General features: G+C 40.4%; 5 protein-coding genes across 5 annotated transcripts in view; 1 reads left to right on the plus strand and 4 right to left on the minus strand.

The window, feature by feature from the left end:
- Window positions 1-3,377: 3,377 nt before the first annotated feature.
- Window positions 3,378-31,248, minus strand: mrtfba (myocardin related transcription factor Ba). Its single transcript, XM_053341278.1, has 17 exons — window positions 31,126-31,248; window positions 22,697-22,784; window positions 19,091-19,338; window positions 13,406-13,471; window positions 13,188-13,243; window positions 12,954-13,029; window positions 12,547-12,708; window positions 12,250-12,440; window positions 12,000-12,143; window positions 11,630-11,877; window positions 10,799-10,970; window positions 8,905-9,936; window positions 8,194-8,316; window positions 6,824-6,973; window positions 6,574-6,711; window positions 6,349-6,409; window positions 3,378-6,242 (listed from the first exon to the last, which is right to left on the minus strand). The coding sequence occupies exons 3-17, from the start codon at window positions 19,251-19,253 to the stop codon at window positions 5,728-5,730; spliced, it is 3,297 nt and encodes a 1,098-aa protein (XP_053197253.1). The 5' UTR covers window positions 19,254-19,338; window positions 22,697-22,784; window positions 31,126-31,248; the 3' UTR covers window positions 3,378-5,727.
- A 1,815-nt stretch (window positions 31,249-33,063) lies between these two features.
- On the minus strand, window positions 33,064-40,147 carry ercc4 (excision repair cross-complementation group 4). The gene is made up of 11 exons (XM_053341316.1): window positions 39,854-40,147; window positions 38,352-38,532; window positions 37,909-38,104; window positions 37,585-37,792; window positions 37,220-37,400; window positions 36,828-36,959; window positions 36,555-36,659; window positions 34,427-35,000; window positions 34,251-34,343; window positions 34,022-34,134; window positions 33,064-33,924 (listed from the first exon to the last, which is right to left on the minus strand). The coding sequence occupies exons 1-11, from the start codon at window positions 40,028-40,030 to the stop codon at window positions 33,167-33,169; spliced, it is 2,718 nt and encodes a 905-aa protein (XP_053197291.1). The 5' UTR covers window positions 40,031-40,147; the 3' UTR covers window positions 33,064-33,166.
- A 21,780-nt stretch (window positions 40,148-61,927) lies between these two features.
- cpped1 (calcineurin-like phosphoesterase domain containing 1) lies at window positions 61,928-96,782 on the minus strand. Its single transcript, XM_053341417.1, has 6 exons — window positions 96,597-96,782; window positions 92,786-93,004; window positions 81,571-81,743; window positions 80,576-80,707; window positions 80,259-80,391; window positions 61,928-62,977 (listed from the first exon to the last, which is right to left on the minus strand). The coding sequence occupies exons 1-6, from the start codon at window positions 96,658-96,660 to the stop codon at window positions 62,751-62,753; spliced, it is 948 nt and encodes a 315-aa protein (XP_053197392.1). The 5' UTR covers window positions 96,661-96,782; the 3' UTR covers window positions 61,928-62,750.
- Window positions 96,783-99,073: 2,291 nt separating this feature from the next.
- Window positions 99,074-147,216, plus strand: shisa9a (shisa family member 9a). The gene is made up of 4 exons (XM_053341711.1): window positions 99,074-99,588; window positions 100,379-100,485; window positions 137,813-138,004; window positions 146,297-147,216. Exons 1-4 carry the CDS (start codon window positions 99,074-99,076, stop codon window positions 147,214-147,216), a joined length of 1,734 nt encoding a protein of 577 aa, XP_053197686.1.
- Window positions 147,217-239,933: 92,717 nt separating this feature from the next.
- The window catches only part of snx29 (sorting nexin 29), a 141,358-nt gene continuing 94,125 nt past the window's right edge, over window positions 239,934-287,166 (minus strand). Inside the window, exons 18-21 of the mRNA XM_053340905.1 lie at window positions 285,884-285,965; window positions 264,136-264,276; window positions 249,213-249,352; window positions 239,934-241,948 (exon numbers count right to left, since the gene is read on the minus strand). Coding sequence (XP_053196880.1) covers window positions 241,822-241,948; window positions 249,213-249,352; window positions 264,136-264,276; window positions 285,884-285,965 — 490 coding nt within the window. The 3' untranslated portion in view covers window positions 239,934-241,821. The remainder of the gene's footprint in view (window positions 241,949-249,212; window positions 249,353-264,135; window positions 264,277-285,883; window positions 285,966-287,166) is intronic.

Genomic DNA, 287,166 nt, shown 5'->3' on the forward strand with positions numbered 1-287,166 from the left:
AAGGAGCTACTGGAGAAAAAGGAGATGCTGGAGAAACAGGGAAACACCACCAGCACGGAAGGAGATGAAGGCATGTTTTAATGACAGATTATTGACTGACCAGCGTACTGTAGAAGTGTCAAATAATGCTTGTTAGTTATAGTATCTTTAATATTTGGGCTTTTTAAGACAATGTTTGAGTACTGATAACATATCCTTTAATGCACCACAGCTCAGCAGGAGACTCTCTCCCTGTATAAAACTGAGAAGCCATGTGGGGGCATCTACATGCTGCCACCTCCAAAACTATCACAGCAGTGGAGGGAAAAAGAAGAACCTTCTCAAGCAAACACACCAACAACAGGCCTGACTGTACCAGGTGGGTTACACACACAGTACACACATATAACATGGTCAGCCATCAATTCAAATACATCTGAGTGTCTATTAAGTCAGTAACAGTGTCCTCTGTCTTGACAAGTGGATAGTCTCGGTCAGATGTCAGCCATCACGACGTGTCCATCCTGTAACGAGGTCGTGTCCACGGAAACCACCAGCAGTACGAGCGAGGCGATGTGGATAATGTGTTGGGTATGCTCCATGTTTGGGTAAGTCTTTTTGTTTCTTTGTATATTTACCTGGCCAGACTTAAAATCAAACTCTTAAATTTGAGTCTTAAATGATGGTGTTAAACCTTCAGCTGTAAATGTTTATAGTGTCTTACATGAGTTGTAAATAAATGAGCTTTTCACATTTTGTCAACCCTTATCGATTTCATGTTTAAGCTAGCCACTATGATTCAGTGATATACAGTCAGTAAGTAAGGAGAAACCAGTTCTTTTACAGAGCTAGATGATGGTTTTATTGTTATGGAGATTGACCTTTCCCCTTCAAATCACCCATCACATCTCTGCTTCTTCTTCTTCTTCCCAACAGGTGTATCGCAGGCTGCTGTTTAATCCCTTTCTTTGTCAGCCGTCTGAAGGCCATCAAACACCACTGTCCCCGGTGCCGAGCACTCATACACGCCTACCAGCCATTCTGATGTGGATGTTACTTGTGCCATTTGGACACTGTGATCCACGGTCTATGTACTTGAGTGATGAGTCTCGAGTACTAAAGTCTTGGCACTGTTTGGGTCTTGGCCTCAGTTGTTATTTTCCCCCCAACAGTATGAAGAGTCAGTGATGTGACGTAACTAACTGGCATCTAGCGAACAGACTTGGCAGAAATGTAATGTAATATTCATATTCATGTTTTAATTTTTGTATAATCCCTTGATAATAAGAATCATTGTTTTTGTTACATTATAATGAGCCCATGTGTTTCTACAGTAGCCCAGAATGGACAAACAAAAAACTGGCTCTGAAGTGCCTTTCTCAATTTGTATAAGTTTTATGGCCACTGAAACACAAAAGGGAGGAGTGAAAGCGATGGGTTATGATATGCGAGGTCACTGCTAGATGCCACTAAATCCTCCACACTACTCCTTTAACAAAGAACTCCTGCAGATGTCCTTTGTGATCATTTCTCTTGCTATTACTGTAGGAAAATATATCCACTATCCAAGTTAAATGGAAATGCATTGCTGAACATATGCAAACACAGGTATATAACCCAGCAAGCCTAACAAAGAACTGTTTCATACAGCACCAACCGCAACACTATTCAAATGTAGCGGCTCATTTAATTGCTGTTTATATACTCATACTTATATACTTATTTGAATGATGAATCAACACCTCCAGAGCATTCACAGTACACCTAATTTTATTGACACATAAAGGCATACAGTACTTATATACATCTTTTTGAGTATTTACAAAATAGAGAGCCCATGGATGTTGAACATGTATAAAAATATGCATTACATCTATATAAATATGTACACAATGTGCAAAACATATGGCATACAAAGGACGAGAGGCATGGCGCGGGTGGTGGAGACAGAGAAGAGGCTCGGCTACAATGAAGAATGTGTATCAACGGATGGAGGTGGAGAAGCTTGGTGCTTCACCTGTGCTTACACTAATGTCCTCTGTTTTGAAAATCAGCTTCTCCACTGAAAAATGTACAATGTTCACATGAGCATAAGCAGGAGCGGGAGGACTGAAGTCAATGAAAGCCAACATCTGTCAGCTGGCAAGAACATTAAATGGAACCGTTAAAAGGTTCTTCAGATTGACGGTGCTTCCTCAAACCTCTAACACATGAGGGTTAGTTAAAGAAAACTCCTCAGATATGAAGTGCTTTTGAACTTGTATTACTCTGCAGTAAAGGCTCTTAATAAAAATCAAGGCAGGATATGACATACAGTACAGTATATCAAGGGATAGCAGCCATTATTGCTATAAGCTGTCCCTGTCTGACCAATGGTAAGTGGTGTCAGGTGAGAGTAAACCACATACATGCGTAGATTTACTGCAACTAAGAGATTTGTGTACATCTGATATGAAAAATAAAGTGAAAAACAAACTAATTGCAAACCAAAGATATACACATGAAACCTTCTTTTACACATTTTTACATAAGCATGACAACATGATTAAATGTTTTTATCTTCACTTTTCAACCTCAAAACAAGTGATAAATACAAAAAATTTAAGAAAAATGACAAAAAAAAAAAAAAAAGTGATAATATGTTCCACTGCCTTTTTTGGCAACAAAATATCAAATTTGACAGCTTTAAAGCTGACAGACTGAGAACAATCAAACAACAAAAAACACTATTAACTCATCAAATCTTCAAAATGATACACATACAACTAGTGACTGTTCATTCTACACAGGATTTAACACTTGCAATGTGAAAAAAAAGAAAAAAGGAATAGAAATAGACCTGCATGCAGGCATGTCCGGGTCCAAGCACCCTGATGAATATAAGAACCAAAAGGTGCACCAATGAGAGAACATCTTAAACATGTGGTTTAAAATGAATTAGTTTGTTCTCCTTGATGCAGTAATGTGGAAAATAAATGTCTGTGCAGTAATCAGCGCAACACTTTCAGGTGGTCAAATGTATTTTATGTTTTGGGCAAATACATCCAATGATCAATGTGGAACTGCAGCAGTAAGAGCATCACACTACTTTGACAGACAGCACTGACATAAAGGGCTCTCACTTGTTTTGCTCAGCTCACCACATTATTGCTGATGTAAACAGCAAATCAGCATTTATACAAGCAGAAAATACATTTCTTGAAAATGCAAAATAACAGCCTCATTTAACTCGTTTGTTTTTTCAAAGTTTGCTAAAAATGACCCTGAAGTACCAACAGTTGCCGTTAACAATGTGCCACAACAGAAGAGAGGCAACGCCCTCTAGTGCCCATCGACGTCCTAACAGAACAAGTGGTTAATAGGTTTCACTAAACATGACTCAATTTTTTTTTTAAAAGAAGAGAGAATTAAAGAAGCTATTCTGGTCAAAGTGCCATACAGTAAAACTGTATCAGTCCTATAAAGGATCTTAACAGAATATTTCTACTGAGGAAAAACTCAGTAACTTCATATTTAGGCTTAAGGAGAAACAGCAAGTGGAAGATGTTGCAGAGTAGTAAAAAAAAAACCAAACATCCACAAATTGATGACAGCTTTAAAAAAAGGAGCTGAGCCCTCTTCACTGTGAACCACACCTCAAAAAGTGTGCATGTGCGTTTTTTGTTGTTTTTTTGACTGTAGGACACCAACTGAACAACACGGATAAAAACAGTCATCAGAAGCCTTTTTGAAGAGCAACGTTTGGAATAGCAAATGATTTCTTTTCGTTAGATATTAGCTAATTTCTTCAGACATCTTGAGATTGACAGATGAGAGAAAGACCTCAAAAAACAGCTTGAGATTTAACGCGGGGTACGATCATGCACACGGAGACGCACACGTACATGCAAAAGACAGGAAGACACACACAGTCGCACACAGAGAGAAAAACAGACATGCTTGCTTGCTCTCGTTCACTCTCTCACACACACATATACACACACACACAGTCAGGGGACTAACTCTGATACAGTTAGACTACTTCACCTGCCAGGTATTACTTTAGAATATTCTGATTCCTCATTTGATATAATGGCTAGATGAGTAGACTTCATTTCTCAGCTAATATAACTATAGTGTTCATTCATTAGTTAGGGCTGCAGTCGTTTCCCACCCTGACACACACACACACACACACAAAGTGCAGGGATACTGTCGGACAGTTAGATATAAAGCTCACCTTCTCCACAGACATCTTTATTCCTCTATATAACTTGCAGCACACACACACACAGTCTGGATGTGTGTGTGCATGTCTCATAAACTGCTATTTGTTCCCTTTCCACTGTTGTACGTCAGTTTACGATCAGAAGAGAGGAAAAAAAAAAAAAAGCTGCCAACATTTGTAAGTAAAGTCCTATTTTCTATTTTTTGATCTTTGCAAAATACATTCAGAATAAAAAGAGACTTGGACAACAACTGCAGTATTTCTGGAGCAATTGGCCACAATCGCATTGATCGATTCCTCGGATATGCAGAGTTCACATTTCCTTGTTTTTTGAGGTGAATGTGGCGCATTTGTCAGATCTCTCCACCTCTCTAGTGCATAGCTCTGTCTCTCTCTCTCGTGAGCGGTCGGACGAGCTTCCTCTCAGCTCGTCGCCCGACTCGAGTCCAGTCTTTGTTCTTTTAGAGTCATTGGTTCGTCAGCTAAGACCGCGTGGGGGTCGTGATAGATCAGAATTAAAAACAGTCGCACCTGATAGAGCGCATCAGATTAAGTCAGCGAACATGCCGTCTACAGTTTGTGGTAGGCTTGGACCAGTGTGAACAGAAGCTTGACTTCCTCTCAGAAAGAAAATCCCTTTAAAACTCAGCAAGTGGCTGAGCGTGTTTGGCTTCGGCTGGTTAAGGGAACTGATGGATTTGGAGTGTCCGTCGCCTCAGACAGACAGCCTGAAGCGCCTGAACTCAAAGCGCTTTAAGCTTCTCCGTGTTAAGTGGTCAACAGCTGAGGCTGCACAGATATGTCCCAGGAATATTTTAAAGCTCATCTGAAGCCTCAAATGACACTAATCTCCTTTTTAAATTGTTTTTTTTTTTTTAAATCAGACGTTAGATGTAGGTTTAATCTGTGGTCTGAACTTTACATTTACAGTTATTGTTTTGTGATGATCAGCTTTCAGTGTGCCTCAATAGAACCTGAAGTAATCAGGAACCTTTTACATATGTAGTTACTGTGCTTACACAGTATTCACTGACGGCCACACAGTCAAACTTCTGATAGAAATAATGAGGCGATGTCAGCCGTCAATACTATTCAGTCTCTCAGAGAAAGATGAGTTGTATATTAGTGGGGTTTAAACAGTATGTACAAACAGTCTGTGATTTGGCTCTGTCTCCTCGTCTCAAAATCTTTAAAAATCATGACATCAGACACTCAAATTGTCTAATCTGTTTAAAATCCCTTTGTCACAAATACTACAGGTGATATTGGTCACCTTTGTCATGATGTTATTCTTTTAAAGCTGTGCAAACTCCTGCTTGTAGTTCACCTTGTATCAGTGCACTGTCTGTACAGTGTCTCTTACTGTGGTATAGTGGGAATATTACAGATGGTATGGATGTGTGGTGAGTTATATGGCACAGAAATGCCTTTTTCTCCCCCTTTTTTCTTCTTCCCTTCATCCATCCATCTTTCACTTCTAGCTCAGCAGCTCTTTCAACTCTCCTCCATCTTTTTTTCCTTTTTTCTCCTCTTTCTATCCGTCAGTCCCAGTGCAGCTGAAGGTCGTGTGTATCCAGGAAGTCCGTTGGGATCCCGAGCGGTGTGAGAGCTCCGCCAGAACCCGGGGGCATGGTGAGGTCCAGCCACTCCATGTTGTCCAGACCCGGGTCGGACAGGCCCATGTTGAGCGAGGAGGGGGGAGAGGAGGAGTCGCAGAAGGACAGGTCTGATGTGTCCATGGGGGAGTAGGGCTGCTGGTCCATCAGCTGAGCCTGCAGCTCCTCCATCAGGCCCTGGGTGCGCGGGTCTGATGCTGATGGTGTGTTGGCCAGTGTCCCCTCCAGAAAGGCCTCCAGCTGGTTGTCTGTGGCCAGGGAGGAGAGACTGGGCAGGGTGGGGTCTACAACGGGGCTCAGTATAGGCGGAGGGGCTATTTGGATCTGTGGAGGGTTTCTGGAGAGGGCAGTGCTGACCGGCAGGGTGGTGATATTAGCTGTGACTGGGAGGGCTTTAGTGAGAGACATTGGAGAGTCCTGCTGGATAAATGGAGTGATTTCTGGAGGGGGGGGGTAAAAGGGACAGGACATCATGATTACACAATGAAGAGTAGTACTGTTCATTTTGGCTCTAAAACTGTGTCTGCAATGTCATTGTGCTCTTACCTCCACTCTCTATGAGAATGTCAAACAAATCATCCATTTGCTGGCTGGTTGCCGTGGGAACCTGAAAAGACAGTCAATCAGGTTAAGAGACTTGAATAGCTGAAAGTATTCTCAAGGACGCAGTAGAAAACTGCAGAAAAAATATGTGTGTGTGTGTGTGTGTGTGTGTATGTGTGTGTGTGTGTGTGTGTGTGTGTGTGTGTGTGTGCGTCTTCTGGGTCTAACCTGTGAGATGTTGTTGATGTGCATGTTGCGGCTCTGTTTGATAGCCTCCTCATAGCGTGGAGGCTCTTTTGTCTTGTGAGGCTGAGTAATGAGGGGGGTCTGCTGGAGGATGAAGGTGGGCTGGGACGGAGAAGGAGACTGACAGATGGAGAAATACAGTTTTTACAATTTAACAACAAACTTTAATTCAGGAAAACAAAAACATCTCAAAAAGCATGGAATAAGAGGGATGACTGTTCAGCTTATTAACCTTATTGAGGGGTCCGTTGGAGATGTGGTGGTTGGGTGAGGCCCGGGGAGAGACCCTGTTCTCTGGGGAACCTTTCAGGAAACACTGGGGGTTCAACTCAGGTCTTGCCTGGTTTTCCAAACCAGTAGTTTTATTGCACATTTTCAATGTCTGTTAGGATGTGATTAGAGAGACATCATCAGATATGAGTCCATGTATCCTGGGCTTGATGTGATTACAGACACATTAAAAAACAAAGATTAAAAAAAGACATGTTTGACACACTGATGACAGGAGACATGACTAGGAATATTATATGCAACATGTTAACAGTCAGGATGCTGGTAGCAAACACGGCCTTGTTACATCACACTCTTATCAGAGAGGTGGTACGCTGATTTTAAAAATGGGACTTCTTCAAGACTTCTCCTGATCTTGCAAACGAGACACTGACAGAAGGTAAGCAAGGCTATCCGGTTTATTGAAGTCTGTTAATGGCCAGTCTGTTAGAGCCAGTCAGCCATTAAAGTGTTTTGTTAGGTCAGTTTAACCTGCAGGAGTATCTGAAGGCCACAGAGGTAATAAATTCATGATGAGTGAAAACGTCTCCTAACATCTTGAATGGAGAAACAGATCACACACTGAATCTTAAACTGCTGATTATTGCTGTGACAGATGATGAGGAGTACAGGTTTGTACATGGTTACTTTCTCACATGAAAAAATATTACAGTTAACTGACATATTAACAGTCCTAGAAGGAGATTTACACCAGTCATGATCTCCACTATGATGCCATCACTCTCTGATATTTTTGCTGGATGGTAACACATACTGGGTAATGTAGGCCCAAGGGCCCTCCTCACTATGCCAAAACAATGACAGCAAGTTGAAATTCAAAACCAGTGATTCTGTGAAAAAAAACAACTTTGCTGAAAAAAGACAGACATTAGGGGAAAAAAGTATCTGAAGACTGACAAAAACACATCATAATGCAACAAATATGAAAATAAAATAAGATAATAAGATTTTAAGATCTTTTTAATGCTTGTCTTTCATTTTTCACTGGAACATTTTTCAGTGCCAATTCAACTTTTTCCAGTTCTGATATTTAATGCCGATGTTTCCTTTTTCGGTTCAGGTTCTATTTTCAATGCCAAAATTTAACTCTTACTGTTCTGGTCTCACAGAACTGCTGGAGGAAATTATTTTGACTGATTTCAAGAGCCTGACAGTAGAGTATGTGACTATACTGTGATGTATCTTCAATGTATCAAAAGGTATTTTTGGTAAAGAGAGTCATCCAAATAAGGTTGCCTTATATTTGGGCTGATACAGTAATCTAAAGCAAAGAAAAGAAAGAAAAGCAAATGTTAATAAAGCATTACTGACCTGTAGCATTGGGTTGTGGTTGGTTATCGGCTGGCTGATTGTCGTCTCCATCTTAGTGCTCTGCAGCTGAGGAACAGAAGCCTGGACCAGGCCTGGATTTGAGACCGTGGCCTGGAGAACAGGCTGAAGGAAGAAGAAAAACAAAAGAAGCCTGAGTCCACAGACTTGACTATTTTTGTCATCTGTCTTGTCATTATCCCTTAGAGATCCATTTTTGTCTTTTTTAGGACAGGGAGAGATTGCATGTCAACAGTATATGCCACATAGAAGTCACATGTATCATCTGAAGCTGGAATAGTTTCAAATACATCATCTGAGGCTTATTTAGGCTTTAAGCTTGGGTCTTATTTTATAGAGTTAAACAAAACAATGATACTGCATGCAAAAGCACTTTGAAAATAGCCATGCTGGTTTTCCGTTGACCACAATTTAGCTTAACTGTGCAGTGTTATTTAGCCCCCTTCATGACAAGCTAGTATAAAATGGTTGGTACCAATGGATGCCTTTGTTCGTCTAGTTTCATATGATACCAGTATCTTCAGTATCTTAACTCTAAAACTGAGCCTTCTACAGCCCCTGAAAGACAGTAATGTTGGCCGAGATCTCAGATACCCCCGCAGGTCTTTGAGGATTAAACTAAGCTGAATTTGTTACCCTTAAGGGTAAACATACAACAGAGCAGTAACTCCTACATATCTGATGAAATCCTACCTGTAGGCTGACTGTGGTGCTTGGCAGCTGGATCGCAGTGGCGTTGTTGGGTAGTGAAACTGGGAGGAGGATCTGAGTTCCAGCCTGGCCAGTTGTGGTCAGTAGAGTCTGAGGTTGTCCTAGCACTTGGGACACTCCGCCATGATGGCTGATGAAGAACTGCTGCAGGCTGGGAGCGTTGGGTTGGGCCTGCGGCTGGAGTTTGGGACTTCTCTGGGACTGGGAGAGAAGCTGTGGGCTCTTAGCTAATTGTGGCCGAGCCTGGGGCTGGATCTGGGTGATGAGCTGGGTTTGGGTCTGGAGCTGGAGCGGCTTACCAGATGAAACGGTCACATCCTCTAACTTCACCACCGTTGGCAGGGGGGCTGTGAGAGCCTGAGAGCCCAGAAGAGAGTTTGGGATGGTAGGTGCAGTGGAGGAACAGTTTGACATGACTGTTCCCTCCATTTTTACTACGTTTGAGTTCAAGACTGTTGGGACTGGGTTCATGGCGGGTACAGACGTGAGTTTGGAGGTTACAGATGCAGAATCAGTGCCCTGGCCTCTCTTCTCCACCTGCAGCTGCATCTTCAGCTCCTCCACCAACTTCTGCTCCTGCTCGAGCTTCTTCATCAACTCCACTATCTGCCGCTCCTTCTCATGGAGCCTCCTGTCCTTTTCCGGTACTGGAAAAGACCCTGCTGAGCCAGAGCTCACCAGCTGTGGTTCAGATGGAGCTTCTGACATGCCCACATCCTGCTGGAGGGTGAAGGGATCAGTGGGAATGGGTGAGACCGGAGGGGTGGAGCTCACACTCTCTGGAGCCCTCTGGTGGGCTGGGAAGACTATGGTAGGGCCGGTAGTGGTGGTGATATCCATGGGGATGGAGGACAGGGTGGTGGTGGTGGTGGTGGTGCTGGCAGGTGGTGGAAAAGTGGTAGGAGCAGAGGTGCTGGGAGTGTCCTGGAAGGGCTTCAGTCTCTCTATCAGATCGGTCTTTGTTCCTGACACAGGGAGGCCACGCAGCTTTAGCTCCAGTTTTAGCTCAGCCACCTAGATCATAGATAGATCATAGAGTCAGAGTTTTAGGGTAGTGCTAGAGGAGGAATGCAGATCATTTCAGGTGCTAGTGTGACACTTCTCATAAAAAATATTCTACTGTTTTGGTTTTTTTTTGGATTGCTCAGCAAGCCTGTATAAATAAAATTCGAGCTTTTTAAAAATGTTTTCCTTTTTTTGATCCAATGAACTTCAACAAAAAGAGCTTTTAACTTCAGGTAACGATACACAAATACACCTAGGTTAGCAGCTCTGTACTGAGGCACAGCATTGCTTTGAGCAAAATATTCATCAGCTACTTTTTCAATCATTTTTTAAGCAAAAATGCTAAAAACGTGCTGTTTTCTGCTTTTCTGAAAACTGAGTATCTATGGGTTTTGACAGTTGGCCGGACAAAACAAGACAATGGAAGACATCACCTTTAACTGGGAAGTTTTAATAGTTTTTCCTGATAATTTTCTGACATTTTAAAGACTTCAATTACTGGACAAATGGAAATTTTGACCTGATGATGCTCAAGATGACAAGTCAGATGATCACCAAAGTTATTACAGTTCATCCTGAAGGGGCACATGGATGTTTGGACCAAGTTTCATGGCAATCCATACTATAGTTGTAAGCATATCAGTCTGGATCAAAGCAGTGGACTGCCATCCTATGACCTGCTAGCATGGCTAAAAATACAACAATAATACAAATGACTGCAGGTTATTGTAGCTGTATGAAATTATATATATGTCTGATGTCTTGATACAGTCTAGTTCTAACAGCTGACACCCACACTATCATTTTTATGGGCATGTTTTTGAACGGTCCCTTTAGCTTGTGTTTGCTGGTACAAATGGCTTCCAAATACCTTCATGTCCTCCAGGTTTGCAGGCAAAACTCCTGGCTTGCGGTTTGACAGGGAGTTGTTTGGCCGAGTTGGAGCCGAGGGCAGCGGGGGCGGTGGGGGGGCACTGGGCAAAGACACCATGATGGAGGTTGGCAGACTGCCGGCGCTGCTGCTCTGACCCTCTGCCACAGGTCTACAGAGAGAACACAGAATAAATGTTTTATTTAAAAGATCAGTGTTATCTCAGGAAACAGCATCATTTATAGTATGAAAAAGACACAGACAAAAGAGAGGAAGAGGAGGTGGAAAGATGATAATTGTAAAGATATTTGGAAAGTGAGCGAGGAAAGAAAGAGAGGAAAAGTGTTCCCAATATGAACAGACCATCCATCCTGTGCCCTGCGCCTCACTAACAAAGCCAGTCAACCAAACGACAGTACGCGAGCACAGTTCAAAGGGAGCTCGGCTGTGCAGCCGCTGAGAGGACATTTATGAAAACAGCAGCTGGTGAGACGACATCCTGTTAGTTATTAATATGATTACATGCTGTGTTGTTATTGGAAAGTCGCTAATGGTCCCTCTAAACAACAATATTTGGCTTGCTCTCAGGCATTTTCAGATAAGGAGTCATGGAGGCAAGCCAAGCTCGTTCACAGACGATACAGCGGTGGTAAAAAAGCCTGAAAACATAAATCCATAAAACTCTGTATGTTTTGTTTGGACACACCTTGTCAATCAAGTGAATGGTGAGGTGTGTCTAAACTTTTGACTTGTGTATGTAGAAATATAATTACATTTTTATGGAGGGTGGGGGTGATCATTGTTTGTGGTTGTAATGTTTTACAGACATACTTGAGTGGTGCTGGTAATATAGTCTGATAGTTGTAGTGCTGCTGCTGCTGGCTGAGGATCTGCAGCTGGAGGAACAGCTGCTGTTGCTGCAGTAGTCGGGCATAGGAGGAGTCCATGGGTGCTTCGCTGGCCTCTTGTTTCTGGTCTGGGGGAACGTACTGGTGGTACTTGAGCTTTTTCACTCTGGGTTTGGGCTCTTTGCCTTTCTTACTGCGACTCTTCTCAGAGGATGACTTCTGCTGGCTTTGCTGTTGTAGGAGGAAACGGAACATTATACTGTTACTATACTGTTTGTCCAATGGCGTTCAGATAGATAGAAAGAAGTGATATTATATTTAATGGTGAAGGGGGAAAAAAGTGTTGCCCTTACTTTCACCAGTGTTGGACCTGGTTTTGAGGGAGGAGCTGTAGTGACTGGCTGAGCGGGAGAGATGGCCGGACGGGTCACAGGGAACTCATTGGGAGAGATCAATTTGACAAAGTCTGTAGTGGCTTGTGTGGTAAGTGGGAAGGCCTGAGGAAGTATAACAAAAAAAAAAGACATTTATATTTACTGAAGTTCTTACAGAACATGTAGCTAGTAGTATACAAACATCTGGATTACTTGTCCTCTGTCTGACCTGCAGCATGGTGGTGGGTGGTAGTACTGGTGCTGGGGCTGGGGCTGGGGCTGGGGCTGGAGAGGGCGTCTCTGGTGCTTTGCTCTCCGCGGGAGAGGGGATAGAACACTGAGACTCCTGACTGGCTGGTTGCTCAGGTGAGAAAGCTTCATTGCTGTCCTCATCCAACACCTTGGGATAGGTTACTTGGCCTACATGTGGGAAAACATGTCATGACGAGCCCTGTATTTATCTCCTATAACTTGCAGTATGGTTGATTTAACAAAAAAACATCTCATCTCTGTTTGTGTCTCTCACCGATGATGGCCTCTTTAAGGGTTGAATCCACTGGCAGGATGTTCTTCTCCACCAGCTCCATGGGGCCGGGTCTCTGGGCGATCTTCTCATTCAGGTTGTCGGCAAGTCGGGCCCTCTTCAGTCTCATCTGTGTGGCCTGTAGTGAGGGTTCTGCTCCAGTTTCTGTGGGACGGGTATATACAGTAGATATATCAAGGCATATTCTAATGTCAGAATATAAACTCCTTTGTTTCACAGCTGTTTGGGCTATGGGCATGGTTTCATAAACAATGGTGTAATAAATGTTCTTGCTGGTGCCAATGAATGCTAAACAAATAAAAGAGTAAATTTTGCTTCAATAATTTTCCACGGGGAACACTAGATAACACAATAAGTGTGTATAGTGTTAACTGGAGGGTTAGCAGTACCTTGCAGGATGTGCATCCTGACCAGCTCTGCTCTCTCTGGACGACTGCGGATCTTGTGCTTTAGGAAATTCTCAGTCTTAAGAGAAAGATGGACAAAGATCAGTCAGTAATTCACTCCATTTCCCTGTTTCTTTTTTATTACTGATACAAGTGATGCTTAGAAAATAATAAGCAGCTCAACAGTCAAGGCATGCACCCCCCCCCCTGCTTCTCAAATCCAAACTGTCACCTTACCCTGGCTCTCTCCAAGCTGCGAATCTGCCCATGGAAAGCTGCCGGGCTCTTCAGAGCTGCAACAGATACACAGATCAGTATCATGAATGTGCAGATCTAAGCACAGACGCGGTCCAGTTAAATTATGAAACAAACATGTTTGTTATCTCAGTTGTCAGTTTACAGCAGGGTTCCACTTTTGTTATTATGTGCACAGCCCTGGTAGCACCGTTACTCACGAGGCATGATGCCCTGGTCCACCAGCTGCTCCCGGGTTCGCCTCTGCTGAAGCCTCAACTGCAGGACTAAAAAGAGAAGGGGGAAAAAAAACATCATCAAATTAAGCAGATATTTCAATTGCTATATTAGGCAGGCAAAATAGGAAACCAAGAAAAATAGAAGAAGAAACACAAAAGGGTAAGTAAGAGCACATAGATGAGGTAGTATAACAAAAATAAAAATAAAAATTCTCAACCCCCAACCCCCAACCCACATCCTGCTTTTTCATCATTAGGCTGACAATGAACAATAATGTCATTCTATAAGAGGACCGCTCTGACATGGGACACCTAGTGCTTCCTCTGCAGATGAACCATAACTTAACTGATATATTTTCTATCAGGCCTGCTTCTTTAACATGCACTCTACTGCTGCAAACCCACACAAAGCAATTTCACCTTCATTTATTCTGTCTTTCCTTAGTTAAAAGAAACTCCAAATAGTCTAAATGAGTTGATCGATCAGCGTAAAAAGAAACAGAGGAGTTCTCACCTGTTCTGAAGTGTTTGCAGCAGTCGAGTGTCTTTACTTCCATACAGGCCATTGTCTTAAACTCTTAGCCCTGAGAACAATCTGCATTACACCTGAGTGATTTATTAAGCTTCTCGTCATATCTCCTTGGCTCCAGTGCAACACGATTAACCAACTGATGGAAATCCACATTTGCTACAACATTATCCTCTACTTCTCTATCCCGCCCTGACTCTCTCTCTCTCTCTTTTTTTTTTTTTAAATTACAGGACCCTAACCTATCTCCTCCCCCCCTCTATTCCTACTTCCCTCTCACTCAGCCGGCTAGATATTTTTCTGGCTGTAGGCGATCCAAACACAGCCAGATGTAGAGGACTTGAAGACACCGCTTCCTTGTAACTACTGAGCAACAGTCAAACGTCTGAGTCAGCACCCAGGGAAACTGTTAAAACAAAAAAAGGACGACTGCAAGTACAAGCTTGTGGTGAGAGCCGGAGCATTTTTTAGGGCTTTAATGCGATTTTGTAAGCAGGGGGGAAGTATCACATTAAGTGGGAGGAGGCACTGATTTGCACAAATTAAACACTAGCCACGAGTAGAGTGCGGGCGCTTCTTCATTCGCTGGGAGAGATGAGTCAAAACTTGCAGTGAAATGCTCGCTTTCCTCCACAGGAAACAGCTGGACTCTATTTGGTGTCCTTTTTGTTGTCACTGGCATATTTAGGTGGTAAACATATAAACTGACTGCAGCCTCATTTCCCAGAGAAAACTGCCATATATTCAAATATCTGAATATCTGAATCTTTTGCATACTTTCCCTGGAGCCCTCATTCCAGATAGAGCTGTGGTGAAACATTTACAGAAACTCTGACTCTGGTTTCTACATGACATTCACACGGATACTATGTAGATAAGGAGGTTTGTGGAAAGAGGAGTTGGGGGGGCTATATGTCTGACTCAAATTACACTCACTAAATAGAAGAAAGGAATGCGGTGGCACGTGTTTGTTTAAGCTGATTCATATAGACTTCCAGTCAGCTGTATTGTCTTCCATTCCTCCGGGAAATGCTGCTTCAGCCTGACAAACACACGCTGACCTGTGACCTCAGCGGGTGGTGATGATAGGTACATATGACCAAGCTGTTCATGTAAACACTCAGCCGGTCAACGGAAGACACACAGACGCGAAGATAAAGATAACCGTGTCTGCATTTCACTCGCAGTCAATGAGGGATAGGAAGCTTTTTAATAGTAGCTTAATTAATGGATGTTAAACTAATTCAACAACTCGACCACAATGCCGCAAAAGGAAATTAGTGAAGCAATAAATGAGAGGTGTAACAGACAGCTGAAATTAGTGGTTTTCTTCATTAATGAATGAATCACTTGGTCCACCCAACAGTCCCTAACCCTAACCCTAACCCTAAGAGATTCAGTTCAATATAATTTAAGATGAGGGGAGGCACCAAATTCATGGCAAATTCTGGACATTTTTACTTAAAAAAGGGTCAATTATCACAATTATTGCAATATAAATAATCTAATAATCATTTCAGTTCTGATGCATTTTAGTCATATTTAAGTTATGAGTTAGAATAAAGAATACAAAACTGGCGCTACAGTCCTACGTATGTCCCACTGACTTCTCTCGCTTTAGGTTGAGAGGTCAGCCTATATTCGTGTGTGTGTGTATGTGTGTGTGTGTGTGTGTGTGTGTGTTAGGGCTGAACGATATATCGTTATCGTATCTATATCGAGATATGAACATTCAAGACATTAATAACGGAAAAGCAACGATATAAACAATATATTTCCGCCGCGCTCGCCCTGCTTGTACAGCTCGAGCAGTCTCCGTAAACATTACTTTTAAGATTGCCCTTGAACGCACCACTACGGCCAGCCAACCACAAAGCTTATTTCATGCTTGCTGTTGATCGACAGCTGAAGCCAACCAATGACAAACATAGGAGGGTTGGAGTGAGGGAGACGTAGACTGAGACGCACACAGCCACACACACAGGACATTCACAGCGGGGAAATCGAAACAGAAGAAAAGAGACATGAGTGCGGAAGGTAATGCGGCCGGTGGCAGTGCAAAATCTACTTTTGTGCCAAAACATAAATCATCCTCCATTATTTGGAGGTATTTTGGATTTAGAAAGGATGATGTTGACCAGAGCGAGGTGTTGTGCAAGTCGTGCTTGGCGAAAATTGCGACGAAGCAAGGGAACACAACCAACTTGATTATTATTTATTATTGAGTGACTTTATGTTAATGTTGATGACTGGCAGTGAGTTCTAATCAATAAAACTGCACTCCTTTGTTTTCTGATGTTTTTATTTTTCTGAAAAATGCTTGGTTTTCACCGAACCCGTAGTCATATCGTATCGTATCGATATCGAGATATCTGGCATGAATATCGAGATATGAAATTTTGTCCATATCGTTCAGCCCTAGTGTGTGTGTGTGTGTGTGTGTGTGTGTGTGTTTGTGTCATCCTGGATGAACGCTAACACGTTTCTGAGTCGCAGCAGAACTCCTGTTGCCCAAACATTAAAGTTCAAATAGGTTGTTAAACCTGGGTGGTGGAAACAGTGAGGGTGTGTGTGTGCGCCCACCCCTGACTTTGACCCGTTTCCTCATTGCCTGATTAAAGACTGAATTCCAAAAATTATTCATACAGTTACGACACCACAGAAAAAGCAGCTACTGTGCAAATATTTTAAAAAGAGGAGACCCAACAGTTCATTTATTGTCATAATCACTGTCTGACACAGTCATCTATAATAAGATTAGGGATTTTTCTTAAAGGGGCATTCCAGTGATTCTACACATGTTCAGTTCACTCATCACCTTGCTGATTTCAGTCTTTAAGCTAGATATTACTGCTCAGACTCTTAAGGCGCCAGAATGTTCTACCACAAGTGTTTGTCAAATAGCTTGGGAAACCCCCTCCCCCCCAACACCTCACAGAAGGAGTCAGTGGGGCCTATGTCCGACAATTACTGAAGCTTCCCAAAAGTTTTTTTTTTGTTACACAGCTATTTCTGTCACTTTTCATGTGTACCACCCACATTTGAACTATTATCTCATCTCATTCCTCTCTGGGTCTACTAGTGTCACTTTTAGCCTTACAAACTAGTTATTTTCTAGCATAACCCAACATTTATTCTGCGTCACAACAACTTCAGCCTCCGTGTCTTATTCTGCTGACAGAGCAGCCCTCTACACTCGTGTCCTGTGCGACTAAAAGTGACCACAGACACTCAGACCTGTCATGATGGTAGACAGATTAACACCTGCATGTTAAAATCAATATGAGAGGAGAGGGGTCTCTGTGGTTGGCAGAGTGCTGGAGATGGCTCACAGGGTGGAAAGTATGAGGTGTGTGTGTGTGTGTGTGTGTGTGTGTGTGTGTGTGTGTGTTTCTCACAGGAGGGGAAACGACAAAAGCCAAGATGATGAGTGGGTGCTACTACTGTTGACATTCCACAGAAATTTTCCACCGTCGAGAAGTTTTACTGCGCTCTCCTGCAGACCGCAGCACGACAGCACAAAATCCAACATTTATCCAAAACATGTTTAATCCAAGCTGGAACGGCTCCGGCCAAAACACCCTGCATTTGTTCACTGCATCTGACAAATCTGATTTCTTTTGGAGCGTGGCGATTAGCATCACAGTGACTGGACTGACTGACTGACTGACTAGCTGATCTCCCTTCAGCATCTAAGCCATGATTAGGAACTGGCAAAGGCAGCAGTGAATTTTGCCCCGCTCCCTTAGCCCTGCTAGCAGCGTACCCATCCATCACTGTTTGAGTTGAGGCCCATGTGGCTGCCAAAACAACATCAACATAGCGATGGTGATGAGAAGCTAAAGTGAAAGCTGGCTAGGATCACTGCTCTGTGCAGAGCATAGAGAGAAGATGATGCTGGTTTCAGGAGTTGAGGACTCCTGGCTCATTTTCAATTGATAAGTTGATTCTGGGAGTATGTGCCTGTGTGCACGAGAGAGTGTATTAATTAAGTTTGTGTCAGACTGCTATTGGCAGAGGCATTGATGGCAAAACTGGGCTGCGGTGTGAATTTACATATTTACAGTCCAGTTTTTATACGAACAAAATCAACAAGATATAATATGTTAAAGAATATGGTTTTTCTATATTTGTTTAAGTAATGTGTACGTCAAAATATAATATATATATATATATTCCTTTGTGCTGTAGACCTCCATTGTTGTCCAAACCTATAAAAATGTCAGTGAGCCAAACTTTGGAGTTCATTCACTCCAAAGGCAATAGCTATTGTAGTTTGTTTATAAAGGGATCCAAAGACTAGTACCAGCAATCACATTTTCACTCTCTGGAGAGTAGTTCCATGTAGGCAGTGGATAATGTGCAGGAACATAGCTCAGATTACTGAGCTTCATTAGCTTGTTGTTCTTATATCACTTGAGTTCATCACGAAACTCTTTGAGAAATTGACAACGTAGCACAAAGTCAAGGGATTGTGATATATTACATGATAATCCAGCAGATTATAGAGACCCAAACATCGTGGTAAAGAAACAACACTGAGTGCACGGAGTGGCCCATTGATGTATTTTAGGACAATAACGGAGGTCTGCAATGGTCAGCACTGCGGGACACAGTGTATCAGACTTTGGATACACACACATTACATGTAAGTAGAATTAGTTCATTGTTGGTTTGATTCTGCACATAAATAACAAAAATATAATAAAATCAGCACTCTTATCCTTCAGTAATTGAGCTAGCAAGCATAGCTTACTCTGAGTGAGAAAGAGAATAAGCATATGTGGCAAAAGGTTGAACTACTCCTTTAATATGCTTTAAATTTGAAACCCTGCTTTACTATTGATTTATCAAAAGTTCATTAATGTGCAATGAAAATAATTGATCATCACAGTCCCATTTTACCAAAGCAAGTACATTTGAAGTGATGCGTTGAACAGCACCTGTCTGACAAACGGCGGCCCTCCCTCCAAAAAAGGATTTTTCATTCTCTACGTGACTAAATATCTTCTTCCTCCCCAAAATGTTTTCCTGTTAAGTAACGAAAAGGTAGAAATTGAAATCTTTTGTTGGTCACTCTTCCAACACGGTGACCTCCTAGCATGTACTGACAGGCGTGTACAGCAGCACGTCCTTACCGTTTTTGCGTTCATTGAGTGGAGGTAGGTTCTGTGTGGGCTGCAGCGTCAGCTCCTCCATCTCATGGGTCACAGCCTCGCTCTGGGGACTGGGCACCAGCAGACTCGTCATCCCACAATCCCCCTCTGCTACTAGCAGCCCCTGGGAAGCCTGAGGCTCCATCCTGCCTCTGGAGAGGGTGGGGGATGGTCGGGGAGGGGGGTCCCAGGCAAGCAACAGGGTGGGTTAGGTTACGTCTCGCTGCTACCTGGAAAGAAAAAGGAAAAGAGAATGAGAGGTTGAACATGAGTTACACACTGACTTGCACATGAGGAATACATCACTCTGGGATATTTTGAGGACTCTCAAAAAAACAAAACAGCAGTAATTCAGAATAATAATCATCATGCTGCTGGTATGACTGCTTCACCCGACTGGCGAAATTGCTAAGGGTGGCATTTCATTTCAGCCATCTGGAAGAGCTCAATCTCAGCCCAAATTATTCATTAAATGAGTAGGGTTGGCTATTATACTGAATAATCACTTCAAACCACTGCTCATGAGAAACAACGCCAGTGTGTGCATGAATGTTCTCTCTGTTCAGATGGGCTTCATGATCTGGAATATGACGTCGCCGTGGCGGTTTCAAACGGAGGGAACGGAAACATTTCAGGGAGCAAAACAAACAATTTAGTATCCATGGCTTCCCAGCAGTCTTTTAACTGGCAGATGACAGACTATTCAGTTTGAGTGTGTATGCTATTTATCGCTCTCCAGGAGCACATCTATCCACGCTGGGACTGAAGCACTCTTCACTAACCATCCTGATGTGTTGTTTTTGGCTGAGAACTACTGTGCTCCTATGGCTGTCTTTATTTCCCCCTGTAGACTCTTTAAAGTGCCAAAGGCATTACATGACCCAGTAATGCCTCTGGCATCATGGGACATAAGTGGACTTAGCCACATTTGGTTAAAACACACGTGAATGTTGTTCCTTTTGGTTTCTGAACGCTGACGGTGAGTAATACATCCAAACACAACAAATCCTAACGCCTATACTCTTTTCTCTGTCTTTCTCCTTCTTTTCCTATTACTTCAAAAATAAACCATGTTCCATCTTTGCTTTCAAGCAAATACATCATTTCACAATTACAATCTGCTGTATGACATACATAAAGCTTATCTTTTCTGATTTTACAATTTTCAGACATTGGGTTAAATTGATTTTCACCCAGTTTTTAATCGTCCTGCCAAAAACTGTTTATAGTAGGCAGTGATAAAAAGTGAAATCAAAAGCAAAAACACGTTGTGGATTATCAGTTGATCTGATTTTCAGTTTGCTTGCGATTAATTCATTAAATCATTTTATTTTCATCAAATCAAAAAAAACTCTTTTCTTCTCAATAATGTTTTTCAAAGGTACTAATAATGAGTCCCTGCCATGGATGGATCTACATGTCACAAAGGAAAAGGCATAAAGCTGAGACATGACATTTCCATCCACATATTTTTCCATGATTACAGAAACAACAGGAAATGACGGTGATGTAAATGGGGAATTTTAGCTTTGCTGGACACCCTTCACTCAGATTCTTCATGCTGACCAGTTCTTTCTTCTGGTCAGTCAAACCTTAAATTGCAAGTGTTTCATTCGTTGAATAATTCATTCAAACTTAAAGAGAAATATAGAAGCTTAAGAAGCCTGCTAAAGATGAGTTATTATCTTAAAGCGGACAATGTCATGAATTTATCAAAAACTATCCAAGCATACTATTTTCATCTCTTAAATCATTTCATCTGTTTATTTATTCTTGTTTAGACGTATTAGTTATTATCAGTTATATCATCGCAGGCAATGCTGTTCATTTATTTTAAACTGCTTCATTTATTGTTTACATGTTTCTAATGTTTAAAGTGAGATTAAACAATAGGCTATTTAAAGAGAAATACATGTGTACTGACTGTCTCATTATTTACATAAATCCATATAGAAGCCTGATATTATATGCTGGCAGTTCAATAGACTGCAATTTAAATCTTGCATCATATGCAGCTGTCTTTTATTGATTTTTAAATGCTCAAAAATATGCTCCCATGACTCTGATGCATTTTACTATATTAATGTGGTCGAAATCACCACGGAAACTCGTGCCAATAGATTTTCTGATTGCCAGATAGTCTGTATGGAAAAAAAGATGAAATGAAAAGTTGAATCTTCGTGTTGGGACGGCCAAATCCGATTCGACTAACACAATTCTGAGTCGGGTACTTGTCCTCACCTTCATCTCTACTAGATTCAAATCTGTCCAGCAGTGCAAAGTTCCGCTACTCTTCAAAAAAAAAATCTTGGCTTCTGACCCATAGCCACTTTCTGGCCCCCTAATGATGATGAAGTGCAACTAAAACACAAAGTTAAAGAAGCAATCAAGGCCTTGATGTTTAATGGTTCCACGTCAATGGTTTTTCTGTGACAAGAGATATCCAGCAACAACATCTTTAGTGAAAAATGTGTAACTAAGTCGTGTAGATTGTAATCAAACAGCATATCATACACTATGCTGCTTTTTCTTTGAAATTTCTGATCCAGGTCAAAAGTGTATTGTAAGTTTTACTGTATTTCCCTTTATTGTAGTTCCTCCAGTAGAGATTTAGAGTCAGAAGTAGCCAGGAATGCACAAAAAACAACTTTCTGTTAAAGAATCTGTCAGATAAGCCAAAGCTGGGCATTGGACACTAGGGATGGGCATGATTAATCGATGATCCATAATTGATTGTTAAAAATGTTGTCGATCACATGAAATTTTTATTGATCAAATGCTGGTTTCAAATAGAAGTTGTGTTGCGTAGCGTGAGTCTTGAAGCAATGCAATGAATTTCACTATGTGGCAGAAATGAGACATCTTACCAACGGGGGGCGATATTTGACGAGAGAAAATGGCTCAGCTACCTACCAGCTGCCGTAGATATCAAACGTAAACATGAAGAGGTCAAGGCTAAGTTTGGCGTCGGACCTCTTCAAACTAAAAATAACGGAGTTCATTGTAAACCTGCACCTTGGCCAGGCTACCCAGGATAGCACCACAATGCCTCTGCATCCCGGCTACTTCGGTCCTGTCAGAGCGTTTCAGCTGCTCGACTGACTGGCTAACATGCTAACATGTTAATCAACAAGAATCAGTAGGCTTGAGTTACTTTACTTTGTTAATTGTGAAGTAACACTATCTCTGTCACTCACTCTCCCTCTTTCTCTCTCGGCTCGGCTGGGTGCATTTTGGAGTACTTTAACGTTATATTTTTGGCAAAAACTGTCAGTCCGGAGTAATATTCTGTTTTTTGATTAAGTTGTCATTAGATTTGATTGTTTTTTTTGGAAGTGTTTCTAAAAGAGGCTCAATTGTGTTTAAGAGTGCTCTGTTGATTGATATGAGAAGAGGTTTGGCTCGGAGCTTCGGGCTCAGCTGCTTTTACAAGCGTCCCGTATCATGGTATTTTTAAGATAAAGAAAATAATGATTAATCGATAATTGATCGTTAATTTCCCCGATGATCGATCAAGAAAATGTATTCAAATGCCCATCCCTATTGGACACCATTTATTTATCATTCAATTGATGACTTTGTGCATACCTTTAGCAGCAGACGACAGCAGGGGACGGAGGACAGAGACGTCAGGGCTAGATTCTGTCAACAGTCACATTAAGCCATGGAGTCAGACCTGGCAGGAGACAAGAGAGAAGAAGAGATGTCATAAATATCCAAAATGTAGCAATCATCTAAACTTAAACCAGGACTCCCGGTTTTTCTTTTTCTTCCCTTTTTGGTGGCATCTGGGACACTGGGCGCTCATTCCTGTGCCGTTACTGCTACTGCACATCTGTGTTGAGAACCGAACTGTCTTTTCCACTTGGATTTTATGTTTTGTTTTGGGGTTTTTTTCTGTCTAGCCCTGTTGGATATCACTGCTCCATTTACTCCAAAACAAACCACTTTTGTCAACAGAAGTTTAAAATACTTTTCTGGACATAAAAGCAAAAGATGCCCTACTATTTTACAAGCAAAACTTCAAAAAAACCCCACTAAGACAATGGCATTTTTATATGGCATTAGGGCTAAAACACACTGCCAAAGAATACATTTAAAAAGAAAAGACTGAAATGTAACGCTGGGGGGGGACAACTATCTCAAGTTAATGGCATATTTATTATGCTTTGAAAACCCATTCCAAAGTCCATTAAAAAAATAATCAAATAAAGCTAATTGAGGAATCAGACGCTGGTGTTACTTGAATAGGCGTGTTTGAAGATAAGTAGAGGATAAAACAGACGACGAGCACCACTTAAAGAAGCCTGAATTGAAACTAGCCGACACTCGAGGATGCGCCGAGGTCTGAAAATTGATGTTCACAGGTTGCTAGGAAAACCTGCGGCAGTCTCTATGACGATGGGAACGAGTCTTTCCGTGCAGAGACAATGGAAACTCTTGGTAGTGATTACCTAAAGAGCTGGAGCGTCACGCTGCAGTCTGAGGGAAGAGACTTTGACAATACGAATCGCACGCTCGTAAGCTTTCAGCAAATATGATTGGGTTAGGAGGTAGATAACTGGATTTGGGTTAGATTGATGTAGCACTGTATGGACACTCAGGGCAGGTAATTGTCTTGTACTACCTCACTGACATAGTGTTTGAGTGTAGTAAGATTCTCCAACAACAGCATCATATAGACCGTCAGTTTCTTTGCACATTTGAAGGTATAAATTATTTTCTGGAGCTGTTTCAGAACATTTTCAGCAGTAATACTGTTTTTTTCTTGAGTGCTTGAGTCCTTATAGGCTTGAAAATTAAAAAAAAAAAATCACATATTGAAATAAAAAAGCAAAAAATCTATACTGTTCTTCAAAAACCTACATGAGAACCTTCCCTGGCAAGATAAATGAAGCGAGGGCCGCATTCCAACAGACCTAGCTCCACATGCTGTGTATGTGTGTATATGTGTTTGGGGGCAACAAGGTTGGGCAAACACGTGAGCGAGAAAGAGAGAGAGTGAGAGAGAAAAGGGGGCAATGAATGAAAGAGAGAGAGGGAGGAAGGAACAAACAACTGTCACGGCCAACGGGGCGTTATGGGATAAACATCGGCGCAGCCCCAGCGGAATCAAAGAGCAGATCCAGATGGCAGGCGCTGCATGTTGCTCTGGACTGTTCTTTTAATGGCACGGGGGCAACAAGTACCATGTGTTTCATCAAAGGGGAACACACGACGCACAAGTAAACACACTGGCTGCGACAAAGGTGGGCTTAAAAGAAGGAAGAAGAAAAAAAAACCCACCAGTGACTGCTATGAATAGATCTGTGCGGTTCACTGATAGTCCCATGACCAGTCAGAGCAGTACTGTGTGTTTTTCTACCAACGGGGTGTGTTTGGTATTTTAAAACCTGACGCAGGTGATGCGTGAGGTCACCGCACGCTCCTGTCAATCATCAACGCTGTGCCGTGCAACCACAGAGGTATTAACAAATGAACCTTTCCCTTCACTGTCAGCACACGGTCTTTTATTCTTCGTCAGACATGTTGCCAAGCCGCTGTCAGCTCGTCTGCTCGACGTGTTATTAAGACAGATGAGTGATGTCATTTATCACCGTAGGGAAAATTTTAATAACACCATCAGGAATGAGGAGACCTTTTATTAGATTTAAGCGCAACATAAACATCATTGGTATGGAGTCTTGTGTTTTGTCAGTGTTTTTACAGCTAGAGACAGAGATGCAGGTTTAGAGCAGAAGACCCTGATTAGTTCAGCAGCCCACTTTCAACACCTATACCAGTCCTACAAAAGGCCTATATTTGTCAAATTGTTACTTTGGAAAGTTGGAAAAAATTCGGTGATGTGGACTAGCCATATCTGACCATTTGAATGGATCATTTACAACAAACGTCACATCTAGAGGAAAATTTAAGGGTCCATAACCTCTACGAGCCACCACCCAAACACCCAACAAACTAACTGATGATGCCATCCTCAAAATGCCACGCTTTCACTGGAGAGGCTAAAAATACATTGTGAGAGACTTGGAAGTACTTATGGGACAGTGCTATTGCCCAACAGACTTCACTTTGATGGTGTTTGGACTTCTCCACACTGGCAGAGCTCAGTCTGTGGCGTCCCACAACGTGTCTCAGACCAGGCCTGATCAACCAGGATGAATACTCTGGGAACAAAAAGTAGCTCCAAGTTTAATTATTTCTAATTGTTAGTAATGTCTATCTGCATTGCAGGGAGGTCAACCAGGTCATTATTTGAGTGACACTTCTGCAGTATGTATTAAGGTGTGTCAGGTCCCTCAGGCTGTTCTTCTTGTCTCACAGCCATAAAGGTAGAGGTAGTGCAGGCCTTTGCGATGTTGTACCTGGAATATCTTGCTGATCTGAAGGTTGATGGCACTAAATGAAAATGATGCAAGAGAATCACCAACTAGACACTCTATACATTATTACTAGTTTTACAGCAAATTAAAGCTAATAATAATAATAATGATGATGATAATAACGCACCCAGAACAATAACAAACAGAGAGAAGCTGCTGCTCTCTGGTCTCTGCATACTGACGAGAAGAGGTCGTGGGGTCAGCTGTACTACAACAGGCCCGGCTGTGATAAAGAAAGCACTCGCGCACATCCAGTCAACTGACAGGACGAGTTAACTGATAACTGCAGCCTCGGCCTGAGAGTTAATAATCCATGAAGAGTCGAGGTGGTCTGCTTTCTGTTAATGAATGTAAACACGACACTGATTAAAAATGTCGCTCCACTATGAATCACTGACAGAGTTTTGCTGACGCTGCGAGTTAAACGTCACTTCTAGAAACTAAATATCCTCTGTCTCACATGACTGAGTCTTAATAGAAAATAAACTGACTGAATCGAATCTCGCTAAATTAAAGCTGCTACTAACAGAGGAATGCTGAAAAAATAATATTAACATTATGCACTGCGAGTCAATGACCATTCATTTAATCTATTAAGCATGTACTGTGTTATAATACTATATGTCAAAATAAATCATTTTAAGAGTATTAACATTATTAAAATCACATTGCACTATAACTAATCCCTATTATAACCATGTTGAGAGATTCTGTGCAAATGTAGCATACACATACAAACCCACACATATGTGAGTACACAGCATGAGAACCGCTGTCTGCCAAACTACAGTTTGAGTCCGCTATTTTGGGGCCTTAAATAGATCAAGTCTTGTCCAACAAAAATGTCTGCTTTTATCCAGAGATAAGACAGAAGTGATGACATCACCGTGGCTTATTCACTAGAGCCTCAGTGCCGCGTTCGGTTCCCACAGACACACAAGTGCTGCTGCTGCTTCCTTCCTGGCTGCCTTTGTGAACCTTTCTAAAAAAGATCCTCTGGAAAAGGACTGGACAAACAAACAAAAAAACAAGGTGTTACTTTGACTGGATGCCATAACTCCTGAGAAAACAAAGCATATTTCAGCAGCTGAGTATAAAACAGCCTCAAACTAAAAAGGACACAAGTTAGCGAGAGCTGCCTGCAACGATGAGTTATGTGGGCTTGTTATGTAAAGTAGTTTCTGAGAAATGAACACAAATCAAATGAAGCACAAATAAACTGCCCAGATTGTGTGCAGCTTTTCAGTGGGTGGATAACCCTCCGATGTCAGTCAAGACACAAACACTCTGACATGAATCCACTGCTGTAACCAACGCTGAAAATATTGATGTTTTTTAAACATAAACTAAAAACCATCTGTTGAGTCTTATGTAGTGTTGTATAATTTTATGGGTTTATTATTTATATTTATCTTATTTACTATCATTGCATTTTATGTTGTCTTATTAACATTTTACTATTTCACTATGTTCAATTATTTGTAATATTTCATAATTGTATTATTATATTGTTATTTATATTGCTTCTATTACATTTTAGTATGTATCTTTTATCTTAACTACCCATCTTTTCTTGCTGTCTATTCAATTTACTGTTTTCCTGCTTTTTCATTATTTTGTTGTAATTTAGTCTTTCACAAACTAAACTATTAATACACTTACTGTGCATGTAGTCCTGTTTCATTTCCACTATGTTTAATTATTCTGAATCTTCAGCATGTGATGTTAAACGGAGGGAGTTTCACACTGAAAGATGTCCACACTAATGGTTAGTGTTAGTGGAATGGTTAGTAGTAGTTGTGTATGTGCTACATGTAGCACATACACAACTACCACTAAAACGTAGACTTTTGAAAGCCCCACTGAGCCTGTTTCAGATTGAAAACTCTGGATTTTGTTTTGTTGTTTTTTGTCAGGATGGGCGGAAACAGAGCCATGAAAACGATGACACATACACGCCCGGTTCTACCAAGGTACGAAAGCACACATTACACCCTCAGTTTAATATTTGAATAATAAATGCAAAGCGCAGAAGCACACAGACTATTTGGCGTCTCTATGCGTACCTACTATTTTTCATATGTGTGCAGTGTGCAAAGAGCAAAAGGTCTGAAGGTAAATCGACGGGTGTGGTGACAATTAAATAACCTCTCCGCCAGTTACATCAGCTCTGACTCAGCTGTGCCAATCCCAGTTAAACGTGATGTAATGACAGCTCTGCAAACAGAAAGCTTTTTTTTTTCCAGGAAACATCTGCGTGATTCATATGTAAGAACACATCAACACGAATCTGCACCCATGGACAGGTGTAGTCGTTCTACACCTGTCTAACATGAAACATGAAAAAACAAGATGATTTTGAGCAAACATTCATACATAGTTTCTTTTTATGTGATAAATTTGGTAGGTTTGGGCACCCTACATACACTGTACTTAGTAACTCCACTCTTGCATACATCACAGCTTACAAACCCTTTTTGTCACAGCTAAATGTTTTTAAATTCTTGTATTAGTGATTTTCTCTCATTCTTCTTTGCTAAAGGCTTTTAGTTCTGCAGTAATCTCCGGCCGTCCTGCATGCATAGCTTCTTTAAAATCTACCCACAGAGGTTCAGTCACATGTTAGGTGGGACTGTGATGGATAGCCTTCAGTTTACATCTCTTGACGTCGTCCATAGTGGATTTCAAGGTATGTTTCACATCATTATCCTGTTGTATAAAATCATCCTCTTTTCAGCTCCAGCTTTTCTAACTTACGCTATGATGAATTTGCTGGTATTTAGTGGAATTCTTTCTTCTGTCTCCACCTGTGCGATGCTTCTTGTCCCACTGGCTGCAACACAACACAATGATAGATCCATCCCCAACGCTTAACAGTTGGCAAGATGTTCTGTTCGTGAAATGCTTCTGCTTTTCTTCTCCAAAACATACCTGCCGATTGTGTCCAAAGAGCTTTATTTTGACTTCATCAGTCCACAGCGCTTGTTTCCAAAACATATCAGGCTTCTGTAGAAGTTCCATTACACACTTTTTATGATTGCGCAGGGAAGGTTTTCTTGTACCGATTCCTCCATGAAGGTCTTGTTTGTGCAAGCGTCGGTGCACAGTGGAACAGAGCATACTCCTGAGTCAGCTAAATGCTCCTGCAGGTTTTTTGCAGTCAAATGGGGGGTTTTGATTTGCTTTTCTGATCAGCATACGGGCAGTTTTCTCTGAGAGGTTTCTTTATCTTCCAGATCTCATCTTAACCTCCAGTTTCCCTAAACTGCCATCTCTTAATTACACACTCACTGTGGGAACTGAAAGCTGACAACCATCTTCTTATAGCATTCCCCTGCATTGTGGCCATCAATAACTTTCATTTTTATTAAACAATGATGCCTTGATTTTTGTTGAATTTATGTTGAGCCCAAACATTTGCATACAACTGTAATAATGTAATGCTGTTTATATGATTATATTGGACTCATGCTATTTCAGCATTAATTATAATATATCTGGTCACATAGTTTAGTAATTAATGTGACACAGCAACATTTGCATTTCGTGTCTCAAGGATAAAATATGAGATGCTACTTTGGTTCAAATGAATGTTGGAAAAGAGGCTATCCTGAGCTGCTAACCTGACGTCTCCTTCATGTAAAAAAGCAGAATATGGAGTCATAACCGACCAGTTTGATGTGTGTAGAGTTGTTTGTGTGTGTGTGTGGTTATGCTGTAGCAGCCTGGTGACATCAGGCGATTTAATGAAGGTAAACAGTGAATAACAGCACGGCGCTCTGGCACTGCACTTCTCGGAGGCTGCACATTTATCAAAATATCAGTCCTGCTGCCTTGTGATGCTGCAGGGATTCAATGAACTGAAGGACAGCAGATACTGGAAGAATCACAGACATTTATTAATAGATCAATGCAGACTGATTTACTGATTTTTCTGCCTTTTATTCCCACTACTCCATGGTGGGATCATTTCATCAATGGCTTACATCCGCTGCACTTGCCCAATGTACGGGAACAGGCATGTGAGTAAGGACGGAGATTCATTTTGAAACGAAAAGCTAAAAGCCCCGTATGGATTTGTTTTAAAATGCCATTGTTGTGAACAGAAAAATAGCCAAGGGTAAAGTGCAGATAAGGAAGTGTGAGAAGGTGTGTATCCCCCTTTTCCCAGCGGGTGTAAAATGTATCAAAGGCCTCTCAGCAGATGGACACAGAGGCAGAGACTGTGCAGGAAAGAAACATGATAAGTGACAAACAATGGGCTAGCTATTGAATTTGAATTGCTTCTAGGAGTGATGACATGTTTGCAGCTTTCATGACGGGTGATATATATATATATATATATATATATATATATATACATATACATACATACATACATACATACACACACACACACACATATCTGTGATTCCCTTTGTCTCACACATAGGTATGTTGACATTCAGTCCGCATGCATATGATGCTTTGAGCTAGCATGACATTACTGTAAGAGGTTTTGTGCCCTTCCTCTCTGTCAAATTGCCACAACAGCCTCTAAATCCATTTTTACTGTGGTCCCTCAGTCCCTTGTAACGCACTTTGAATGAGATTTCTGTGGAAGGTGCTACATAATTAAAGCTACAATGATTGATTCAAACATTTTAATATTAACCTATATATAGACAAAGCTCAAGTCATATTAACTGCAAACGCCCCTGCCTACATTGTGATATTGTGTTTCATTTCCATTTAATTCATCACAGGGAGCGACATGAAAAGCCTTGTCTGAACCGATCAAGAGCAGACAGTCTCTCCTGCAAACTAATACTGCACTGGAGGGGGGGGGGGGGGGGGGGGTTAAAATAAGCAAACCACAATAACAACCTTGAAGATAATTACTTTGCCATCCAGACATATGCACAGCGTTTAAGTTTAACCTAATAATTCACACTTTTTTTCGGTGACAGACTGTGACTGGATCAAACCGTAAATGAAACCAGCACACATCCTGTCTGACTATGACTCACACAGACCCCGACCTGTTTGGATTTGCTGCAGCACTGCCTCCCTTTCCTCGCTTCAATTGATCGGAGGGGCAATCAGACCACATCATCCGGTCTGTGTATGAGCTAGAGAGGAGGGGGGGTATGACACAGCGTGCCTGCTTGCTATTATCCTGGAGTGATAACTGGATTGCCAGCTCACAAACATATTGTAACGTTATGTCATGCTCCTGAATGAATGCCTAAATAAACACACAATACGCAAATACACAGTTCATACATTCAACAGCGCGAAGCATAGTTACCCAAGGAGATATTAGTGATATATTGGTGGTGGGAGTGGGTGGGTGTGGGAGAAGCTAACGCTGGCTAGACACTTTAAATCTGACAGGTGAGTGAGTTACAGACAGCGCCGACAGTAAAACACGGCGGCAATCGTTTCTACGGCTACACAAGATATCTTACGATTAAATACTTGTCTCCCGTGGTGTTGCGGTGTAGTCTTACCGAGTCTCGCCTGCTGTCTCTGCCTGCGCATCACGGGACGCTCCCCAACAAACAACAACCTCCTCACATTTTTCGCTAGTTAGCTCGGTTTAGCATACCATAAGCTAACATGCTAAAAACAACACAGGCTCTGCGGTCTTACCGAATAGTGAAAGCGGGAGACCCCCGAAGGTGTCCGGGCTGTGGTTCACAGTGAAACATCCATGAATGTCAGCGGAATAGTCTTCTCTGTTTGTTTTTTTTCGCACTGGCAACGAGATTGAAGTTTATTTCGCGGAGTAAAATGGCTGCGAGAGTGCAGAGTGACGTAATGACGCTGTCGGGCAGGAGGGGCGTGGAGGGGGAGGGAGGGTTAAGGGGGGCATGGGTCAACATTTAACATCCACCATGTACCTGAAAGCATGGTCTGCAACAGTTTATCACTTTTGTTAATTTTATTAAAATAACATTTTATTTATTTCCAATTGATTGAACCTTAATTACAATTCTCTAATCAAGCAGAAAAGTAGAAAAGCAAAAAAGTCTCAAACAATATAAAATGATTTGCTTTTATTGAATGTTAACATTCTTGCACAATACCTTCACACAATCCCACAATCCCAATTTTTTAAAAGCTTTTTTGGTCACAACTGAATTCTGTGTTACTTTGTGTCTTCTTTTTGCTCTTTAAACAAGTTTATATGTTACTATTGTTTGAGCTTGACTGCTATCAACCCTAACCCTACCATCACAGACAGTTAAAAATAATAAAGAGGTAGTAGAAGTTCTCAAGAAACCACTTGATATTCCAAAGGAATATTTTTTTGTTTTCACTAATAAAAAAATACATTCCAAAGAAGAAGAAGAAGAAGTTGATGTTTGTTGTCAGATGTGATCTGGCAGTGTTGCATAACAGTGAAACTGCTATGACATCCACACGGGAGAGTTGAACTATTCACTCTCATTAAGCAACTCATTATTATAAAATTAAATGATCATACAACTTGGTTTTGCTTGGCATTTTCTTCACTTTCTGTGAGAGCGCATCAGATGTATTCAGGTGATTCGCCAAAGTAGCAGGAAAAAAAGGAGAGCAGTGATATAACATAAAATGTAATAATGTAATTATATATCAACTCGTAATCTGCACACTGTTAGATAAATGTAGTACCACATTAAATGTTGAGGTCAGATTACTGCTATAACTATTACTAGTTTCTTGTCTGGTAAGACTTTACTTAAGAAGTTGTTAATGTACTTGTATAAGAATCTACAAAGATCATTGAGAGTCTTTGGTACTCCACCGACACAGTTCACTGGAAGTAATGTCTCATACTCAAGGAACGCATCACAACACAAAGCAGTGAAGTACTCCTCTTCAATTATTAAACACTACACAACACTACTTCCTTTTTCAAGTACTGTATGCACAATCATGAAGTACTGGTACTTGTTATGTATTTATGAGACTTAACTATACTGGATTAAAGGCATAAAATAACAAAATAATACTGAAATACTAAATTTTACTGAAATTAGCCACATTACCTAATTTGGTTTTGCATGCCTTTATACAGAAGTACATTTAACAGAAAATCCACCTACATGATAGACTATTATTATTCATTTGTGGTATTTGAGCAATTTCCTACCTCTAAATAACAGTAATTAGTCTAACTGTTACCACTTCCCTTACCCTTACAAATAGTTGATAGATTTTACAATAAATGATATGCTAATAATTAATGAAATTAGATTTTTCAGGCTGTATGTAACACATTAAGAATTACAAGAAATTGTGTTGTTCAAGGAAGTTTTATTTTGAGTTTAGCTGCATTACAAAATATCAAAGCACTTTATAAAAGTTTTTTTTTTGCAAAAAATATTTTTACATATATTTTTAAGTTATTTAATAAAAATTTTGTACACATTTGTGGAATAGTTTCACAAATTCTGTACAAAACATTTGAATTATTTGAGTTAATTCTGTACATTTTCACACATATTTCAATTCACAGACAAATGACTCCTAATGTACAAGCACAAGATGAGGATTCAATCTACATAGTTCTACACTAAAAAACACTACATAGTTCTACACTAAAAAACACCTGATGTTTGGCAAAAACATATTTCTACAGTTACAGCACCAGTCAAATGTTTGGACACACTCATTCAAGAGAACAGGAAGGTGGGTGTGGTACTCATTGTTTTACTCCCTGTGATGTCTGTTTGCTCTTTTGCACCGGAGCTTGAACATCTGCGACATTATGCAGGAACTCATAAAGCAACTTAGCATTGTTAGCATTCCCGAGTAGCTCTGCTAGCTTGTCCTGGCTGAATTTGACTAGATCTGCCAAGCTGTCAGCGTTTTTAATAAGAGCTCTATAGTTTTTTGTATTGACTCCGGGCATTTTCAACAGGAAGTCATACGGTCCAGGATTGTAGAGGTCTGCTGATTCAGCAACCATGTCTGACTCAGCTGTGACTGCCTGCGCCGACGCGGCATCTGGTTCGAAGCGACCTTTCTTCAGTTCCAGGAAGAGCTCGGCTGTGGCGTGTGGGGAGGGGCACCAGAGTATGCGGAGGCGTGGGAAATGCAGAGTGAGTAAGGTGAGTTTTGAAGAAATGTCATTAGATGATATTTCGTGACGGAAATCTGTCCGGGCTGTTAAGGAAAATGGTTTGGCGGGGTCAAACTCGATGAGCAGCACCGGCCTTTTGTAGTAGCGGGTCATGGAGAGGCACTGGTTGTAGAGGCGGCCGCTCTGCAGCGAGCCGATCAGATCGCTGACGCTCTTGCGCTCCACGCACGTTTCCGGGGTCAGGATGTAGTCGCCTACTTCTAAGGTGACGGGCTCGATGTCCAGCCCGCGGCGGTGGAGCAGGGAGGGCAGTTCGCTACGGAACTCGCGCATGTCCACAATGACTCGTGAGGGCTCTTTGGGCTGCTCCTGACCTCCTGATCATCAAATGAGAAACAGAAACAAAAACACAAATCAATACCTGTTCAAGAACACTTTGGAGACCGATTAAGGAAATGACTAAAGTCGACATGCCTGCTTTGCGGGTGTTGGTGGTGGCGTTGGCAGGCTCTAAATTTCTAGCGAGGTCCAGGTTGGTATCTTCTCGCCCCTCCCTCTCCTCTGGGATGACCATAGTGGCTTTTTCCCTGCAGATAAGCACAAGCACCAATGAGAAACTGACACAACCCCAAATCAACAGATACTCTTAAAATGATTAGAACAATCTTATTTAGCCTGTTGAGTTAAAAGTAACGGTTCGGACCTGATTAGGTGTTCAAAGGCTTTCTTCTCCTTAGACAGCGCTGTCAGGTACTTCTGTTCCTCTGTCGAGCCTCCGTAGATGAGGAAATATACCCTAAGAGGAAAAAGGAGATCATGAGTTGAGTTAATGGGTCGTGACTTTAGCACTAATGATCTGAAATGTTCCCCCTCACACACCTAAGTGGCTTTCCAGGCCGGGTAGCTTTGTAGATCTCCAGCTGGCGCACGAAACTGACCTCGGCGTCGTACAGCACCACAAAACTGGGGTCCACTTCATATAGCACCCGGGTCAAGCTGTGGGGGTCAGTGCAGCCCTTCAGTGGGTGAATGACAGTCAGCGGCTCCTTCAGGACGCCGTAGTAAGCGTCGGATGACAAATCAAGCTTCAGTTGTTCTTCCTCCCCTTCGTCTTCCTCCGTCAGCTCTTCCTCGTCTCCGCTGCTGCCCATCGCTGCTGCTGCTGACCCATTTGCCTCTTCATTCCCCATCATCTGGGTAAGGGTCAGAGACGGCCTGCTTTTACTTTTCGTGGGCTTCTTTTTCTGCGCGGGCTCCTTTCCCTTGGTTCCTTTTTTGGGCCAGCCTTTGCCCTTTTTTTGAGCGTCAAGGTCGAAGGCGGCTGCAGCGGCGGTGTCTCGTTTAGCGATGGTGCGGGCGTAAAGTCGGTTCAGCAACCATTCTGACCCGTGCCGGATGTATTGCTGCAGCTGGGCGCAGGTCCTGTCATCACTAGCACAGATCAGCACATGACCTGGGGGGGGGGGTATTGTTATGTAGTTACACACACACAAACACACAAGGGTGTACATCCTCTTGTTATAGTGAATCAACGTCATATAGAGTGAGTCAACATCATATAGGTGACACATCTCAACTGATATTTATGTTGGACATTGGGACTCATTAAACAGGTGTACATAGTGCTGAATAATTTTCCTATTTTGGACTAATACTACAATAGGAAAATTAAAATTGCAATTATCTTCTATTAAAAACTAAATGATTGTATTTGCAGTCTAGTATTAAATAAAATAGTTTTATGCATGCATCAAATGAACACATAAAATACTGCTGTTGCTTGTTATTAACTATTTTTCCCAGCCAGCCAACTTCTGACTAAATTTGACTAGTTTTCTATTTGGAAAAACTGACCAATTTAGCTCATATTTATTAGGATATTACATTAGTGGTAAACTCAACTCAGTGAACCTTTTAAATATGCGTTACACTTATTAGTAACAACAACTACATAACACTCAGTCATGTTAATAATGACAAACTAACTAGTAGGTCACATCATACAGTGTTGTAATATCTGACTGATGGTTCCACTGCTGACAGCTCTGCATTGTAGCTGCCTGAAGCCAACATTAGCTTCAAAGAAAGAACAGACTGCTCCACTGCCCAAATTACTGGAGGCCCTAATTTAAAGCTTTTAATGTGATTAGTTTGAAACAATGATATGACGTGCCTTAAAGACGCAGGCCACTCCATACTTTTTCAAACATTAAAAATTATACAGAGCGGTTTGTTTTCTTTGACAAAACCATCGCCTTGTGACAATGCAAACTCTGGCATGCAGAGAACATATTAATCATGGGCCGCCAGCTTAAATGTTCTTATGAAATTTAGGATTAAACTCGCAGCTCTTCCAATTTGAAAATTGCATCTTTTCAAATTATGATTTCGAAAGAAAAATGATTCATTGCTAAGCGTTCTCTCTGCATTTCATTAGGTTTTCCAGTAAAGCCTCAAATATATTCCCAGGAGAATGCGTGCACACACACACACATAGCTGCAGACACTGCAGACAGACACTAGTTCTGTTTATAGTACTTTCTGGGGTCCACACATTCGCAGTAGATCAGTATCTACTGATTGGAGAGTAGTGGGTGTCTGTGCAGTCACAACTAATTGGAGACACATGGATGCCTGCACACACCCTATGTGTACACACTCTGATGACAAAATGTATGTCACTAACAGACCCTCGCGTGCTTATAGACAGGGACGGCATAACATCAGATTAAGCTATGTCAGTGAGTCAGTATACATAGCACCAGAGCCTTACACTGCTGCATGTAAATGAAATACACACTTGTCTATACAGGAGGCATTTCTGTGCTGTGTAGTAGGCCTAACATTTTAATTACAGAAGATCAATGTGACTTCAATAGACAACATGAACACTTTTTTGGAATCTAAAAAGGTAGTTTATGTGAAATTCACACTGTATGTGAATATGTAGAATAGAGATGACATGCGCTGTTGACATGATGGGTCCTTATAACGCTTTAACACTAACCTGGTTCATGTTGAGAGCTCTTGTTCTCCCTCTCAATCTCCTGCAGTACCTCAGTCAGAGCCGCCCACTTGGGGCTCTTCTCCAGCACCAGCTCCCGCTTCACCTCTGAAACACACACACACACACACACACACACACACACACACACACACACACACACACACACACACACACACACACACACACACACTTTAGTAAATTCAGCAATAATAATCATACAAGCAGTAAAACATTGCTAACATCTTCTCTGATTAATGTTCACTGCCTAGGCACCTGAGGCAGAGGACGGCTTTGGTTTCTCCGCTTCTTCTCCCACTTTGAATTTCTTCTTCTTCTCAGCTATGCGGTACACTCTGCTCCTGGCGTTCACAAACATGGAGGTACTGGAGTCCAGGAACAGCCACCCTGGTGGTTACAGCCAAAGGCAAAAGAAAGTTTGAATGTGAGAACTATGTCATTTTTTACTCTAGAGCACAAAATGATGATGATGATAATATTATATTATATATATTATTATATATTACATAAAATGCAAATGACTGGGCTCATTGATGAAAAGCCTTAAATGCGACTGTGAATTGATGACAAGAGCCTTTAAATCATGCTGTCAAGAGTCATAGATTTTATATCACTTGTACATGAGCAGATAAATACTTTTAGTTCACCTGCATTGGAGCCAAAGCTCTTCTGGCTGGTGCGTAGCGACTCCAGCAGATTGAGGAAGGTGACGCAGTCATACTGGGTGAGGTAGAGCAGGAGAACCCTCAGCACCTTCATGTCCCGAACCAGCGCCTTCGTCTTTGCGCCCAGCTGGTGCCAAGAGGGGTCCAGGTAGTGATGGATGACCTGGATGGATGGAGACGAGGCAGAATGCAACTTTGTAGTAAACAGAATGTGTGACACAGGTAAGGAGGTAAACACCACAACTAAACAGCAGGAATGCAAAGCAGGTGCAATGAAAGATAACTCATAACCCCCTGATATTTCTGAAATCCCACATCCAGACACCTTTATCTCTACAGTGGCACACCTTTTCAAAGGCACTGCCCAGTGTGTTCTCCAGAGAGAGATCCTCAGCCTCCAGGCTAGGGTTGTAGCGTTTCAGCTCCTTCAGACAGGCGCTCATGATGTCCAGGATGGAGCTCTGGATGGCCCTCATAGCTGGCGTCAATGACACATGGAGCTCCACCACCTCCGGCTTATGTCTGTCAAGTGCTGTGTTCACAGATGCTTGGAACCTGTTGGATCAAGCACACAGAGCGTAAAGGCAGAGAGCGAAGAGACAAGCCAGAGACTCTCGTACCAGTCTGCTATGACTTGTCTAAATATCTCTTGTGAAGAACATCTATCGTACCTGGGCCAGAGGTAGAGCTTTTTGACAAATAGGTTCCTCATCACGCGCTCCACTTGACAGAAGCCCGAGGCAAAGGCCGTGGCCTTGTCAGTAAAGGCTTTGATGAAACCCGTCTTGTTCTTCTGTCGGAACAGACGAAGGATGAATGCTTCCTGACATGACTCAATTATTTTATGAGCGCGGTACACCAGGATGCCTGAAGGCAGGGGCAGCAAAGAAAGATGATATGAGCATGTTGTTCTAGGATTGTGCTCTTTGAATCTTTACTGAGTAACCAAGAAAATAGGAACAAGGCATAAGCACTGCCTCACTTTGAATATCCAGTTTTTGCAGAGACTAACAGATAGAAGATATAAGAGGCACATAAACAAATATTCCTCCCAAAATAAATGAGACTTATAATTTATCTATTGATAATCAAGATCACAACATCACAATCAGACCTGATATGAGATGAGCAGGGATGCGGTCTGTGAGGAAGTCGACCACCAGGATCCTGCTGGTGACAAACAGCACTCCTCCCTCGGTGTACACATTGTAGCGCTCAGTGCTCTGGATGTCGCTGGTCACAGTCCTGGGCAGGTGGGTCACACCCTCCACTCGCAACTGCTCTGTGAAATACTCCTAGGAGGAAGGAGCAAGGAAGTGAGCATTTTATGATCCTGCTGGAGTTAACTTTACACACTAGATGCAGCGAGAGGTAACTCCATAAAACTTTGATACCCAGAAGGAAGACTTTGTTATGTTGTCTTTGTCAGTGAAACATTTAAAGTCCCCTTCCACTCAAAAATATGTTTTGCTCACTGTTACTTCACTATTGCAACGATGATGTGCAGTGTGATGCAAGAGCAGATATTCACATTCAGCTACTGAAGTTTTTTTGTGTTTAACAGAAATCTGAGTGTAAGGTGTGTGACATCATAACTAGTTTGGAGCCAATCCTGGTCCAGTACACAACTTATATGTGTGTTATGTGAAATCTGATATCTCCAGTGGACATACACTTAGAATGGACTTCTTCAGTAACACAGGAGACGTCATGCAAACTTTTAAATTAAGTAGTATTTGCATACTCATAGATTCTGGATTTTTAGAGACTTCTACCATGTCTTAAAACAGGTCTGGAGGGGATCTTCAGCATGTTCAGCACATAGTAATCGTGTGGCAAATCATCTTCTTCAAAATTTGTGTATAGCAGCAACTTAACTAGGTAATTAATTATTATTATCTGACAATGGACTGATCCCACGGTATTGGCTGCTCCTTTTCTGAGGTGTCACAACAGTGCCGGGCAATTTCAAAGTGGATATGGAAAGATAAAGCAGAAACAAGTAGTAGTACTAATATCTATAAATACACAGACATATTTCATTTCAGAAGTTAAACTGCTGGACACAAGATGTTTTCTACTTCATTATAAAGTTCAATTCTCTGTGTTTGTGCACTGGCAGCTTCAAATTTCCACATCACCCTTGTGTAAATTGAATACTGGACCAGGATTGACTCTAATGTATCATGCTCGCCCCTAAGAATTGAATTTTCTGACTGACTGCAAAGAAACTTTCCACTGTCAGCAGATGAATATGAAAACAGCCTCTGGTGTCAAACGCTGCTGATACATCATTCTGAACAATGAAGCTCAAACATCACACTGTAGGAATAAGAAGGAAAAGAGTGGAGTGGAGGACTTTAAGATATGCTTCACTCTGTTATTTTCCTTTAATAACTTGGTGGTTATGCGTTATTTGTATACAGCCATGCTATTAGGTGTCTTTTAAACACAACCCACATCTCCAATCATCAGCTGTTCTTACATCTAGAGTCACATTTAATAGTCAAAACTACATATTTGTAACTTCTTGGCCCTTATCACCAGACAACGGACAACCTATGAAGCTTTCAAGCTAACACATGAAGCCAAAGTAGCATCTTTGTACGTTGTTACCTGTTCAGGTGTGGTTGTGTTGAGCAGAAGCACCAGGCTGTCCTGCTCCGAGTACACCCGCATGAACTGCAGCAGGATGCGGTCTATCCCCATCCCCTCCGCCGTCACCAGCAGCCCGTCACAGCCGAACAGACTGAGGAACATCTCGGTCTCAAACTCCAGCAGTGGCCCCGCCATGTTGGAGCCACCGCGACAGACCCCAGAGCAGCGAAGTCACCCACTTTTACTCAAAATGTTAGCTAAAAGCGACAGAAAGCATCGTATGGTCAGACACAGGTGCACTGCCCGCGTCTGTTGTTCAGTGTTTTGAAGCTGCACATCCGGTCACGTGACGGTAAAAAACAAATAATTTAACGTCGAAGACCGACAGCGCCCTCTATTGATGTGGATGATTGTAGCAAGTACAACATAATTATTCAACTTTTAAAAAGGCCAATGTGGTAAGTATGTGGTGGTTTATTCAGTACACACACACACACACACACACACACACACACACACACACACACACACACACACACACATGTTTGTATAGCGGTCTTCATGAGGACATTCATTCACATAATTCATTCTTGTTCTCACAATGATAGTCATACAAGTTCACACACACACACACACACACACACACACACACACAATCGCAGAGAGCAAGAGAGAGACCATCACACACACACAATCGCAGAGAGCAAGAGAGAGACCATCACACTATGGTCAATTTTGGCGACATTACAAAGACTTACATTCATCTTCTGGAGATGTATCCTAATGCTAACCCTAACCCTGACCATCCACACTAATTCCCTAACCTCGACCTTAGTCACCGACCTAAAACTCAGCTTTTTCAGCTTGTCTAATGGGGAATACAACTTTTTCTAATGGTTGGACACACTGTCCCAAATTAACTGGTCCTAAGTCTTAAATTTGATCCCCAAAAGTAGCCTATGACAGACCACACACACATACATATGCAATTCGGCATTCGTTTTTCTACATCTCTTGAAAAATATTTATTTTTTGCACTCATAAAAATATAATGGCAGTTTGGAAAGTCCTCTTCATTGAGTGTTGCTCGTGTATTTATAAGAAACAGTGACAGTTTACTGCTTAACAGTCTTAAATTCATGTTATCCCTTTTTGGCTGTCTCTCCAGTCTTTAATCTCTCAAACAAGTCATGAACGCAAACAGAGAACTATAAAGTCTTTGATGTTGGAATTTCCCACAAGCATTTGAATGCAACAATTATGATAGAAAACAATCCCTACTCCCCAATGCATTCCCACATAAAGATGATGAAATAATGATGTCATTCCAAGTTGATTTTCATAGCCTGCTGAAAAGAATTGTAACCACCTTGGAAATAGTCATAGATGATGGATAATTCAACTAAAACATGAAAAAACACATGAACCTAAATGGTCAGAGCTCTTTTTTTTTCAAGACAAGTGAAATAAATCACCTTGTAATACTGTTTTTAAATATCAGATTTAAAGTAATTAAAATCATATCTGGTTATCAACATGCTGGCATTTCGCTGCATCAATATAATGATATCAGCATCAGGCACTGAAAAGACTCACACCAGTCGTGCACTAATCCATTCTCTCAGCCAACTGTAGCAATAAGAAATACACTATCAAACAATGAAATTGGCCCAGAAATACATGGAGCACGCCAATAGCTGTTTTACTGACAGTATTAGTCTGTTTTCGGGTGGATTATTCCTGTAATGCACTGACAGGAACAGAACGGTAATATGCTTGCATAACAAAGCCTGCCAGCTGGGCTTTGTAAACTCTGTTGTGTCAGCCCTCATTTCTCTGCCGTAACAGAGGTGGCTGAGAGGACCAGAATAGGTCTGCACTCATGAATGACAGAAGAGGAGCAGGATGAAGCCGAGCCCACCGCCCTCATTCCACTACACACACACACACACACACACACACACACATGCAATGTTTTGGTATACAGGAGCATGGACATGACTCACCACTTGGAGACCACATGCTTGAGTTTAGCCACTTTGATGTTTACATCTGTCCACCGTGATGTGCTCACTCCATGTGGGGCCAGATTATATAAAACAACACATCGACCCCTGAGTGACTGATGAGATATCTGGAAAATACTTTGTTTCTTTTTTTCTTCTACAAGTTTTACCCTTGAAATGACACAGGAAACTCTATATCTGTGTGCAGTATATGCATGTGTGTGTGTGTGTGTGTGTGTGTGTGTGTGTGTGTTAGCGCACCACCGATTGAATCTGTCAGGAAAACTAATTTCTTTTAATATCCTGATTTTGAATAAATGAGGGGTGAAGGACTGTTACAGAAATTAAGTAAGTATAATATAGTATATTAATTAAACCTCATATTTCAGTGACTGCCCCATCACTGTTGACTTTTATTTCATTTACCCTGTCAACAAGTAAAAGAAGAGTAATATGGAAGGGTTTATACAGCACGATATACATGCCTATTTATCTACTTTTGGTCTGTGGCCGTTTTTCTTGGTTTGGACAGGATCCCTTGTTTCCAGAATTATGTTTCATTATGACATGGCACTGTGCACAAAGCCAGGTCCATGAAAAAATAGCTTGGTGCGGAAGAACTTGACTGACCTGCACAGAGCTCTGACATCAACATGTACATTTTTGTCCATTTTATGCGACTTTGTACATCTACTCTCCTACACTTTAAAGCAAAACACTCATTTCATTTTAATAATAGTTTTAGGCCTATACATTAAATCTATTTCTCAAAAAAATGAAAATATAATAATACAAACTTGTGAAGCATGAACTTAGGTTTTTCTTTCCCATTAATCTCTATCATTACTATGTGACCCTTTAGAAGAGTGAGACCCCCCCCCCCCCAGTTCAAAGCCATTAGACTAAACTACCTAACTGTAAAGTATTTAAAACTAGCTGCTAGGCAGGGTCTGTTTTCTGCATCACAAAGTACATTTAACTGATGATACTTCTGCACTTTTATTTAGAGATCCCTTCCAGGCATGTTTTAAGACATATAAAAAGTCTGCTTTGAATAATAATATGTGTCTAATATGATTATACATGAAAAAGTTGAGTTAATTAGTTGAGAATTCTAAAGATTACATTTTTCTCCTTCTCCTTCTCCCTCATTGAGAAAACCCCCCCAGAATCTGTTAATATATATTTCTCATTTCAAAAGTTGACTTCACTACTTCACTGTAAAGTTCATTCTCAGTATTTGTGCACTGGAGGCTTCAAGCTTCCACGTCAGACTTGTGTAAGTTGCTTATTCGACCAGGACTGCTGGCTCCACTTTAGATGTAGTGTCACAAATCATTCTTGTCTGTACACACATTGAACTTAGATTTAAGGTGAGCACAGAGAAACGTTCACCCTCCAGGAGATGAATGTGTCTCCTTGTGCCAAACTCTGCACATACATCATCCTGCACAAGTACTTATACATACAAAAGAGTTTTATCATCTTTTTTATTGGATGTTGATACACTATTACTTTAATAAATAAATCATATCCTATTTCCTTAAGCTTTTCATCTGTATTTTATTCTTACAGCAGATTCTGAGTACAACGCTGACTCAGGAGGTACAGTGGTAGAGCGAAAGAAAGTTAAAAGTGGGTGAGAGAGAGAGAGCTCTAACAGTCCAGCCAACATCAAAGGTGACCCTGGAGGTAGCAGGAGACACAACGTCATGACCATGCCACCTCGGCTGAACAGTGTAATGCTACCGGAAGGTTTTATAGGTACCTATAGGGAACAAACTGAGAAGTTGATAAAAGCAAAAAGTGGGGGTGGTGGGTGGGGGAGGGGGGACTCAGCTTGAGAAGGAGAGTGAGAGACTCTGCCTCAGTGTATGAAATATTTGGAAGAAGGCATTGCCTGTGAAAGTGACAGCAAAAGTGACTTGATTTTGGATTTCCAGTCAGTGTACAATCCAAAAAAATAATAAATAAATAAATAAATAATCTACATTTGGAGAGACAGTTTTTTTTGCCCGACAGCCATCTGGTTCAGACTTTATCCAGCTGATTTTGAAGGGGATTTGCAAGCTAAATAAAGAACAAAGGTTTTCTCACTGTGCAGACTCATTTAGATTCATTAAAAATTATTATCCTGGATTAGAGTGTAAATATATTTCATTTCTATGTCTAAGAAATGAAGCATAATATCAAGGCAGCTTTTAAGTGCTTCTGTGTCAAAATGAGCCAAATAAGAGCTTTTAATCACTTAAAACAGTGCAGTCTTATATCTGTGGTAACTTCAGTATGTCACAGCTAATGACATATTATACCAAGACAAATTTTGCCTTTTTTTCTCTCTCTTTTTTTTAAAAAAATAGACAAAAAGTACTCTGAGGATTAAAGTCATGCACTTTCATGATCAAGCCAACAGAGAGCAGTGGAGCGCTTCGTCTTGCACGCTTCTTTCTGACAGGAGTCTACCTCTGGGGTGATGTGTGTGTGTGTGTGTGTGTGTGTGTGTGAGAACATTCATGACCATCCACTCTCTTCTGGGAGACAATCAGCAGTTTAATGTTGGGATAAAAACATGAAGCAGGCAGTCGGGATGGAAGCGGTGACATGACACCATTAGGACTGACAAGCGAGAGGAAGGGAAGAAGAAGCTGTATAATTGAGTCTGCTATTATTACAGTTTTATGGCACATGAAATTGAATCAAATGATCCATAAATGTGCTTAGAGGGACCAGCATGTTTCGACGGATGGAGCGCCAGGTTGGTTGGCACATGTGAAGGATTGCAGCAAAACTGTTTATCCCCCCTTCTCTTTGCACTGAGTAGAAGTGTACATTTGGCAGCTGATGTGTATCCTGATATCGTGGATGGTGAGGCACCACTGTAAATGAGAGGAGAACAGCTTGAAATTGATGGCATGCTGGAGGATAAAATAAGATGAGATATTTAACACTGCCTAGCTGACTGCAGTGTAGAGAGGGGGAGAAAAAGAGAGAGAGAAGAGAAAACAGCTAAAGGCCCGTTACATCCCTCCAGCCCTCATTAGGAGAAGAGAGAAGCAGCAAGGTTTTGTTGTAAATGGAGGGCTAAGCCTGAGAGTCAACTAGGCTCTAAGGGCCAAACTCCAAGCCTCCAGAGGTTAACACACACACACACTCTCTTTGATGGGATAATATTAAATTTTTTGGAAATATGCTTCTTCCTTTTTCTTAACAAGTTAGACGAGAACATGAACACCACATTTATGTCTGAGAGTGGTGTCAATCTACTCATCTGACTCCAGAAGAAGAAAGCAAATAAGTGTATTACCCAAAATGTCAAACTACTGTATCTCTTTAAGGCTCAGTCTGATTCCAGAAACAAAGGACAGCCCTGCTACATATTAGCAGCTCATTAAAAATTAAAATTTCAGTCAGATTTTTTTCTCCCCTCATTTTTGTTAAGGTTGGTCATTTGGTTCTGTCACAAATGTGAAACTAATACTATTCCTTCACATCCCCAAATCGCATTTTCCAAATGATATCGAAGACTGTTGTAAAGGTGCCAACTCTTAGACTGCACCTCAGGTTGAGCCAACCCAAACTCAGGGTCAAATTCTGAAAAGTATGACTCACTGAAAGCCCTTTTAATGCTAAGAGCAGTCACGAATTTTGAGAACTGTGTGCGAGAGGAGCCTAGTTTCAGCGGAAATTAAAGTACTCCAATAGCACAGAAGATGGCTGCTGCAGGCACTACACGTATAGCATTTCAGGCAGTCGTGACCCCTGTTTCTGCGGCACCTTAGCAGAATGTGACTAAAAAATTACGGTGCTTGGAAATGGCAAAGTGGCGCTGCTGCATGTTCACAAATTGAGATGATTACAGAACACCCTCAGCGCACTGAAATATAGATGAGGGAGAGAGGAGTGTTTTGGCACTCAGAGATGGGTCAAGCAGCACCAGTCAAGCAGCCGCTGCAATGCTCAACTGTAATGACACGCACAGAAGTAATTTCTTTGTTTACATATTGGTGGGAGCTGATTACCAGCAGCAAAGAGACCTACGTCTTTCCAGGGCAGCAATTTGCATATATTATCACTGACAAAACAAGGGGATAAACATTATAGCACAGAGGAAGAAGAAGAAGAAGAAAAAAAACACTTCCTCATGGTCAAACACAGCATGCGATAGAAGCACAAGAAATGAGATGAAAAAATTCTATTGAAGCAAATGTATGGCTTTTATAAGAGCTGTGAACATGACTTGCTGCCTTTCACATCCACTTTAGCAAATTACTGTGACAGCGGATAGCAATGACAAGGAGGGGAATGTGGCATGTGTGGGGGAAAGATGAGGGGCAAGATGAGAAAAGGAAGAGCTGGTGATCCATGAGGGAGGGTGAGGGTGAGGAGAGGGGAGGGGGAAAAAAAACAATAACAGGAAGTGAAAGAGCGAGACCCAGATAGAATGATAAACACATTATTCCTGTCTGTAATGTTTGGCGAAGTAGCTCAATGGCTTGCTTTGTGAAATGAGCATATTAGATGAACAATTCAAGGCGACAGGCAGACTGGAGGTTTGTAGGATGGTGTCAGGAGGTGACGAAGAGACACTTGACAGGCCGGAGTGGATGTCAGCCATCCATTAGAGGGAACGGCTGCTCGGTGCTCGGTGGTGGTGCGTGACGATGGCAGAAACCAATGAGGTTTGTTTGGTGAGAGTATGAGATAAAGATGCAGAGCAGAGAAGGAGGATTGTGTGTTTTTGAGATTCAGAACCAGTCAGAGAAATACCCACACTGCAGAGGGACTCACATGCAGAGTTTTCAGGGGCCATTAGCATATCTTACTCAGTCCCTCTCATGAGCGATCATGGGAGAAATGCAACTGTTTTCATTGTGGGTTTTTCTTCCCCGGCACGGGCGGCAGCACCGAGGCTTTCTTTTTTCATGTAACAGACACACATTTCCTCTGTCTATAAACCAATAAAACCTAAATCCGCGCAGATCCGAGGGCCCTGTTATCAAGCGACAGACTTGAAATCCACAATGCTGCACTTCCTGGACCAGAGATAGAGAGGCGAGGAAGAACAAGAGAGAACTGAAGGAGAGAAGCAGAGATCAAGGCAGCTCAAAGGTCGATTTGATCTATACCAACAACGTCCTGAAGAGGAGATCCTCCAAACTCTGCGGTGGGGAGAAGGAAGTGAAGAGAGGAGGTGGAATGGTTGCTGTATTTAAAAAGTAATGCTATCACATAAACAGCATTCTGACATTGAGGAAACATTGCCTAGAAACAGGTACATTTCCACATTACTATACTCACATGACTATACTTACTATACATAGAAAAGGCAAGTATAGGCTGAAGGCTGAAATATGCCACTGCAATTATACATGCATAAATCTTTGCATAGGGGTTTGTGGGTAATCCATATCTCTAGATCAAACAGTTTCTGACAGCACCTGTCAAATACTTGTATCAATGACATTAAATAGATTCTCCAATAATGCTAACATGTGAAGACTGATGTCGGTTTCACATCTGTGGTCATTAATGAAATCATTTTAAGACATGATCAGAATAGCTTAAACACAGGATAAAGGTGCACTGCCACAAATTCTTCATACTTTGATCATCATAGTTAGGCTCCTCTTAGCATAGATAGACTATATACATTTACATATGCTAAAAAAAGGAGAAATGGTAAACAGGTGGAAGTGATTGCCTATGTGAAAAGAGTTGCTATACAGAGGATTATTTAACAGGCTGTGAGTTGCTGATAATGAATGATGATGCCAAGCAATATACACACGTGCAGAGAAGTGAGGCGCTAAAAAAAACGACATGAGTTCTGATGTTACTGATCTGACAGTAGTAATGTAAGTGGCCTAGATCTGACATGAAAAAAATCTGATTTACTTTGCTCAAATCACTTGGAGGAAAATAAATCAGATTTCAGCATGTAATGTGAACCACCGTTTTAAGACCATTATCATATGCTCCTGAGATATGCTGAACAATTTTCAATTTTAAATGTCTTAAATATTTTACTTCTATTTGTACACTCAAACATCCTTTAACTAGGGCGAGTCTACTTGAACTGTAGAAAGGCTTTAATAGATAGTACAATGAAGCCTCTACACAGGCATGGTACACCCACGCTGGTTTTTTCACTTTGTCTAATTAGACCTCTCCTCTGGTCTGTGTAGACACACAAGCTGTGTCTGAAATCACTCCCTCATTAACTTATTCACATCTTCATATAGACATTCTACTCTAAAATGAGCAGTAAACTGAGATTTTGGAGACTTGTCTTCATCAAATATGCATCATGATTCACAGTTGTAGTGTTGCACAACTGTATTCTTCATGTAACAGGCAGATTATTTGCAACAAGTAAATTTCAGGCTTGGTGGCAGTTACACCTGTGCTTTTCTTACTATGACATGTCAAAAGTATGGTTATTAGTGCATGATGTTTGGTGATATCATACAATTCCCAGAATAGTTAAACACAGGCTTAATAAGTCAGAATAACTAGATTGACCTTTGTAGGTCTACAGGGCCCAATTAATTAGTATTTATATATAAATCAATAGTGTGTTAACGTCCACAGCTGTCCCTTTAATGAACTTACTGTTACTTTAAACAACACTAACCTGCATGTAAAGCCCTGTAAGTTAGATGTGTCCATAATTGATGACAGAGCTTGACTAAGCTTGTGTGCTGAAAACGGCCTCCTATAATTTTTAGTTAGTGAGTGACATCAGGAACTATATGGACTGAAAACTTCTTTCATACTTAATTACATCTTTTATTCATGGCCACATCATCACCTTGGCAGTTCATCAGGTAATGTTTTATGCGATTATCAAGACTCAAGTTTAGTTCTTTGTTGTCAGTGTCCAAAAGGAGCTAAGAGACCAGATCATAGTTCACATAGAAAACATCAAAAGAAGCTTTGGCTCTTATTCTGACCCTTCTCAACTCAGAAGTATGAAAGAGAAGGGCAGTCGGAAGAGTGATGCAAGGGACTGATGTAGCCAGTGTATTTAGCAAGGGTAGGTGAAGGCTAGCACGTTGTGATTGACAGGGTCATTGGACAAGTATGAGCACCATGCACATTTCACACACATGTGGCGCTTTAAGAAATACACACTTCTTCTTCTAAAAGCCAGATAGCTGTCAAGCTTCTGATGCAGTAAGTCAAAGGCAAAGGGGGATTTCAAACATTAGCATTCCTCCATAATTCCTCCTAATCCAAACACTAACATAACAGTAGGAAGTTCAATCTAATTGAGAAGGGGATGAAAGCCAAGGATATCCTGTGTGGGAAAAGATATCTGGATTAATTAGTATTGTTGTGGTAGTGTATGTGTGCGTTTGGTCGTACAGCTATTTGTACGTGTGTGCCAGAACGTGTGTGTAACAGTGTATGTGCTTGGACGTGTGTTTATGTATTTGACAGAACGTGAGAGGGTAATTGTTACAGTATTATATCCTATATGTGGAGCCACAACCTCATCAGTGAATGTTCAGTGTCATAAGAAGCATGTTTGATTGGATTTTCTTGTTTTAATCACTCTGCCTCTATTTTTGTGGGCCCCGCTTAATTACGAGGACGGATTAAATTTGAATGTCAACATGTTAAAGGCATGCAATCACGGCCATAAACACACAGAGGGGAATCTGGAGGCATCATTTTAAATAAACCAACCGCATGTGAGTGTTTCTGTCTACTTATATCCTTGTGAGGACCTGGTGGAACACTTGTTCCAGGTGTTGACACGTGTATGAACTTGTGCTTTTGCTTTGTGTGGAAACTTTGTCGTAAAAGAAGAAGCATTTTTTTTACTGAGACAGAAATAAAAACACATACCACATATAGGGGGTAATGTATAGTTTGGTATTTCCAATTTAGGAAACTGATTAAGAAAACTGTTTCTCTTTGGAGTTTGAACATTTTTTAGGAGAACATACAAACACACACAAGGCTGTGACCCATTGGTGTATCTGAATCCTGCAACTGCCTACAAAAGAAATTTTACAGCATTGATTGTCTATTAAAACACTGAATGTATGTTGAGGCTTTCCCAAGTAAATTCTTGCATTTTGGAGAATAATTACTATCCTCTCTAGGAAATGTGGAAGTAGCACAATGATAGTCATATTTTTCAAAACCTTAACGATGAGCGCATGACCAAGCATTTTTATTATCCTAAACATGACAGAGAAGAACATAAAAATACCTGCAAATTGCTATCTTGTTCAAAGGTCTTCTTTAACTCATCACGGACCTGCCAATGTTTCAACTGCTAACAGCTTTCCTCAGGTAAAGATTACAATGTGAGCTTGCTTGTATAAATAGATGAGCTGTGATATGACATTATACGTCATTTGTGAATTCTTTTGTGCAGTTTGTCATACCCTAAAAAAGTATGGATGTGTATATGCTTTTCTGCTAATTGCCTTGAACTTGAGCAGACCATCAAAAAATGCTAATATGAGCTTTTGGAAGAAACTGACAAGCAACCTATTTTGTTGCTTAGATTTTGGGTTAGGTTAGGTTAGGTTAGGTTAGGTTAGGTTACTTTTATTGGTCTCCACCAGGGAGAAATTTGTCAGGGAAATAAGTTGCAGCACATAAATGACATACAATAAAAACAACATGCAATACAAACGTACAGGTAAAAAGACAGTGGTGGAACAAACACAGACTGACATTGGACGATCCTACGCATGTACCGCCATAGATATACATCCACATCCTCCCCCAACCGTCCATCAAAGCATTCACACATGCATTTGCATCACCTCACATCACCCTCACCACTTCACCATGGCAAACCTACCAAAAACATCCATTCCATCATCTTGCATGGTTGTGAAGTGGGCATTAAAGGTAATTTAAACTGAACCAGTAAGTATCTAACAATGAGCCACAGCATTATGAGTTAGTTAAGTTGGTTTATAAAACATAAAGCATGTTTTAAAGTTCTTTTGAATATGATGCACCTTGACTGATGGACTAACCCCAACCCTAATTTGGTTTATATAGAACTTGGATGAGAGAATGAATGAATGGTTCGAGTGCAACAATGCTGCCAACAACATGGATATCTACTGTACAACCAAAGGTAAGAATAAAATTAACAAGCTCTGCATTCTGTAACATAACATTTAGCTGTGAATGCATTTATGGGCCCATAAGGATGTCCTGTATGTTCCGGGTGACCTCCTAATGCTTCTCACATGTTCCCGTACAGTGATGTTCCATTCCATAGGAAGATGAGTGTGACTGACTGAGGAACATATACACAATCAGCCTGGAATTTTCTCTATGTCTTTTCCTCCTTCTCTGAGAAACCGAGGAATATTAATATTTAGAATGATTGTTGCCTCGCCTCGGAGGCGCTTTCAGAGATGTGCAGCACGTCAGCACCCGTCAATTTAGTGTGTTGTTAGCCTGCATCTTGGGTGCTAATGTTCCCCCACAGTTTATTGCTTGGCGAAATGGCTCCATTAGTGTCGAAACCCACAGTAATGGCATGCAGATGGGCCGTCATGCGCTAAGAGTTGTGGGAGGAAATGCTGACTGACAGGAAGGTAGTCAAAAAGTCTACCTGTTTATATACTATGATTGTTTTTTTGTGTACATATGAAGAAAATTGACCATATTTGCCAGCATCTGTGTGTGTCCGAGAGAGTGTTTCAAAGTTTGTCAGTGTGTTATAGTTGTGTGAGTGTGTTAATATATGTGTACATGTATGAGGGAGAGAATAGAAGTTTGTGTGTGTTTGTGTGTGTGCAGTCTTGTCCCCGGGGATGGCAGGCGGTTTAGAGACGTGTTTATTTCTATTCAGCTGTTACACTCTGTTGCTCCTTGGGGGTCTAAGAGAAGCGATGCAGCAGTGAGGGTGGGAGGGTTATTATGACAGTGGGAAACGGCCGCTATGCCACACTACAAATTGCTCTGTTGGCTAAAAGAAACTTAAAGTTGGTTAGCAGTGGCCCGCAGGAACTCTGAACTTTCAAACTCAGTATTATTCCAACTACCATGGTGTGTAATACATCCAGCCCCTCTGCAACAGCATGTTGATGAAAAAGAGACAGAAACAAGGCAATAACTTGTTTTTGGTTAATGATGCAACCCTTCCTCTGGGACTAAAGGACAAATATCATCATTGTTTAACATTTTGTAGCTTTATGTAAAGAAAACGACTTAATACACTGAAAAGAAAAAAAAATATTCCAATATGCAATACCAGTCAATATTTATTACCTGAGTGAAAAATCGGGTCCAAACTTATGAATGGTACTATATGTCCCATGATGTTGTTGTTGTTGTTTTGTTTTGTTTTTAGAAATGTTTTTATTTATTTATTTCATTGACACATCAAAATATGAAATAACTCCATAACTCCAAAAAAGTCCATCATGACTTGGTTCACCCACAAGTAAACAGAACATACTATGGGATTATACATTATAGATAATTGTTGGGTTGCAGCAGTAGTTAAACTGTTCCTCCAGGATTCATGTCAAGTGGAACAAAGATGAGGTATAATGGTATAATGTTTACCATGTTCACCCTACATCCTTAAATGTGCTAATTAGAACCAAAAACAAGTATAGTTGAGGCAAATGTGAATGTCATTAGTTTTGCAGGTATTTGGTCATAAAGTATTGGACAAATCAAAATTCGGACCTGATAATTGCATAGATGAAAAGTCAGAGGAACACCAAAATTATTCAAATTGACCATGATGGGGGCATGAACATCACATTTCACAACAATCGGTCCAATAGTTGCCGAAACATCTCACTAAAAAAGCTAATCTACTTCATGGATGTTGGAATATTTTCTATGGATAACTTTTACCATTGGGGCTAGAAGAAAATTCAGGGGGATCACAGTAGGACTCATCCTCTAGGCACCATGAATATCTGTGGAATTTCATGACAAACCAATGGTTGTTGAGACATTTCAGTCTGGAACAAAGTTGTGGATTGACCAGCAAACTGACAGTGCCATCTTTGCAGCTACGCCGCTAGCATAGTTAAAAATAGAATGCCATGTTATGAACTTTATGTATTCATTTAATTTTAAGTAAGCCATTAAAAAAGCCTTAAGAATGGTTAGCAAACATCTCACAAGTGAAAAAGGTTTTGAGCCAATAGGCAGTAGCTTGATTTGAACCATTTGATGATATAATCAGGGCCTAATGGAGAAACTATCATGCTAAAGCACATACGGTAGCGCCACAAGAAATAAATGAGCGAAAACTACTTTCTAAAAGTTCCTTTAGTTATGTTAATAAAATACTTTTATGTGTGAAAATGACATCTTTAACAGGCCTCCAATAGCTCTTCAGTAGGTGGTCTTCTTGGCAACTGAGCTAAGTTTAACTGTGGCGCCATGATCACAAGAATCACAGGAGAGCATGTCAAGTTTGTACATCAGATCATCACGCAAAACTGTTTATTACAACACAATATTCATTTTATAAAGCCAAAATATTTCTGGTTTATGATGTCCTCCACACTTTGATTTGTGGTGTTCAATACAAAAAGAAATAAGTATAGCTCTCATTATGCAGCAATTATAAATAACAATAATAAAAACATCCAGCAGTTTACACTAATGCAATGTAAAAACACCCTTCTTCTGGCGACTTCATCACTCATATTTTGCTAGTACATAGTGAAACATACACAAACACACACACACACTGCTTTGTAACTAGGTGGGCGCAGGTGCTCCTTGTTGTCCTGATGAACCACCCCTGTCTCTCTCCGCCTCTCAGCACTACATTCACATCCTGTGTGCTGGTAAATAACAGCACTCGCCCATTTTTAGGCAACAGGTGGCTAGTTGTTAGGGAGGTGGTGTTCTACGTCCAAATAAATTGTTGTAAAAATCTTCCATCTTCACTTTTGAGAGAGTGGGAGTCCAGTCGGTGGCGGTGTGAAGAACAGTATTGTGGGTAAATGTCACCGAGAGCCTTCTGTTCCATATCTGACTAAGTGAAAAAAAAATCCTAGCATATCCACCACTTTGTCTGTTCGAACAAAAGACAGAGAAAGCAAGATGATTGAAGACCAAGAGAGGGATGCAGCAGCAGTATATGACTGGAGAATGCCCATGTCCTTTTTAGTACTCATACATGTAACCACTGTGCAACTATTACAAACATTTTCTAAAGGTTTTTTGAATCATTATTATTATTATTTTGGGCTTTTTTGCCTTTATTCAGATAGTAACTGGTAGAGATGCAGACAGGAAACAGGGAGAGAGAGAGAGAGAGAGGGGGATGACCTGCAGCATAGGTCCCTGGCTGGATTCAAATCAGGGACGCTGGGATTACGTGGCATGCGCTTTAACCACTCGACCACCAGGGCTCTCCACAGTGTCTGTTTTGTGTGCGCTGGGGACTGACTGTTTCAGACAAGCAGTATGGCTCCCTTCCTGTTTTTGCGTTTATGCCATTAGCCTCACATACGTCACAGCTAAACTGCTCTTAGTATCCGAACCCTGTCAGATTGAAATGAAAGGATTGTGAAGATTGGCTGTATTTAGTGGAATAACAAGTAACACTTGGCCTCTTCCTAAATCTTTCTTACTTTTTAAGTCAGATTTGACAAACACTCTGAACTGCACAAACTTGTCATAAATTGCTCATTTTAACTCAATGCATGCCGTATGTACAGTGCATGAAGAGATACATATTTTTTTACATAAGTCTGCTGTTCTGCTTCATTTGTGGGCAACTTTCTCCCAAGAGAGAATTCAACACTGTGTAGCTTAAGTGCAGCAGAAATGTGTAGCAGAAAGAAGCTGTAAACACACAGTGAAGTATTATCTCCTTTGATATTTGTATTATGAACGTGTTAGCAGTTAGCAGTTGCACATTTACACATCTAAAAGACATAACACACCATTAGCATTCATTTGTGTTGCTGGCCACATGTTGAATGTACATCCAGTACTCACTGATTAAGCTCTATTTTGGTCTCAGCCAGTGTCTAGATGAAAATATCCGGCTACTAAGTAGCCAAATCTGTGACCTCAGCACTCACTATTTTTCTCCATGATTTATATCTAAATGATTTCCAGGTCATGTTATATCTTTACGTGTTAATCAGCATAAAATCAGCATAAAAATGCAACAAAATGTACCAGTGTCAGTAGCTGTATTATTCAGTGATGTGTCATCACAGAGCGGTACCATGACAGAAATAAAGAAGGAAAGGTTTGACATAATGTTAGATGGCAAAAAACATCTTGCTAAAGCAAAGCTGTCCATGACTTAGATGGGTGGTGGTTGAGGGGATGTGAAAGTCAGGGAAGAATGACACTTCCCATTACATGAAATGTTAGGTTGCAACAGAGAATGAGGACACTGTGAAAGCTAGAGAATTTTCTACTGAACTGTACAAGGTTATGACAAAAAACCCAACACAACCTAATTATTAAGTCAAACATGTAGCACATCACCCTGTTGGAGAGAGACAGAGGGCTATGACTTGTATGATGTATAAACCAACAATTAACTTCATTTTTGTGGGATCACAAATCAATTGTTCTCCTAAACGGAACTCAGATCCTCCCAGTTTAAAGGATGCTCTCTCCACTGCTTCAACTGTGTCATTTTAGTTAAAATCTCAAATTTTGTCTGGAATTCAAATGAGAAGCTTTTGGTTCAAGCAGGAATACAATTATCATTTTAATTTTCTCATCACACTTGGTCTCCACCTCCCAATTACTATCGAACTCACTAAGTTATGTGCATGTACTTTTCTGTCAACCATGATTAACCTAGCCGAAGGGTATTTAAACTTTTTTACATGTCATAACTCTTTCATTGTCCCTCATTCAAGGCTTCTCCATCCTGATGTGATCGTTTGGTATGATAGTTGAGTGAATAAAATGTGTGTGGGTGCGTTTTTGAACTGGATTTGACAAAGATCACTTGCCTGAATCTACTATTTTATATAAAAAGGTAATAAATGATGGAAAACATACTTATTTATGTAAAAATATGACGGGTTATCTACAGCCTTAATGCAACAGTTGGAGTACATCTGTGACCAGTCAGACTGAGACCAAACCATCGCTTTAAATAAAGTGAATCATGCACATTTTTGACCTCACTGAATGCTGGAATCATCAAAACATGCTCCAGCTTGGCGAGCCAGCAAGGAGCGCTGATCCCCGCCAGCTCTCCCAGTCTGTCTCACTGGCTGCAGGCCCAGAGGGCAGGGTACAGGGATGGATGGGCCTGTCGCTAGGTCTCTGCTGCCCAGATGGCTCGCTCTGTTAGTGGGCTCACCGCCAGGAGGGGTGGCACCCTGACGTCAGGCCATGATTGGATACGCCAACTTTCATTTACTTCCCCCCCAACACCTGTGGACTGCGTGGAGAAATGACGGGGTGGTGGTACTGGAGCCTGGCCGAGTGTGTGTATGTGTGTTCATGTACTAGTATCCTTTTGAGAGCCAATCTCAGTTTAACATATACATTGGGGGATATTTATTGCATATTGAGGGTAATTTTGGCTGTTTTCAACCCTATTTAGTAAGTAAGTACATTTATAACTGGGTTTGGACTAGTGCAAGGGTTACGTTTCATTTACATTAGTTTTAGAATAAGGACATGTTTTATTTTGTTTTGTTTTGAAATCAGAGTAACTACAAAAAAAAACACTCCTGTGTACTGTGGACGTTTAAAGGACCAGTGTGTAGGATTTAGTGACATCAGGTGGTGATGTTGCAGACTGCAACAAACTGAACACCCCCCAACTGCTCCCTTATAAGCATGTCTTATAAGCAATCTTCAGTGGCTGTGAAAAACACTAAAGGCCCCCTCCAGAGTCAGTGTACACATGTACCATTTGTACACATGTTCATTCATTGTTGTGCGGAGATTAATTTGCAAGATTAAAAATTAGTTTAAATTAGGTAATCCATCATCAGTGGCTGGTTTTATTTTTTCAAAGATGCCTGCAGTTGAGCATGCTGAGTCTGCTACACCACCCAACAAAAATGTGACTTGGACAACAATGAAAGCAGATGAGTTGCTAACTGAAGGATTACCTAACTAAAGATTTAACCAGATTATTGATTGTCACCCTGTACTGCATGTAACTGAATGGAAACCAGTTGTTTCCCAGAAAGTGGGTAGTTTTTACATGTGTCAGACACTATAAGTGTTCAGTAGTGATGTAAACTAAACAATTATAAATGGACAAAAACACATCAGACAAAAGGCTACAGTATATAAACATAGTTTACTGCACACGATTTGATCCTATGACTGGATACACAGCTGAATTAATTGGCTCAATTCGGGATTATTGGTTGGGTCTAATTTGTGACAAGAAGTCACTTATTTGGAGCAGAGCAGCTGTGACCAAACAGTCATCTCAAGCAAACCCTTCTACTTAAGCTGATAATCATATCACCAAATTATCAGGAATTATGTCGCAGCCACACGAATCCATTTAGAAAGCAATTCTCTGTTTGGCTGTAATTTTTGATAAAGCTCTTAGTGGTGTCATTGTTTACAACACAAATCTCCCATTTACCGCAAGTCCGTCTAGACTGCAGCACAAACTCATTTGAGTGAACCAAATAAAAGGGGATTTAAGTCCTCAGGCATTATACTGAAGAAAATTTGTGTTGTGAAATTACTTTCTCTATTCCAACAATAGGAACAGCGGTCCTAACTCATGGACCATGTAATTTAACTGCCTCAGCTGTCAATGCTTTGAGTTTGAGGTCTTGGCTGCAATTGTTGAATTGAACAGTTCTTCAAAGTGCTCTTTGCTTGTTGGACTAGGTGCGGCACCTCCAGTACACAAGCTGAGGCGAGCTTCCTCAGTTACGCGCTCGCTCACACCACCAAGAGAATGGAGCCAAGAATATCTGACGACCAAAGTGTTCCTGCCACCATGTAATGATTACTTCTTAGATTTCATCAGGAACCAAAACACTAAAATAAGCTCCTTCCTATGTCTCTTGTGGTTTTGCCTGGCTCGCTTCAGAAATGTTCACATCCCCCTCATGCTACATAGGCTTCTCATGTGCGTTCAAAAGCAGGCGTCCCTTGACCTGAGTCCCCCACATCCACTTGAAGTGTGCACTTGTGTGAGGAAAACCATGTTGTGGATTTTGCACTCTTGGCAGCTCATGAATGTAGTGTGGAGAGTCTCATGCGTCTTCTATATCTTTTTTTTTCTATATTTTTTTTTTGTTCTAAGTGTGTTTCCACGTACGTATGTGAGTCTATATTTGTATGTGTTTGAGCCGCAGAGGACATTGGGACATGGCTTGGGAATCAATAAACAGGAACTAGCTTTCATCTGTCACAGTAGAATATATCTGGCAGATGGGATCAGAGAGCAAAGGGCACATCGCTGACCTCTAGTCTGTCCAGAGAGCTGCCATCTTGTGAGGTCATTTTTTGGCAATATCAACTATTTGCTGGCAATTTAAAAAAAAAGAAGAGCCTTCATGTTCTTTCACAGAAATGTCTGAGACGGCAATTTTTACACATCATCACAATTTGGAGCAGTAAAGTAAAGGGGCTAAATTTCAATTTCAGAGCAGAATAGCACCAGGTGTATATGCGCACTGTTGTCTGCGGCTTTGTGAATGAATTACTGTCCTGTAAGCAGTCAATCCCACATTCACTCTGCTGTTGTTGTGTCCAATAAAAGCCATTTGTTCGACTGAAGAGTCCTTATGCAAGCAATCCCCACCTGCTCACTCCCCGCAGGCTGCTCTGGCTAAGAGTCAGCTAATCTCTAATTTAACAGAGAGAGAGTGGAAAAAATATGAATACAATATGTGGTGTATGTTAGTGTGAGAATTAGATTTAGTTGAAGATGAAGACATATTATATTTCTCACCAGCCACAGTGATCTGGTGTATTTTACGTCATTTGTTGTTGCTGTTTGTTCTTTGAGGATGATGATGCATCTGTTTTCCCCAGATTTGTGACAGTTGTTAGGACAAACGTTTGAAACTGAACTTGAAGATGATGGAAACATGTCAGATTTGTCATCATGTGTCACCATTTAGCCAACAGAATTGAGGAGGCGTTCCATGTTTCTGCTTTCTGAAGAGGCTACACACCAAATGTCACTTCAAACTGAGACAAAACTGTGACAAAAAGGAGACAAAAAGCTACACTCTTGTTGAAATTCCTGTCTGTTCAGTGAGAGATCAAACTACACCACAATAAGAATAATGCCGGGTTCAGACTACACAATATCAACCTGATAATAGCCCGATCCAACAGGCTGTTGGTAATGAAAATTAGCATTGGGCGCAACAACAGATCACTTTATGCTGTGTAGTGTATCATAGTGGACGATAAATGATGCTTTATCTGGGATGCCTCACAATGTCCCACCAAAAAGACTTTTTACCAATAACCTTCTCTTGCCCAGTGGGACAACTCACACAACGTGTTCTGTGATGATGACCAATAGGTACACAATAACTGTAACTCTCAGCCACGTCAGGGCAAGAATTTATGACTATAAGTGTCTAATAACTATAATTGTCTAATATTGAGTAGTCTATACCTGGAATTAGAAACTTCAGCCATGTAAGCTGCTCTGTAGCTAGTTAAATGCTAACATCAGCAGCTAAAATGCTCACAATGACAAAGCTAACATGCTAATGGTTAGCAGGTTAGGATTATCATGTTCACCATCTAAAGTTAGATTGTTACCATGCTAATATTTGCTAATTAACACTAAACACATAGATCAGCTTATGGAAATGTAATTAGTATTGTAGATACTTGGTCGTGAACTAAAGTAATAGACGATGGATCGCTAAAGTTGCTACAATGAATCCTGAAACATACATGTCTTTATTGAATTTGATAATAAAATTGGTCATACATGACATTAAAGACCAAAACAAATAAGCTGCTGGTAGTGCTACAAGCAAAATTAGTGCACTAAATTGAAAAAGGATGGACTGACTAACTGACCGTTAGCATGGCTAAAACACTGATTGATATTAATCCTGTTGTCCTTTGGTATGAAGCATGACGGTGCATCAGGCTGAAGAGCAGTGATGCAGTCTTTTTCTGTGCATAAGTTCAGAAAGTTTTCATAAAATAAGAAACATGCATGAAAAGTGGTTTGCAACTTTTTAAGTACTCAGAATGGGTAATAATAAAAACTACAACAATACACTCTGCAATCATTAGATAAAATCAACATTTATTATAAAAATACAACCAATCATCCAATCATGTCACAGTCATGGTTCTCAGTATAGTCATTCATTAGAATTCAACACAGGAACAAGTCAAAGCGTGTGATGTTCCCCCAATTCATAAGAGCAAACGTGCTCTAAAAGAAATTCACACACATACAAAAAAAAAAAAAAAAAGATAAAGAACAATGTGATTGAGCTCGGCTACCATGAGGATATAAAAATAGATAAGGACATAAGGTTCCTTCTCAGACAGGAAATGAAGGAGATGGACTGAGTCATCTTTCACACATCACACTCATTATCCATTCCTTTCAGACGCCCCCTCCTCCTCTCTCCATCACATGCTGACTTTTTGGAAAAGAGACAGAATCCGTCAGTGTGAAATGAGGTCAGAGAATGTGTCGCTGATGGAAATTCACCTACAGTACCCACCAGACCACGGACGGACGCACACACATGCAGAGTACTTACGCTCTCTCTCTCTCTCCAACACTTGCAGTCACCCTCTGAGAGACACACACACACACACACACACACAGATGTGTTGCTAAAGGGTTGCCATGACAACTCTTACATTCCCAGTAAGTCAGGGTGAGAGTGAGAGTCTGTGTGTATGTGTGTGTGTGGAAAGTGTAATCGAGTAGAGTCATTTAGGGCTCATGGATAAAGTAATTTTGTTGCAGAAATGTCCATTTGAAAGACAATTTCAGGACTGGGAGCTTCCAAATAAGCCCGTGGCTACTAGGCTGCAACACTGTGGTTGCTTCAGCTACTGTATAACTAACCAGTCACAAAATACTGTGTCCCCATATTAATCCCTGACAGATCACATCTCTATCACTACATGTTATGACCCTGACACTAGTCTTTTATTTGGGAGTTTAACAACATAATCACATTTATTTTACTAATATTAGCACGCTGCAAAGATCCCTGACATGAGCAGATATGTGTGATGTGAAAGTGCTGCAACATACACTTTCATTTGCAACGATAATCCGATGATGAAATATTTTCAACACAAAACATCACAGTGAGGGGGAAAAAACCGTAGTGAGTTTGAGAGTTTGATCAACGCTTTTCATAAACAAGTAACTAGAAATAAACCAAAAGGAAATGCAACACTCACCCCACAGTAATTTAACAGTCATGGAGTAATGCAGAGTAATGGATTTCCTCTGATTTTTAAGTGAGTGAACCTCTGTTAGAATATAAACACATTCAAGTGCGGCGATTGCTTCGACACAAATAAGCTGTGGTGTGTAAACCAACAAAGGAAAAATACACGGAAATTATAATTCTTAAGATTTTAATGACGTCAAACCTCATTTTTAAACATTATTTATGGTAGTTTCTTTCTGCAATAGCTATTCAGTGAATTTATATTCAGTAATTATCTCTGTATATGGTAGTTTTCTTGTGCTGGCTTTAAATTGCCTTCACATGCACAGGGCAATCACATGAAACAATGAAGCATGTAATCCATTGTAATCAATTTTCAATTCAATTTCAATTCTCAAAGATATCAGCCTCACTCCCAGTCGTATTAGAGCTCCTCTTTAAGATTTTTTTTGATAGTGGACGGCCACACTGAGCTGAAATCATAAGGATTATAACTAAATTTGAGTCAAAAAACAAGATTGCTATTTCTGTTACTATTAATATGGATTGAAAATGACCTCTCGAGTCAATTAATGCTGGTTTTATTAGGGGCCACAAACAGTCTCAAGCTGATCTGAGGTCAGGGGTCATATGACCGGGTCAAGCAAAGTAACACATTAAACATAAAAAAAAAAAAAAATTACACTCACTCTCTCTCTCTCTCTCTCTCACACACACACACACACACACACACACACGGGGCGATGTGATTAGCTTGCATAGGATGGCCAACAAGGCATTCATTTGCAGCAACAGCAAAAATTGTTATAGCATATTAGAAACAGCTACGGCAACAATAAACAAGAAATACTGACACAAAGTGCAAGAAAGTGAGGCATTACTGATTCCAAACATGCCCTGTAGCTGCACTGTTTTCTGGTAAAGGACTTCTTTCTCTTCCTCTTCTGTGATAGATTTCATCTTGCATATGTCTTGTTACTACAGTCATCTGCTGAAAGTGTGTGTGTGGGGGGGGAAGCTACACTACACACCAAACACAACATACCCTGAAATCCAAACGAGATTTTATAGTTGTCGGGGTGAAAAAAAAAGAAAAAAGATCAGACAAGTTTTGATACATTTAGAACTTAGGCTGACAACATCTGACTACAGCATAGTGTTTTTATCTGAAACTTTAACACAACATAGACAGAGTGGGTGTCAGAGAGGATGTAATGCTACTTCAGATATAGGAAAACTGTGTGTAAAGGTAATGCTTCTCCACAAAAGAACCGCTAGTTTTTATAACACATTCAATGATCTCTGTGTGGCCCTTTTATGGCTGGAACAGAGATAATAACATCCATACTGCCTTGCTCCCAGGAAAAACATTCAGTGGAGAGAGACACTTACGTGTGTCAAATTTAGATCTTTAAAATAGTTTTTCTTTTCCTTCCGCTGGTGGACATACATTGTTGATGAACAAATCCATTTCCAAAAATCCTGGCATATGCCTCTATGACGAGGGGTTCAAAACCATAAAAATCTAAACAATTCACAAAAATAAAAGCCCGACTACTCCATCTGCCCTCAGGCCTGCAGGAGCTTCCTGAGCTCTTCGTCCACGCCTCTCGCCCTCAGCAGCTCCAGGCTGTAGTAGCGATGGATGACGTCATCCGCAGTCACCACCACCACCCTGACGCCGTGGGTGTCCTCGCCCAGCTGGCAGCCGATGGCTGAGCTCACTACCATGTCCAGGCCGCCGTGGCAACCGCCGGCGTTCCGGTGATAATGGCCGGAGAAGACCGCTTTCACCCCTGTGGCGGAGAGAGGGGGGTGGGGGAAACAGGGAAAGGTATGAGGAGCCTGCAGCAATGAAGTAACTACAGAAATCCAAGCATTAGTAACAAAAGCTTGAATTTGTTTAGTTTTTTTGTTGCCCTGGTTTAGTTTGTCTCTGCTTACATCACAGATCTAAATCAGGATATTACTATAAATAAGCAACACGCTCTTTGTAATGCCATGTAATTTACACCACGTCTGACCTGTCTGTCCTTTATCTATCCCAGTGTGTTTTAAAGCAGAACTAGCTGCTCATTTTCTTGGTTTCAGAATTTTAGTTGTAAGTCTAACTTCACTTTGCATTAGCATAATATCATCATTAGTCACATCTGTTCGGCATTTACATATATTCAAGATCAATGCACTGTTATAGTGAAAAGTAGAAGAAATTTGTATCTACCAGACTGAACACAAATTCTTATGGGTATAAAAGGAAAGGTAGAGACTTAAAAAAAGAGGATCCAAGAAACTGGAAAAGAGAGAAATAAAAGGGATGAAAAGAAGAGAATTGAAAATATTGAAAGGAGAGAGAGAAAGACGGAAGAAAGACAGAGAGGCAAAGTAAGAAAGAGAATAGTAGGGTAGCAAAGAAAGTGAAAGAACCTAAAAAAGGCAAAGAATGGCGATGAAGCAAGGAAGGAGGGAAGAAATAAAGAAAGGTAAGAGATGAAAAGAGAAAAACTGAAAAACTACAAGAGGAGAGAAGGAAGGGAGGAGAACAGACAGAAAAGAAAAGAAAGAAGGGTGAGGAGGATAAAGAGAGTGCCAAGCAAATAGAAAGGAAAGATGAGGAGAAGAGAGATAATAGAGAGAGGGAGAGAGGGAGAGAGAGAGAGAGAGAGAGAGAGAGAGAGAGAGAGAGAGAGAGAGAGAGAGAGAGAGAGAGAGAGAGAGAGAGAGAGAGAGAGGGAGAGAGAGAGAGAGAGAGAGAGAGAAAACCTTTCACTTGTAGAATATTTTAAGAACTAAGGGGAGCTTTCATTAGTCAGCCACAATTTTCAATTTATTTTCAATTACAAACAACATCATTAATAGAGCGGGGAGGTTCTGGCTCGGCCCTGCGGCGGCGATGCTACAGTGGGATGACTGTACATTTCAGATGGAACGCCAAACAAGCCTCACGTTGAATGAGGGGGTGCAAATTGAGCTGTTTTGCTGCGAGAAGGTAGTATTTGTCTGAGAGTGTAAATATATGTTGCCCTATTTTTAGAGTGCTTTAAGATAAAGTAGATAAAAGTCCACCTATAGCATCCATACGCTTGCATGTTCAAATGTGCATGTGTGCGTATAGGTAAGGGAATTTTAAAATGAGTTTACTGCAGGCTTTTGGTGGAGAAAATGAGCTGCTCTATTTTTCTAACAGCAAGTGTTTCCATGGAGGGAAGTCTGGCTGCTTGCTGCTTCATCTCCAGAGAGACGCCCAGCCCAAAAAGAAAAAAAGAAGAAGATGAAAACTGGCAACAAAAGAGGATAAATTGCAGTCTGTGCATGAGAAAGACTTCGGTCTGTCCCAGAAATCTACACAACAAGGACAAGTGAGATCCCCTCCCGAAAAACTCTTATGTATCCATTGCTGATACTACTTCCATGTCAGCGCCATGAAATTGCCTTGAATCAAGTCCGCCACTCTGCATAATCAAACAGCACCAGAATACAAATGTGACCTAAATTTTTATTAATATTTCCAGCTATGCGAGGACAGCGGTTGCACATGTTGGACCATTAAATAATTAATCCGCCGCAGATGGAAATTGATGATTTAGGCCTGTATACCAGAGCTAAATTCATTTACAATCAGAACCCGGGGCAGCGCTGGGTGAAGCCCACCCTCTTGTGAATTGTGGGTGGGCCTGCAGGTATATCATCAAGGACCATAGATTTTTATGAATGTTTGTGTTTGTGTGCCTGGAATAATAGCCTTTCATATAACCTTGCCCCTAGCTCTAGGTGAGTGTATGAACAGGGCAGGTTCAACACTGTCTGGATACAAATATGTGTACATGTGTGTTTGTGTACATGTGTGTCCTTGCTGTTGTTTGTTGATGGGGGCCGAAAGGCCACAAATGCCCTTTACGCCTCCAGGCCAAAGCATGTACTCATTATATTTTATGTATGTGTGTGTGAGTGTGAGAGTGAGTGTGAGTGTGTGTGTGGTGCAGTTCTTCCATGCTGACAGACACCTTGGTGATTCTTGTATATCCTACGAGGAATTACGGGGATTTCTCAGATCCTGCAAATGAAAACAAAGCGAGGCGGAACCAGAAGTGTGAACCAGGGAAAATGTTTGATGGGATCACCTGATGACTCAGCTAACGATGCTGATTGCTGAAATGTTGGATTTGTTACACTAACCACACGAGGGCTGTGACTTCTTACTCACCTCAGAGAGATGAGGTTGTGGTGGGAGGAAGATACAAAGACGGCAATAGTAAAGAAGCGATAGACAAAAATTAATCCGGGAATAATAATGACGAATGAACCAGTAGGGGGAAATAATCTTTTTGAAGCTGTTTTGAACCTCCTCTGAAGCTCTAAAAGATGCCATGATTAATCATGCCGCCAAATAAAGTGTGTGGGAGTGTGTAAGAGTGCATATGTGTACTTGTGTCAGTGCGTCTGAGTTCTGCCGCCACGTCTCTGATGATCCACATCCCACACACAACCCCGCTTCACACCACCATGCAGCAGCAGTGAACGTCCCCCATATGTATATGACATATTTGTGATGCATCCATGTAGCTGAGTTGTGCTGTATGTTTGTTGGCTGCAGTAGTAAAGATAGTAGGAGGCCCTGTTAAACACAGGAAGTGGAAAGGAAATAATTTGACCTTTTTTAAATGTAGTTTTTCTAGTATTTTGCAATTTGATATTGTGGGAAATGTACTTATTAACTGTATTCCTAAGAGTTAAATGAGAAGATCAATCCACTCATATATCTTTCTATTAAATATGAAGCTACAGCAATCAGTCTAGCTTAGCTTAGCTTAGCATAAAGACATGAAACAGTGGGGAAAAAAACAGTCTTGCGTTATCAAAAAGCAAAAACTACTTAGCAGCACATAGAAAGTATACAAATGTGCAAGGATTTTTCTTAGTCACATGCTGGTAACCAGATTTTTTTTTTTTAAACCTGTTACCACTGTTTCAAGTCTTTATTCTATGCTAAGCTAACCAGCTGCTGACTGTAGCTTCATACAAACATCAGTGTTATCAATTTTCTCATTCAACTCTCAGAAAAACAGTGAATCATCATATTTTCCCAAATACTGAACTTTTACTTTTGGTTGGTTGACATCTCATACCTTTACACAAAAAAAAGTGAAAAAATCCACATAAGACTAAAGTATACTCATTATTAGTATGGGTATAACATTTGGTGTGAGGTAATCTGTAATTGGTAAATCTGTATTTAAGGGGTACCTATTAAGCTTTTCCTTATTCATATACAGTATATATATATGCATTGCCATGTTGGATATTCATATAATAATTGTATATATATGTGAAAAACATTCCAAACGATAGAGTAAACGTGCAGAAATAATGCCTGTGAGCAAAAAACATATGAAGGCTTGATTTCCAATTTTTTTCTTCTTTCAGCCCAAGCCAACGTCAGCTTGTGACGGATTTCTACATACAGACATCTGCTGCACACTCAGTGTACAGCTTCACTGCTCCGCTCTGCTAACATTATGGCATTTTTCCATTGTTTATGGAGTAGTCACACCGAGCCATGACGTGAGTCAAGCTGGTACGCTGTGTGTGTGTGTGTGTGTGTGTGTGTGTGTGTGTGTGTGTGTGTGTGTGTGTGTGTGTGTGTGTGTGTGTGTTTTACATTACACAGCAAATATCATCATCACTGTGGCTGTTTCTGCTTGTACTATTCCTCCTTGCATTATTTCTAACTGCTCCATTGAACAAAGAGCTCCAAATATCTCCATATCATGTTGTGTCAACTGGTTTTTAGTGCTGCTAACAAAACTCTGCTAATTCTGTGAGGAACACGTTTCACAATAAAAGTCTCTCGTTATTGAGTCATTTAAAAAACTTTTAATATAAAGCAGCAAAGCAAGAAATGTTGGGTTTTCATCAGCGTTAACCTAACACGACTCTGATATGATTGCCCTAGGCTAAGACTGAACTAAGTTAGAGTCAGAGGCTGAACTCAAGGACTGAATAAAGGGTCAGTATAAGATAAATGAGGACATTTTTTGAAATGTGAATAATGCAAGGCTACTCTAGTGGAGTCCCAAAATAAAATAATAAGGATAGAAATGAGCATAATAGGACCCTTTTAATTTGTATGCACCCACAGATCTGCATTTTACTGCTAGATAATATGTGTCTGAATATGTCTAAGCCAATCAGAGTGATCCTTTTTGCAATACAGGTTATCTAAATGCTATCACAGATCACAGATTAAATTCTGCTCTACAAGAGATTCACCTCCTACTTTTCTCTGCGGGGGCACAGCTGTCCTGGGAGAGTTGCGCTTGGCTAACCGGTCTAATGTCTATCAGGCAGAATAGGATCTCTGTAAGGTTGTCACAACACCCTACAGGCTTTCTTTCAAGGTTTTAAGTATAGCTGAGAATTGAAGTGGACTGAACCAATCCACAATTTGTATGTCGTGAAAATAAAGAAGCTCGCTCTGCTGGCTCGTTCTATTGGGTCTTATGGAGCAAAACCGATTTCATAGAAACAATTTAGTAAAGACCCAGCAATAACGACCTGACCTGAATTCATTTAAGCACATCCCTTTCAGAGCAGCGTCATTACGCAGGCTTTGGATGTCCGACCCCTCCACCTGGCCCCATGTCTACTAAAAAACACATTGTGACAGAGAGAGGAGGGTCTGTCTGAGAAAGAAAAGCATTTTCAATCTCAAAAAGATTATCTTTTATTCATGCAGACAAACAACTGAAAAAAATAGAATAAAATAAAGGTGTGAATGCTGTCCCCTTTGCAATGCCAGCAGAAGATGAAGCTGACCTCTGAAATTGTCTGCCAGAAAATGAAGGAGGAACGCATTCTTCCAAAGAGGAGGGCATAGGCTGAGATTGTCTGCATGGAACTGAAAAATACACAAAATAAAGAAAAACAATTTCAAAAAGCCTACTATCGTTTCAAAGCAATAAAGAAGAGCAAAAGTACATTCTGTGGTCTATTCTATTGATTGGCAGTGACCCCTTCTAGGCCAACACAGTGATGAGAGTTAAACCCACACTGGCTACCCTTTTCCTGACTCTGAAGCAGCTGACTGAAGGCTGACTGCTGGCCAGACACTATTCAGGTTTTGTGAACAGATTTGTCTGGTAAGGCGTTTAGGTTTATATGTACTCCTAGAAAGGTCTATGGACTTGCCATGGTCTTGTTCTGCTGTGACCACTGAGATGAAGTGGAACATTGGATTTAGAGTTGGGCCTGTTTGTCAATTAGTTGACATTGTGATTGTGATTATAATATTTTTTGTCTTTTTTATGATAAAAACTCAAATATTAGTTAGTTTCAGTTAAAGAGACAAAATGGCTAATCAATGAAAATAATTGTTAATTAACAGCCATAACAGAACTACCTCATAGATAACCACAAATACTGGATGGCTGGTGTGATACACATATATAGCAACATCAGCAAGGAAATTCAGTGCATGCTAAAAGACTCACAATGACAATGCCAAAATGCAAGTATAATGTTTACCAAGTTTACCATTTTAGTTTAGCGTGTTAGCACGAAGCAGAAGGTACAGCTAGGGCTGATGGGAATGGATCAAAAACCCAATATTGGACAAATCAATCTGTTGATTGTAAAAGATGAAAAGTCAAGGGGTTACAACAGTTACCATGAATGTCTGAACCATGCCTATACAGTCAATAGCTGTTGAGTCATTCCACTCAAAACCACAAACATGAACATCATGGGGTCACTAGAGGAAGATTCAGAGGATCACCAAAGTCATTAGTGTCCGTCGTCTTAGAGCCATGAATGTTTGAAGAACATTTCTCAACATGTACATATACTTTGACCAGCTGGTGACATTAGAGGAAACGTCAGGGGATTATCAAAGTCATTAGTACTCATTGTGATACATATATTTCATCCAATACTTGTTGAGATATCTTCCGGACTTGCCAACCACTAGACTGAAACTGGGTCCGTGGGGCTAAGCCACTTGCATTGCTAATGAAGCTTAAAGATTGAAACTCCTACTTCAAGATGGAAAAACATAAGCTCCACTCAAGCATGATGCGGCTTGGAAATGCTGCTTTATTTATACTTGGTAGCTGGCCAACAAGTAGCTCCACTGAAGACATTAGGGTTTTATCCAAGCTGAACTGACTAGCTCATTCTTTTTTAATGATTAGGTGAATAAAGAACCGAGAATCCGCAGGTAGTATTTGTCATGAATCATTAACAGAAGCTGATTTCATGATGTTCCCACCTTCAACCAGAAGGGGCCAGTCATGAGTGTGAATAGCTGCTATAGTTCTCTGCTGGAGTGAAAACCTGAGAGCTTGCAGAGTGACATGCACTGCTGTAGGCTACCGCTGCCCCCCCATGATAATGATAGCTGGCACCCCCTCTGGGAAAATGGCCTTGATTTGACAATGACGAAACATGACACAAAACTCGTATCACTTGGCTTCGCTCCAATCAAAGTAGCGTATATCACTTTCTGTACATTGTTATCCAAAGTGCCTCGCAGTACAGTGGGTGTGGGTGGCCTGGCGGGACTTAAACCCTTAACTGTGGTAATGTCAGTGCCATGGCAGCGCTCATTGAGGAACATCAAGAATATAATCCTCCTCCTAACATGGACAAGACTGTAATAAACCTGTTCATCCACACAGATAATGGAACATATAACCATGCTAACTGTAAGTTTCTTGCTTTACCCACAGAGCTATACACAGACAGGAGGCACAGTCTATATTCAGAGAGTTAAATGGGAGTATCATGTTCAGCAAAGCATTGTTTAGTCCAATTTCCCCCCATTTTTGTCTCTTTGCCATGCTTTGCTGCATTCCTCCCTCTCCCAAACGCTTTTCTTGCTGAGTGGGTACATGCACTCTCTGTGCTGATAATTCCACGTCTTGTCTCGGTCTCTGCGGAAATCCCATTCACCTGTCAGCCTTGAAACAGTGCTAGTTCTTTTGTGCTTTTCTTTGTGATAAAGACTCCCATCTGGAGACTGGCCTTTGCTTTGACAGGCAGCGGGAAGGAGGGAGGGAGGGAGGGAAGGAGAGAGGGAGAGAGGGAGGGAGGGTGCTAGAGTGCTCAGAAAATACCCGGAGTAAGCAGTCAGAGAAATGAAAACATATTGAATGCAAACGGAGGAAAATTACCCGGAGTCAAATTGAATTCTGGTCAGGGTGGCAGGGAATGCACAGAAAGGAGACGAAAACACCTTCCAATATGTGTCTGTATTTTGTTTATAATGATTTTTTTATAGGCTCCCATCATCTCAGCCATGTTGTCCTTAATTGCTGGATCAGTTTGAATATTCTGAAACACCTTTGACTATTTATATGCTAATAGTGGCTGCCGACATAGACTATCAAATAAAGGAATAAAGGAAGTAATGAAACATCCGTCCACATCTAATCATGTTTGATGTCCGGGCCCCTTCCTTCAATGTTCTCTCTCCATCATCTCCCTTTCATCTCTTGGTCACCCATTTGCAAGCTACAAGATTGGATTGGCTAATTGTAAGATTTCCTATCTGGCTACTAACCCACTCCCTAAGTGTGATTTCTTCTAGGAGAAGCCATTTTCCTTCAGACCTTTTCCTCCTTCTCTCTCTTTGACTCCAACTCTTAACGCAGTTCTGTACAAAGCTGTCATCTGCACATCTGTGAGAATGGGGCCGCGTAGGAGTAAACACAAGCGCCTGTATTGAAGGGCGGCTGTCATTAAAGTGCAGGTCTGGGAAATAATTCATCATGAAATGGTGACTGTTCACAATTTGCATGACAGAGGGATACAAAATGATGTAGTGTGGTGAGGCATCTCGCAGCCCCGGCTCTACATAAATCACTCTCACCCATCAGTCAGCGAGCGGCATCTCCTTCCTGTGTCCTCCAGTTACGCACAATCACACAAAAAGGGAGCTGGGAAATGAAAGTGTCATCTATCGCTCTAAAAGCATGCGTGCCTTTTGGCCATTTGGTACTCAACATGGTACCTAATCATCCTGAATTCACCAAGCTGTCCGTATGTTTCCCTAAGCACAACGTGCCGTCAAACAGAATAAGGGGAAACAAGATAGATTAAGGGCTTAGATATTCCTTATGACACTGTAAGGGAATGGGGTGAAGTATATCACCATTTTGCACATGGCTTGACACAGACGGACACCAAAACAACACTTTATTTTTTTGCAAAGCCTTATTTTAAGAAATTACATTTTTTTTATTTAACAGAAAAAGCAGCTAGAAAAAAAAGAACTTTAACTGACTGAAACGGTTTAAAAAGGAAACAATTTTGATTAACTATGTGATGGAAGAATACGTTAAGATTTGGTATCTGACCAATCGTCCTGTCACTTTTTAGTTCGAAATTCAAACTTTCTTTAATTGAGCCTAACCCTAACCCTCTTTCGAACATGGTAATACAATAAATATTTGACAACCTTCAGCATGCTGCCTTACTCTTTGACGAATAACGTGAGGACACACCTGCTAGTCTGCCATCCGAGTGAGGTGCTGGATGTACCACAGACTAGTAGAGCAATGTCAACTGTACAACTGCCCACTTTTCACCACATTCAACCTCAGGATCCTTGCCAGAAGCTTGCTTAGATGCTATCAGCGTTAAGATAGCAAGATTTATATACAATAGTCTGAGTCTGTGGCCCATTAATATTGTTTTGGGCAGAGAGGTTTCAGAATCTAATGATGGAACTGAATCCTCAATATAAAATAAAGTCTCACAGCTTCACAATATGTGGATTTAAATGAATTTGAACAAACTGTGTGTCATCTCGGATTTATTCTTATTTCATTTCAGGAAAAAGTGACAGCCTCACTGACCAGACATTTAATAGTTTTTTTTCTATTCTGCACTATGGACTCACTTCAGGCATCACCAAAAAATTCTTGAGGTTTGCAGAGGCATGAGGAGCAACAGTAGATGACCACATGGCACATCTCTGGCATATTACATTGTGACGTAAACAGGGAAGCTCCATCAGTTATCTTGCCATCCTCACAACAAACGATAAGATGACTGTGGCAGTGATAACCTTTCGGAGTTGTAAAATCCTGTTTTATAGAATTATAGACCACTGTGCAGTGTGTCGGTGTCTGATAAGCCTCCAAACTCACAGAGATAGAACTCAAATCAACCTTCCTGGATCACATGTTATCATCTTTGCTGTATGTGAAACAACATTCCCCCACCAACACAGCCCTTTTTCAGTCGGATCGCTCAGTAGTGCTTACAGAAGAAAAAGAAATGGAGAAAGAGACAATAAGAGATATAGCAAAAAAAAGCTAAAGCATTATTCAACTTCATCATTAAAACAATGGGGTTAAAGGCTTAGCCTTGGCCTTTTATCAAATCCCCAGTGGGTGATAAATGAGCCTTCGCTTTTGAACAGAGCAGGACCCTCGCTGATAAAGACAACCAGCGGCAAAGAGTGAGAGACAGAGAAGGAAAGACTAAGTGTAAGAGGGTCTATGCAGAGCAGCACATAGCTTATCTTTGCCTCTAATTAGTTACTGTATGTACAACTCCACAGCCGCGAGCAATGTTGGGAATTCCAATGAATTTCTCAGTCTTGTTTTTGTTTTGTTTTTTTGCTGTAACCAAGTACGGTTTGGATGCTGACAAAAGAAGCGTGGAATTGTGTTTGTGAGTGTGTGTGTGTGTGTGTTTATTCGTCCTTGTTTGTCAGTATGCTGAAGGTATCCTGAATGTAGGATATAAACCTCTGAGGAGGAGGAGGAGGAGGAGAAGGGGGGTGAAAGAAATCTAATTACAGTACTCCATCTATGAGGAGAGGAGAGACTGAGAGCACTGCTGGGATTTCTGCTACTCTACTTGCCTCTCGGAAAAGGAGACACCGGTCCCCGGCCATGGGAATTCAATCTTCTCTTACGAGATTCTAGATGTGCGTAAAAATCTGTTCAACATTGCCGAAGCCACCTTTAAACGAGTGAGCAACCGACGAATCTCGCACATCTTCCTCTCCCTGCTTGCAGTTACTAAATGCCGGCTTAGTTGCACTGAAAAACTGGCATAGGTAGGGGCGATAAAGCCTGAGAGAGCATTATTTACTATGATTATGTGTATGACAGTGATGAGGCAGCACAGAAGCACTCATAGTAAGAATGGAAAACGTCCTCCAGGGTGTTCATGGCTTTGTGTGATTGTTACCAACAAACTGACTGTACTGTACTGACAAACTCTTTTATACTAAGAAGTAAATATCACAAAAAAATAAAATGTTAGCAGGTAAAGCAACCAGTACACACAGAATCCTTTGCGGGTTCAAAATATGTCACGTTCTTGGTTCAAACTCAAGAGATATTAAACACAGAGAGTGAGGCGAGATTTAATATCAACCAAATCACTGTCAAATCAGAAACCAGTGTAATTGCTCGTGCAATTAAAAAAAAAAGGGGAAATGCACGAGAGGGGGGTCATCACACAGAGACAGTGTATCATTAATATGAGCAGGATTGCAGTCAACAGTTCCCAGGGTGGAACCGCTCGCTCTGATGAACCAGAGGAAGACTAATTGGTGTCGCACCTTCATGTGTACGGCTGGGCTGCTGAGATAACATATAGATACTTACAGTAGAACACGTCATGCGTAGAAAAATGCACCATCGCATGGCAATTTATATGGTAAATGCATACATGAAGTGCACGGAAACTGGACAAAACACACGTGCAATTACTCATCTGCAGCATCAACTGACACACATATCCAATGAGAGGAAGACGAAGTAGTAGAGGGGAGAGAGGAATGGAAAAACACGAGGAAAAATCAATTAAATGTATTTCTTTGTCTGCAGGGGACTATATTCTATATTCTCTATTTTCATCATATGTCAGTGGAGTGGTGTGTGTGTGTATGTGTGTGTGTGTGTGGAGGGGGGGTGTTGGCAGCAGAAAACCCAGCAGCAGCTATAACAACCTCACAAATGCTGAGCCAAATCCCCAGCTGCTGGAAGTCAACAGACACCTCTGCAGCGGTCAGACGACTCAGTTACACACTGCTGTGTCTTAAACTGTGTGAGGACTGATGCCAATTTGTGTAAAATGCAGCTATCCCATTTTTTTAAAAAGCATCTTACTACACTGTCGAATTAACATTACTACATAAAGAAGAAGCAAAGCTGGCCAATTTTACCTTTTTGTTCTTGCCAGGCTGCTGTTTCACTTTGTTCAAATAAGAAGCAATAAAAACTTTAAGGCAGCCAACTAGGAAGGATATCCTTTAGTGTTTTGAACGACGTACACGCGTTATTGGTTTACAGAAACAATTTTAGTGTATCATAAAGCGCTTTCCAGGGTTCCATGATTAAAGGATTACAAAGCTCAATACTTTTTACACAATAAAACATGTAATCCTTCAAACGTAGCTATATATATATTCGTCTTCCTGGCAATATATATATATATATATATATATATATATGAATATTGTACAGTATATACACACACACACACACACACACACACACACACACACACAGATATATATATATGGTTACGTCAATGAAAATCTCAGCAGGAAAATGACATTCACGCTTCACCCGATGCTTAACTGTACTCAAATCTTTCTGCTAGCAAGACGAAAGACATGTATGTATGTATGTATGTGTGTATGTGTGTGTGTGTGTGTGTGTGTGTGTGTGTGTGTGTGTGTGTGTGTATGTGTGTGTGTGTGTGCGCGCGTGCATGAGGTTAATGATGCTGCCCTTTACTGTAATGACAGTAATGATCACCAGAGTACAAGAGCACATCTGGAAGCGTTGGATCACAGGGTGCAGTGGTGAGGACAGACCAACAGGGGAAAGATGTGATGCGTAAATAAGGCAACGAAAGAAGGGGGAGGTAAAAAAAAGTACAGTACAGTCAATGTATGTCCGGAAGACACATCATTTACCATGGATGAGAGGAAACATAGCCCCTCATCGCTCAGACAGGAAGACAAACAACACACGTTCCCTGGCTCTCTTTATCCTTCAATATGCAGTAAATAACTTGTTTTCTGCAATTCCTCCATTGTTTTCTTCTCTAAAAAGCCTGCAGTCCCTCCTTTGGGATATTTTTACCAGGCGCTTGCTTGCCCTGCAGGGAACCGCTACTTCGCCAGAGTTCATACAGTTCCTTAATTTTGCAGCCAACATATAAAGAAAAAATGAGCAAGTAAATATATGTTTCATGAAATATGTTGCAACTTTGTGGTAGTGTTAAAAATGTATCCGCTTTTTTAGATGATGTGGGTATATTGTGTAAAACAAAGCTTAAACCCTTTTGACTTTCTGTGATGTCATTGATTATGTATGTATGTATGTATGTAGGTGAGCGTTAGACATTCGCACTAAAAGTATGAGTAAATGTGAGCCGTGACTAGCTCACGTGTCAAGCTACTCTCTCAAATCCTTCAAACACACAGAATAAAACAACAAGACTACGGGCCCTACTTTCTTGGATGTGCAGCAGCAGAGTTCAAAAGAGCAGGGTGAAGGTGAATATAGATTAGCGAGTGTGCTGCTTATTATCAAATATTCTCTCAGCCAGTCACACACTGCTGTATATATCCAGACAGGTGATAAAATTAAAGGAAAAACATCTTCAGTGCTCCTACTGTAGGTATTGACTCTACAGTCTAAACACCATTCTTCCAAAAGATAATCCCTCATTTTGAGTTTTGATGATGGTGGTGGAGAGTCCAAAATCTCCCATACGTGTTCAATTGTGTTGAGATCTGGTCACTGCAAAGGCCATAGCATATGAATCCCATCATTTTCATAGTCATCAAACCATTCAGTGATCCCTCGTGTCCTTTGGATGGGGGCACAGAGTCCTGGAGGAGACCACTCCCATCAGGATAGAAATGTTCCATCATAGGATAAAGGTGATCACTCACAACAACTTTGCATTAATTTATAGTGACCCTCCCTCTAAGAGGGCAAGGGGACTGGAATCATGCCAGCAAAATGCCCCCACAGCACAACAGGGCCACTGGATCTCCTCACTGTATGGGTCAAGCATTCAGACCTATACCATTATCTTGGTCTGCTCCACACATGCCCTTGTCCACTTGTTGAGAATCTGAAGGATGACTCACAAGCACTTTTTTCCACATCTCTGTAGACCAGTGCCTATGGGTTTTGCACCACTTAACTCTCAAATGTGCATTCATCTTTGTAATGAGTGGTTTATGCACTGCAACCCTACTACAATATCCATCTCTATGTAATTGTCGACAGACTGCTCTTGCTGACACAGTCTTATCACGTCCTGCATTGACATTCTCAGTCACCTAAAGAAGAGTTGTTCTTGTTTTTTACTTTCATATCGCACTAATGCACCAGCATCACAGTCATCAAATGTGCTGTCCACAGCTGCCCACAGTCATGCTCTACACTGGTCACCAAAATACCACACGGTAAAACAAGTTTTATGGTCAGGAACACCAGTCGTTGAACCCCCATGAAAATAGGGCCCTAAAAGTCAAAGCCACACTAGTGTCTCCGTGAGATTGTACTTAGGCACAGCAGTGTGTTGAGCTAAATGCTAAAGTCAGCATGATAACACACTCACAACAGGCTATTTAAACTAAATTTCCAGAAACTCTGCAAAGAAAATGTTAATTGATAGGAGCTTCAATTCACTACCGTTTGCATGAATATTAGGATTTGGACTCGTCAAGATAAATAGTCAGTGGTGCTGTCGGGTGCCATTAAACCACTGCAGAGGAAGAGCATGTAACAAGATGAAGTAATTAAAAGAGAGTCAATCAAACTTCAAAGGATGGAAAACCATGTGGAAAACATGATGGAAATAAGACATTTACTTTTGTTTAACGTATTAATTTGAGGGATGTTACAGTCACCTCATGGCTCTGTTCAGTGGGGTGAAAGCTTCAGTAAACTAAATGCCCCTTTACACTGGCTGATTCTGGGTTGTCTTTACTATGGGAAAAATCAGAGGATCAGCAAAGTCATAAGGATATATTATCTGGGAAGCATTCATATCTGTCTGAAATATTATGCCAATCCATGATTAGATGTTGAGCTATTTTACTCAATAAGTGAAGACCTTGACCTGCTGGCGACACTAGATGAAAAGTCAGAGGATTATCAGAGTCATTGGGGTTCGTCACATTTTGTGGAGATCCATTAAATAAGCCTCATTTCAAGTTCCATGTACTCTGGAACCAGAGGAACTCATCTCAAGTAATAACCTGGGAACTAAAAGTCCCTATATTGCAGTCCTGTTTGTGTTTCCGCTGCATCTAAGGAAAAAGGTAGATCATACAAATTAGACTCAAGAGAATTAAAAAATAGTCACGCTTCAAACGTAAATTTCACACATGAGGGAAAACCAGCACAGATTTGTCCTTTTGTCCTTTGTATTTACTGCTGCATGAGTTGGATGCTAATGAAAATTAAAATGAAACTAAGAGCTACTGTCTCCAGTGAATTATCAACTTAGTGTGTGGTGGTTGTTCCTGCTTTAGAACGTAACGACATGAAACACTCAGAAAATATTGTTTTATTTCTCTCATCCTCTGCTTTGTTCTCACTACTGCTGCTCCCTCTCTTCATTCACTCTGTAGCTTGGTCTAACAAGATCTGTCTCTCTCTCTCACTTGCTTGTGCTCTCAGCTCACTCATGCTAGCTCTCTCTTTTTCTTTCATTCAACAACACTTTTTTTCATGTTAACAAATCAAAAGAAATGTCCTGCCCTCGTCTTAAGCTGGTCCTAATTTTATACAAGTACTTCCTTGTTTTATGAATGAAGCAGTATACGAGCTGAAGCAGTTGCGCGTGACAAATCAGCGTTCATCCCTGTAAAACCATTCCTCAAAGTTCCCGTACTTTTGGAAAGTAAAACCCCTCTGGCCCCCAGCAGGGACTTTTTTGGGAGGTAAAAGAATCTCCCAGGAAGTTAATTTAGACCGTGGCGCCTCCGGTAGAAACTCAGGTAGAGGAACTGAATTCCTCAAAATGTTCTTACTTAATGTTGGTGCTAGAGGCTAGCTAAAATGTAAAAATTGTTTTCATTTTTCATTATTTTCCATTTTTAATACAAGAATCTTTTTTTACGGTTTGTAAGAGTTTGTGTCTTTCCAGTCACTGTGTCATTTCGTGCCCTGGCAGTAACCCTGATGAATGCAGCAGATCTGGTATGAATGTACAGTAGCTTCTCTATCATAAACTGACACATGGTAGTGATGATCATAGTCAGTCTCTTTTACAAGCATGCCTCCAGGACAGACTCCAGTGGAATCAGAGTACAGACGTTACAGCTCCTACTAGCAGATGAAGGAGAGAGCAGAAGGAGCATGAAAGCGCAGGAAGAGATCAGAGGAGAGCAGAAAGAACTAAGAGACAAAGACTGTATTATTCAACAATAACTGGTTTCAATCCTTTTTTTGTTGTTTCTGTTTTTCCGTTTAGTCATCGGATTTTCAGTTTTACATTTTATACAATTGGCTGACTTATCAAGAACTACTAACATGGCAAAGCTTTTTGTTAGTGTTAAATGGAACTTTCTTTTTTGGAAAGAAGTTTTTTTCTTACTTCTTCTTGCCTAAATTAAATTGAAACTGTAATTCTCCACCTCATAAGGACATTGTTTTTCCAAGGATAAGGCTTTCCTCCTGTAAGCAGTGGAGACACACATACTATATTTCTGGATGATTCCTGCAGATACAGCTTGACATTTGGCCTCAGCCCATTGTCATGTAGGGGGTGGACCCAAACAGCTGCTGGGTGGATAAAGAGGGTACACCAACGTGACAGGAAAAACATGACTGTAAGCAGATAAAACAGACCGTCTACAATCACGTCAATCCTCTGGCCCAGATTGGAAACACAGAGTACCACACTTACATTCATAAACCTAATGTATATGCGTTCAAACGTGAGAAAGTCATGTAGTGTACGCAGCTTTAAAATGAGCAGTAGCATGTCTGTCATCAATAATTAATAACCGTATACATCCATGTACGGTATGTATGTAGTTCATACAGTACATGCCCTGTACGTAGTCTGAATTTATAATTGCTGACAGGACAAGTGTGAACAAGAAAGGACACTGGTGTGTAGCCTGACTACATATACAGTAATAACCTCTATTCTTGCATATATATTTATTTAAAAAGCATGTACGGATTGCTCTTTTAAATCTTTAACTAGTGTTCCCTATGGGGGGGAATCAATTATGAGAGAGAGGGGCCATCAGACCAAAACGGGCTAACATGGTTAAATACATGCTGGAATAATGACTGGATAATGAAATTAATACCATCCCCCGCCAGTCACCTTGATGAATGATTGAAAAGCGTAGCACGTGTCGGCATGAGAGGGCCTGTCAATCAGCTGTGAAGAAATGGCCATATAGTGTCTCACGTGTGTGTGTGTGTGTGTGTGTGTGTGTGTGTGTGTGTGTGTGTGTGTGTGTGTGTGTGTGTGTGTGTGTGTGTGTATGTGTGTGTGTTGTGCACGTGTGTTGAGTTGTGCCTTCTTAACGACTTATTGTCCTTGTGAGAGTTTCCCTGCCCGTTATTGTATCAGGCTCTCATAAGCCCACAACAATGGATTCTGATTATGGAATTATTCTCCTTATAGGAAGTGAATGCATTAATTAATTCAATTATGCCTGTGTTGTGTGTGTGTGCAAGGAACCCCTACTGTGGTGTTGGCTACTGGCATATTAATCCTCTGGGCTGGGATCTTAACTGTTAACTTCAGTTAGATATGCTGGGAATGAGCAGGTTTAACAGGAATATTAGCTAAGAAGCATTAAAACGAGAAATTTAAGACCACAAAGTGGCCTAAATCCATCATCATAGAAAAAAGTACTGATATTTTAGAGTGCTGCATGGTTCAGCTACTAGACATTTAAAACAATAAAACACTGCTCTTTGGTGAGTTCTAACTCCAAGTAGGAACCTTACAACCAAACAATAGTAATTAGAGAAACAACCAATATTTCATGTTTAAACACAAACTTGTTCAGTCAGTCTAAATAGATGAAAACTGTATAAAAAGTCTGTGTCCTACCTGCCCTCTTGAACCTGTCCAGCAGGTTTTGTCTGACTACCCTCTGCAGGTTGAAGTAGTCATCCTCCTCATCAGGGCTCTTTAGGTACAGAGGGATGTGCTGGAACACCAACACGTGCTTGGGTTTGGGTTCCTGAACAGAGACAGGGATTTGAGGGATGGGTACATCACTGATCCCCAAAGACACAATTAAATTAGTTTGTTTTATGACTGTAGTTATTCAAACAACTTTAAGACACAGAAAAGGAAGATATTATCTCAGTGCGCATCTTCAGAAAGCAGAGGAGATTAGAATCGTGCCATTGATGCCATCCTACCGTCGAAGAGGAGGAGGAGGCTTTGCTCAGTTGCTCCTCCAGCCAGGTCTCCTGGGCCTCCTTCAGCTGAGGGCATGCCGAGGCGTCATAGAACAATTGGGAGTTCAGTACCAGGCAGAGGACTCCACCCACCTGAGACAATAGTAGAAAGACAAGAAGGAGAGATGTGTTGGATGTTATTATTTTACAATGTTTTTTCAACCACCCATAGATTTTATTTCTGCAACTATATTCCTTTCTCTGTACTCATTCCTATAATACTGCAACAAAAACACAACTACCATTGGCTCAATGAAGAATCATCTTATCTTACAAACTCTACTGCTACTGTTCATACATGGGTTTGCATTGGAGTAGGCCAACATGTTAATGCTGGAGTAATATCAAGTGTAGACCCCAATTTCAACATGAAAACAAATAATCTTAGTTTGTCAGGGTTAGGTGTAAACTAAAAAACAACCTACAGATGCAAAGATACACCACCATAAAGACAGAGTGAACACTTTTTATACTGCTCAGATTTGGACAAAAGTCTGCTCTTCAGATTAGATCTAATGGACAGAGCTAACCCTACAAGATACTAAAAACAATGCAAAATTGTGGACATTTCCTAATATGCATTAAATTTAAGACTTTGAAGTGTTCAAATATATCTAGTAACTATTTGTGAGACTAGTGGAGCTAGACAAGTAGGGATTATGGCTTGACCACTGGGCAAGATAATTCTACCCATCAAATCAGTTGGGCCAGCGACTGCAGTTTAGCCTAAGCAGATGTCAGGTATAGAGAATGGTGTTGTCTGTTGTCCGATACAGTAGATTTATTCACAGCACAGCATCATTTAACATGAGTCATAGGCTTCCATAAGAATGCTCAACCAACTTTAGGCCCATTTATTGTGTATTGATAACTGCCTCTAATACATGTCAACAACTATGAGGAAACAGTCTAAGATTTTCATACATACCATATATCATAATACTACTTCTGCTTACCCAGAAGCTGAAATAGTCGTCCCCCCAAGCACTGCAGTACTGTTCCACTGTTGCAGGGGTGGGGGTGTTTCCCAGGTCATGGTTACCACTGACAAACACCAGCGGGATAGATGGATCCGTCCCCTTCAGCGCTCCCTTCAGGTCTCGTTCTTGACCTTCTCTAAACGGGGTCCCTGGGGAGACAAATGAACTTCTTGCGTCAATGTGAAGGAGATATTGATGTTCTTGTGATAAATAGGGCAGTGGATGCAGATATCTATATATAACAGCAGCATGAACTTGGAACAGGTCAAGCCTAGGTCAAAATCAACAGTGATGACACTTGGTACTATTGGTTGCCGTTCAACTTCATCAGGTCAGTCAGTCAGAGACTTTGAGATTTTTGAGTTCATAGGGATAGCCCAGTGTGGTCCAGCCAAAAACTGTTTGATTACAACATCATCTAACCTGGACAAGATCAAATGAGCCAGACAGAGAAATACAGGAACTCATATAAATGTTGATGAAAACTGTCAGATTGAGACTGTGAAGGGTGCTATCAGTTAGAGTTGCCTAAGGGAAGGGGGATTATTTGGATGATAATGATGACAGCTCAGGGGATGATCAATGCACTGTACGGCTCGACGTTAGATCACCATGGTTACCGACATGATGAGTAGCGTTCTGGTGGAAGCCTCATGACAAACCCAACTGTTCTGCTGAGCCGAGCGCAGGCCGCAACTCTGTAGAGCTTGTCACATTCGCTGGGCCCAAGATACATGAGGCTATTTGTTTTACAAGATCTTTACAATGTGTTCATTTGTAAGCACTGCATTGTCTGTTGTGTTAAAATCAGGCATACTACATCATTAAGATTAGGGTTCACAAAGAGGGAAACGCATGCATAAGAGAACCAAATGAATTCAGTTGCAGGGTGGGTAAAAGGACAGAGAACGGGTGAAACTCAAATCTATTTATAATTTACAATATTTATCAAACAAACCTATCAGCCCCTGCTCTTACGTTATTACTCCCCCTCCCTCTTCTCCCCCCTCTTATTTCTTTTCCTTTTTATGCATTTGAGTAATTATTTTACTGGCCTACTTTTGGAGCAAACGTTTCCTTGCATGTTTGGATAGGACTCATTACATAAGAGCCCCTTTTTTCCCTGACAGAACATCTTGTGCATGACAGGGAGAAAATGTAGAATTTAAAAACGCATCCAGATAAAAAGGTGAAAACGTGGCTTTCACCTATCTCTCTTCCATTATTCAGCCAGCCTGTCAGACTTCGAATTGTCAATACGACACATTCAAATGCATCTAAATACAAAGATAGACATGAAGGTCTTCTTTGCTATGTAAAACAGATACTAAAATAACTAGCATTTCAATTGATCACAAAAATAATCACGAGTTGCAACCCTCAACTTATTCCATGGCTATCATAAAGACTGTTGGACGTAGGAATGACAATTTTTTCAAGAATTTTTCACCTTACTATCAACATACTGTGTGGACACAGTGTTACCTATAACATTATCAATAAACCAATACTGTTAGTGGTCTGAGCAATAGTTTCTAGCTGTTGACATGCAGTGTGGTTTGAAACTTGGCGTCTGGTTTGCTCTCTGGAGAGCTGACAGTTTGAATCAGCGTCTTGATGAAATGTATGACAGCTGAGGCCACAACAATGTGGTCTCATTATTCCACAATCACAATATTTGACCACTGCCACAATGGCAAACAAAGGCAGCAGCACTAATGAAGCTGGGAAGGAGAATAGGGGGCGCAAAGACTGTCATTTGAAATGCTGAGGTAAGTGTTGCAGCTGGTAGCTCTCAAATAACCCTGCTGCAACAGACAACTGGATTTTCACAGGTAAGATTTTAACCATTTACTCACTCATTTCTCTTATTTTTTTATATATAATATTCAACAATCTTGGGAAATCTAGAAGAGGACATATATTATAAATTTGCTCTTAACAACCATCAAAGTGTCCTTTAACAAGGCACCTGACCTTGTCAGCTGCTCCAGTGGAGCTGCTCTCTGGCTAAAAACAGAAAGACATGCTATATGCTTGACACCACCCAAGTGTGAATGTGTGCAACTAAGTGAGTGTGAAGCAGGGTGGGGTCCAACAGGGGCATCCAGCCACATTGGATAAATAAATGTGAATAAACAGTTTTGAAAGGCACACATGGTGCAGGCAGGGATGCTGTGTTACATTCTGCTTCCTCACACATTCAGCTGCCTGCTCTCAACTACACACATCCACTAACATGTCATTCCCACAAATCATCCCTCAGCCATACAAAGCAATCCTCAACAATTTGGTGCGCCATCAATCTGCATTTGAGACACCGTGCTTTAGATTAATGGGGAGTGGGGGAAATCGTGATGCTTTTGGGCATGACCCCATTTAGGTAACAGGCAGTATCAGTGAAACATTTGTGTGCTGTTTAGATATCCCGCTGCAGTTGAAGAGAAAGGTTGGACTATTTGTGAGCCAAATGTTTTCCACCTGCAACAACCCACTGGTGAAGTCAAAATATCCTCAAACAGACTATGAACTCCTTCCTGCTCAGTCACTGTGAAGCAACATTCATCTAGTTACATTTGTCATTTACCAGCCCTCCTGCACCTCAACCCCTGGGAATAGTGCCATACAATGGCCTCTTGGCTGCTTGGCAAGAGGGAATGGAGGAATTTGTGATGTGCACCTTTTTCCTAAAGAATAGCCGAGAATAAAAATAAGGAACAGCGACAAAAACATAAAGAGAGGAATAATAAAATGTTTATTTTAATCAATAAATAGGACTCCTTGTGTGCAGAAAATAATGAAGGATCAGAAAGCATTTTATGAAAAAGCATTTTTGATGCATACATTTTTCCACCGTGCTTTCCTCTTTTAGAATAAGTAATATAAAGTATGTATGGAGAAGGGGTATATGAAAAAAAACTAGAGCCCAACTGATACTGAAAAGGATGGAATAAACACTGATACCGATATATCTGTGACAGGCCAATATCGGCTGATAATATTGGTTGACTGACATATCGGTCGGGCTCTAAAACAACACAATGACGCTCTCTCTGGTGCTTGGACGGTAAGGCCTTGATCATTTAACAAACTTCTGCTGTGGTTGTTTCTCACTTTGTCGTACACTTAACGAGACCAACTGAAGATATCTGCAGCTTCAAGGAATTCCCTTTGTGCAAATTGCTTGGAGGCAAAAAATTTGATCTTCAGGCTGCGTTCACACTGCAAGCCAAAATCAGATTTTTAGCCAATCTAGATTGGCTCTTATGAAGTCTGAACAGTCATAAATCACATGAAATTCGATTTTTGCAAACCAGATCAAATCTCATTTGGACAGATGTGCCTGTGTCTGAACAGCTCCAAACAGCGGATTTGACTGTCCATGACGTCTCTCTACGTCTCTACGCTACGTCACTCTATACGACACCAGACCCGCGCTTATTCCAGTTGTTGTTGCTAGCTGATATCAATGGAGGCAACGGAGGATGTCGAAAACATCAGTCCTTGGACAGAGGATGAAACCAAACTCTTAATCTTTGGGGAGATGGCTCTGTTCAAGTGAAGCTCGAGGGTTTGTTGTTGCTGATGCTGTCGCAATTATATGACATCACACAATACACGCTAGATGACGCCTCCGTTCCGACGACGTTGCCACAGCAACCAGTCAGATTGGTCATTAATGTGGCCCAGTCTGAACAGAGCCAAATCTGATTTGGACACTTGCTAAAAACAGTGTGGACAGTCCTAAACATTTTTAAAGATTTGAGAAGGAATCAGATTTGAATCAGATTTGCCTGCAGTCTGAACTCAGCCTCACACCAAGTTGAGAGTTTATCTGATAACCAGATTCTGGACTGAAGACTGGATGTAGAGAGCGAGATCGACAGGTGGATTAGTGCAATGTCAGCACAAATGCAGGCCCTGTACTGGATTGTCGGTATGAGGAGGGATCTGAGCCTCAAGGCAAGGCTCTTGATTTAGCAGTCGATCTACATTCCAACCCTCGCCTTGAGCTTTGGGGATTGAGCGGAAAGAATGAGATCACGGATACAAGCAGCCGAAATTAGTTTCCTTCCAGGGTGGCATAAGCTCACCCATATGAGGTGGTTCAAGCATCTGATATGGATGCTTCTTGAATGCCTCCTTTTAGAGTTTTGTCAGGCATGTCTGACTGGGAGGAACCCCTGGGGCATGCTGGAGGGACTACATAACCCATCTGGTCCAGAAACATCTTGGGATGTCCCAAGACAAACTGGAGGACATGGCTAAGGAAAAGTATGTAATCAGCCTGCTGCCATCCACAACCTGGATTTGAATGGGCACAGAAGGAGGACGGATGAGTAGATCAATGAATGGATTCACCCTGACATTTATCAGGGTTGTCCTATAGGGTCTGAAAGGATCTTTTCAAACTGACATTTGAACTGTTGTATCTCCTGGGTCTCTATGAAACTGGAGACATTTCTCAACTTCTCCTCAACTCCTGACACCTCCAACCCCCTCCCAAGAAACTTAGCAAAGCCCACAAACCATTGCACGATCCTATTAGATAAACACACACAGAAACCTCCCTCACCCAAAAATATCCAGAAAGCTTCTACGTCCCAAAAACTAAATCTTGCAAAGCTGCCTCTCCCAAAGAGTCTCGTTTTATCTGCCTTCGATGGCAATTAAACAGGTTTCCACGCTAACAGTGAGGGGACGGGGAAGTCCCAAGGTAACCTCTACTTCACCTTTGCGAGTTTTACACACATGCGTGCACACATACTTTAACACTTCTCCCTGCTGTATCATGCGTAACATCCCTCACGGACCCCAGAGACACAACTTGAATCCTTTGTAGTGCTCATTAGGAGAGTGTTAAGTCCAGCATGTTTCTCTAATCTAATCAACTCTCTATCTCGCTCTTTCCCCTCCATTCCCCCCCACCCCCCCCACCTCCTTCTGCCGCCACTGGCGCCTCTCCCTCCCTGCTCTTTATCCTCTTCATTTGTCAGCTTTGAAATAAGTGAGAGAAAGACACCAGAGAGGGAGAGTGAGTGAGGGAGAGGCATTGATAGGGAGAGAAAAAGAGGCGAGATTGAAGGAAGTCCTTGAGATGAGAAAGGGTCTCTTGGGGGTTTGCTTGGATTGGAGAGGAGACAGGGAGCTGGGATCAAGGAACTATCTGTCAGTAAAGGTCTCCATGACACGATGTTGTAGGAGCAAACGCTGGCCAGCATTTCTTTAAGAAGCATGACTTGACATTGTTTTATGAGGGAACAAGGCTCTTTGAAGGTAAATTTAGTGGAAACATCGTTACTTAGCCTTTCAGTATTCCCGCCTTCACACCACAGTTTAAAGCTCAAACCCAATATTGACGAACGTGATGACCCTATTGTTTTTCGAGTTACAGGACAATTACGAGAACAAACAAAACTTTTGATTCCAGCAATAGAATTTATTCACAAGGTTGCCTCCAATAAATTCATCACACGCGAGAATAAATGAGTGCGCCTGTGTCAGACTTGCAAATGATGGTTGTCAAAATAAGGTATGAGGCATGAAACCACAGCTGTTTGCAAAGGAAAACAGATGAGAGATTAACTGAGAGGAAAGAGAGAGACAGAAAGAAAAAGAGAATGTAAGAGTGAAGCAGACGAGAGATAGAGAGTGGAATCCGTGGGAACAGGAATACAGTTGCCAATTTCCTGTCTCTGACAGGCAGCAGTGTTGACAATGCCGGTTGACAGCCAGCTTCCCCTGGCCGCCACCCATTCATTCTGTATTGTAAATAAACAGTTTAAGGGGAAATGTCAGCTGAGAGATGGAAGGAGCAGCTCTTGCTATAATATCTCTTCCCTCCTACCCCCCGATGCTGCAGCCCAGTTGCCAGGCAAGTGACGGACGTGGCGGGTAATGAGGATGGCACACACAACCTGCTCTGCTGGGGCTGACAATAACAAGGGCTGACGCCGCAGTGTTTAAAGGTCCCCGAGGCCTTGCGGTTCAGACCCTTTGCTTACACTATCAAATAGTGACATGAATCTTTGGGAATCTCACAATTTGATTCAGATTCTTGGTGTCTGATTTGATTCAGGATCGATTCTTGTTTCAAACCTGATTCCAGACTGAATGAATAGCACTAATGCCACTAATGGTGACACTAATTTCAGTATCTTGCTCCAGTATACCGTGTGCTGCTATCCTCAATCCACTGAAATATAATATGAAACATTACTGGCAATTAATATAAATGGTCTGCAGCCTTTTTATTTAAAAAGTTAACTGCATTAATTAATGGATTAATTAACTTGAAAGCATCTTAAAGTCTCCTGCCTGTATGAGAATAACAAAAATGGGGGTTGAAGAGCTCCGATGTGCTGTTATTAATGTCATGTTTCCAGCAGTGGAGAGCAGCCTCTCTGCTGCACCGTTAGCTCCGGGGAAAGCCATCACTGTCCAACATGCTGAGCAGGCGCAGGGTTTTTGAGCTGAAATAGACTGAGAAGTTATTTTTTTTCACCTCAGAGTTGGTTTAAGTTGTTTAAGTGCAGCAGTGTGTGTTGGTCAGTCAGTCTCGTTTTTTACTGCTCCAGTTTATTGCTCCGCTCCACTAACTTTAGTCTCTGAGTGACAGCGTAGAAAGCATTCAAAATATATTTCATATATTGTCTCGCAAAGGTAATTACTTGGTCATTAAATCAAAAAAATATGTGTAACTGCTTGGTGTGTGTGCGTTGTAGACTGTTTGGGGTGCAATGCTGTTCCACCTTTTTGGTTCATTAACATTAAGAAAATCGATTTTTGACATGAATTGTGAATCAATTCAGAAACTTAGAAGATAAGAAATGAGATTCTTATGTGAATAATTTTTTCAACTCCATCTCCAATTTACACTATTTACTGTCCTGCCGCGTATCTGAAATAGATCTGGATATGACCTATAAATGCAACTGACGAGAGGCAGTCAGGGGAGAGATGTGGTAAAATGGATGGCGGCCATGTTTGGTCTAAATGGTGCAGTCATGGAGATGATCGGGACACTCGACACGCCTACAGCAAGACTCTAAGATGATAGTGAGAGACAGCTTCAGTGGGTTTCACAACTGTCCTCCACTCAGCTAAAATGTGTAGTCATTATGACCCAAAAAAAAAAGAGAGAAGAGGAAGGCAAGAGTCGCTCTGTGACTCAGCCAAACCAAATATGTGTTGCATATGAATAATTCGCCTTGGGTTACAATTTTAGAAACGAGGACCAAGGACATTCTACAGATGACATACTGCACCACATATAACTTATACTTCTGCTTAATATCTTACATAATCCTCAAGTTAGGATCCAGCCCAGTGGTACTTGCATTACAATCCAATCACACATGAAAAGAGAAGTACTCAGAGACAACATGCTGAGATGGAGAGTCTATAATACTCTCTCTCTCTTTCTTGTTGCCCATTCCTTGAGGCCAGGCAGGCACCTCATGCTAGCTGCCTAATTGTTATGCAAAGGTAGTTTGCATTGGTTGGCGGCTTGCGGCTCTTTTTTGCTGAACATTAACTAGCAGTGGGTCCTGCCAGCCTATTCCTCTCACCCTGTTATCAAATCAGGCAGCTGGACATCGAGAAACCAGCGTGCCACACTGTAGCCATTCATTTCATTAGTTACCTCGATAAAAGCATCCGCTCGCAACTAACGCCTCCCAAGACACACAGTCGCGGCCTTCCACTGGGAAACACATGTCTGTGGCTATTAAAGGTGTTTTTTATGTAAGTGGAGTGGTTTGGTTTGTGTTTATAGGTTAGCATTCAGCTCACTACTAAGACACAGACTGACAGAAGGGTGCACAATTGAACACAGCATGACTCAAACCCAGCAGGCCTTCCTAACAAGGTGGGGAAAAAGCAACGAAATTATGTTGTTTTTTTTGTTTACTCGACCAGCCGTCTCTGAATCTAACCAACTATTTTCAAACATGGCATTACTCTGAAAATCTATTTGTCTGGCTGGAGAGCTAAAAGCATCTGGTGGATTGGGAAACCAGCTGCCACTGAGGTAAGAGAAGTCGCTTCGCTGTCCTCGTTCCAACACGTCTAACTCCCGGCGGGGGATAAAAAAAAAAAAAGACAAGCAGAGAGTTGGGTTTGTAATTGGGGAAGAAAACAATCCGCACTACTGTTAAGAGATTATTTACAAACCGAATTAAAAACATAATTAAAAAAAAAAAAAAGGTCTCATATTCCCCATCTCCAACCAGCATTCATCTGCTGCGCAGTTTCAACAAAGCGAGATCTTGCCTTAATGCAAACAGCTTGAAGGCAACCAGGTGCTTTTTTATAGATAAATGCTGCATGCTTTCACTGGGGTGGGTGGAGGGGGGGGGTCCTGTTTACAAAATAGACTTCATGAACAGGAAAGAGAACTAACTTTTTGTTCTCTCTAAGCAGCAGCAGAAAAAAAAACACCAACTACTATCTAATAGATTTTTAGAATTGGACAGGAGTTTAAAAGTCTGGCTGGTCTGATCAATGGCCAAAATCTTCATCAGCACTAAAAAAACTCTACCTGCCTGAGAATAGCTTGGGGGGGGGGGGGGGGGGGCCTATGCTTTTTCATAGGTAAATATCAGCTGCTGTCATAGGGGAGTATGTTGTTTACAGACTCTGGCTGGGAAACAGAGCAGGCGAATGTTCAAACCTACCTCAATGAGGAATATTCTATAACTGAACTACCCCAAAGCTTATGTACTTCACAGAGCATGTGTTCATTAATTAGGACAATCTCAGAGGGCAGCTGAAAATACATTTTTCATATACATATTTCATTCTCTTTAAAGGCTGATGAATGTCCAGTTCTGCTGATAACGTATCTGAGAATCTTTGGTGAAGTTCATAAAAATTCACCACTTGTTCTGTGTGTTCGCTTACTGCCGACAGCCATAACTGAACATGACACCTATCAAATACATCAGCATAAGAAAATATATATATATGACATTTTTGATCTTGTGCTATTCAGTATTATGCATACAAGCATTGTTTTTTGCAGGCCGTCACAAACCTCTCCTACCTGCTGCACTGGGGGGGTCACAATTCTGCCTCGGGCTCAAAACTGACAGCAGGAGATGCTCCCAATCAGACTCAGATTACACTGAGTCTGATAAAGCTGTCTAAAGGTGTTAGTACGAAACACATTTTTACTATTATGACTCTGATTCCGGTCTAATATTTCCGCTTTCTTTATTCTTCTATGATAGAAAATTGAATATATTTGGGTTTGTGTTGGGTAGGACAAAAAGACATTCCACGACACAACCTTGGGCTTTCAAAAACAGTGACATTTTTCACCATAATTGCTTGATTGAGAAAAAAACAGACAGATGAATCAATACTGGAAATAGTCATTAGTTGCACAGTGTCATTTCCTATTCAGTGATTAGAAATGGAGGACTTAACTTCACCACTATAACTATATGAATAACTGGATATAACAAAGGACCAAACACTGCATTATAAATCAAACCTGTAACTGTGAATATAAACCTTGCTTAAACAACTGTTGCCACTCTTCCACATAAATCACCAGTTGCTTTATCTTACCATCTTACTGTAGAAGATATAAAAGACGTGCTTTGATGGCTGATTACTCCACCCATCGTTTAGCAGTGTTTGGGCAGTGGCTGTTGATCACTTTAAACTTTCCTCATAACCTTCTGTTTAAATGACATCCTCCTCCTTCGTTAAAAATCTGATATCTCCAATCTGTCATTATCTGCATTTTAGAGTGGAGAACACAAACTACGCATTAAAAAAAACAAGTTGATTGGTGAAGCAGTGTGCGGGCGTGCCATATCGCAGCTTGTGTTTCTAAACAGTTTGGCGTTATCTGTAATTTGGGAAGAGTCATTTCGAGCACTTTGAAATAAGTGCAACATTTGCATGAGCCTGCCTGAGGTGCCAGATGCCATGAGATAAAGCTAGTGGGGCCCGCCGCTGTATCATTTGGTCTGACTGGAAAGAGGGCTGAGCCGGAGTTAAAGCTCACGCATCTGTGAGTTCAAATAATTGGCGGATAATTGGCAGCCACCCTGGATGATGCCGGTAGCTTGTTTTTACTGGCCTCTCATCACTGCTGTGGCTTGTTTACTTGTTGTCAATAGTAGGCATGTGCTGTTTCATTAAAGCCCTCAGAACTCAGCATGTATTTATCACTCAGATTGGGATGGGTATCAAAAGTATTTTGATATGGATATTGATACTTTTGATACTCTTATTGATACTACTCTATAATTTGGTGCAAAAAAAAAAGACCTGACATGAAAAGATGTGAAAAAAAGTGATTTTATTATTCCTTTTTTGGGCAGAAATAAGTTAAATTGCTTCCTGTGTTTTCTGTATATATAATGAGGGTTTAAGTTGTGGCTGCTGCTTGACTGACGTTGTCTGTGGGACTGAATTAATAACTACAGACTTATTTTTATGAGGATAACGACGAGTGTTACCTTGCATTTTTAGTTCGGCTAATCCCATCAGTATCGGAGAAGAGAGGCTGCACTGAAGACGAAGGTGCTGCAGACACTTTGCTTAAGCTTCACATTTATAGTATGTTGCATTTGTGTTTCATGAGGTTGCTTTACATGCACCTCACCTTTTGTACATATACTGCATTTAGTTGTCATTTCACTGAGCCCACACTTTTGAACATTTTGCCCTGTTAGCCATGACTGGAGAGGACGGAGAGTAAAGTAATGGCCTGATTCCAGCATGCTCTGTCATCATTAGGGGACGGTTAGGAATTTGAAAATGCCAGGTATGTTAGAATGAATTAATTTTACATAAATACCACTCCTGGATAAATGGTGATGCTCTGTTGGTCCGGGAGCTTATCAATATTTCAGTGCTGACCAGTCAGGAGCAGGTACCAATTTAACACAAGCTTTTCGATACCCATCACTACTCAGAGAAGCTGAAAGCATTTTATATTTTAGCATAAAAGCAGTGTAATCAGTGTTTCATCACAAATCAACAGAAGGACTCATGCTTGGTGCTTCCCCTCAAAACACCTGTTAAGCCTAAAAATGTTTAGCAAATCATGCCTAAAAAGTGCTAAACTGAAATAGTAACAGACTAAGTAACAGTGGTACTTGCGTGCACTTCTTAAAAACATACAAACTTTCTTCAAGGTTTTTAAATGCACTGGGTTTCCTGTTTTTACCTGGCATGGCGTGGACCAGGTCTCCACACAGCACAATGAACCTGGGCCTGGGGCTGAGCTGGTTGACGGCCTCCACCGCCTGCTTGGTGAGCTCAACTTCCTCTGCCCATTCTTCACCTCCACCGTCGCAGTCGCCGTCCTTCCAAGCCTTCATCAGCCCGAGCTGGGGGTCTGCAGCCTGGATGAAGCAAAATGGTCCCGTCCACTCGTGCTCTACATCTGGGGAGGAAAAAAAAGAAGGCAGCCTGGTTATTACAAAGCTTATAGGTGCTAAAATATGTGAGGTTGCAATGATTAATCTGCTGATTACTTTCTCAATTAATCATTTAATTATTCAGTCTATAAACATGAGAAAAAAGTGACACATGTTGATTATGATTTCCTTTTCCTCAAGTCTTCAAATCATGTTGAAAAGCAGTAAATTCTCACATTTCAGGCGCTGGAACCATTAAATATTAGTCAGTTTTGCTCGAAAAATGACAAATTCATCAAAAAATCACTGTAGGCATGAATATTATTTAAAGCTGCATCAGGCAATAACTGTCAAATTTAGTATTTAACATCAAACCATTTTTTTAACAGTGTAGGTTTTCACATACAGATACAGATTTGGTCAAATTACATATCAGTTTACATGTGACACCTGTTGATACAATACATGTGGGATGCATGGAGAATTCATCATTTATTAGTGCTGAATTGTGAATTAAAACAATAAATGTCTCTTACATATTAAAATGACTGTGATCCCCCCCCCCCCCCCCCACACACACACACTGTCATCCGCAGGTGACCTTTTAATTTATCTGCCTGGCATTAACTTCACATTCTAGTGGAGCATTTTCACTCATTGGTGTGTTTAGGTCAGAAGATGCTTACACGGAAGAGTGCACACAGTAGTACGCAGAAACACAAAAGCTTTGGGGATTAGGTGTCATCGCAGCATTATAGTCATTCAGCGACTTGAGGCCTGCTGTGAGGGCTCTGTGTAGAAGCCTCAAGCTCTTTCTTGGACTCAACACGACACATGATTAGTTGAAAGAGCTGTGATCTGGATTGAGCAGGAACTGGAAAAGCGGGAACGTAATGTACGACCTTTTTGTCGAAGCTGTAAATAATTAACACACAGCTACATGTTGGAGCGTGAATGACAAAGAACAAGAGTTTTACATAATCCTGATATTGCGTAACAGAGGGGCCCTACAATCTAATCACTTTCAAATATTCATTGACAAGGCAAACTGTGCATGTCTTTCCATGTAGAGAGCGGAAGCAGACACTCAACTCCACACCGCTGATGGTAATGACAACGCATGACGTGAAGGACACAGGAGAAAGCCTGCTGAAGTGATATGGAAATGGAGTCTCCTTCTTTGCGCTCAGATGGACAGATGCAGAGAGCAGGTGTAAACAACTGCGTTCAATCCATTCACTTAGCTTCCGGAGAATGTGAAAACAGCATTGTAGTGTAGTTACGCACTGCTGTCAGTGACTGTGTGTGAAGTGTCCGCATCTGCATTCTGTACAAATCCTCTCACTCGCACTCAGCAGGAGCTACTCTGCTGTTCAGCATCCTCTGTGTTTAACATGCTCTCCATGTATCTCTGTCTCCCAAATGAATTTATGATAATTCTGTCCTCCAGAGAAACTTGAGCAAAGATAGGAAAAGAAAGAGTGACAAAGAGTGTCTCGCTCGTGGGAAACAGGCAAGTAAAAGCTTAACAATGATCCCCTCAGTGTAATTGACATTTGTGAAACCACAAGGGGAAACAGTCTCTATTTTTATGATTACCATCATCATGTCTTCAGCCAAATTACTTTCGAATGCCTTCAGTCCAAACTAGCCTGGTCTTCATCTTATGACTACACAGTGAGGACTGTGGATGAATTTTGAGTTTCACGTGCTGCCGTGACCACTAAAGTTCAGTTTCCAGCTGTGACACGGACCTGACTTTATCTCAGCAGTCTGTGTCAGCACTGACATCTAAAGAGGATGAAGACCAGATCTGTATTTAAAAGAGATGAAAAACTTTCATCAGCACATCTTGAACTCTTGCAGCTCAGTGGAATACACACTCCAAACTTTATCTCATTTTATGAGTGTTTACATATGGAAATCATTACCTAACAATACACACCTCAGCACACAGATAACCTGCTCCTATTTGTACAGGAATGTATTCAAATCACACAGGCGTGCAAGCGTGCACATGCATACACATGCAACATGTAAATGTGCACATACACACCCGCACATCTTTTCCCTGCTCTGGAGTTATTAGCCATCTTCTTTGTCAGTGCCCCAAACAACAGACACAATCTTTTTAAGCTTTAAGAAAGCTGCATGGCACCCTCATGCAAATCCTGAAAGCTTTTTTGGTGCACTGAGCATACTTTACAGTACAATGTCTCTCTCTGGAGTCAGATATATGAACTATTTCACAGACAAAAGAGAGAAATAAAAAAACACAAGGACTTGGAGGAGCAAAGCTCCCATGACAGGAGATAAGAGGCAACAGCCTTGTGTGGCTGTGCTGGGCGAGCACAACTTCAAACACAAATCGCAGAGATTTCTCAGGTGGCAGATGGTGTGCTCAAAACAAAACTAATCATCATTTGAGATGAAAGCATAAGGGGTTTGCTTTTACAGCAAGTAATAAAATACTGAACATTTCAATTGTTTCCCCTGAGCTCTCTTATACAAGCAAGTTTCCTGCAGTAGAAAACATACATGAAAGGTAGAATTCACTCTATATAAGTAAGCTGTGATTATGTTTTGAATCCTTAAGTATCTTGAATGTAAAGGCTGATTTATGCTGGTTCTCTCTACACTTTTTCAAGTGTTGATCTAAAGAAATTCAATTTCTTCTCGGACTAAAGGTTTCAATCGTCTCTATGGTAACCAAAAACTTCCAACCATAGACTGTATATAAGAAACCGGTTAATTTGGATACATGAGCATGACCCACAAGTTATTTAACAAAATCGTTACAAGTTATCCCAGACCAAAATATCAATAAGAAAGTTCAGTGAAAACTATGGTGTCCATAGCAACGTTAGCAACACTATCCAATCACACTGCGAGACTATGAGAATATGAGACTATGAGAATATGACTAATTAAGAAGCGAAACGGAAGACCAGAAAGAGCTTATCTCCACCTCAGAAATGTTGTGAATTAAATCAGTCTGTAAGATGTTTCAGCTGAAGACTTGAAGTTGCCAATCTAAACATGACTGTTTAGTGAGACGTTTTGTGTGAAATGATCTGTGATATTCCACAGCAAGTTACCAAAAACTATGAACTAAGTTATTATGTTTTAATACAACGCGTTTGAAACAACCCCTGTATTGATTCACTGAAACGCTTTATTTTGAAAACACGAGCTAACAAATTAGCCGTTTAGCTTGGCTACAGCTGACAACTGTGGCACGGTTATTAAAACAAAGCTATACCAACGCTGTCGAGTGGCTGCATTAGCTTCTGTAAGACTTTAATTTAAACCAGCAGCCGGTGGCAACAACTTGTCTTGACAGGCTGCCAAGTTTGAGCGTGTTAGCTAATGCGTTAGCATGTAAGTTGGCTAGCCGGTATTGTGTCGAAGTTTGTACCCCTTCTCATTTAATATCCCCCTCCTGTTAAAACGGTATTTTTCGCATCACCACCCCCGCTGTTGAGGTTATGGTTAATGATAAGGTCGTAATACAAGTTACTGACTGTTTTTTAGGTTAGGGTAAGAGGACACACATATCGACAGGGAACAGACTTCAGCATAACACCTCTGCTAAGAAAGCTAACGACACTCGGCTACCTTCGGTCAGTCCGCTGAATGTCCGATGTTTCGCCCTGAGAAATATATCCTCAGTGTCAGCCATAGGATCCACTGGGCAAACTGTTATTTCAGGCAAGTAACGTATCAATTGTGAGTCTGTCAGCCAGCCTCCTGTCAGGGTTGTTGTGTGAGTGTTGTGTCGCTCCGGATGTGTGTCTCTCTACTGGCTGGCAACTCTCTGTGATCGACTACAACGCCTGTTTGTCAATCTGTGACTTTCGCTGCAGCGACTCCCAGCTTGACTTTGACTTGTAGGTTTTCCCCCAACATACACACGCACAAGTGGATTTATGCATTCAACTGCCACCTTCTACATATTAATGAAGTATTGACAAGCCTGGCAACAATTTGTTTTAATAGGCTGTAGATTCAGTGCACTTGCAGAATAAACGATTTAACAAACTAACACAAGATTACAAATTAATATAATTGGAAAATATGTTATGAAAGTTTCAGAAATACAAAGTAAATGAATAATATAGGCTCTATAACACAAGTGCACAGATGTAGGCTATAAAAGTCATAAAATAGCAGCAAATGTAAAACAGGGGGTAGTGCATGTGACTGTTGTTACTGATGCAGTATGGTGATATTGCACTTACAGTCCAGTTTCAGTTCCCACTATGTGGTGTCAAGTGTCCAGTGAGGGGTGGAGGCTGTTCAAGGGAGAGTATGAGGAGGCGAGTTTGGGGGCGTTTTTGTAGGAGGGTCCATAGTGTTGATGATTCTGTTAGTCATATTTGATTAAGTTGCTTAATTTCCTCGAGTGATTGGCAAACTAGAGTCCAGGGAAGTCCCGGGATCATGGAGGGTGTTCCAATGACACGGTTCCAATGACAGGTCTGAAAATAAGTTTTTTTTAAAAGTCCTATTACGTTTACGGATGTGGCGTAAGATTGCCATATAGGACATAGGCCTACACACTCCCCTGTAATAAATCATTATAAATTAAACATTCGCATCATTTTTGAAGGTTGCGTCAACACTACAGGAAGTACTGTGGTCGCCCACAGCTCCGCATTCACAGGAAAATAAGGACCTTGGACAGAGGCTGGAGCCTTTCAGCACCATGGAGAGAGCTTGTTAAAAATTCAACATGCTACATCTGCACTGGTTGTAGCTGGCCGGTTGCTTTAACACTTTTAATATTTGAATGAGGATTAATGGTTGATTTTGGTCTCTTTAAATGAATCAGGGTAGTTCAAGTAGTCTCCAAATAAAATGAATACAAAATGAATCAACAGAGACCGTTTGTATTACAATTTTACATGTAGGATTTGAAGGTGGATACTTATGTTTTACAATAAACAGTTTTTACTCGTTGTAATCATAGAAAAGCTTTGAGATATCAATTCACGGCCTATAAAACTTACAAAGTGTTAGCACGAGAGGAAGCAACCATTGCAATTTAAAATGATATTAATGCAATAAAAAGTCTCTCTTACACATCAGGTCTAGTTATGTTTATGATAAATTATATTTTCCCAATCTGAAAGCGTTTGGGAACGAGACTTTTTTTCCAGCTTAGATACATTTATTTATTAGGCACTATATCAATTGTTTTGGGAGGAAATAATACACATTACTTGTTTTATTATTTAGTGGTTTAGTTGTACCTCTGGTTGCTCATTTTTGACCAGAGACTGGATCTTCATGCGCATTCACAGGAATATGTATTTCCCAAAAAATTCCAGTACGCGTCATAAAGACACATTTTTGGTGAAGGGCTCTTTTTCAAAAATGCATCCCCTATTCTTAGAGGCTGTGCCAGCCACTTCCAATTATAACACATTAAGCTACTTTGGATTTCAGGATTTCTAAAACAATGGCAACCTCCGACTGAAAATGTATGAAGTGGGAAAAAAAGAGGGGAAGCTCCCACGTCTTTCCTCAACTGCAAAACAGAATAGTGATGAGCGTATTTCGGCGCTTTTATCATAATATTTCAGTGAAAGGCTCTCTCTCACTGTCCTCAGCCCTCGCAGTCTTTCTCCCTCCCCCTGTTTTCCTCCTCCTCTCCTTTTGCGCACCAGGCTCTCCCACCCTCGGCTCTTCTATTCGTTCACTGCGCTCTCATCCTCGGTGTGGCTTGTGTCTCTGCCTACTCCTGTGCGTAAGAGCGCACCGATGGATATGTGAAGTGATGTGCTCCCGAAAAACCGAAATCTGAGCCAGCTAATGCCTTTCTGAGAAGACGTGTAGATGCGCAGCAGAGTGCTTGTCGGAGAGCATTTAGTTAGATTAAGTCAACTTCATTTCACAGAGATTGGTTTTATTCTGCGTGCTCTTTTTTTGGATGATGATTTGTTAGTAAAGATGTTCATCGGCGCGGATGACAGTGCGTTGCTGTTTGGATGTATGTTTCTGGACTTTTCACCATATCATGACCGTGCGCCTTTCCCCCTCTCTCCAAGTCTTTTTGTTTCCCTGTGAAGTTGAACGGAGGAGAAAGCACGATGAGAGGGAAATACTTTCTCCTCGGCTTCTTGTTACTTAAAGTTATGGCTCTTGTGTGCAAGGCTGACGGGGAGCCCGGACTGCTCGGAGGATTCGTAATGATCGCCACCTCCAACGGCTCCAGACAGGAGGAGAGCGTGTCCGAGGAGACCCCTCATACGGAGGACAGATGCCGGGGCTACTACGACGTGATGGGCCAGTGGGACCCGCCGTTCATCTGCAAGACGGGCAATTATCTGTACTGCTGCGGCACCTGTGGCTTCCGATTCTGCTGCTCCTATAAGCACTCGCGTTTGGATCAGAGCACCTGCAAAAATTATGACACTCCGGTGTGGATGAAGACCGGACAGACTCCCTACAAGAAAATCAACAAGATGCACGACAGCACCAAAGACAAGACGAACTTAATTGTTTACATCATATGTGGAGTAGTGGCCATTATGGCTCTTGTGGGAATTTTCACCAAATTGGGTCTGGAAAAGGCACACCGGCCGCAGAGAGAGAACATGTCCAGGTAATTCTTACTCTCTCTCGCTCTCTCTTTTTTTCCCTCTTTCCACGTCCCTCCCTTCCTCCTGCTCTCTCCTTCTCCGCCTGTTTCTCTCTGTGCGCTTGTTTACAAAAAAGACTTGCAGTAGTAGCCTACGCGCGCAGTGATCTGGAGCGCGCAACGTGCAATTCTTTTGTCCACCTGCTCCTGTGCATATCAGAAGTATATCATGAGAATTAAATGACACTTAGAATAACGTAATATTATTAAACTACAAGTTGCTTTAAACGTCACATCTGTGTTAGATCCTGAGCAACGAGACCAACTTATGTCTGTATGGAGAGTCTATGAGGAGGAGTAGATATAGGCCTACTGCATGCTCTCTCCACTCCAGTCTCCATTGTGATATGGCATAACATTACGTGAGCTACTCTCATATCATCAGGCGGGGAGGGATTCTTTCACTAGAGTAAAGGCGGCATTGCGCTCCATTGTGTAGTTATCTGTCTGACTTGAGATAACTGAAAATGCTTCTTTTTATTAACACATTCACAACCTTATTTATAATGAAAGCAAACACAATAATCGCAGCATTTTAAACAAAAAACAAAAAAACAGCACATATTTTTTCCATTCATCTAGGAATCACATATTTCCTCACTTAACTGCCCCTCACAGTTTTCATAAAGAGATGTGCAGCAGTGCAGCCAAACTGAATAATTGAATTAAGCATGTTATGCACAGTTCCTCATGTCTGCACCCCTAATCCATCACCGCCTCTCTGTCTCTCTGTCTCTCTCTGTCTGCCTAACAGGGCTGTCGCCAATGTGCTGCAGGGCGGGTGTCCAGGTGAGCAGTATCGGGGGGAGGAGGCCCTTGGGATGCATTCCCAGCACTATGTTTCCAGGGCCACAAACCTCCGTGAGTTGTTTTTTTTTTTAATGTTTGGACAGCTCGTTACTGACTGTTGTGAACTGTGCGTATAACTTCAAGCAGCATGTGGAGGTGTGGGTGGGGTGCGCGTCAGCAGAAAAAAGCTGCTTATCTAAAGCGACTCGAGTGTGTCCAAGGTTGGTGTCGGTGTCCCTCCATGAAGTCATTTTGGAGTGACGTAAGGATGTGAGAGTTTGGGATCATCTCAGCTGGACTCAGCTGTTTTAAAAGCAAACTGTGTCTGGTTGCTGCTGCGGAGAAAACATGAGAAAAGCTCAAAGCTGAAAGATACAGTATAGGAGCACAGAGAGAGCTCGTACATCACCGCAGGCTTGTTCCTATTTTGTTTCAAATGACAGCATTTGGGTTTTTTTCTTTTTTTTGTTTTATCTTGCACCGGCCAGATATCCATCCATTTCAAAACAGGCTAGAAAGAGAATATATGCCTTTTTTTCCCAGCTTTTCAATACCAACGGTTTTTTTTTGGTTCGTGCCCACATGATATAATGAGAGAGAGAGAGAAAGAGGAGAGTGGGAGTCTGTGAGGAAGTGGTGGTGATGGTAGTGTGATTCTGTATGTGTGTGTGTGTGTGTGTATGTGTGTAGGGGGGATTGGGGAGGGTTAGGAGTTTGAAAGGTTGGTGGTGCTGGTGGTGGTGGTGGGTTAGAATACAGAGTGTATGAATGCCATCTATTTCTGTTGCGTCCCGTGGGCTGCTACAGCACCGAGCTTCTTTGTGTTTTTAACACCGAAGATCAAACAGATGAATGCACACAAGCACAAGCACAAGCACACGCACACACTCAAATATGTGTACAGACCAGTGCGTACAGTGCATCCATGCATCACACACACACACACATGGAAACACAAGTCAGTACACAGTATTCAGATTCGCTCCAAGTTGTGCCATCCCCTCAAAAAGAAGAGAAACTCACTCTCATCTTCTTCCAGATTTGTCCATCACTCTTTTATTATTACTAAAAAGCCATACATCAACATCACCCTTTACACTTCCATCTGACTGCAGCTGAAATCCTCCCCACACTCAAAAACTGCATCTTGCCTTTTTTTGACTGTATTTCAGCAGTTTGGTGTACAGCAAAGAAATAATAAATTAATTGCATCTTGTAGTCAGTGTTAAAGCCCTAGTTTTAATAAAAGAGAGAGAATTTGCCAGTTGGATAAGAAAGCAGCATCAAGGATTCTGTCCCAGCTTACATTCTCATGGACAAAGAAAAGAAAGTTTTATTTTTGGTGAACACATGATTAGAGTTCTTATCGTGCAGTATTTCTCTGATTTTGCTGTTGTACCAAAATTCCCAAATTCCAAGATTTTTCCATGCAGCTTACAGTTTATTTTCAGACTTGAGTTTTAAACCATCAACAGTGAGCTGGCAAACAATTGTGAACTTTTTGGAGGGCTGGTGAGTGCTTCCAAAACCAGGAAGTGTAAGGAAGTAGAGAGGGAGAAGCTGAATAACTATAGGTGAGAATGAGATAAACATGTAATGGTAAATCCTACAATAGCTTCCCGTGGCTAACGACAAGGTGACATAACCCTACTCAGCGTGAAGCACTACACCCACATACACCATCCACATTCTGACAGGAGTGCATCTCGTGGAAAAAAAGGGGAGAAAGAAAAGGTTGCATTGATTAAAAAATGGTTTGGTTATCAGAGGCTGCACACAAGTCTTTATTTTTCTCTCCTCACTGCGGGAGAGATGAGATAGCGGAATGGCCTATCACCTGATTGACCAGGTGGACACTGCTGTGAAATAGCGATTATTATTTGCAAGGTGGAACCCGCTCCCCTGAACCCCTCTAATCCTCGGGCTTGTGGGTAATCATGTGGAATGTTATTAACCTCTGTGATCGGGCAGGATCCTCCTAGACAGACACCTGATTGGTTCAGTGGTCCCTGCACTCGCGAGGGAGGCGATTTATCACAGGGAAGGGGCGGATGGAGTGGAGAGAGGAGAGGAGAGGAATTAGATATGGATTTGCTGGATATGGACATGTTATTCTTGTTTTAAGTGATTAACGGAAGATAAATAGACTGGAAAAGGCAAGATGATTTTTCATTAGGCCTGTCGCCATGAATGCAAAGGACAGACGAGGGAAGGAAGGAGGGAAGAAAAATGAGGAGTGGTAATTGCAATGTAAAGATAAGTGCTCGGGTTAAAAGTGCCACTGTACATGTGCAGAACCAGGCGCACACAAAAGAGGGTTTGTTCAGATTTAGTGCAGGATTGCGCTGGAAAATCTATTTTTAGTGCAAACCACATATTGATTATAGCTTATGGCTAGATTGCCCTATTACTGGCGTCAATGAATCTGGTCTGGCAGGTCTCCGCTGCTTGTATAAGAAGGGGAGAATTCCTCTGGGCCTCATGTGACTGTCAGTCAAAGAATGCAATTTGTCTGAAGAAATCACAGATGACCACTGCTTGTTTATCATTTATATGGTTCACAGCTGCAAGCTCTTTAATCAATGTCTTTGTCAACGGAGGTGTAAAGCAGCAGGCAAGCAGGTATTCCCAATATGTGCTTTACTGCCATTTGATCATTTGTACCTGTTATCACACAGACCACACAAGTGACAGATGCACAGTGTCAATTTGTCATACAAAAGCCAGAGGTCTGTGTTTGTGATATGTTTTGGGCGCCCCTGTGCATATCGAGCAGGGGCCTTGCATATTAAAAATGGACTCCTTTTTTTTATTTATTTTGGTTTTGTGAACCAGAACTAGCCGACCCACCAAATCCCCCGTTGGGCCGGCTCAGCTGGCAGACTTTCATGTCATCTCAAAACCCAGAGACTTTGTTTGAATCCTTAAAAGGCTGAAAATCTCTCGCCGCTCTCAGCATCAAAGAGCCGATAAGACAAAGAAGGGAGGGAACGGGAAAGTGAGAAACGAGGAAGGAGAGGGGGGGGGGAAGTACAATGAGAGGAGTCAAAAGATTAGCGGACCGACGGCAGCAAGCGTTTTTGTAGCTTTGAAGGACAGGGCTTTGTGTTTGTCGTGTGTTATATATTACTAAAGCTAACACTCTTGTTTGGATCGCCATGAAAAAGCCTGAAGACGTCTTGAGCCACCGGCGTATAATTCAGGGTGACTTTCACCGTAGCTTTTTGGCGCCAGGAACTGGAAATGTTGAGAGTTTCTCAAATCGAATTGACAAAGCAGCAGCTGATCTCATTGTTGCTACACTTAGTGTGTAATCGAATGAGGAAGTTAGCGGTGAAATTTAATTAGGAAATAGCTGTTATCCTGGTGAATTACTACATGGAACACGTCCTCTAGACTAATATTGTCCTTATGAGTCCTGTAATTGTCATTTTAGGTATCACGCTGAGCTTTAGGTGGGCAGAGCTCTTCATTTTTATTAAGACACAGGGAAATAAAACACACTGCTACAAGCACATACTCGCACACATGCACAGCACACTTTATACACAACTCAATTCACCATTTGCAGACTTAATTACCTCCCCAGCAGTTATAATCTTTTCCTAAACATTCTGAGATGGGAAGGATGAAATTTTAATAGGTAATTGCTTCTGAGATTGCACAGGCACGAGAAAAGGCCCTGTCTGCAAAATACTCCAGCTCTGTCTTGTATGTGTGTGTGTGTGTGTGTGTATGCAGTGAGTAAGGGTGTGTTTATGCACAGTGCGGGCCTGTCAAAAAGGAAGTCCCGCACATCCTTCGTTAAAAGTAGGCGACTGTGTGACCTTGTCTTCCCGGCGGTCATCTGAGCCTTCAGCGTGTCACATCTGATTGCAGAGTGTCAGAGCAGAATGAGGAGCCTCCGCTAGCGAACTGACACGCCGCGGCACAGGCCTGCGAAAGAGAAAATGACAGTGGAGGTAGTTATCTGTGAGGCGTCACTCCTGCTCCGGCTCCCGTTTGAAGCTCAGCTCCAGTCCCCGTGTTCAAACAGGCAAGAAAAGCAGGTGCAAGTCGAGGTTCTGTCCCCCTCCCGAGTTTGTCTTTCAGGCTCACAGTCCGTTAGAGTGCCAGTAAAGCTTCCACCATCTACATCTACAGTTAGTTTTCTTTAATCCGAACCACTGAGGAAAATGCTTTTGTTCCTTTTCCTAAATTTGCTTCACTTATGTTTTGTTCACAACCCCTATTTATGAGAAAACAAGGCTTGTCACACCCACAGAAGGACACTTAGGAATAGTTTGACATTTTGACAAAATATGCTTACTCACTTTCTTGCAGTGAGTTAGATGGAGGAAGATTGACACCCCTGTTTGGAGGCTTCAGCAGCACAGGGTTAGCATAGAGACTGGAAGCAGAGGGAAACAGCCAGTCTGTCTCTGTCCAAAGGTTAAAAAAAGAAAAAACAGACTAAAAGCAATAAAAGGTCACCAAACCACAAGTTATATGTCATTTGTCTGATCTTTACAGAAACCGTGGTGTAAAAAGAACAAGGTGAATATATGTGTACTGGACTATTTGCTTGGCAGGACACATAACCCAACCTGTGATTACTTTTTATATGGATCAAAAAACAAGATATAACATGTTCATTTAGAGGTACTGGTAGGTTGGTTTAATATTTGGACAGAGCCAGGCTAGCTGTTTTCCCTCTGTGTTAACTGTCTTTGTCTGTCTATGTAAAAAAGTAAATACACATATAGCATTTAACAAAATGTTGAACTATATCGTAAAACACACACAGTATGTAATGTCTGTAGCGTCATCTTTAGGTGTCTAAGAGGGACATTTTGAAGTCTGCATTTTAAAGTGCTTTTACCACTTTGTCACCATCTTGACGGTTGTTTGCATCCATAAAATTCAAATGTATGCACCAAAGTGACTTCAGAGGAAGTAAGCAGGCAATGGATCAACAAATATCATATTTTCTTAATAGACTGCAACTTTCCAAATTGCCATCGAATACATTACAAGACATTAAATTTGCTGTTGAGACTTTAATGTCTTGCCAAATAGCCATTAAAGAAACTGCATCTTAGGGCACATTTGGATTCAGCATCCATCTGTGGCGGTTGCCATTTGCATTTATTAATGATTTTGTCGTAGGCTTATGGAGAATACATTCTGTTATCTCGCCAGGTTAGAGGTTTTGGCAGCAGGTGAGTGACAAAGCTAATTAGGTTGCAATCCACATAATTTTAGCTCCACATAAAAGCACTCTGGCACAATTAACCTTCATTTGGAGCTGTCAGATATCAACATCTGTCTCCTCATAATAACACGCATTTGGTTGCTTTTAATAGTAGTGTACCTGAAGTGAAATATTTTTCATCTTGCACCTGAATTTTTTCGCCTGGATGTGCACACACTCGCTCTCTTCTCTAAAGCTTTGTTTTTTTTGTTCTGCATTCCTCTCTGAAGATGCCATACAAGTTTTTTTTCATTATATGAACTACAAGATGGCAACCAGTAACACTTTTGAATTCACCTAGGAAGCCTGTGAGAAAATCGTCCTCAAAGGATCTCTCTTTGAGGATGTGTCTACATCTCTGACTGCCAAAGAAGACTCCATAAAACTTCTGAAAGATCTGTAGCCTACAACAGAGAGACATGTTTGTTCATGCATGCAGTCAATTTGAGTGATTATCAGTGACATAAGAGAATTCCCCGGGGATTGAGAATCTAAAAAAGCACCACCAGTCACACTGAGTCATCCCAAGTTTTGTGACATATCATGTAAAATTACAAACAAAGTTCATTTGATCTGATGGTTTTGATCATCCAAGAGATGATCAACTGACAGATTTTCCCAGTCAAATATATGAGTCCCGTGAGAAGCTGGGTAAGGCCTATACAAACAAAGATATACGAAAGGATTTATTCTCTAAAAGTGAACAACACGAAGAAAAACTTAACTTTAAATAAAAGCTTTAAAAAAGAAAAAGTTTAAGAGATGTAGAGGAGCTTTACATGCAGAGGAGTGGCCATCCAAAACGAGGTGGGAGTCAACGTGGACACAGACAGCCCAGTATCCAGAATTGTTAGCCCAGGTGGTAGACGAACACCAACCTAGGCCAAGCTACCCCTGAAAAAAAGGGAAAAAAGCTATTAATTCAGGACAAGATGCTGTAAATCTCTTCATTAAACCTCTCTCATCCACCTGCCCCATAGCATAGGGAAGCTCTATGTGAGTTAAACCACCAGATAAGGGTGGAGCTATAGTAGTAATGGACTTTTGTGATTATTATAAAGAAGTCAATCGACAGCTGGATAGTCCTATCTGTTTTGAAAAAATCAAATATGATCCTACCAATACATTCAAAAGGTAAATTCATGACACTGCATCCTGTTTCCTTGAAGACAGGATATCACTAAAAAGAATTGGATTTCATGAAAGTTTGTATACTTCCTAAAATTTCTAAAGACCATCAAAAACCTTCGAGAAAGAACTATTATTGCAGACATTGGTTCGCTTACTGAAAACTTTCAACATTTATAGATTTTTTTCCTCCCTGAAGCTAAATGTTGTCAAAGTCTACAGATATGATCAAGATCTTAAAACATGTTGAACTACTGGCTGAAAATATAATATTGGCTACCTTTTGATGTTGAATCACTTCATACTAACATACTACATGATGGAGGCATTGACTGATGTCATTGACTTTTTTCTATGGGAATCTGACAGCAGACCTAGTGTTGACTATATAATGGATTTAACCACACTCTGCACTGCCAAAACATTTTTCACGTACAAGGTCGACTTTTGTCTGCAGATCAAAGTGACAGTTATGGGAAAATGACAACCATCTACTTTTCATTGAGCTACGGCTGTTCTAAGATTAATTTTCTCAGTCTTCTGATTGTTAAAGATTGTGATGAACTTAAAAGCTTCCAACCTACTCCTCTATAAAAAAGAGTCTACCTATATTAGTCAATTGAAAAGGATCAAATTTACAGTCTATAAAGTTCTGTCCTCCTCCCCCTCCCAAGCATGTAGCAGAACTTATAGAAGCCACGAACCTCATTGAAAACTATGAATGGCCCTTTCTAGAAACAGTGTTTGGTGTGTCACTTCTGGGCTACTGTAGAAACATGGCGGTGCAGCATGGCGGGCTCCATAGAAGAGGACCTGCTCCTCATGTTTATAAATGCCCCCTAACATTCGCAACTTTATTGGTAGAGCAGGGTTAGGGTTAACCAATGAATATACAACAATAAAGACCCAGGTGTTTCCCTTACATCTGTTCCTGATGGTAATTACAGGTGCACACAATGTAACTTCACCTTTAAGTGTCATTTCAGTCACCCCAATTCTGGATAACAGCTCAAAGTAAAAGCTGTCATTACATGCAAAACCAAAAATGTTTTTTTATATTCTCACATGCCCTTGTAGCCTTGCCTAAGACTCTGTTGCATTGCTTGCACAGAAGCAGCAGAAGATGATAACGAAGATCGAAAACACCAGTTGGGATCCATTCCAATGCATTATAACACAATATATCCCACTATGAGATAAATGGGTATGGAACATGTTTCTGCACCTAGATGAGGGGGTGACATTGATAACATTCTAATTAGAAGAGAGGCTGTTTCAATTTATACACTTGGCACACTGTCACCAACACATCTCAATATGTGTTTTTATTTGAAACCTTTCATGTGATTGATTAAGACTGATGACTATGTATATTAAACTGTAAATGATGAATCAGATATTACCAATACATTGTGTAGATTTGGTACTTTCTTCAATATAAATATACCTTTTTCCCAGAAAGAAGGTGTTGGTCACCTTTTGTGGTGTTTTTCCCTGCTGCTTGCTGACCAGCAGGTGATAGATATTTGAGTTGATCACTGTCTCTACAAGAAAGATATTTTTTTCTCTTTCACACTTGCCTGAGGTAGATCATGTAGATGGGCAGGTTGCCTTGAAAAAAAAGTTAAATTATTTATTTGGAGCCAAACAGTGTGCAGACCTTTCTCTGTTGTGCTCTGCAGTGATTTTTTTTCTTTTCTTGTCTGGATGTGCACACACGGGGGTCCATCTCCTATGGTTTTCATAGCAAGATGCATTTTCAGACATCTCAGAGCAGTTATTCAGTGCCACACAAGTGTTGTTTTGAGCACAAGCAGAAAGGAGTAAATCAGGGGACAAATCAGCAACAAGGCAAAGAGACAATAAGTCACAAGCCGAGATTCTCAGAAAGTGCATCACGGTCTCCCCCTTTTCCTCTCCTGGGTCTCATTCCTGCACCCTCTCACTGCCTAATTATCTTAATGTGAGGCCCCTCAGCAGCCCAGGGACACCATTAGACTCCTGTTTATTAGGGCTCTGGGGCCGTACAGCCAGCAAGCATCGACCGATGGCAGACATCCACTCAGTTTATGCACAGAGGGAGACGGGGGGGGGGGGGGGGGTCAGCACAGCCTGGGGAGGGAGGGACACTTGGGCTGAGGGCTGGAAGGAGAGGAAAGGCGAAAACATCTTAGAGGATGAGAAAATACTAATAATTTTACTGGAACTAATACTGGAGAAAAGAGTGGAGTTTTCCCTTAATATCCCTACATTGATTCTAAAGAAGCATCTGCATCACACTGTTGTTACTGAGCATCAGCTTCTTGGTGAAAGGTAAACTGGAACAAATGGTAATTTCAAAAGCAAACAATATTTGGATGGGCAGAGAGAGTGGTCTAATGTATGCCTCCCATCCTTTTCTGTCTTCAGTGTTTCTACCAGCGTGTAATTTTCCATCTTGTCATTGTACGGTTGTAATAAAAGAAGCAATAGGGACAGTGAATATCTTAACTTCTAATCAGCCATACACACACCCCTCCCCCCAATTCCTTACCACCCCCCTTACGAATATTAATCAGTTCATTTACTCCCAGGAAGTCACATCTTGCATTTGACAGGTAATTACATCTGTGTCTGTGTCTGCGTGTGCGTGCGCATGTTTGAATGCATGCGTGCACGTGTCCAGGTCTGCATTCGCTGACAACACTCCTTGCATACGTGCGTTATGTCAGCCAAGTAACCTGTGGTGCACTTCACTCAAATCACGAGCGCGGTGAGCTATATTACCTCCATCTATCTTCATCTATTTTCACTCTCGTTTACATTCAACTATCTATAATGATACGGCACTCCCAGGCAGTCATGGGATAAGCAGACAGACTTCCCATCTGTATGTTTGAACAGGTGGTTATCACCACTGGTTTCTAATTAACTGCTACACTGACTCTTCTTAAACGACTATTCAAATTAATGAGTCAAGCATTTTGCGCAAATATTTGGATTATTTTCCATCTCGTGAATTAGCAGGAAAACTGTCATTATCAACCAAGTTTCAAGACCGTTTCTTTTGGAGAAATTCTTTGTGTGTTAGAGTTTCAAGAGGCACTTGGCTGAATGCATGCATCCTTATATTTCTCACTGCAGCCCTGAGCCATTGAGGAAATATCAATGTTTCCTTTTAACAATAACACGCTCACTACTGTCTGTCAGACATACAGTGAAGCAAGCTGAATCTCACAGTGGCATTATAAGTCTATTTAGGCCCCCCCTAACATGTAGCTGTGTGTGAAATCCTCTGTAATCTGCAGCTATTGTTACAGTTTCCCTTTTATACTGTTTCTAATGGGAAAATGGAGCTCTAATCTTCTGTATTGCCAACAATAATAATATACTGTATATATTTCTGACACTCCCCAACAGTGTTCCAGCGATGTTCTAATAGTATTCACAGTGGAAGCTCTCCTCTAATGGAGTACATTATATCACACTTGCAGTATTATAGGAGCTTAGCTGTGTGTTGGCCAGCCTCTTCCCTGTGTGTGTGTGTTCTGAAAGTCTTGGCTTTGAAAGAGAACAGTCTGTTTTGGATGAACCGGCCAAAGCAACAGATCACTTCCCATGTCCCTAAGGTTCTGAAAGCTCTTTTCTCCTTCCTCTCGTCCTTGTGCACACACATGCAGGCGCCCACACGTGTACAAACTCCACATACACACATTTATTCAGTCCCAGGCCCGTGTTTCACACGGCCCCGGGGCAGGCAGCAGATTTGCTTGGCTAGCTGACTGATGCCACCAGCGATGTTAAGTCACAGGCAGGGAAAGCTCATGCTGGGAGCGAATTTGTGAACCCCTTCCCTCCCCTTTCCACCTCAGCCCTATCCTCATCCCCATGTTCTACACCTATCACCAAGAGTTAGGGTGGCTCCGGAGAGCGAGCCCCACCTCTCTCTCTCCTTCATTCGCCTGCGGGCCTCAGTATGGCCTGGCTCACTCACCACCCTGCCCCGAGGAGGCAGGGATACACTGGCAGCCTTCCCGCCGCTCATCCTCCCACCCTCATACATACATATGGACACACACAAACATTGAGGCGCACAAGCTCGTGGACAGGCTTACAGCACCCCCCTCCCCTGCTCCCACAACACCCCCCACCACCATCCTGCTGGGCGCTGGCCCATGGATAGGGGACATGTGGCTGGGTGAAATGCGTCACAATGCTGGGCTCTCGCTCGACAGATCTTGTGCCTGTCTGCTTGCCTGCGAATTACCAGCCTGGAACGCCTCACAAAAACCGAGGAGTTTTGTTTTCCACTCTTCTGATTGCAGAAATCGGCCTGCTTTCAGCTCTCCTCGGATTCTGACCACTGTTGCCTTTTCTCTTTATTGTTTCTTATGACAGTTTTTTTTCCCTAGAGAAAAGCATTAGCATGTCTCTGTCAGTAGATATTTACAATATACTGTCCTATATGTATGCAACAGAAGAAGGCATGGATACAAGTTCAGAGTGTTGCATTGCATGAATTTTGTGCTGGGACTGTGTGTTCTGCTGATCTTCTTCTTTGGGGGATTTAGAGCAGGGATCAAACAATTTTTGTCTCTCGGGAGCTTTTCTCTCAAGAAAGGTCAGATATTGTCTTTATTTATTTTGTCCGTACATAACCTTACACTGTTAGTGAAAGCATCACAGAGCCAGAACCACCCCCATGTCAAGGAAGAGAGTCAAGGACAACACGGTGAACATCATCAGGGAGACTTTCAACCATCCTTGCCTTCAAAGCTTGAATGAATAAATGAATAAAAAATAGAATAATGCTTCACTAAAAAAATAGGTTTTGAGTATGGCTCTGAAATGTTCACAACAGTTGCACTAGATTACAATACTGGCCATTTCACAACATTAATAAGTATCAAAGCATCCAAAGAAACCCTTCAAACCACTCCTGCTACATAGTCCACCTGTCTGCTGTCTATCTGTATGCTCAGTATGTCCCGTTGCCTATAGCTAAATCACTTCCCATGAAAATGATTCTGTTTGATGCTAGCACAGTAATCCCAACAGCGTTTCCATACATGAAAGACATGTCGAGCTCGGGACTTGAAGTAGTAAAAGTAGCCTGGATGTGACCCAAAAAGCGTGATGTTGACCCGGGAACAGACAAAATACAGTCGAGGCTGATGTGACTGTCATTAGTTTTGACGTTGATGATGTCAGATGAAAAGTTAGTATGAATCAACCTGAGGGGGCATGAAAGCTTATAGTTCATATAGCAACCCATCCTGAGATGCTTAATCTGTTTGTGTGGCTAAAGGTTGTTTCAACGGTCTGGGAGGAAAAGGTGAATGTGTAAATTCTTTCCCCTAATTCATAATTTCTGTTGAGGTGCACTTGAGCAAGATAATGAATCCTTAATATTTGCAGCACTGTGAATAATAGACTACAGGTGTGCCGGGAAGCTCCAATGTCTCTACATCATAAAAATACGAGCTTTTGGTTGTCAGTACACACTTTATACGATCAGTCTTTTCAAGATGAATACGGAGCTAAGATTTATGCACATTAACAATTTCAGGGCTCTGGTGAACCTGTTGACTTAATATGGAAATTCAGATTGTTTTCCCGCCTTTCCGTGTTTAATCTTATGCATATATGCTGATGCACCATTTCAATATCTTCTCATCAGATCACAGGTAGCAGCGTGGCATTGTGTCTGCGCACAAAGCAACTTAATGAGCTTCTCCATCCCAACGGGCTTTACCTTATTGGAAAATCACAGAGTGCATTAATTTAGGTTGCTGCCCAGTAATGTGTAATATACAGAACTGTGTCTAATCGCTAGTTGCAGTTCTAGTGTGTACAAATTCATCTTTCATTTAGCTCCTTTATACTGTGTAGAACCCCTGCATGCAGATTTAATCCCTCCCTTGAGTGTCTTCCCTGCAGCCTATAATCATACAGTACAACTCTGTACGCCTTTAAACGTATGATAACCATCTCCAATCATACAGAAAGAGTACTTTCACTACACAGAGATGGCAATTGCTGCGGCAAGTGGAGAAATAGGAATTCTGGGGAAGCGTAAGAAACAGGCAACCAGAGGGAGAGGTGCCTTCAGATGTCACTGTCAACCTCACCAGGAGGCTCCGATTGAATCAGTCCCCTCCCACCCCTCCTCTGGAATCTTGAGAAATGGAAGCAGAGGGGAACTGAAAGCACCCCCCATCCCCTTCCCACCATCACTATTCTGCTATACAGGGCCTGACGGGGGAGAACTCGTACATGCCAAGCCTGAAAGATAGAGACAGTGAGAGAGAGAGAGAGAAATAAAGTCGGGCAACAAAAATGAGACTGAGAGTGCAAGCGGAGGACAAGAGATGAAAAAATAAAGATTGAGGTGGGGGAGAGAAAAAGAGGAATGGAGTTGGCAGAGGGTGGGTAAGTTGGAGGAAAGATGGAGTGAGGAAATCTATGCCGAGACCATCGATCTTTCAGACCTCTCCCGATATGAAAGGGGGGAGACACACAGAGCAGATAGGATTCAGAGAAAGCTCCCTGTTGCGTTTTGCCTTCTAGCGCAATGCCAGCATTCCACTGTTGTGTTAATGTGGCTCCAGTGCTTTAACATTCATTTAGTGTTGAATTAGTCAAAGGCTCCTCTGTGTACAAAGTCCCCCCTTTCTCTGTAGCATCGACGAGTCTGTTTCATGTCAAGTGTGAACAAACAGTATTGATGTAAATGTGGCAGTTGCATCAGTCTTGGCTAGTTTACGGGTAGAAGATGAGAGCCATTGATTTCTGCTTTCTGCCGCTAGACAGATATCAGGATGAGAGCAGAGGAAATGGGGTTTGTAGTGTGTATAATGTGTGTATGAATGTGAGTGTAGCATGGATGCGTGTGTTATATTAGTTAGATCAATCGATTAGTTGTCAACTATTAAATGAATTGCCAACAACAATTGGAGTCATTTATTTTTAGGAAAAACTAAAATCCAAATTCTCTGACGCAGCTTCTCAAATGTGAATATTTTCTTGTTTCTTTAGTATTCTCTGACTTCACACTGAATATCTTTGGATTGTGGACAAAACAAGACATTTGAGGACATCATCTTGGGCTGTAGGAATAAGTGATAGATGTTTTCGGACATAGTCTAAACAGCTAATAGATTGATCAAGAACATAATAATAATAATAATTAATTCATGATGAAAATAATAATTAGTTACAGTTCTAGCGCGTACATGCTGCTATTGGGTAAGAAAAATGGTCCTGCGTGTCCAATTAGGGTTTCTGCCAGCTTGTTTTCAAAGATAATTTCAGTTTATTACAACTTGTGTCTTATTTTCACACATTTTCACACCATGATTCCTATTAGTAAAAATAACATTGTATTCATTGAGATCTCAGAATGTGGTAATGTGGCACATTTGTTTGCAAAAGAAAACAAATAGGGAATGATACATTTTTTACAATTGTACCCCCTCCCCAGCCCCCCGCACACACTAATGAAAGGGGGCTTTTTCACAGAATACGCTTTGACTTGTCATACATGTTGTAGGAAATAACTGCATTGGTGCATAGGGGTCACTAATAACATTAATGAATGCTACTGTATATTCAAGTGCTCCAGTCAGCCATGACAGTGTGACACTGAGTCAATGCACAATACCAAGACCCTGAAACTGAAGCCTTTATTAAACATGTGCTTTTCCTACTGTGACACCTCACAATGTCTTTTGTTGGCTTCAGCAATGACTTGTTTGAATACTTTTTTTTCTTTACCAAAATAAGGCTAACAAATAAATACAAATAAAGGCTGTTTTAATAAATGAATGCAAGTCAGCATGCAAGTCTCACAAGTGTTTGGCTAAAAATATGATATTATAGATACTGTAGCTGAGACCTGAGTCTTTTCACTGCACAGGTCTAATAATGAAATATTTAAGGTGTGTGGCTATGCAATATTTGCCTGCTGCCTTATTCATTTTTTATTGTTTTATAGTGTTATCAGGTCAGAAAAACTTGATTCCAGTGAACTCTTTCATCAAATTCCAAGTCTGCGAGTTGGAGTATGACTGAAGTCCAAATTTCACTCCTACAACTCTGGTTCCTGCCCACTAAATTCTGTATGTGAGGGTGTGTTTGTGTTTGTGTGTGTGTGTGTGTGTGTGTGTGTGTGTGTGTGTGTGTGTGTGTGTGTGTGTGGTAGGTCTACATTTTGCATGCATGAGCATCAGTGCAAACATTTCACTTAGAGCTTAGTGTCGCTGCCTGTCTGCTCCTCATGTTATTTCAGCATCATATTGAATTTCATCTTGCTGTACCTGAGTCATTTACTTCAGCTGCATGTTTGTATTGATTTTAATCTTCACCCTCAATACATCCCCACCGTCAGCCACTTCTTTTCCGCCCATCCCATACTTCTTTCTCTATTTCTCATCCCTTTCTGATTGTGTACATTGTTCCAACGGGCTCTGCGTCGCCCTGAGATCAACAGTTAAAAGCTATAAATGATGCATAATTCATTCCACGCAGCACTGCCCGCGCAACAGATTAGATTTATGTATGACTGCCTCCCCCTGACCCACGCTATCTATCTCCTGGTGCCTCGCTAAATTATAATGCATCTCACACCTTTCCAAGTTCTTTTGTTAATATGAAAACAAGCCACTTATCTCTGTGATTTGTTGGTGAAAAGTTCAGTTAAGATCAAATCTCTGTGCGGCTTTGTCTGATTTATGTCAGGAATTCAAAGTGTTGGCTTGATTAGCATTCAGCATTTTTAAAGACAACAACAACAAAACAACAATTATAACAAAGCTGTCTAAACAATGATTGCCCACTCATACCTAAGCAACCATAACTAGATGTGGGGCTAAAATAAGAGCAATCCAAATGCACAAACACAAGACTAGCATATCCAGCTAACGAGCTAACAACCTACAGTAGTATCTGAACTGCCTGTCTGCTCCTAATGTTGCATATTATCATCTGACGAGGTTTGTGGGGTTACAGGTTAAGTTTGCAAAGCTCTGCTCTGTCCTGCACTTAATTGGATTTGGAGAGTTTCAAAGATCCCCTCCAGACCTGTTTTAACACACAAAAATTCTCTGCTTTGAATAATAATTTGTAACTGACATGCTTTTACAACAAAAAGAGGTCAATGACCTCATTAAATACACTTCTTTTTAACAAGGTCTCCTTTTTCTGTAATTGAAAAAAAAACTAGAAAAAGAAACTGTGAACAAATTTTTTATTTCAAAAAGTTAACTGTTGGACACAGGATGTCTCCAACTTCACTGTAAAGTCTATTTTGAGTGTATGTGGACTTCAGCTTTAAGTTTCCATATTATACTTGTATAAGTTGCACACTGGACCACGAATGCCTCCATACTGTGATGTCACAAATAATACTCTTGTGTGCGCACCTTAAAGTCAGATTAAAGGTGAAAAGTCTGTTCATCATTGTGCACAGTGATGTGAAACTTTAAATCCAACTGAAGGAGGCAAGAAGAAAAACAAATTTTTGGAGAGGGACTTTAAGGCACCGGTATACTAAGGTTTCACAACTCCTTGTCAGATAGTTGAACAGCTACAGAAACCCCACTCTGCCACATCTTTCCAATGCTGGATTGTGGGGGAGGGACTGTGTCGGACAGTTTTTGGAACATTCCTAAACTTACAATCCAACGTTCAGTTGATTTCGTACTAGCTCATACAACACATAGTACAAACTATCTGTGATCAAGCATAGAGCAACACTTAAACTCCTGCAGCTCCATTTGCCACACCAGCCTTTTCTCTTGTCACATTAAAAGTGGAAACATGCTGTATGAATATTCAAACAAGTATATAAGCTAAGCAGCCAAGCAGGGCTATGTTGGAATGGAATGAAATAACAGCCTCATATTACATTTTTCCTTATGATACTTTTTATACTAGGACTAATATATGAAGAAGAAATGCTTCATCTTTATCGTCTTCTGCAGAGAGGCTGCAAATCTTCTAAGTGATCATCTGTTAGTTTTAGTCTTGTTAGAGTTAATGGTTTATTGATGTTAAAATAAGCAACACCTTTAATGGCCAATCTATTTATCACAGTATGAAGCCTTCAAACACGAGCCAGTGTTTGGAGAAAGGCTTTTCGTCATTACATTCATAGTACAGTGCAAACTGCCAGACATATATCAATATCAATTCTGAGAAGAAAATCAAACAAATACTGAAGGATCCTTCTCTCGCTTCTATCCTACAGCTGCAGCCGGCAACCCTGGAGTGAAGGTTTTAATATCAAATGCTTGAACCTCTGATTAAATTTGCAACACGAGTCTTAAAATTTTATGGAATAGTATTGGTTTGAATATCAAAATACAGTCATGAAACTGCAGCATAAGCTTGCTTTGCCAACCACCACTCTGGCCAGAACCATCATTACATCCAAGCATTAGCTGAGTCCTAAATTATTGACTGTTTTCTGATTGCGTTTGCCAACTGACATCTCAGGTTTCTCCATCGCCCAACCACACTCCTACACTGTCTGCCCATCTGTGGTCGATGGAATTCCACGACTGTCTCATCCACGAGCGTGACCATCGCCACAACATTTGTTTATAGCAGTGCTTATTTATTTTCTGGGATGATTTGCTAACAGCAGGCATAGGGCACACAGGTTGATTAAGGTAATAAGCAGGAGAGAGAGAGAAAGGAGGAAGGAAACAGGAGAGGAGAGGGAGAGACAGAGAGTGATGCTACTGTAGCTAAACCATGTTTTTATGGAGGATAATTTTCTTCCCCAGAAGGCAGTGATTGGCATTAATTACCTAACAGGTGCTAACAGCGATGAATCTCATAATTAACCAGTTTAGATTTAGTTCATTTGGAAAGACATGAGTATGAGGCTGAAGTGTGTATGTGCAAAGGAAAAAATGAAAGATAATGTCAGAGCCAGAAGAATACAGTATGCATGTAGGCCCATAGTACAGTAAATGTGTGTTATTCTGTCTTTCTTCTATTCTTGTGGGAAACTGTTTAAGGCCTCCAGACTAAGATGATTTTTCATCACAATAAGCTCTCCTGTGGTCTGTCTCACAGTTTGAACACAGTTATCATCTATTATCTCTCATACCTTGTTAGTTTATTAGATGCAACCGTTTAAAAGATGTGTTGTTTGCCAGAGTTTCCCCTGGTACTAAACAAATGCAGTGGATCACCTTAATATCACTTTGAGAATTTCCTACGTTGGAGTTTTCAATGGGGAGTTATAGTGACTCATGTTATTCTAAAAGCAGTTTCGGGAGCTTTTGTTCCCTAAGTATACAGCCGTCATCGTCAACTTGCTAAAAATCTGTTCTGGTTGAAGCCTAATATGAAGACAAGTGCATTGGATCTGAACTACACTGAGGTGCCGCTGTATTACATTCATCAATCTAGTATTTTTCACTTCTTTTGGCCTACAGAGCAGCATGAGTTCATCTTGGCATTGTGCAGGAATATTGTACCATGAAGACATGCATGGTGCACATGTCACAAACAGCTTTTTCCATCTCATCCCAAAGATGCTGGATAGGGTTGATATCTGGGGATTGTGCAGGCCAGTGAAGCTACTGTAGGCAAATCCTCTACCCATTTCTTTGGCTCGTTTGGTCGCAATTTCTTCATGGTACATCATCATGCTGGAAGCGTCTATCACACTGTAGACATAAAGATATTAACTTGGTCAGCAATGATGTTAGATAAGCCACACTGTTCAGACATGCTTCAGTGGGTATTAGTAGCCTTTAAGTATGCCAGGAAACCATTACCCATGTCATCACATTGCCAACACTGGCCTGTTTTTGTTCACAAGATTCCAGATTGATCTGTAATGTCTTAGCTCTCAGCACCATAGGTGAAATTCTTTATTTCATTATTAAACTGAGGGAACATAGGGCAGTGAGAACATAGGGCTGTGGGAAAATAGGGCTGAGGGAGCATAGGGCTGAGGGAACATAGGGCTGTGGGAACATAGGGCTGTGGGAAAATAGGGCTGAGGGAGCATAGGGCTGAGGGAACATAGGGCTGTGGGAACATAGGGCTGTGGGAAAATAGGGCTGAGGAAACATAGGGCTGTGGGAACATAGGGCAGTGAGAACATAGGGCTGTGGGAAAATAGGGCTGAGGGAACTTAGGGCTGTGGGAACATAGGGCTGAGGAAACATAGGGCTGTGGGAACATAGGGCTGTGGGAACATAGACATTCTCCTATGACAATAACCATTTGGCAAGTGGTAGAATCAATACGTATATGACCAACATGCAACATTCATAATCAGTGAGGTCATTTATTTTGCCTATTCCAATAATCATGTGACTTATGACTTGCTGGAGAGTCCAGTTTGTGGTTCTGTATAAAATGGTATTTCAGAGTATATGCATTTGTCCCCTCCGTGCTTCTCGCTCAGGGCTCTGGGTTAGTTCTGGAGGGCTACTGGCAGTGCAGCCAGGCCCAGCGGGGATGGCTGGTGGTGTTGAGGTGGTGGGGATATGGGGGCGTCCATATGGGGATTTCCTTATGACCCACTTCTTCCCCCCATGCTGTTGCACAGAAGAGATCTCTCGCCTGCATGCCTCCCCTCTCTGCAGCATTCGTCAAACAGAAGGAGGTGTCTTTGTCCGCTCATGCTGGTTCCCTCGCAGTCCTTGTTGCCAAGACACGGAGCGATGCAGAAGAGCTGACAGTTATGCTGCCACTCTGCAGGACCGTAGCCTTTGCACCGACCCTCACTCGAATGCTACCGCGTGCAGCTGACGTGCGTACGTGCATGAAACAAAGACAGGTATTCACACAAAGAGCGGCTCATAACTGTTGCACAAATGGACACACGCTCACAGGTGCAAACATGTGAGAATATGCACACATTAATTGGAGCGAAAACACGTGCATTTGTACAGTACACATGCGTCAATATATTGCACTGTATTTCTTGCCATTTATTGTGCAATCCGTTCAGTCACCGTCTCTCTCACAAAGGCATATTCACTCATCAAACACAATGACGCACACTCACACACTGTACACTTTGCACCCTGCCAGTGTTTGTGTTCTTCTGCCTACAAATGGAGCGAGGCAGCTGGTCTTTCTTCAGTAACCTACTTTTTCTCTCCCCTCTTCTTTCTCTCGCTCGCATACTCGACTCTCTGAGGGAGTGTGGATGTCTTGCCTTAGTCGATTCCTGCAGCACGGGCCATCAATGAGTGCCGTGTTTAGTTTATAACGCAAATAATTGAACGTCACAGAGGCGTCTTTGTGAATGAATAGACAGGTCCTGCGGTGGAGTGTGGGATTCACTCCCGGGCTAATCTGTCCCCTCTCAGTGTGGAGATCCCTCAGGGCCACTCCGAGGTTCCTGAAATAATATTTCTTTGCCTCAAATTTTACATCTTTCATGAGCTGAAGGGAAGCAGGGGAAAGGTATCAGATGCCCTTCTGGATATGTGTGAGTGTGAGTGTGAGTGTGTGTGTGTGTGTGTGTGTGTGTGTGTGTATGTGTGTACACTGGCGCTTTGAAAGTGTGCTGACCTGCTCCCTTTGAGCTGCAGCTACAGACAAGAAGGCAGAGAGACAGGCAGATAAATACTCTGGGATGCTTTTGACAACAGATGGACTGAGGGAGCAGAGGACAGAGAGAGAGAAAGAGAGAGAGAGAGAGTGGGGTGGTGAGGAGAGAGAAAGAAGAGAGATAAACAGGTACACAAAAAACCAGGAGCATGGATGAGAGTGTGTTGTCCACCGTGTGCTGATATCAGTCAGGCATATGGCAGCAACGCAGAGGTAAAGACAGAGGGAGAAGAGAGATCGCTCTAAATACTGAGCCTCTCAATCTGGCCCTGTGTTAGCCTCTCTCCACACCTATGCCACATTGACAATAAAGCGCCCAATCACATTCAGTTTAGGCAAATTATACTACCACAGCCAGTGCTCTCCTCAGTCAGGAGCACACACCATGACAGAAGCAACACAAGCTGATACTTCAAGCTTAAAAACTCTGGTCAGATAACCCCCAGCGAGCAAACAGAAGGCAAAATCATTCTTTTTAGCTAACGCAGGAGAGGAACATGAGACAGATTATGTACCTCACAGATGGAGCGGGATGTGAGGCTATTCTGCAGCTTGACTTTGACTCACTTCATCATTGATGTTGTGGCTTTTTAGGAAAGGGGGAAGTGGGGTAGAAGAATATGAGAAACAAAGAGAAAAATGGAGTGGGGTTTGAATGTTGTTGAGGAAACTTCTAAATGTCATAAAGCTATGAGTCTCTGAGAAAAACAAATTACGTGTGTAGATGATGATAAAGCATCAAGTTATTGAGCTGCTGTGCTCAGAGCCAGTTCTTGAAACTATGTAACAAGGGGTTATTTTTTACTGTAGCTGTCTGTAGTCCTGCACACAAACCTAGGAAAACTTTCTTTGTTCACCAAACAAAAAATTGTTAATTACATTCTGGGATTGATTAGATTGTTCGGATACCGAGTGAACTGCACGCAGCTTAAGCCGTCACTGCTCACATTTAACTCCAATGTCCGCTTGAATTCAGCAATTATTGTCAAGCATTTCTCATCTTGCTGCTGCTGGCTGGGTGGGTGGCTGCAGAGGGATGAGCGCTGGGGAAATCTGCCGACTGCCCTGTCTTGTCTTCGTGGGCCAAGAAAAGCCCCTCACAGCTGTGCTCCGACACTTAAACCTGCCAGGGATTCAGCCCAAGGGACAGGTGCAGCAGACTAAAGCTTTTAAACATAAAGCTTCTCTTTAGCGGAGCCAGAGGAGCAGACTGTGGGTCAAAGACTGCAGGGTAAAAGGTTACACGTAATTAAACACTATCAGCTATCAGAATCCTGCCTTCGGTCTGTCTGCTTTGTTATAATAGAGTATGGATTAAGTGTGAAGGTGAGACTACTATATCAGTTAAGCCTCTATTAAAAATCTGATATTAGCTGCTGCTCATGTTGTGGATGTTTTTCCAAGAATGTATCTATTCAATTTTAATTGAATACAAGTATAAAAATTCAATTAGGTATGACTTGTAAAGGTAATTTTCCCATTCTATTGAAAGTACAGCGCATCATCTTAATGTCAGTAAACCAAAACCAACTGTAAGCGATTCTATTAACATTTATCCTTGTCGAAAAAACATTAAAGACACATTAATGAGCCAAAAAATTGCATCATCTCTGTAGTTTATTTTGAATCAATCCCAAATACATCATCTTGCTGCTTTAAATACTCACCAAAATTCCAAATTCCACGATTGAAAATAGCCCCCCAACAAACACACTATTACTACTGTTTTAGTAACGTTGCTAAAAACTACAGTGCCCAGTTCTTTTAGGAAATGATTTATTCTTTTTTTGGAAATGACAGCGTGACCCATTTTTAACCAGAATAGAAGAGAATATATCGTTATTGTTCAGCAGGCTGGAAAATTGTCTTCAGCTCACCAAAAAACAAAGACTCACTACACATGATTCTTACAAGAGAGAGATAGCGAAGCAGTCCGTATAACAAACACAGAGACAAGGTCACATTACACATTAAAAACAGTTCATGCCATGTCTGTGACTTAAATCTCATCTGTCACTTTGTGGATTGAAGAATACAGATGACACTTGGGATGAAGGACTTCTTGGATACAATTTAAGTTGCCAGAGGCACTCTGTAGCTCAAAGGCTCGAACTGGCTGAACAGAGGATGTGAGCGTCTTCCTCGACCTTTCCATAAAAAGTTGAATCAAGGACTTTTGGGGTTTGCAAACTATTCAGCTTGCCATTAGGACAATTGGAAAGACCTACTTCTTGCAGATATGCTGGGGGAGTCTACAGAGACAATAAGTGATTTATTTGGCCACATGGGGGCAGCAAAAAACAAGCTGCACATATTATTAACTTTTAAGTTGATATAGCAAGCATTTTAGGAAAGTGTTTCCTATTTACACATCTAGTTGATAAGAAGAAACATTAGAATTCAGTGGGAGTCGTGTGTTTTTACCTGATGGATGTTAAGTCCATTAACTCTCCTTTTCATTCTTTTTTTTATGGGTTCCACCCACTCATGAGGGAAATATCTGTGTCTTTAATAGCATAATGTTAGACCATGATCACTGGTTAGTTACTAACTTGGCACGTCTTGCCATTTCCTGCTGAGATAGTGTTTTGTGGGTTTTTATAGCTGAACACAGCTGCTTGCCAAGGCTGAAAACAATGCTGTGAAAGGGGTGGATAGGAAAGTTGCGGGCCAGAAAACCAAAACAAGCTCTATAAAACTACAGAGTTGGGTGATAATAGAGTTTTCATTTAACAGGGTCAATGCACAATACATTTATTGCACCAGATAAAGCTAAAAGGTAATTGTCCTCTGTAGTTTCTGTGTGAAGTCCACAAGTGATGTGTAGGTTGATGTAAAAAAAAAAAAAAAAAAAAAAAATCATGGTGCAAGTGACCCTTTCCACATACAAGTAGTTATGTGATACATTTTTAATATAACTTCTTTTTTTTTATTAAAGCTGCTTCAAAGAGATGCTAGCCTTTAAATAACTTAACAGTTTTAGGGGCTTTCCTTCCCTCATACAGGATTAATTCTCCTCAATAGCGTATATTAGCCTTTTGGTAATTATAAAGGTGGTTGTAGTTTAATATTGCTTTCCTTCAGTTTAAATCACAGGTTCTTCTTTGCTTTTGTCATCATAAATACCATAAATACATGCTCTCACAAGCAACCGCAGGAAAGCACTGTCCTACCTGTCTCTCTCTGATGGTACAGTAACTGGGTCGGCTCTGCTGACATGTTGTCAGGGGTGTCAGCCCCCTGTGGAGACACACATCATTATCATCACGATCTCCCACTGCCTTCTCCCCTATCTGTCTGTCTTTGTCTGTCTCGCTTTGTCTCTAGCAGCATGTTGCCCTCAGTTGATGGAGCAGCATTCCCACTGCTGACTCATAATACTGGATCAGGGAGGAAACACTATGGTCTAGCAAGTCAAGGTAGCATTGCAGTGGTAGCATCCTGTCAATCAGGGATTTCAGAAACACTCAGACAAGCACTGGAAAAAGGAGACTCAGAGGGAGACAAGTATGAAGGGCACTAACTTAAAACTGGCGTCTTTCTCTGGCAAAATTTAATCAACTATCTGGTTGTGATTTAAGAATGGACCATTGTTCTGTTAGAGAGACAGAAGATCATTGAGACAAACAATAGGCCCAGATGTTATTGTGAATGTTGTTTCCTTCAGTGGTGCTCCATCATCATGATGAATAAGGGCTCCTCTTTGTCAATCATGTGCTTTAGTGGAGCAGGTATTTATTTCTCTGTTTGTGCTGTCTGCCTGTCTCTCTCTGTGGCCTGGTGACTGATGAGCCCCATCACGGGGAGGGACACCCAGTCTGTAGCCTCCAGAAAGGCCCAAGGCACTTGTGAGATATAATCATGTGACACAGACCTGAATTTGGATATTTTGGAACATCAAGGAAAAGATGTTTTTGAAAAATCTTTTGAGGCTCAGGGAGTTCTTTCTCTTGCTGTGGCAGAAATTAATAGAATTAAATGAAGACAGATTCAATACTTCAGCCAATTTTTTAGGGTTTAAATTGACCTATTCTCTCTAAATTGTTTTTGATGATGCACTAAACTTTTTTCTCTCATGATTTTGATACCTAAAATCAATCAATCAATCTGCTGATAGACATATCCTGCAACGGCTATCTGTTTTTCCTGATTTAAAATCTGTACACATCATTTTATGGAACTTGATAGTGGAAATAGAATTTTATAATGCAATAGAAAAGAAAAACTATTTAATGATGATTTGTCATGTCTGTCAAGTCGGAGGCAATATCAGATGCTTTTAATAAGGTCAGTATTGGAGCTGATACCAATCTGGCAAATCGGTTCGGTGCATTTGTTTGTACTCTCTTATTTCCTGCTCTTATGCTGACAGTAAATTATACAATATGAGGGATCTGACACACCACAGTGGTATCACGGCTAATACTGACCTTATTAAGTGGATTGGGTATTGGTCAGGTGCAACTTATCCACATTAAACGCAGTTTCTTTGTCAGTGTTAGGGGGCGTATTGTGCTTTTTGTGATTTTTTTGTGATATTTTTATACTGTTATGATGTCAAATGTCTATGTTAAACATGGTTAAAGTTCCAAAACATAAGGTCAACTACATCCACTCTCATAGTTCAGGTCAGATTTGGACTAATTACATGTATGGATGTATTTCAGATGTTGAAATCCTATTACTACTGTTTGTTTACTTAGCTTGTGGAGGCTGGCCAATTAGAACAGAGTGGGCTCATTGGGGGGGTATTCTATTATTCATATTATATTATAGATATTCTAGTAATGCAGCAGAATATATAGATCTGGAAATGTGCATGTTACCTCCTCTTTAAGCTTCAACCGAAGTTCGTAGTACCACAGCCTCATGTTTCCCTATATAAAAATAGCTTCAATGAGTTCCATAGTGCAGCATACAGATATGAAAGTTGGGAAAAAGAGAGCACTACCATTGGATTGGAAATCTGTATCTTACCCTTGAGTTATCGTTTTTTTTCGTTGTAAATCAGAATTTGTAAGATTGGTTCATCCTTAGATTTTGCTGTTACATTCTGAGCAATTTTCCTTTCAGTGTTCATTCTTGAATCACAGTTATAACAGCATGACTCAGACCTTTGCACTGCTTACAAACTGTTGTGATAAAGCTCATTCTACTACTGCACTCTACACATTGTGAGACAAGGCCAACGCTGACTCCATGTCTTGTTGACATGAAATTAAATTTGTTAGACAGTAACTTTTTTTGAACAGTCTGTTTTCTACCTGGTGTTCTCCCACACATCTGTCAGTGCACAGCAGCAGAGAACTTATGGTTTTAAACATCGGGTAAACAGGTCTTGTTATCCGGAGGTGTTATATAGCATTTAATTTGCTCGAACAACCTTCACGTGTGAGTTGTCTCCATCCACTCGTGCAGTGTAAATGCCACAAGGTACATTCTTTGCCGTTTAAATAAGTGTGAAATCAGTTGAAATGACATGTTAAAATGTTCCAATGTTCTTCTGCTATGGTTTAGGAGTTGGTTACAGATAAAAATCTAACAAAACTGTCCAAGTATATTGTGTGATAGAGGCAGTGGGGAGGGAAATAATGTAATATGTTCAAAGGAAGTGTCTCATGCGACAGCAATGGTTATTATTACAATCGGTTTGACATTATTCAACTCAAACAGATTACCCTTAAAATGCTGCTCCCTCAGACTGAGATATCTTAAACAGCAATCAGGTTTTTATAGATATCAGGGAGATATCTTACTATTGATTCAGAGACTAGGTTTAACAATGTCCTGGGAGACTCAAGTCAATGCATTGTCCTATGGCAGGACAATGCAGAAGGGAGACAGTTGTTGAATTCTGCTGCAAATGCTCCACTGTTAACAGTGGGGGGATATGGAACAATAGAAATCGATAGCACTTCAAAACGAGGAAGGTATGACAGAAGGCTTTAATCACAAAAGGGTGCAGCGGAAGTCATTGTGCTTTGAAAGGCTCAGGGAGGAACAATTAAGGGTAGATAAGCTATTCTCTCTGCTATCATTTCCCACCGCCATTTCCCATGACAGACTTTTCAATAATACGGTTTCTCTGCATCGCACTCTTATCTGTTTAATGGTCAGCCCTCATGAGAATTACTCAGAGATATGTGATCGGTTTTGGAATAGAGTTGGCTGCACACGCTTCTCTGTACCACATTTCTCTGTATCTCTTGAGCATTTTACGAGATTCTCTCCGTTGCGCCCCCCCTCTGAGCTCTCTCTCACTATCTCTCCTTAAATGGGAATGTACTGATGCGCTAATGAGCTAAGACAAAGCTAGCAGCATATGGTGATGATAATGAGATGAACAATGTTTGGAAAACAAGGCCATATATAAGGCTGAGGATCTGACACATCGCTTTGGAACAGTTAGACAGTGTTGTGCACTGAACTGCATACGGCAGCCTTAAGGCTAAGCTACATGAGATATATTATTCATGGCCGTGCAAGCCCAAGTCCTTAAGGCACTGTTTCTAGGCAAAAATAAATGAATGGAGGTGCCAGTGTCATGCCTTTAATATAATAAGATCCTTTTATCATATCGCACATGCCATGTCTAGCTTTTGCCCCAAGTTCTCATTTCGTGGCTCCAAAACTTTTGTTTCACTAAAAAGCAAAGTCAGTCTAAGTGGCTCATAACTTTCTTTCCAGTCTCCCAGAGTCATGTAAGATGAACTCAAATCGTCATTCATCAACACAACCAGTCATATTGAAATTGGACTGTCAGTGTTTCTTTTGGTAAAGCTTACATTCATAGCCTACTACGTACTATAGTGGCAGAAGCTAGATGTTTCAACTGTTTATTTATCTCACTTTTAGCTAACTACTTAAACTTTTTTCCGTTTAACAGTAACTTCAGCTAATTCTGTTTACCCACTATATTTTGCTCTCTATCTCAACCATTAATCAATTACTAGCTAACTATTTCAGCTGTTACTGTTTAACGGTAACTTGTAGCTATTTCAACTGTTCGCCACTGCATTTAGCTAGCTATTTCAACCATTTACAGTATCTATTGCTTTTGGCTAACCATTTCAATCATTAATTTCTAGTCTGTTGGTTACATTTAGTCACCTATTTCTATTTATCCATAGCTTTTAGTTAACTTAATGTAACCGTTTAATATTTCAACTATTTGTCTATAAATTTTAACCATTAATCTGTTACCTTTAGCTATCTATTTTGACGGTTTATTCATTGCTTGTAGCTTACTTTAGACATTGCTTTTAGCTAACTGCTTAGGTTTCTCTTGCCCACTAGTCATTGAGCTACCAATGCAATCTTTCTACGTATCAACTGCAGAAGTACCCCCTGGGGTGCTCTGCAATAATAACTGATCTGAAGTTGGCTACTAAGTGACTTTTGAAGCACCTCTAAAAGCTGTATGCTGCTTGCTTGACTCTCATAAGCTGGCACTCTTTCAAGGTGTTAACATTGGTGTCAAATAGTTTCTGTGAGCTTTTTGGCCCTTACACTTCAAACTTGCCTCCCACTGCTGACAGCGCCAGCAGGTAGCAAGACTGTGTAGCGTCAGACATCTGTTCTTCTCTCGCTCTCTGCCTCGCTCTTATCTAGCACACTTGTTGTTTTTGTATTGTAAGGATCTGATTAATTTTCACCAGTCAAAAAGGTCTGACCACTCACCCTAGGGCCCAAACATGTCTTCCTTCCTTGTCAAGCTTCAACATGAACTCACTTACCTTACAGCCCGCCGTAAAGAGGGGATTTTACACCCGACTCCTGGTGAAATTCCCGTGAGCTCAGCGGTTGCGCAGCGAGGCCTCTCCTCGTTTTGGGATTCTTGCTGTCCTCTGTGCTGCAGGAGAGAGATATGGACCAAAAGGATGAGGTCAAGGGAGATGCAGCGCTTCTTATGTACTGTAAACAGACAGGAAGGCAAGTAAAGAAGGAGCTCTCGACTCCCGCCTCACATAGGCTCACACATAACCTGCTTACCATTTTCAGTGTGACTAAATATGCATATGCTGTGAAACAGAGAGGACCCCACACACATGCACTCTGTGACATAAGGGTGAATGATTTGGACTAGTCAACAGCTCTTACATCAGCATAATAAACAGAGAGGACTTTACACTTTAAAAAAATGCCCATTTGTATTCGTATTTTCATTCAACTGTTATAAACTAATATCAGAAAGATGTTTACTGGCGTTCCCGCTTTCACAAAACAATACAGGCAGCAGCTTTGGACAACTGCACGTCTCATCTTTCATTTTAAGTCTCTGTTTACACAGGTTTCCATCGTCGGTGTAGACTTTTGTGTCAACATCTATTCAATGTCAAAATGCTTTTGCTCGGTTATACCCAAAAGATAACTCATAAAATTGCGTTTTTTTACCAAACTAGAACAAGCCTTTCAATAAAACATGTATGCTTTTTTGACAATGCCTGACAAAGCTGTTAGGATGTGACCTAGAACAAGCCTAGTGGAGGCAAGCAAGACACGTGAAGAACAAGTGGAGGGAGATGAACAGACAGACCTACAGAGCAGCAGGCAGCATAACATAGGTTGCATAACAATGACTTTTTCAGTACAGTACAGCCGGCCTGCCTGTTGATATGTGGGCGCGGGTGACTGCGGGACAATGCGAACTCGCCGTGTGCTGCAGAGCAAATACTACACGAGAGAATACTGTTGCCATGACAAGAGAGAGGAAGAGAGAGATGGAGAGGGTTGAGTAATGACAGAGAGGCAGTTTTACAGCTGAAGAAAAGAAGAGGGTTTATCCATTGCAGAGTGAGGAGAAAGAGGGAATAATAGATGAGTCAGCTGCTTACAATTTTCAGCACCGAATCAAACAAGCAGTGAAATTACACTGTACAGCCAGTAGCAGTGGAGTCAGGCCAAGCATGAGATAGAAGCACTCCTACATACATGTGCTCTGGCTCTCTCTATGTTTTTTCTTTTCCTTCATTTTCGCCTTAACACACACACACACACACACACACACACATACATACCAATATTACAGTACAAGGGACACAGATGAATGTGTCGTCTACTCTTTTTCCACCCCTTCAGTGTGTAACAGCACAGAATATGTTCTTGTCTGGGACATGAGAAAAAGCGCAGATACCGTTCCTTCCCCGGGAGGATTGCCTCACGGCTCCATGCTGGATGTCTGGCTTCCCACGAGGGAGCCAGCACGGCTTTGAAATCACTCTGTTTTGGTGCTGTATGACTCTGCCTCTGCAGTGTTATGTAGTGCATACTCATGTTGTGCGTTGCTGACTGCACTGTCTATTACCTGGCGGTCATAAGCTCATCATCCACGCGCTGTCTCATCAGTGTAGTCACACTTACTGTAATCCTGACATTCCTGCGCCTTCGCCCTGCGGTGTTTATTCATGTAAATGTCTTTTTCTTTAATGTTTAAAATATGGTTCAAACTGTGACATATATTTCAAACCAAATGCATGATCCAATCAGTTTGTTTCTCTAATATTTCCTTCTCATTCCATTAAGCAGTCCTCTTAGGTAAAGGCTCATTCTCATCCTTTGTCTATGATTGATGTAACATGTAGCCACAATTCAGCTTCAAGCCAATTTATAGCCACTTTTACAATAGACTACAAACAGCCAGAACTGTGAATGGTTCTTAAGAAAAAATGGTGCACAGGAAATGATGAATCTTTCACATTGGAACGCAGTAATCTTGCACAGCCAGACATCCATCTTGTCAAGCTCACGGAGGTCTGAGGAAAATCATAATAACGGACCTTTAGAAATCTTCTGGCAGCCATTTAATTGGCTGTGAGATAGTAAGCATCTGCCTATGGAAACAGTGCACCTGGTAGGATTGGAATATAAGTCAGAACTCTGGCTTTTCTTCACTAAGAAATTATAATGTGTACGTTTTCTCTAAATGAACATGGTGTGAAGTGAACATGACTCCCACGCAGTCAGCGGCAAACTAAACCTAACACTTGGACTTCTGCATGGCAATGTTTTTTAAATCAATAACTATGAAATTAATGTTTGGTCAGTTAGTTGGGAGCCCTTAGTTCTGTGTTTTTCTCCATTAAGCTCTTTGTCAGTTATATAGCTCACCTCTCACCTTGTTGAGATGGTGAATTGGCTTAAACATGACCTTGACATGAATTCTGATGTGTCTTTGTATGTGTAGCTTATATTAAATTGTTTGCTAATACATTACATTTGCCATAGCAACCTTAAAAAGGTATTATGTCAGTCTTGTATTTACAGCTTTTTTCCACTGCACCATAATGATAAAGAAATATTGCAAGTTTATCAATTCAATGCTGACCCTCACATATATTGACACAAAGTGGGCTTTTATTAGTGCTAATGACAGGAATGATGGAGAATATGAAAAAGAGATCTGTGGGATATTACTCAACACTTGGACAATATCAGGATTTAAATGGCAGAAAGCCAGAAGCTAAGCACGCAATATCCAACAGGATTAAGATATCAGGTAATAAAATGTTTCAAATGAAACAAGCATATCCTGTAACTGAATGATTAAGCTGTTCTCTATGATGTTAACATCTGACTCAGTGAATTATTCATGCCGGTTGTAAGGATATCTGGACTTTGTGACCTGATTAACTAAAGTTGGCAAATCAACACACTGCTACGAGGTATACGCTAAAAATATCTCATATTTGTGCTTAAACATATGATTGGCCAGTGCTGGACAGCGTGCATTAAATGGAAGGAAAAGTGGAGCCAGGACCTTGGCAGAGACATCTGCAGTGGGACCCCCTGCTGCACCAGTGCATCCTCATCGAAATGAATGAGGAGGCCTGCACTTTTTGCTATTGTTACTGTGAAAGCCCTCTTACAGGATTACATCCCCTTACAGGATTACATCCAGTCAACAATAAATATTTCAATGGCATCCAGAATTCTTCAGAGACCAGTGACCAGTGTTTTTCCACATCCTATCAGCAGACTCAATGATGTCAGTGGACATCAGCATTTGTCAAATAGGCAAAGGCCAACATTTTAACAGAGGAAGTCCCAAGAACAGATCATATTAGTGTATTTAGAAGTTTGAAAGTCCAATTAAAGCTGTTATTTATTTATTCTTTTTACAAATGGGATGAACACATAATTTACTAATGTATTGATTGTAGTAGTTTTAACCTGTTTTCTGTACAATCATGCTCCTAAAATGACAAAACTCAACTATTGTGGCGACCCCTACTGGTGTTTGCCAGTGTGGTCTGGAGTGGATTGCTGGTTGGCAGTGGGTTGGGCCAGCCAGGTAATCTGGTAACTGGAAGCAGCCCGGTCTCTCTTCCCTTGCAGACAGAGGCCTGCCTTCCCGGGTGATACGGCAGCTTTAGTTTTAGTTCTTATGGTTTTCTTTTATGCACCATGCAACATCCACACACACCACTTACCATGCATGCACGTCCTACACCACTGATCTTACTGACTTCCACACCTCATGTTGTTGTGTTAACTTTACTACTATGTTAACTAAATGATTTGTTATTCCTTTGAAACGGTGCGTCTCTATTGTTTGTCATGGCCCTGAGCCAGCTGTGACCTTTAAATCATGTCAAGTCATGTAGCTAGACATCTAGCCATTACAGCTTGACTGTCAACGCAAACTAAGATAAAGCCTATTAGACACTGGTGGAGACATCTGATCCTGAATTATCTATGAGCTCAGAGTGTGCCATTTCGACAGCTACACATTTATTGTTCTACTGTGACTACTTGAGAAAAGGCTGTAAAAGTAAAAGCTCTTTTGTTGAAGAATATTCAGGAAAAATAAGTGAGGACACCATTCTAAGACTGAAATGGAAAAGTTTGACTTTTTGGAAAATATGCCTAAAGTGAGGTGAAAAGTTCAGTATCACTCTCATCTTTCTCATGTGGTACGTATGAAGCTACTGCAGCAGCCGGGTTATCTGAGTTTAGCACAAAAACCGGAGGCCTGGCTCTGTCCAAAGGTAATAACACCTGCCTTCCAGCAATCTAAAGCTCACTAATAAACAAGTTATATCACTTTTGGTTTAATAACAACAAAAACCAAAATGTAAAAATGACACATTGTATTCACACGAGCATCACAATTATTCCAGGAAGTTACTGCAGCTAGCTAACAGATAATCTAACCCATGACACCCCATAAAATGCATTGTTCTTACACTTTAGTGTTTGTATGGATTGGTATTGGATATATATGGATTTAGTTACCTTTTAACAGAGCCATAACACTGTTCATCCCCCTGTTTCCAGTCTTTGTGCTAAGCTAACTGGCTGCTGGTGGTAGCTTCTTTTTACTGTACAAACATGACAGTAGTATTGATCTTCCCATCCAGCTCTTGGCAAGAAAGTGAACAAGTATTATTTCCCAAAATGTCAAACCATTTATTTGAGTTATATAGGAGAATTATTCTGAGTGCTACATTTTTGTCTTCATTGTCCATTCTGTTTGACCCAATATTTTGTAATAACCACTACTTGTCAAGTAGTACTGATTCCTGACTAAATCTATTTAATCATCCTGTCTTTTTATTTTGTTGATGTCTTAATATTAGGGGTATATTGTAGCAGAACTGTGGAGAGTTAATGAGAATAGTGAGGCACTGTGACCACTCCAGCAGACTCCCACTGTGTCCCTGTCCTTATCCTGATGGACATTAGGGTGACAGCTGTCAGTCAACCAGGTAAAGAGGTTCATAGTGTCATGATGTCATCAGGATGCTGTGTTTGTTTTGAACTCAACTGAACTGGTATGCGCAGGATTTTTTTTCTCTTAGATACAATTTTAGGGTTGAAAGATTATGACTGGAGGTATCCTGGTGCAGAAGACAGTAGGATAGTAGCAGGTTGAAAGTAGTAGAGTAGATGTAATCATTGTTCATATCTCAAGATTTTAATGAGTGGGCAATTATACATATTTAGGCTCAAATCAAAACAGGCTCAATCATCTGTGTTACTCTTGTCAAGTCATAGTGTGTCAAGAGAGCTAAGTGTGCCTATGAACCTAATATAATCACAGTGCTCAATAAGCCAGCAGGAGAAGAGGAGAAACATATTGTGGCTTGTTTTTCACTTTGAAACAGAAGTGGATTAGAGTAAATATTGGAGGAATCTATAGGAGAGTCTGACATAATTCACGAAGACCAGCGTTAAACCTCGCCATGGTTTTCATGTATGAGCAATAGAAATGAGCTTGCTACAGATGCTTCATGAGGGGACGGTTAACAGTGCAAATTTTACAGTCTACATCACTTAAACTTTTGTGGTATGAAGTGAGAAAAATATTCTTCCTGAAGTGGATACAGCAACATTCAATAAATCCACTGCAGCATGTATGAATCACTGTCCTCACTTTGCCTTCAGGAGGTGTTGAAACGCTTTTGAATTTCTCTCTTTCAAACTTGGTTTACTATTGAAAAAGGATGACGCATATCCAACTTTTTTTTTTTTTTTTTTTTGTAAGAGGTATTGGATGAAGCAGGAGATACTGAACTGACACACTGATTTACTTCAACTCTTCACAATGAAGTTGCAGAAACAGATGATATAAATTATAATGGGAGCATAATGAACAGTTTTGCCATTGAATGTGATCTTCTGTTTTTTCCCCCCACTCACATTTAAGGTAATATTTCAGTTTGATGAGTTTGTGGTATCTATTGTATCTTCTCATCCAATAAACTGCCAGAAAAACAAATAAGTTTATTCCTAAAAGGTCCAACGACCCATCACAGTTGAAACCAGATGTTTATCCGTGGCTCAGTGAGGCTCTAATTTGATTTGATCGTTAGTCACACGCTTAACAGCCAACTTGACATGAGTCTGGTTCAATATATCATGTTTAGAGTCTCGCTAGTCTGTGACAATTCAAACTTTATTACATCATATTTTTAATGACTAACAACGTCAGGATTTCTGTATAAAGTACTGTAACAATTTAGTATACATACTGGTTCTCTGTAATTGAGGTTTTTAAAGGTTTTCCAATTCTGTGCTGCCACTCATATATATAAGTTTATAGATTCACTACAAACAAGTTAATGTCTGAAGGGTTATGCAGGGGGTTGCGGCTGTGCTTTGATAGGATTTGGAATGTTACAATTGTGCTCTGCAGGCAGACAAAATCCATTATGAAATGAGAAAATTGGTGACCTCACATTGCCCATTTTGGCCTACTATGAGTAAAGCAGCGGCCTGCACGGCTTCCATCATGACTGGAGCCAATGTTGTTTTTAGAGAAATGTTATTGAAAAAATGAGAAAAGGGGGTTTTCACCCTCATCATGACTCGTTACCTTCAGCTCCACCTTTCCTTATTCTGCCCTCTGTGCCTTTTTCTCTGTCTGTGTTTCTACCTTCAGCAATTTATGCACAACCCCTCCCGCACAGCCTCAGCTTCACTTTACATAAATTCATGTAGCCTTCAGTGGAATGGATGGAGTGCCTGTTTTTCTAAACCATTTCAATACATCACAAAGCAGTGTTTAGTGAATTATACAGGCACTGCAAAAAGAAGCCTTTAAATCAGATAAAATAGTCACAAAATGTTTCAAAAGAGAATAAAAGCTTGCATTTTCCAGTCATATAGTTTCCAATTTTGAACTTTCATCAGACACATATGTCTTTTCCTTTTCACCGAGCACAAAGGGACGTTTCATCACATTGGGGCATCTGGTCTCTTATTCTTTCCTCTACACAGCCTCAGTGTTTGTCTCTACTAGTCTACTCTCTTTCTAACTTGTCAGTCAGTCAGTGTGTGTGTGTGTGTGTGTGTGTGTATGTGTGTGAGATTTGAGCCAGTGCCAGGGCTAAGTGATTAATTAGTAACAACACAACATGGCTTTTCTTTGACAGTTGAGCGGTGCAGGTTTAAGACCTTTGAGTGCAGCTCGTGGCTCAACAATGCACCGCTGAGATGAAACAGGAAGAAAATGGTGGAGGAAATCAATATTGTCGGGCTGTGGCGACACAACTTCCTCATCTCTGTTTGCTGTGGAGCAACAAAGGCCATCTGTATGGGGATCTATAAGAAGGTTGAAAGGAAAGGGAAGGACAGGACAGGAAGAAAATGTATTTATAGGACTGTGTTGAGATTGTCAGTCTTTTACTCTCCTTCTCTTGTGTTTTCTGCATAAGTGATTTTGTCTTTCTCCTTCACACACCTCTCATATTTTTATCTCTATTGCTTTCTGGTGTTTTACCCTCCCCACCCCCACCCCTACTCTTCTCATTCCTTTCTCTTGCTCAGTCTCTTAACTTTTTCTTCCTTCTCAAATGATCAAGTGGCAGTATTGCGGCTTTTAACAGAATGTATTCACTTAGCAAGGATACCTTCGCCTTCAGTTACAGGAATTTGCAATTATCCGTCAGGCTCAGTGCAACGAGAGAACAATGCTGGAGAGTGTCCTCTGAATTCACACACATATCTCTCTCTCTCTCTTTCTCTCTCGTACAACAGTGCAGAGCTGCCGGTGCCGCCCTTCTTTCCATCTGCACGTTCGTTGATGTGTTTTTCTGCCATCTGGTTTCTGTGTCTTCCATAGGACGTGCAGCTACAGTACAGGCACTGTTATATAACTTAAGTGTGGAGGCAGGCTGATCCATTGACTAATCAATTATGGGTACCATTAAACGGGCTACTTTTAAAACACGCTGGGGGTGCGGATGACTGATTGCCAGCTAATCACAATCAGAACATAAAGCCCAGGGATTTCTTGGATTTCTTGTAAATCATCAACATATTATGGAGGTCTTACTGATGATTTACTGGAGTTCAGAGGCAGCAATTTAAAGCCGCTAATTCCAGCTGTACTGTATGTATTGCAGTGATGTTGGAGAGTAAAATCTTGCGTTCAAAAAACCTTTTAAAATTTAATTATCACTTGTGTAATTAGGGGAATACATTACAGTTAGTGAATTCTGCTTGCAGGCTACTGTAATTAACATCTGTTACTTCTTAAGACCATAAGCAGGGGGCAAAAGAGAGTTTACCCTTTAAAAGCTGTATTTGGTGACTGATAGATGGTCATGGTAATAAGATATACTGTATGTTTGAAAAATTGAAAAGGTGAATGTCATTTATCATAATTAATGTAACAGAATGTCAGTAAACGAAGTGTCTCACTGCCTCATAGCAAAGGTTAGGAAAGGGTAGAGAGCTTAGTCCAGACTCGGGTTCAATACTGCTCAAATCTTTTTTCCTGAGGGATTTTCAGCATTTGTGTACTTGTGTGTGTTTGTGCACTTGTGTGTCCGCATGTAGTGAAGTTTATCGGATGCACTGAAGCAAAAATGCCTTCTCCAAAACCTTAGGTCAGCACTATTAAGATGGTCGGACGCTCCCACAGAATCACTGAGACGTAATACTGCTAAGAGGATCTGCTGAAAAACAGAGGATCAAATGATTCTGTCTGTTGGTTGGCATTTAGATTTTTTCCACCTCAAAAGACACTTGACTTTCAAGAAGGGTTGTTGTTCTACTAAAACATATTATAAGAAAAATACCATCAGAAATTACCTGAGAAAGTTAAGATTTTTAAATGTTCAGTTACAATGACTGATACCAGAATTTAGGATAGAAAGGAGTGACGCTCTTTTGTGTTGCAGTTTAACCCCAATTAGCCTAATATGACAAAAGTACATAAAGAATCTCTCACATTCAGTAATAAGCTGAAATTCACACTCAAGTATACAGCAGTATTTCAGCTTTAATACTGACATTAATGTACTGGCATGCATGGCACTGATGAAGTGTTGAAAGCAGGTGCAGCTAATCAGCGTACTAATAGAAAACACTCTGGATTCTGTCCAAATGTGTATTAGCCAACATGGGATACAGTGGGTTGCAGCTGTAGGGTGATGTCTATCAGTTGATGGTGTTGTCATGAGTGGGTGTTTATAAGTCCTGAGAACTGCTACGTGTGAACATTATTTCCCGTGGCTATGAAGTGTTTTCTTTTAAAAAGGCATTTCCCAGTTTAGAACACTGTCTTTTATCAGGTGTGAACTAAACTTTAATGAAGTATTTTGAATTTATTCTTCTCTTACCGAGGGTAAGATGAGAAGATTGATACCACTCTCAAGTATCTGTCCATTCAATATGAAGCTACAGTCTGCTATAGTTAGTTTAGTATAGACTGTAAACTGGGGGAAACACCTTGGCTCTATCTGAAGGTAATAAAATACACATACTGACACCTCTAAAGCTCACTAATTAACATGTTATATCCAAAGCAGAGCAAGGGCTTTATGCAAAGATAGTCTGACCATCTCCTAGCTTTTGTCATATTTAACAGACAATGAGAGTAGTATTTATCTTCTCATCTTGTCAAGAAAGCAAGTTAGTCTCCTAGAAATGTCCAACTATTGCTTTAAACCATCATCACCACTTCAAAAACTATCCCAAACCTGATTGTAACCACGTCCTATCATGTGTCCTTGTCCACAGAAGGTGGTCAGATCAACAACAACGTGGCGCCGGGCTCCAACATGGGCCAGCAGCACCCTTACCCTGCCCTCAGCCAGCTGGCTCATGTGTATGAACAGCAGCAACAACAGCAGCAACAGCAGCAGCAGCAGCAGCAACAGCAGCAGCAGCAAAACAAGGATCTCAACAAATACGCATCCCTGAAGGCTGTGGGTGAGTGTCAGGTTCTCTTATTATCTCTAAATTTTGAAATGAAGAAGAACAGATTGTTTTTTATAGTTTGGGATAGGCGGTGTACTTGATGTTGTGATTTTGGTTGAAAGAAAAAAACAAAACTGGTGTTGATTTCTCCAGCTGTTGCTGCTGGCTCTGGCTATAACAGTGAGAGGATGTATCATCATCATCGCAATGAGTCTCGGGGCTTCCCCCATTCTTGATAGTGTAGTCACCATCTGATGCATCCTGAGCTGGCAGTGAATCTTTAGAAAATGAGATCTGGGGTTTTTGTTTTATTAATTGCTTACTTCTTTCTCACATATTTTTCTCCATGCTTTAAGAGTTGAACACAAATGGTCAGATTATTTTTCTTCGTGACTAAAGTATAGCAGTCATGCGAGCAGATTTGACAGGTGTTTATTGATTGAGCTACCAAACTGGGCATGGCGTAAAACAGTAACAGCCTGCTTATCGAGCTGTTTGACAGCTAGCTACCAAATTCAATGAGCTCAGTTACCAGTGCAGCTGATTATAATTTGCCTCGCCATGGCCATATGTTATTGGCAGAGGCATCACTATTTAATAGCATGCATTCGTTTGAGATTGACTCGTGAATTTTTCAGAGTGTGTCTGTCAGCTTGTTTATGCTAGACAGGTACCCTAGTCTCACTTGATTCAGCATTCAGCCCATTCCCACCAGATATTATCTACAAACACATTGAGATATCTGTATAAACAGCTATACAATGCTATTTGTCAGCATTTTTGCTCTTTTTTAGAAAAATAATCATACAAGTGCTTGCTTCAGAAAGTCTCCCCTGCGTGCCGAGAAGCAGAAAAATAAAATATCTGCTTCTGATGACAAGTGTAGATGTGATCTTCCTCTGTTGTTGTAGATGTAAATGTTATCCCTACTCTACACTGTATGTGGAGGGCACTGACTCATCTAGCAGGCACGTTACAGTATTATCTGGCTTGTTAATGCTGAATATGGCTTTGTGTACCAGAAGCACAAGGATGTTGTGTAATTATCGTAGCAGCTTATATAACCGCCAGCAAAACGGAGAAAACAGAGAATAATGAGTGACAAGTGGACACAACACTTTTGAGCTTAAAAGGAGAGCCAGCCTTTAAAGAACAGCAGTGAAAATAGTGATTAACGCTCTGATCCTGAGTTCTGAACATTGGTATCTAAATTTATTGTATTGACGGTGTATTTTTATAATTCTCACATGACTGGCCAAATATAGACATCAGGCAATGTCAGGATATTTTCAGCACAGGTACAATTGTGTTTGATTGTTGTAAATTGTGCAGTTATCAAAGAACAAAGGGATTCATCCTCAACTCAACATTTTGCACCAATATCCAACGAGGAAAGAGACGCCAATTTCTCCACTGACAGGAGTTTTAATAAATCAGAGTTCAGTGCAGCCACGAGACGTGCTGCAATTTTGAGGAAGTAACGCAACCTCACTGTTTCTCAGGTGGAAAACTCTCTGATGACAAGCTACGGCTTGCCTTTCATCTCCTACACACAGAACTAACAGATCAATGCAGCACGTGCTGGGGGGATTGAGGGTGGCATTTTGAGAAATGTAAGAAATCTCAAAGTGTAAGGAAGACAAATGAGGCAGGTGGATGCAGAAGAGTGTAATTTAAAAAAGGTAAACTTCTGGCAACATTTGTTAAAATTCGCTAGCCACACGATACTCTATGCCCATAAATGGTCATACTCAATATATCAATAGTAATGGAATTTGCCTATTGGTTCTTATTTTACAAACATAGAAACATAGTTAGCCACCTGTGGGATCAGGGAGTTAGACCTTGGTAGCAACAGCAATACTGTGCCATCATTATCAAAGTGTCTCCTGCTTTCCACAAAACACCACAGACAGTTGCCTTCACTGTCTGAATGAGAGAAACAGTATGTCTCTCTACCTAATGCTGCCCTTACTGAGAACCCAAGGCCCCTTGACCCTTAATATGGAAAATTCCCGAACACCCCCCACCAGTGTAGATGAATTGGGGAGATCTTTAAATAATGAATAATTAAAATGTCGTATAGATGTTGTATAGATGAGCAACTCCCTCATGCAAAACTTGTGCCAACACTTACAGTTGTGTATCCACTGTGACCTTGCAGCAGATGTTTTAGTACAGCTATGTAACTCGTTCCAGGTTATCATACACATAATAACTGAGTGGATGAGATAATAGATATAAAAGATCAAGAAACAGAATACCTATAATGGTACAAGAGAATATTCTGCACACTAAAACCTCATTTTCAGTTGTTGCCATTTTCTCCAAGCTCTACATTAAATTGTTTCATAATGTGATTGTAATTAACATGCTTTACAAAATGGCAAAAAGACATTTTAGTAACTTACTGTTGTAAGTTTCTCCGAGCAGCAACTGCATTTTTATTCAAAGACCAAATGTTCACTGTGATTGATTATTATTCTGAAGAAGTCTCTCCAAGTAGATTGTTATAATGTACTGGCAGGTTCTGAAAGCAGTGACTGTCTGGAGGGCATAAAATCAATCTTAAGAAAAAAAAAAAGCTATGATCTATTCTGGAAAATAGCTGGAAGTTAAGTTACACAATTTCAAGTTTATTGGGAATGTGCAAAAGCTACGAGTATGGTTCATTTACGATGAAGCAAATTCATCCATTTAGGTTTGCACAAGGCGCTGTTTTTTTCTTTCAAGGACTGAAATGGGTTCAGAAAGCAATGTAGAAATTACATTCCAACTTTTTTTAACACACGTCTGTCAATATTCTTCCATTCATCCACTTCAGCTCCTCTCTAACCTGTTTCCCCTTATCTGCTTCTTCATATTTAAAATGGTCCTTATCTTCCCTGTTTGCTCTTCTAACCTTTAATGTTTCGGCTCGTTTTTCTCTCCCTGATCATCTGCCTCCAGCCTGCTCTCTTCTTCCATTTCCTCTCACCTTTACTCCTGCACCTTTCCTCCCATCACTCCCCGTTTCCCATCCTTCTTTTATATCGCCACCTTTACCATCACGCCTCCTACCCTCTCTCTCTCTCTTCTGCATCTTTCCTTACCTTTATTTCCCTTTTCTCTTTGGTCTCCCCCTCTTACATACACCGTCTCCTCTTCACCCTTTTCACCCCCTGATTCCCCCCCCATCCAATCCATCACGCTCCATATCGCTCCTTAAAGAATCATTGGGCTGCTAATCTTGATCCTCCCTCATAGCGCCTCATATCTGATTCCATTTCTGTAATTGAAGGGCACCCACCCACCCCACCCACCCTCGGGCTCACACTTGACTGACAGATTTCCATTCCACAAGTGGTATTCAAAGAGGCTCCTATGAAATGATTGGAAAACCTGTCCAGAGATATACAGCTCGGGAGAGCGGGATTCCAGGAGGCAAACTGCCATTACTGAGAGCCAATGATGGGAGCGTCACACATGAGCTGTGAAAAATATGTGGGTGTGTCGGGGGAGAGAGAGAGGGAGGGGGGGATAAATGATAGCAAACATAAAACAAAAAGGCTAGCAGAGACTCTTTTTGAAGTCACCTTTCTGTGAGCGACACTAATCTTGAGCAACATAAATGGACTGTGGCTTTTCTTTTCTTTCCCGCTCTGGTGTTTTCACCGCCTGCTGAACCCTTGAGAAATAGAACCAGATCAACACCACCTTTCTAAACACCCTCCAACCGTTCCCCCCCACGCCTTTTCTTTAATTGCCTCTGCCACTTTCCCAATGGTCTACCATCCAACTGATAAGCCACTTCTGTCAATCAATAGCCATCTCCACTGTCCCCATGTGCATCTATATAAGGTCACTTTATCGAATTCTAACATCGTCTGAGGCACAAACCAACTAATAAAAGTCCCTGGATGCAGAGCTGTAACTCAGCCCAGAGGGGGGACGCAGTCTTCTACAAGTACAAATGACCAATTATGGCCCACGTCTAACACACACATGTGCTCTTCTCAATGCAAAAACTGCCATGAACACTTCAGAGGCGGCTGTGTTCTTTCATGCTATGCTACATGCTGTTAAGAAGTTTTTCACGGATGGTCTGCTAAATAAATCTGACGTTATTTGGGAAGGAATTGCTCAGTTATTTGATCTTTTTTGCTCCTGTCCTGCATTTATTTTCACATTTACACAACATCTCACATTTGAAGTCCAGTCTGAAAGCACTTTTCTGGTTTTTAGGCAATAAAACTAACCAACTAGCAAGTCAGCTAGTCACAAGCTTGCTTTTCTAAAAACTTTATAACCACAAACCCCACCTGCTGCTTCAGTGATTATTGCAGTTTTGTATGCAAGACTCAGCTTAGCAAAACATCTGTATCAGTGTGGAATTATTTAAAACTTTTTTGAGAGCATGCAGATTATAAACCGTATACCATCACACCTCAGTTGGAATTTAATCTTCTATAATCCTCTTTACATGCAAATGAGGTTTCACAAATGAGACACAAAGGGAGTTTTTTTTTTACGCAGGCATCTGTTTATTGTTTTGGTACAACATGGGGAAGTGATATCTTAAAAAGGAGAACTCCTGTTGTTTAACATTGCACTTGCACAATGTTGCACAGCAGAGAGCTTTATAAAAGAGTGGTCAAAATCAATGCAGCAGAGGCTGAGATATCCTGACTTTTGCCTTTTCAAACCTACAGTTTGTTTGCTCTGATTCGAATCAGTGAGCTTGTTTTCCCAGTTGGTACCGTTTCTTTTCCCACAGAAAAAACTCCAAGTGAACTAATCACATAAAATGCATCACTAAAAGTCACAAGGGAACGTTCACTCGGCTCATTGATTTAGTTGTGTCTGCTTCAAGAGCAAATTTTAAAAAATGGAACAATACATTTATTGCAGGTTTTAAAAAGTTACACACAATCACCTTGCCAGTAGACAAAAAAAGCAGCCTGACATACTGTTGTAACCATAATGAGGTCTTTATGTTATTGGTCCTGAGGGACTTCAGAGGAGCAGGGCTTGATTTTTTTCCCCTCTTTCCTGATGCATAATGTGTGTAAGTCTCTGTGGGATGCTGGCCTTTCGCAGGCAGAGGCATGCAGAGCCCACACTGAGTAACAGCGGTGTTTTCCGTTTCCACTCACGTACGCCGCTGGATGTGTGCACCGTTGAGCTGACTGCCGCTGGATTGATTCACCTGTCGCCTGAGCAAGTTTGATCCCCAGGGGTGGTGAGACGCTGCTGCTGCTCCTCCCCTCCACCCCAACCCCCTTCTCCACAACCCCCCACTCCCCACTCCTGCCATCCTCCCACAGGGCCGCTCGCTAGTCTCTCTCCTATTCACAGAGCAATAAACTAGATTTATAGTTACAGCGGCAAAGCAAACTCGCTGAGTGTGTTAACTTTATCTTCAAGGACATGGAGGCAACAAGGGCTAAAGAGTAATGACTCGACTGTGAACGTGAAAACGACAGAAAAAAAAGGTCACATTTCGCAGCGATAAGAGAGACGGTAGCTTGGTGACAGTGACTGACAGAGGGAGGAAAAAATGTGGAGGCATTAAATCTGACTGCTCCGAGGCTAAAGAAATACACACACACACACACACACACACACACACATTCAGAAGATACAGGGAAACGCTTACACCAACACATAGAGCACAATCAAGCATCCGTGCTAATTCTGTCTGTGACACATACAGTATGTATATATACTGTATATGTATGATATACCGCACACTTTTTACCAGTTAAAAAGAGATGGTTTGCATTTGTTGATGTGAGCAAGTCAGCTCTATGAGTCAGTTCCTTTATATGAAAGATGAGCTTTTTTTTTGTTTTTTTTGTTTGCTTGTTTAAAATTATACAATACAGAATAACAGCATGCTCTTTTCACCATGCAGACTCTACTCACTGACTGAATGTTGTGCTGATGTGTATCTGCATGCAACCAGTCACGTGTGATGACAAAAAGAGATCATACCATCAGGTTAAAAGCAGGTGGGGGACTGCAGCTGCCCTGTGTTGTTTTCTCACCGATTTACCCATTTAATTAAGCAGGTGGTTTTTTGTCATGTAAAGCATAACAGGTGGCTCTAAATGCAAAAGATCAAAGATGAAAGTGGAGAGCTGGCTAAAAAACTGGCTAAAAAACAGACAAGGACCCAACAAAGACTGAATAGAGACCAAGACTTAAATACAGGCAGAACTAATGAGGGGATGGGGAACAGGTGAAGACACAAGTGCAGACTTGGAGTGATTGGCTGTGAAAGACACTAGGAGATGCAGGGTAGGTGTGGAGGGAAAGTGTGGCGGGAAAAGCAGGATAGAGACGGACACACCCACACCACACAAAGAACAGATCAACAGTTCAGTCCTTCCATTATAACTTTTTATAACAAACATAATGTAAAATTATGGTATTATGGAAATGATAGGATTTACTATAGTTACATTGAATAATTAAGTGATATATGTGAACACATACTATTCATAGGTCTAAATATAGCAAAATTTGACTGTGTTATAAAAGCCAGAAGTGGCACTAAATCAAAAGCCAAAGAGCCAGCTCTTATTGCTGAGCTGAGCCAAATGATCTGGCTCATTGAAAAGAGCTGGAATTCCCATCTCAAGTGTGAGGTACTTATCCATAGTTAGTGTATTACCTGCAGTAGATGGTGGTCTGCACAGTCCCTCATACAACCCCACTTCAAAAGATGTAAACTATCCCTTTAAACAGATTTGAGTTTAATGGTTTTTCTCCATCTTTCTTGTCTGATTGAAAAATGTCAAGTGCTGCATATGTAACTTGATGTAAGTCGCCTCAGCCAGACACCACTCAGACTGTCTAACGCCTCAACTCTGCTTGGTGTTATGTTGGGTGGAGGAATGATGGACGGCAGGCCTGCATCTATTTCTGTGCTGCCATTTATTTTGCGGATTCATGAACTGTTCAGTCACAGACACAGCACACAGCACACTCAGGCTTTTCATTATGAACTGGCAAAGTTACACAGTGAAAATGCTATTATAAAGAAAAAACAACTGTTATATGTTTTGGGGATTGTAAACAAGAAGTATACCATTGTATAAGGTTGGATTTAGTGAGTTAGAGGGTAATTTTAGCCTATAGTTGTTTACATTTTAGAAAATAAGCACCATTACCATGCCAAATGGGACATTATCAGTCCCTGTTTGCAGTGTAATCATGGATGAACAGTCAGCTTTTATTGGATTACTTTGATACTAAAGAAAAGATGATTCAAAATGATTCTGTAGTTATAGGGAGTGATATGATCTTTTTTTAAATTTTTAAGCAGATTTATGGATGATAATTCAAGATACACAAAGGAGTGTGAGTATAATTTTTGATGCAAATTGCAGCTCAACCCTGACAACCCTTATTCTTCAACTCCCTTGCAAAATTACATAGCTACCAGTGGCAGTTAGTGTACTTACTGAGAGAACCATCCTGTTTGCCACTAAACCTACACTACTGAATAGATAGCAAGTGGAATCACACACCGTACACACCCTGACACACAAAACCAGATCCATACTTAGAAAACACTGTAGCTCTGGAATAAGACTGGCCTTATTTTGTACATAGAAAGGAAGGTAACAAGATTTTCTCAAGATTTTCTCTTTATTATTCTATATTTCAAAGAGAAATTAATTTCCATTTCTCAAAGTTCGGAGTTACAAATAGTTAAATCTACATGGGACATGTTGCCATGTTGGAAAACATGACCACCAGATCTTCCAGTGGAAACCTTCTCACCACATAGAAATTGGATGTTTTCTTAGCTTCATGAAGGAGGAACAGGCGAGGTGCAGGAGACATTTTCAGCTTTCTTTTGATTTCACTCCTCCAGTGGCCCAACAGGCCTCCATATGCAGGCGTTTACAGTAATCCTGATACCCTAGATGGTCAATCAGATGAAGGTAGGCTGACTAACAAAGTACACAGGTTTGTTTCATGACCTTTTCAGATTGTGGGAGTAAAAGGAAATGGGATGTTTTCTATCCCAACTTCAGCCTGTGAGTGTGTGTGTTCACATGTGCATGTCTTAGTATGCATTTGATTTCATGAGTCACTCTCTGTAACATTTTTATTTTATTTTTGTTCTGCTGCAGCAAAACAAATGAGCTGAGGATTTTGTTGTTGTTTTTTTCACAGTCAAAAAGGAGCAAATGGCAAAATATATTCAGATTTTTAACCCAAGATTGCAGCTGTCCCCCTTTGCAGATATTTAATGTCCTTTTAACATATTCATTAGCTTTTTGTTTCTTTCTCGCCCTCTTTTGTCAGCTGCCAAGTACAACGGTGAAATCTACAACAAGCGCCGACTGATGATGGAGCTTCCAACGAAGGGTGGCCTTCCTCTCCAACCCATGGGCAACTCTAGACCCTCCATGGGCAACATGTCATCGATGACTCCCGCAATGACCACCAACCCTATGGCTTCTAACCCCATGACCTCCAACCCTATGAACCAAACCATGAGCCAGATGACCCAGATGTCCCAGATGGCCCAGATGACCCAGATGACCCCCATGACGCAAATGACGTCTATGACACCCATGACTTCTATGACGCCCATGACCTCGCACGCCCCGATGGCCTCCATGACTCCTATGACCTCCTTGGGTCCACTGACTCCAGAGCCAGTGGCCACTTACATCACAGAGATGCCCAGCATCTCCTCCATCTCAACCCTCCCGACAGAACGGCACGGAGGTGGTGGAGGAGGGGGACTGAAGCTGAACGGCCAGAAACCCAAAGGCAGCCATGGCCACGCTGCCCACAGCTCTCACAGTGCTCACACTCACACTCACACTCACACTCATGCCCACAGCCACAGTAGCAAGCCGCCAGGACTGGGGGCTACCTCCCTGGCACACATGGCGGGGACCATGCCAGGTGGCATGTCCCTGGGCATCTCCAGGCCCGCTGAGAGTGCCATTGGCTCCAGCTCGGCTACAATGGGCCGCCCATTGGCGTACAGTTCCAACACCATTGCAACTGGGCATGCGATGGGGTTGGGCCTGAAGGGTTGGGATGGGACTGAGACAGTGGGCCGGAGGAAGACCTATGGGCACAAGAGGCCTCAGTGTACCGTGCTGGAGCCGAACCAGCTCCACAGCACCAGAGGCCAGAGCCACAGCCAACACTTCCTCCCCACACAGCCCTACTTTGTGACCAACAGCAAGACAGAGGTGACTGTGTGAGAGAGGATATGAGGGAGACAAAGAGGGGGAAAGGATGCATGTGGAGTGGTGGCATAAGTAATCTCTGAGTGGAGACACCAACTCCAGGGTTGGTCAAAGGTGCAGATCTATGTGTGTGTTTGTGTGAAGAAGTTGAGGCTTGTTGGTACTGGTGAATGATTGTCACGACATTGTGGTGGGACAGTGACACCGTGTCTGAGTAGTCCTCGTTTCACAAACAGAGAGTTCACCAATCAAATCACCGAACAGACCTTTGTTGTCAAGAGGATAGCGGCTGAGTTGGTGGTATCTGTAACCATAACAACAAAGAGCCTACAGAGCAGGGATATCTGTACACTTGTGGTAATATTAGAGTGTTGTCTCACAGCTAATATCTACTCTGTAATGATAACAATATCTGAGCATTGCAGTGCATCTACACACAGCTGTTATAAATGGGAAACTGCTGATAATAAAATGGATGGGCTTTTACGAACCAAACCTGAGAAGCAATAGAAGGGATCAAATGTAAAGCACCATAGCATCGTGGGAAAGGAGATATACAGCAAGTTTACCCACAAACCTCACAACAAGAGTTCTGCTCATCTGCCCAACAAAGTGTCGAATGGTTTGGAAGAAATAACATTCTCTATTGATTCCCTCCAAATCTCCTGAGAGCTTTGAAACAGACACACGATGAAGGCGTTGGGTTTTGGACTGCAAACATGCAAGGCTTTGTACTGTGGCTATTCAGAAATGCCTCATAGGCTCTGCAACTGAAGGTCGCCCTTTTCCACAAGGCTCCAGTACAGAGAATGGAGGCTGTCGCGCTGGCATTGTGCTGTTCTGATCTCGTCTGCGTGGTGACAGCTGGCCCAAAGGAGGGATAAGGAGGCAGGGAGGCAGCATCTGGATGATGCTGCAACTAGCAGAGGCTTCTTGGAACATAATTCTTGTACACATACACACACACAAATGCACATTATCAGAAACATGCACAGACAGACACATTTTCACACACATACAAAAACATATGCTGTAGAAATACCACACACCAGGGCTTGGCCGATATGAGTTTATGAAGAATGATACCAATCATTTTAGAATGAAGTTTGTGATAATTTGTGTGATTTCTTCGTATTTGTTATCTCTAAATTAAGCTGTTTGGATTCCCAAAACTTATAAATTATATTCTTATCAGTGAATCTAGACCATCACAGTGCTTTAAGCCAATTAAAAACAGAAAAGTGTAACTTTTACAAATGGCAGCTAAGCAAAGATGACCCACCTCATCTATTTAATGACAGGGCACAGTCTGGGATAATTCCAAAACTATTAACAGAGAGATTGCAAATAAAAAGAAAGTAAACCAGTCTTTATTTACTGTAGCTGTGGCCAGGAGGGGCCTTCATAAGACTGGAACTGGACAAAATAACTTATTTAACTAAAGATATGTTATATGTATGAGTTTTAAGCTAAAATGGATAGCACACATAGAGTGAACTAAGCAACTGAACATATTTCATTCAGTGAAACAAATGTATGCTTTGGCTGCTCAACATTTTATTCCTGCGCAGATTTTGCATAGGGTGTTCTACTTCTCTAGTTTTAGACAAAAGTAAGAAAATACTGTGAAAAGTGGAGTGAACTAAAATAAAAATACCACCATTCTTTTAATGGTGATAGAAGACACTGCCAAGAAGAAACTAGGTTTGATTAGATCGCTCACTGTACTCGAGCTCTAGCTGAAAAAAACATCACAACCAGCAAGGAAAAAAAACAACTATCTGGGTTGCATGACTCAAACATAAAAATAAATCCTTAAGTCTGACAAATAGGCCAAATCTTCTAAGGGCTTCTCTGAGCCCGATTGCTTGTTTTGTAATGATGTGAGACTTATTAGCAACTGCTGCCACTGTTATTTTGACCTTGTAATCTAAAGTGCTGCTTCCACCTCTAAGACCATCTTTACGCTTGCGATTAAGATTCATTTTAAGTGATCAGATTGTAATCAGACAAAGCTCAGTCACAAGTAACAATGTCAATGCACCCAAAACACACAGTAAATAGATAGTGATCTGATTGCTTAAAGCGTCTGTGGAGGTGGACAGAGATGCATTTGGCATAAGAATAAATACAATTATGTCTTGGACATTTGTGTGCAGATCCAACCAGAGCACAAGCAAAACAGGCAATAGGCGGCTCAGACAGTATCACACAAGAAAAGACAGATTGTCGGGACATTTGTGGACACAGAACAAACAAAAAAGGTGTTGATTGAAAATTTTAAAACATGCAAATATGAATAAGAGATGCACATGACAATCTCTGAGGAAAAGACATTCGATTTTTAGTGTGTAAACCAGAGATGCATTTTACTGCCAGCTCAAGTAGAGCTACACACAGTTTGGATACCCTGTGTATATAGACTGCATGTAGATCTAAGGGGGTAGGGGGGAGGGAAGGGGCTGTAATACTACAGCTTCTAAATCAAAAGAGACATGAAACAACTAAGCCAGTTAAGCGTAAGATAAGGGGGTCTATAGGAGGGGATATTTCTGCCTCATGCTGCGAAACCCCTGCTGTCTTGAGGGTCACATGACTGTAAAAACCTGGAGACCGAATTGAAGGCGTGGAACAGGATTTAAGAAGTCATGAGAGCATTAAAATGTGTCACCTGCACCCACAATACAGGCACACTCACACACACATATACACACAGATCACATTACAGGGTGGACTCTGCTTTCCTTCTGCTCCCACAGTGCATAGCGGCAGGTGTCATCACAGCAGAGAGACACAAAGTCATTACTGTTACTGCGCCTGTTGTACATGAAAGACTGTGAAACTCCAGACCATGGCCCTTTGTAGCGATAACTGATATTATGCTTTTTATATATATAAATATACATAGCCTTTCTTCTTAATCCCTTTCTTTTCAACCTTTTCTTCTTCACTTCTTTTCAACCCTTTCTTCTTCTTTGCTCCCCTGATGTCTGAATGGAAGACCGTCAGAGCAGAAACATCTTCGAGAAACAAAAATGGGGCTGTGATGAATCTTTCCTGTGATAGTGGAGTACAGTCATGATGAGACAATGAATAATAATAATTCGCCCCCACCTTGAGAGGCAGGATTGGTTTCCCCGTGTGTATTGTTCTATAACAGGAAATATAAGAGATTGATTCTGTGTGCCAAAAAATGTAATTCCGTTTGCAATTTTCTACCATTGTGTGTCCTTTTGAACACTTCGCACATTACACTCTTTTTAACTTTGTATATGTCTATGCGTGTGTGTGTGTGTGTGTGTGTGTGTGTGTGTGTGTGTGTGTGTGTGTGTGTGTGTGTGTGTGTGTGTGAATCATACTTTGGCATATGAATATTGTCTCTGAAGAAGTCAAACTCAAACAAACAAACCAAACAAAGTGATTCATATATAAATGGACATCACAATCTCATAAACCTATCTGTGTCTGATGAGAATCCTTTGCAAATTCAGTTGTTTTTCTTTCCTCCTCTGTGTATCTCTTTACTCATTTTCTTTGACAGCTGGTGGTTTTGTCTCTAACAGAGTTGAAAAGCAGGTCAGCGTTTGCTCAGGATGTGCATTATCGGACCCAATTGACTTAATCCAGCAAGGCGGAAGTGTGGAAATATGAACCGCCCCCCCTTGCCATCCCTTACTGCTCCATCCTTAAAGCCCATTCAGCTTCTCAAAACCAACCACTGGAACAATTGGTAAGCAGGCAGAGTAGTGGAAACAGCTGGTAAACAAAAACCCCCTCATCCCTCACCGTAACAGCCAAAATAAACCCGATAGAAAGCTGGAATTGGTTGCGCTGGCTGGTCCACGGTTGATAGGGTCAGGGCTACAGATGAATGGGTTCAGGATGCAGTCATGTCTGACATTTTTTCATCAGACGAGTCAGTCAGACAAAAAATGCCACAGCAGAGACAAAAGGACAGAGTCTGTAGACTCAAAAGCAGTCGTTTGGGTAAAAGAGTCAGCTCCTGAACAGTTAGTGTTCATGATCATCATTTATTGAAGAGAATCTGTAAAATTCTTGTTTTTCTGAATTCTGTAGTGTTTATACTCACTTCGGTACATTCAGTGGCTAACAGTTTCAAAACCTGCCAGTTCCAAAGAAAAAGAAGTAAAAGTGCATTATTCCTCATTATTTTCTCTTCATCTTGGGGGACGTTTGGGATTTGAAAGACAATTTCACAACTCAGAGATGGTTGCTTTGCTTTTCGCATGCTTATGTTGCTTCAGAGTGATCAACCAGCTTCACCTCTTTGGATTTTGTGTAGCTTCTGTCTGTTTTCTATTGTCAATGCTTATTATAACTACCCACTTTTTCCAGCAACTGTTCTGGGAAAAAGAGACCCCTTTATTTTCAGTAGGAGAACAGCAGAAGCTATCACAGCAGGGTATAGGATGAATCATGTATACCATTGTAAAACTGATTCTGCTACAAGAAAACAATTAAGGCCCGATTGCACAGGCATTTAAAACTACAAAAAGCTTGTGCCGATAGCAATTCAACCTGGTGGATTTGTTCACTAGCTCAGAGAGAGCTTTTTCTCTTCTGTAATAAATCTGCATTGAATAAAATGACGCACGATTCTGAGAACAAAAGGTTGGGGCAGGTTAAACGGCCCAATACACAGAAAATAGAAAGAAGCTTGACAAGCTATTCTAGCTAGTGTTAACATGGCTGCAGCTGACTAGCATGTTAATGATTAGCTAATGCACTTCAACAGCTAGCCCTGTGAGTTGTCGCTACACCAACAAGCATTTAGAACCAAATATTTCGCAAAGACACATTCATGAATTGTGCTGTGCTACTCTTTGGTGTGACCCGGCCTTTAGTCGATCAAACTACTAGTCAATCAAAAGTTCACTTTTGTTCATTGTATATAAATATGGAGGTCATAGCTGCTCCCCAAAAGTGAAGCCAAAACATCTTGATTGCCACCTTGTGGCTTGCTACAGAAAAGGAAATAAGTCCCATCCTCTCCATGTTAGCCAATGGGACATGATCCAAACTACAAACTCAAAGTACTTGTCAAATACATTTTTCTCAAAGACAGTTTTTGTCATTTAGGCAGTTCTCATCACACTGATGTTTGTCCAAGTGCTTATTCTGCTGCCCGACTTGACTGAAGACTCTGGCTCCAAATGATATCACACAAGGAGATATTTTGGCTTCCCTTTTGCACAGCAGTAGGAGTAGTCATCCATCTTTATATACAGTCAATAGTAGTATCAGACATCTCGGAGTAGTGAGTGGAGTAGTAATAGTGTCAGTTATAGCCTTCACCTCCTAGTGTCTTATGTTGCATTCAGATTATATGGGATGGATGGTATAGATGGGAAAGATTCCCATGTTTACAACTTGCAAGTGTACACATCACAGGACAGAACTGGTCAAGTGGGGGTTAAAAATACTGTGAATTGACATTCTAAGACTGTATTTATTAAATGGGGGTTTAATCACCTTGAATGACGTGCTTTAGCTGACATGAGTTGTCCCTATTTGTTTGAATTACATAACATGAAGCACTCAGTCGAATACATTAGCTCTTTCACAAAAGTCAGAGTTCCTTTGTCATAATTACTACTTGGATGTTGACGTGAAAAGTATTTAAGTCTGAATCTTGTGATTAAAATAACTCCAGTATGGCATGAATGTGGCAGTACCACCAACCACGACTGCTAAGTGAATTATATAAATTTAGGGATGACCACGGTGTGAACTCATTGCTCCAAGCCATCCAATACCTGATTGCCTTGTGGGTGCACAGCCTGCCACAGTCCAAAGGTTTCTCTTTACTTTTTTTCTCTTCTTCCTGGTTGAATGGAAGTCAAATGAAGAGTGGAGGCCTAATTATAGGAATCAGACCTAAGTTAGAGGGTGCAGCGGTTCACCGGCACATTGATCAGCAACAAAGGCAGGGGCAGGAATCAAGCCAGCCAAGCATGCAGCATTAAGTTATGTGGTGTTAAGACTTGTGCTGAATATGCTTTGGCCTCATGACCTGGACTTAATATTGTATTGTATTCCTAGAGATGCAATATTTTCACAAAATGTACACCCATCTTTTTAACATAAATTGCAAAGTGGGACCTCAACAGCTCAGGCTGTTACAGTAGTACTTCTCACTGTTAACACCCTCTAATGGCCTGCCTCAAGAGGGCAAAATGCATGTAAAGGTTTATCCTGCCACCCCAATCCCACCACCCTGAACGCCCCGATGCCCCATCCAACTAGGAAATTCACTATTGTAGCAACAGTGATCCCTCACTGGATTCCCACCCACAAAACACTGCCAGCTGTGCTTGATGAAGCCCCTTGCTAAACATTAATCTGGGTCTCTATAACATTTCTTTTTAGTCCTGTATCACCTGAGCCATCACATCATGTTGTCTCTTATTTGCATGTAGCCACCAATGTGCCGAGTTGTACTGCATGATTGGCTGGAAATCAATTTATTGATCCATCCACATTAGGCTGTTACCATTTTTGACACCAGAGGGACAACCAGGAAGCATCCTGTTAACAAATTCTGAAACAAATTGATCTATTATTGCCACAAAGGGCTTATTCTTTAAGTGCTTTTGCTGTGGTGTTTTAAGTCTTGCTCTTGGAGGCGAAATGTTTAAATATGTGTCTGACTGAGTTGGTGAGTTACTTTGTGGACTTGTAACTCGTACTGTGGCAGCATCTCTCAATGTGTCAAATTAATATAGGCATGAAGAAAAGCAAACAGCAAAGAGTGGCAGATGAGAGAGATTTAGGAAAAGCCTGAAGGCAAACACCTTGCAAACCCACCTATCTTTTGCCTCACAAAATACACACTGACAAGTAGAAGCAATGTGAAAACTGAGCATTACAAAAGCATACACTCTGACTATCCCACACAAGCTTCATCTGGAGACAGAAAGAGGCAGGTGACAGAAGAGGAGAGAAAGGCAGATGAGATGTGGATAGTATATGAAACATTGTGGTTCAACTTCTTCTTGGTTTGGCTGAGAGAGAGGTCTATTAATACAAAAAAGCGTCCACGTTAGACAAGTTGAGCTGAAATCAAGCTCTCTTGTTCAGCAGAGAAGCCAGCCGCCAGGAGAAAATTGCACAGTGGAATATCTACAAGGAATATTCAATAAGAGACACAGAGAACAGGAGCTGCACTGAGACCAGTGGCCAGGGGGGCTTTATGAGTTCTCACTGTGGTCTTTAATCACTGAAACCCAGAGAAATATGAGGAAGAGCTTTGCTGCTGCGACAGGGACTCAGTCCACAGTGGCGCACAACGACAGAAAAGGGATCTAATGTCAACACATAACAGGGAGGAAGCTTTTAATTATTGATATTGCAAAACGCTGGCGGTGCACAGAACGTGAGTGCAACAACAACTCCGTTTGTAAAGTCAGACTCTGAATCAAAGTCAGTGTCAGAATCAGAGACTGTTAGCTCACATGCTTGCTCACACACACACACACACACACACACACACACACACACACACACATACACATACATACACAAAAATCTCCTCTGTCCAATGATTTCATGTTGCTACAGTGTTGTTGCGCAGACATGTAGACTCTCAGACTTGTATTGATCATTAATGCAGCAGCTCGATAGATTCTCAAATCAGTCACAGAGTCCAGACGGATTGATCATTACTAATATACGCTGGAATATGTATTTGTCAGCTCCTGTTTTGTTGAGTATTTTTTACAATCTGACGATGTGACACATGGTTTGTTCTTGATTGCACTGAGTCAGTGCAGTTGTCTGTAAATATTAATTTCTTGGTGAAGAAGAGGTGAAAGTTTGTTTTCTTGTTATTCACCACAGATAAAATGCAGTATACTCTTCATTAGAGAAAAGAGCAGCAGTATCATGTTGGGAGAGTGGAACATGTACAGTACATTGGGGACGGCTAAAGGGCTCAAACACACAAGTTAACATTTTTATCAGATTTTCCACCACGCTTTCTTTTCTATCCTTTAACGTTGCTGGCTTCGATTGCACTGTAAAGATTACAGCCTATGAAGAGCAGCATCTGTGTGATTGGAGAAAATCAGTAGATCACTATATTGTCAAAAGGGGTTTTCGTCAGCTATGTTTACGACTTTGTATAGCATCAGTCTTTATGCGCAATGTTTTCACCCATCCGGAGCTATCTACTTATGCACACAGAGACAGAGGAGATGCAGTGTTTTGTTGTCCAGTAATGCTCAACATCTGTTTTCAAAAGGGTTTGCTCCTATGGTGTGCTTTATATGTATATTTTTTTTTAAAGTTAAACCTATATTAAATATACTTGCTGTTAGAATTAACGGAAGGATATCAATCACAGTCAATGTGAAAAACACTCTGGTCATTGACCTCTGCTATGGTCCAGAGCCAAGGGACTTCCCATTACCGTTGAAGAATCAATAAGCTATTTGCGATATGACTACTATCCATTAGCAAGCATATCCTTTTATAGAATAACTCATTGATTAACTCATTTTGGTGTTAATCATGCATTACATACAAAGTTATATGAGAACCAATTTTCTATTTTTGATGTCCAGACCAGTTTGTGGTATTTATGCATATGTGTATATGAATACATATGGCCCCAACACTGCATTTATGCGTGACTAGTAAAGCATATTTTCTATGGTAGAGCCCATCTCCCACTATTGTTTGCACAGTAGCTTATAATATGCACCGTGATGCCCCATTGTCCTTTTACTGTTTACTGACTTTATAATTTGTGAAATTAAGTTATGGAAAAGCTGTATTTTGGTACTATTCAAATATGTTAGTAAAAGAGATATAGCAGATGTTTTGTCCCAGAAATATATTACCATAGTGTTGCTATGAAGTCTGTTTTCCTTATTTTGGGGAGGGATGACAGATATTTTTGTTCTTCTTTTGTTGTTGATTTGTCATCTGACAGTATATCACCATTGTTCTATATACGACTTTCTTACGTGGCAATAAAAGATGACTTCTGTAAAAATGGCCCTCTCTTTGCTTTCTTTTGGTGTCTCTTTTCATTCTCTTTTGTTTCTTTGTCCTTTTGTCCTCAGGAAGAGATACTGTTCTTTTCAATTCCCACCTCCCTCTTCTCCTCATATCTCCCCCTCCCACTTTCCTCCTCTCTGTGTCCCTTGTCTCTCTACTCTCCAGCAAACATTTGATGTTAAATAGACGTTGTTAGAACAGCTCGTATTAACTTTGGAAACACATTTATATATAGCAATGAAGTAAGAACTGATGTTCGTGCATCAGCTGCTTCCTGTTTTGTCCTATGAAGTCAAGTTTTTCTCTGTCTTTTAACAAATTGCTGTTAGCAGCTCTTCCATTGTTTACTCATACTAAGCATTTGACAGGTGGCATTGTGCACAAGGTGACGAAGTTAGACATGAACCCAAAGGAGAAGAACAACACAATTAGCATTTTAAACTACTTTTTGAAACTTTTGGAAAGATTGTTTTCTGAGAATTTTGGCCTCTTGCCTTTCATTGTTTATTATTAAAATCAACATCTATTCACCATAAAATAAAATTCCCCTTCTCTCCTCTTTCCCCTGCTGCTTCACACATGCAGAGCTGAAGCCAGATAGTTAATGTGTCCTTGGGCTTCAAACAGAAGATCCCTGCCAGACAAAATCAGACCCTACTGTTTTGATTGTGAAAATTCTTCTGTTTAAAAAAAAACAAAAAAAACATTCTTCTTTACCTCCAAATGAACCGTGCATGCAAGGTAAAAAACAAAAAAAACACATAAAGAAAGAGAGAAACCATCTTTTAACTTCACACCTTCACGCCCATCCGAATACAAGTACACACCACAACAGACACATTGCATTTGCACAATGTGAGTTTACGCTAATTACTCAGGCTGCCAGTGCTATTGGCAGCAGAGAAACAGTCTAGGGAATTTAACTCAAAACAAAGCAAACCTGCTTTTCCTCCCGTTCCCCTGCCAATCCCTCTCTACCTTCCCGAATCCTGCTCAACAGAGCGAAGCTGCACAACAAGAGCTCTCTGTGTGTTTAAAGCCATCTGGCACTGATATGTACTTCAACCATTAGGGGCATCATCATCATCATCATCATCATTTTTTGGTAGTTGTCGTGGGTCTTTTTCATCCATATTGTCAACAACACTGTCATTACAAACGCATTATCATCAAATTATTATGATCTACACAGTTATTATCATCCTTCAATCACCCTTAAATGCAGCATGTAAAACAGTTAAGTGTCAAGCATGAACGATTCACAAATCACTCAAAGTTTATAGATAATAAGGAATCATATTTCTTAGAGCTTGTGGATATGTCAAAATACATCCAAGTTTTTCACCCAAGGTTTTATGTTGTCAGCAATGGCATCAAGATATGACTTGATTTGGTTCAGGACCAATTATAAAAACCTGTATTTTTTCATAAGAGGACATTTGCAAACACACAATATTTCACATCTGCTAGAAATTTGACTAGACATGACGGGTCAGAAAGATTATCGAGATTCACAATGAGATATACCTGAGTGTTGTCTGCATAACAGTGAAAAGCAACACCACATCTGCATATATGACCGAGAGGAAGCAAGAAAAATAAGAGTGGTCCTAGAATTGAACCATGGGGCACTCCGCATGTTATCAGGGCAAAAGAAAGGACACTGAGACCAATTGAAACTAAAAACATGATGAAGAGAAGCATTGCAAGGCTTCATCAGATGTACCAACCTACTCCTGAAGTCCTGTCTTGGGGTATGTACTCCATGCACCCCCGAACAATTCCTGGGTGGGGCTTGAGGTTGACTCTGTGCTGATTGGGTGTATTCAAAGTGGTATGTGATGTGAACAGAAAGCACCAAAATAAGCATCTATAAACTGTTGCAGAATGATGACCTCACCTCCAGAGTCCGGTGGTTCCTTTCAAGGTCCTACTCTGGAATGGAGACACTACAGCTAAGAGGACCGAGTGAGAGGACGTTCATGTAAAGTTCCTGCCTCCTAAATTTTACCCATAACTTCCTTAATGAAAACGGGATTCTGGCACTCTAGTAAAATGCCATATGCATGAGCTTCCAAAAGCTATAATCATAGTTTTTCCCAAGATTTTGGCAATAACTGCAATAATGCTGTTGTCTATATACCATCATAAATATTGCCTTCTAATGTCCTCCTCGGTGTTCATCGTTTCATAATTTTTAATAAGTCTGCTGAGGCAATACATTTTACTGCACAGCACATCAATTATATAGTGAAAAGAGCACTCAGCTTTTCAGAAATTGCACATGTTATTCTCATGGCCCAGGGCAGCCAAATCAGCGTCTGTGAAAATGAACCATTCCCTTCCAAAGCTTCAGACCAGGAGGAGTCAGACTCTAATCTGTGAAGAGAAAAGCGATGTACAGCCTGGAGGAATACCACTGACAGTGATGCTGGGACTCACTTTGTCGTCTCTTACACTGTTTGTTTGAACTTTGAGATCCAAGGGAGCAACGCTTCATAACATAGTAATGTTGTCTGTTTGAAATTAGAAATATGCCCTGATAGTCAGAATATATCACGCTTCATTCTGTTCAACTTACTTTTTTTACATTTCCTCCGAAGCTGTTTTATTTCCACTTTTACTTAATTTATCTTTTATCCTGTGTAGCAGATGAGCTGGCCTCTAAGGGAAATTTCATGACCAAAAAAAAAAAGGTTTAAAGAACATAGTGAGATATGTAAGGTTGTGTTAAAGTTAAAGAGAAAAAAAAACTCATGGGGGAAAATGATAAACGTACTGTACACTGACAAAGAGATGCTTATAGGAAAGGAGACATCTAAGATAAAGCCATTTTTATAGAGCTGCACAGCATTGCAGGAGGCCTCTAAGCAAGAATAGAAGAAAGTATCACCAAAAAGAGTTTGACACTTGAGTTGAAGTTCTGCTAGTTAAAGAGGAAAACTTAAAAAATAGACACAAACAAACAAAGAATGAGGGATCTCTGATAAAGTAAAACATTTATGGCGCCATTCTGCATCACAGAAAAGTCCTGTATGTTATCAGCGAGAAAAATGATATTATAAAAGAAAAAAATATTATGAAAGAAGACCAAAAGAGGGTTTGAATAATTAAAGGCAAGACAGTTGTTGCTGCATAAAATTAATATTAAATACAGACTTAAATATGCACAGGCAAATAAAGAAAGACAGAGATTCTTGGACAAATAAGGAACAAAAAGAGACTTGATAAACTGAGTCATTAACAAATACAAAATAGATTGAATTGAAAGTAAATACATGAATACACATTTTAGCTACATCTAATCACGCTCCATGGCACACATTAAACTTTTCACATTTTACAATCTCTGTTATGAATCATCGTTCCAAGCATTAAAATATCATTCTCACCTTTTCACCTCAGCTCTGATTTCCCCTTATTGGCTTTTCTCCACATTAAGAAATAGAGTGATGCATCTACAACCTGAGCCCCTACAGCTTCAACCTTTTAACCTTTTACTGCAAGCGGCTCATATTGTTGCTAATATAAACACGTCAATGTCATATGATTCAATGTAAATGTAAAGCTGAACTTGAGCAGCGGAGCTAAAATCGAAGCCGGAGCTGTCTTGGTGTGCTTGCCGCCGCACATCAAAATGTTTGTTGTTTTTTTTTTTTCTTTCATGACCCTGCCATGGCTAATTATCTCATGCAGAAGGCAGTGCATTATGGTACTACCCTCAACACAAAGTTCAATGAGTCATCTTGTCAAAAGGATTGACCGGCCAATCTCCCTGGAGACTTTTTCTCCCCTTCACTCACTCTTTCCCTCTTCCTCCCCTTTCTCTCTTTAGATATTGTATTATCTTGACAGAGTGGGCTCTGGGTTCACAGGGATGAAATGCATGATGCTAAGCTCTCCTCCTCTCACTGCTCTTTTGAAGGATATATTATGTGCAGTAGTGGAATAAATAAGTTCTCCTTTTTATAGACGTCTTTGTCAGGCTCTCATTTAAACTAGCGAGATGTTTTGCTGGACAGGGCTGTGTATGGTATGTGAGAGTGTCTTTCTTGTTGTGAGTACCAATGTGGACGTTAAGTCTTTGGAGAAAGGACATTTTGTTCATGGTGCCTAATGTAATGTAACATTATATGACAGGTAACAGACATACAATGAAATGAAAGATGAGAACAACCAGAACTGTTGGGTGACATTAAGACGGTAAAGGTTAAGACATATATAAGCATGTTTACACAATGAGGTGCAAGGAATTTGGATAATTGTGGTGATATGTACTGTATGTGTGTGTATTTTGAAATTAACTACAGTCCTTGTTCACTTCATTCAGTTTTGATCTTTTCTAATTAGGCATTACCCTTGTGGTTAAGATTAAATTAGGATTATGATTAAACTAAATAACAGCAGCTGTATGTGTAATAACTATGTTATGAACTAGACCTTTAAGCATACAAGGCAGAACACACAGTATACCAGCTAACAGCCATCAGGAGCATGAGGCTATCTCTGAATAGGGCTTAATGAGGCTTAGTGGTGCTGTTAGTTTCAGTTTGGGATAAAAGGAGATAATAGTATGACTAACCATAAGGTGAACATGCTAATTAATGCTGCAATAATCAATATTTTTATATCACTATTTTTTGCCTCTGTGTGAAACTGTTACATGTAGTGGCAAACCACACATAGTTATCACCCAACTTCCCAAACCAGTCCTCTCAGCGCTATGGAGCACTTCCAACAGCAGCAGCAGCAGCAAGCACCTGTGTTCAGCAAAAAACACAAACACAAGGACAAATGAAAACATTTTCATTTTAATAAACCCACTGTATGTTAGCTGTTCAGCACCACACACACAAATGTAGCTACTAGCTGGTGAGAAGACAGTGGAGCATACACAAATGTATCATTGCATATGTACGATATTTTCTTTGGAATTGGTAGAGATCAAAACAGAGCAGAAGGAAGAGTCAATAGTGGACTTCACCAGGTGGCCACAAATGACTCCAAACGAATGCTAATGTTTTGTATTTGTTGGATGTGAGAAAGGGCAGCTGTTTTCTAACACACTTGCAAAATCAACTTAATAAGGTGATAATATGCTCCGTTTAGAGCCAGTTTCACCTTTAAAAGGCAAAAAATGTCAATCAATGCAGGTGTAATATGCAAGTTTGAGTCATTTCTGTGATTCTGCAGGTTAGACCCATTAGTAAAATGCCAGCGGAACCAAAGTACCAATAGGATTAATAGCACCTGACACAACAGCAGGTTATTTGACCATGAAATACATGTTTTTAAAGACAAAAGGTGAAACATTCCATTCAATATATAATGGACTAACTGTGCAGAATTGATTTGATGAGGAAGTATTCCTGCTGAGCACAGCACCACTCAGATATCCTACGGGGCATACAAACTGCAACCTCGTGTCTCCTTGATGCATCATTTAGATCCACAGGTGAACACATACAGTGGATGTTCCTGTCATGATATTGCTGTTTTCCTAAGCCTTGTTGTCAAGATTTGCTTCGTCAAAACTGCATCACCTGCAACACCACACTCATATCAAAGATCAGCCCCCGCATTCTGCTTATTTCCACTAGCTGAAGTAGTTTATCAGTACAGAATGCTCTCGGCAACAAAAAGGACGGTAATACAAACTGCACTCTAATCATTCCCACTGCACAGATTGGTTTTTACGGAGAAGACAAGAGCAAGCAGCAGCCGGGGGTCAAGCAGGATCCCGTGGGTAAGAGTGAGCGGGACAGACAGACGTCCCGCCAATACGAGAGGGAGAGAGAGCGAGATGAGAGAAGGAGAGTGATAGTGTGTGATGCACCTGGTCACCAGATGGTTCATCAGCAGGTCTCTCTTTGTCCTCACTGACAGGAAATGGATCGCTGAGGGCCAGACTGTTACCTAATTACTACAGGACCACACACGCACACACACACACACACACACACACACACACACACACACACACACACACACACACAGATACACTTGCACTCACACAAACCCATGCACAAGTCTGTACACACACGCACACATACACATGCACAGACTGTTGTTACACATACACACACAGCAAGAATACAACTATGCTTATTATACACACCTGAGTATACAAACAGACACACACACATACACACATTCAGTGCAGGCTGTCAAATAGGCCACTCTCTTGCTCTTCTCTTTTCTTCTCCCAGAGTGCATTTCAGCACCGAGCTGTCAGATGGCTCTTTATTTCCAACTGTCCCAGCATGCCCTGCCTGGCCTCCTTGCACACAAACGCTGACAGCACTGTTTATGCACACACACACACATACACACACACACACACACACACACACACACAGACACACACACACTGTAAAGTAGGTGTGCTGATAAAGGGGCACCTGAAGTTTTGTGCACTCACTAGATATCGTTTGTTGTCCTTTTTTAATATTACTTTTCATACACACACAAATATAGAAATACAGACACACACACACACACACACACATACCAAAATATACTTTTTCTCGACACTTTGCTTTTTCAGTTTACCTCTTACTCAAACACACACGCAAGTATACATGCACACATTTAAACATTTGTCTTCGCTTTAAACACTCTCATACACACACACACACACACACACACACACAGAGAGACAAACCCAGCATTTTTAAACAGCATGTTCAAACGTCACTAACCCATCTGCATTTACATTTATTCATTTCGCAGACGTAAATGTAAATGTAACCTATCTCTCCGCTCACCTGTTCGGACGTGGCGTCTGTTCCACTGGTCATCTTCATCATCTCTATAATCACACAGTCAGCCGCCTGCTGCTGAGCAAAAAAGACTAATCACAGCGGAAAGGTCAGCAGGAGAGGAGAGGAGAGGAAAGGAAAGGAGAGGAGGTCCTGGTGAATATTATATATTGAATAGAGGTTGGTTTTGATGTTCTGGTGACTTTGTAGACTGAGGTATATTCTACCTTCCCAGCTGCCTTTTATTTCCAAAGTTACTGATACAAAAATAATGTGAAACTGCAATCTGTGATGTTCACAGCACCTGCAAGAAAAGCTGTTAAAAAAATAAGATGCACAAAAAGTCAATGCAACAGCTGCATTTGCATTGTTTTGGACATACTGTACAATAATTTATGTGTTATATAAAGTATCCAAAGCAATCAGTCACTGTAAAGACTATGTATGAAAATATAGTGTGCTCTGTGGGTCACCTTGTGCACACTGTGTCCACTGTGAAGAAAACAGATTTATGGCATTGAGTTTGTTTTGATCAATGAGACATTTAAGTCTAAATCTCATAAAACAAAGCAGCTAATGTATAAATGTTACCTTCAATTTTACTTTGCTGCTATATATATGACTGTGTTTCCAAACTTAGTGCAAGCCATTCTGTCAATGTCTGTTTAACATCAAACATTTGCAGTAAAATGGAAGGAGGGGAGGGGGACTTTGCTGTTGTGCAGTATGCTGAATTTCAAGTCTAAGAAGGTTAACTGCAAAAGAGGAGAAGAGTTCAAGAATCTATAATAACATCAATCATTTCAATACAAGAGAACAAGTAAACAGTAATAGAAAACATAATAACATTGATTTTATTTTCTTTAGTTTAGTAATTAAATAAGATCGTGTTTCCAATTGACCTTAAAAAGAACAGAGAGAAACTGAACTGAACACAATAGAAACAGCAAACAATTGATATCCTTAGTTCCGCAGTTGGGGTGATGATTTCTCTCGTCTCCGTCTTAAACAGAGCGACTTAAAACTAAATCATAAGCAAATTCAATTTATCTTTGAGGTTGGAGCCTCAGTGACTCTGCAGACTCCAGCTGAGTATTTCAGCTGATGCCAAACAGTCCCTGAACTGTGACAGCAGCAGTTTTTCCCTTACAGTTGGGACTGCATGGTGACGCACTTACATTATACTAATTTAAACATTTCTGATACAACTCTCTCATAGTGAGAATGCAAATGGTTGTAAAATTATTTCTGGTTAGTTATGTAAGCAATACGCTTTGTTTTTACTTTTTCTTCCAGTGCACCCTAAGGTACTCTATGTTTTTTGGGGGCTTTTTGGAAACTAAAGTTATGTTTAAACCATGTGTGTCTAATCAAATGCATCATTAAGTTTTAGTACACATGTTTAATGCATTTGAATCTTCATTTAAAAAAAAAATGGAAACCAACTTTTTGAAGAATCCATGTTTGCTACCGTAGCTAGCAGTCTTTATCTTCTTTGCTTTTGTTAACACATTGCTACATTTCTCAGCTCATTATCGACACCAACTACTAATCATGATTTTAATTTGTGGAACAGTGTGAAACAGTGTGAAACCATCATATCCAACAAGACAGGGACCCATTCTTAAAAACATTGTTTCATATTGCCAATTAGTAGTTAAAAACTCCACAGAGCACTTTTAATTTGTTGTTGTTGATGGATTCTAGTGGTGTTGAAACTGTAATGAAGAAATAATATAGAATATCATAACTCAAGTGAGAAAGTCAATATATCTAAATACATATTTTTTTTACTTCCTATATTTATTTCACATCAAATCACATTTTACCCCCAAGAGCACAACAATTAGCACAAATAACATCAAATGTAAATCAACAGATTGGAATGAATATTGGAACCTGGAAACTTTACTGGGGATTTCCACTGGGTCCGTCAGCGGCGCGGAACGGCTGTGCTACGGTTTAGCTCCGTCCTCTGCCCGGCGTCAACTCACACCGGGAGCGTTACAGCAGCGGACCGGAGCATGCTCTGGGAGAGAAAGCTGCCTTTTAAAATGACGTTGCACTGTTAATACAGTAATTACGGCAGCCCAATCAAATCCGAACGAGTGCCTTTAGTCTACAGTAATTACTGTAGTAGCAGCACAACTAAATGGCCCGGTTTTGTTAACTTGCTCAATTTTGGTTGATTTGGTAATTTTCTTTGATTTGTGTACTTATCCCATCTGTCAGTAGGCTACGTAGCTAGATGGAGTCTTTATCTGACTGTTTTATTCATGTTTGTTGCTGAAATACGATCGGGAGGCTGCACGGGTTGTTTTATTTTGAAAAACGGAAGTTTTATTTTGCTGATTCAGTGTCGGACTTCCTGTCTAGTGCAATCTGCTCTGTTGAGCTTGTCGCGAGTTGGCAACGGCTCCGTCTAAAATAGAAATGCTACCTATCCATAGCGCTGCGGCGCGGGAGCCGCTGCTGAGCCGTTGCTGACACGCTGCTGAAACGTTCCCGGTGGAGATACTCTCATTGATTATAGTGTTACCTATCAGCTCCGGTGACCGCGGCGCAGCTGTAACGCGCCGCTGCCGGACTCAGTGGAAATTGGGCTTTAGGCTGAAGCCAATGCTGAAGTCCCTTAAAGTGCAATACCACAGGCAGCCTCTAGGTGCTCCAACTGATTCAAAAATCATGTTCTCTCTAAAAAAATATAAAATAAAAGTCAATAACTTTATTAATAAGCCATTATGATGTCAATCGCTAAATTTAGGTGTGCTGGTGGTCATTTTGTAAATTATTGTTTCGTTAATAAGATTTGAAGACTTATAGTAGCTCTGAGATCTGGTCTGTCAGTGTTGATTCACAGTAGTGATTGACAGTTGGCCCACCTCTCTCCGACTCCAGAGTCAGACTATTGTCACAATATTTCAGTAAATGTAATGTTACTTGATTATAATCCCAGGCCTGTTGGCACAATTTAGGTAAAAAGAAGCTCATGTTAGCATGTAACGTATGTAGTGCTATGTTCTGCTCAGTGTCAGTAAGCCAGTACTTGCTTCAGTCTGATATAGCGGGCCATGTTCCCAGGGAATGTAAGGCAACACCCTGTACCCCTTATTTGGAAGGTCCTGCCTCCAAATGAAAGGATGGTATTGACTGTTAGCAGCAACTCTGGGCTTCAAAAAGGCTCCAATGTAAACCAATGAGTGATGTCACACTTCTTTATTCTCCTTTTCCTTAGAAACCACAAAGACAACATTTTCAGTGATAGTTTTAGGGGTACTACAGTAGGTAGAAGGGTACAAAGGAGACAAATTGAAAAAGAAAAAACAAAGAATACTCAAAATCAAAGAAGAGAAGAGGATACGATATCCTGACTTTACTCTCCAATGGGTCAAACTCCAAAAATGCTGCACATTAGTCTTTGATTAGACCCTTCCTACCTCCTGCTGTAAATGGTCACTTCTTTCAAACCCACACAGAAGACATTATACAACTGTTTTCTGAGAAGTACTACTTGTGACAAGTAAGAAAGAGACCAATCAGTAGCAACAATACCTAGAGAAATCTTTTCACTGGAGGCTTAATGTGAAGCTCATTGACACCAAAACAACTTTACAACAGAACACTGACACTCGTACACAGTGTAATCAGTTGCTGCAGTGTTGTTTTGGCCTGGTAAACGTACAAATTCCAAACCCCTGCCAGTGCCAGTCTGCCAAAACACAATCCCATTAGCGTGACATCTCTAAAGTGCATTTTACTCATTGGCACAATACATCCAAAATGCCAGGTCTCCTGTTGCTGTTGTAATAGGCCTTCTCAGCTGCCAACTGGCTGCCGTGCCTCGTGAGTGGCGCACTGTCTCAGCACCAGCTGTACAGCATTAGCGTTTGCAGCAATATCTGTGTTTCACCAGCAGGGGTGTAGCAAGCAATTGTGAACCCAAGTGGGGAAAGGTGACACTTTTTTCTCCACAACACTGACATCATGATCATTTCTTGTCAGTTTGAACAAGTTTTTTTATGAGTTGGTTCTCCACTTCATAGTTTTGACCAGACTATTGGTGAAAATTGCTTTCACAACTGGAGGTACGCAAAATCTATCAAAGAAAACCTGTAAACATATAACATAAAAGATGAACCCTTTCCTTGGTTTTACTCCCTTTATTTATAGGGTTTTAGTAGAGTCACTGCATGTCTTAGCCAGACATGATACATATTGTTCTTTCCAGAAGGAGCCGGGCAACTGTAGTTTGGATGTGAGATGTGCTGTACATGTTTTTATTTTAAAATATTTTATGCCAATTATACATTTTTCATTAATCAACATGGGGAAAAATGATGTTCATATTTATTGAATGTTAAAAGTGAGTGTTATTATGAAAAGAGTAGGCTATTACACCTATTTAGGATCATCACTGAAGCAGACCCATATCATTTTTTATTCCAAATATTCTTCCTTGTCAAAATGGGACGTCTGTCTACATTACCTACAAGGCAGCTAATGCAGCCTCGAGCTGCTAGCCTCAGGCAGAGCAGGCTACAGGGGTCTGGTAACCTCACTTCTTTCTAACTTCACAGACCCAAATCTTTTACATTTTCAAAGTTTTCGTCTTTAGCCTCCAACACTGACTCAAGTGATATCGCTTGAGGAAATGTATCAGATTTCGTACTGCTTTTTTCACAGATGCAGTAGTATTCCCCAAGCTCTGCTGTTTTTTTTTGTTGTTGTTTTTTTGTACAGCTATTTAAGGGGATACAATATTCCACATTTGGGAACTATTGTTACCATATTTCTTTGGGAGGATGATACTTTGCTGTGAAGTCAGTGACTTATCTGTGCGCTAAGATGTAAATCCAGTTATTTATGTTCATCCTTTATTAATATAAATGTTGAATTAGCTATTAGAGGTTCCTGTTTGCGCTGTATGGTACAGGACACAATTATTGGGATACTTTTAAAACAAACTTCCAAACATGATGATTATGAGGCAAGGTATAAAATTACAAAGAAAAGAACACCTTTATTTGAATGTTTTCTAAGCGCATTTATGGACGTTTATTTGCTGAGGGAGAAGCAGGAGTACAATTTGTGACACAAATTGTATCAGTCGAGTAAAGGGTTTATTTATTTGATCAAAATCAGGAAATAATCAGAATTTTGAAAAATTAAATAAGACAAAAAGCCATTTCTGTCCAGACATTTTGATAACCTCTACAGCCCAGACCGTCACTGCTTCAAACAAACCCTTTGAGACATTCAAAACATTGAATTGCCAACAATTTCACAGCAACAGACCCTCCATCTTGGACTATCTGCATTCCCCCCCGGAACTCACTGATAGAGGCATCAGCACTAGAATGATTTCCAGCCGATGGATGGCCTCGATCTGACAGTGGTCAGTACAAGCTGACTGGAGCGGACCGGAGGGCGGTACGCTTCCAACAACGGCCTGGAGGAAAGCCAAGCGTTGCCACGGTGACAGAGCTGCAAAGAAAATCTCTTTGTATTGTTACCAAGGCAACAACTGTGGATAGGTGGGGAGGGAAGGGATGGACGGATGGAGAGAGGGGAGAGTTGGCGAGGGGAAAGAGAAAGACAGACAGACTGGGAGACACTGGCCAGAAGAGAAAGCAGAAATAACAGAATGGGGTAAGAGGAAGAAGAGGGGATGATGAGTTGTTGTTTGAGGCACACAGATATGAGCCCAGGCTTTATTATTCCCTCCATCTCTGCCTTGTTTATGCTGGATGATTCTCGACTGCGTGGGAGAATTTTCAGTTTGCTGTAACCTCATCCCAAACAAAGTTACTCAGCAGATTCTTTTGAGTCAGATACAGCGGCGCGTCTTTGAGCAGGAAGCTCAAACAGGACACAATAAGTCAACGCTTCTTTAACAACTGTTTGTCTCCAGGCTGGGTAGTGAGCTCCACTACGGCATTCCCACTGTCTTTTCTACATCTGCTCTCACTATTGCACCGTCTACCTTTCCCCTATACTCCTTTTCCTTCTCTTTGTCATCTATTTCTCCCTCTCCACCTTTGCCTGTGTTTTTTTAATATGTATTGCCTCCTGAGCCAAGAGCAGCGTCCAACATTTCTAGAGTTTTGAATTGTGACTGCAAAAACACGTTATTGGAGTCATTTTGATAACTTTTGAACTGCTTTGCTGCGGGGCTTCACTAATTCCCACTGTGTTTGAATTGATTGCATAAATCTCGCAGTGAAGAATAACACTGTTGGAAGTGTTTCTTCTCAGCATTTCTGGATTTAGCATATGTGAGAGAGCGTGTGAATGTGTGCGAGACGAAAAACGCTCTTCTAAGTGACTCCATCGCAGCTCTATCTACACTATAATAAATATAATGAATAATGTAATAATTTTACTTTCTTGCACGGCCAGAGAACTGTAAGTTGACAGAGTGACTTGACAGAGAGAGGATGAATGACTTTATTTCAGTATGCTCTTGGTTACATTTGGGTTATGTATGCAGATTTATGCAACCCTCCCTTTTCAGGCTGCTCGTTACTCAAAGCAACTGGAAATTTCTCATCAGCCCCCCCAATTCTACACTTCACACACTGCTCCACTCATTCTAATGTGCATGAGCCAGCGAGATTAGAGAGAAATTGAATCAAATCAAATCCCCCGAAATTGCATGGAACTCGGTGGAAAGAGTACAGATCCAAAAGGGAAAGGTATCTGTTATCTAATGCCAGCATTGCATCTCATCTCTCCCAATTGCCTGGAGACAATACGCTACTTGGTGAGGGAGAACAGAACACTTTAACTCAGCACAAACCAGGGGTTTTGGCTGGACTGTTAACCATCAGGGACTGAGTTCAGATTCTTCTCCTTCAACTTTTAAAAACATACTTCTAAATAGATTGTTTCCATGTTTCCAGGAAGAAAACAATTGAATTTGATTCACCATATAATCTGCACATGAATAGCCCAGCCTCAAAACCCATGATACAATGGCAGTTTAATGAATGAGACTTGAACAGCTAACTACTCAGAGTGGGTCAACCTTGTTGCAAAGTCATTGATAGATTACACAATATACTGGCCTACAGTGATGTGTGATGCATATAACAAGATTTAATTTGGTCAGATCAACAGCAACAGACAATGTAAAAAGTTCAAGAATGAGATTAAAACAAGGACAAACAACATAGTATAGATAAGGGTAGCTTAAATGTTGATGAGACAATAAAATATACATTTGGTGTTCATTTCCTAGTTTAAACTGATATTTCTTGTGAGTGAGCCAACTTCTTAAACTGACTAGTGTTAGCTCAGCTCAGCTAGTAGCCTAAAGTTGTGTTTTATGGAAGCTGTGAAAAAACTTGGATTGGTCATAAAACTTGCCTCAGGTCGTATCAATTAGTTTGTAGGACTATCAGATAAAATACAGAACTTTTTGGCTATCTAACGTGAGACTAGGGTAGCTTGTTGTTGCTAGCTGAGGTGAGACACAACTTAGCTATCATTGCTAATAGCCATTGCTTCAGCTTCAACCCCTTTACCAGTAAAAAAGTATCTGTAGCCTATATCAATTTTTCCCCTCACACTGACTTTATGACCTAGCGTGTGGTATAGTAAGTATTTCCACATATTTCCCTGTAAACCCTCTCTGATTTGTCTTGCTTTAGTTCAGTTCACTTGAAGGTACTTTAGTGACAAACCACTGTAAGTGGAGAACTATTTGGAGGTAAAGAAGAAAATCTACAGGGCTACACAAACTTTACAGAGCACAAACTTTGTGGAACCTCCTGCAGTGACGTAAATTTGGTCAAAGTCTCCCATCACCTTGTCCACATGAAATGTTTTCTAAAGTGTTTTTTTCTCTCGACACAATCAGGCTGCTGGAGTGACGGGAGAAATGAGCACAGCGGGAAATCAGAGGAAAGAGAAAAGCTGCAAGCACCGCCTTGGTCTTAATTGATATTCCAGCCGAGGAGCTGGAATATTCAAATGTCAGTAAGCTCTGTTATCTCACTCGGGAGTCGGCAGAGATTAGGGGATAGGTGAACGAGGGGCGCCGGGAGGTATCACACTGCTTAAACTCCTTGCAAACACACACACACACACACACACACACACACACACAAACACAAGAATTTGCACATGTTCACTCATGCATACTATATGGCAAATATACACATGCAAACTCCCACTGAGACTTCTCTCTCACATACACATTTTTATCTCCATCACCGATGCACACATACGAAAACGCACTCTCATTTTGTCAGTGATAGACATACACTTCACCTCCGTATTCTTATTGCATGTTTTTTGCTTGCAGGGAGGCTTCTGAGTGAAGGCTATTAGCTCAGTGGAGTCTCTCCTGCTGTCTGTTCGAGCTCAACTACAAAGAAGGATCACTGTTTCAAATCAATATTGCTGTGGCCCGATCCTGGCTGTTACACAGAGAATAGTCTGTATTAACCCTCAGCTAATACCAAATCCTATCAGCTTCTTCCTCTTATGTACCGCTCTATTTGGCATTCTCTCTCTCTCTCCATATCTGCAGTATCAGCATCACACAGAAACATTCGAGTTTGTCATTATTCCCATAAAGTCTAGAAGTAAGAATTTCTCATTATTTTACCAAAATGAGCTTTCTTTCACCAAAATGAAATTACTCTAGAGACCAAAAGTTGAAAGTGGCTCTCAACACAAATGAAAACACACACATAAACAAGTATACACACACACACATGCAACACATGTATATTTAAATGTGATGAGACATGGAATTTACAGAGCACTCAATTTATGAAAGCATGCAAATTTTCCATTCTGCAAGTAATTAATAAATGCATGCCAGGAGCTACAATAGTATGCTGCAATTATGTACATATACTTGTATAGGTAGTTTCTACCCCTCCTGCATATTTTAACACATGAAAACAGGCACAATTAGGCACATTCAGCTCCAGGAAAGAATTGTATAAACAAGATAAAGTTTTAGGGTGTGTGTGTGTGTGTGTGTGTGTGTGTGTGTGTGTGTGTGTGTGTGTGTGTGTGTGTGTGTGTGTGTGTGTGTGTGTGTGTGTGTGTGTGTGTGTACTGTTATGCTAACTCTTTCACATTTTTCTTCTGCAGGTTCGCTACTATTCATCCAAAAGGATCAACCCAGAGACAAATGTTTGAGATGTGGCTTCATCAAACAGAAACAGCTTGAATTGAACAAAAGCACTGAGAAAATGCAGCCGCACACAATGCAGCCTTCTCTGTATTATGTCTCAACATGACTGTTTTTATTTGTGTGTCTGATAATATGTTTTACTCAGAATTTTCTCTCCTTCAGTATTCCCAGCCTCTGAAAGAGTTCACCTTGAATACCTTGGTGTTCCTCCACTGCCCACAAAGTGTGCTTGTTTGTCATGAAACCAAGTCATTGGCAATACACAAAGCACCAAACAGCAGCTACACACCTCATGGGTTATATTAGGTGAAAATGACAAACAGTGACAAACTGAGAGAAAACTGAAACAGTTTGAATGAGTCAAACCTTCTTCTCTTTACTTGCAGCCAGCCATTGTGTCCCCAGTGGAAAACAGACAGAAAACTATGAATTGTGTGAATCATGGGTGAAAACTGATTGACTTGCAGCCTGTAATAGTGCAAACCGACAACACAGAGGGTGTGTGTATGAATGTGTGTGAACGTTAGTCTCCATCTGATGAGAGGGTTGGCACCATGCATTTCAGCCCCTGTCAGTGAACATGACATGTAGTGTAAAAGGGAACTGCCAGAGCCAATGTCCAGATGGGGCAGAAGTCTTAATGCATTGAAAAATACAATCTAAAGTTTCTGCATGGATGGACACCAGGTGAAGGGTTGTGGTTGTGAACGTATGTTTTATTTTCTTTTTTTTTGTAATTTGGGTGAACTGGCCCTTTAAAATGGAATAATTATAATAATTATAATAAAGATTTGTACTTTTGCAAACAGTTGGTAATTCATGGTAGAAATGAAATGCATCATTTTGTTATTCTTCGTGATTGCACATAATGATTTTTGCATTAAAATGTAATCATTCATAATAGCAGCTTGGATATAAAATAGATAGTTTTTTTTTTAAATCAATTTGAGTTCAAATGGAGAAAGGCGAAGAAAATACACCTTTAATTGTGTGTCTGCAGTCAACCTGATTTTATGTGGAATGCAAAACCACCAGCACACAAGACAGGGTATGGTCTTCAGGGAGTTGTGTTCCTCATTGCAAAAGGGTGAAGCACCTAGTAGTTACCAGGTGGCAGCTCAAAATTACCTCCTGCCATGACGGCAACCACAAGTTCTGCAAGAATGTGAGAAAAAGAAAAGAAAAACCCAGCCAGTGACATTCCACACACAGTCTGACAGAGAAAATTCTGAGTTCCTGTTTGGTGTGAGGAAGTCAGAATGAGACTCCATTGTTGGCCTGTTTTAATGAGCTTTGCCAGTAGCCTGGGGTAAAAGTGCAGTTGGATCCAGTGATAATGAGAAGCATAATGCTGCTCCCCCTGCCTCCTCATGCCCGCTGTTCAAATAGGACCTGATAGTTAGCTTCACTTGAAACTACAGTTAAAAGAAGAGCCTGGGCTCGCAACAGTTTTGTGAGTGGGAAATAAATTAAAAATGATCTGACAAGAGCCACAACAACATGGTTAGATATTACTTCTTGGTATTTATATGAAGCAGCTCATTTTGATATGTTTAAGCTTGTCTCTCTCTTAAACCTTCCGCAGGCAAAGTCATTCGACACAGTTTTCATCATCTTCATCCTGGTCATTATCATAGCTGATTTTAATCATTGAACACAGAATTCAGACTTATCCTCATTATGTTTTGTTGTTTGTAGTTATTACTGAGTCACTTTCTGTCATGCACTGTCTCACTTACTCAATAATTAACACACTAATAAAAAGTAATTTGTTGTCTGCCGAGATGCAACTTCCAGAAGCTGACCAATCAGACCAGAGAAGGCTCATCGGGAAGGGCCCAACTCCTTGGGGGCTGCATAAAGAAAATATGTTATAAACATATGAATGTACTTTTTTTTTTTTTTACTGAATCCTGCAAAGATAATTCAGAAGGGCCATAAAATGAAAAAAAATAGACCTGAACATGTGCACGTTCTGCTAGAGATCTTTCTAAAAGGCACAAAAGTGACTCATTAAATGAATAGAAATTACAAACTTGAACCTGCATTTATTGATTTTTAGTCCATTAGTGTCAGCGCAACAAGTAGTAAACACAACATTGACAAATTATCAGTGCACAGGGTTAATATTGCTAGCCAGTGTTAGCAAAGAGCAGCCTGTTTACAAATCCAGCAGACGCAGAGCAACGTTAGCATTCATTTGAAGGAGTCATGCTTTTGGTCTGAAATACCAAATACTGGGCTGAAAGATGCTAAAACAAACAGACAGTTCTCTGCTGATGTATCATTATGAGTTACACCTTCTCCTTTAACACACTGGTTCGTTAATGCCTCACTTTTGTGACACATAAAACACACTTAATTCCATTTCTGCCGAGTCCATTCCTCTAGATGCCACTAAAGTCTACACACTGCACCGTTAAAAGGGGCAGAAAGGATCAAATAAAGCAAATAAAATATGACACAAACCACATACAGTAAATTCTTTGGTTTGAGTAGCAAGTTTGTTCTTGGTTTGCTTTGGTCTCACAGCTACTTCAAATCGATTTGCAAAAATCACAGAGAGACACATGCTCTACGGTCTTTTTATTGTTTAGAAAGAGTTTTATGACTCATCATCCTGCCAACTAAGCATGGCTGACTTGCCTCCACACTTTGCTGTAATTACTGACTGTGGTTCTTAGCAAGCATTAGGACTTGGTAGACCATAAAACCAATCTTTGGTGGGTTTAAAATCAGAATTATGGTCACCAAAATGAAGGCAGACACATTCAGAAACAACTAAAACAAGTGATACTGCAGTCAAAGCAGGCAGAAGACCATCTGAATAAGATAACTGAGCAACATGGTCTGGCAAAGAGTGAGAACCAGCAATCTGCTATATAAACTGAAAGTAATGAGTGTTAGAGAGCAGCTGTGTGGGTAGGAAGTCAGTTCAGGTGATGGGGAGGAGCAGGGAATCCATCAGTAGTGACTAGTGGACAGGTGAGAGATGGCAGATCTACAATCACAGGAGAATCTAGTTATGAATGAAAACAAGTAGATTAAACTACAACAGCTGGCAATGCATAAATAATGTGAACATGAGCATTGTCCTCTGTTTATTTTGTTCTATTCACGTCTGTATTTATGATGATATGCTGGCCAACAAATGTCATAATCTCTCCCTTTGCAGCCATGAAATCTGTATTATACATTGATTTCCTGTACATGGTTTGGAATCCACTCTACAGCTTGCAAATAAATGTGCAACAGTATGCATGGAAGAGGACACTGACTAACCTTTTTAAGTGTTGTTATTTGGTGCCACCTGAACTCAAAAGGCAAAAACTGTGAAATATGAACATGCCCTCATTAACTCAACTCACTCACCTGCTCACCAATTTTATAAACCATTAACTCCCACTCACTTTCGCTCCCTCTCTCTCTCTCTCACACACACACACACACACTCACAGACAAACACACACATACACTCCAGGCCCCTTACCACTCGTCCGTCCCGCTCCGGGCAAAGTGCCAGCGCTCACAGATGGCATTAGTAGAAGATGAAGTGCCCGTCTCCACAGCCAGTGAAATGTGAATGCCAGTTAGTACCATAACTGCTATCTGATCAGCCTTGCTGAACGTCAAAGACTTGTTGACTCAGAGTAAAAAAGAGCTACAGGTACACTGTGTGCTACTTATATGAAAGAGTAACAAAAATTGTGTAGAAATGATGCAAGAGTGTTTTCTTTTATACACTATTTCTGCCTCTAATGCTTTCATGCAAACGCCAAATCTCATGCTAATACAGCCAACTGTCTTAAAATGACAAACAATACAGAAACACTAAATCAATTTATCATGTTTGCAAACATGTCTCATTGGTTTAACAGCATTGCCCAGGTGAGTATTAAAGCATAATTGGTACTCACTTACTGCCATATGAAAGTGAGAGATGAAAAAATTAACATGACAATGGATTTTCCCTACTTATAAACAATGTACGTGATCACAATAACTGATGTGCACATGGTGTCCTGTGTAAAAACACACATATTGGTCAATGTAGAATAAAAAATGTAAGTTGGTGCAGTAAGTACAGTAAGAATGATGATATTGCCTCACACAGTGGAGCTTTTAAAAACCCATGAAAATACCAAAATAATATCACTAAGTTAGTTTATCTCTCAATTCTTTCCAACTTCTCTTTCCTGTTTGTGGCTCTCAGCCCCAAACTCATTTAAAGTTTGTTCCTTATATGTTTGTTTTTTTCAACATCCCTAAAACAGCTGGTCGCTGAAGATTTTAACAAATATTATTCAAACAGGAATAGTACATTTGTTGGGGGCTGTTTTTCAGATGTGGATTTGTAGCGCTGGTTAATATTTACAGCAGTGGGACAGGAATGTGGGATCCATTCAAAATGAACCACAGTCTTCATGTTTGTTGTAAAGAAGGAACACATCACCCCCTGCTACAGTACATGTTGACTCTTCTTTTTTTTTTAGAAGGTTTTCTGTGGAGTTTTCTTGTAAATATACCAGAAAAGTCTACATTTATTGCAAGACCTAGTTCAAGCTGGTAAACAAATGTTCCCCTACTTCTCCATCACACTGAGCTCCACCTCTCAACTATTACTATTTCTTCTTAAGTGTAGTGGAGTAGAATAAATAAAGTAGTATAAAATGGAAATACTCCAGTAAGTACAGTACTCGAGTAAATGTACTTAGTTAGTTTCCACAGCTCCTTTTTCTTTGTTGGTGCGTTACTCCCACCAGCTGTCATTCAGTGGAAAAGTGTCAGACTATTTGCAGGAAAGTGTATCATGTCGCCTACATGCTCCTATGCTCATTTGACCATAGTGGTACTACTTAGCATAACATTGTTCAACAGTGGTAAAACATCACAGGGTACCTTTTAGTTACCTGGGTTACAGGATTCATAGGTTTTGTGTTACAATGGAATTTATGGAACAGAGTCCATCTATTGTTGGTTTTGGTCTTTTCAGTGGAATCAGTTGATAAGTGAAATACAGTATGACACATGTACAGTCTTATCCTTTAATGATCCATTTTTTTTAAAACAGAAAAAAAGATGACATGTTAGTAAAGAACATACAGTCTTTATGTCCTGGTGCTATGATAAATGTGATTCACCCATTTCATTTGATTTGTTTTCATTTTATGTGCTACTCTGAGATCTTAAGGCCAAAATGAGGAGGATAGCGTTTAGTGTTAATATTTGCACACTGTTGTGAAAAATGAGTCAAGGCAATTATAAATGACTGTGACTGCCAGGCACAAAGGCTTATCAGTGCTAGGCGGTCCTTCTTGCAGATGAGAAGTGGGCTGTTTGTGGTTCCAGAGCCATGTGATTGGCTACTTCACTTTTATTCCCTCCATCTCTGCCTTGTTTATGCCCGATTATGCGTGACTGCGTGGGTGAATTTACAGTTTGCTGTAACCTCATCCAAAACAAAGTTACTCAGCAGAATACTGAATCAAAAAAAAAAAAAAAAAAGATGCAGCAATGTTATATCTTTGAGGCAGACGCTCAGTTTAAAGTTGAGAGTAGAGATTTAGCATATGTTTCCAGGCAGGATAGAAGATTATGTGAGATGTTTGTTGATTGACCCCCCTGTATATTATTAGTTCTGAAGCTGAATTAGTTTAGCTCATTTCTCTGAGAGGGATGTGAGACCTTCAAGATAAATTCACCCTTGTGATTTTCATACATCCACAACATTGTATAAAGCTCATCGATTGCCAATAACAGAGAAGCCTCACAGTTTCAGATTACAGCAGCACATAGATCCTTTCCGCTTCTGCTCCAACACACATATGTCACTATGGCAACACACACCTTGATAAATTCAGGTGCACAGCTTGAGTAAAGTCCCCTCAGATAGAAATGCTATAGTATACCACAAAGGCAGGTGGGTTAGGGAGCCAATCAGATGGCCAACGCACACACAGTGACAGTGCATTTCCAATTAGATTACTCATTCCTTATCATGGCTTATTTCCTAATTCTAACCCCTTATGAAAAGACTTGAACACTAAGCTTGTAGTAGTACTGAAAACATGCAGTCGTATGTGCAGTTTCTCTTTATGTCAGAATCTTTATTGATCCTCCACAGCACTGCTAGGGTATGGAGGGTATGGAGGGTGATGGGTCACCGAACACTAGGAGAGATAAGTTGGCTTTTCAGTTTTGGAGGAAATGGAGCCGAAATTACTCTTTTGAACTTTGGTCTGACTGCAGTTCCTCTGCCCGCTCCGATCTCCTGCCGGCTCCACGCAACCTCGGCCTCAGCAGTGATTGAAAACTGAGGTCGTCCAGTCGCACATCATCAGATTTGTCTGTCTGACTGAATATTCGCTCTGATATTGCCAGAGAAAGACCTTCACTACTACCTTTATTCCTTTTCAATTTAAATGATTTATGACACATGCATATAAGGCATCACGCAGAGTAAATAAGTCTTTTTTTGTTTGGCAAAGTAAATCTCCTTCTCAAGGTCCTCAACCTAATCAGAAAACAGTCTCTCAGCTTGTATTTGAAGATGTTGCCCTTTTGTTCTTTTTTGCTGTGGATTTCATTTTATTCAGAATATATTTATTGAACAGTCTGAGAGAACAGAGTGCTTTCTGCTGTACTATTCAACGTAAACCACACAAGTTACTAATGTCCTCTATTGATCCATACACAATGACAAAAGTGCGCTGTGTGTCCTATGGTAGCTCAATATTAATAGATATCAATGGAGAGATTAGTGTTACTTATTCCTGAGGTGTCAAACTGCAGGAATATATTTTCAACCATTACAGTTTGCTGCTTCTTCATATAGGATGCCTTAAAGTGGAACCTCACCAATTTTTCACATTAAGACTGGTGTTCTGGTCATGTAGAGTCTACTTAAAAAGGTTGTATAATGTCTTTTTGGGGCTCTGAAGGAGCTTTTTTAAAGTCTGAAGAAATAACCCTGACGATGTCACTAGGGGTCATCTCAGCATGGGGCTCCAGATTATATATTTTCCTGAAAAGCCTGGTTAAGACTTGGGCTATGTTGTAGCGTTTGAATGACGTGGATGTTAACCAGGCAGGAAGGGTTTAATGAAAAGATGCTTATGAGTTGGATTATTGGAAATAAAGCATATAATGTTTTTAGAAGCATACTGCAGTGAGGACTGAAGAAGTCAGGATTTTTCAACCTTGGCTACAATCTGTAGTCTGTCACAAGTCCCTCAATTTTATGTAAGTGGGGCACAAAATCACTAGAGTCGCACTCAAGCATATACTTGTAACCACAAGGGATATTTTGTTCACCTCTATTTCTAACAACAACTTTTGTCATGTAATTTTGTATTCAGATAATACTAGATATTGTCTTACTCACTGTAGAGTCCTGTTGTTCTGCTGTGCCAAATGTATTTTATGTTCTGATCACTAATGTCATGTCTTATTACGCTAATAAAAATAAATACATTTTTTTAAAAGTGGACCATTTTTCATTTTCTGCCATCTGACCTAATAGAACCTAACAATAACACAATATTTTTCCAATCATAGCCATTTCTACCAGAATCCTGTCCATCAACAATTACATCTGTTTTCAATCCATGGAAGAGTTTCCCTATCAACAAACACCAAAACATCTGTCAGCACCCCTGCCTCCTAGGCAAACCCTACCTACTAGAAACAGCAAATTGTACACCATACTTCCCCTTTATTGGCAAAAGGTTGTCAAATTAATTGTAAACACTACATACATAAAAACATCTTTTCCTCTCCAATCATTTTAAACTGGTGAGCAGGTATTTTTAGTACCATATAACAGGCAGGGTTGGGTTTTTTTTTTTTTCAATTTTACACATATGATCCATTATTAATGACATGGGAAGGTTGTCTGGGCTTTTCCCAGCATACATTAGGAGAGAGGAAGGTACACCTCCAGAAGAGGTCATCAGTCTATCACAAGCCTAACCTGTAGACAAACCATTAACACTTACTGGCACATTAGTGTCTGAAATTCACCTGTGGGAGGAGTGTGGATTTTCTCACATTTACACACTGATTCATGCAGGAACAGCATGAACCTCTTATGAAGCTTTTGTTCAGATGTTACCACTGTTATATATATATATATATATATATATATGTATGATACTTCATATCCACCTTATTTGCCACATATTACAGCCTAAGCAAGCTGAGAGCATGCATTTACATCTGCGTCACTCTCCCCATCAAGTCCAAAGCAATCAACATTTAACACAGAATGCCATCAGTATTAACGAAGTCGACTGTGGAAGATTACTATGCATCTTTTCACACTTTTTCCAGTCAAATGCTCTTATAAGGACTGGATTTATTCTGAGTAATTAGTGGCAATATTCCATTGAGACACACACACACACACACACACACACACACACACGCACGCACGCACACACACACCCTGCCCTAGAAATGGATGTAAGTCTTCAAAAGAATTACATCTGTTCTACAGTACAGTGACAGATTATCTCTTTTTCCAGAATACAGATTTATGAATTACAGCCAATAATGCTTTGATCGATGGAAAAAAATTAACAGCCCCATTTTCCAGCCGGTTAGAAACAGCGGCATATGTCAGTGTCATGGTACATTTTGTAATTCCCTGGCTCTGAAAAACAGGGAGGAGAAAACATTTGTATCTTGTTGTCTTTTGGGCCTGTTAAATTACAGATAGAAAGGCTTGTGGAGGAGGTTTCAAATTCATAAAACTGAAATGTGAAAGAAGAAAAAAAAGAACCTTGCTATCCATGCCAACTACGTAGATATGCAAATGTACTGGCAGACACACGCACGACTGAATGCATGCACGCTTACACATCAGTAGATGATTATTACATGAGTCTACATCACCCTACTGACTCCTAGATCTAGCCTTTAATTTAGGAATGTTTAAGAAGAAATATGACCTTTTCCACAGAGATACTCATCAGACTGACAGATCCCCATCGCTAATTGGCCAACTTATTGAAAACAAACTTTAAAATAAATCCGCAGACAGTGGGATTCAATTCTCATAACTCTAAATAAGAAATAAATCAATACAAAGAGTCCTTTCACTGATTTATTGTGTCGTAATTTTTCAGAGCTGTTGCTCAGTCAACATCCTTCCACACTGGGGAGACATGAAAAAAGCTTCCAGCTGGGAGCCTCATGTCACAGAGGAACTATAATAATATGTCGGTGACGTTCGTCGCCGGCAGACGGGGGATGAAATGTCTTGTGGCTCAGAGCTTAACACTGCTGTCTGTCATAAGGAATACTGGTATAGAAGCAGCACAGAGTTGCATTTAAGTTGCACTGATCGCTAGAAAAGTTGATTAAGTTCAATGCTTTGTTATTGGTTGTTGCTACCATTTTAATCATTTGTAAAACCTTTTAGACAGGGTGGAAAAATGAGAGTGCTAAGATGTTGAAATTATACAAGCAAGATGGAAAACTGACAAGAGCTGCAGCTAAACATAAAGAAGATCAAATGATAGAAACAGACATCAAACCAGCATTGAATAATTAAATACAGGAGCGTGTCTTAAAAGGCTAATTAAATCTTAAACACATCACTCAAATGTACCACTGCAGGTACAAGTATAATCAAATGGAAATTTCATGAATACTTTAAAATCTGAAAAAGGAGGCGATCACTGTTCAGCATGACTCTAACTGCTCGGATGGATTGCCGTGAAATTTTATAGAGACATTAATGGTTCCTAGATGATGAATTCTTATGTGTTTGGTGACTTTTTCCTCTGGTGTCATAATGAGATTGAAATTTGTCTGAGAAGCATAACTACTGGATGGATTGCCATGAAATTTGGTACAGACATTCATGCTCCCACACAACCCCCAAGATGAACTGTCATAACATTGCTGTCCCTAAGTAGCCTCACAAAGCTGCTAGCATGGCTGTAGCAGCTTTGTCTTGTTCCCACAACACTTTGGGCTGAGCCACTGCATGCTTCTAATCAAACGCTGATCATTCATTCACATATACTGGCCAACACTGAGAGTCACTCACTCAGCGTCAGGTTAGCCGGGTCAAACCTCTGGTCTACAAATGACCTGGAATGAGGGGCATGAGAGGATTTTGCAACATGAGTTTATTTATCAGGACTGTAACAAAAATGTGTTGGGATCATCCTTCATTGTGCTGCAAAATTATGAGTTTTGTGGATTCTTACATATTGTTTTGCTGTTGTTGAACCACCTACACACATGTTCCTGGATCAACATCCCACATTGCGTTTTCCAAATTGAATTGAGTGCAATTGAACAATTTCCTCATTAAAACTAAACACATCCTTTTAGATATTTGATTTTTGGAAAAAAAGCACAAGACAAGTATACTGATGATCAGAGGGCTATGATTGGTTGATCGCAATCTTGGTCCAGGGACACGCCGTACTTGGTTAAATCATGGCTGTGTCTAAAATCACTCCCTTGTTCGCTCATTCATTTCCTCTCTATATAATAGACACTAAATAGTTCACTCTGTAGTGATGAGCAAATCAAGATTTTGGACACTATCACCTGTAGAGTCATGTGATGGTTTTCACATCTTAAAAATGTGGTGCATTGCATTGAGGGATTGTTAGCAGAAAGTAGTGTACATGCCATGAATACTACTTTTTTTGTTCCATTGTTGAATATTTGAGGGCACTACAAAGTGGCTATATTTACACACTGTAGTGCACTATAAAGTAAATAGGGAGTGATTCATGCCATAGCCACCTACACAGCCATAGTGCATCCCACAGGTGTTTTCACTTAAGCTGCCTAATTAGATGTCTGCACAGACTGTGCTTGATTGACATTTATCCCTGACCTTCTTGTTAGCTTGATTGTCACCCATCAAGGCAAGGACCTGACAGATACCTTTCATTCTTATTAGTACAACTTATTGAGTTTGGTCACATCAGATAATTCCCTGCATAATTGCCCAACATTAATCTGAGTCGACCTCTAATTAAACAGAATGTCTAAAAACACCTGAGTGGGTGTGCAGTGCCTCTGAAAGTGTGTTAATATTGAGATCTCCATAGCTCCATAATGGACATGAGTACAGAGGTTTTGAATGACTTTCCAGGCTAATGGTGTAATACAAAAACAATAAAGTTGTAAAAAGTGAAATATTCCTTTTAGTCATTCTCTTAGTACAGCAAGATTTTCCAGTGCATGCAACCTGATAAAAAATGTTATCAACCTGTCATCCTTCAAGGTTAGAGATTTTGACATTGGCACCAATTATAGCTCTCTGTAAGTTTGGGGAAATGATGGACATGTCTGCACTTTTTTGTCAAAAGAAGAAGAAGAAGAAATAATTGAACTTAAGAATCAGTTCAAGGAACTGGATCAGGGTTTGCACACAGTTCATCAAAGCTATCCAAGCATAGGAGACATCTATTCTTCTTTTTATTACATAGGTATAAGATAAAATATAAGGGTATATTAATACTTTACATGTAATTTAGAGATATGTGTATTTAATTGTGATTTAATTCCATTGCCTTTATGCTCTCCTACAAACCCATGATCCTTACTGATACAAAGTTTTCTAAGATAAGATAAGATAAAATAAAAACGTCTCTGATTGAGATCAGAGATTCATGGTGAGGGTTAGAAAGGATTCCTTGTCACCAACATCATGGCTATTCCAACAAGAGGATATCCTTCACTGTCACAGACTATCAAAAGTGCTCCTGATCAATCTTCAGCGCGTAACTCTTTGATACGATGGATGTGACACGGGAAAGTTGGTTTTCATAACTCAGTGCAGGTCAAACACACAGCTGAATGATGATGAATCACGATGTGACGAAGATGACACGACCGACTTCAAAAGGCAGCAGCAGAAATCAAATTAAGTTTCTGACAGCACTTTTTTTTTTTTTAAACACACCGCTGGGATGTGCTTCACGCAGGCATGGGTGCATATGAATTAGCGCGCACACACACACATGCATACACCCATCAATCTCTTTCTTTTCAACACTATGTCCTATGTCTATGTCTTCTCTTTTCTCTCTCTCTTGCTTTCACATACAAACACACAGCCACTCAGGTGGTGTAATTGAATGTGACAGCAAATCCTGAGAGGGTTGTTGGCGGGTTATCGGGTTAACCTGTGAAATGTAACCCACCTGACACCAGCAGGTTGGCTCTGACACCTACAGAGACACGGTTGAATCATTCCGGCAAAGACTGCAGGCTAAATACAGTAGCTTCCTCTTCTTCAGCAGAGGTATTTTCACTTTTATGAGTAGTGTGGGATAACTGCAGAGTAACAAGATGAATGTAATCACAGTTTATCAGAGCTGACATCAGATACTAGATAACTCCATCTGTGTTGGAAAAGCACATAAAAAGAAATCACAATTTTAAGGCCTGGCCACATAGTAGAAAGCTTTGTGATGTAGTGAATGTGTGCACAGCTAGTTGGTGAACTATAGCCAGTTAGCTAACCGTTAACACACTAGCCAGCAGCAAACATGTCAGTCACGATATCTCCTGGAGCTTCTTTCTATTTTCTTTTTACCCTCTGTGTACCCCCCCCCCCCTTGGCATTTGGTTCTCAAGGCACAGTTTAATACAATAAAGAGTTCTTGGAGGGGGAAAAAGCTCATTAGCGTGGTTGCTAACGGGATAACACAGCTTATTCTCAGGATGTTCTTGTACCATCAACTCCTTTCTCATTACTGTCTGCAAACTAGTCCTCTTGTGTGGAGCAGTTTGTAGTCTGAAGTTGTAAGTAGATGGTACATCAGAGCTAACGCACTACAATGAGCTTCATCCCCCCCCCCCCCCCCCCCCCCTTCAACTCTAGTTTCCCTCAAAAGTCAACACTGACCAGGCTGCTTACTACAGTTTTGGATTTACATGTCAAAGTTGTCATGGTATGCTATTCCAATCTTATACATGTTAAGTATTTTTTATAATGTTGGTGTATATCAATAGCAAGCACATGAAGAAAAAAAAATCAAACTCCTAAAAAAAAGAGTGCGAGATATCATATTGAGGGTATCAGGTTGCAGCTGTCTACAACATTCTTTCCACCAAAATCAAAAACAAAACAACTACCTTATTAAAATCCTTGAAATGACATGTACTCCTTTACGCTCACTGAAAAATTCAGCATCTAGGAATATGCATGTTCAACTGCTGGGTGTAAGATATCTCCTTCTACACTGTAAATGTCCATTCCAAGCGTAGTGTATATACTGCGGGTGTAGGCCGTCCTCATCAGAAAAACAACAGTGTAGGTTAAATATTCGGCTGGCGAAAAGGACCTATAGTTATAAAGCTATAGTTTACACCATCTAGCAGTCATAGTAATTATGACCCGGAGCACTGATGCAGTTCAGATGACATCAATATAAGGTGACAAATTTCCATTATCAGAAGAGGCAAGTTGGCTTCCCATTTCCAACTGCAAGTGTCATGTTTCCAACCACAAGTCAGGACAGTTTTTTAAAAAAATGCAATTACAATAGTCATGATGTTTACTGATGCCAATTAAGGTTGCCTGACTTTATAGAAGTAGTAACTTTAACCCAATCCATTATCTTTCTCTAGCACTAACCAAGTGGTATTAGTGCCTAAACCTAACCAGACCTTTACCACAGTGTTATCACATCATAAAACAACATTATTTTATAACAGTGATTTGTAATGATTCTGGAAAGCTGGTGATAGAGATGACATACTAGAAAATGCCCCTATGGGTTGATCTAGAGTGCTTGGCACAATCGACCAATGTGGTCATTTGAATATAAGGACGTTTTGGCAGGCAAGTTGTTTACTGGATGACAATTGGCTCCAACGTACTTGTGATGTGACAAATCATGCTCGTAGGTTCATGCTTTACATTCAGATTTAAGATAAGCACAGAGAAACTTTCCTTCTTCAACAGCTGAATGTGAAAACAGCCTTACACATACAGTACATCATTCTGCAAATCTAACTGAAGGAACAAGAAGAAAAACACATTTTTGAGTGGAAGGGGGCTTTAAAATCCTTTCCATATCAACAGCACATCTCCTCTGTGATAGGTATGGATCTAAAGAGATTTTATGTTTTCATACCTGGATTTACAGTGTCAGAAATGTCATAAAGAAATGCCAGTTGAAAGATAATGTGCAGCACAGTGCAATAACACTTGTCTGCTGCGGCAGCAAAATACTTTACAGTTAAAATGGGATTGCAGTAGCCGTCAATTAATGGAGTGCGATGAGGATCTCGAGCTTGAGGCACCCGTCTCGAGCCGTAGACTCATGCCGTTTATTGACAGCTCAAGAATCAACAACGCACCCATAACCAATCAGTCAACGATTCTCATTTCAGCTGTTAAAATCTATCTGCAAGTCTACAGCAATTCAACCGACGCCAACAAAGCACATGCATGATGAAATGGAGCGCAATCACTGGGGTGCTATGTGTTGTTGCTGTCAGCCACTTTTTTCCATACACAATGAGTTTTAACTCAGTGAGGGCCACAAACATCAGTCACTGGTCTTTAGTCTCTGATGGCAGCTTTGATCTGCAGGATAAAGGTGACTTTGAGGCTATTTGCATGCAACTACTGCTTGATAACGCAATGATGACATGAAAATGTAGTGATGGGAGATGGAGATGAAGATCAGGAGGAGGAAGAGATGGAGGATCAAAAGAAGATAAGTTTGCTATTTATAATAGTAATACTGATAGAGATGATGAAGAAGATAAAGAGCAATATGTGATATGTCAACTTTTAATGATGATTTTAATCACGATGATGATGTTGATCGCAATGACAGTGAACCCTTTACATCCCAAAATGGAGAAAGGCCCTCCAAGCAGTATATTCTCTAGTTGTTTTGTCTTTCATATTTGGGTCTACTTTCTTTCAAATTTTCCTTAGAGAGCTCTCTCTCTACCTTTTATTTACTCTATAGTTAAACTTATAAAATACTAAAGTGCATCAATACAAAGTTTAACAACTGACCTTCTGCTAAACCCCCTCAGTAATACTTTATTGTAAGTCTTCCCATTTAGCATTATAATCATCATATAAAAAAGAATGGTTTATAACACACCCTGAAATGTTTATTATAGAGTTTTATTAACAATAATAGTTTCCACAATAAAGATATATATCTTATATTGTTACAACTGTGATTTATTGTATGGTCATTCATTATCTCTTTATATACTATAACCCAGTTCTAGATGCCTACAGGAGTTAAAAGTGATGATAAATAAATACTATAATAAGTTATAAAACTGTTTATTTACAGCTTGTAAATGTCAAATAGACAAAGTGTTACCAACTTCTCCCCCTGAACAGTGATTGTCCAGCTTAGCAACTGTTACTAGGCAAGACAAGTCTGTCAAGGTTTGGACTCGACTAGGAGAGACTGAGAGTGTTAGGTCCAAGGCCAAACACATAAGTTACATTTGCTTCCAACATTACAGGTTATGTTTTAAAAAAAAGTCCCATTCACAACTAGCCTATTCACTGTGTAGTATTTCCAAACTGTGTGGAAACCAATCCAATCATTATATCAAAGTGTAGGCCAATTTTAACAGTGTGATCTTTATGCCTGAGACACAGTTTGCAAATATGTAGCCACTATGTAACACTTCTTTTACAAGATTTGCATTTTAAAAGAAGTCAGCTGAAAACATAAAAACGTCAGCCAAGCCAGAGACTGTTTTCAACCAACTCATGCAGTTATCATTAGCTTAATTAGTTAACTTGCTACAGTACAAGTACAAGTTTTAGCTGGCAAAATCAAAAGTCACTGACAATTATGATTTAGAAAGTTAAATCATTTAGAGAGAATAAATGAGACAAGACTAAGGACAAGTTGGATCCCCAAAATGTTTGTCTGCCTGAGCACCTTATTCAACCGATAGTCTATACTCTGCAGGAAGGAAAGGGTTTACAACAGTGCATATGAAGGATCAGTTGGTATTCTGGCTCGATAACCTTGCGGATAAAGCCTCTATAATTGTGTTTTTCAATATCTGAAGATGAATAATGACTGGTTATGACCCCTGCATTATATTCTGCTGCTTACCTGGCTTCGATCACATTGATCATGCTGTACATATTGTCCATAATCCATCTTCACAAATCAATACGTGCACTGTGACGCTGTGAAATCGCTCCCGGGGTACCCCACATGTGCTTCTGTCTGATAGTCATAGTTCTGAGCTGCAAAACTCTAAAGAGAAGATTGCAAACTTTGTACTAAAATGGATTTTCCTCCATTTATTTCAAGCTCCTTCTATGGGCATAAAGGAAGTGGCGGAGGGGTACGTATTAGAGAGTGGATCACAGGTGTTTGAGAGATAGATATGGCTCTTAAACACGTTTATGCACTTCACACACTTGCACATGCACACACACATTAATCTGTAGCCAAGGGCAACAGCTGGATCCATTCCCATTCCTGTAGCTGGCTGTGGCTTTGGAGAGCCATGTGGCATTTGCATATGCATATGTAAACATGCACTTGCAATGCAATTCTATCTGCTATCTGCATCAACAGTGGCTTAGATATGTAGCTGCTGCCCTCGGAGCTCTGTGTAAATGCTCACATGCCTTCCTTCGGTCTATTGTTTGTTTTTCATATGCAATTTGCCTCAACAATGATATCTGAACCACGGGACAGTTATCAGTTACGGTTTTGTGTGCACGTGCATTTGTGGATGTGCTTTGGCACTGTATGGTTTTGAAGCTCTCAATCTGTTGGAGTTAAATGTCAGGACTCCAGAATATGTTCCTAAATGTTTTTACATATCAATGTCCTGTTTTTCTCTCCCTGGGTATCCGTTCATAGGTAAATAACATCTTTCTTCTTAACCAATGAAAGACACATTCACGTCGGCCTTGATCAAAGTACCGCATCTATCTTGGAGCTTGATCCTCCAGAAAAACAAGAAGCCCCTAATAATGCAGGAATCATCTGATTATTGCAGAACTAAGTTTATGCCCTGTAGGATGCACACATGGGAGCATCTGGTTCCACATTACTGTATGTAATAGACACATATACACAGCAGCCAGCCTGGATGCCAATCTCTGTATTACGGCTTTGATGTGTGCGAGGCAGCTTTCCCGCAGGACGCCCTGTGCTTGCTCCGGTGTGGATTGGCATTACTGGCATTATTACACACAGAATTATTATTTAGATTTCCTCAGAGGCAAAAGGAGAAGCTGGTGTGGGTGTGTATTTATATATATTATACACACACACACACACACACACACACACACACACACACACACACACACACACACACACACACACACACACACACACACACACACACACACACACACACACACACACATACCCAGGGTGATGTGCACCAATCAATCAATCAATCAAGCTCCAGTTGCGTTGTTGTGTATGCATGCGTAGGCATATAGCAAGATGTGTGGATTGTTAAAAGTAGACACAGACCAGACTCAGGAGCAATCCTGCAGGCTGTGGCAACATGAGACACACCCCCACACACATGATGTAAATGACTGCAGGGAATGCACATAAGGAGTATGGCTGTGTCCTCTGGGATTGATGCATAGACTTTGTGGAGCCATGAAAGACAAACATCAAGACATGCGCAGTCCAATGTGCAATATGTCAGGCTGCGATGCAACATGAGAGTAATAGGACACAAAAGAGAATTCTTCAGAGCCTCATAAAAGATAACTTCAAGAGCAACACTTGGAAAATCATCAGTAAGTGTGTTTAATCAGCCATGAAAACCGTCAGTGAGGTCATACGGCGATCACACGGTAGCTCATGTTTTGGGATGAAATCAGATGAGTGTGAGACTGACATACACAAACATCTCACTTGACATATCACTTACAGTGTCAAACTGAAAAAACAGCATCTGGAAATTAAAGTACAATCTTAAAAGGAGTACTCCAGCTATTTGATATTCCACCTCCATGAAGTTGGAGGACTCAAAGCCATTTTTTTATGTAAATTTGATTGGTTAAATTTTGAGCAGCAGAGGCCAGAATATCTTTATTTTTAGTCCCTATTATGGACTTAAATGCTGAAATCCTACATTTCCCATAATACAAACAGAAGCATTTTTCATTTTCTCAGTTTTTGTATTTTCCAAACTATTGGGTTACGTTATACAGTCTTCAGTGACTGAGGAGTACTCACTATGACTATAAACTGACCTTTATGTGTACAATTAGTAGAGTGCCCCTTTAACTCTCATTCTATTCTGTTATCTTTTTTTCAAGCACGAGTAGTTGTCAAAATCAGCCCTCAACAGTATTATCATTTCCCCCATTACTTTGCTCTTTAGGTCAGCTGCTAATTAAAGTTGCATAATAACATTTAATTGATGCAACAGCCGTGAAGTCCTTTGTGTTAATGCAGTCTCTGCTTCAAACACTCATAGCTGCTGTTTGTGTTTCAGCATAAATAAAACGTGTCATACATGATCACAGCTAAACGTGACTTATCTGTGTAATGTAGCTTAAAAAAGTGAACCTATTCAGTAAACAAGTGTCAATGCCTTCATTTCACACTTATATATTATATCCAGTGTACAATACAGGAACCTATGTGTCGGGTGAAACCAGGATATCATAATGTCACATCAGACTTCTGAATGTTTGCAGGAAAACTGGATTTTTCTCCACTTTTCTCTTGAAGATGGAGCTCAAATGCAGCAGCTCACATGCAGTGACAGGCAGTTATCTAGTGTGGTTGAAACAAAGTGTTACTCTCATGTAGTGATGAGACCTCTCACAGTGATGTATTGCTCTATAAAGGGTGAACTGGTAACAGTGTTGTGATGGTGCCAGGGATGAAGCTCTGTTTGGGGAACTTAGAGCAGTAAAAGTTATCATGTCTGTACAAGCTTACAAGCGCTCGCTAAATGATTCAAGTAGACTTAAGCTTCTCTGGAATTACTTTTGATTTCAGTCATTCATAAATACCTAATGATATATTTTACACTGAGTGGTAAGAATGTACATGTTATAGCCTCTGCAACAAGGGTTTAGAAACCTGTGCATTGTTTGGTACATTAACAGTGACTGTAGTTTGTAATTTATATTGAATATTAGACTAGATTTCATTATCAATAAAAGTCAAATTTTAATGCCACTCCCTTAGACTTTGATCTCAATCTTCAATATAACAATCAATTCCAGGAGAGGTAGTAATGCTAATGTGTGTGCAAAGTGTAGCCTCAATAGATCAGAATGCAATACAACCACAAGACTTGCTTCATTTTAAATAAGTGGGATGATAATGTAATGTAAATGCAGGTATCTTACTTACAATTTCTGTGTTGAAAGCAATTCTGGGAAATGTAGTAAATCACTATCAAAAGTTGTTGCAGGCAGGCAAAGTGGGTACAAAAATAAAGTATGAATATGTATGAATATGTACAGTACATATAGCACAGGCACATTAAATTAGCATGGACAAAAGTGCTCAAACCTCAATTAACCCGTAGTTAATTACATGCACAGATGTTAAAGCAGGGATTAAATAATTTATTTTGACATGCTCAGTTTATAAACAATTACAAAGTTAGCAGATGATGACTCTCCTGAGGGAAATCCAAGATACTGAATTCAATTTTAAAAATGACTTTATTATTGTGCAGTTATCATACTAACTAATTTTAGGTTTTACTAGTATCGACTTGGCTGAAAGGGTACAACATTTCATTTCCACTGGCAGCATCCCTCACTTGACTTTTTGACTTTCACATATCAACAAATGAATACATTGATTTCTTGCATTTGGCTCAGTGGGCAGAGACAGAGAAAAACTAGCATTATGAATTGCATTATGTGTATTTCAAATTACATTACCAGATAACATTTTTCAAACTTGTTGTATGAGCAGCTGCTTGCGAACATTTTTATGTGTGAGTGCAGAGTGGATTGGAGCAAAGTAGATTTATTGCAATCCTCTGCCATCAGTGATTATGCCTGCATGGACAGAAACCTCTAACTAGCTATCATGAGCTCATCTCCAAACAAGTTATCAACACCCTTTAGATCCAAATTCTTATTCTGGTCGGGTGTTCCCCAGAGCTGTGGTCTGAAAAGGCCAGGAGTTATTTCCATATTTATTGTGCTGCTTCAGTCCCCGATGAATAAATCAAAGGCGTAGCTAATGGCCTTCTACAGATTCCTTAATAAATCTCTGCTTTAATGCGCATCATTAAGTACTCGCTTGCGTGTGAGGTGGTTCAAAATGCCACAAGTACTTTGTTTTCATTTACTAAACAGTCTAACACTGTCGCTGCTGTAAGTCCCTCTCTCATTCTCTCGCTGTCCTCCTCTCACTCTGCTTTCTTGCTGTGTCTTAACTTTCTGGAGGCAGTCTTGGGGTCTTAATCGTGGTACTCTCCCTGATTAAAACCAGTGTACTAAGCCAATTAGGGTGCCCACAGGTGGGCAATTAGGGAAGTGAATGTGCAGCAGAGAGCTGAAGTGGGTCAGATAAGGCTACAGGTCGGGGAGACGCTCTCCTTTGATTGTGAGACACTGCTCCGACTTCAGCTCCAACGTCTCTGTAACAGTCATTAACAGAGCCTCACTAAAAATACAAGTTTGTTTCCCCCCCTGGAAAAAACAAAAAACATCAAAATGAAGAGCGAATTTTCAAACTTCGGGTCATGATACCTCCAAGTACAGTATAAAGAAAATATCAGCTAATCAGATCCTCTTCTCCTCTGTGGTAGGTCCTACAGTATGTCCTTCATTATCAGTTACACATTGAAGAAACAAAGTCACATTAGCATTCATTTAGAGTTGTGTTTCTAGCCACCTGATGAATTTAAGCCCTTTTTAACTAGTCGCTAACTTTGTCTGTCAGGGTGCGCAGGTGGTCGAGTGGTTAGGGTGCATGCCACATATGCAGCGGACCCTGGTTTGAATCCCACCCCCCTCTCTCCTGTGACTTCCTATCTCTCTACTGCCAATAAAGTTGTATATGCCAGAAAAAAGCTTTAAGATAAAAAAAAAAAAAAAAAAAAATCTGTTCATGAGTTCACATCACTAAATTAAAAACAGGTTGCACCATAGCTTGTTCTTACGTAAAGGTTAGTTGTTACTAAATATTTGCCAGGTGGAACTGTTTAATACGCTAGCTAAATGAACAAACTGACAAAGCTAAAGTTAGCATGCTGATATACAGCCCATTTAGATTGAACAGTAAAAAGGTCATATGTAATATGGTCGACACATTTGACCTGACACTTAACATTACATTTCACAGAAAAAAAACAATACCTCAAATTAGAAAACATGCTAATTAAAACTAAATGAGCATAGGGAAAATGCTTTTGGGGCTGCAGGGGATTTTGTACACTGCAAAACCACAAGTGGCCACTGGGAAAACATTTGCAAGGTTGACTGGCTGCATCATATCCAGCTACAATTGTTTTGTTACTGAAGTGTTTACTAGATAAGACATTTCAGGTTGCAGTTTAAATGGTGCAGATTTACTGAATCACTAGTTTGTAGTCACTAAGAACTTAAGAATGATTTTATACACAAACTTAGTGAAGGATTTATGATTAGCTGGTGCCCTCAGGTAGGTATCAGAGTGTTTTCTCTAAAAACAGCTGCCTGCTGAGAGCAGTGAGACTAAATCAAAGCAGTAAAGTTTCTGCCCATACAACCAAAACATTGAGTCAAAATGTGCTAAAAAGCTATGCAAGCTCAAGTGATAATTTGTGGGTTTATCACTATGAGTAACACCTTCAATCAATATATTTAACACAACCCCCCATACCATTGATGCTCCATATCTGGAAAAACTAGCCTTTCTTGACAGGGCGAAATCCTTCTTCTATCATATTGTATTTGAATTAAATATAATCAGTAGGCAGAAACAGAACAAAGGGATGAATGGTTGGTCATTTGGCTGGCTGCGGTTGACAACAGTGCTGCACTGCATGTGAAATGTGATGCTGGGCTGTGTATTGTTCTCGTGAGAGAGAATAGTGTGTGAATAGTGTTTGAGTTGACAGTTGGTGGTCCTGCATCCACAGAGCCACCTCTCTCACTCTTTATTTCTGTGTACACTCTGTCCTCGTGGTCTTCCTTCCTCCTCCTTTACCCCTTCCCTCCCCAGAAGCTTTGTCATTTTCAAATACATAGACACACACACCCTCTGTGCTTCCCTCACCATGCCTGTGTGTAGGAGGCTCGTAATGGAACATCTGCATGAATAGGACATTTTCAGGATGAGCAGGGGAGACGAGAGCTACATAAAAGTATTCCAGCTAAATGGGAACTCGGCTCTGTGAGGCCAAATTCATCTTTTTAATATCTCCAACCTTAATTTTAATGCTTAGCTCTGGGTGCATGTACCCAGCTTGTGGCATTGCTGAGAGAAAATAACACATGGCAAACACCCGAAACAGCCTCTCCCTCCTCCGCTGCCGCCTCCTCCTCCTCCTCCACTAAGTTTGAATGCAAAAACAGAGACTCAACTTGCCTTTTCAATAATTCAAGAACTGGACAAAAAAAATAAATAATTAAAATTAAAAAAGTTTTGGAGACAGAAACTCCTGGCAAGATTTTCTCTTGAATGTGTCCTCTATGAAGCTGTTGTGCAGGCCCAGGTAGGAGTGGAGATGATTCTCTGGAGAGAGTGGAGCTCTGAGGAAGGAAGAGTTTGGAAAAGGAAGGTATTACTACACCCTCCGAGCGAGCATCCGCTGCTGTTTAATCTATTCAAAGAATTCGCTCTTCAGAGGATATTAATGTAAACCCAAACTTCCATCCAGTCCAGCTCGACTTAACACTTTTTCTGTCTGTACATACCCACTGCCTGCATCTCAGGAGTATTTCCTCTGATGTGTTCAACGTGATTTAATTAAGGAGAATCTTATTCCCACTAATCTTTTATTTCACAGTGTGTTTGTTTGCGGAGATTTGGCTGAAGTTTGGTGGGAAGCTCACCCTCTGGCACATTGACAAAATGTTGAGTTTCACTTTTAAAAACTATACTTGTCTCATTAACAACAATGGATTATGTTCATCCTTTTAGCAGGTCTCTGCAAGCTCTTTTTAATGGACATGTGAATTAATGTGGGCCTACGCTTCTAGGAGGTGAAGTAAACCTTCAACAGAGCTTCAAATTGCAGAAAAAACGTCACTTTAATGCTAGTTGAAAAATAAAATTACATTAGTGTTATCCTTATTAACCAGAGTATAAGCAACAGCCAGGTCACTCCTAACAGCAAACCTGATAGTGTTCATTTGCCTCCATAAAAATAAACAGTACCAGTGTTTATATTAAGTCTTCACCCATCATGGTTCATTTGAACAGCTGCCGTATCAGCTCTATGAGCCGACAAACAGCCCACTCCACTGCAAATAACCATCACCGGGATGTGTGTTCTGGAACGAACCTCACACCACCAGCCAACGCATGTTGCTTTGCTCACTGTGGTCAGTCAAGTCTCACTAAGCTTAGGTTAGTGGTGGTGTTAATATTGAAATATCTGAAAAAATGATGAGATGGGTAACCACACTGAATGTTAAGTGCTAACTGAGAATGTTAGCTTTTATTACCCCTGATTGGACAAAGTATAACTGTTCTGTTCCTGGGATTTGGTTTAGGTCACTGGTCTGTAGAATTATAACCACCAATTATGGTGATGGTTTATAGAAATGAATGTTGATTGCTGTGAACAGCATTTTGTTGAGCCATCTATCCACTGCAATGTTCTCCCTCAGTGTTTGGGCCATTTGCTGAAACAACTGACACTGTAGCTTTTCTCAGGAGGGTTCAGTCAGAAAGAAAAAAACGAGCAGAGATATACACTTATTACTTTTAGTTCTGGACAATCTTAAAAGAAAAAGTTATTTTAAATGATGATTTACCTTTGAATCCACTGTATTATATGCTGGAATGTATACTGAAACGCATACTCCACTGGGATCATTTGTATTTCTTAAAGATATTATTGTTAACTGCAAGGAAAATGTTAACGATTTCTTGGATGCGAAATCAACCCAATACAGTGGAATAATGGACTAAGAGACTCAGACAGGTGTACATAATGGAAGAAAAATTGGATTTTTGTGCAGATGGAAACCTTTTCATGAATGATGATGGAACAGACAGCTGGAGGACCCAAATGCAGAGTCATGAGTCAGGCAGGTGAAATGAGAAGGTAATTTAATGCAGACAGAAAAACTCAGGTTTATAGGTTGCTAACAGGAACTAACAGGTAACCAGTTTTAAAGTGGCAAGCCAGATAGGCAGGTGGTAAGCAGGCAAAAAAGGTTCAAACCACAGGAAAAAGTCCAGGATCAGATATGATCAGGACTAGAACGTGTCCCATAAAGCAACTTTGATGTACTGGCAGAGAACAAAATAAAATGATTTGTACAAATAATAAGGAGCTGATTAGGGAATGGGCAGCAGGTGCAGATAATTACTGAGTGGGGACAGGTGTGTAGATGAGGAAAGGCGGGAAAGTTCGAGGGCACCTGGTGGACAGCTTGAAGATGGAAGGTCTGGGGAGCTGGAGGAAAGAACAAGGCCTGGGAGAAGTGAGCAGGAGCTAAAGACAGACAAAGGGCAATGCAGTGTGGCTACAGAGAGGGACTGATAAGCAGATAGTGACTGGATCACACCTGAAATTCTATATCTGGCTGAATAGAGGAATACTTTTTAAAAAAAAATCTTTTTCTTTGCTCATGCTATTTTATTGAATTTTTTTTTCCCCTTTCATGAACTTTGGAAATTAAAAATGGATGAGCTTTGTTGTCAAGGAGTGTTCGAGATTGTATGCCGTCAATCTATTACTTTAATAGTAAATAAAATGAGAAAAAAACAGCATTGCTTGTTGTTAATATTGTTGCTTATTGATCGTCTCATCATCACCATCCTCATTATCTATCCCCATCGTTTGCTGAGTGGTCTGTCTTCCAACGGCTTGCCTCAATTCTCAGTGGTTGTTTTCCAGACAAATATGTCATAGTTAAAAGCGGCTTTGGGAGCTGTCATTAACCAAATTCTGACATTTATCAGAGGTGACCTGGGAACCGCCATCTGCAGCAGCCTCAAATGAGATGAGAACATTTTCAATCTAATCAAGAATACCCGGCAGAGGATCTCCTTCCTGTGTCCAGTCAGTGCATCGCAGCTAATTTAATCCCATTGATCATCACGCATCACTGGCTGATACATAGAGCATAGCACTGCTGGTTGCACACCATCAACAAGGGGAAGGATGAAGGAGATGCTGACCTTACAATCACCTGTTGACCTCTTACCCTTCGGGAGAATGGTTGTGTGGTTTCAGCAACAGTTACTGCAAAGACATTTTTAAAAACAAAGAAAGGAAGTGTAATTCCTGCATTGTGTGACAGTGTTATGCTACATTCACACTAGCATTGCTTTTATACCTTATACAACACAGGCTAGGGTTCATGTCCCATGTTCCCAAATGGTGTTAGGTTTAGGCTACTAAAATAATTCTTGACCAGTAGGTGACATCACGAGAAGCTATAAGTACAGCATCAAGATAGCTCCAATATGAATGTTTACCAGCTAGTTGCTAGTTGACTGTCTGCTGTGGTGCTAAACATGTAGCCTAGCGCATTGTGGGTTGATTCAAACTTTTGTAGAAAACCCCTGCCTCCTGCTGTTAGAAAAAACACAGATGGCAGCGGTGAGAGTAAATTAAAACAGTAATGGTACGTGCTGTAAAACTAAAACAGTGAGGTGACAAAAGATGATAAAATGCTCAGTGAAGCTCAAAGAAACCGCATTGATCTACATTTTACACTATCATTTGATAACCAAATCACAATGAGTGCTCACCATCTTTAGAACTGCATAAAGTTCAGCATCCTCAAACCAAAATAATCTCTTACGATCACTGACTTTCAATTGCCTGCACTGATGTGTCTCTCGTGTTGCAAGTTGATAACAAACCACATTAATCTACAAACTGGAAAGGCAAATTATTCATTATTTTGAGATACTGCAGTGCTACAAGCTGGTAGTTGACTGCAATGTGTGTGTTGCCACTAAACTCATGGCTAATCGGCTGGTAGAAGATATAACTATATTCTGCTGGGCTGGTGGGCAGCTGGGTTGTCAGATTAGTTATTTTTTATGTGTGGGAAGCCTTGCCAAAGCAGTTACATAACTGTCTTTGAAGAAGAAATAATATAAATAAAAATATAGCCTCAGGTCGATGTCGGGTCTCAAAATTCTGCAGATTCAAGCAGGTTCTATTAGTTGGGTGTGAAAGGCGTGGGTACGGGTCAGGCTCCGGTCTTGGTTTTAGACCCAGGCAGAACCTCATAATTGCATTCAGAACAGAAGTTAAAATAACAAAATAAATAATTATTCAGGTTCTTTTGGGATTGTATGGGACCTTAGGCTATAAATGTGCAGTATATTCTCTACTGTAATATTGTTATGTGGGATATATGACGTCCTGCTGTGTTGAGCTTCAACACAATTTCAAATTTCTCTGGGGTAACTCTGGACTCTCATTGCTTAATTTTCTTTTACCTCTTCTAGCTTGTGTCTTCTCTGGCTGTGTTTACTACACACTTATTGTTTTTCCTCTCCCTTTCTTTCTGTTTGTGTCTTCCATCATTGTCTCTTGACTCTGAAATTCTCCTCACCACTTCCCCTGCTGTTTCTAATTCCTCCCACTTCTGTCTTCCCTCTGTTTTTTATCCTTTTCTTGTTTGCCTTCATCCCTCTCGTTATAGCCCCCCAACTCCTTCAGGCCATCTTCCCTCTTCTTCTGTTTTCCCGCTCTAGCTGTTAGAAGTGGCAGCAGGTCACATCAGCCCTGAGCCAAGCTGTGCTGTTCCAGGCGGGACCATGCCTGGCCAACTGTTCTGCTCTGTTTGGCACACCTGACTGGGCCAAGGTCTTTACAACAACCCTATACCCCAACGTCAAATCCCCACCATTCCCATCCTGCTTCACATCTTCCTCAATCCCACAACAATCAAACTCCATGCCAGTCACTGAGCCTGTTCTCAACTGTCATTAGCCTAATTGTCACACTGCCTGGCTCCTTTCTTACTGCCAAGTGTAGGACTTGTCCACCTGAATGCCAAATACTGGGCTCCTCCAAACCAGCTACACCCCACTGCGCCTGGCTAAAGGCTAACTCTGTGCCCAGCCAATACATCCCAATTATCCTAACAGCCCTGATTTTACATTAAGCAGCCCCACATCTCTCCCTACATTAATGGATGATTATCAGCTAGAATGGACCATAATGATTTATTGTGAGCAGCTTACCATGCTATTATTTAAATGATGGCATTTGTAAATGTACCTGTTAATCTTAATGGGACTCCAGCCTTATTTTACCTGTGCAGAACAACATAGAAGATAAGGCAAACATGGGGAATGAGAGTTACTGTAGCAAAAAAGCAAAACCCAGGCTAAAACCTCACATTCAACAGGTAGCTAGAAAATAGGACTCTGCTTCTGTTGGATGTGGATGTATTGGGCAACATTTTTTTTTCATGTTATCCAATTATAGATTTTTGCTGGCAGTGTTTTTTAGGCGACATTCAGACTGACATAAGCTCCGCATGAAAAAATGCAGCTGTCTTATTCAATTGAATGAGGTCAGTATGCTTTTTTTCTTCTTTTAACTTTATTGGTGGAAAAAACAAGGCAAACAAAAATGGACATAGAAGACAGGGTGACTTAACAGATACAAAACAGACAATAGACATAACATTACATAAGACAAATGGTGTAAAAATTGTTAGATGTTAGTCGAGGTATGTTGTGGGTAGAGTGAGCGTGTGTATGTGGGATATTTTAATGAGTCCATGGTAATAATAATAATAATAGTAAGAAGAAGAATAGCGGTGAGTATAGCAACTATATGTTGAGCAACAATGTCATTATAATAATAATGATTACACACACACACACACACACACACACACACACACACACTACAAAGTATCACAATAGTAATCATACTGTCATATCAATCATATTCATGTTACAAAGGTGGGGAGAGGCCACACCAGAACAACAGAGGGGCAGGCAGAAGGCCTCCCCACCAGACCCAAGGGTGCAATATGCTGATACAATGGGGGTGCAAACATAGGGTCATCTGGCAAAAAGCTAAACCTGCTTCTATTTTTGCTGATGTCATCCAGAAGCTGCATTGGCCAATCACATATAATGAAAGTACACACTCGTGGTCAATTACTTTGTAATGTGAATGATGTATTTCTACTATTTACCTCACAATTATTGTGGCGAAAGGTGGTGGTCCTGTGCCTGTGTGGGTTCTCTATAGGTAGCTTCCTCCCACAGTCCAAAAACATGCAACTCAGTTGGTTGTTTGTCATATATATATGTGAGTCCTGTGATGGACTGGCGACCTGTCCAGGGTGTACCACCTCTCACCCAATGACAGCTGGGATTGTGTCTGTTGTCTGTTTCCAGGGATTTTGTTATTGTTGTCATTTGACTTAGAAATAACCAGTAAGTACATTGTTATGCAAGCAAGTTATTTTTTTCATACAGTACATTAGAATAGCATCTGATTGAGTTAGACTGACTTTCAACTCAAGCACTGGTTATTTATTTCTATGTGACCTATTTGGTAAATACATTTAGTACAAACTAGTGGTGTCTGCTATGGTGACTTTTTTTACAGATTTACACACAGCACCAATATAAACTTAGATTTATTGATCCCTCATTTAGTTTTATTCAATCTGGTCATGACAAAATACTGCAATGAGCTAGACTATAGTGGGGGTTTCTTGGCTGCTTATAAACTCACTTAAACAGTAAATAGACTTAGATAGCTTTTTGATGCATCATATTCTGTAATACAAAAGTTTAAATTGAAAAGTTTATACTGAAAAACACATTTTATTATTATTACTTCCAATTGTACTTCCTTACAATACAATTGAGAACACAATAAAAGGTACAAAATGAAATAATGGTTTAAAAACTTGACTCTAAATGCATATTACTAACAGTCCAATCTTCCTCTATTAGGTTATATAATATAAAAATGAATGAGAGTCCATTATTAGTCCATTATCCAATAAATACCAACTAATTTATGAAATTAGAACATGTAATATTCAATTTGTGGTTTCATCCTCCACTGGCTTGTTTTCATTTGACATTTGTAGCCCATTAATGAGGCACATTTTACTGCATTTTGACAAGGGTACCAGGAATTATAACATTACGAATTCTAATATTGCTATTGTATACTACTGTAACTTTCATTGCATTACAGGATATTCAAGTACTGTATTTGCATTTGGCTGTACTTTTCACATTTAGCTGTATTTAGATTTTGTTTGTGTGTGTTTGGCTATATCTGTCTGCCTTTACTGTCAGCCACCAAGGGCAGCAGAGGACAGGAGAAGAGTGGGAGGAGACGGTGGGAGGGCTGGCTATGACAGGTGGACGGATGACAACGATAGCTACCTGTATCTGAGAGCTTTTCTACACTTTTGATCTATGGCAGGCGACTGATTTATCAACAGACAGATTTTATCATCAACGGGAGATACAGGTGACAAATGACAGTCTGGGAGACAGGGCTGTCGGCGCGAGGGGGGAGGAGGGGGGAGGTGTAAGACGGAGCGGCACATGGTGAATATAGGCAGGGAGGGGAGTGATATGAGTGAAACTGAGGTAATGAGGGAAGAAAGTGGGAGAAGTTTGAAGGAGAGGGAGGGAGGAAGGGAGAGATAGACCGATCGATAAACTGCTAAACACATGGAGGACATGTTTACAGAGTGATACCTACAAATAGAGATATAAGTCAGAAAAAGGATAAAACAGAGACAACGAGTGGGGGAAAAAGACCGAGAGAGAGATGCTATGCTCAGTAAACTGTGATATCTGGCAGAATGAGAGAGATGTTGCTCTGCCTCCAAATTACTGACTGCAGTGTGTAAACATGATGCTGGGCAGAATGAAGCTGCTGCGGCTGCATTGATCAACAAGGAAGAAAAAGAAAATAACTGTGAAGCCAAGAGAATAACCAAGTAGATTCACTTGGCAGGCCAGGCGTTTTCAGCCATTACAGGTGTGCTGTGTGTGTCTGCACAGTGCACAGTCTATGTGTGAAAAACAAAACAAAAAACGTGTGGATTGGATTCATGTGTTTTTGTGCAAATGACTGTTACGCTGCAAAGAAAGCACAGACCAGCTGCTCTGTGTTTTTAGCCAGTGTCGCCGTCCTCTGAAGCATGAGGCACAGTTTGGTGCTTGTGAGCATCAGAAAATGCAACAAGTCGAGCTGGACACACACACACACACATGCTCATGCACACACCCCAGCCCTAGTTGCTATGGAAACAAGGCCCTCAAAAAGGGGCAAAGAGTTTTGAAGAATGCAAAAAAGGTGCTCTGAAAGGTTCTGACACAAGAGGAAAATAGCTGTGTTAGAAAAAGAAAAATGTCGGCACTTATTTTTTTTGATGCCATCAACAAGTCATGAATAAGTTTATTTGATTTATATTTAAAAGGGGCCGCCGTTTGCTTTGCGCCATCTAACAATGTGCATTTGCTTTTTCAGCTTCTTAGCACACCGAAGATCATTTGGTATGCAGCTTGCGGCTTGGCCCACTTCGTTCAGGCGGCATATAACACATTTGACTCGACAAAAGACATTAAAATAGATGTCTAATCCTTGACTAATTCTAACCAAATCCTTTTGTTCATGTCCTGTCACATCATAAGCAGAGAGAGAGAGAGGCATGTTCACACACAGAGAGGAGAGAAGGGTATCTTATTCCAGGCTTTCAGACAGACCATTGTTATTTAGAGAGCCCCTACAGTACCACCACCCAAACCACCCACCCACACACACCAATCATACCTCTCCCACATGGCCGCCCACCATCCTGCCCACACCGCCACAGACACACATACACAAATGCATCCTCTGACATTTTCACACTCGAAAAGGGTGGGAAAGCCTCCAAAACAGCGTTTAGACATGAAACTCAGACAAATGAATTTCTTCTGTCAGTGAGCAGCTTTTTAAGGAACGGTGAACCACGCTGATGGATGAAACTCAGACACACAGATCTGCAAGCTCTTCGAAAAGAAAAAGCCACCCGACACGTTCTGCTATTCGACACTTGCCAGGGCCGTCTCTTGGTGTTGTGCCAGCCGGACTCCCTCTCTCTTTGGCAGCCAAACAAATTAGTGAAAAAGACGTGACCCCTGTTCAAAAGGAGGGCATCGCCGGGAAATTGGAATTGGGGACTCGATTAGAGACTCCGCAGGCGCCCGTCCAACGTGTGCGTGTCACTGTTACGCTGGTTCACCCTGCACGTGTTTAAGATGTGTAATTAAAGCACACACCCATTGATGCTCATGGGTGACAAGCGTGGACACGGGTGCATGAATGTACAATATGTGTGCGTGCAACTGGGTCTTTTATATTCAAAGCATTAATTACTGTCTCTTTTGGTTTGATAGCTTCCATAAATTCATCACAAAAAGGTATTGAAAGTCAGTGTCTCATTAATATCGAGGCACAGACATATTTAATGTGCTGTTCAGCTGTGTAGGATGCTAAAGCAACAAAAACGCTTGTTATTCCACTCTCAAATTATCTCAACACCACCCAAACAATGTTCACAATCCTCAGTCAGTTGCCAGAAAATGCACACACACCAGCTCTCGTTTTGTTAACTCTCCATAATGGCTCTGTCGATATCCCTGTTAAATGGGTGGTAACAGCATCTTGATGTACAGCCTGTTGCCTTTTGCCCTTTTTTGTCAATCTCATTGTCTAATTCGTCTATTTTCTTGGCTCTTTCTCCAGCTGTTTTAGAGTACATAAATGCCAAGCAGGGGAGTAGTGGAGCAGGGATGTTTCTAAACCCAAACAGACAGATAGATTTGGGCTGCTTATTGAATGCATTTGTCTTTGGATTGGCACTAATGAAAGAGCTATTAGGTCGGGAACACATTAGGCTCTGCATATATGTGTGTGTGGTTGTCTGGGAGTGTGTGTGTGTGTGTGACAGAAGGAGAGAGAGAGAGAGTGAGAGCAATGATGGGTTACCTTTCCATTGGCCGCTAAAGGCCAATGGTCTTTAAAAGAGAATATTAGTCCTTTCTACTTTAGAGTTCTCTTTAGCAGTCCTCTGGGTGCTATTAGTTTAATGTATATGGACTGACTGCATCACTTTAATGCTTCCTTACACACTCGGCATGACTCATCTTCACAGATGGGCAAAGGAAGCGCAGGAGGGTCAGGTCTGTTTGTAGACCTGCACTAATTACAGTATTTAGATGTTGTAGTATGAACTATTTACTCCAGTAAAAAAGGAGACAGATGAGCCCAGCTGCTGTTCTGTCAGTTCAGATGAGCCTTGCTCTGCTGCTGTTTCATTCCCTGTTGACATGTAAGTACAGATGAACTGAGCTTTCCTGTTAAAAATAGGCTCCTCTATTACCTCCACCTGACGCTGCAAGTCTTCCTCTCTCCATCTCTGTCTGGTCCTCCCACCACCAAAGCAGCCAATTCAATAAACAAACCATTTGTTTCTGTTCCAATCAGCATCTATCTTCCTGACCGAATAGAGTCTGACTTCAGTGATTGTCTCCTGCTGTTTGGGGGCCGTCTTTTCCCTAAAACCTAATTCACTTTAGGTTTAGGCTTGATGATATGCTTGGCAAATTGGAATTTGAATTAAGAATGAAAAGATTGCCAGCTCAAGGAAAACCCATCACTTTCTACTGATTGCAAAATAACAGACTGTAGTCTAAAATAGCTTCAGTTAGGAAAAAAAAGGGGTTGATTTTAGGCAACTACAAACTTTGAGTAAAATTTGGGGGAAGGTACCTGCTATTCACTCCTTTGTTAGGCTCTTTTTGAAAAGAAGGAGTTCAACATTTTAGAAATAAGGCTTATACGCCTTTTTGCTGAGAATTAGTTAAGATAGATAATCAAATTGGACGATTCAGAAGCAGCTAGCTTAGCTTAGCATACAGACTGAAAACCAGGGGAAACTGGTCCATATGTAACAGAATCCACCAGCACCTCAAGTTAAAAATTGTTTGTTTAATCCATACAAAAACCAAAGTGTAAAACTATCAATTTGTGGTTTTAAAAGGAGGGGTTGCGTGCCAAACCATTTCTTGGCTGGGAGTAGTTTCTTGTTTTTTTATGTGTCAGACAAGCAGCAGGGGAAAAAAGACATTTGTCCAAAGGCTTCTTTTGATCACGCTGTCATTTTACATTATAGTTTGCTTTTAAATGAGAAAGAATGTGCAAAACCCTTAAATTGTTTTTGTTTCTTCAACACCAGATTTTTGGAATTAGAGCCCCATAGTACAGACAAGTTATGCTACATTAATCCGTTTTGGGGGGCCACACAATCTCCAACACAATTGTCTACTTGCACATCCAGCAGACACACAACACCATTATTATCCCATTGAGCCATATTCAGAAATTTTAAGTCTGATATTTGCTCTCCTTTTAGCTCTTTGTTCTCTATCAACTCCTTTGAGTGGCTGTCAAAGAAACTTCATTTTAACATCTGGTATTTTTCCAACTATCACTTAGTGCTGGACAGGTGCACTGTGAGTTTACAGCTTTTTTGTTGCAAACAGCTGTCTGCTGCTGCAAACATGATTAATGAGAGCATTCAGAGTGAACTATGAAGTAAGTGTATAGGCTGTAAATTCTAAATAATGTGCTAGAAAGTTAATATCTTATGAGTTTGATGGGTTGAGTTTTATGAAGACAGAACACATTTCAGTGTTGCTCAGATGTCCAGACTTGGACCTAATCTGAAGTAACCAAAAGTGTTTCAAACAGCAGAAAACAAGTGAGGGATTGACTTGTGTATTTGGTTTTGATGTCAGAGGTATCTGCCAGTTAACCCTCATTAATGTCACCTTCATGTTATGTGGGATAAATAGAAAAGATCACAAAGTTAACTTCCTGCGAGCACTCATATTATCAAGACTGTTGTATGATTACTGAGCTGGATGTGTGATGATTGAAAAACTGCACTGACAATCAAACTTCATATCCATTCATTTTGAGTTTAATTACACTCAATCAATTTGCTTTATAGTCTTTGTTTTTTTGTTTTTTTCCACAGGCACTTTCGTATTATGAACAGCCAAATCGGATATATCGTAGATTCAAAAAAAGTCAAGGTTTCCCAATTGTAATTACAGCTTGGATGTTGACATGAACAATGTTTACAAGTCAGACACTCATAATTAGGATGACATGAACACAGCATAACTGACAGGCTCTCTTATTTGCTATGTCATTGTCAGACTTATTGTCAAAATCAAATTCAGTCCAATGCCATACAAAATCAGGCCTTAATGAGATCACCACGTCACGTAAAGCTGGGTATACACTGGCCAATTTAGGGCTGTCCCAGATGAAAGATGACCGAAGTGAAAGAAACATGACGGTATATGTGGTTGTGGTTTCAAAACGGTGGTCCTACATTGCATTGTGAAAGAGGTTCAAAGATGGCCGTTGCTGCTGGCCTTTGACCAAAGATAGCTTCGGACAAAATTCTGACAGTGTCAGAAATTTAGGGTAAGTACCTCACAGTGTGACTGCTGCTACGACCTATGTCTGCCAACCTACCAACAAGAATGCAGCATGAAATGATGCACTGATCCATGCAAAACCCAATGATGGAGGCTAAACAAAAAGTTGTGCGTGTTCATAAAATTCTTGTTGAGTTGTGGCATCAGAAGTCTTGTTTGTGTCCAACTGTTATGATGACCAAACCCGGATGGAAAGAAATAGCTTTAATGAATGCTGACGACGTTTTCTTCTATATTGTATTGTGTTACAATATATAGACAATTCATTAGGTGTGATCATTGTACAGTCTACATACATCAAACTTGATATTGTACCCAAGTTTCAGATCCATGTTGCACAGTTGGGTTTACAATAAACTTATAAGATTACTGAAATCTCACGTCTGTAGGCGCCATAAAGCTTACAAAACTTTCCAACTTTTTTGCCCCTAAAACTGCAGACAGAAAAACACCCTTACTGGGAATACATGAGCACATTTGATGAGCTCCATTGTCGAGGCGCTACATGATTTCACAGTGTCTCACACTTCCCTTTTGGCAATCTTCAACAGCCATATATTAGCGCATGTAACATCACGGACAAGCACGAGCTGCTTTCTCTCCTCCCTCTCTCCACTCCCCTTTTCTCCCGAAAATGCCTCATCAAGGTCTGAGTCAATGTGAGCCTGTGAGAAATTAAATTCCCCTAATTAGGCCAGCAGATTTGCCTGCTTTATCCTTCTGCCTCCCAAACCTCCCCTCATCGAGACAAATCTCTAATTAATCGCCGCATGCTGCTGTTGACTATACTTCAGAGGCCGGGCCTCAATGAATGGTGAAGGGATTCTCATGCTTCCTCACTCTAGAAATAGGATTCTAAAAAAAGGCTATTATAATCAGAGCTCTCCTAGTATATGTGTGTGAATATATATGTGTGTATTCACTAAGGGGTTATTCAATGTTTACATCAAAGGAAAAACTGCTCCTGGCTGTAACTGAGAATGATATAGTTCTGTGAATTTAAGTGAGACTCATATGTTGTATGAACTGTGTTTTCCCGTCTGTATTGTAATGGCTGTGTGGCAACCTCGTGTGTCTGAAAACATCGTACTGTATAAGGAAAAGAAGGCATAACGAGCAAGAGGGCGAAGATGGATTTCTTCATTAAGGAACAAAGTTGCCATTCCAGCCTACTACAGAAGTCCAGATTGCGAACAACTATGAACATCATTGTCTCAGTTGGCTTCTCGAAAATTTGCACATAACCAAATGAAACAAAATCCAAGTGAGATTTTGTGTTAATGCTTTTCTAGATAAGTCATTTCAGAGTGCATTTCTTGTCCTCTGAGTTCCTCATTTGGATGTTGCAATTTAAGTCCATTCCAGTGAACCTTTGTTGAACTACAAGCTATTTGCGTTGCATATTTGGAGGAAAAAAAAAATCAATCTATGCCAGTAATCAGGTAGAGAGCCTTACAGAGGAAGATGGTGCCTTTTTCTCCTCTCTCTGCAGCCAGTTCATCTTCCTTTCATTGATCTGAGGTCTGTATACCATACACCAACGAAGAGAATGTGGAAACAAATCAACAACATGATCTAAATACAAAATACCTATTTGTCTACATATTCACCACCCTGTAGCAGTACATATCTAAGTCATCACTTTTGCAATGGACTGATTTTAGAAGTCACATTATAAGTTGAATTGAAATAACTAGTGTGTAGTCAAGGGGCTTCAATAACTGTGGTAATACAACTATATCCAAGGTTTGCGTAGTATTAACCTTTGAAGACAAAAGGAACACTCTAGGAACTCCAAGAAAAGGTAATTGTAAAGCACCAGTCAGGGGATGGATGAGACTGTCCTCCCAAGAAAAAACAACAGGACCAGTTGTTTTTGGCTACTGCCCCAAAACGACATGTTGACATTTAACCATTAGAGCAGAGGAGGAAATCAGATGACTTCATTAAATAGTGACCAAGTTGGCAGAGGGATGAGGTCATTGTGGGTGGGTGGGTGGATGGATGGATGGATGGATTGATGGATCAACAAACTGTCTGACTTTAAACCAAGAGATTGCTCTTTGTGTCCCATTTCCCACTGCCAGCAGTTGTTTCCAACAGTCAACTTTGCTTTTTTAAAACCTTCACTATGATCATCCCCTAAACTTAACTGCATCATTATTATTGTAACAGCGTCAACGAAGGTCTCCATCTTTTCAGTTGTGCAGGTGTTTCACCAGTTGGGAAGGTGGTGATGAAGGGGAGGATAAAAAAACTAAAAATATGATACTGTATCTTGGCTGCAGTTTGCCAAAAGGCATGTGAGGTAGGCTGGAAGAAGGTTCTATGAAGTAATGACACCAAATTGAGTGTTTTTGGATGTCAGACTGAACAGGTGGTACAAGGTTTGTTAGAGGGTTAGTTAAATGCAAAAATACATAGTGAAGTCCTGGATAAAAACCTGGTGCAGTCTGTGAGAAACTGAGGAAGATTTGTTTTCAAGTATGAAGCCAGCATTGCACAGGGATGGCTTCAAAACCAGAATGTCAATGTTCTGGAGTTGCTGAGTCCAGACCTCAATTCATTTGAGACTGTGGCTGGATTTAAAAGTTGGTTTATACTCTACTATACTAAAGTTTGAGCAGTTTTGCAAAGAAGAAACTGCAACAAAGCTGATACAGATCTATCCACACAGACCCAAGGCTATACAGTCATTGCTGCTAGGGTTTTCTGCTGATCAATGTCAATTTCACCAAATATTCCCATTAATGCTCCATAGATTTACAAGGGAACATGGTCTGAATACAATTTACTACGAAATACACAAATAAACCAGTTTCTACACTGCAAATAGTCTCTTCTGTGTCCATGAGCTTATAGTAGGTGTAATGCATATGAATCACAGTTTCCCCAGCCAATATCCATGCCCTACACACACACACAAACACACACACAGTCACCTGCAGGTTACCTTCCCACTAAACCTCCGTAAGAGGAGCAATAGAGAATCCATCTCAGATTCTCAGCTGGTCTAAAGCAATCAGTATGATGGGATTCCACTAGCTTCTGGCTTTACATATTCAATCTGTCTCTATCCTCTTTAGATAAACATAGATTCCCGGGGTCCCCAGCTGCAGTTGTACTGTGGCTTCATTGTAATGAGTTGAGAGCTGACAGAGACGATGAGAGCGAGAGACTCCATTTCAGCTTCTGTGTAGGACCAGCTCTGTGTGGGTGTAGCTGCCCCTTCTATCACATGAGGAGTAGAGTGTGTGTGTGGTCTTGTCTTTGTGGGTGTTAAATACTGTACATTTGTGCCAATCTGTAAAAAAAATAATAATAATATAGTAGGGCTTTAACTGATGATGCACTTATCTTGAGTCAATGACATTTAAAAGCAGTGCCCTCTGTTCTGTTTATTACTACGCATGGATCTTTAGACTGTTATTATTTTGCTTTAGTGAGACAAGATGATGAAATGCATCTAGATGAGGAAAAGGGCATTACCATTTTGAATAGAATGGCAACAGAAAGAAGAAAAAGAACCAATATTATGCTTATTTACAAGTATAGCCTCGATCTGTTCCTACTTCACTTCATCTCTACAAATCATGTCACTGTTACTGGATCAATTTGACTGTGTAAGGTGTATTGACATATAGCTAAGGTGGCTAGCTAATATAAATTGGCTTACATGAATAAGCTACTATACCATGCCTTACAAAGTGATTTGCGTATCAGGTTAATCTCATGTGGAGCAGAGTAGATCGACTGAAGGTGGGAGACCATTGTAACAACATTCACTGCAGACATAGAATTCAGTCACACATCGCCACACTGTTGTTATGCCCACTCTGAATGAATCACTCCTCACCCATTTTGTGTATTTTCGGGATGAGGCACAAATGGCTTAGTTGGTGCGATATTTTGAGCAGAGGTGGGGGTACCACATTGCATCAGAGGTATTGATCGGTCACACAAATGAATTATAGCCCCGCAAGAACTGCAAGGGTTGGCACTCCATTGTCCTGCAAGGTGTGGTGGATGGCAAGGGACTGGTCTGGGATGTGTCAGCTGGATCCCCGGGCAGCATTCATGATACCGGACTCCTAATTGGACAATTCACACCACATCTCGAAATGACCATAGATGGGCTACATAGGATACTACCTACATGGAGATGGTGTGTATCCTTGTGTTTATGTCATTATCATAGCGATGTCTCATATCTGTATCGTTATAGTCCAGCAGCATAAGCTTTTGACACATGCTGCTGAATTGTCACTGAATGATGATTCAGTCCCTGAATGAGGACGAAGCCCATCTATGGAATGCAGATTGGTGGTAGACGTTTGATCCAATACAGGTTCCATAGCCATCTGATGAAACCTGCTTGGCGGTGGATCTGGCACAGTTAGTACAACTCGGCGTGTTTAAACCATCAGCCAAGCATGGTGTGACTGGGTTAAAAAGTGCCAATGGCCAGACTCTATAGTTCTAAAATTCAGGCTGGTAAAAAAGACCTATCGTTATGTTTACTCCCTCTAGTGGCCACAGTATATTATGTCCCAGGGAAGTGACGCAGATCAGATGATGTCAATACAATGAATAATATAGCATAATGTTTTGTCCTATATGGAATAAGTGAGTTGGCTGAATGGCTAGATAGTTAGATGGCAAACCCAAACGTAATCAGACCTTAACCACATTTGTAACAGTTTTGGAAAGCAGCATTTCACAGCCCTTTAGGCTTAAATGTAACTATGGGCCATTTTTTTTATGTTATTGTTGTTGATGCAATGAGTGTCTTTATACAGTAATGTAAATGTGTGTCACTGCTTGAAAGGTCCCACTCCTGCTCATTTATATGGAACAAATGCAATAGTTTCATAATGCACTGTTGACTTTAACCTATCTCCATACACACACAGTCTCTCTTAGCACTGTGTTCACATCTGCCAGAGGTTAATACAATTCCTGTGAGTGTGGGGGGCGAACAATGAAACAAGGATGCATCTGCACCACACACACCCACACATATAGATATACATACACAGAACTTCAGATGTATGGTAAATTGATTTTCCCAATGGGGCGCCTCAGTCGGCCTTTCAGCTGTTTGACCGTAATGTTCCTGCGGCTAACTCTGTTCACTCATGTGTATGTGTCATGCTGGGGCCACAGCAACAGTGTGAAGCTGGAATCTACAGTATGTATAAAAGTTCACAAATACGGACAAGACACTCAAGACTCTTTGTTCAGTTTCTTATCACAATCACGGGACATTTATTTACAGGACAACTCTGTGGATGAAATTAAAGAGGTTAAAGTTGCTTGTTTGCTTGGATTGAATTTTTTAATATCTTCAAAGAGAGGGTGAAATTTAATGAACATCAGCGTTACCATGGTGATGTGCAAAAGGAATAAAAGGCCTGGTTGCCATGGGGTTTGAGGCGTATATTGAGTTAAAAGCTCCCTAAATACACAGTCAACACACTCAGCAGCCTCCTGGGACGCAAAAGGGAGGATCACACACACACACGCTGGCTGACTGACGGAGAGAGGGAGCTAACACACTTAAACAAGGGCCTGTCAATCATCACAGGAAAAATAATGAAAAACAATCTGATGTAATCAGAGATTTCTAAATTTATCAACATCTGATTTGCTTTAATGTTTGGTTTTTGACTTTTTTCCTGTTTAAAGCTGTACATGTCATGGTGAAATGAGTCAGGAATATGAGGAAGCAATGTGCAGCAGCTGCTCATTGAAATTGACAATTCTTTTCAACCTTCGTCTAATTAGGCAGAAGGACAAACTGCCTCATACAAGACCTTTGCACATGACAAGAAAGATTTATTTATGCACTCGACCAAATGTTTTGAAAATGATTTTGAATTTTGACCTGAGAGGATATTATTTGTCATTTAACTGATTAAATTGAACATTTCAGCCAATTCCCTTGTATGCCAATGTTTAAAAATTAATTGAAATGCAATGCTTTCATTAAGAAATAAAACCACACATTTAGTAGATTCTGATATTACATGAGCTGTGGACTGTGTTTGTTAAGAGGAGCTGATCATCACATAAAAAAACTACACAGCATAACACTATGTAGGAATGAAATATACAAAATACATTTATGGTTGCATTTGCCTTTTAATTGATTGCTGGTTAATTGTTTCTGGTCTTTCGGTTTTTCCGAAAAGATTTCCCCACAGTGCACCATGCACTGGCTTCGTGAGAAAACAGCTCATGGTGACCTCCGAAATGCTAGGTCAATAGCCCTCCCTTATCGTCTTCGTGTCCACATGTAGAGCCTGGTGTAGGTTGCAGCTGCTCACCACTCTAGAGATGCTGTGCTCATATGCCCCAAACTCACCGTCACTAATACATGTTTAAAAAAGGGTCAACATGTAGAGAGTTCTGCACCAAGACAACAAAAACTGTTGAAAGCTACAAGAAGCTGCACAGTTGAGTCATGATTCTCAGTGGATTCAACAGTAATAGTAACCCTTACAGAAAGTCAGATAACTTGATGGATATCTTTTTACATCATATGTCCCCACAGGTGTCTTCAGCTATTAGTCCTGATCAGCTTGTACAATCTACAGTCAATCAACATGGCCATATTAGTGATCAAATCATACGTGACAGTCACCATTTTTACTATATGAAATGCTGGTAATGACTAATGAGTGATTTTGGATACATATAAACAAACAGGTGTGTAGAGGATACAGCAGTCATTTAAAAAAAGCAAACAAACAAAACAACTCCCACACAAATAGCACTTATGCTAAATTTATCAAATATCTCAATTTTTTCATTCACAAAATCCATGGTGAAGGTTGCTTGTCTGCTTTTGACCTCACGTAATTCCCAGCACACCTCTAATCTTCAACCTGAGCGGAGGTCTAATCAGCCAGATTAAGTCAAAGCACCTGTGTAGGCGTGCAGGGCCTTTAATGGAACAAGATGGGTCAATCCACTAAATGGCATCAGGTGTGTCAGAAAAACTTTTCTCCCCCCACCACCCTTCCTTTAAAAAAGTAGCTACAACCCAAACCGCTGAGCTACTTAGTCTCCTCATTACCACTTATTGTAGGACCAGTCCTTGTTATGTCGCTACTCAAAATAGTCTAAAATCAGCCCCCCTCCCTCATTATTTCCTAGTCTTGGTTGAATCCAAATCAACAGTATGTGCTGGAAGCATGCAGAACTATAAGTGGGGCTAAGTCTGTTTTTTGATTAACATTTCTATGAGTGAACTAAGCCAGAGGTGTCTGATTGGCATTTTTGAGAAGAAGAAAAAAAAGAGGCAGAGTCTGTAGTCAGAGCAGATGAGATTTCACTTTGTGCAAGAACAGCAATGAAATGGGGGGAAACTGTCACAAAAGTCAGGATGCTGAGGTAACATATGCGATCTGAAAAGCAACCGTGGTTAACTATCATCTATTTAGACTGGAGTAACTAATAACTAATCCGACGCCCCTGTGTAGCCAGGTGGCATAGTCAGATAATCAGTGGGAGTGGGAAACTCAACAGTGGTGACAAGTGGACAGGTGAGGCATGACAAGATCTGAAATAACAGGCGATGGATACAAATTGATAGATGATAACAAAATGAGTTTGATTGTGATTGATTCCTTTCTTTAAATCATTTTTAAACCAGGAAATCTAGAAATCATAAAAAGGGAAGCAGTTTCATCCTCAGAATACCAGTATTTTCCTGGCTTTTAATTTTTACATCTATTTGTATCACATTACATTCATTTGGAATAGATCTTTGCCCAAAGCCACATCCTGTAAGTGCATCTTTTCTTTCTTCATTGTGTTTTCTATTATGATAAAAGAAAAGTGATTAAGCAGAAGAGGCACATATGTTTTTCTGACAAAATATCTAGAGGCCAAACTTGTCTTTGAGTTTTCTTTTACCTTCATAGTTGTTTGAGAGCGAGCCTCTGTAAAAGGATTGCTTGCTTTCTTACAATAGTGTTGGAACATGAGCCAAACTTGAGCCACATGTCCAGTAATCCTGCACTGGAGATGACTGTTCATCAGTGGACAGTTGTCTATCTAGTGTATTGCTTGTTGACAAGATCTCCCCAGGATCACACACCTACCGTATATGACTTGTGTTGGACCAGCTGTGCCTACTATACGCTCTATAATTCATAGCCGATGTTGGAGCTGAGAAGTCCTGTTCCAGCTGTAGGTGGAGCAGTGGCAGCCTTCCAGATCAGACAAAGAGGAGACACCCTCTGCCCTGGGCTGCATGTAATTACTCCCACTACAAACGACACCAGTGAGCAGAGGAGAAGAGGCCAGGCTCAGTCTTATCTGTTCCTCTGCATGTCACTATTTGTCTTTTTTTGTCTTTTCCCCATACTTACTCAACTTACTCTCATATATACACACACACACGCATGAATAATGAACAGTAACACAAACTGGCCAAGCTTCCACTGACTCAATTGGTTCAGAAGTCCACAGACACACAAGCCGATTGCCACACAACAACAACAACAACAGAGCCGTTGGGAGTGCGGGTGGTTTCATGGAGCACCACGGTTCACAGGCTAGAAGAATGATCCAAGCCAGAACAAAAGTACTTACATTGCAATAGGGTGCAATCACACTCAATGTCACTGCTAACAAGAGTCACAAATGGAGCTACTGTATTTTCAATAATATCACAGTTACAAAACAAATGAGTCAATAGACAAATTTCACATGAGACAAAGTAAACAAAGTGTGTAATCATTGTGTCTAAGCTAAATAAATTGACATTTTCTGATGTGAATGTGCTGCATCTGAGCAGCTTATTAGCTTTCTAGCCTACTAACTGCTTTTCCCCAATGAATGGTGTGTGTTTTTAGTGGCTCATTTACAAACTAAGGTGCAAGGCAAGATGTGGGTTCATGTTTGACTTTAGCAGGAAAGCTAATGTGGATTGCTGTTGTTCAGAGTCTGTGGCTGTTGTGTAGCAGGATGCTATCAGGCTCAGTGTGAATGTCTGCCATGCCGATGATCGAATGCCATGTTATCTCTTTGTGCCAGATTTGAGAAGTTGCTGTTGCTGTATTGGAATAAAGACTTCCAGCTGAAATCAAATACTTTAATATAAACATTTTTCCCTTTTTGGTTTCTGACTTTTTCCCAAAGGAGAACATAGAATAAGTGACTTAAGTGATGTGTGCTGTAGTAAACAAAAAAGCTATTTTGTACAAGTTGTACTGCAAGCAAGGCAAGTGTGGGATAAAAAGCCTCATTCTCAAATCAGCGTTGGTGTAGTGTCAAACGGAGGTTTCTTAAAATGGATTGGATATAAATTGACATCCTTTTGAATGATTAAAGGTGTGCTGGATGTACTGTCATCAGTCTGTGTGAGAATGCCACCTATTGCAAAATAGCCACAAAACCTGTTAAATATGGAACTGAACAGCCAATTGTTAGTTGTGATAATGCTGTCTTGAAATACTCCTAAAAATGTGTTTATTACCTGTGAAAATGAGGCAACCAGCCTGGCCGACCTGAGATGGTGTGATGTTGCACTTCTCTGAAATAGCAGCAGTTGCCACTGTTGCTGAGAAATAAAGGTAATTAGCACAAGCAGCAGAATGATAGACACACATACATACATATATATACCATTTGTCCACACGAGCAAACAATAACATTATCACCCACGCGCTCATGCAAACACAATTCAATTAAAATTGTACACACAAACAGTGACAGAAAAGTGCATACACAAACACACACACAGATGCATCATGTTCCAACAAAGCACAGACACTTTCAGCATGTGAGGGAAGCCTTGTGTAGGCGGGGAGGGAATCTACAGTACTAAGAGTGTTATATTTAACAGCTTAGCATGTCATCTTTCATGGCACTAAATCACGAGGATTCCAGCTATAACTCAGTACTTGGGAAACTTATGCAATCCAAGTTCTTCCCAAAGGAAAAACTTGTTACCGTTTTTGCATTTCAGGAGCTGTTTTTGCATAAATACACCTTTTTAATAACACACTTAATATTCAGTGATAGTTTATCTGATATGGGGAAAATAAATCACTTGTGAAAAATGAGCAAATGCTTGTGTCTTTCGAGATGTTCTCAACACTGAATCATTCAGTTCTTTTGTTGGCTGCACAGACGCTTAAACACACTGAGAAGTGAGGCTTGTACTCTCTACCACACCTGCCACATTTTAATTAGTTTTTCTTCAAAGAACAAATGTAGTATGTTACTGATTGCATATATTCATTCTACTTTAAGTCATTATCTACCAGAAGCTAGCTGGGCATGGATGGGAACTTCTTACATCACTGTGATATTTTTCCCCATCTCCATACTGTGTACATATTCATTGTATAATTGTAAAGAGTTCACTGTTTTTGCAGTTGGATAGCACAAGAAATAAGGCAATAAGGCTTTATTTTGTACTAACAGAAAAGGGCAACAATCAAACTGTGACTGCAACATGTAAAGGAAAGATTGGTATTTTTTTGAAAACTATCTTGCCATCATCATACACAATTTATTTGATTGTTTTGCAACTGTGAGGAGCTTATCCACATATGTACTGTAGCATGTTCACACCGGAAAAGGGACAAAATTCACAAATACAACACAAAACACAGACTAGATATGGTTGATTTACATTTTTGAGTGTGCTGTGGGTGGATACTATTGTCCCACAATGCTACGGACAGTAAAAATGGATGAGGGAAAATGTGCATGTGTAGGGAGGCAGCATTACACGCCTCGCAGTGTACAACCTGCTAGAATCTCATAGAATGAAGAGAAAAAACAGAACAGCTGGAAAAAATTTGACAAAAATAGTTTATGTTTAGTATGAGGCTTCATTTGTTGTACACTAACTGCAAAAATAGTACAGTATTATATACAATTAGTATTTAACATAGTTTTGGGACAGAGTATTGGTCTTTTCCACAGCAGATATTTTGACTTGTGATAGGAATAATAACACTAATGATGGCTATGTTCTGTGTCCCAGTAAGCCATGAAAGTGTGACAGAGAGCCAGCATGCCCAATACCAGCACCCTGAAACTGATGCTGCTAAATTGAATTCAGTCATCATTAATTTGACCATTTAAACCAGGGGTGTCAAGCTCATTTTAGTTCAAGGGCCACATACAGCCCAATTTGAGCTCAAATGGGCCGTAAAAGTAAAACCATGAATAATAACCTATAAATATTATATATATAATTAATAACTGTGTTGCATTGAGGTATAACAGGAGTCATGGCAGTTAAATACAACACAGCTGGTAATTGATATCATTAGTTACACCTGTGTTTGATGGCTAAAATTGTCCCACTGTAAAAAAATAGAAAAACGTTTAGGTAGCTTTTGTTGCTGCAGTAGTTTGTGTAACAAAATATACTATTTTCTAATTCATGGTGAGTTTAAAATTAATCAGCCAAAGAAACTCATGAAGGAACTCAACTCAGTTTTGACACTGGAGCCAATAAAATATGATGAGTGTGAAAAAGGTACCGTTTTTGTCTCAATTTCACATTTTCACCCCCGGGCCACCATTACTTTCTCACTCCAACAACATTGTTGGGTGTAAAGTCATCATAATTCATAAGTTTTCTCTGTCACTTTGGGCTCCAGACATGCAAACGCATGAGCGGCCATGAATAGCGACCCACGGAGAGGGAACTTTGTCGAATGCCATCAAACCATGTCATTTTTCCACCGAAGGCCGTCTTTTCACACCCCATTTATATGCAGTACTGCACATGCAACACTATTACACATTCATGAAAAGCACCTGTTTGACAGTCAAATATATTCCCTTCTGTCAACTGTGTGTGTGTGTGTGTGTGTGTGTGTGTGTGTATGCCTGTGTGTGTGTGTGTGTGTGTGTGTGTGTGTGTGTATGCCTGTGTGTGTGTGTGTGTGTATGTGTATGTCCAATTGTGATAAAAACCCAGAAGATGGAATCAACCTTCATGTTTCCCATCACTGACGGTCTCATCTTTCATCCCTTTTTGTGCCCTCCCTATCTCTCTCTCTCTTTGGTCACATGAAGGACCCCCTTGTCTCTGCGTAGAACAAATGAGGCTGACCTTCATTGGGCGTGCGTGAGATGGATCCACTGTGGCGTGTTCGGTGGCAGCGGCGGCTTTGAATTCTGTCTGTTCTGTACGCTTCATTTCCGATCCTGAAGAGGAGAGTAGGAGGGAGCTTCTCTCTGTCCTTCTCCTTCATTTTTCCTCTCAATCTCGTGATCTCAATTATATGTTTTTTGTCCTCTCTTCTCATCTCTTTGTCTCTTTAATTTAATCTAATTTCCTACTTCTCCTCACAGATATTATTCTCTTTTCTCCCCCTCTTGCCCTGCGCTACGTATTTTTCAATTTCTACCCGGCCTGTGCCCTCTCAACTTCTCTTTACCCCACTGTAAAAAATGGCTGTGAATGCAGTAAACACAGCAACATTACTGTATATGATTTTTACAGTAGAATGCTATACATTTTACAATAAAACCTTGTCCAGTAGTTTAAGTATTACTGTAGAAAATCACAGTAGACAAAGGGTTACTGTAAAAAAAATCACAATAGCCACTATAGTACTGTAAATAGTAAAGTAAACTACTGTATTTTTCCTTTATTGCGTGTATTAGATTTTTTTAAGTATCTCATAATAAAAACAATGATTATCTCATAATTTTGACTTTTGATCTAATGTTTTTTTTTTTATCATAAGTTTGACCCTTTATATCTTATTTATGTCTTCTTATCTCATCTCATTATATCTCTGAACTTTTTTTCCAGAAATGTGTTTGAATTTCCTTTGGAATATTTCTTATTGCCATCACTGAAAACTCCATATTTCTTATGGTAGGAGTAAACTAAGGGGGCGGGGCTTAGCAAAGGGTCAAATTGTCTTATTATTTATTTATTTCTTTTATACAGTCTATGCTTATTATGGGACTTTTATTTTATATCTTCTATCTATACAGTCTATCTATGGTATCAACCTTATATACAGTCTATGGTATCAACTATAAGTTGTTTTGTTTTGTTTTTCGCGCTTCACTTTCAATTCATCCAATGAGGATCAAGAGAGTTCAACGGTCGTGCTTCAAATGGGCCAGTCATGTCATTACTTTACCGGACAGACCGCGAACTACACAGCTAGTTTTCAGTTGTGACCCCACAGGAAAGCTCCGTGTCTGGCTTGTTCCTGGAGAGTTTTTATTGTTTTGCTGCGCGGGAGAAGTGTTTTCCACCCTTGGCCTCTGCGGTCTGCCACCAACTAACAGAAAATCGGTAAGTACCATTATTAGCAGCAAAAAAAAAAAAAAAAAAGTCTTACACTCTGCCTCCTTGTCAGCTAGGTATTAACTAGCTAGCTTGCCATCAAAATGACTTATTCATGCAAGCACTGTAATTTCACCACAGCTTCAATTCCTGCATTTATTCGCCATTTGAGGATTCACAGAAAACTAGCAAACTTTAGATTTCCATGTGGGATAGCATAATGCATTGCCACTTTTTTGACACATGGCGCCGTTCAAATGCACATGTACCGCTTTCATAAGAAGACAGCTAAACGAGGACATGAAGGACAATTTGATGGATTTGATTTGGCTTGCACTGTTGAAGGTTGTAGCTTCTTGTCAGCAAATTTTTCAACCTTATGTGAACATATTAATTGGCATATTAAAGATGGCAAAAAAAGTGTCATGCCCCTATACTAACTGTTCAAAATATGTTCGTGTCGGTTCATCCTTTGCCTCACACTTGAACCGGACAACAAAAAGATTTCTGTTAGTTCTCCATGTAGTAGCCAAACTAATACCAGTGCTACTAACAGGTACATGAATGAATCCATCATCAGACCATGAACTAGGTCACACTTTTGAGACAATCTTTGATGATGATAATGATGACACAAATGATGAAGTGGACACAGATGGTTTTATGAACAATCTGGCCATGTTTTATCTCTGAATGCAGGCTAAAATGCTGTTACTGGCCAGTACAATTCAGACCTTTTTCATACCGTGATATACCTTGACACCGGTAACCGGCCCTTGCCTCAATCTGGCACATTTACCTGGATTCACAATTCCGTTATATTCAATTCAGTCAGAGATAGTTCAGTTAAAATACCAATTTTGCTTGGATATTCTCAATTTCATAGTAAATGTACAGTACATTGCAGATGTGGTGTCTTGTTAGTGTAAACTGTTAATGCACATTTTGAGTGAATTCACTCAAAATCATGAATTTTGAGTGAATTCACAATAGTAACCACTTTTCCCCACCAAACAGATTTCCAAATGTGTGGACAGCAACATTGAATAGAATTAGGGTTTTTGTGTTCAGAACACCCCGTTGTGGCATGCACAAAGACTACGGGTGAGTTTAGTCTCTTTTTTTTTTTTTTTTTGGGAAGGTAGATAAACTAAACTCCAAGCCCAGTTGAGGATTATTCTCTTTGTGCGCACAGTTGTCTGGTCCAGTTGTGTGCATAAAAGTTGATTTTCTCAGTTGGTGTGTGATATTTATATTAAATACGTTTTCTGGATTTAACATTAGGGCAAGAGGAGGCTGACGAAAACCGCTGTGCCTACCATTTTCAACTTGCGACCACATCTGTTGAAAAAAAACACTACCATGGCCAAGTTGGTAAGTATCACTATGGAGGTAAGTGACAGTTTGGTTTGTACATCTGTCCCTTCATGTTCTTCACCCAGCTATCTTGCACAGCCTCACAACAGGCCAGGACCTCTTAAACCTTCATGTTCTGTGTTAGATGATGAGGCTGTTGCGGATTCTGACAATGGAGATAGTGGTAGTAATGCTGATCATAACAATGCCATTGTAGAGGAAAACACTGCTGAGAAGACCAATGTTGTTGACGGTGTTCTTCATGATGACATTGTGATGATTGACGTCCATGCTGATGTAAAGGAGGCTGTCACCGATGACATAACTGAGTGTACCACAAGTGGAGACTCACAATCAATTTTGCCTGATCATAGCTACATCTGCTACATCACATCTGCTACATCACAGCTACATCTGCACAAATAATCATGGACAAACAATCGAACCCTGGTTTAGCCACTTTTGTAAAATTTTCTTAGAGCCTGCATCAACGGGGCCTAAGTATTAATATACGCACAGCACTTACATTCCTAAACAGAACTGATTTCAACACTAAAGCCAGATACTGCCCATCACATCTGATTTTCACATTCATTCTACACTCAGTCGTTGAATATGCTTGAAGATGACCTTTAAAAATTCGGACCTCAATTGCATACAGTTTACTTAGAGCCTGCATGTACGGGGCCTAAGTTTCAGATTCTGCATGGATCCCCAAACTATATATTTCAATATGTCTTGGAGTCCGCATCAACGGGGCACAAGTAGTTATTGAAATATTTGTAGCATGGGATTATCATGCCAAAATTCCATATCTTGAATATGTTTGAAGGTGACCTTAAAAATTCGGACCTCAATTGCATACAGTTTACTTAGAGCCTGCATGTACGGGGCCTAAGTTTCAGATTCTGCATGGATCCCCAAACTATATATTTCAATATGTCTTGGAGTCCGCATCAACGGGGCACAAGTAGTTATTGAAATATTTGTAGCATGGGATTATCATGCCACCTCCATATCTTGAATATGTTTGAAGCATACAGTTTACTTAGAGCCTGCATGTACGGGGCCTAAGTTTCAGATTCTGCATGGATCCCCAAACATATATTTCAATATGTCTTGGAGTCCGCATCAACGGGGCACAAGTAGTTATTGAAATATTTGTAGCATGGGATTATCATACCACCTCCATATCTTGAATATGTTTGAAGGTGACCTTAAAAATTCGGACCTCAATTGCATACAGTTTACTTAGAGCCTGCATGTACGGGGCCTAAGTTTCAGATTCTGCATGGATCCCCAAACTATATATTTCAATATGTCTTGGAGTCCGCATCAACGGGGCACAAGTAGTTATTGAAATATTTGTAGCATGGGATTATCGTACCACCTCCATATCTTGAAGACTATTGTACATAGTTTCCATGTATTATTTTGTATCATTGCAAGTTCACTAAATAAAGTTAAATTAAAAGAAAAGGGGGGAAAAAACTATAAAAAAAATTATGTTAAATGTTTATGAAAAAAATTACAGTTGTCAGGCTCATTTAAGAGCATTGTTAAAGGCAAATGTATTATTCTGGTATTTTGTTTGTTTAGCTTGTCTAACTTGACATAAGTTGTCTGACTATTGTACATAGTTTCCATATATTGTTTTGTATCATTGTAAGTTCACTACATAAAGTTAAATTATGGAGAGATAAAAATACAGTTGTCAGGCTCATTTGATGAGGTTTGATAGGTTTGAAGAGCATTGTTAAAGGCAAATGTATTATTCTGGTAAAAATATTTTGTATCCTTTCATTTACAACTATCTTAGCTTTTCTTCTGATTTATGTTTCTATAATAGGTCATCTTAGAATGGTACTATGTGCCACAAAAAATGCTTTTGTTTCAGTTTTTCAAGATGACAATAAAATTCAGTTTGTGTAGTGTGTTAATGTGTGTATGTGTTTTTGATGTATGTACATATAACTGTGTTTGTTTGTATGTATCTGTATGTATACATATGCATCTTGCCTGTTTTGTTTTGACGTAGTTTTCTATGTATGTACTTTGTATTATAATTTTTCTATTTATGTTATGCATTTAATTGTCTGTTTTATTTAAATATATTTATTTACTGTGTGTGTTGTAGTTTTCTACGTATGTACATAGTGTGTGTATATATATATGTATGTATGTATATATATGTGTGTGTGGCGTGCGTGTGTCATCTCAAGTTCTGTCCTGTTTTGTGTTCCCACTCTTGGCCTGCACCTTGGCGTGGTGAGTGGGCTTTAAACTAAGACAGGCCTTGAATAACTGTTTAGAAACGTGCACAAATGACCTCAGCTAATAAATTCTTTCACTTAACATGACTACAGTCCTTTCTTGAAATACATGGAAAACACAAGACAGGAAATCTTTGTTCCCTTGACATTAAGCATATTTGTTGATGTTCTTACACTGTTTTTACATTTTTACTCATACAGATGCATACAAACGCTGTTATGTCATATGATAGACATATAACAACAAAGATGTTTGTTCTCAGGTACAATACATAGAACATTTGTCATGTAGGACTCCATTCACTGATGAGTCCATACACAATAGTTCTCATTGAGGCAGACGTAAGATATGCACCTATCTTGACAAGCTGTTATAGGTATATAATTCATTGTAATCCACCATTTCTCAACTAAAGTGTTTGTCTTTGTCTGTAATTGGAAAGGTATCCACATTGAAATGACCTAGAAGGAAGACCTCATGCGTGGAGCAGTGTTATTTGGTGCCATTCATCTGGTTGTGGAGAATGGAGACTGCATGGACAACATCCTTGGTTCTCAAATGGGTTGTGATGATGATTCCAGAAAACCAATTCCAGTTCAACTTAATCAGATGAAACCATAGACCAACTATTGTAGCAGTGTATAATTCTGTCCTTAATATTCTGAGGTTCAATTTCTTGAATCTGAATTTTTTTCTGCAGTTGTTAGACAGGCGATGATAGTAAGTTATTTACAAACAAGTTAAAACCAAACATATTAAAATGTAGTGATGGATCAAGTCTGGAGTCATTGACATGGATAGGGTTTTCAATAGGAAGCAGCTGGAACTGGCCTATGTATACAAAGTCTTACATGTGTACTTCAGATTTGACAATTACATTTAGAGTCTGTTACAAGTAGTACTTGATATTGCATGTCCTTGTATGGTTTTCCATTCTTACACTAATAAAATGTCGATGTTGTACAGCTCATGTACGTAAGTTTTATTCATAACGAGTTATTGTAATTGATAAATGTTTGACTTTGTAATGTGTGATTGTATTATTCAGTCACATGGAGTTTTAAATAAACCTAATGTAACAGTTTTACACTTAGAAAGCCAATCTTAATCATTTTTGATCCCTCATTTTTATGTTTAAGGATTGGAGCATTTAATAAATGTTGCTATTATATGTTGAATAAAGCTCTTGTAATTACATATTCAACAGACCTCAATTTATTTGCATAATTACAATACTGTACATGTAGCTATTGTTACAATTCATACCAGATATACACTATTTAAAAAAACATCCACAAACTAAGGGCATGATCATAAATTCTTTATTGCACATAAAATAGTGCATCAAGGTAAAGGTGAACTCAACTGTCACGAGTTGATTAATGAAAAGAAGTGTTTCTAGTGCAACACACTAACCTTTCAAGTATAAGTCATTCAAAGAATCCTACTACATGCATTGAATGTAGAACTGAATTTATAATGATCAACTGTTAATAGTACTGTATTACCATTTACAATACCATTAAAAGATCACTTTTTATTTGTACAGTAAATAAGCCAGCACTGTAAAAACAACTGAAATCACAGTATTTAATTGGTATTTATTTTACAGTAAATGGAAGTACAGTATGTCTACTGTAAAACATATTTACAGTAACTTGCTGGATAATTGTTGCCAGTAAGTTACTGTACATTTTAAGGTAATTGTTTTTTGTCTGCACTCTGGCAGAGCAGAGAAAAGAGTCTCAGTGGTAGCAGCAGGGGTCACTGTCCTGGGTCAGCGATTTCTGCCTCTGAGCTAACTACTAAAAACGTCATCTTTAGCCCAAAAATTAGGACCAGGTGAGACAAGAGAGAAGGAGATTGAAGCGTAAGAGAGAGGTGAGAGGAACAAAAACTCAGCTGTAACCTGTTTTCTTTTTAGGGTGACACCATCAATACTTCTACAAGTACGACCATTCCCTCTGAATCAGGGTCATCAAAGACAAGCCACCGCTACACAGCACCCTCGCTTCTATTAAGAGTCATCAGCTCTGGTCGTAAAAACCTGTGATTAAGTGTCCAATTACAATCCCATTCTCCCTCCCACGTCTTCCGCTCACTCATTGCATGAAAGCAGAATCCAAATCAGGTGGTCTGAGGGGACTCAGCCTTCATTATTGATAAAGTCTGAGGTGTATAGAGTAATAAAAGTAGAAAGATGAAAGGATATGAGGAAAGAGAAAGAGAGAGCGAGATAGAGAAACACAATAATGGCGCTTTTCCACTACTCGGCTCGACTCGGTTTTGGTATCAGGAACGGCCTTCGTCATAGCATGGCTGTGACTTCACTTTATATGCGACACAAATGCAACTATGGAAATAAATAAACAATGGAGGCGATAGTGTACCTGCTGCTCGGCCTGTGGCTTTTTGTCAGACTCAAAGTAAAAGAAAAGTAATTACTGTAACACTGTTGCCTGTATTTAAAAATGCCGGGTTTAATTCATGTGTGGGACGGCTCATGACTTTTCCAGTGACGACTCTCTGACCAATCAGTGGACGGCAGCCTGATGACGTCACATTTATTATCGGCTCGGCTCGCTTGGAACCTCGGTAGAGCAGGTACTAAAAAAGCACCAGGTACCAGGTACTATCCCTTGTGGAAAAGCAAATAGAGTAGAGTTGAGTTGAGCCAAGTAGTGCTAGAACTGTATAGTGGAAAAGCCCCATAAAGATCTCCAACCACAGTTGAACCAGTTTTTGCAAGTGAAATGAAAATGTGTTTGGGAATGTGCACCGCTGACATGAAATTGTCCTTATAGTGGGTGCTTTATAACCTACTGTGACCCATGACCTTTGATTTTATTATTTCTGTTTAGTACTTGTACATTCCTACATGTATGCATTTTATCAAATTAGCTCAAAGCTAATCAGGGCTAGGTAGTGTGTACATTACATTTCACAGTGAGTGGGAGGAACAGTGGGTAAATAGTGGCCCTGCAGCTCTTTTTTAAAAATGTTGTTTTGTTTATAATGCAATACCAGTGACCAATATGAAAACAAGCAACATATAACAGAGCACAAGACAATAGGGGAAACTACATTACAATAAACTGATACAAGAAGAGAGAGAGGAAAGGGAATACAGCAGTAACAATAAGAAGAATGACAAAAGAGCAAACAAACAAAAGGCACAATGTTTTTCTTAGATGTTCTTGTTGAAGCATGCATGTGTTTAGTATGTGTATGTATGTGATTGTGTGGGTGGAAACAAATGGGAGGGGGAGCTTTAAGAGGAAGACAGTATTAACCAAAGGAAGAAAGAAAAAGAAAGAATACATAAATAATATAGCTACAATGCTCTTGGAGGGCATCTTTGGTTGGGCTCCAAGGACAAAGAGGCACCAGAGGGGGATCTGGGGCGGGACAGGACAGGACAGGACAGCTGGGTGAGAGGAAAATTAGATGCATTTATTTTTGTTTTTCATTCGTTTTAATTTTTGTTTCCTTGTTGTATTGTTTCTTTCTTTTTCCACCTGTGCTCTTCCTTTCTTTCTTTGCTCTCATTTGCTTTAGACCACCACCAGGCTCGTAGTAGGTGGGCAGCTTATTTTTAACCCAGCTTTTAACCCTCTTTCTGAGTTTGTTGATCACATCACAGTCCCTATCAGGAGATTGAGTTTTTGCATTTGGAGTAGAGAACTGCAGATGTTCACCTCTAACACTTCTAACACTTCCCACATATGCTGGGCTGTTCTTGAACTCGAAAACAGCAGTCAAGCTGTCAGGCTCAAAGATTAGATATGCGTCTATGTGAACCCTTTTACAGCTGGCATTAGCAGTAACATAGAGAGCAAGAAAACTCACCTGTAAGTCTGTAATGCATTTCAAATGTGTTCAAAAGAAGCAAGAATAGTGAGTGTATAAAAGGTTTGGTTATTCAGACTCTGTACACACAGTCTGTTTGAGAAGCCTGCCAGTTTGTGTTAGCAGCACGGGTCACGTTCTGAAACAGATGTAAGCAGCCTTCTTAGCCATCCACGACTGACCTTGAAGTGCAGGGGTGTGAAAGCAGCCTGTGCAGCCCATAGACAGGCATAAAAGTGTGTGTCGGTCTGTGCAGTGGAATCACCACCTGCAGCGTGGCTTCCTGACCCTCCACACAATGGATGCTGGGATTGGCTCCATGCCCTGTAACTCTGGACAGACTTAAGTAGGTAGAGAAAATCCTGAATGAAGGTTCAAGTCGAATGCTTCAGGATCATCTACATCCTTCATGCCAAGTGCAGGACAACAAAAATATTGTTTTTATAATGATAAAATAATGTTTGTAAGAGTATAATATTTTTGATTTAGCCTCATTTCTACAAAAGAAAAAGAAAAACTGATTTTTTAACCCAAATTTCAGTGATACTAAACCAGTGAACAGTTCAAACTTTGTTAATCATAACTCTTCAATCCTTTAATAATCATATATCATATATATATATATATAGGGAGGCCGGGATTGAAAAGAGAATGCTGCAGAACCTCCAGGAGCTTAAAGCAGGTCTGTATCCATACACAGCATCCTCTTGACCAGGTCTACAAAGATACTGGTCACCTAGGTATCTCCTCTCCATGGACATGAGCATTCATTCTGTAGCTTGTCTCTTCAGCATAGATTCAACGCAAACTCCTCTCCACATAATCACTTCCCATTCCACGATCCAGCACATAGTCTAGTATCTAGCATCTGGGTCCCTGGATCACCACGATGAAGGTCAACATGTTGAAGTCTGTTTCCTCCCCAGGATGTAAAGGGCAATCTGTTTCCAGCTCCACTGCTACAACTCCATGTTGATGTCTTCATTGAAAGGGATGGCCAGCATGATTTCACACTGTAGACACAAGTTAAAATGTATAAACATATTATAACTGTCATTTGTCAACCACATGTACATAATCACTTCTGTTTATTACTATTCACAATATATAATTGTCGTAATCAATTACAGGAATATCTTTTGTTTATTTAATTATCTATAAATGAGAACAATTCAGTTTAACTGAGCATGTGTATCTATCAATCCCTCCATCCCTGTTTGTAGAAAAGTAAAATACTTCTCCTGCTTTAACTATGAGTTACTCTCTAAGAATGTGCTGTTGGACATTGATTATTTATACGGCAAAATCAGTGTGTATTTACTGCTGAGCATAACTGTGTACTCAGAGCTGGGTCTGTTCCAAGAAGCAGGTTTGAATGCTGACAAAATATTAATTATAGATGACTTTTCAGAAGTGTGTGACTGGTAATTGTAGTTTATGTAATACATGCTGTTTGTTTTTGCTGAGCATGAATGTGCATCTTATGTAGAACTGAATGCATTATGGTGGAAACATTTCCTGAGGCAAGTGTATTTATCATCAATTACTATGTATTCATGTTTATTAAAACTAGTTAAAGTGAAACTAACTATGATTCATTTATGTTTATGATGTTCACTTAGTGCCTTACCACACGCTACTCAGAGGCAGCATTGAGCATTTAAAATACAAACCTTCTTTTAAGCCTAAAAAGTGAAAAAACATGCTATCACACATCTTATAAGTTGAGAAAAAAATAGTAGACATAGAAGTTGTGCTGAAGCAGATCAAACATGGCAAGTGGAAGTGGCATGTGGAGGATAAAGACACAAACAGCACTAACTGTAGGTCTTCAGAGAAATAAATCTATAGTATAATACAGTACAGTATAGTATAGTACAGTACAGTACAATACAGTACAGTACAGTATAGTATAGTATAGTATAGTATAGTACAGTACAGTACAGTATAGTATAGTATAGTATAGTACAGTACAGTACAGTACAGTATAGTATAGTTTAAAATGGTATACTGCTATAAATGATCTTAAAACTACTGCAATGATTGTATATGATTACATCTATGAGTTCCATTTATGAAGGCTCCATAAGGAGGCCTCACAGTTGTTAACAAAGACATTCATAAAAACAGCTAAACAACTCCTTCTGTTTGAAAGTCCTGGCTCCAAACAGAAAAGATGGCATTGACCATACACTATATAGTAGAGTATTTTACCTCTCTGAATAGTCTGTTTTTATTATTACTCTGCTGATTCATAATGCAACATTTATTTTCAAGGGCTTTGTGATGTTTGCACTTACTCACTAACTTTCTTAGATTCTAACTTTCTCCCTCTACCACCCTTACTTCCTCCTTATGTGATTTAAGCTTTGATGTGTTGTTTTGATAAGCTATAATTTTCCTTTTCTGACAGATCTCACTGTGTAACCATCTGTCATAAATGGTCAGTTTCTTGATGAAAGTGCCGGCTTTGATAAGTATCTTCTTACAGCTGGTCTACACAGGAGGTGTTTCAAACAGGTTTTTTTTTTTTTTTTTTTTTTTAAACGCATCTCAATGCACTGTAGTGGGAGATAATTGATTATATATTTTATTATGTTACATTTGGGACACTTTTCACTGTCAGTATTATGGACTTCTGTGCTTTATAGTTTGGTTGTACAACTCCAAAATTAGAATAGCGCTTTCATTTATGCCACTTGTGATTCCATCTCTGTTTCTGGTTTCCAGCAGCCTGTTTTTCACCCCAACTGTTTGTTTTATTAATTTTTTCAGCTTTTGAAGTATTTGTCAGAAAACAAGGGTATAAGCACAGGAAACTTTTTTTCATATTCAAAGGCTCCTGTTCTCCAGCTGGCAGAGAATGAAATGAAGGTGCACTGTATTCCCTGCAGAGGGTCAACGGCTCCTTACTCTGAACTTTCAAAACACAACACTTCCTCAAGTTCACTCTCATATGCCCTTTCCTCTTTTTCTTCCTTCCTTTCTTCTCTGTCATCTCTAAAGAGGTCAAAACAGCAAACCTTGTATATAGATAGATATTATTATTATTATTATTGGTTTAATAGTAAAGTTGTTCTATACAAATGTTGCAGGAGTTTTGACCTCTTCAGACTTTTTTTCCCTCCTTCGTGTTCCTTGGGAGAAGGTAAAGTTGTGCCAGAAAGCCCCACTCTCCTTCTACTGTATTCTCTGTCATCTCTTCCTATATGTTCCCATATTTCCTCTCTGTCACTTATTTATCTTCTTCTCTTAAACATCTTCTCCCTGTTCCCTCCTTCATCTTACCCTTCTCTGACCTTTTACTGCTTCCTCACACAGTTTTTTCCACCACCTCGCTCTCTCTTTCTCCCTCTGAGACTCCAGCCCGCTCAGCGTATTTACTCAGCCCGTCATTGGCTGCCTCTGTTTATTACCTGTACAGCGATGAGGCGGTAGAGATGGAGAGCACCATCCCTCCTGAGGATTTTCCTCCAGCTCTCCCTCTGCCGCCTGTTGTTAAATCTTAAAACACTGTGCTGGACTTTTTCTTCCCCTTTTATCTGTTTCAGTTTATTCTGTATCGAGTGCCAACTCAAAGTCAAAGGTCGAAGTCGACACGACCTGTAGTTATAGGGAGCAATGGGTGGGTCATGAAAGTGGATCACCTAAGGCTCTGAACACTGGATGCATTTCTGTTCCATCTCATCTGAATGAAATCCCATGTTAAACTGTAATGGATTATGTTAATTAATATGCTATCAGTTGTGGGAACATGGGAAATAAACTGTGTGCTTTACCCCTAAGCTGTTTATGAACTTCTTCAGCATTAAGACAACGTACATTACTGTTAACACCAACTGAATTAGATAATGGATGTGCTGATTCTCACCATGTTGGGGCCCAGATAAGAGCAGAGAAATATAAAGCAAGTAAGCATGTTAAGCAAGTTCATTTCAAGATAATGTTATAGGTAGACAGGTTGGGTGGACTTGTTCAGCTGTTGCTGAAAACCAACATTTTGCTGGATCTCACCGGGCCCCGCTTTGTCCTCTGATTTGACTTTGTTTCCTTTACCTGCAGGCTGCATACCCCTACCCCCTGCATACCACCACAATCGGTTCTTGAAGTGTGCTCTGCCTGCCTCTCAAAGCTATCACAGGCTTTCACAATAGCCTGCGGCGCTCTTTTGATCAACTAAGAAGCTTGATGCGAACACCTCGCAATGCTGCTCAAACCGCAGCAGGAGATCAAGTGTGAGGTGAGCAGAGGTGAGACATACCTGCATGGAGCTAACAACAGAGCTGTTAACAGCAGCAGATACTTTTGAAGGAGTCTTGGAACTTGTATCAGTTCTGGTGTAGCATCAGAGCTAAAACTTAAAGGTGCAGTGTGTAGAATTTAGTGCCATCTAGTGGTACAGACTGGGCAGAAATTAATATAATATTCAAAAGTATGTTTTAATTAGTGTATAATCCCTTAATATCTACATAGGGTGCAGGTTCTCTCCCACAGAATCTACCTTGTTGCCCCAATCATTTTTCTACAGTAGCTCAGAAAGGACAAACCAAACACTAGTCCGACTCGGGGTCCTAGCTCTAACTGGAGTGACACAACATGACTGAGCCACTTTGTAGGAGAATTACCTGAAAGAGGACGATGTCCAGCCTGAGGACAACGCCAAGGTGCAGGACAGCTGATTTAGACACCTCTTCAAAAGGATTATGGATGCCTTCCAGTTTATACTTTACTGTTAGGCAGCACCCGTCGTTCACCACCAGTTTAGATGAAGACTCCTCCTCCTGACATACTACTGATAATACAGACTCATCCAATCTATAAGTTGTTTGTTGTAAATAAATGTTGGTTTGTTTTTACCAATTGGTTGTATACTGTAAAATAATGTCCTTTTTCTACTAAACTGCTGTAAATAAATTCAAATTAGTAGTAGTAGTTTTTTTGTCACAATCTAAGAGCCAGGTTGAGACACTTGGCAATGACTTTGAAACTGTCTGTTATTATATCTTATCTTATTTTCAAACTACTTTACTTGTCTCTCTTCAAAATCCTGATGATTAGTTTTGACCATTTTCAACACAAATGTCTGCGATGTGACAAGCAGACGTTCCCTCAGTATAACTAATCCTTGTCTGTGTAAAAATGAGGTTAAATCAAAAGTATTTACATAAATTCCTGTTTTAATTAACATTTTTTGCATGTTTATCACAATATGTTGTGGATATAATGGATTTTCCTCAGTTTTTAACCATATATGTGTATATGTAGGTGTATATGTGTATATCTGTATTATTTTAAAATCAAACCACTGAAAAAAATTGTTGTCAGAAGTTTTGATTTTGCTCTTCACACGGCAGACCACACCACTTTTCATCAGGAAACCACAGTATTGAAAAGTATCCTCTGAGCTATAAAAATGCTTCAACAAGCTAAAAGTTACAGTAATTACTGACACAAGCACTTCAGATCGATGCAGCTCAGCAAAGCTGATGGAAACTCCACAGTCCCTGAGGAACATCTGCTCCTCCCCGCCAAGCAAGCATAAATATAAAGCACATGCTAATCTAGGTTACCATCAGGAAGCTCCTTACTGAAGGGCCTGTTGTCTATAGGGTGCCTGAGATGTCAGTGTAATCCATATCATTATAATGAACATGCTTCCCAATGGCAAGCTGGTATTGTGCATTGTAGAGATAGAACCACTGCTTATACAGTGACCTTGTTTAAACCAGGGTCTCAGTCTCCTTGATGTTCCTCACACAAAGGTAAGTGCTTGGTAATTACATGCAGTCCTGGAAAATGAGCCAAGAAGGACCTCCATATCCTCAAGGAGAGGTGAAAGTGTGGGACAAAGAAAAATTGGACGAGGTGCAACCAGGGAAATTTATTATATTATATTTTGACTGGTGGACGTTGCCACAAGGACAGTCTTGGCTCCAGAGCAGGCAGCTCTCTAAGGTGGATGAAGCTTCCAGTCAGATAGAAAAAGGAGGACACAGTACACCTTTTCTTTCTGGTGTGTCACTGCTGTTTGAGTTGAAGGACAAAAGAAAAGGTAGATGTGAGGAGCTCCCACTGATTTAGTTTTTGTTCTTGATTGCACCTCTGATAAAATAAAAAAGAATAAGTGATGTAACATCTATTAAACTCCCTTATTATAAATTATACGTGCTGCTTTTGTCACTGAAAAGGTGCGTGCTTACCTTAGATCTACTCTACAGATCTACTAAACAACTTCAGAGACCTCTGCAGCTGTGAAATTAAAGAGCATTTGAAATTGGAAGAATTGTGATAAATAGCTTTTAGTCTGGGGAGAATATAGTCAAGGATTTCTTACTTTCATTTAAGTCCAACATTTCTTTTTTAGTAGATAAAAACTTAACATTACGAATTTGATACACACTCAAATAGTCACGTTTTTGCTGCAGTTGTTGGGCAAAAATATTCACACATACAATTTATCAATGAGAGTGAAGATAAGATTGATGTGTGTTTGTCAACATTTATATATAAAAATATACAACATGTACATCTTTGAAAAACATGTTCAAAACTACATAGTATGTGTACTACATGTGTTTTAGTTTGCTGGGGTTGTTGATGATCCTCTCAGCAACTTATTCTTCACAAGACAAAGGTCCTTGAAAATTAACCATTACACAGCAGTTGTGCCATATCTGGTTGACAGTGCCCATCAGAGTGAGCGGTACAGGTGAGTCCCAGATGTGATGTGACTTAACTCTGGCTATTACCCACTCGACTACTATCCTGAGACGGGCGATGGCTTGTGTTTTCTCGGTTTCCTCTCTGGTAAATTGAGCTGAATGCTTGAAGGGTGGAATGATGAGTTTTGCTCCAACATCAGAAAGCAGATCTTCAATGAGAAATCCTTTGTCAGCCATCACTTCATTCCCTGGCTCAAGTAAGGGAAGGATTCCACTGACCTTTGTTATCTCCTTGTCAGAGATGCTTCCTGTGTACAAGGGCGAGACAAACGTCACCAAACCATTGGGGGCGACTCCGATCAGTCCCTTCAAGGTCGTCCTGTTTTTGTAGTGGGAGAACATTTCTGATTGCAATGTCAGTGAGGAGGCTGTCGCCACAGCAACCTCAGTGCAGTCCAGAATCACACGGACATTGGGACAGTGCAACTTAAATTTCGCTGGCATGACAGACTTCACCTTCTCCATGCGCACCCAGAGAGGAAGTGAGCCCAGCATCAGGAACAGGTAGTTGGCCCAGGTGATGGTTACTCGACTCACGGTGGCTACACTGACCTCAAACATGTCAGCAAGGAGCTGTTCTTTCATGCCCACTGCTACTCGCATAGAGTACATGAGAAACTCATCGATTAATGCCATCCTACGAGAGGGGCTGGGTCCCATGCCTGATTCATCTATCCTCTTTGCCTTGCTCCAGTTGGCCAATCGAGAAGCAGATGGTGCAATTGACTCCCAGAATATTTTAAACACACGTTCAGATGGAAATTTTGTGTAAAATCGTATCTGGTCGTCTGACGCACAATATCGGCTGAAGAGGGTCGGGGATGGTAGGGCTACCTTCTTCAGCGTGGCTTTCAAGTCCTGGATATATCCCACTGCCTCATCACGAACACCTAGAGTGATTGAAAAGAAATACAGAAACTAATTCAGCCCTTCATGCTTTCAATCCTACAGTGAGATGATACCGAAGTATTCAGTAGCAGTAATGTCATCTAATCATCTATGATGATGATTGTTATTAAATGTGAACTTTTAGCTTTCATCGTCTTTTATCATAGTTATTGTGATGTCTGGTTTTGTACTGTGTGTCTTGTACCTTACTTAAAATTGTAAATTGTAGTTACTAGTTACTTTCCCCAGAAGTAACTGGGTTAGTAACTAAATTACTACAAAGCAAATGCAACTCATTACCAGGAAAAGTAACTATTGGGTTACTTTTTTTAAATAAAATAATATAATATGTCAAATTACTTGGTCTCAAGTCAAATGACGGTGAGTAACGCCGCATTTTATATCAGTAACGGTAACAGCGTTACAAGGGGGAAAACAGTAACTTTTTTTGATTACTAGTTACTGAAAAAAGTAGCGCCGTTATACCCCTCACTTAACATCATGTAACAGATAGGAAGATGGTATTTTGTTTGTTTTTGAGGATTACCTGGTGGGGGCGGCGTCGCATAATCGTGGTCGAGTTTCGCCTCCTTCGTCGCTGTATCGTTGTTCTGGCAGGTCACAGACAGCACAGACAACCGCTTGTTGGACCTTTTATAAACAGACTCTCTTTTCGGATGAGATGTGAAGTTGTTCCAAGGGAAAAGACTGGGAACAGCCCCGGGTATTAAGCGGCTAACACTGCAGCCCGAGATATAATCCTCCGACGTGAAGTGCAGGCTACAGACATGCGTGCTCCCCTTCTTAATAACGAAATTCAGCCCCTCCTCCCGCCGAATCGCCTGAATCCACCTTCGTCTAAGATCGCTGTCAACCGGGAAAGAATGAAAAGAGAGGTACGGTTGTTTTTGGGCAGAGCAAGAACAGCCTGGTACACTACAAAAACTTTTGTTTCTCGTTTCTGCCATTCTCAATAGAAACCGGATGTTGATTTACCCGTAGTCTACGTATTTCCGGTCAGAAAATGCGGAAGTGTGAAAAAGGTCTATTCCATCTACTCCCTAAACCTAAACCTCATCATATGATGGGATCATCTCAGTCTGCAAGGTTTGCATGCTCACAGCCTGAGAGCCTGGCCTGTACAGTTTGACATAAAGATCTTCCAATTTGTCCCTCTGTGTGCATTCTGTGTCTCCAGATCCAGCATGCAGTTCTGGTTTATTTTGACACCAGTATGAAAAAAAACAAATTAAACCTCAGAGGGATCATCTCCACCCTTATGGTGTCCACAAGGTGTGCTTCATCAGTGGTTAATAAAAAGTTAGACCTGCCCCTGATGTGTGATATCAGTTCTTATCCTAAAATCTCTTCCTAAACATACCCAAATCTGCCAAACTTGAAAACACCCATTATACTTAAATGAGAAAGCTGACCTTTATATATTTTGTATCGCTTTACTAATACAGATAATAGAGAGATTGAAGACAATCTTGCAGGTTTCGTTGTAAAACCTGAGTGCAGCCAACTAGAGAGTTTACAAAAATCCCTGCATTGCAGAAGCAATCCAGTCTTTATATTTAGAGAATAGGAGGAGACCATCATGTCTGGTAAGGCATCCTTGACAAGTGTATGGGGTGCAAATGTGCCACCATTTAATCAACTACTGTGCATTTAGAAAATCCCCAGACTTTAGTAGGCGGGGATCTCCGATTGTCTGGCATCATGATACCATATATATTTCAAAACATTAGTTATTCACACATTTAAACACATTGTAACTGATGTAAGCTAAGTCAGACACCTGCTGGCTTTTCTGTATTTTGTTCTTGTCAATTAAAAACAACAGAAACATTGCAGCTGATGTTTGTGTCAGTGCTCTATGAACTTGGCTTGTATGCAGCCAGTTGTTTGTGTGTATGATGTCTAGCATTGCCAAAAGCAGCCATCCAGATCCTAAATGGGCTTGTAACCAATTTTCTGGTCAATGGACAATGAGCATTTTATACACCATCGCCACTCCTCTCTCTACAGACCCGCTACAGCAAACCCAGGACAGACAGAAAGAAAAAAAAAACTAGAAAAAAGCAGTCTTTACTAAAAATGAATGGGTGCTTTGAATAAAAGCTCAGAGACTACTTAGTGAAGCAGTGAAGGTTAAAAAAATACACACCAGATGCACGGAGGGCCACAGATGCTCCGAAGATGGATTTCCCTGTAACTATTCATCCATTTATGTATATGGTACACATGCAGAATATAATGCAAGCATTGACTCATTCATCTCTACATAAACACATGCACGCTTTAGTTATGCACCTCTCTGTATTTAAATTCAATTCCATGTGTACCCACACACGCGTGAATACACAGATATCATTGTGCATAGACATACATTCACACTAAAAGTCATTCATACAGCAGAATTACCCAGTGACCTTTTGCCTTCATAACAACAGGCAACAAAATCAACAATAACAACACTGACACAGGCATGGGTAATGTATGTACTGTTTACTGTACTTTATTGTGCAGCCCATCTTCACTGTGACACTGATAGATAAGGCTTGACTGCTGACTAAGGCAAATGTACACAAGAAGAGACACAGCATACTGCGAGAGAACACTTTGGCTGCATCTCAATAAACTAATCTGGTTTCCTTTGCTCATCGTTGCTCCTTCATCTACTATAGCGTCCAAAGTGATGAGGGAAGGAGATGGAGCTGTTTGAAAGAATATTGATGCTTGTGATTATACCATGGCAACTTTTATACATCAAGATACAGTAAAGTTGTCCACCAGGAACTTGTCAGAACAACAAACTCTTCTTTTTTTCTTGGTTTTGTCAATGAAAAGCTTGTGCATTCTCAGCAGCACCGTAGACATATTCAGCCTTTAGAGCATCAAGCTATAGGAGAGACATTATTTTGGTTACTGATTTAAAAGAGTTTCAGTGCCCAGAGACTGCAACACAAAAGAGACCAGCACTTTTCATATATTTCAGATGTCTGGAAAATAATAAAGGGAAGTTCCTAGTTGAAAAGATAAGGCTGGCGATATATTTATTTATCTATATATTTTGGTATTGTCAAAAAAAAACCATGAAAAGACCAAAACCAAATGGTGCTTTTACCCTTTCAATGCTTTATGATTTCACCAGTCTTTCTGTTGCTCTCAGCCATGAGCTAATTCATTCCCCCTGAAGATGTAGATCTTTAAAACTTACCCAAAATATCCCTGTGAATTTGTAAGAAATAGGTTAATCACTTACTAAAACAGCTGGGTGCTGTAGTTTTTAGCAAGCCGTACTCATACAGTAGTCAATTATGCATTTGTTGGAGCTGATTTCAGGGATGTGTCAACCAGTGCAACAGTATGTCTTCATAAATGTGTTGTTGATAAGGAAGGTCTTTTACTTAGAGGAATAAGCTTTATCAGGCCTTGGTCAATTTGCGGTTTTTAAAAACCAGAGTGGAAAAGGCAGACAATTTAAAAAATCTCAAAATATCACAAAAAAAGTTAGACTAGGCTGAGGTGGAAAAGTTGACGGGTCGATACAAGCAATGGATTTTGCGATTAAATCATGACGTGCATGAAGCCTGATACATATGTTCCTGCTCTACTGAAGAGACAAGACACAGACATGTCATATTTCCATCAGGGTTTGAGAGGCATTCTTTTAATTATATCATATTGTTGAACCTGCTTTTACTGAAATAGTGGAAGGGGCAGTTTAGATTTATTGAAGTGGGGTTGTATGAGGTAGTTATCCATGGTCAATGTAGAGCAGAGTCTCAGTCAGTTTGTGACTTTAATCTATAGATTTGTGTACATGGACACAAATTTTCCTTCCATTCGTGACACGTATTTTAAATGGAAATATGTTTAGTATCCGTCAGTTAGGACTCGCAAACCATCACTGTTCAAAAAATAATGTTTTTGATAGGCACAAAAACCATTTGGTGAGGTTAGGGGAAAGATCATGGCTTGGGTTAAATGATACTTCCTTAAAATTAGACAACCCTGGTCATCATGGCAACATAAACACAATGACATTGGGAACATGACATCTTATGGTTAGAAACGGGAGTCCTGCAAGCAAAATCAACCTTCTGCCACTTATCTGTCTAGCCATCCACCAAATCTGCCACCTCCAAACGAACACATTTGTACATTACTGTATATAGATGTTATAGATGGTGTGTGTCAGTGAAACATATTGTAGTCACGAAAAATATTTTGGGGCAGCACACTCCCAGTTTGGAGAAGTTTGGAGATAAGCAATGTACTGCTGTTAATGGAGCAAGCAGCAAAATACATTTTAACCACCTAAAAAAAATCAATAATGTCAGTTTAAGTGTATGCTCTATCTAAAATCTTGATCCCTTTACCTAGCCGACCCTAGTACCAACCATGCAGTGTACAGTTGATTTGTGGTGTAATACAGTGTGCGTCATATGTAGAAATAAAAAGTTCTACAGTTAAGAAAATGTAGTTCCAAACAATAAGGGCTGTCTGTTAGCAACTTATCTTGATGACCCAACTCTAAATGTTTGCAAAACTGCAGTGGATGAAAACCTGCAAAGCCTTCTGTCAAAGTCTGCACAAAATTTGAAAACCTAGCTACAGATCATATTTGTTAAAAGATCACATTTATTGTTGCTTTTGGTCTGATCATGGGATTTGAAAGAGATAAGAAAAGGATAAGATAAAATAGCACCAGATTTGTCCCGCAGGGTTCCTTCAACACAGCTTTCAGAGATCGATATCATCCTTTGCTTTATTACAACTACAATATGGATATTTGTGCAGAGAAAATAGATCCATCAGTGGTCCCAGAGACAAACTGACCCCAACCTTCACTGTAAAAGATGTTTATGAAAAGGCTACTTGTTTATTGTTATAATGAATTCACCGTGTGACAATGTCAGCATACAGAATATAGTCCTTCGCTGTGAGATCTAGTGCATATAAGGCAGTGCTACACCTAAAATATCACCTGTTTCACTGTATCACAGCAGAGTATAGTCTTTAATAAGACTATATAGAGTAGAAATCCATGTGTAAAGTAACATTACATGTCGTCTAAATAGGATGCAACAGTGCCATTTGTCAAACTGAGAAAAATAAGAATGCCAATGTGTGAAATAATTTAAATTTTTGTGACTATACCTTGTTTTCTTTCCCATGTTGTTGTGTTGTTTGGCAGCTCTGTGAACAATCTGATATTTTTTAACATTATTTTTCATGATAGAATTACAGCATAATTAAAAACCCACAAGCCTTGTTTGTTCAATTCACCTCATAGACGGTGAATAATGTCTACCCATTTTGTGAACCGACCCTTTAATTCCAGTTTGCCGGAAAACCTTCAAGTCACTCTTTATGTGAACATAGTCTGTGATTACTACTGGGTAATCCATACATATGACATGAGCTTCTGTTTTACACACACACACTTGATGCTCAGCAGCCATTTGCTTTCATTCTTAACAAGTAGCTTTTCTTAAAGTGTTTAGACATCGTTAAAACATTCATTTGCAAGGTAACACCACTTTAAATCCTCATTTAAAGACACATCAGTTAAAAACATTAGTTTAAATCATAGCCAGTCCACTTATGATTAAAAAACCTTATTTATGTGATGAGTAATAGTGTGGGTAAACCGTTACATCTCACTTTTTTTTTTGTTTGATTGTTGAATAGGTTTCCCTTCCTTTAAACTTTAAACCTTCCTTTAATTTTTATGACATGAATTTATCCTACACATTACAGAAGGTATGTGAAACTAATCTATGGCATGAGCATGTGAGAAAATAGATTTTATTTAACAGAATTTATGCTTATTTGTGGAAATACTCTTGACTGTTTTTGTGTTATCAGTGGTGTTGAACCCTAATCCTTTAATATGACCATCATGTGGAGATTACGATATTTTTGATAATTACTGCTTCCGCTGTGACATTAAGATATGTGACACTTTCTGCAGATTATCTATAATAGCCATAGTAATATAAATAATAGGAAGTAGGAAAAGGAATGCCCATTGCTTGGTGGTCCATGCCAGAAATAGTGAATCATTGTCTAAATGGTAATGGCACCATAATGCTGACACGTTGGCTGAAAAGTAAAGTTCATTGCCCAAGAGAATACTTTAATGTACCCCCTCTTCACCTCACCTTGTACCCTTTCCTCCATTCCCAGAGCAGGAAAGCAGCTACAAAACACTGTAGGCACTGTGACCATGATACACTTTCACTACAAAACTGAGCATAGTAAGAAATAAAACACATTCCCATCATCTCATGTATGTATGAGATAAGAGAGAGCAGTCCAGGAGAGTCCATGTGCAGTTTATGGAGTGTCTTTCTTTCTCTCAGTGAGGTAAGAGGTGCTATAAGATTGGGTCCATCGATAGGCAGCCTCTGGGGAGTCATTTATCCTTTACTCAGCCAGGCTGCGAAGAAACATTTACATATTCTCATAGACAGTCCTGTGATGTGAATGCATCCATCTCCCCACCTTGGCTGAGGCTTTTTATCTGTAAGGCTTTGAAGGTCCGTTAGACGCCTTTTATGCCCTCACACGCTTTGAGTCCGTGTGTCGCAGTCCTGGGTGGACCCAGGAGTGTTGCAGCCTAGGGATTATTAGTTCAAAGGCTCTGGGGTTAAAGGTCGCCACTCTGGGGTTCAGGTCTGGTTTCCTGGGTGCGGCTGCGACCGAGTCTAGGGAAGCGGGATGATGTTTTGGACCGGGGTGTCTTGGCTCCGCCGTCATTAGTCTGGGGAGTGTCTCTGGATGAGAGGGAGAGAGTGGGAAGGAGAAGAAATGAGCGAAGCTCTAAATGAACATTTAGATAAGTTTATTACAAGTTTGTTATTCAAACATAACACTAATGCTGCATCTAGGGACCTCAATGCATCATTTCCCTTCTGCTAGAAGAGTTTTTCCGGAAAACCAGGCATATACTGTAGTCAAAACAGCAAATGGAGGCGCTTTCATGAACCTAAAATGAGCTGAATCATAATTATTATATAAGACTTGGTAACAAAGAGGAGCAAAATAGAAACTTATTAAATTCACTGTTTGCTAAACCCCATCCCCGTTAGATACTGTTGCTAAGGATGTCAAGTTTTCCTCTCTTGCATGGCTCAGGCACAGTTTACAGTGCTAATAATGGCAGATTTATCACTCGGTAATTTTTTTAAACAATGGGTCCTTTATTTCAGAAAGAAGCAGACAGCAGCAGTCTTCTCATTTCTAACAGACAACTGTTGATTTTGCTGGGTGAAATGACTGTCGCTGGCAGATTTTATTAGCTGTAATTAAGCTAACATTAGCTCCATGAGTTATATGAAAACACTGTCTCCAGTTCACTTTTTAATACTTAGAAAAGGGTTCTGAATATATACTTGAAGGATACATACATGATATTTGTACTGTTAAAACAATAGCTAAACCTGCATGTGGCAACCCCATTTTGCTGATTAGCTTACATAGCCTACTTGTTTTAAACACTATGTCACTATGTCACTTCTATAAAGAGAAATAGCTTTTAGAATGAGAACTAACTGATGTGTTTAGCAAATGTAACACTATCTCACGTGATGTTTCCTGCCAATGATGGAGTGTAAACTTTCTCTAATTCAATAAAGAGTAAGTCAGAGATGCTAACGTAATTCTGATAGCATTTCACACAGTAGATAAATACTACACAGATAGTGTACTAGTTGTGACAGTTTTTTGTTTTTTAAAATATAGCTTGTGTTGTTAATGATATACTTCTGACCTGAAAAAAAAACTCTAGGTTACTACTACCATGCTGGACATGCTAACGTTTTTAGCTTACATTAAAGCTGATAAAGACTATTTAATCCACTCTTCACACTTTTGCTTTAGGAAAGTTATCTTCATTTAAGTTTAGAGGGTGTTTCTTTCTTCTTTTAAACAAAAATAAACATAAATGCCTGCCATGATTAGTTATGAGAGATAACATCTAAACTAAGATGAGGAATTAATACGGATGACTACATGAACAAAAATTGTGCTATGATGTCTTCATTGCAGCACCCAGTTAGTCAGCTTATCAGATATACCTTTCAATACCTTTTACTATGATCAACATCTAAACACCTCATTGTCCCTGCCCTCACTACAATAAGATTCATTTGTGCCACAGCCAATCAAATCTCATTAAGTCTGTGATGGACATCTTGTGATGATGTTCAGACTTCCCATTTCTTTGAAGGAAATAATCTTGGCCACTTGATGACATCATCGCCCTGGTTACCGTGACTACCATCTTCACAACATGTGATCCCCTGATCCCTGAGTCTTATCTGATAACGATGAGGATGAATGAGAGGCACTTGTCAAAAAGAAGGAAAAGAAAAGCAGGGAGACTGAATGCTTGGAGTTAACGGCTTTCTTGTTGTCTGAAATGTATCATCCTCAAGACATTTTTCACCTGCTGCTTGTGATGAAGCAATGATTCTGTAATGGGAGTGGGGAGTTCAAGTGCTTCTTTGACAAGGGGGATTTTCAATAAATATTAAAAACTGTTCAGAGGAAGAGGGCATTTCTGAGTTGATATCTAAAGCAGCAGTGCTGGTTTCTTTAATGATGCAGCCCAGCTGGTAGAGCTGTGATTAAGGTTATCTGGGACATCTGGGTGGTCTTGTGTTAGGAGTTTGATTCCCACTAGGACAAGTGCTGAAAATAATTGCACTAATGGTGAGGTGGTTTAGGTAAAAGTATCACAGCGAGCCATATGCTTTTATGTGAGGCAGCAGGGGCTGAAATAACAAGTAAAGCTGAAAATGCATGTCAATTGCTGCAACAATAGGAAATGTCACACCACAGCATGTCAATATAATATTTACCTGAATGTAACTCTGGTTTATGTGTACAGCACAGGATAATGAAATGTCAAGGGTGAGTTGCCTACTGTATTTTTGATTAATAACTTGGAAAAAATAATAATCTGAGCAGTGAGATTAGGTTTTGAAAGCAGCAGATCAACCACCAATTAATTCATTTTTTGCCTTGTAGATACAGGCACAAACACAATAGTTAAAAATACAGTGAAAAGCAACAACAAACTAGTAAATAATGTTTGTAGTTGTGCCAACCTTGTATTGAAGTACAAAACAGATTTTTCTCTGGAAAAATATGCTTTGTTTTTTAAGGGGCGGAGACGCTGGAAATAGGACAGTGGCGTGAAGTGTGGGGGTTGCACATAGAAAACAATAGGGGTGGCTGTTTTGACACACGCCGTTCGGCAGCTGCGTGTTTTGGCTTTAAGAGCCAAGAGAGGCTGTGTTATGTGGAAAATGGCAGATACATGAAAGCAGCGCTACTCTGTAAGCACAAGTCAAACTTAGGTATGAAAAATGTATGACTGCAAAGTGTCTGTGTCATAACCATCAAGATCAAACTGCTTTTGGGAGGAAAGCGTGACCAGCCAATCTTAGAGCGGCCTGAACTTTGTTAATATGGTGAACATTATTCTTTTTCCTCTGGGTGAAAAATGTACATTTAGCAGAAGCTCAAGTGCCACTTATTCCCGTATCTCCACAGCACCAGGCGAGTTCAATCAAGTGCAGTCTCACAATTTGAATGTGAGCAAGGTTGACCAAAAAGTGATGCAACGGGGAGTTATATCAGCAAAAATCACACTAAATTGGGGGCAGCATGTGGAGTTTAAACTGCAAGCCATCTCATTTATTCATATCAAACTGGGTAAAGTAGGTAAATGTGCTAAATTAATTAGGCTTATAGATTTTATTTTCTGGCTCACAGCATGTTCTTGTCCCCCCATTTGGACATGATACTGACTTGTGCAGGATAATAACTTTCCAAAGCACTGCTGGAATATTAATAATTTGACTGCAGACGAACATAATTAGAGTAAACCAGCACACAAACAAAAGCATGCATCAAATTGATTGTCTAACAGCAAGAGGTGGGGTGCTGTGAATAGTACAGACTGGATAATCAACTATTCCCACTGTATTTGCTTTCACATACACACAGATGGTAGACCTCTAACATAAAGGCAACATGCCAAGAATTCAAGCCAGCACAATAAAAGGTTACATGCTCATTGTGAAGTCAAACTGTCTTGACAGTCAAACAAAGGGCCACAACACTTTCTCTGAGGCAGTAGGTCAGTAAGGTGAGAAACCACACTGAGTGTGTGTACTTTGTGTTCTGAGTAAAGCATAAATATGTTGAGGTTAAGCTGCATACTAAGTGGTAGCAAATCTAGATGTGTGACCATAGAGGTGTCGCTGTTCCAAACAAGTGAGGAAAATTGCAGCATGTCAAGCAAGTCAAAAGAAGTGAGTGAGAGGCATAAGGAGATCTGGACATGTCAAGCACAAATGAACATGAAGTACTGCTGGGCCAGTTTCTTAAAAATGAATTACATATCAGTGGTAATGTTTAACTAACAAGTGAGTTAATGATCACCTTCAGTTGGTGATCATAATTAGAAATACGCAAAAACAATGTGGTTTGACAAAGCAATCTCCACTCAAGGTCTACTTACAGTGCTGGTAGTCCAACATAGTCCAAGTGAAAAGATATTGTACATTAGGTGTACTGATTTCCAGTAAATCCTGCTTTATTTGTCTCAGCAACAATTATTTGATCCTCTGAAAACACAAGATGCCAGTCACCCTTACCGTCATACACCATCTGTGCAGGTAAGTGTAATTAAACAGCGTGGTCTGATGTCAATGCTTTCATCAAACTGCTGCTTAGTTTAATTAAAGCAGCGGGAAACCTTCCAAATGATGTGTTTTTGTCAGTCTGAGTGACTAATTATGACAAAACTCAACCAGAGGATTGGTGTGGGATAAGGTTTTTGAATGACTTAACTTTAATCTAATATTTCAAGGAGGTGACAAAGTAGTGACTTTTCTTAGACTTGGTGGCACCAAAACTAACATGAAATTTCACTTCAATGTCACCAGTTATTTTCATGAGGTGTTCAGGTCACTGCAGGTCATTAAGGAGTTTAGAGACCCAACTGGCCTTTGAGTGACAAGTGCCTCAGCAGGAGATCTGAAGAGCTGAAGTCCAATCTGTCTTTTCCTCTTTATTTTTTCCTTTTTACTGTCTCCTCCTCCTCCTCCTCCTCCTCCTCCTCCTCCTCCTCCTCCGACCCTTCCCATCTGAACCCTCCCAGCTTTCTTTCCCTCTCTCTTCCGACATCCTCTTCCCTTCATCTTTCTCACTAAACTGCTTCCTGTCATTTTCTCTCCGCTGGCTTTTAATTCTTTAAATGCGTGCAAACATCTGCCATCTCATGTTTTAATCTCTGCAACCCTATATAGGCTTTACCATCGTGTCACAAATCTGCCAGCAACAACATCTGGTAGTATCATGGAGGTTCAGTGGATAATTAGCTGTAAACAGATAACAACAAACAAATACAAGCCATGAAGAAATACAGACACTCAACAGATGTGGTCGCAAATTCATTTAGTAATGTTTAAAGGAATAGTTAAGTATTTTTTGGAAATGCATTTGCTGCTCCAGGCCAAGAAACAATCGAGCACATAAAGTTTTATACCTTGGTTTTTTATATAGATTAAACAAAAAAGATAGACAATAAAGTGTAAATCAGGTAAATTATTTAACCTTTGGACAGAGCTAAACTAGTTACCAGTCTAAATGCTAAATTAAGCTAAGATACTAAGCTAACCGCGTTCTTCAAATTCACAGTACAGATGTGGTATGAGTTAAATCATAAGTTTCTGCAAGATAGTGAATAAGCAGCCAAAATGTCAAACTATTGCTTTAAAGAAAAGCAGATCTGATGTTTATCCCCTTGAGATATTAATGAATGTTAAAGCAATGTATGCCATATTTGACATATATGAATTATTAACATATTAAAGTTGTTGTTGTTGTTTTTTTACAATATAGCAATGTATGATTTCCATTTCTGTTCAGGCAGTATTCTCACTTTCCTCTCCCCTTCCCTCCCTGCTAATGACCACACTAATCAGGCTTTTGTCCGTCAGTGTAACACTTTGATCACACCAACTGAACAGATTAGACAGTAACATCATCATCAGTAATATCAAGTACCACAACTACACTGGCAGGCCTCAGAGTATCATTATGACGGGACTCAGTGCCAACAAACTGTAGAGCTTCACACACATGAACCAGGACTATAACGGTTTGCTGATCTGGGTTGATCAAATGTCAGCTGCAGCTCCACTGAGTCACAGCAGTGAGGATGCCAGTGTCAGCGCAGATCACAACCAGCCATGACAGAGCTGCAGATGCAATGTCCTGAACTATCAACTCTCTGTTTCATCAACTGCAGACTTGTTTGTAACCTCTGTGCAACATGTTAGATGATATGATGATCAAGATGTAGTTATGTTATGTTGTTTCTTTTTTGTATCAACTGAATTTTATCACTTAACTTTTTAATACAACAGCAAAAGAGTTTAGACCAATAACAAGGATTAAATCATTTAGGCTTTTCACACCACCACATACTATAGATTAGTGTTTGACCAGCATCTCCTAATTTATAGTCCAAACCCTCTTCACTAACGGTTAATCCTGCTGTGTTGCTTGGATACCATTCATAGCAGCTGGTACAAAATCAAACACTCGCTACCATAAACACATGCAGTAATTGTGTCAGATCTTCATTCATACAATACATAGGTCTAACTGTGGACCTATACACTGTATGAATGAGGATAGATTTAACTGTGAAAAACAACACTATGATGTGATGTCGCAGGCAGACTCAACTCGCTTGACACTAATATTTCATGCCATTCATGCAGTAGAAAGGTTTCCTTTTCAGCTTGGAGATATGAGAAAGAGAGATATGATTATTAAGCCGCTCACTGCAGAGTAACTACAGACTAATGAGCCGTCTGTCCTTTAGAGGTTTATACAAGCCTTCCAGTCCACTTCTATTGTTTTGGACTACTGCTTTTGGACAATTACCCCTCACTTTAAATGAAATCCTACTTGTAATATTGTTGCTGTGTGGTATCCAATGAAAAGACTAATAAAATTACATAATTTCCCTAGTAACAAAAAATAATAAATAATTTCAAAGTGGCTATGAACACAAAAATTATACACATATTGGCTTGAAACAAGCCAGCAGAGCGAGGATTTTACATCTATGTAAATTACTGTATGTTGTTGTTGTTTGGGCTGCATGACTCAGACGTCTCCCGAGAGGAAATGACATTCCAGTCAGACGCTGTGACAGGTCACGCTCGCTGACTGATCACAGTGAGTGGAAAACGATGTGAATATTGACAGGAAATGACTGGAACATCTAATTTTCAGATGTGGCCTGGTAGGTAGGTGGGAGGCAGAGGCATCATGCACTCTCACACTTGCTAGTCCGTGAATGTGTGTGTGTGACAGAACGTATACCCTGTATGTGTGAATAAGAGTATAAAACGTAGGGAAATACAGAAGTTTGTTTACAAGGGATTTGGCATTTTCAGTGACATTAATCCTCCTGCTTTGTATCCTGTAACTGCTACTATCACAACAGCTGTGGCAGCTAATTCTTTCTAAAATGTTGTTCATTGAATTGATATGAAACTATTGCCAGAAACGGACAGTTTTTTCCTTTTTAGAGGTTGTGTGAGCATAGAATGGGATGCCTGCAATGGTAAAAGCAGGATTAGTACCTTTGAATCTTATTATATATTATTTTTTTTTACAGGGATCTTCTGGGATTTTTCAGTGTTTGAATTTCAAAATTAATGTTTCCTGACTTCCTTTCTTTTTAATCACATTTCCTGACTGGTTGCGTTTGGATTCTACTGCTGAAAATGTCAAACAATCTTTCACAGACAGGAACCCTTCACCTGCACACATGTACCGGCATCCATTACACACACACACACACACACACACACACACACACACACACACACACACACACACACACACACACACACACACACACACACACACACACACACACACACACACACACACACACAAGCTTAAATCCTGTATCGAACACGCCTGTGTGTGTCCACTTACAGACAGAAAGGCAGCAGAGACAGCAGGGTCTCTTTGGTGGGACGGGCTGTGAACTCCGGCAGTGTCTGGATCAGTTTGTTCATCACCATGCGAAGGTAGCCCTGCAGCTGCTTCCTCCTCTCCTCCACAAACTTGGCATCCTGCAGACAGAGAGGAACACAAACACAGAAGTCAAACAGAGACAAGAACCAGTTAGTTATTTTTATTTATTTTTTAATGGTGCTTTGAACACTGAGTTTCAAGCTGCAACATGTAACTTCTATCAAATTAAAATAATAAGTCAGTGGGATATTTTTAAAGATAACGCCTGGTCTTTCACTTTGTGGCTGATTTCCTTTTTGAGTATGCTTGCTGTCAGTTTCTACCACGTTGTTGGCTGTACACATGCAGCTTTCCTCAGCCTCAGGCCAAATACTGTTTCAAGTTAGAGAGCTCATCAAGATGACTGACATATATTGAGGTGTATGTTACCCAGCTCAAGAGGAGGAAGGTGGGTCTCATGAACACATACTGCCGTCGGGCAAGAAGTTGCATATTGTGAAATAAAGACCTGCAAGTATGGGATCATTATGTCTTGTTGCTTTACCAGGAAATACCAGATTCTGTATTTGTGTCCATGTGAACAGTCACTTAAAATCAGCTAAATTGTCCATAGCACTGCAAATGACCAGGCTTTCAAATCCAATATCACCCATGGCTCACACTCAATACAAAAACACTAAAAATACATTTAATGTTTGTGGGTTTTTGTTTTTTTTGATTGTTGATGTTGAAAAGAAAACCACACAGACATTTAAGCATTCAGACCTCCCTCACTGTGAGATTTTGCAGAGGCAGGGAGCCACATGGCCGGTGCTAGCATAGCTAATCGGTGTCCAGCAAGGCTGAGAACAAAGCCTGGGCACCGCTCCGTTTTACTCTCTGGTGCTTGGGACTGGAACAAACAGCCATTGCAGGAGGCCAACATTTTCCTCAATTGAAACTATTGCTTTTCTTTTGATCTAAAATCCAAATCCCAAGTGAATTTTTTTGTCTTGCCTCAAAAATACACACTTTGCTGTACCAGGGCTGAATAGCTGAGAAACATGCACCATGGGAACCCAAAAGGGAAAATAAAGGGACACTTCATTAAAGGCATCCTGCATTTAATAACAGTGTCAAATATCAATTCACAATTAAAGCCTTGAGCTGATGTAGGCTCATATTCGTTAATCAACAAGTAAACATGTAATTACTGCCAGTATATACATCATTAACATCTGAAGCCCATGGGAGCTGTTCACATTTTCTTTTCAACAAGTTACCTGCTTTCCTCCCAGGAGCAATGACTTCTAAAATTACTAATAGCAATGCTTTTGAAATAAAAATGATGAAATGAAAGACTCCACTGGCCATAATTAGAAAATTGGCTTACAGCAAGGCATGCAACACAATCTTAAGATTAAATACAGAGTAATAGAAAACTTAGAGTAAATTACCTGTAGTTGTAATTTAAATAATAACAATAATCATTTTCTACTCAACTACTCAGTACATTACCATTTCTTGTTTATTTACTGACTTTGGGCGAACATTAGCTACTTTAGCTAAATTGTGCTAACAGGGCAAGTCTTTTAATCTCATGATATCATTATTATCATTGTTATTATAAAATATTATATTATTATAAATGTAACTAAGGAATAGCTAGCAAAAAGTCTTCACTGGTGCCAAAGTGTTGTTTTAACCGCCCACTTTAGTTAGTGCTGCTGCTTTATATTACAGTAATGCTAAAGTAACGTTAGCTTGACAGTTTGGATAGCTTGACTGCTGATTCATCCCTACTGTGTGTTGTTCGTCCACAATTACTGTAATTAACACCATACAAGTTAAAGTTCTGCTTCATGCTCTCGCAGACTTTTAAAGAGAAGACTTTTCCAGAGAGTGAGTGAAGGATTCAGGAGAGAGAAGACAGATGTGAGGAAGAATTGCAAGATGTAATGGTGTTGAAAGGCAAACAAAGAGAAAGTAAAGAGGACAGCTGATTCAAGATGGAGGAAAGAGAGGCATGTAGAAGCAGCCCAGGAAATGAACAAATTCAAAGCAAGAAAACTGATGATGATTACTGATATGGCAAATATTTTTGTAGGCACAATCTGTTTGCAAAATCTCCAAATGCCAATCCAAATATACATTAAAGGGCACCCCCGCTAATAATAGTCAAAGCACAAGACTTAACTCTGCTATTAAAGGATTTTGCAGATCTTTTAATACAGGTACTAACACTACACAACAACTCTATTGACATGTTTTCTTAAGCTGTTAAAAGGTTGTGGACCTCAGTAACTGTACCTTAATGAAATGGTCGAGATGCCAACAAAAAAACTGTAAATATTTAAATACTGGGAGACTGTTTTCCCATTCCTAAAAAAAAGCATGTTAGGAAACAACCATGCATTTTGCCAGGTGTGTAAGGTGGATTAGTGTTGTTCATGGTGAGAAAAAATTATGTTAACCAGCATGCTAGGTCTGTTAAACATAAGCACGCCCAAGGAGCTGCAATAAACCTGTGCTGTAACAGTACAATTCACATTTTTGGCGCTCTCTGCACCCACCAAGAAACAGATAAATATCAAGCGCCACATCAGCCAGATAGATATCAAGCTCCACATCAACCAAGAAGAACTTTTAAAACGGACGAGTACATAAGAGGTTCACAGTCGCCGCAAGTAGTAGATAAGTAAGTTTAGGAGAGTGGGAGTGGATAAGTCCTTGACTCTGCTGCTTGCCGGGTAGAATAGACTGGGTAGGCGCGGGTAAATCTGATGTGTCAGATTAGGCTGTGCATGCCAGCGCTGGTTTCATGCTATGTCAACACAGTAAGGGACACCCTGACTGCTTTCATGGATGTCAGAGCAGTAATAACACTAATGGACATCATGACAGATTCATCCTCTTGTTGAGACAGAGAGGAGGGCTGAAGAGGCCAGGTGCTGTCTCTTGTTTGCAGAGAGGAACGCAAGGGCAGAGCAGAAGCTACTGTGGCATACTGATGCAGGTACAATGCTGATCCTGTCCTCTCTCCATGTCTGCTTACATCCATCCATCTAAACACTGCTCGCTCCTTGGTTCCTCCCCTCCCCTACACAGTGCTATACTGATATGACATAGAACCTAAATCAGTCTATTATTATTAGCCATGCAGGAAAGTACATTTCGTACTGGCACAAAGGTGAGAAAGGCTTTATTTAAGCATCTCCTGGCCTATTTCTGTCTTCTCCAGAGGCAACACATATCCTGTGCAACCAGTACAGCATGAGAAAAGATACATGAAGCTATAGATAGTGTAGATTCTATATGTCATAAATGTCATCGATTCTGGCTGCAAGATAACACGTTTCTATATGCTTTTGAGCGGTGTATGTTGACTCATGTGGTTATATGGATGAAATGTACCATGATATACGATCATGAAATGGTCATGTAAAGGCAGAAAGAGAAAAATGGGTGTATATGCACATGCACATACACACACCACAGCTAAATGTCACTTCCTAGAGAGGAAAGATAAGCAGGAGAGGGGAGCTGTCAATGGAAGAGAAGCGTAAAATAGTCACATATGCGTCGGGGGGTCTCCACAGCTGCTCAGTGAATTTGCTGCCAGCTTTACAGCATTCAACTCTGGGGGAATGTCCAAAGAACTAAATGTACTTGGCAACAAAAACTACTTTCAGAAGTGAAAAGTAACTACACCCTGCGGTAACAAACACTTGTTTGATACCCCCCCCCCCACAGGAAATCAATGTGCTTGACCAAGACTTCGATCAAGCCTAAAACTCTACTTACTTGCTGTTACTGTGGGTTTACAGAGATATTTATTCCTCATGTTTTATTTCTCTGCAGTGGAAAAAAGACAGGATGTATGTAGGGATGCCATGCGATGGTGGTCTCAGACCCGACATGTTTATTGCATAATAAGCTGCTCTCTTGGCAATACAAGTAGGGGAAGCAAACAAACATCTCATAAAAGGCTTCCCTATATGTAAATTAGACTGATAGGTGTGTCCGCCCCCCCCCCCCCCCCCCCCCCCCTAAAAATACAAAAAGTCTCAACTCTACATTTTAAAACAGAATCTCCCAGATCACCACTTCAAACGAGAACATCAACCTGAGTGCTGATTTGAGCCTGCAGTACACTTGAATTAAACGAGAGCGGATAGTGTTGGTACATGTCGGCAACAAAACAGGGTCAACACTTTCCACCAAGTCAACCCACACTGGACCACAGCGGGGCTGAACAGGCTGTTCTCTCAATGCTGCGTTTAAACACTCATCGAGCCACGGGTCCACGCCATGCATAAAACATCACAGGCAATTCAGGAATGCTCATACCAGACCTCCACAATGTCTCCTTGTCATAATTAAAAGCGTAAAACATGTATATTGCATAATATGCGAACACAACATACTAAGACTAGTTAATAATTCACTTTGTAGTTTCTGATTAATTAATCAGGGCAGCCTTGGCACTCCTTTCTCTCCCTCTTCACATGTACAAAGGGGGCGACTGCCGAGGGCAAATGCTGGTTGTGTAAGTGTCTTTTTTTTTTTTTCCTGGTATCATTACCTTTTGGGAATCTTATATAATGTTACTGTAATCAAAAAGATCAAAAGTCATGGAGTCCCACTGCAGCTCATGTGTTTTCCATTTAAATACAGATCTGTTTTTTAAGAAGTCAAAAAGAACCAATTATTAGTTTTAATCATTGTTTTCATCTTGCTTCTACCCCCCCACCCCCCAGTGTAAATGCCATTCTGTTTAAGTCAGCGTTTCTGTGCAGATTTAAATACTGTATTATTTTTAATGAGTGGAGCACATGATTGGCTGGTAAACCAAAGTAAACAGCGAATGTGATGTGATAAATACTTTGATAACTGACTCTAAGAAGGAGGATGATGCAAAAAATCCAGCCTTAGTGTTTTTGGTGTTGTTAAAGACTAACACCATGCTGAAACAGTGTGTAACTGGCCGTCAAATATGTCTGAATTTATTCAAAGCGATCAGAGGCAGGGGGCTGCATTTGCAAGAAGATAATACGGCTGAAAAATAAGATTTGTCTGCAATTGTTGACGTCTAGGCTTATGAAATACATCTTCTAAAACAGTCAGATATCGCCATTCACTGAACACGGAGATGCTGATTGAGATTAGGAGACACAGTTGCAGTATTCACCTTGAAATTCGTTTACTGTGCGTCTCTCTTTCAATCTGTAGCTCTTGGGTAAAGGAAAATCACAGTGTCTCCATTTGTGGCCTCGGACAGAAAAAAAAGGAGAGAGAGAGAGAGAGAGAGATAAAAGCCGCACCAAAAAATGAAGCAATTTTTATCAAAGCCAGAGGCGGTACAGTGACTTGAGCGAGCAGGAGGACAGACAGTAATACAAGTGGGCAAATGAGAGAAATTGATATTGAAGGGAGGAGAACAAAAAAAAAAAAAAAGGCAAACCGACTTTGGACAACGAAAAAAAAAACATTAAATTTAGATGACATGCGGGCAGTGAGAAAAACCTGACAGCTAGACTCTGGGGTCTGACAACAACATGGCTTTGATTTCATCATTCTGGCCTTTTTCGGTCTCAGTGTTAACATCAGGAGGGATTTGACAGGCACAACTTGGGAGCATTTAGCCTGTATGCCTGGCCGGGCCCCTGATAAATCAGCTGGTTAAGAGCTATCACAGGCAATGGGTGTGCATCTGTGTGTGTGTGTGTGTGGAACATCATCTGTATTGTTAGGTTACGCAGCTGGACAGTCTCGCCCAGAGCACTTGGAGACACAGAGAGGGAGAGTCCCATTAGCTCATTAACATTACTAGAGAGACACAGATGCACAAATGAGTCAAAAAGGCAATGTCTTGATGGTGACGAGGCCTCACAGGGGCCATGGCTAACACAGTCAGGGGTCGAATCTGCCACGGGCTGTTGTGACATGAGCCAATCCTTTTTTTCCCAGAATGAAATGAATCCAAATGATGATTTCTCTAACAGTGTTTACATGGTTGTTAATTATATAGTGATAGCTTTAGGTATCCGATTACCAAGCGCCGCAGTAAGCAATATAAAAGAGAGAAAAAAAAAAGGAGTGGGTGAGTGTAAAATGTAGTCGTAGAGTAAAATGATTAAAAAGGTAATGTAAGAGTAAAGTGAAGACTAGAAAATAATCTGAAGGGATGTTTACACAGCAGATTTGAATTTACAAAATGTTTTTTAAATGAGCTAGTTTACTCTGAGCGTGGTCTCATCCCAAATGTCGACACAGATGCCATTTGGCTGCATGTTTTAGTCATCTACCCTGCATTAATCCTGACGATAAATAAATGAGGGTAATGTTTGTTAACTGTCAACCGCAAAATGTCAAACTCCACACACCAAATGGTTTGACCCGGAGCTGGATGAGTACTTCTAAACATTTAATAATGAAGCCGCTCCTCTAAAAAAGTGTATTCAGAGTTTACACATCATTCACTTTTCACATTATATTTGCTTTACCGTTCAGGGTGAAATTGAGGTAACATCAATCTTGAAACCTGTGTATCACTCTGGCCCCATTGAAGCAGAGGGATAATGTTATAATATGGACTGGGGCTCGAATTTATTACATTTATGGCAAGTACAGAGAAGAAGAGGAGTAAACTACAAGTGACCTAAGGATATGTATGCTCAGAGATGAACATCCAATACACAATTCAGAATTGGAGGGGAGACAAGTAGATCCAAATTAGTGGGAAAAAACCCCTCACTGGCATCTTATGATATTTGTCTGATTTGAAATGAGGGACCAATGCCGATACCAAAATTAAGTACCAAAGAAATTCTGATATCGATATATTGGTGGATAATGTTATATACACACAATATAGACATAAACACTTTTTTTTTTTAATGATCCCTTAAATGTGGTTATCAAACACTTGTGACCAAGATATGTAATGAATAGGGATATATCACAGTTTAACAATAAACTTGATTGTATAAAATGACATCAGAGCACTGAAACAGCTGTTAGCTGGCAATAAAAAAACACACAGAACAAAAAAACAACATACATATGTTAAACTTGAATTAAGAAAAAGGATCAAATATACATAAAATGTTGCCTAAATTTTATATTTTTTGAAGAATATCGGCATATATTGGGCAACATATTTGCCGATACAGATATATCTATGATTGGTCAATATCGGCCAATAATATCGACTGACCAATATATTGGTCGGGCTGTAGTGTCAATGTCGACTGTTATTGTGCAAACAGTTGCACAATAACAAGGAAATGGTTCATTCACCACTGAATCTCAAGCCAGGTGCAAGTTGTTTTTTAATATCTTTAGTAATGTTTTTAGTTGTAGTAAATGTCAATGTAGCTTGATATAGAAATTGCAGGCAAGTAGAAGGTAAATGGCTGTAAGTAATATTAAAATACTAAAGCAATAAGAAGAGGTTAGCAGAGAATTGTCAGTACACATAAACACACCAACCCTCCATATTTTATAGTTACAAGCATATACAGCCACCTATGATGTAATTTCACATAAAATGACAATATAAAACATTAACCCTGTACCCTATACATGTTAAGAAAGGGACTGGAAAAAGGCTGAAGGTATTGTACGTAGAGAAAAGGTAAAACAATACAGGGATTTGCACATGTATCGACTTGATATTAGCTCAAATTCCTGTCTTGTCAGATACAACATTTGAATTATGTCAGAGCTGGAGCTTAAAGCCCACGTCCAGTTAACACCTCTGTGATTCACTTTCCTAACGAGCTCCTGTGTTGAGCTCTGACACCACACAAAGCAGGAGATTAGCTAAACAGTCGAATCACAGGGCGCTGGCATGAAGGCTGCCTGAGAAGTCAGTCAAGTGTTGGCATAGGTAATCTCACAAACGTGTGTGTGCGTGTGAACGTGCGCAGGTTCACTGTTGCATGTGTTAGGTATGACATTTTTCCATAGGATTTCTAATGACTTAAATCCATAGCATAAGCGATGCTCTTTAGCTGCGTCTCTCCCTGTGCTGTCAGTCATTTTAAGATGTGTGTGTGTGTGTGTGTGTGTGTGTGTGTGTGTATGTTAACAGCATGATAAAACAGAGAGAATCCATGCCAGGTACTACAGTTTGCAAAGAGTGTGTATTGTTGCTGCTACCTGATCCCCGACTGACAGTTCACTGAAATGTGTTTCATCCTTAATCCAGTAACCATAAAGCAGACATTCATGGTGCATTGCCATTAACATTTTTCCATCATTAGGCACACATAATAATAATAATAAAATGCCGTTAGTGCGTGTGAGTGTCAAAGTCGGCTTTTGAATTTTGCCAAACTGTCGTTAAAGTGTAATTTTGTAAGAGATGAAAGACAGCAGTAGAAACAGAGACAGACATGTGAAAGCTATACAAATACCTGAACAGAGAGGAAGGCAATAACAGAAACAGATGGACAAAGAGATGAGATCCATCGCACCAATGTCTTTTATCAGAACAGGCTCAGTCATAGCCCTGAACGAAGTGTTTTGAAATGCGTTCAATCAAAATTGGAGGTAAAAAATTCATCACATCATTATAAAATGAGCATATTCTGTTTACTTGGTATCTTTTAGATGAAGAATAACCTGCTTTTTACTGTGTTTTGACTGATACTTTGACCAGTGATAGTACTATTCGGAGTAATGTTTGGAGACTGGGTCCTGTGTGACCAGATTTGAAGGCAAAAAGCCCTGAAAACAAATATTAAAGTTAAGGCAAGGCAAGATAAGGTGATTCAAAGTGCTGTACATCACATGCTGGAGTGCAGGCCTGCTATAACATCTTCCTGGAAGAAACCAAGTTTTTATGTCTATTGTTCAGAGCACAAGTGGCACTTTATGCTAGACACAATTAAAGTAATTCATTAAAAAAAAACTCCTATCATTATCTATATACCGTTGAAAAGCAACAAATTAGGTTCAATTCTTCTATAAAGTTTTTGCTTTTTAAATTCCTACTATAGTACTAGTATAACTGAACCCCAAACTTCTTTCTTTCATTTAAGTATATGTTTGTACCTGTACTTTTAGCTCCATTTAAAATGTTGTTTTAAATTGTTTGAGTAAAATCTCTTGGTACACTTCACTCCAACTTCCTACAGCAGCACTGCTCTGCACTTCACCTGAAGAAGAAGACTCTCACTGCTGTTGACAGAATAAAGTGCTCCTAGAGAGCCAGAAACAAACACTGACTGGATTTAAATAACTGGGAAACTCAGCGTGGCAGGCCTGCTGATTACTAAGGCAACCACACACACACACACACACACACACACACACACACACACACACACACACACACACACACACACACACACACACACACACACAGTAGAATTGCTATTTTCTGTTGTGCAGCTTCAGCTTTAAAAAAATACATTTATGGTTTTGCATGTGCACACATACACATTAGACAGAGACACACACACACACACACACACACACACACACACACAAACTACACCAATCTGGTACTTATCGAATCTTTAAGCTATAAAGCTCCCCACCTGCTCCCTCATTTCATTTCAGCTTGGCCCTAAGACCTTGAGCTCTGTTTTTGTTGGAAAGTTTCTCTAAAACTTCTGTTCCGGGAGTAGATCATTTTGGAAATTTGAACAAACTACTAAATTTAATGAATTTTGTAGATTGACAGACATAAATACCTGCTAGCTTATATGAGAAATTCTCTTCAATTGGGTCCATACTTTGTTGAAAGCTGAGGCATGTAGGGCTGATGTTCAAATCATTTTTATTTCACTTACACCTTCTTGACCCTTTTAATGTGTTTGAGATTATCAGTTGTGTTGTGCTGAGGAAGTATTGATATACAGCAAATAACCCTATTTGATTCAATATTATGGCAAGAGCCATTCAGCTAAGTAAAGAGAAACTAGAATCCATCATTACTTTTAGGCATGAATTCAGTCAATCTGGAAAATTTAAAAGAACTTTAAAAGTTTCTTCAAGTGCAGTCCCAAAACCCATCAAACACTATGATAAAACTGGCTCTCATGAGAACTGCCTCAGGAGCGGAAGAACAAGAGTTATCTTTGCTTGGAGGAGAAGTTCATTATAGTTACCAGCCTCAGAAATCATCAGTTATCAGCACCTCATCTTAGAGCCCACATCAATGCTTCAAAGAGTTCAAGTAGCAGACACATCTCAACATCAACTGTTCAGAGGAGACTCTGTGGATCAGGCCATCATGGTCAACTGTTGCAAAGAAAGAACTATTGAGGAAGACCAAGAAGAAATGGAAATCAGTGGAAATCTGTACTCTGTACAGTCTGATGAGTAAAAATGGAGGATTCTTGGTTTCAACCACTGTCTTTCCAGTGAAGGTAAATGAATTGTATCTGCATGTGTGGTTTTTCATGTTACCTTCTTGTGGTCGTAGTTTATATGGTCAAAATGTCCCCACACATGATATCCTGCCCAGCATAACAACTTTGGCTGGACCATAGGGACCAGCTCTATAAACATGAATATCTGTCCCTGTCACTGAGTGACTGGCAGACCAATGGTTTAAATTCATTGTCCACTTTGCCCGGTGTCACCACGCATTGCCACTTCCTGTGTCCATTGTTTACAATTAAAAACCCTCTAGCATTTCATACATATTCTATCCATACTTCATGTTGACCTAGTCTTGTTCACGACCAGGATAAACTCCCGAATGGAGTTTGAGGGGTTTTTACTTCTTGTGACTAACCAACCAATGAATACTTGGTCAACTAAGACTCTTCTCATCAACTACTGTTTGGTGACTATTAGGGGGCAGCCATACACATCATCCCATCTGGTATGGACTAAGTATGAACATCATTCATTTTTCAACAGGACAATGAACCAAAACACACCTCCAGGCTATCTGTAAGGGTGGTCTGTCAGGAGAGTGATTGAGTGCCAATGATCTGTCAGATGATCAGGCCTCCACAATCACCTGACCTAAACCCAGCTGAGATGATTTGGGAGGAGCTGCATCAGAAAGTGAAAGAAAAGCAGCCAATAAAAGCAGAGCACATGTGGGAATTCCTTCAAGACTGTTGGAAAACCCTTCCAGGTGATGACCTCATGAAGCTGGTTAAGATATGGCCAAAAGTGTGTAAAGCTGTCTTCAAACCAAAAGGAGACAACTTTGAGAAATCCTAAATATGAAAGACATTTATGTCTCTAGTTATGTTCTACAATGTAGAAAATAGTTTGAATAAAGAGAAAAACAACCAAACAGACAGTTGACTTGTATGGCATAGCCTACGTAATTTGACTAAATGTTTAGGAGTGAACTAGACTACTGCGCAAATATTTTGTCCATGGAAAAGCAGTTTTAATAAGAAGAACTATTGTGTAATATCTTTAATAGTTGCTACATGCATTGCTTTCATTAATTAATTAATATCACTTTTGGTATTGTTAATTTCATTTTTGGGTTATTCCCCCTCTTATGTCTTGCCTTATGTTTAGACCAGAGTACATGGAAAAACAGTTCCATGTACATTTATCAGCAAGAATATGAATGAAACAGAGGCAAAAACAAACCCCCAGAAACCAAAATAATAGAAAACTATAGGAAAGACAAAAACATTGACCAAAACCTGCAGCCTCAGTACAGTACTGTAGACCAGGGCCTGAACTCCCACCTTCCCAACCTCACTGAACTGGAAGCTACCATCTACTCAGGTTACCACAGGGGGAGCAAGGCCGATACACATTTTTCAAAAGCATATAAAATGACATACAAATTTTAATATAATGCTGACAATCCCAATTCATCTATGCTCACACACACATACAGTCATTTACTACAGAATAAGTTTAACCTTCCTGCCTCAGTTTGACAGATCCCAGTCACTCACTGCTTAGAGCGCCAAACATACACACCTGTTGTCACTATCACTGATTAAATTGACAATCACAGCATGGAGGAAGTCCTTCAACAAAATGTAACCTTGCGATTGAGACTCAATTGAGACTCAAGTTATTTGTGTAACTGTATAAATTAACAGATTAACTGAAAACACTGCAGTGAAATTTATGATTTGACACACAAAAACATCCAGCGGAGAGATCCAGGGCCTCGTAAAAAAGGGACAGCAGCAACATTTTTACAGACACTGTGACAGGATATAGAACATGACTGCCAAAGGACAAGCACAGGCTGTGTATGGAGGCATAATCTCATCAGCTTTCGGTTATGAGACTACTGTGCAATGCTGCCATCCCCAGAGCTGCCTCAAGTCCTTCAGCAGAAAGCATCAAACAGACATCCAAATCAGAATTGACTTAGAGTATAATAGCCATGTACTGTGGATGTGACCTGATGGGTGTTTTCTAATAAACATCACAATAAAATGTTCATCTAAGTAAGACACTTTTTTTGTGATGAAGAGAGATACTAGCTTCTGTTTACGTAATTTTAGGCTCTTTAGTATCAAATTGGATATTCAGATGTGATGTCCACAGTACTACCTGACTTTAACATCATTACTGTGGGCACAGCATATTTGTAAGGTAATAAAAAACTGTTAAAAAAAAAAAAAAAAAAAGCGAGAGCAAATACAAACTGTGTGGGAGAGAGTAAAAGAGACCTCAAGAGGCTTATAAAAACAACTTGCTTCAGAATAATAAAAAATAAATAAATAAAAACACAGCGGCAAACAAAGAGGGAGGTAATTTGGGCAGAGAAAGAAAAGGTCTGAACAAAGAGGAGAACAGCACAAAAGAGAAAGAAATCTATAAAAAGAGTACAACATATTATGAGATGAAAGTAATTACTAGCACGTGACTTGGCTTTGTAACATATTAAGGCCTGAAACTCATTATTTCTATGGTCATGAGCTTTGGGTAGTGACCGAAAGAACAAGATCGCGGGTACAAGCGGCCGAAATGAGCTTCCTCCGTAGGGTGGCTGGGCTCTCCCTTAGAGATAGGGTGAGAAGCTCAGTCATCCGGAGGGAGCTCGGAGTAGACCCGCTGCTCCTCCGCGTCGAGAGGAGCCAGATGAGGTGGTTCGGGCATCTAATTAGGATGCCTCCCGGATGCCTCCCTGGTGAGGTGTTCAGGGCCCGTCCCACCAGTAGGAGACCCCGGGGAAGACCCAGGACACGCTGGAGAGACTACTGTATGTCTCTCGGCTGGCCTGGAAACGCCTCGGGGTCCCCCGGGAAGAGCTGGACGAAGTGGCTGGGGAGAGGGAAGTCTGGGCTTCCCTGCTTAGGCTGCTGCCCCCGCGACCCGACCCCGGATAAGCGGAAGAAGATGGATGGATGGATGGACTCATTATTTCACTGGAATTGTATGACTTAAAGTTTCAGGTCTGATGCACCTCTGACAACACTGCAACAAGGTGAAACTATTTAACAAAAAAATGATTTTCAGGTGTTACTCTAAGTGGTTCTGATGCATCCGTTGGAGTTTACGGGGGTTATTGTGTGTTTGAAATGTGGTCTGAGAGCAACAAAGCCAAGCTGCTGCTTTCTCTGCAGTGATGTCTGACTTCCTGGAGACGGTGAAAACCAATAATTCACACAAACCTGTGGTGTAATGGGGCTTTCAGAGAGCTTTCAGGGACACAATGACACCGCCTGTCTAGGCCTTTGATAGACACTTGCACTTTCACATGATACCACACGGTTATCCAGACCCACACACGTGCACACACACAGGAATACATAATACAACACACGTGTTCAGTGCAGTTTCCAGCTGTGAAACTGAAGGGTCTTTGATGATGGAGAGTCAGGTTTTGGCTGTGGCAGCATCAAATCCAACCAGCCAGAGAATCGGGGTCAGAACCAAATTATCTCCAAAAAGTTGGAGTGGGAGGACGAGGAGAACAGGATGAAATGGAGGGAGAGAGGAGAAGGGTGAGGAGGAAAGAGGAGGATGGGGGGGGCTCTTCTAGCTTTCCGGGGCAGCAACTGACCCCTGTAACTGTACACGAAGAGTCTGTGTGTGTGTGTGTGTGTGTGTGTGTGTGTGTGTGTGTGTGTGAGAAAGAGGAGCAAAGAGAAGTTGTCAGCAGGTGGTGGTTAACCTCATCTGACCACTACTTCATTGTATTTACTCAGCAGAGTTTATAACTTCATAGGCTGATATAAATTTTCAATTGCTGATATAAATTTTTACAGCCTGATATGAATGTTAAATGTAAAAATGTCTACGCTGGTGTATATATAACACTCATGTGAGGATAGTATTGTTTTATGACAAAGAAGGGATTGATTTAAACTCTTCCCCAGAACAGCATTTGTTGGATGATAGTCTTTGTAACTATAACTTTATAGCATAATTAATGTCTTTGGATATCTCCACATGTATTAAGAGTGAGACTCTGCATTTAAAAAGTTTGGAGGCTGGTTTTTAGCCAACACCAAAAACACAGAAGCAAAAGTGTAAAGACTGGATTCAACAGTGTGTGTTTTACTTGCTGTGCAGACCTTTTAAATATAAATGAACGTCTGTTACATTTAAGCCCTAGCCAAACAAGTTCACACAATACTGATTAAGCCTCAGCCAGATAAATCTCTCTGTATGAGTAATCTCTCTCTGAGTTTTTAAATCTCGTGTCAGGTGGGACATTCCCGCTCTGGCTGTTTAAATGCGCACCCAGAGACCGCTGCCAACCGAGCCAGCTAACTTCTGGTTATCTCTCTGCCAACTTGAATGAGGATAAACTAATTTAAGTGTGTGTCTCCACTAGACTTTTCAAATGTTATCGGAACCAACTTCAGGTTAGCCAGCTAGCTTATTACTGAACCTACAGTAGTAATTTAACTCAATGTCATCATTTCATTTCCAATCTTTTAGACGATTACTGAGATATGTTAAGTAGTAAATCTGCAACTGTTCAGCTCACCTTGTTCCCTATGGCTTTTTTGGGTGGGAAGTTGAAGGTGTCCAACTGTGGAAACTGGGATCTCAGCTGGTTGTGTAGCTCCCTGAACTCAGTGTAACGCCTGTATACGTTCCATTCGTTGTCCAGGATGCGGATGTAAACCTGCGGAGAAGACATCATCATTAATCAATGCAACCATCATCAACAGCAGCATCCTGATTTCAACAAATGTGTGAAGTTCTGCAATCAGCATTCAAATATAATACAAGAAGCAGTGTTTGTGTATTAATACTGAGAAAATTCAGTTATATTATCTGATATGAGAAAAAATAAGAAACAACAGTATCACAATGTTTTGTTGCACCTCACATATTTGTCATTAAGCTCTCACAGTGCATCACCATAGATGAATGAGACGAGTGAAAGAATGACTTCCTGTCATCCTTGTAAATGTGTATTTTCACTTACATACTGCAACACATAACAGAGAAAATGTCTGTCTATAGACGTGACTGTGCTGCCACCATTTCCATGCACCATTAGCTGCTTTATTCAGACTCACGAAAGATAGAGGGAGCGGAGAGAGGAGGAAAGATGAGCCTATTACAACGAAGGGAGAACGAAAGAGAGAGAAGGAGATGGGCTTCATTTTCAACCGTAGAAAACAGGGAATCGAGAGAGAGAGGGAGAGAGAGAGGAAGAGAGAGAGGGAGATAGGAGGGGGGGGGGGGCAGAGTAGCTTTGAGAATTCAATTTCAAAATGCCTGACCACAAAAACATACAGACTTGTTTCAGGTACATAAAAATAGAAATCAATTTAAAAATCGACCAAAAGTGCATAGGCATAGATACCACCTGCAGGGCAAATCAAAAAATAAAGTAAACAAAAGGCAAAAATGTCAAAACATATTCCCTCTCAAATCCTGCATTGTCCTCAAAGTGTCCATGATTGATTTCACGCAGCTTTTTTAGAGGTCTTTTTTCCATCTGAACACGGCATTAGTTATCTGTCTTCGAGATAACTTTTTAAGCCTTCGCTTACTGTAGGCTTAGGGTCAGATGAAGTTGACTGAGCATAAATACTGTGTACTTAGGAGTGCTGAGCTTCACACTCGCGCTGTGAAACACACATTCCCACTGAGCCGCCAAGTACAACCGCAGTGTGGTATACTGCTGGGCCTGTGCACGGGCGCAGCTGGGACTGAAGTGCCTCGACCCAACACACCACAACAGTAGCAGCTGTGGAAATGGAGAGCCGGCTTAGACCTCTTTCAGACGTGCACTTTGTTACATGATGGCAAATTTACAAGTTGTTCTCGAGTCCGAACGAGCATCTAAAGTCACTTTTTTGTAAAAATCATGACAGAAAATTAAATATATCAGCGCAAGTGCCATATACATACACAGATATTTTCTACACATCTCCTCCCATCTATTAAGACCATTAATTATCATCTCTGACACACATAGAAAATAAGTTTAATAAACAGGGTTTACAAGGTTTTTTTTTTCACGTAAGATCAGTTGCAAAAATAATTTGTGTTTAATGTTGTGTCTAATTACTGCTTTAACTAAAAATATGTTTTGAAATGAACTGATGATGAAGCCTGGGAGACAACAGAAAACTAACATCTTCCTTCCTTATTCATGTTCTGCTTTCTCTTGCTCCACCGGCTGCCAAATATCACGCAAGCATTGTGGCTCTTTCTGTAAAAGTCTGGATGAATGAAGCTGTAATGAACATTTACATAAAAAAACACACCAACAACAAAAATCCATCATTTTAACAAAGAGATAAAGGCAATATTGTTACATATTGTCTGAAAACAGCTGTAGTCATGATATCACCCTGTTCCATTCACCCAAACATGAAACTCCATTGAAGTTTGTAGGATCATCAAACATATCATGGTGTAAAAGAATCAACTAGTTTTCTTGTTTTGTTTGCCATTATACAGAGAATAAATATACATATACATTCTGGTCATTGTTTTGCTATACAGTACATAAATTACAGCAAAGAACTTGGCGTAATTTCATGTACTTGTCTGGCAACCAATTAACCGTCAGCACTACAGAGCTCTCACTGAATTTTGTGTTTAACCTGTCGACCTCTTAGAAGTTTTGACTGACATTGGAGGAAGCACACAATGACACAATTTTCCTTTGTTTTGAGGTGTTCCTTTACCCAGTGATCTTTTGTCAGCAAACATGCTCTTACAGTCTCGGTTAAATGGCAAAAATATAAAATGTGACATTTTGGACAGCCATTCAGCGGAGACTGACAGCTAGAGCTTAGTTAGCTGTCCTAAATGTCTCATTCTTAATATTACAGCATTGGTGACAGACATGTCTAGACGCTGTTAATGTTAAGGAAAAATAGCAGTCAAAATGATGCTGTCCATATGGTTGAATAAATTATCTGAAATCATGTACCATTATTCAAACAGACAGATACTGAATGAGTGGGAGGTGAGAAAAATACCAAGATGTTTTTTTTTGTTTTTTTCCTAAACATATGCCTGCTTCTGTGACTCTATCAATTAACACTCACTTTATGTAGAGGATAGTCATGAAATAATAGAATAATATGCTCAAAGGTGATATGACTTTTATACACCAGTGAGTATATCTTGTATGGAAACTGCCTTTTGTTGAAGGACATCTAATACAGATGGCTGTAATTTATAGGCATGACTGGGGATTTGATTTGACCAGTGTGACTGTTTGGATGATATGTCTTGTACTAAAAGCAGCTGCACTAAAGGAAAGACCAGAATCCACTGCATGACGGTGGTGGTTTGACAAGATGAGAGCAGACACGGCGACTAATGGACTGAATACTTGTCATCTCTGCACTTTATGTTTGACCTACAGAAGCACATTGAAGTTTTTTAACCAACTTCTTTTTGCAAGTTAGCAGAAACACACTGACTTGATATGTGTATTTGTTTGTGTGTGTGTGTGTCCAGGTATTCCTCATGTTGTAGGGACTCACATCTGGTTACACACATACAGTATGGGGACTCGCCTCCCTTTTGGGGACAAAAAGCAAATCTCTGTTATGTTAATCAATAATTTTAGGGTGAAGACTTGGTTTAAGGTTAAGGTAAATGTAATGGTTAGTATGAGATAAATAGTGATTAGAGTTGCAGTAGAGTTAGTATCCAGGATATGAATGTAAGTCAATGTTATATCCCAAATTAATTAAATACGTCTGTGTGTTATTACCTCTTCAGTTGACTGGACAATAATGAATGTTTGCATTGTGGCACCTAAAAGATTGTGTAACATAAATTCTGGCATTCCCAACTTCGATATTGCAGAAAATTACAGAGAATCAATCAATGTCAATAAGGCAGTTTGGCATCGACTGTATAGGTAGATTAATTTTTCACAAAGAATTCAGGTTCGACTTGTCAAGTGTTAAATATCAGTGCAAGAACATAAATAATAAGCACTTTGAAGTGTCAATCACCTTGTTTTCCACGAACATATATCAGCATACTTGCCTCAATTACTCCATAATGGTAAAAACAGGCATGTCAAAAGTTCAAGTGAAGGCCACACTGAGCAATTACTGTAGCAAGTTGAGTACCAGATGGTTTATAATTTATTCCATACATGCTGATGAAAGTTTGTTTTCTCAAATATTTAATATAAACTTTCTGAAATACCTTGCCTTTGTTTAGTATGTACTGGACGCATCACAACTTTAGCTAATTAAGTACCGCTGAACCCAATGGGAATACAGTTCATTTTGCAGTTATTTCATCATAAAGTAAAGTACTGAATAAATTAAAAATGTTCACCTGATGATGAAGCTAGTTGAAAAGTCAGAGGATCACCAAAGTTATCATAAAATTATGAGTGAGACATGAATGTCAGTACCATATTCCATCCAATAGCTGTCAACACATCTCACTCATAAGAATAGCGAACCTCATGGTGGCAATAGGGAAAGGTCAGAGAATCATGACTGTTCTAATCAGCCTGGTAAATGGTGAGATATTTCATTGCATATGTGGAAACTTTCATCTGTTGCTGGCACTAGCGGAATTTCAGTCAATTCTTTATGCTTCCTCCTGCTGCTTTAATTACTCACTAGTGCACCGAATGTGTATTGATATTGTGCATTAATAGCTTTTGGTCCCTCCAAATGGCCACTTCACAAGCCTTAAAGCAGCCTCTCGGTGAGTGAGTGTGGGATTTCATAGAGTAATATGTATCTTGAGCCAAAGAGAATCAAACTGTCTTTACCATGACTGTACAGGTTACATAACAAAACAAACAAAACATCACGCTTGAGAGGGAGTGTATGGCAAAAAAGAACTGAGGAAAAATCAACCACTGACTGATTCTACATGTTATATAGCCGCCTACAAGCATATATGTCTCTTGAGTCTATATATTAAACACTAATGGCTGCATTAGCAAAAATTTGATGATAGAATCAGTCCCATAGTGTCTGTAGTTTCTCAGACATCAAATGGCTCCTCACATATGGCAGTATTAGCACAGCAAGCTTAATCCACTTTACACCGTCTCATTGGCATACTTATTTATGGCAACACATTAGCCTCTGCACACAGCTACCAGCTCCCTCTTCCTGACTAATCACAAATAGTCTTTTATTATCTCTGACAAAAATCTTGGTGACATCCAAACTGCAGCATCCGCGAATATTTCAGCACCGGCGCTTTGATATCTCCAATGAAAGCCATCTTCAAACGGGGAAAGGCCTCTAATCATGGTTCAGAGAGACCTCATGGAAAAGGGTTGATGGGTTTTGGCTGTTGTTGAAAGCTCGACTGTGATGGACACAGTCCTTTTGTCTGTATTTAAATGGCTTATGAGAATATCTGAGAAAGCATAATAATACATTTGATGAAAATATGACCTCAATGAGTCAACATAAGAGGAAAACTCCACCTTTGGTTACTGAGGTATCAGCAATTTATGATGTTGGGAAAGGGGTTTTTCTCCGTGGTTAAGAGCTTCAATTTACTTTTGTGGTATATTGATGTTCCTACCAAATTGACTCATCTACTACTACTTTAGGCACAAACTGTTTTTCAATTTGGCCTCTCGAGAGTAATGTGGGAGCAGAAAGTTGTATTTACCTTCATCGAGCGAGTTGGTATCTCGCACGATGAATCACATATAAGGGGGAAGAGGAGTAAAAAAGCACCCTCTAACTTAGGACGAAGAAACTGTCGAAACTTTTGGTTTACTGCTGATATTTCAAGACATTCACTAATCAAACTCTCTTATCTACCAATGAAAGCATGGTTAGATACATATATAACTGACCTGATATCCACAGCGATGAGATAAAACAGAAATGTAGGGTGCATCATGGAAAGACTCATCATTTAAAATGTGTAGACTGTAACTGTAACAGCTCAATTAAAGGTTTTATACAAGGTCATGGTTCCTAAATGCTAGATTATAACTGCAAAACAATGTTCAGAGTGAGATGAGAAGATCAATAAGATTAATATGATAAATACAGTGGTATGAAAAAGTTTGGGCACCCCTGATCATTCTCAATATTTATTTTCACTTCTCAAAGTGATATTTGAGAAGTGAAATGAAGTTTATAGGATTTACAGAAAGTGTGCAATAATTACTTAAACAAAAGTAGGCAGGTGCATAAATTTGGGCACCCTTGTTGTTTTATTGATTTGAATACCTTTAGCACTAATAATTGGAACACAAAATTTGTTTGGTAAGCTCATTGACCCTTGACCTACATACACAGGTGAAGCCAATCATGAGAAAGGGTATTTAAGGTGGCCAGTTGCAAGTTGTTTTTCTCTTTGCATCTTCTCTGAAGAGTGGCAACATGGGAGCCTCAAAACAACTGTCAAATGACCTGAAAACAAAGATTGTTCAACATCATGGTTTAGGGGAAGGATACAAAAAGCTAGCTCAGAGATTTAAGCTGTCAGTTTCCACTGTGAGGAACATCGTGAGGAAATGGAAGACCACAGGCACAGTTCTAGTTAAGGCCCGCAGTGGCAGGCCAAGAAAAATCTCAGATAAGCAGAGGCGAAGGATGGTGAGAACAGTCAAGCTCAACCCACAGACCAGCTCCAAAGACCTACAACATGATCTTGCTGCAGATGGTGTCACTGTGCATCGTTCAACTATTCAGCGCACTTTGCACAAGGAGATGCTGTATGGGAGAGTAATGCGGCAGAAGCCTTTTCTGCGCACATGCCACAAACAGAGTCGCTTGAGGTATGCTAAAGCACATTTGGACAAGCCAGCTTCATTTTGGAATAAGGTACTGTGGACTGATGAAACTAAAATTGAGTTATTTGGACATAACAAGGGGCGGTATGCATGGCGGAAGAAGAACACAGCATTCCAAGACAAACCCTTGCTACCCACAGTAAAATTTGGTGGTGGTTCCATCATGCTGTGGGGCTGTGTGGCCAGTGCAGGTACTGCCAATCTTGTTAAAGTTGAAGGTTGCATGGATTCCAGTCAGTATCAGCAGATTCTTGCGAACAATGTTCAAGAATCAGTGACAAAGTTGAAGTTGTGCCGGGCTGGATACTTCAACAAGACAACGACCCTAAACACTGCTCAAAATCTACTAAGGCATTCATGCAGAGGAACAAGTACAACGTTCTGGAATGGCCATCTCAGTCCCCAGACCTGAATATTATTGAAAATCTGTGGTGTGATTTAAAGCGGGCTGTCCATGCTCGGAAACCATCAAACCTGACTGAACTGGAGATGCTTTGTAAAAAAAGAATGGTCAAAAATACCTTCAACCAGAATCCAGACCCTCATTGGAAGCTATAGGAAGCGTTTAGAGGCTGTTATTTCTGCAAAAGGAGGATCTACTAAATATTGATGTAATTTTTCTGTTGGGGTGCCCAAATTTATGCACCTGCCTACTTTTGTTTAAGTAATTATTGCACACTTTCTGTAAATCCTATAAACTTCATTTCACTTCTCAAATATCACTGTGTTTGTCTGCTATATGATATATTTAACTGAAATTGCTGATCCGAAAAACCAATGATTTATAAAGGAAAATATTGAAAATGATCAGGGGTGCCCAAACTTTTTCATATGACTGTATGAAGCTATGACAAGCAGCCCGTTAGCTTAGCTTAACATGTAGACTGAAAGCAATGGAAACCGCTAGCCTGCTCTGTCTAAAGGTAAAATATGCCTACCAGCCCCTGTACAGATCACTAATTGACAAGTTGTATGTCATTTGTTTGAAGTATGAAATCAAGTCGTGTTACGTGCCAAACTATTTCTTGGTTGGTTTCATGGAGTCACTTCATTGCGAGATTTCCAGGCAACTGGTGGAGCCTGGACCTGGAGCCTGAAAACTAGAAATCTTCTCTTCCAGCTTTCAGCAAGAAAGCAACTAAATACGCATGTTGCACAAATTGTTACCTGTCAACTATTCCTTTATGCATGTTTTAAGTGCTTCAGATGTCAACTGTCAGCATTTGTTGCATATTATTTCAAAAAATAAGACTTTCATCTATCACAAAAATATGCTTTATCTCCCAGGCTGTTGTTTGTTCTCTGATGCACCTTGAAAGATTAACACAGAGCTCTTTCCAAACGCTAATTTCAAAGGAACAGACACATTCCTACAGATCAGTGGTTATATTAAAGACATAATGTTATTAAGTGTGAACAGGATCCTCACTTTTAGAGGAGGCACAATGATAAAAAAATGGTAGAAAACAGCAAACTAATTAGTTCCTCCTTTGTGAGTTTGTATGTGCTATTTTTGGTGCTCGTCTTTCAACTGAGTTGATTAATCGATGTTAGATGACAGTTATCAAATAACATTAGCTATGGCTGGATAGTGACACTGTGTTTCCTCAGCCAGCTTCGATGTAAAATGGCTAGCTTGTGCTTTAATCTATTTTTTAAGATCTCCATTAGCTGACACCTTAGTGACTTCAAGCTGGTCTCAGGTCTACGTACATATGTGTCTACAACGGTGCATGTTTTCCAAATGCATGTGTGGAATGTGGGAAGAAATTGATGATGATGCAAACACATAAAAGGAACCAAACACACCAAACCAACATACATGTCTGCCAACTACAGACAACAGCACAACACCTTCCTGAGGAAAGGAGTGTGTGCATACCATGAAACAACTTCAGAAGCAAAGATCTGAATCGTGAAGTCTCTGAACGGATAATTGCAGCTTTTTCTTTGCTTGACATTTAACTGGATCTTTAGCCTGAGGGGATTCCAACACTCAGGTGGAACTTGAAGCATTCGTGAGCTACAGCTGAGATTTGCAGAAAGTGTAGATGATAATGATGTCTCCCTCCCCGCTATATTTCTCTAAATCTGTTGTTCCCAGATCTGACAGGCAGGCTAACTGGAGGAGTTCCCACTGTGGCAAAAACTGTGTGCAAACTAGGCCTGTGCCTATTGGCGATCAGATTATACATCAGTGAATAAAGGGGGTCAGGTGTACAGGATTTCTCGCAGTGCTCCATTTTCTAGCAAGTGTCCAATGCCTCATTGCTTGCTGACTCTCTGCTCACTCTTGCTGGTGAGCAGAGACTTTGAAGTTAGCTGAATAGATTTGAACGTAGCACTCCAATGTGTGTACAGTTTAGGCTATTTGTCAGTGAATAAATGCTCCTACTGTGCATTTCGACATGTTGCTGGTGGAGCGGCATGTCCGCCTGCTGACCCTCGTTAATCAGCACGAGTGACGAGTGAATTTTAAATCCTTAATTAAAATCCAGTTTGCCGTCTCTTTTCCATGGAGCTGACAACCCGCATCTCTGTTCTCCAGATACCTGCTCACCAAAACTTTGCTCTGAGTTCCATAAGAGTGCTTAATGTTATGGCTATGATTTGGATTTGTGATATTAAAGCTATGAAAATTATGTTAAACAGAAAATGATGCTGTGATATTTTCACACCAAATACAGACAGACTTTTAAAAGGGAGCCATTGCTTGAATAGAGGACACATTTCTATAAATTGAATTTTTCAAATGTTAAATAAGTTTTTATTCACATAACTTTAACTATATAGCTTAAAGCTATATTAAAGGTTTGATTAGTGTAAAGCTCTGTCAGATGCTGGGCCATACTCAAGCTCCCTTAAGGTGGACTTACTATTCTCATTTACTGGCAACCGATAACAGAAAAATGGCTGCCGAGTATCTCCTGAGTTTTGCCCAGCCTCCTCCAAAAGCTGCTGCTTGACATTCTACAAAATTAGACACTGTGTGGAGAGGAGCCAGTGGATGCAGATGAGGAAGAGACAAGAGGCAGGAGGAGGAGGAGGAGGAGGAGGAGGGAGGAGGAGGCATAATGTTGGTATTAGAAGAGGAGGAGGAGGAGGAGAAGGAACTAAAGACATTAAGAGAAGGAGGCACTGCAGTTAAATCTTTAAGAGAAAACAAGAAAAATAGATGGAAGGGCAAGGACAGAAATGACACCAACAGCATACTGTGTACACTTTTGCGCAGCTTGATTCATGGATTTGATGGTGTTATAGTTCCTCCAGGGGATTATAAAGACTTTTCACATGTTGAACCATACCCCTACGATGGTTAACTACTCCCTGTCTACAGATAAAGGCTGAGATATTTATTTTGGCAGATAAAATTAAAGCATTCACCTCTAGTTTGTCCTACACCCTCCGCCTCTGTTCGAGGAAGGTTGCTGAAGGTTTATGAGGTAGAGGTGAGCTCTTAAAACACAGAGGGGAAAAAGACAATCTCTCTAATGTGCCTCACCAATTACCTTACCCCTTACTTCTTCTCTTGCAGTGAGATATTTAACAGGAAGACCTCAACAGTTTCATACATGCATGTACTAACATTGTATCTATTTTACTTCATTTAACCATCCACATACTGTCTATTGTGAAAATATTCCTAGGGAAACACATGAATACATCTCATTGTTTAGAAAAAGGAAGTATCTGGTGTCAAAGATCCTCCTCATTAGAAAGAAATAACTGCAACTAAAAAAAGAGGTGTTTTTTCCACACATTTTACCAACTAACCATACCTCTCCTACATCCCTGTCAAATATTTTATTTTGCTATTTGAATTGAAGAAAATGTCACATCACTCTACAAATATCAGCAAACACTCTCTTTGCTGCCAATCCCTGAGTGCATTTTGGTGCTTTTGAAAGACAGAATTTTGTGGAAATAAACATGAGCACTGGTGAGCAGACGGCATGTAGATTTACAGCATAACCAGAATGCAAAGATCTGTGTTTTACTTAATACATACAGCAGATAGTCAAAATAATGTAGTTGTGGGAAAGGACTTCAACCTGGAGGTAATTTATAACCACTTACAAACACTGTTATACAGGTGGGTTATGTTTGATTGAATTTCTTTGCCATAAAACATCAATGAATTGTCAATAGCAGTCAGTCAACCACTGTGGTCCATGCTGAAATATTTCTATTTATAATTGGATGGATTGCTATCAAATTATAAACAGACATTCATGGTCCCCACAGGCTGAAGCCTCAGGGACTTGTTTTTGTGGCAGTGTAACAACCAGCACAAGCAGTTCTCTGACAGTTTGATTTTTTTTTTGCCTTCAGCTGCAGATTTGTGGTACTGTGTGTTCATGTTGTGGCTCCAAAATAATTTCCTATAGCAGCTAATATATTTGTTGAGCTGTTGTTGTCATGCTTCTGTAATTGGCTCAGCTGAGATGGTATCTATTAATTGCCACCACCTGTGATCTATATTCTATTTCACCCAGCCCTTTTGCACCTTGTGCTGCTGTGCATGAACCAAAACAGCACGCACACTCAAAGATATGACCATGGGTGATTGTTGGAACATAGAGCGACCGGTACATTTTGATTCAGCTCTTTCTTCACCACAATAGTGCAGCACAATGCCCACATTACTGCTGATGCTGCACAGATCCACTTGTCACCCTCACAATCCTCCTCACCTCCACTTCTGAACAAAACCACAAGATACTTGCACTCACTCCCAAATCTGAGGGAGCAGTCCACTTTTTTGGGTGACAGTGTGTTGAAGCCAACAGAATCACATCGTCTGCAAAGAATAGAGAAACAATCGAAAGAACCCCAAACCGTTTTATGTCCCAGCCCTCACCTCTGGTCACAACCTTTGGGTAATGACTTCAAGAATGAGATCATGGATACAAATGGCTGAAATGAGTTTCCTCCAGAGGGTTTCTGTGGTCAGTCTTAGAGATAGGGTAAGAAACTTGGGCATCCAGGGAGAGCTTGGACAAGATCCACTGCTCCTTCACATTGAAAGGTGCCAGCTAAGTTCGTTTGGGCACCTGGTTAGGATGCCCTCCTGGCTTCTTCCCTCTGAAAGTGTTCCAGGCTCCGTCCAACTGGAAGGAGAACCCAACGAAGACCAGAAAAAAGGTTTAAGGGACTATATATCTCTTCTCCCTCAGGAGGAGCTGGAGGTTAGGTCAAGTTGAGGGATGATTGGGTTTCCTTACTCAGTCTGATGTCACAGCAGCCCTCCTCATGTCCTGAATAAGCCGCGTAAATGGATGGAATGGATGGATAGACTTGAAGATGTCCCCTCAGTCTAAATATCCAAGACTACCAGTTTGACTACCAGAAACAATACAATCATATTGCAGCTCTACATTTGACTTTCTCCAGTGCTTTGGATTATGACCATAGTCATACTTTGTTTCGAATGCAAATAAGCAAATGTTAGAATGTTAACTTGCTAACATGATAAACAATGCTTGTCAACACATTCACATGTTAAGGTCATCATTGTGAGTATGTAAGCATGCTGCAAGCTGCTGAAAAGCACCACTGCGCTGAAGTACAGCTTCACAGAGAAGCTATCGTGGCTGTAGACTCTTGTATGTAATGGACAAATCCATCATAAAGGAAGTTGACAACATACTACAGTGCAATTTAATGAGTTATGTGTGTGGCAGTTCTTGCAGTAGTCACTTGAATTGAAGTCCTATTGATGAAGTGTTGTTTTGTTCATTTGCAAAGCAGCATCAATATATCATTTTTGGCAGAATTTACATTGATGCTTGATGTCATATAGACTTATTCACAAAGAGGAGAAATATATACAGTAAGGTCTGTGAAAAAGTCTGAATGTAGGTGGTAAAAATGCTTTCAGGTACAGAACATCAGGACATTAACTGTTCATCGAATCCCTCTCATTATAAAATATAACTTTCAAGGCCCAAGGGGGGAAAAAACAGCTCTTTCTATTTTCCAGGCTTCTCCTTCGCTTCTTCACACAGAACAGCCATCAATACACCAGACACTGAAAGCTTTTTATCACTTGAGGACTCAGCACAAGTTCTTTAAGACCGGCGGGTGGTAACTAGATATGAGCGCTCAACGTCTAAGTTGGAGGCTACCTTGGAAAAACTGTGACGCCCCAGTGGGAGGACAAGCCGCAGCTCTTATCTTCATCTTTTATCACAATTGCTTCCCTTATTCTGTTCTCTTCATCTCCCACCCCCTACTCCTGTCAGCTCCCTCCCTCCCACTCCTCCTCTTTGTGTGTCCCTCCCTTGAACACTTGACTAAAAACTCAGTCACGGTAGGAGACTCGTTTTCTCTTCCCTCTTTCATGTGAATGAGTGAGTCACTGACAAGTCCTGAGAGTTGGCTTTGAGCGTAGTAAGGAAGCCAGTGAGCAAATGATTGGGAGTAAAGGTGGGGAGTGGGGGATGTAGAGCAAACCAGTGCTGAATGAAAGAGAAAGAAAGAGGGGAGTTGAAAGCTGAGTGATGAGAAAAATGAAGAATGAAAGGGAGACAATTAGAGACACAAACAAAATGGGTAACTAAAAATTGAGAGTAACAAGGGAGAGGGGAGCATAGAGAGCAGAGCAGGTGAGGTTAGGCAGACTGACAAATTATGTTCTATCCAGAGATTTAATCAGATGTCTGGAGGCTAAAGCAGAGATCATCACACTCCCTCCTGACTCCCTCGAAGGCACCGTCAGCAGTCAAATCCTGATTTTGCCGCCCTATCCCCACAGGGAGAGGGGGAGGGGGGGGGGCGTGCCAAGATCCCATCCCACCTCTCACATCCCATTTCCAGCTGCTAACGACACATCTTTGAAGTTTTTATTGGAGGGCGGCTCGTTGATGAAGCGCCACAGCAGGACTTCACCTCAGCTCTGACTACCAGACGCCCTACAAGAGCCTGTAAAGCTCAGTGTTGCTCGGCTGTGTTAAGCAGGGTGAAAATCCAAACGTGTAGAGACAAAGATGCTGTTCAGTGAAAAAGACTGCAGCACTTACCAGCAAAAAAGACACAATTAAAGGTATGGTGCAATAAAATGGAAAATCTACTCAACCAAATATCATTATCACAAATTATAGGCTTCAGAGATTCAGAGCTTGCAAATCAAAGCAGAGTGGCTTTACAATTATATAATGCGCACAGTGAAATCAGCACCTATACAATGTCATGGATTCCAATCACAACGCACTGCAATACCTTTGTGACAATTTTAATGTTAAAGTTTTTTGTCATTCTATGGTCATCTTAGACGCTATATCGTATTGTATAGTCCAACACAACAACACCACAATTCTCAGGCTCATGAATTACCATACAGCGAATACATATATATGTATATATATAGATACACGTCTGACTCTCTTTTACATGTGTTTCATAATTATTATTTAAAATATTTGAATTTCAATGGCATTTACATTTCAAGATTAACTGTAATCTTGTATTTACTGTGACTGCTCTCTATTAAAATCTTGGCTTTCAGGTATTAAATATCTTTACTGAAGCATGGAGTTTGTTTTGTGTTATGCGTTTAAGCACAATAGAAGGATATTTGTTGATAATTTCATAATTTGCAGATTATTTTAACAATCAATCGATCAGATGTTAAGCCTATATCCGAGGTGAAATTGCTTCTATTCCTCTTCTGACAGTCTTACTATCTCATAAGAAAAAAATAAGTAATTTGTAATTGTGAAGCAGAACGATGAAATATTTGTCACCTTTCCTTAAAAAATGACAATCAGTTATCAGATAGTTTACAGTTTTTTCTGTTGATCAACAACTCTATTAAAAACTTTTTTTCAGCTGTAAGTGTTATCAGATTTTTATCACTGTACAGTATTGATATGTGTATCTGCCTCAAAGATCCTATATTTGTTGGTCCCTACTGAAGACCTATCCCTATTATACTGTTTACTGCAGGGCTATTGTATTGGTTTGCATGATATTGCACAAGTGCTCCTTTCATTGTGTTCTGCTCTGTAATCAATAGACTGGCAATAACAGTCAAAAAGTCACAGTGCATGTCCATCAACAGCAATGCACCCTGTTTAAGTGCAATTGAACAAGACATTGAACCTCAACCTGCTCATTGTAAATGGCTCTGGATGAGAGGCACTGACTTAAGTGCCTACAATGGAAATGTAATGTGAATTATGCTGATGCTGAAATTGATGTGGTGTCCTTACTGCAGTGAGCAGCAGTAAAAGCAGTCAGCATCCGAGCCTTCACCAAGATGTTTAATCTAAGACTGATGGATGGAAGACCAAGACAACGGTTCTAATTATCATCATCATCATTGTAAAGCATTTATCATTACCATCATCAACACAACAGTTATCTCCTTCTGTCACCAACCAGCCATTACCATAACCATATTCAATCATATGCATGTCCACACACACACGCACACACACGCACACACACACGAACACACATACACACAGATTCTCGTATGAGCATGGCAGCATGCAGACAAAGAAAAAATTATATTCATAAACAGAACATCCATCTGTCTTTGAATGTAACACAAGCACTCTTGCACACACACATACACACTCAAAGTTCACATTAATACATATGGATGTATTATCTCATCTGCATAGCTTAAGCAGCCTATCACCATGCAGTCTGAGCCTCTGGCTAATCAGTGCAACTCACACTGAGCGGGTCTGGATGTAAAGTTTACCGCCTGAGCAGCCACAAGTCTCCACAGCTAACCCCGCTAAACTCAATGGTTAATATAGAAATTACAGGTACTAATACATTTCCCACATTGCCTTTCTCTGGGGACGGCAGTCCATGGCAGGCAGTGGGGCACACATCTGAAAGAGTGTCAGCGAGGATGTCTCAATTATTCATTGAGTAGCTGATATATGTGGTTTCATATGGTGCATATTAAAGGCTTCGGGGAGGCACGGGGAAGCCAAAGATGGTTTATGTAACTGCTATTAATTGGGATCTCTCACTCTCTCTCTCAAACCCAACGCAAACAGCTACAGTTAAAGGTACTGTATTGTATGTATGACGACAAGCATGAAAAGATAATACAAAGGTACCTTTTAAAAATGCAGTGGACACGAGTGTGAATATGCTTTTTCCCACAGTACAATACATCTTCAATATAATGCGGTTCTATAGAGATAGAAAAAAAAGTGTGAAGGGCAGAAAGAGGAAAGTTAGAGTAGACATTCAGCCTCACTAGCATAATTAAAACAGTGAGAAGTTTGCAGTGAGTCCCTGACTTTGTGTGGACATTATAGACTCAGCTTTTTGCTGATCAAAGAGAATTGCTCATTGGGAATACAGTATATCTATTAAATGTATATATGTAAAGCAGCCAGTGAGATGTGGCTCAGGGGTGCTAGTTCAATATTTCTATATACTGTAATGTACATACAATCCATTTACACTGCATCCCATTTGCACCATGCCATGCAAATCTGTTTTTTCTAGTGAACAGTCCCTAATTTTCACCTCTGAGGATGTAAGAAGGGTTCATTTTCTTCTCATCCAGGAAGTAGCGAGAGGTTAAATCCATGATTCATTATTGCTGTCAAACTGCTGTGGAAGTAGGACGGACTCACTCATTTCTGCCTTGGAACTCATCATGAGGAGCAACCCCACCCTCCAAATCTATCTAATCACTGTGAATGCAAAATAATTGGTAGAAAACTGATAAAAGAGCAGGAAGAAGTCAAAGAAAAAAAAGGGGGGTAAACTGGAAGAAGAAGAGAGGTGAGGGAAAAAAGAGGGAGGAAAGTACAGATGGATAAAAAGACCCAGAGAGAGAGATAATGAAAGAAACCTCAGAAAAGTAGGAGGGGGAGAGAGGTCGAGAGATGGATGATGATGAGAGGCTAAATCCGTGAATAGGGCAGTATACACAATGAGTTTGTTGGGCTGAAACGCTTGAATAAAATCCCACTCCATTGCTGGCTGAAGCATTAAGAAGATATAGATGAAGGTGACTTATATTCTATATTAGTTTTCAGGTTTTTATATTAGTGATTAAAAGTTGCAGAAGGTGAAACTTTTCCACAGGCTACCCTAACATTAATAGCATGTTAGTGCATCAGTACTTTATGTCTTTGAAGGGGGGTCAAGTAGTAACTAATCAGGCCTTCCAAAGCTCCTTGTTTTTCCTTCTTCTGGTGTAAACTGACAGAAAGAGGTGTGAAGATGTTTGAAACTGCAGAGGAAACTGTATTTATCAGGAATTCACACCACAAGCGACTTGTGATATTTCTCTCCGAAGGCCTCATCAGACTGTGCGACTGAGTTGGCAAGTGAACAAAATTATTTCCTCTTTGTTTGTAAGGAAAACTTCATTAAGGCTTAACAATGTCAGTTGCTATGCAAGAAATATACAGCTTCTGCTGCTATAACCCCACAGGTACGACACCCCTTAACCAACCACCCGAAAGCTCCCATAAGACAGCTGCATGGCAACAGTGAGTATCTCAGCAGGAGAGCGTCTGACAGTAAAAATACCTTGAGCAAAATAGCATTATTCATAGTTAAAGGCTTTTATGTTGTATTGCATAATAACACGAGGTGAGTGACAAGCCCTGACTTCACCTTTGTCTCACTCCACTTCTCTGAGATATGATGAAGATATGTAGAAAAAAACGTTGTCAGAGGGAGAATTTAATCTTTGGAGAAGTTGACACACATCTGTCACATTGTGTTGCATCACATCATGTCAGGCGATGCCCAAAAAACTCACAGAACCCACCAAATAGAATAATTGAAGGTACTGTAGTTGGGATGTGCCAATCTGGTAAATGAATGCCATGTAATTGTCGTTCTTTTGGAGCAGCTACCTACATATCCTGACAAGTCAATTCATGTTGGTGTGTGTCAATGCACTCATATTTCTTATTGCACTGAAAACAATGACACGCATCAAGGGCTTGTGTTGATCTTTTTAGTCAACAAACCAAAAGGCACAGTAACTTTTTAACTCAACGATGCAGATACCAAATTGTTGGTAGCGTGGTAGATAGGTACCACACCTAAAAAGAGCTACCACCAACAGTTGGTTAGCCTACCTTGGCTCAAAGACGAGGGAGTGGAGACACAGTTAATATTTCTTGGTCCAGAGCTAACAAAGTCTACCTACGAGCACATCTTAACATCTCTAATTAACATTATATATCTGGTTTGTTTAATCGGTTCAAAAAAGCAAAGTGTATAAATGATAACTCACTGCTTTACAAGGATTATGTGCTGGATTACTTCTTGGCCAGGACCCGTTACCGAGAAGAATGTCAAGAACTAAGAAGATCATTTGTTTTGCAGGTATCTGGTCATTAACCAAAGTACTGGACAAATGAAACTTTGGACCTTGATCAGGGCTAGGTATTGGTACTCGATACATTTAAGGTATCAACTGAAATAAATCGGTACCAAGTAGTATCAAAACGTCTGCCGTCAAATGATACCTGTAATCGATCCTTTTTGCACCCATAGCTAGAAAATATGACTATTTGTATGGATTTGCTCACAGCCAATCAACCCAAGAGCTTTTCCATTTAATGCAATGGGTATCAAATGAAGTACTCAATTGGTATCAGTATCACTTTAAGGGTACATGGATTGGTACTGGTATCATATTTTTTTAAACAACCCTAACCTTGATGATGGTGCTGGATGACTAGTTAGGGGTTACCATAGTTACTACAAATAATCCTGAGAGGAACAAAAATGTGTGTATCAAACTTTATGTTCATCCAAACAGTTGTAAAGATTATTCTACCGAAAAACCAAGTTGGGGGATAAAGTCAGTAAGCTTCACCCCCTGGGGACTATGAGTAGAAAAATCATGTAAATCCATCCAATAGTTTTTGAGATGTTTCAGTCTGGACCAAACTTGGCGACTGACCGACCGACACATTGCCATCCCTTGAGCCAAATGCCTCTCCTTTTTAGTCACTTTCTTTCCCAAACAACTAATTTGGTCCGTAGATGAGTTTTAGCTAACGGCCTTATTGCACACACAACTTCACAACATAGACCCTGATAACACACACCTCATTTCTTGAGGAAAGAGTTCCTCATCAGCTCACGAGTGATGCTACTTTCACAACACAATACCAGTCTAAAATACACAGGTAATGAAAACACAGACACTCCTGCACACATCAAATGACTCCTTGTGTTCGTTGACGGCGTACAAATGATTCTTGCTACCCTCCCCCCATAACTGCCTATATTGTAGGTATAGGGTGGGAGGGAGACACTGATTTGCCGCAGCTGGTATAATTCTCTCATTATGAGTTCAGAAAGCGAAAAAAGTCACAGGGAGGGATGGAGCGACGGAGGGATGAAGCCCAGAGGCACGGCATGCCACAAAGAGCAAAAACCCGGCTGATAATGGAGCAAATCTATCAGTCTCTCACGCTCCATCTCTGTCTGTCTCTCGTCATCCATCCACGAGCCTTACTGAGCTGTAGATGGAAGTCATTTCAGAAAGAGAGAAAAGTAGCTCTGGAGAAAAAAAAATGCAAAGAGGGAAAATGGAGTACAAGCAGTTCTACCCTCGCCATAATGCCATCCAATCTGGATGAGAGAGGGAGATGGATGGCCAGGATAAAAAAGAAGGGCATAAGAGAAGAGAGCAAAAAGCAGACATTTAGGGACACGCGACATGAGAGGGGGTGTTTCCTCCTCTCTGGGAGAGCTTAGCAGCAGCACAGGGCTGTTAGCCTGCTTATTTTCAACCACAAGGTTGCTGTGACCTAACTTAGGCTCCGGCTTCTAAAATCCCATTCACTCTCCAAGCCTCCCAAAACCCTCTCTAGCTTCGGCTATGGCTCATTTCTCTCATCATTGGTTCAATTTTGCAAGCATATGTGTGTTCAAGAACGTGGAAAAAGCTAGGAAAAACAAAACACTATGCCTATGCCACATGAGGGTATTTTAAAGAGACCCCTGCCTTCTCCCCGTGATACTCTTTAGTCTGTAAGGCTATTGGCTCAGTGTTCAATCACCACAACCACCTCACCTTAACAACAATGACTCCAGTAACCTTGGCTATCCATTAGCCTGTCTAAGAACAAAAGCTGTTTCCATAGGGAGCCATTAGACGAATATAGCTCTGGGAGGGGAAGTATCCAATACACCAGATGGGCTGTGCTTTATACCAGCTCCAGGGCTGGACAGCAGTCTCACAGAGACCGATATTGAGAAGGAGAAATTAAGTTCAATCAGTGCAACACATGAAAATATTCAGATTTGATGCTGGAGTCGATCCATGAATCTAATAACTGCAGGTGGGAACTGATGATTGCCCAAAGCAATCATGATATCTATGTACTCCAAGGTGTTTCACATAGTTTTATACCCCATTATCATGTATAGAAAAAATATCTACCAACCATCAAAAAGAAATTGATTTCTTTTATCTGTTGATAGAAAATGGGCTCCTTAACATTATGGTTATACACGCCTGGTGCAATACTAGTCTGTAACAAACTCTCTGAATCAGCAGTACCATCACAATGCACCCACCTGTAAGTATTGCTGAATAAATAAGCTTTTCTTTCCCTATACTGAGGTGCAATTTAAATGTGAGCTGCTTTCCACACAGCGTTTCAACGGCATCAATACAGAAATTGCTAATTCTAAATCATTTTCAACACATTTGGTGAAAAATGCCCAAATATATTTGTCATTGTGTCCACAAAGGGAGAATACTGACCCCCAAATCTGTGCGAGTGAGTCTAAGGCTGTGGAGTGATGGGAACAAGAGAAATTACAACAATGCATCTCATTTACCATCGTCATGCTTCTGTCCTGTCAGAAGGACGGAGATAATTTCACACAAAAAGGTGTCAGACAGCTCTCAGCACCAGCTCTGAGTTGTGAATTTACATCTATTATGTATAAGTTGAGCCGGGCTGAGCTCAGGAACCAACCAGTCCTGACTATCAGCTAGAGCTGAGGATGTGTCACCTGTCTCTTCTGTCCCATATGGTTTCCCCTGACTAACGTTACAGCTGTACCTCCTGGCTGATAAAAGCCCAGTGTGTGAGTGTGTGTGTGTGTGTGTGTGTATGTGTGTGTGTGTGTGTTTCTGTGTGACAAGTGGTTCTGTACAGTGTGAAAAAGTCTGTCTACTGTATTGTGCTTGAATGTGTTTCTCACGTGTATCTGCATGTGTATACGTGTGTGTGTGTGTGTGTGTGTGTGTGTGTGTGTCTGTGTGAACCTACATTTTTATCATTTCTGTAAATACCTATGGATAGGTATGTGTGTATCTGTGTGTATTTTCCATCCACTGTGCATTATATTTGTGTCAGCACCACTATACGCATGTGTGTGTGTTCACGCATGTGTGTGTGTTCATCCCTGTGTGTCAGTCCAACAATCTTTCTGTGTGTGTGTGTGTGTCTGTCCGTCTCAAGAAGCTGAACCATGGGACTGAATGTCTGAGTATGTGTATGTGTTTCAATCTCACATGGGGGACAGCTGTGGTACGTGAGCTGAGGTGTAACACCTTGTTAATGTGACAGACAGTAAAACAGTCACCGAGGGAATGTGCCACCATTGTCTACTTTGCTCGATAACGTGACAGATACAAGAGGCAGCAGCAGTTCGGTTTGTTGAGCAGCTCTCGAGTCCAGTTCACAACACACCTCGCTAAGATAAGTATCCCCCACAGAGCTCAAGAACCAGTATTTTAGTTGAGTCACTTTGCGTGAAACTCCTGGGTGTAAAATGTCAGGGTATGAGTATGTTTTTAACCATCCTTTTATTTAAAAAATGTATAAAGGAAGCAAGAGAAATACATATAATAAAGCCATGAAGGTTGGTAGTGGATGAAGCTGGTTAAAGAGTAACCGCCAGTATGGGACACTCTAAGAAGTGGACGTACCCACATGGAGGCAGCCCACCTGGCCATGTATGGGGTTGAGGGATTTCGACAGGGTTGTTGCACAAACAATACGAGAGCAGATGGATTAGGGTTAAGGTTAGCAGGAACGCTATGTAAGCTATAATACATCTGAGAGTAAGCAGAGGCTCTTTAAGTGTGAGGGCAAGGTTTGAGGCAAAGAATTACAAAATCTGAATGTGAAACCCATAAATCATGCTCTCAATTTAAACAACCACGCTCATGAATAAAGATAAGGAAAACAGCCCCATAGTTTGTCCCTTCCTATTCACATCTAAGGCTAAATGGTTTTGTTTGACCTCATGAGCTCACAGCTGAAGGGAAAAAAGCCCTGGGAGCAACAATGCTAATGAATGCTGCTGCTAATGAGGTATTAAGACAAACTTTGGTTAATGTATGATTATTTCAGGGCTTGCTTATTTGTTCCCTGACTCTGAGGCTTAATGGACTTAATGGACCTAGCCCTCTTTATTTTTGTCTACAGGTATACTGCAGTAAAATACATTCATAGGAAGACTCTACAGTATGTGCTTGTATTGTCTAATAAGCAGAATCCACAACTCAAACAGACATATCAAAGTTTACCTGATAGACGTGGTAGGCGTTGGCAGCTCTGCCCTGCAGGAACACAGAGGGGATCCACACGTTGATGAGAGCGCGATGAGCCCTGAGTGACACAAACAACAACCATTGCCATCATCATCATCATCATTATCATTATCACTGGCAGCAGCAACATCAACAGTGTGTCAGCACTACGCTTGGAGAGCTACAGCAAATTACAGCTCACTCTGGTAAAACACCTCGAAATCTAATTTGGTCATGAACTGAGAGCTCGGAACGAATGAATGAATATATGAAATCAAACAGCGTTTAAGCTCTGCTCACTTGGTAAACTTGAGAAAGAATAGTTTATGCTGAGAGAGCAGATTTTAAGAGGATGTAGGGATGGATTAAACCACAGTGAGATATTAGCTATTAAAAGATACAAAAGAAGAGAGAATCCAAAGATAAGAGTGAAAACAGATCAAAAGAGAATTTGTTGTATCACATTCATTTACACAAAAAAGCTTTGATTATGTTCAGTGACATTTGTTTGAGTGAAGGGAGTGCAGTAATATGACATTTTACATGGAAACAACATGTATTATTACAATTATTAATAACATGCTGCTAGGGTTGCGCAATTATGGGGAAAAAATTGGAAACTTTCCATGGGAATTAACAGGGATATATGGGAATTAACAGGAATATATGGGAACTAAGGGAAATAAACTGGGAATTTACAAAATTGGAACTTAAATGTAATTAGAAAAAACATCTGGTAGCATAATCTTGGTCAAAACAACCAGATTTAATGTAAATACAGTTGAATATCTACCTTATTCCTCAATCACATGCACATAGCACATTACTTACTGCAGGGCCTCACCCCCCTACATGCACTGTGCATTCGTCCACCACATGCACACATGATTTCTAGAAGGGAATATGATGATTTTACTCAACATTCATGTTTTTGTTGTTCAAAGAAGGAACTGATTAAAGTTCTGATATCAAATAAAACACTGAAAATGTCATTTTTATTCATTATTATTAGTTTGAATGCATGTCTGCTTATGACAAAATGAAATGTTCAGGTTTGTATTTGTATTTGCAACCCTTCATGCTGCATATACTGTTTATTAGAGGTGAAGCCAAACCCCAATACAGAATTTGGAAAAGCACAAATAGAGCGTATTTTCGAATATTTGTATTGTACAAATATTTTTTTTTAAATAGTATATTTTTCACTGCAGATTATTATTAAAGAACACTTTCATTTCCTAAAATTAGAAGTGCAATAAAAACACAAACAGGATTTTTTT

This window comes from Scomber japonicus, chromosome 20 (genome assembly GCF_027409825.1).
Source record: "Scomber japonicus isolate fScoJap1 chromosome 20, fScoJap1.pri, whole genome shotgun sequence".
In the NCBI taxonomy this organism is placed as follows: domain Eukaryota; kingdom Metazoa; phylum Chordata; class Actinopteri; order Scombriformes; family Scombridae; genus Scomber; species Scomber japonicus.

Coding starts and splice junctions, on each gene's coding strand:
- cpped1 (XM_053341417.1), bottom strand. CDS start 96,660: ATGGCTGACACTGAGGATATATTTCTCAGGGCGAAACATCGGACATTC. Junction 93,005..96,596: donor ATTCAGCGGACTGACCGAAG/GTAGCCGAGTGT, acceptor TTTCCTCCCCAG/ATGTAGAGCACGAGTGGACG. Junction 80,708..81,570: donor ACGACTATTTCAGCTTCTGG/GTAAGCAGAAGT, acceptor CTATTGTCTCAG/GTGGGTGGAGTCCTCTGCCT.
- shisa9a (XM_053341711.1), top strand. CDS start 99,074: ATGAGAGGGAAATACTTTCTCCTCGGCTTCTTGTTACTTAAAGTTATG. Junction 99,589..100,378: donor CAGAGAGAGAACATGTCCAG/GTAATTCTTACT, acceptor TCTGCCTAACAG/GGCTGTCGCCAATGTGCTGC. Junction 100,486..137,812: donor TTCCAGGGCCACAAACCTCC/GTGAGTTGTTTT, acceptor CCTTGTCCACAG/AAGGTGGTCAGATCAACAAC.
- ercc4 (XM_053341316.1), bottom strand. CDS start 40,030: ATGGCGGGGCCACTGCTGGAGTTTGAGACCGAGATGTTCCTCAGTCTG. Junction 36,960..37,219: donor GAGCTTTGGCTCCAATGCAG/GTGAACTAAAAG, acceptor TGTAACCACCAG/GGTGGCTGTTCCTGGACTCC. Junction 35,001..36,554: donor GAGCTCTCAACATGAACCAG/GTTAGTGTTAAA, acceptor CCCCCCCCCCAG/GTCATGTGCTGATCTGTGCT.
- mrtfba (XM_053341278.1), bottom strand. CDS start 19,253: ATGGAGCCTCAGGCTTCCCAGGGGCTGCTAGTAGCAGAGGGGGATTGT. Junction 11,878..11,999: donor CAGGTCCAACACTGGTGAAA/GTAAGGGCAACA, acceptor CTCCTACAACAG/CAAAGCCAGCAGAAGTCATC. Junction 6,712..6,823: donor CCAACGGACCCCTCAATAAG/GTTAATAAGCTG, acceptor TCCATCTGTCAG/TCTCCTTCTCCGTCCCAGCC.